Source organism: Choloepus didactylus, chromosome 13, assembly GCF_015220235.1.
Source record: "Choloepus didactylus isolate mChoDid1 chromosome 13, mChoDid1.pri, whole genome shotgun sequence".
Taxonomy (NCBI): Eukaryota; Metazoa; Chordata; class Mammalia; order Pilosa; family Megalonychidae; genus Choloepus; species Choloepus didactylus.
Window position 1 is genome coordinate 6,184,861 of NC_051319.1, and position 267,579 is coordinate 6,452,439.

General features: G+C 37.6%; 5 protein-coding genes across 17 annotated transcripts; 3 read left to right on the forward strand and 2 right to left on the reverse strand.

The window, feature by feature from the left end:
- Window positions 1-2,171: 2,171 nt before the first annotated feature.
- Window positions 2,172-56,752, forward strand: OCLN (occludin). Of its 3 annotated transcripts, none has more exons than XM_037801241.1 (9): window positions 2,172-2,393; window positions 9,902-10,018; window positions 13,526-14,210; window positions 17,576-17,737; window positions 40,840-40,985; window positions 44,222-44,437; window positions 50,814-50,985; window positions 53,246-53,287; window positions 54,698-54,805. In XM_037801241.1, exons 2-9 carry the CDS (start codon window positions 9,969-9,971, stop codon window positions 54,797-54,799), a joined length of 1,575 nt encoding a protein of 524 aa, XP_037657169.1. In that variant the 5' UTR covers window positions 2,172-2,393; window positions 9,902-9,968; the 3' UTR covers window positions 54,800-54,805. The 3 variants fall into 3 exon arrangements, with proteins under 3 accessions (XP_037657169.1, XP_037657170.1, XP_037657171.1); XM_037801242.1 differs by lacking the exon at window positions 2,172-2,393 and adding an exon at window positions 2,491-2,577; XM_037801243.1 differs by lacking the exon at window positions 2,172-2,393 and having other exon boundaries at window positions 9,969-10,018; window positions 54,698-56,752.
- A 1,324-nt stretch (window positions 56,753-58,076) lies between these two features.
- Window positions 58,077-58,301, reverse strand: LOC119507927 (28S ribosomal protein S21, mitochondrial-like). Its single transcript, XM_037801248.1, has one exon. The coding sequence runs from the start codon at window positions 58,299-58,301 to the stop codon at window positions 58,077-58,079; it is 225 nt and encodes a 74-aa protein (XP_037657176.1).
- Window positions 58,302-79,714: 21,413 nt separating this feature from the next.
- GTF2H2 (general transcription factor IIH subunit 2) lies at window positions 79,715-125,696 on the forward strand. Of its 3 annotated transcripts, none has more exons than XM_037801245.1 (16): window positions 79,715-79,787; window positions 82,480-82,571; window positions 83,134-83,211; window positions 83,553-83,589; window positions 83,794-83,880; window positions 84,478-84,528; window positions 84,855-84,909; window positions 116,434-116,539; window positions 117,755-117,845; window positions 118,014-118,101; window positions 118,602-118,709; window positions 120,148-120,211; window positions 122,286-122,389; window positions 122,969-123,071; window positions 123,993-124,032; window positions 125,280-125,696. In XM_037801245.1, exons 2-16 carry the CDS (start codon window positions 82,516-82,518, stop codon window positions 125,397-125,399), a joined length of 1,188 nt encoding a protein of 395 aa, XP_037657173.1. In that variant the 5' UTR covers window positions 79,715-79,787; window positions 82,480-82,515; the 3' UTR covers window positions 125,400-125,696. The 3 variants fall into 3 exon arrangements, with proteins under 3 accessions (XP_037657173.1, XP_037657174.1, XP_037657172.1); XM_037801246.1 differs by lacking the exon at window positions 79,715-79,787 and adding an exon at window positions 79,838-80,096; XM_037801244.1 differs by lacking the exon at window positions 79,715-79,787 and having other exon boundaries at window positions 79,838-82,571.
- A 49,252-nt stretch (window positions 125,697-174,948) lies between these two features.
- On the forward strand, window positions 174,949-238,091 carry LOC119507872 (NLR family apoptosis inhibitory protein). Of its 6 annotated transcripts, none has more exons than XM_037801106.1 (15): window positions 174,949-175,053; window positions 195,791-196,361; window positions 197,416-197,515; window positions 201,183-201,264; window positions 202,240-202,291; window positions 207,090-207,209; window positions 210,294-210,393; window positions 220,736-220,817; window positions 221,743-221,800; window positions 222,346-224,457; window positions 233,619-233,786; window positions 234,829-234,981; window positions 235,791-235,874; window positions 236,785-236,837; window positions 236,998-237,146. In XM_037801106.1, the coding sequence occupies exons 2-15, from the start codon at window positions 195,794-195,796 to the stop codon at window positions 237,007-237,009; spliced, it is 3,744 nt and encodes a 1,247-aa protein (XP_037657034.1). In that variant the 5' UTR covers window positions 174,949-175,053; window positions 195,791-195,793; the 3' UTR covers window positions 237,010-237,146. The 6 variants fall into 6 exon arrangements, with proteins under 6 accessions (XP_037657034.1, XP_037657035.1, XP_037657029.1 ...); XM_037801101.1 differs by lacking the exon at window positions 236,785-236,837 and adding an exon at window positions 237,710-238,091 and having other exon boundaries at window positions 174,950-175,053; window positions 236,998-237,162; XM_037801107.1 differs by lacking the exon at window positions 235,791-235,874.
- A 5,304-nt stretch (window positions 238,092-243,395) lies between these two features.
- SMN2 (survival of motor neuron 2, centromeric) lies at window positions 243,396-263,228 on the reverse strand. Of its 4 annotated transcripts, none has more exons than XM_037801516.1 (10): window positions 263,081-263,227; window positions 262,109-262,180; window positions 260,459-260,578; window positions 259,437-259,634; window positions 259,113-259,268; window positions 257,416-257,502; window positions 255,763-255,873; window positions 251,958-252,007; window positions 245,022-245,047; window positions 243,396-243,751 (listed from the first exon to the last, which is right to left on the reverse strand). In XM_037801516.1, the coding sequence occupies exons 1-8, from the start codon at window positions 263,156-263,158 to the stop codon at window positions 251,960-251,962; spliced, it is 870 nt and encodes a 289-aa protein (XP_037657444.1). In that variant the 5' UTR covers window positions 263,159-263,227; the 3' UTR covers window positions 243,396-243,751; window positions 245,022-245,047; window positions 251,958-251,959. The 4 variants fall into 4 exon arrangements, with proteins under 4 accessions (XP_037657444.1, XP_037657447.1, XP_037657446.1 ...); XM_037801518.1 differs by lacking the exon at window positions 243,396-243,751 and adding an exon at window positions 243,788-244,727; XM_037801519.1 differs by lacking the exon at window positions 260,459-260,578 and having other exon boundaries at window positions 263,081-263,228.
- Between the last annotated feature and the right edge of the window lie 4,351 nt (window positions 263,229-267,579).

The following is a 267,579-nucleotide window of genomic DNA, read 5'->3' on the forward strand; positions in this document are numbered from 1 at the left end:
AAACTAACCTTCCATCCCAATGTAATATGCCTTTGGATTTAGGTTTAGTGTGGGAGTAAGTAAAATAACATGATATGCATAAATTATTCTCTTAAAATGATAAAAAGTTTGGGTAATGGATGTTACTGGTGATGATAACATATTTTAAATGTGATTAATACCACTGAATTTTATACTTGAAAGCGAATAAGTTGGGAGATTTTGAGTTGTATATATGTTATTACAATAAAAAGTTCAAAAAGTGATAAAAAGTTTAATTTAAAAACCTAACTTGCTCAAGAGAATTGAAAACATATGTCCAGACAAAAACGTGTACTTGAGTGTTCATAGCAGCATTATTCATAATAGCCCCAAAGTAGAAATAAACTAAATGTCCATCAACAGATGAATGGGTTAACAAAACTTAGTATATCCATACAATGAAATATTAACCAGCCATAAAAAGGAATGAATTATTGGTACATGCTAGAACACGGATGAAGCTAAGAGAAAGAAGACAGATGTAAAAAGACATACATTGTATGATTCTACATGTATGAAATATCTAGATCAAGAAAATTCATAAGAACAGAAAGTAGACTAGTGGTTGCTAAGGGCTGGGGGTAGAGAGTAATGGGGAGTGAATGCTAATGAGGAGGGGAGTTTCTTGTTGGGGTGATGAAAATATTCTGTAATTAAGACAGTGGCAGGTGGCTGTACAACCTCATGAATATACTAAAACCAATGAAATGTGCACTTTAAAAAGGTGAATTTTAAGGTGTATGAATTATACTTCAGTTCTAAAAAGAATTATACTCTGTTTTTTTCACTTTAAAAAAGTGAAAAATAAACCCTAAAACCCAACTAGACCCCTTCAGAACTTGTCAAAGTACACTATAAAATAACAGACATGTTTACAAATCTGAGGGTATTAGGAAATGTTCCCTTGTTTAATTATAAAATGAAGGGAATGTTTGGAGATTTCAGTAATCTAACAGCAAACATAAGAGGATTAACCTGAGCTCTCCAGTGTTAACGATGCCAGTTTAATCTGCATCATTCATAAAAAATTACATAGCCAAATTAAAATAATTATACCGATGACTTCCATGATAAAAATATCAATTAGATTAATTACCCATTAAGGCTGTAGAAATTTAAAATATTTTATATAAGTTTTTACTTCCTTAAGTATTAAATTGTGCCTTAAGATCTAATGTATGGGAGAGTCACATCTCTAATTAATTAATTAAAGGCAGAACAGTGGATTGGCTTGGATAGAAATATTAGGAGAACAGACATTCCAGATTGGAACACAAAATGAAGCAGCATTTAAGAAGTCTAAATTCTAGTCTCCAACACAGTTAAACTGCAAGAACTAACATCGTCACATCTTGGAGTACACTTTTTAAAAATTGAAATACAACATACATACATAAAAGTGCATATATCTTAAGTGTAGACTATTATTTTTCCAAATGAGCATTCTTGTGGAACCAGCATCCTGCATCCAGATCAAGAAATAGAACATGACTAGCACTTCAGAACTAAACTTAAAAAAAAAAAAAAAAAAGCCAAAAAGAATATTAAAACAGTTTAAACCTCCCCAAAAGCTGACTGTCAATGGGGGTGGGAGGTGGAGTGGCGAGGCCCCTGAAGTGGTGATAATGTATACTCCAATAAGCACTTAATCTTGTTTGGTGGCGAATTTACCAGACCAAAGTCGTCGATACTTCACGCTAATCCCAGTAACTCTTAACAATAGTCCTTTTTTGAATTCGAAGAGCATTCGTAGTTCCTAAATTCACGCAAGATTTCTGAGAATCCCCCAGGAGTTTCTGTTGGAGCAATAAATCTGGATATTTCTTTCCAACAACACTTTATAACCATATTTTTGAAGGAGTGAAGTGTCGGGTGAAGACCTGCTTTTCTTACCAAAGCTCTGACCACTCTTGGACCCTCTTTCAGGAGGAAAACAGTCCCCTCCAGGCCGCACTCTGCCTCTCCTTGACAAACATTCCACTTGTTCTACCCGAAGCAGGAAGAAGTCCCAGCGCGCCCCAGGGTAGTCCAGGAATATTTCCTTTAGTCCCCAGCAACCCGAGCCCCAACTCGGCGTTCCGTCCCCGCCCCCTCCAGGGCGCCAGGCCCGAGCAGAAACGAGTAGCTGTTCCTTTAACTCTGCGTGCTACAAGGGTATGCGGAGAGAAGGGCTGCTCCCTCCCGTCTCCTCCCCCACTGTTTCCTTCTACCTCTTATCCGAGTTTCAGGTGAATGGGTCACCCAGGGAGGAGGCCACCTACACAACAGCTTCTCGCTAGCGCTCACCTCCCTCCAACCCTTTCCTCTGGCGGAGGCGGCAGGAGTACTAGGAAAGCAGTTCAAAGGCGCAGGAACCCTCCACGGCGCAACAGGTGGGATTTGCCGGGGCTGGGCGCGGGCTTCAGGCCCTGGAGACCTGCTTCTCGTGCGCATGTCCGGGGGCAGGGCGGCGGGTGGGGAGGGGGACGGTGGGAGGGGAGCAGAACGAGGGCTGGGTCGCAGCCCAATCTCCGGCTGAGTGCCGGCTGCTCGCAGAGCGTCAGGCACTCCCGGCAGGTGAGTGCGTTCCTTGTCTCCTGCGGCCTCTGGTCGGTTGGGCCTGTTCACGCTGAGTAGGTGCGAGTTGGGCGCGGTGCGAGAACCCCAGAGTCCCCGGGAGGGGAAGGCGGCGCCTCTTTCTGGTAGGGGGGGTACCGCTGCTTTTGGTGGAGGATTCGCCCCTTAGTTGGGGCTCGCGGGAACCGAAGAGGCGCACGTCTGCGGAGAAAGCAGCGCAGGGCAAACTTGTGAGGCTGGCTCCTGGGCAAGGGGATAAATCAGCTTTATTCACCGAAACGCGTAAAACCACCACTACCCTAGCGGCACGGGGGAACTTTTGGCTTTTATGGGGGCAGGAGGCTTGAGACCATGAGAAGCCTGTGCGCAGCATTCGGGGCTGCAGTTCCTGGGGTCGTCAAGTCGAAGGGCGCAGCGCCCGGCTCCTCCGGGATACTAAACCCGCGGGCTGAAGCGACGCGGTTTTCTTGCTGGCGGGGACGCGGTGGTTTAGATTCAGACGGAACTCCCTCATCAGTGCCGCCCCCCACCATCCGTTTGGGTATCCTGGGGGGAGAGGGTGGCTGGGTTTAGTCTGTGCAATGATCCTAGAGTCACGTAATGGGCCACACTGGCTGTGTTGAATCCACTTATGAGAGTTGTGTGAGCCCGCGTATATTTAAGCCGGGGGCGGGTATTTAATTTCTAGTGAAGTTGTTCTTCGAGGGAAGCTGCTTACGCTTTGTATTCTCACCCGTGACAAAAAGGCCGTGGCCAGGTGGACGGACCTGCCTCCGGGCGGTCCCTGCTCGGCGAGCGCGGGCGCACCCTGCCCGGGGTGCTGCGGGGAGGGCGCGCGCCGAAGCCGGGACCGGCTCCGGCCTGGGTCGTCTATTCAGAGACCTCCAGGGAGGGTCAGCCCCGCCCGCAACCAGCGGACATGTTGCCGGTGTCGGAGGAATTGTGCGGGGAGAGGTGGGTTGAGGGTCCAAAATGGCTTCAGTACTTTAGGGCTGGAGGGATCCTTGGGGATGGAAGAGGAAATCCTAGACCCTTGTGTCCTGGATTAAGCGCTGGGCCCGAGAAGAAGCCACCGCATCCTGAGACCGGCCCTGGGGCTTGCTGGGCAAACTGCCCACCTGGGAAATGACTCGGGCTGGGGCGGCGAGGAGGCGGCTTTCTAGGTTAGTGTGTGGCCCTGACTCACAAGAGGTGTTTTATTGGACTCTCTGGAAAAGAGAAACGCTTCACATTAAGGCACTTCTGGTAGTTCTTGGCATGATTGAAAACTAGTTCTTTCTAGAAGAAGGTAGGTTTCTCAAACTGCACATTCCCAAGTGTAGTAATATTTCTTTTGCACTGTTTATATGAATCCTTATTTTCTTTTCCTGGTGTTTTAAAATAGACATTTTAAAAAGCGGAGAAACCGTAATAGATATTTCCTCAGACAAAGCAGCACTTTTTGTTTTTTTTTTTAATTTTTGCGTTTATTTAGTTACTAGGTACTTCCTTTGTGACCCGCCCTTTGTTAGGTGATGGAGAGAAGATATTAGATGGGCAAAAACAGCTTCTCTACCTTTAGGCAGCTTCCAGTCTATTTAGGAAGATAGTGCCACAGTCTTATGGTGCGCCTTCTCTGTGCAGGGCACTGTGTTAGAAGCTTTATATACTCTACCTCCTTTAGCCATCCCAACAACTCTAGAAGGCAGATCTTTTTGGAACTCCGTTCTAAAGATGGGGAAACATGTTACAAATGGGCTCCTGGAAAACTCCTTCAGCTAATCAGGGAGGGTATCTGGGAGAAGTATCAGTCCTTGATATTCCGGGATAGAATCGTACTTGAGTTTTTTCAGAATTGAAGAAGTACATTTACTGGGTGTTAGTTGTGTGAAGAACTTTGAGGCATGTACTACTGGATTGAAATTGTAGCGCTAGTGTGGGCATTAGGTTTTATTAATCAAATATTGACTGATGGTCACTTTGTGCCAGGGACTAGTTTAGGCACCAGGAATAACGGCATTGGTCAAAACAGAATGGTGACAGTAAGAAAAAAAATGGAAAAATAATTTTAGGATGAGGGGCAAATTTACTCTGAAAATAAAATAGGCTGATGTGTTAGAATGAGTGACTCGGAGAGCATCTATAAGAAGGTGACATTTGAGCTGACACCTGAATGGTTAGAAGGTGCCTGCTGTTGTGATGTTCTGGGTTTTCTAGACAAGAAATTTGTGAGATCCAAAACCTTTCTTGGATTGACACCTTCATTCTAGGCAGCTGTTCTAGAAGCATTTGGTGTGCTTTAAAATTGCCTGGAGGGCTTACTGAAGTACAGTTTTCAGACACAGAGCTAGTCTATACCTAATTCCAAAATTTTAGGCTCTTAATTAATGATGTGCCTATAATCTAAATAGAATTATTTAATGGTATCAGGCACAATTAAAAAAGTTCTTAACAGCAAATTGGCTGTTGCACTCAATCTAAAAGAAACAGACTGCTCTTAAATATAATAAAATTTATTTTTCACTTACTAAATTTGCTTTAAAGAATAATTTTGGGACACAGCATTTTCATACTTTTCTTTTTCGTCTTAGCTTAGTTTCCTATAGAGACAGCTTTTGGCCCCTCAAGCCTTGAAAACTCTCACTGATAAAGTTCTTGGGGCTCAGAGCCTTGGTCCAGTCTTCTTGCTTCTAAACTGCCTCTCAAAATGGGAAATGGATGCTAAAACTTGAGTCTAGTGAATCCTCAAAGTGTGTTATCAGTAAAATGTAGAGGTTGGACTTGAATGTTTATTACATGTCCACCTGTCCTCCATGCGTTTCTGATTATTCTCAAGCCTAGCTGCATGAAGACCCCATGCACTGCTAGTTCAATGGTTGATTGAGGTCTGGGGTCCTGGGAACGGATTGGCTGCAAAGGGCATAAGGAACTTTAAGGGGTGGTGGCAATATGTCTTAATGGTGAAAACCAATTTTGTTGGTTTTTTTTTTTTAATTTTATTTTTAAAAATTCAAAATTTACACACACTTTATCCATCAACTAACACTTCCCCATTTTTTATGTGTTAGTTTTAGCTTGAGGTGCTGGTTTTCAGTTTAACATATTCAGTAAGGGTCTGGGTGCTTCCTTTCTGTCCCAACTCTAGCTCAGTCTGACTTCCAGTCTTTTGAAACAGCTTTTGTGAAAATGACCTGTGTGCTCTTTAGGACCATCCACTGTCTTACCACTCCTCATTTTGTTTTTTCCTTCACTCAACACATTTATTTATAAGATAATGTTCATGTTGCTGTGCTATGCTGGCTCTCTTTCTTCTTTGGCTGCTGGCCTTAATGCAGAGTTGCCTTGAAAGAGACTTAAGTCTCTAATCCAATCTCCAAAAAATATCAAATAACATAAGCTTTGCATAAATGGAATGTGCTCAGATTATTTTTTTTTTTTTTTGCAGTCTGGGGGGGGTCTGGTTAAGGGAGAGACTTCCTAACATTGAGCTGAAATCTGACTTTCTGGTTTTTTGTTTTTTATAAAAACCATTTCTAGGACTACAAAGACAGTTCTTCAAATATTTGAAGGCTGCCGTGGTGGATCTTTTAATGTTCAGTTCTCCAGGTCAAACATTTCCTGTTTTTCCAATCATTTGACTTACAGCATAGTTTTTCTAGATCTTAACAATCTTAGTTATACTTAAGGAGAGTTGGAACAGGATGTACAAAATTCAACTTTATACAGAAGTTTCTTTCTTTTTATAATTGCATCATTCTTCCATCTGAGCACTTCTGCCTAACTTTGGGATAGCTTGTTAACTTCTGTTGAAATTCTCACCAGTGAAAAGCATTTTTAAAGACAGATATTCCTTATTCTGTACTTAGCTATTGATTTTTAAAATTGAGTTTACATTTTTAAGATGATTTATTCACGCCACTAATATTTGAAAATGGATACAATGTACCTAAGTGCCTAAGCACTGAAATTTCTCACCTTCGGGATGACCACCTGGCTGTGAATGCATGTGCTCGTGTTCTTTAATGCATTATTTTACTTAATTCTCCCAAGCCAGAGGTCAGAATTATTCCCTTTTTGACAGAGGAGGGCATTTGAGGGTGGGTGATGATGAGGAACTTGTCTAAAGTTGCGAGCTAGGAAATGGGGCTTTTAAAGCCCCTAGATTTTTTTAACCCATCATCCTGACCTTGATGTTTCTGGCCTTGAGGTGTTGATCAATGTTGATGTACTGTCTCAGCCAGTGGGTTCGTTATCCTTTCCAGTGTTTTGCCAGCTGCAATTCTGGATAATCTTGAGTCATCCACCTTGTCTGTGGTCACCATTAGACACCTCCCTCCAGGTGGACATCAGTGGTTCATTCTTTTGTGCTAATTAGGTCGCGCTCAGAATCTGCCTAACCCCACTGTTTATATACAAGAATTACTCAAGATTTGCAGGATTTTCTTTGCATTCCTTTCAGCTAACAGTCTGGTAATTGCAAAAAAGAGAAATGAATTTGTTGTGGCTTGGCTTGTTTGAATGAGGTTTTTTGTTTTGTTTTGTTTTTAATTGTGTGCTGCACAGTTTAAAATCTCTGTTATCATGGGACACATGATGACTAAACTCTGAATCTAGGAAATGGCAATTTGAGAAGGGATTTTGTATGGATTTTTTTTTTTAATTTTAAACTTTTTATTTTGAAATACATTCAAATTTATAGAAAAGTTACAAAAGTAATATAAATCCCATGCAGTGAATTCCAACATACCCCTATCTTCTGATACCAAGATCCACCAATTTTAACATTTTGCTACATTCTACCAATCTGTCAATCCATCTATCCATTTATCTATCTGTCAGTCTTGCTATTTATGTATCAATCCATTTTCAGATCACCTGAGTATAGGTTGTGTACATCATCTCTTTGAACATTTAATACTGCTATGTACATTTCCTGAGAACAGGGATATTCACTTATGTATCTACCTTAAGTATAGTTATCAGGTTCAAGAACTTTAACATCTATATAAAGCTTGCAGTCTATATTCCAGTTTTTCATATGTCCCAATAATGTCCCTTTGAGCCTTCTCTCCTCACTTGTTAGATCCCGTCCAGGATCATGTATTGTCTTTAATTGTCATTACTCACTGTTTTCCATCCCAATCACTCTCAAGCATACCATTCAGTGGGATTAATCACATTCACAATATTGCAGTGCCTTGACCACCTTTCATTACTTAAATTTTCCCACCTCCCCAAAGAGACCTCTATACTCGTTATGCATTAACCCCCATTCTCCCTGCCCTCCGACCTCTGGCAACCTGTACTCTAATTTCTGTCTCTATGAGCTTGCATATTCTCTTTATAGATACCCTGAGGCTTAAGTATACTTGGTCCAATCCGATTCATATAAATGTTCAACGAATGTTTTAGCCCCCACTGGGTGCTGAGTATTGTTTTTGATCAGTGAACAAAAAGGCAAAACTTGCTGCTCTCAAAGAGTTTACCTTCCAGTGGATCTGAAAATTCCTTATTTACTAATCACTTGTGTAATCTGGAAAGAACTTAAAAGTCAGTTCAATATCAGGAGAAGAGGAAGTGCTGTAGCTGTGATAGCAGAATACCTTGTTGTGTCTCTGGGACTGGGTTTTCCAGAATAAACCTCGAGCTTTTTTTTTTTTGCTGCTCTTAAATCTGTCCTGGAGAGCTCTTGGTGCTGTGGATCTACCAGTGGATCCAGGTGGGTGGCTCCCAGCTTCACCGCTTAGTGGACATTAACACCAGGGTATTCCTGGTGTACACAGAAACTAGTATATCCACAATGGAGGCCATTTGTTTATAAGTGTGTGAGTGGAAAGCACCTGACATCTTCTGGGTTCAGATTGCAGCTCAGTGGCTCACTAGCTTCCATCTGACCTTGAGCAAACTACTTAATGTTTTTGACCCTTTCTGCACTGAGGGTTGTTTTGGTGGTGAAATGAGAATTTTCGTGGTAGATACCGATGAATGTTAGTTTCCTTCCTTCTCTCCGATCGCCTAAACCACTCCTTCATCACCTACCTGAAACCCGGATTTGCTGTTGCTTACTGCAAGTGCCCCTTCCAACTCTTCTGTTTGCCTTTCTAATTTGGTTTGAAATCAAACTTGGTTAAATCTCTGCTGAAAATCATGAACTGGCTCCTTTTTCTACCTGAATGAGATGAGTAACTCCCACTAGGCTTTCAAATCCTCCATCTTCTCACCACATCCCAGTCTGTGTAGCCTTATTCCAGTAGATGACACCATTCCAACATGCCTGGTCTTCCCAGTCTCCCACAAACCAGCTGCAGTCATACCAGCTCCTATCTTGTCCTCCCTTCTTCCCTCCCCCTTTCCCTCTTGTCCCCTCTCTCCACCTACCCCAGCTTGAGTCTCCTCTTTCTAAGTCTTCCCTGGTTACCTCTATGCTGCACTTTATCATGAACTACAGTTCAGCCCTAAGTAGTGCCTGATGTAGTTGCTGCCTTCTTTGTTAATTTCCTTTCTCCAAATAGTGTGTGACCTTCCTAATAACTGCTTGATTCTACAGGTTACTGTGATAGAGAACTTAATAGATAACCTGTTGATTAAGTAAAATTGCCTCTGAGATGTTTAGAGATTTTGTCCTCTGAGGAATTTGAGAACAAATCATTCTGCTTTTCTCTTTGAAAAAACCTCTTTAATACAATGTGTGTTTATTTCTCTCCATGTGTAAAAATTGTGCTAATTTTCAAGGACTTAGGAAAGGAAATAAGGAAAAAATATTCATAAATTCACTATCCATAAACAAGTTTTGTAATCATTTTTAATGATAAAGGCATACTTTTGAACTGATTTCATTATGCTTTGGTTATTGAAGGGCTTGTATGTGCTAGACACTGCTGTATAGGCACTTCCATTTACATTCTCATTTTATATGAACTTCCAAAAGTATTATGAAGTGGAATACATTTTTTTGAGAATTTTTTATCTCCTTTTTCTTTACATATCTTCCTTGTTCTTTGAAATGACCAATTTAAAAATATCATTTTACTTGTGCTGTAAAAGCTTTGAGAAATTATCATTACTATAACCTAGAATTTCAAGTTCAAAAGATATTTGTATGCCAGTGGTGTGCAGAGCATGATGCTAAGTGCTTTGAGGGATATGAAGTTGAGTAATTCCTGTGCTCAGTGATTTCGTATGTTCAAGGAATTAATAGTCCAACATGTAAAAATGGCAGTAGAAAGGACAAGAGAAGTAGCCATTGATGAGTGGTTACTTGGAGGTTGGTATCATTAGCTTTCTTACTGATGTAAGGACACTCTGAGTGCAATAGTGATGTCACTGCCCTATTCTTATTGCTTAGGTTGGCTTGTCTTGAGAGCTGTAAGGGGTTGCTCATCCTGAACATCAGGTAACCACTGACATCTGCCATGTCATCAAGGCCTTTTGAAAGTCCACCTCCTTACAGACCTGATGAATTGTAAGTAAATACTTCTTTAGTTTTAAAAGAAAATTTTTAAGTATATCATATGTTGTTCGGGTTCACTAATGCTGCCTTTTTGCAAAACACCAGAAATGGATTGGCTTTTATAAAGGGGGTTTATTTGGTTACAAAGTTACAGTCTTAAGTCCAAGGTAAGGCATCAACAACAGGGTACCTTCACTGGAGAAAGGCCATTGGCATCCGGAAAACCTCTGTTAGCTGGGAAAGCATGTGGCTGGCATCTGCTTGCTCCCAGCTTGCATTTCAAAATTGCGTTCTCCAAAGTGTCGGCTTTCCGGCCATCTTCAAAATGTCTCTGTAAGCTATAGCAGCAAGTTCCTACTGTCTGAGCTCTTACATAGTGCTCTAGTAAACTAATCAAGGCCCATGCCTCCATGGAAATTATCTAATCAGAGTTAGCACCTACAGTTGGGTGGGTCACATCTCCATGGAAACAACTTAATCCAATGATTCCAATTTAATCAACACTAATATGTCTGTCCCCACAAGATTGGATCAAAGAACATGGCTTTTTCTGGGGGACATATGTAATGAAAAAAATATGTAGCTGAAACTTGCATCTATTAAGTATTTGGTTTTTAAAAGAAAACAATATATGCACTTGTAAATTTAAATTATACTAAAAGGTATATAGTCAAAAGTGTTTTCCTCTCACCCTTAATTTCCAGGGTGACGGTTTTGTTCTATGGAAGCCACTATTATCACCAGTTTCTTTTGATTCCTTCAAGAGATAGTCCAGTTTTATATTTGTGTGTATATTTATTCCTTTTTGTTTTTCACAAATGGCTATGAAGCTTCTATATTAATATCTTGTTTAGATGGCTATTGGCAAGATCTTGCCAATTTTTTAATAATAGCTTTATTGAGATACAATTAATATTTAAGAGTATACAGTTCAGTGGTTTTTAGTATATTTGGTTGTATGACCATCACATCAATTATAGAACATATTCATCACCCCCAAAAGAAACCCAGTACCCATTAACAGTATAGCCCTAGGCCACCACAAATCGTATTTTCTAATAGATTTGCCTATTCTGGACATTTCACATAAATGGAATCATACAATATGTGGTCTTTGTGACTGGCATCTTTCACTGAGGAGACTGTTTCTGTATCATCAATTTTAAGAGTGACTCCTGCCATTATATAACATAAGTAGAGTTGAAGGTTCTTAGATTCTTTGGTCACTTGGGGATTTAACAATAAATTAAGAAATATTTTAAATTTGCTTTCAAGCATTGATAGAGATTTCCTCTTTTAAATATTCTATAGCTTTAACTGTTTGTGTGATGACTGCAGTGGGGGTGTGTTCATATTATGTAGTCTCCTTAATGGTACGTGAACATGGTGGTGCTAAGTTGTTTATGACAAGGTGGTCCTGAGGAAAATGTGCTGGAAAATATATTGATTGAGTACTGAGATTTATTTTGTGTTGCTTTTTTCAAAACAAGGTGAAATGTAGAAAAGGGCACAAAACACATGTATGATTTGATTAAAGACAAAGTAATCCACCCACAGTCATCACCCTGGTCAAGAAACAGTACAACCAAAAGTCTTTCTGTGTGTCTTCTCTGTTTCTGCAGGAGACCACTGTCCTGACATACAGTGATCACTTGCTTGCTGTTCTTTATTTACCACTTTATATATCCTAAACAATACAGATTCATTTTGCTTGTTTTTAAACTTTATGAAAATGTAATAATTTTGCTATGTCTTCTTTTCTGTCTTGTTTCTTTCAGCATTGTTTATATCCTTTATCCATGTTGCTGCATGTAGTTCCAGTTCATCCTTTTTTGCTCCATAGCAGTGCTATAGAACTATAATGCAAGTCATATATGTAATTTTACATTTTCTTGTAGCCACATTAAAAACAAAAGGCAAAATAAATTTTCATAATATATTTCACTTAACCTAACATATCCCAAGTATCATTTCCACACGTAATTGATACAAATATTATTCATGAGATCCTTTACATTTCTTTTCACACTTAGTCTTTGAAATCTGGTATGTATTTTACATTTACAGCACACCTCAGTTGGGACTAGCCACATTACAGATGCTCAGTAATCACATGTGGCTAGCAGCTTTTGTATTGGACAGTTCAGGTCTGTAATATTGTATTGTATAGACATAGCACAACTTGTTTAACCATTGCACTGTAGATAGATATTTGGATTGTTTCCAGTTTGGGGTTATCATAAATAGTGCTGCTGTGAGCATTCTGCTGTTGATGAGTATAGTATAATCAATTTGGAAAAGAGTTTGACATTGTCTAGTAGAGCTGAAGATAGAAAATCTATGACCCAGAAATTCTCCTGGGCATATACCCTAGAAAAATAAGTGTTTGTGTATAGCCAGGATACATGTTTAATGTTGTTCAGAGCTACTGTTCATGACAGCCCCAAGTGGAGATAACCCAAATGTCCAAGTAGAATCGGTTGTGGATTTTCATACCTGACATTTTCAAAGACCAGCTTATCAGTGTTCCTGTCAGTTTCTCTGTTTCCTTTTCATTCCTATATACTCAGGTAATTTCATTGAATTCTTGTGTTCAGTAGCACCAGGTAGTAAGATGTCTTGCTTTGGAATGAGGAAGGTATGTGGAAATGATGGTGAAAACTAAAGGGGTCAGTTCAAGAATTGAATTTTGTCTCTAATGTGTCTGCCACAAGCAGTCTGTTTATGATTAAATTACTGGAGTTTGCAAAGTGTTTTTAAAAAGGAGATTTTAGTTCTTACCATACTCATACCATATTACATAATCATGTAGTCATTTTGTTTACTGTCTTACTGCCCTGAGAGAGACTAAATTTTGTCATGGGCCTGGAGTGAGTCTGATTTATTGTGTTTCCCATTTCTAGCTAGTGCCCAGCACATGTTAGCCTGGCAACTCCAGTGAAGTATTCTCAAAGGAATACATGAATAAATGTATTTTCTTAAGTAGGAGAGTGAGGCTGCCAGGAATTGCACATAACCCTGGGTAGGCCAGTGTAAGTTTCATGTTCAAATGTACTGGTCTGAGACACAGAGGCAAAAAGGATAAAACCATTGCTGTAAACTACCTGGTACAGCCCTCAGAGATATGATTTAACTGATATGGGGTGCTTGATCTGGGAATTTTACTCATTCACCAGGTGATTCTAATATGCAGCAAAACCTTAGAACCTTTGCTCCATAGTGTACTAAGGCAGTGGTTCTCAAAGTATGGTTCTCAGACTGGCTGCATCAGTATCACCTGGAAACTTGTTTGACCGGAGACCTGCAGAATCAGAAACTATGGATATGGGCCAACAATCTATGTTTTCACAAGCCGTCCAGGTGATACTGATGCACAGATGTCCTTAGGGTTCAATAGGGCAGAACTAATCATAGTTTCAATGACCAATGGTTTGTTTAAATTATTCCAAAAACTTTGTGTTCTTTCTGCTTAAAACCATTAAAAAGTACTAACTGATCTTGTTTTCATGTGCATTTCAGCAAACCAAATCATTATGCACCAAGCAATGACATATATGGTGGCGAGATGCACGTTCGACCAATGCTCTCTCAGCCAGCATATTCCTTCTACCCAGAAGATGAAATTCTTCACTTCTACAAATGGACCTCTCCTCCAGGAGTGATTCGAATTCTGTCTATGGTCATTATTGTGGTGTGCATTGCCATATTTGCTTGTGTTGCCTCCACACTTGCCTGGGACCGAAGCTATGGAACTGCCTTAATGGGAGGTGGCTTAGGCTACCCATATGGAAGTGGCTTTGGTAGCTATGGAAGTGGCTATGGCTATGGTTATGGCTATGGTTATGGCTATGGCTATGGAGCAGGCTACACAGATCCAAGAGCCGCAAAGGGATTCCTACTGGCTATGGCTGCCTTTTGTTTCATTGCAGCATTGGTGATATTTGTTACCAGCGTTATAAGATCTGAAATATCCAGAACAAGAAGGTATTACTTGACTGTAATAATAGTGAGTGCTATCCTGGGCATTATGGTGTTTATTGCCACAATTGTGTATATAATGGGAGTCAACCCAACAGCCCAGACTTCTGGATCTATGTACGGTTCTCAAATATATGCTCTCTGCAACCAGTTTTCTGCATCTACAGCTACTGGACTCTACGTGGATCAATATTTGTATCACTTCTGTGTGGTGGATCCCCAGGAGGTATGAGTAGTGGTTTTTTTTTTCCCTCTCCCTCTCCTTAGGTCAGAGACTCTCAACTCAGGTTGTCCAATAGAACCACTTGGGGAATGTTAAAAAAATATTAATGCCAAGGCCATACTTCTGACCAGTTACATCAGTATTTGGGGGAGGTGGTGAGTTTCAATATTTTTTCTTAACAGCTTTGTTAAGATCTAATTCACTTACCATATAATATACCCATTTTGAGAACAATTCAGTGGGTTTTGGTATATTCACAGTGTTGTGCAACCATCACCACAATAAATTTTAGAATATTTTCATTATCCCAAATAGAAACTTCCATTAGCAGCAGAAAAAGCAAACTTTCTTCTCTTCTCCCCTGAGCCATAGGTAACCACAAATCTACTTTCTGTCTCTGTGGAGTTGCCTTTTCTGGATGTTTCATATAAATAGAATCATATAATATGTGGTCTTTAATAATTGGCTTCTTTCACTTAGCGTAATGTTTTCAAGGTTCATACATTTATCGTATGTATTGGTATTTTATTCCCAAATAAAATTCCATTATATGGTTGTACTAGATTTTATTTATCCATTCATCAATTGATGGACATTTGGGTTGTTTTCACTTGGGTTGTTATGAATAATGCTATGAACATTCATGTACATAGTTTTTATGTGAACATATGAATATACACCTATGTGTGGAATTGCAGGGTGTTTTAGTTTGCTAGGCAGCTGAAAACAGATGCCATAAAATGGGTTGGTTTTTAACAATGGAAATTTATTAGCTCACTTTTGAGGCTGAGAAAAATGTCCAAATCAAGGTATCATTGAAGCAATGCTTTTTTCCCAAAGACAGGGTGCTAGTGATCCTTGGGTCCTCTGCTACACGGCAAGGGACATGACAGCATCTGCTGGTCTCTCCCTTCTCTTCCAGGATTCGTTGCTTTCAGCTTTTTGCTTCTGAGACTTTCTGTGTCTTTCTTTTGTTGTATTCATCCTGTTTATAAAGGACTCCAGTAAGAGGATTAAGATCCATCCTGAATGAGATGGGTCATACCTTAGCTGAAGTAGCTTCATCAAAATATCCTACTTAAAATTGGTCCACATCTACAGGAATGGATTAACTTTAAGAACATGCTTTTCTGGGGTCCATGCAGTTTCAGACCACCACACTGGGTCATATGGTAAATCTATGTTTAATTTTTTGAGAAACTGCCAAACTGTTGACCAAAGTGGCTATACCACTTTATATTATATTTGCAACATAATATATGCAGGTTCCAATTTCTCCACATCTTCAACACTTGTTCTTGTCTATTTGATTATAGCCATGCTGGTGAGTGTGAAGTGGTAGGCGATTGTGGTTTTGTTTTGCATTTCCTTAATGGCTAATCATGTTGAACATCTTTTTATGTGCTTTTGTTGACCATTTGCATATCTTCTTTGGAGAAATGTCTATTCAGATCCTTTGCCCATTTTTTTAATTGGGCTATTTGTCTTTTTTATTAAGTTGTAAGAATTCTTTCTATAGCTGGATGCAAGTCCCTTATTAGATTTGCAAATATTTTCTTTCGTTCTGTAGGTTCTTTTTTCACTTTATTAATGTTGTCCTTTGCACAAAAGTTTTTAATTTTGATGAAGTCCAGTTTAACTTTGTTTTGTTACTTGTGCTTTTGGTGTCCATCTAAGAAGGCTTTGCCTAATTCAGGATCACATAGATTTACTCCCATTTTTCTTGGAGAGTTTTGTAATTTTAGCTCTTCTAGAAGTCTATGGTCCATATTCTTTTGCATCTTAATATCCAGTTGTCACAGCATCATTTTTTTGAAGGACTGTTTTTTCTCCCATTGAATTGCCTTTGTGCCCTTGTCAAAAATCAGTTGATCATAAATGTGAAGGTTTATTTCTAGACTTTTAGTTCTATTCCATTGATCTATATTGATTACTTGGTTACTGTAGCTTTGTAGTAAGTTTTGAAATTGGGAAGAGTGAGTCCTCCAACTTTGTTCTTTTTCAGTAAATTGTTTTGGGGATTCAGGGGCACATGCATTTTTGTATGAATTTTAGGATCAAAGCCAGTTGGGATTTTGAACAGTTGCATAGACTCTGTAGATCAATTTATGGAATATTGTTGTCTTAATATTAAATCTTCCTATTAATGAACATAAGGTGTCTTTCCATTTATTTAGGTCTTTAAATTATTTCAAAAGTATTTTGTAGTTTTCACAGTGGATGTCAGTATTTTTAAAAGCTATCCAGTGATTGAAATGTTCAGGCGTAGTGGAGAGCTCTGCCATCTTTAACTGTGGTCACTGAATTATATTAACAAAGAAAATGTTTCTGTATTACTAATCTTAAGTTCCTTGTGATTTTTTTTTCTTCCACCAACTCAGGAATTCCCATTCTTTTACTTGAATGAGTTACTCTTTTCGAGTTAGTCTTTTTTTCAGTAACTACCTTTATTTTGAAGATTGAAATGTTTTCCCCGCAAATGTAGGTTTTCGGAAGGTTTGTGGTTGTCATTTAGATGTAGCTGGTCAATAGGGGCTGAGGACTAGTATTCCCATCTTACCCACCCCTTATCCCTCTTAGTCCTCTGACTACCTGAAACCTGTATTCTTTGAAAAAGGATGTTGCTGTCAGGCAGCTGAAAGGAGAGCCTTTGCTACCCATTAGCACACATCCAAGGCAGAGCCTGGTTCCTGCCTCGACTTCAAGTTCAGGTCAATATAGCACTTAATACCTATCAGACATTGGGAGAAATGTCACTGAGCCCTTTCTAGTAAGTGCTCAAGAGACTCCTAAAACAAACCTACCAGACTAAATGCAACATTAGTCGATTTGCTTTAATTTATAACTTGATCAGATCCACATCTTCATAATTTATGGTAAAGCAGATCCTCTTTGAACTGAAATTTACTTTCAGTGTAAAGATTTGCCAACCATGTGTTTCGAACAAGATCATAAGGATGATTGGTAAACATTTTTCAAACCCTTTAGGGCCATAGCAATGATTCAGTTCGTTATAGGCTGTTCTCATCTGTTTATAAAAACATGGCCCTTATGTGCACAGGCTGTGGAACTAGTGTTTTTCATCTCTAAAGTGGGGATGGTGATAGTACCTAACTTTAAGCACATTTTAAGGATTCAGTCAAGTAGTATGTGAACATGTGTTTTGCTAGCCTTAGCCCAGTTGTTGCAGGTTAGGTTTTATGATATTTCTAAAATGTAACAATTTGCTTTAGTTTTATGTCAGTTAAATCACAGATATTTAGTAGAGCCTTAGGTAGATGTGGATTTTAGTAATTTGTAGAGAATGGATTGGGATTAATAAGCAAATTAAAGCATAATTATGTCTGTATCTTTAATTCCCTTTTTAGGCCATTGCCATTGTGCTGGGGTTCGTGGTTATTGTGGCTTTTGCTTTAATGATTTTCTTTGCTGTGAAAACTCGAAGGAAGATGGGCCAGTATGACAAGTCGAATATTTTGTGGGACAAGGAACACATCTACGATGAGCAGCCACCCAACGTCGAAGAGTGGGTAAGTGTAAAAAAAAATCAGTAAACCTTCAATCTTTTATTAAACCCCAAGGTTTCTGTCTCTAAGCTTGAGTTTTAGTGCTTTATTAAACTTTGTTCTTGGAATTATTGTCTCTGCGTCTTGCAAAAGTTGCCTCCATTTTTACTCAGAATTTTGGAAGGGTGGGATAATAGCAATACTTTCACTATAAGGCAAATATCGGATTTCCGTTTCCAACGAGTGGATATAGGCACTGAAAATAAATGGCTTTTAAAGGAATGATGCAGAAAGGACTTGGCCTTTGCAAAAAAAACCCAACTCCTTCCACTTTCCTCCCTTTTATTTTTCTGTTTGTCATTTTGGAGGAAAACACTGTTGCCCAGCATGCTGCCTTTGGTCACGATTTGCAAAGGTGGTAGCAGGTGGCCGTCCTTTTGAATAATAGATAGTAGCATGGCAAACCACTATGACTACCCTACTTCCCTGCTTCAGCAAGGCAGAGAGAGGTAGAACAATTTCTTCTTTTATATATACTGTTAATGTTATCAGTAGGTGACTTCTTCTGTGGTGTGATTTGATGAGTGCCTAGAAGGTCCCTCTCTCCAAAAATAAACTGTCTTGAGAGATATTTGGAGTGATATTTTGTTTCTCAGAAATACTCCGTTAGGATGTTGTTGTAAGCATCCTCAGAAACTGCCATCACAGGATTCTTTGTCCAGATGGATTTCATTCCATGAGGGTTAGATGAGAATACTGTACCTTGATTCCAAAATAGATTGGTTTGGGCCAGTGGGAGTGGGGTAGGGAGGGCTAAGGGCAGGGCACAAAGGCATAAAGGCATTGATAATCTTGAAGTCTCCTTTAGCTCGCATCCAATAAGTCTGGTTTTTGAAGAAATTTAGAAATGTAGATAAAATTTTTTCTAGTTAGTTAAGGAGCAAAATTGATGCAGTCTTTAAAAAGCCAGAAAGGGTGTGGCATGTCTATGATAGTGAGACAGATTCCAGTTTTGTTCCCCTGCCCTCTACTACTTGAAGCCCTCATTCTTTATTTTCCCTCTCCCCTCTCCCATGTTTCCCCTCTTATTTCCCTCCTTGTAATTTATGAGGTTTGAAGGTATTAGAGAATGTTTTCTTTCAACCTTTAGCTCCAGGCAAAGCCACCTGTAGACGGAATTGGACAGACTATTGTGAGCTATGAAGTACTCGCTGAGAGTTTCTGGGTGTGTCAGTTTTTACTGGCTGTTGGATTTGTTTACTTAAGGTTTCGAGAGCCTAGAAAAAAAATGACTCAAGGGAGGCAGTGCCAGTAATACAAGAGTCCCAGTGAACCTTGGCCTGTCATCTAGTTTTGCTGTCATGAAAGTTTAATCAGTTTTAGGTGCTTTTGATAATTGGGCAAAAGATAGCCACAAGAGGTGGTAATGATGATTAAGCTGAAAGGATTACTTAACTTGTAAAAAGGCATTATTCTTATAAGGCTTCCTTACTGAATTCCTTGGAACTTGATAGCCAATAGGTGGTTTCACCTGTACTGTTTTGTTTGCTCTCTAGTAATAAATCTGTTTTTATTGTATGAAACTTAATAATCTGTTAAATAGCAAATGTATGATTTTGACTAAAGTAATGTTTTATATGGTACTTAATCACATGCAAATTTCTCATTTCTTTTCCCCTTCAGTTTGCCCAACTGAAATGCCCAAAGATTTTAGGCACTTTGGAATAAGTTATTTGGTAGTGATGTTAGCCACAGGCATTTTGTTTTTCCTTCCTTTCTCCACTCCTGCCCAGGTTCACTTGGCTGAACTCATATCATGTTCTCATTCTTCTCTTTCCTTAATTTACTTGAACAACAAGATGTAGACTCATCACTCTTGTTTCTCTGCTCTAATGCACAGTCTCATTCTGATAATGGGCAATGAAGGAAGTGGCTGCCGAAGTGGAGATGTTTAACTTCGCTTCTAAAGTACCTGATAATGGAATGGAGTATGGGCTAGTGATTTTTTTTCTTTTCGGTCATTAGAAATTAATATAAAAATTGATCTCTACTTAAAATAATAGAAGAGAACCTAGAATTAATTATTTGTGTTAAATGAGGATTAAAATTTAGGTTCTACTAATTATAGAGACCCCTATAGCAACTGGGTCTTAGAGGAAAATTTTTAAAAGAATTACTGACGTAAAAATTAATTAGCTACTCAATATTAATTTACTCTTACCCTGTAAATTGGGTATGTCTAGACATTCATTATCTTATTAAATCATACTTTGTTCTTAGTTTTATGTGTTTTTTTTAATTTTACTTTTTGTGGTGACATGTATTCAACATAAAATTTCCCAGTTCAGCCACTTTCAAGTATAGAATTCATTGCTGTTAAGTACCTTCACAACATTGTGCTACCATCACCGCTGTGCATTACCAAGACTTTTCCATCATTCTGAACAGAAACTCCATATCTATTAAGCATTAAGTCTCCAGTCCACTCTCTCTTAGATTTTTAACATTTTTAGGATCACATCCCCAAGGGCAGAGGCACTTCAGAGTTTCAGACAGGTATTGACCCTTTTGTATTATCTGTGAGGAAACTTGAAAATTTCTTATTTCTTGTCCTTGAATCCCCAGCACATTTTTACTGCATTCCTAGGGATTTTTAGGGTTTTTGTTTTGTTTGTTTTCCCTTTGCAGATTTCTTGTTCTTTGTAAAATAAACAGGGCATGTTTGGTTGTTAACCTGGTCCTGTGTAATCATTCACTTATTTGTATCAACATTGCTTTATTTTAAACGTGTTAAGATTATCTTATTTTAAAATGCAGATCTTTGTTTTTTTTGCCTTGCCCTCAACCCTAGATCTAATTGGGTTTTTTTTTTCCCTTCTGAATTTGAAACAAAATATTCTATCTGATTTCAAGAGTAGAAAATTTTGAAAATACAGAGAAATAAAATAAATTCTACAACCCTGAGTTGCCATTTTGGTGCGTTTTCTTTAATCTTTTTTCTCCTACTTCTTATTCTATACCAGAATTATGATCATATTCTCCATCAGTGTAAAATCCTACCTTTTCTGACTTAACATTATATTGTGAGCATTTCATCATGTCATTAAATGTTCCTCAACAACATCTTTTGATAACTATGAAAATTTTTATTGAAGTATTCACAGTAAAGTACATCAGGTGCACCAATTAAATTGTTAAGTTTGATGAATTTTTATGCCTATATGCCCAGGTAACCATCACCCAGGTCAAGTTATAGAATATTCCAGCATCTGAAGTTTCCTCATTCTTCTTCCCAGTAAGCACCCTCCAGAGTGAGGTAACCCCTCTTCTGATTTGTGTCATCAACAATTAGTTTTGCCTGTTCTTGAATTTCATATTATTGGAATTATGCACTGTGCTTCTGTATCCTTCATTCAATATAGTGTCTGTGAGATTTATCTGTGTTTTTGCATCTATCAGTATGATACTTTAAAAAAATTTTTGGCAGGATAAAAGCTTTCCTGATTATCCCTTTCAAAAAAGACGTGGTTCAAAATAAAACAAAAAGGTCTATATGGAATTACTTCTTGTGATTTTTGTGTTGACATTTGTCCAGTTCTGGGTATCTTTCTTACTGGTTCCCACTTCTGTCAGTAACCACTCTTAGTTCTTATAAATCCTTTCATCATTTTTATGTATCTGTGAAAATAAAACCAAAGGAAAACGGATTTCTTCCTGCTCTTTCACACAGAAGTTAGCCCGCTGATCACGCCATTCTGCCTGCACCTTGCCCTTTTGAGTTTATAATGTGTCGTGGTGGTCTTTCTTTGCCAATTCCTGGAGAGCTTCCTCATGGTATGGATGCACCTGGTTTATTTCACCAATCCCTCATTGATGGATACATTTGCCATTTGCTGTTACGAACAATGGTATGATTAAAAAAATCATACCATTTTGTATCCCTTGTTTATATGTTTGTATATGTATTACATCTCTAGGATAGGTTCCCCGAAATAGTACTTCTGGGTCAAGAGTATATGCATCTATAATTTTGCAAGATGCAAAATTTTGCAATTTTGTAAAATTGCCCTTCATAGGGTTTGTACCAATTCATAGGATCATTAGTGAGTATGAAATTGTTTCCACCCACCTTTACTGATAACATTCCATTGCAGAGGTGTATTTGGCCAACTCTATTGTTGCAAATAAGGTTTTTTCAGTTTTTGACTATTTTAAATAATGGTTTAATGGATATTTTATAGAATTTTTTGCCCAAATTGTTGTTTCTTTAGACTAGAGCTAGGGTTAAAAGGATGTGAACTTTAATGTTCTGGATACGTTTAAAGTTCATTTTTGTTCTATAAAATGTTCCTTGTTTTTCTACTGGACTTTTAATTTTTTTAAAATTAATTTGCAATAGATCTTTAAGTGTATTTTTCCTTTTTTCAAGCACTTTTTCTTGCTTCCTGTTTTTTCTTAAAAATTATTAGGTATTTTTCTTTTTAATATAGAAACAGTGGAAAACATGGTTCCACAACCTCACAATTTTGTAAATGCTGTTTGCCTTTTTGTTTGTGGTGGTTGTAAGAAGTTCTTATAAAGGTAATACAAGTTATATATTATAACAGAGTGCAGGCAATATAGCAAAAATAAAGAAAAAAGTGAAAGTGGTCCTCTTCTCCCACAACTCCCCACTGGAGCCATTTAATGACATTTCTTTTCTTGAGATACCCTCAACTATGTATTTTTCCTTTCATTTAACAACTTTTAAATGGTTTAAATAAACCTTTGTTTATGGTGTTTTATTTTTTGTGTTTTCACATTTTTTCTTCTGTTTCTTTATGCCTTCTGCATTTTGTCTTGTGCCTAGAAAGTTTTGCCTCCTTTCAAAGTTTAAATAATATTCCACTGTAGTTTCCTCTGTATTTAAAAAGTTCTATTTTAATTTTCACCCTGTTTGGGACTAAATGTGTGCAGAGAACAGAGTTAAACATATTTGTCAATTTGTGGTGCATTTTATCCTTGATTATTGCAAAGTTTCTCCATTATTTTTCTTGTTGCTATTGTGGCTTTTGTTTGTTTGTTTGTTTTTTAAATTTAGACTGTTAGACTCCCAGGAACTTTTTAAACAGCTTTATTAAGATTAACATACATGTCATAAAATTCACCCATTATAAGTACAAAATTAAGTGATTTTTTTAGCAGATTTATTCAGTTGTGCAACCATCATTCTAACCCAATTTTTTAAAAAAACTTTATTTTAGTATAGTTTTGGATTTACAGAAACTTGCCAAGCTAGCACAGAGAGTTCCCATATGCTCTGTACCTGATTTTACTTATTGTTAGCATGTTATAGTAGTGTGGTATATTTGCCACAACTAATGAACCCTCAGTCATACATTGTGATTAATTGAATTATGTAGTTCATTTAAAAAAATAATTAATGTAAAAAATTAATAAGTTTTCTTACAATAAGTGGATTCACAATTTTTTTGAGAATGGAGAAAATTGATGTTGGAGTAACTTTGCTGTTATATAACTAGAAAGCATTTTTCATTCAAATGTGTAAGGTCTCATAATGGGTGCAAAGCCAGGACTAGAATCCTAATTGAGCATTTCCATGCTAACAAGCTCTTAAGGAAAACTTGAGCGATTATACACACACACGTTATTAGATTTCAGGTGCCCAGAAATAGATTAATCCCAATTTTTGGTTCATCACATTGCCATTTTTGGCCCATCCATAAGCGTCTTGTTTCATTTATTTGTTTAATAATGATATGCACTGTGAGCCCACTGTCCAACCCAAGAAGTAGAATATTAAGTCTAAGTTACATTACTCTATGTGTTCTTTTACTCTCCCATCTGTCTGCTTCTGCCTGATCCCAGAAGTGACCTATCCTTGAATTCATTACGCCTTGCTTCTCAAACAGTTTTTCCCACGTACATGTGTGCGTCAGCAATACATTGTTTTCTTTTAGTTGTTTTTAACTTTATAGAAAATGTCCCAGCATTTAGTTGCTTGAGACTTGCTTTCTTAAATTCAACATTAGGTTACTAATATTCATCCATGTTATATGTAGCTGTTGTCCTTCTGGTTGTACCTTTGTTTATAATCCTACATTTTGTAACATTTTGTAAGTTTATCTCCTGTTGATGGGCATTTGGATTATTAAAACAGTGTTACCATGAACATTTTGGATTCACCTACGTTTGTGCAAGAATTTCTTTTGGATGTATACCTAAGAGTGGAATTCCCGAGGTGTAGGGTCTGTGAATGTCCCACTTTGTAAGATAATGCCAAATTATTTTCTAAAATTTACCCATTTATAGGCTTACCAGAAACACTTGATATTATTAGATTTTGTAATGTTTGCCAATGAAATGTGTAAAAAGAATCTGATTATTTTCTTGATTTGTGTTTCTCTGAGCATGTCCTCATGTTTATTGCCTCATGTATTTCCTCTTCTTACCTTTTGGCAATTGCTGAGGTGGCAAAACTCAACCAGTTTCTCTGATACTCTTGATTCTCATAAGAGTTTTTTGATGGGATCAAGGTCAGCTGCTCTGAAGCATGGTTCTGAAGTCTGAAGTAGGACAATTTATTGCATGATCACTAGTGTACTTTTCACAAATAACTAACCAGTTACAGATAAGACAAGCCAAAGTGCCTCCCCTCTTCCTGTTAGTAAAGACCTTTTCTTGATTGTGTGATGTTGAAAACTTGATTGTCAGTGCTGGAAATACACTAATGATTCCATAGCTAATGGGAACAATATACCCTCAGATGCTCTTCTCCAGCTAAGTGGCACCTCCTTACTGTTGCTGTAAGGTGTTTTACTGTGTAGAGGTCAGAGAACCAGGCACTGCTGATAGGTTCGTTCATCACGGGAGGGAAAGTAGTCCCTTCACTTGTGTATTTCATTTGTTAAGATATATAGCCTAATGGGATCCTTAGCACTTCCCTTCCACTGCTGATGTATGATGTTGGCTTTTCTACCTCTTTTCTGGTAAAAGCACAGCATGTCAGAGAGTTGGAACACCAGTGTTTTGGTTCTAGGTTCATTGCTTTTTTTGTGAGTTAAGGCAGATCATTTCTGTTATTTTTAACATATGTATATCAAAGAAATCTGGTTTAGGGAGGATGCAACAGCATTGGATCCCAAAGCTCTGACTTCGAGTCCACTTCCCACCACTCTTTTCTTTTCTTTTTTTTTTTAACTAGTCAAGTGAAGCAGAGGGAGTGGGGAATGAACAAAGACATTTGGAACTGATTGTAATCAGTTAATTGTAACTTCCACTGCACTCACCAGCTTACCTTCCACCACTCTTTGCCAAGCATCTTAACCCCTCTAAACCCTAGTTTCCATATCTGTAAAATAGGGCAGTAGTATTTCATCTGCTTCTTAGGACCTATGTGAGATGCATATGAGAAAATGGATGAGATTAGTAAAATATGGTGTCTACCTTCCAGGGACATTGAAAGGAAAGCACTTGAATATATAGGAAAAAAAAAAAGGAATTTTGATGTTGCGTGAATTAGGCTGCTTTTGGGTGTAGGACACAGAAACAAATTACCTTAGGTAAAAAGAATTTATTTGCAGGCATTGGGGAGGGTAACTTATGAAATCTTAGAAAGAATTAGAACAATTTAGCAGGGGAGAGCAGGGATGTGGCTCCCATAAGGAACAGCTAAAATTACAGACTTACAAGCCGTTATTTTCTCATCTTGACTTCTTTTCTGATGGGCTTCATTTTTCTCTCAGGAAAGGTGGGTTTTCTCCACAGGGCCAAAAGCAGCCATTTGGAGCTCTTGGTTTTGCACATTAGTAGTCTGTCTAAGACTGGCCAGGGAAAGGACCCTGATTGGCTCAGCCTGGGTCAGGTGACCACCCTTTCCCTAACATACTGTGGTGGGGGCAGGATCTCCTCATGTCACGTGGCATATGGCAGTTTCCAAAGCTACTGTGTGGAATGTGGAAATGAGTTCTGAAGAAGGGTGCTGTGTAGATAATATGTACTATAAATATGCTGCTTGAATTAGTTGTAATTGTCCCCTTGTTTTTTTTAATGCAATTTTATTGGGATATATTCACACACCATGTAATCCATCCAAAGTATACAATCAGTGGCTCAGAGTATCATCATATAGTTGTGCATTCATTATCACAGTCAATTTTAGAACATTTTCATTACTCCAAAATAATGAAAAAATATAAATAAAAATAGGAGGCGGAGCAAGATGGCGGACTGCTGAGCTGTATGTTTTAGTTACTCCTCTAGGAAAGTAGGTAGAAAGCCAGGAACTGCGTGGACTGGACACCACAGAGCAATCTGACTTTGGGCATACTTCATACAACACTCATGAAAACGTGGAACTGCTGAGATCAGCGAAATCTGTAAGTTTTTGTGGCCTGGGGACCCGCACCCCTCCCTGCCAGGCTCAGTCCCGTGGGAGGAGGGGCTGTCAGCTCCGGGAAGGAGAAGGGAGAACTACAGTGGCAGCCCTTTTTAGAAACTCATTCTACTGATCCAAACTCCAACCATAGATAGACTGTGACCAGACACCAGAGAATCTGAGAGCAGCCAGCCCAGCAGAGAGGAGACAGGCATAGAAAAAAAACAACACGAAAAACTCCAAAATAAAAGCGGAGGATTTTTGGAGTTCTGGTGAACATAGAAAGGGGAAGGGCAGAGCTCAGGCCCTGAGGCTCATATGCAAATCCCGAAGAAAAGCTGATCTCTCTGCCCTGTGGACCTTTCCTTAATGGCCCTAATTGCTTTGTCTCTTAGCATTTCAATAACCCATTAGATCTCTGAGGAGGGCCCTTTTTTTTTAATCCTTTTTTCTTTTTCTAAAACAATTACTCTAAGAAGCCCAATACAGAAAGCTTCAAAGACTTGCAATTTGGGCAGGTCAAGATAAGAGCAGAACTAAGAGAGCTCTGAGACAAAAGGCAATAATCCAGTGGCTGAGAAAATTCACTAAACACCACAACTTCCCAAGAAAAGGGGGGTGTCTGCTCACAGCCATCATCCTGGTGGACAGGAAACACTCCTGTCCGTCGCCAGCCCCATAGCCCAGAGCTGCCCCAGACAACCCACTGTGACGGAAGCGCTTGAAATAACAGGCACACACCACAAAACTGGGTGTAGACATTAGCCTTCCCTGCAACCTCAGCTGATTGTCCCAGAGTTGGGAAGGTGGAGCAGTGTGAATTAACAAAGCCCCATTCAGCCATCATTTGAGCAGACTGGGAGCCTCCCTACACAGCCCAGCAGCCCAGAACTGCCCTGGGGGGACGGCACTCACCTGTGACATAGCAAGTCATCTCTCAACAGAGGACCCGGGGTGCACGGCCTGGAAGAGGGGCCCACTTGCAAGTCTCAGGAGCCATACGCCAATACCAAGGACTTGTGGCTCAGTGGCAGAGACAAACTGTGGCAGGACTGAACTGAAGGATTAGACTATTGCAGCAGCTTTAAAACTCTAGGATCACCAGGGAGATTTGATTGTTAGAGCCACCCCCCCTCCGTGACTGCCCAGAAACACACCCCATATACAGGGCAGGCAACACCAACTACACATGCAAGCTTGGTACACCAATTGGACCCCACAAGACTCACTCCCCCACTCACCAAAAAGGCTAAGCAGGGGAGAACTGGCTTGTGGAGAACAGGTGGCTCGTGGACGCCACCTGCTGGTTAGTTAGAGAAAGTGTACTCCACGAAGCTGTAGATCTGATAAATTAGAGATAAGGACTTCAATTGATCTACAAATCCTAAAAGAACCCTATCAAGTTCAGCAAATGCCAAGAGGCCAAAAACAACAGAAAATTATAAAGCATATGAAAAAAACAGACTATGGATAACCCAAGCCCAAGCACCCAAATCAAAAGATCAGAAGAGACACAGCACCTAGAGCAGCTACTCAAAAAACTAAAGATGAACAATGAGACCATAGTACGAGATACAAAGGAGGTCAAGAAGACCCTAGAAGAGCATAAAGAAGACATTGCAAGACTAAATAAAAAAATGGATGATCTTATGGAAATTAAAGAAACTGTTGACCAAATTAAAAAGATTCTGGACACTCATAGTACAAGACTAGAGGAAGTTGAACAACGAATCAGTGACCTGGAAGATGACAGAATGGAAAATGAAAGCATAAAAGAAAGAATGGGGAAAAACATTGAAAAAATCGAAATGGACCTCAGGGATATGATAGATAATATGAAACGTCCGAATATAAGACTCATTGGTGTCCCAGAAGGGGAAGAAAAGGGTAAAGGTCTAGGAAGAGTATTCAAAGAAATTGTTGGGGAAAACTTCCCAAATCTTCTAAACAACATAAATACACAAATCATAAATGCTCAGCGAACTACAAATAGAATAAATCCAAATAAACCCACTCCGAGACATATTCTGATCACACTGTCAAACACGGAAGAGAAGGAGCAAGTTCTGAAAGCAGGAAGAGAAAAGCAATTCACCACATACAAAGGAAACAGCATAAGACTAAGTAGTGACTACTCAGCAGCCACCATGGAGGCGAGAAGGCAGTGGCACGATATATTTAAAATTCTGAGTGAGAAAAATTTCCAGCCAAGAATACTTTATCCAGCAAAGCTCTCCTTCAAATTTGAGGGAGAGCTTAAATTTTTCACAGACAAACAAATGCTGAGAGAATTTGCTAACAAGAGACCTGCCCTATTGGAGATACTAAAGGGAGCCCTACAGACAGAGAAACAAAGACAGAACAGAGAGACTTGGAGAAAGGTTCAGTACTAAAGAGATTCGGTATGGGTACAATAAAGGATATTAATAGAGAGAGGGGAAAAATATGACAAACATAAACCAAAGGATAAGATGGCTGATTCAAGAAATGCCTTCACGGTTATAACGTTGAATGTAAATGGATTAAACTCCCTAATTAAAAGATATAGATTCGCAGAATGGATCAAAAAAAATGAACCATCAATATGTTGCATACAAGAGACTCATCTTAGACACAGGGACACAAAGAAACTGAAAGTGAAAGGATGGAAAAAAAAATATTTCATGCAAGCTACAGCCAAAAGAAAGCAGGTGTAGCAATATTAATCTCAGATAAAATAGACTTTAAATGCAGGGATGTTTTGAGAGACAAGGAAGGCCACTACATACTAATAAAAGGGGCAATTCAACAAGAAGAAATAGCAATCGTAAATGTCTATGCACCCAATCAAGGTGCCACAAAATACATGAGAGAAACACTGGCAAAACTAAAGGAAGCAATTGATGTTTCCACAATAATTGTGGGAGACTTCAACACATCACTCTCTCCTATAGATAGATCAACCAGACAGAAGACCAATAAGGAAATTGAAAACCTAAACAATCTGATAAATGAATTAGATTTAACAGACATATGCAGGACATTACATCCCAAATCACCAGGATACACATACTTTTCTAGTGCTCACGGAACTTTCTCCAGAATAGATCATATGTTGGGACATAAAACAAGCCTCAATAAATTTAAAAAGATTGAAATTATTCAAAGCACATTCTCTGACCACAATGGAATACAATTAGAAGTCAATAACCATCAGAGACTTAGAAAATTCACAAATACCTGGAGGTTAAACAACACACTCCTAAACAATCAGTGGGTTAAAGAAGAAATAGCAAGAGAAATTGCTAAATATATAGAGACGAATGAAAATGAGAACACAACATACCAAAACCTATGGGATGCAGCAAAAGCAGTGCTAAGGGGGAAGTTTATAGCACTAAACGCATATATTAAAAAGGAAGAAAGAGCCAAAATCAAAGAACTAATGGATCAACTGAAGAAGCTAGGAAATGAACAGCAAACCAATCCTAAACCAAGTAGAAGAAAAGAAATAACAAGCATTAAAGCAGAAATAAATGACATAGAGAACAAAAAAACAATAGAGAGAATAAATATCACCAAAAGTTGGTTCTTTGAGAAGATCAACAAGATTGACAAGCCCCTAGCTAGACTGACAAAATCAAAAAGAGAGAAGACCCATATAAACAAAATAAGGAATGAAAAAGGTGACATAACTGCAGATCCTGAAGAAATTAAAAAAATTATAAGAGGATATTATGAACAACTGTATGGCAACAAACTGGATAATGTAGAGGAAATGGACAATTTCCTGGAAACATATGAACAACCTAGACTGACCAGAGAAGAAATAGAAGACCTCAGCCAACCCATCACAAGCAAAGAGATCCAATCAGTCATCAAAAATCTTCCCACAAATAAATGCCCAGGGCCAGATGGCTTCACAGGGGAATTCTACCAAACTTTCCAGAAAGAACTGACACCAATCTTACTCAAACTCTTTCAAAACATTGAAGAAAATGGAACACTACCTAACTCATTTTATGAAGCTGACATCAATCTAATACCAAAACCAGGCAAAGATGCTACAAAAAAGGAAAACTACCGGCCAATCTCCCTAATGAATATAGATGCAAAAATCCTCAACAAAATACTTGCAAATCGAATCCAAAGACACATTAAAAAAATCATACACCATGACCAAGTGGGGTTCATTCCAGGCATGCAAGGATGGTTCAGCATAAGAAAATCAATCAATGTATTACAACACATTAACAAGTCAAAAGGGAAAAATCAATTGATCATCTCAATAGATGCTGAAAAAGCATTTGACAAAATCCAACATCCGTTTTTCATAAAAACACTTCAAAAGGTAGGAATTGAAGGAAACTTCCTCAACATGATAAAGAGCATATATGAAAAACCCACAGCCAGCATAGTACTCAATGGTGAGAGACTGAAAGCCTTCCCTCTAAGATCAGGAACAAGACAAGGATGCCCGCTGTCACCACTGTTATTCAACATTGTGCTGGAAGTGCTAGCCAGGGCAATCCAGCAAGACAAAGAAATAAAAGGCATCCAAATTGGAAAAGAAGAAGTAAAACTGTCATTGTTTGCAGATGATATGATCTTATATCTAGAAAACCCTGAGAAATCGACGATACAGCTACTAGAGCTAATAAACAAATTTAGCAAAGTAGCGGGATACAAGATTAATGCACATAAGTCAGTAATGTTTCTATATGCTAGAAATGAACAAACTGAAGAGACACTCAAGAAAAAGATACCATTTTCAATAGCAACTAAAAAAATCAAGTACCTAGGAATAAACTTAACCAAAGATGTAAAAGACCTATACAAAGAAAACTACGTAACTCTACTAAAGGAAATAGAAGGGGACCTTAAAAGATGGAAAAATATTCCATGTTTATGGATAGGAAAGCTAATTGTCATTAAGATGTCAATTCTACCCAAACTCATCTACAGATTCAATGCAATCCCAATCAAAATTCCAACAACCTACTTTGCAGACTTGGAAAAGCTAGTTATCAAATTTATTTGGAAAGGGAAGATGCCTCGAATTGCTAAAGACACTCTAAAAAAGAAAAATGAAGTGGGAGGACTTACACTCCCTGACTTTGAAGCTTATTATAAAGCTACAGTTGCCAAAACAGCATGGTACTGGCACAAAGATAGAAATATAGATCAATGGAATCAAATTGAGAATTCAGAGATAGACCCTCAGATCTATGGCCACCTGATCTTTGATAAGGCCCCCAAAGTCACCGAACTGAGCCATAATGGTCTTTTCATCAAATGGGGCTGGGAGAGTTGGATATCCATTTCCAAAAGAATGAAAGAGGACCCCTACCTCACCCCCTATACAAAAATTAACTCAAAATGGACGAAAGATCTCAACATAAAAGAAAGTACCATAAAACTCCTAGAAGATAATGTAGGAAAACATCTTCAAGACCTTGTATTAGGCGGCCACTTCCTAGACTTTACACCCAAAGCACAAGCAAGAAAAGAAAAAATAGATAAATGGGAACTCCTCAAGCTTAGAAGTTTCTGCACCTCAAAGGAATTTCTCAAAAAGGTAAAGAGGCAGCCAACTCAATGGGAAAAAATTTTTGGAAACCATGGATCTGACAAAAGACTGATATCTTGCATATATAAAGAAATCCTACAACTCAATGACAATAGTACAGACAGCCCAATTATAAAATGGGCAAAAGATATGAAAAGACAGTTCTCTGAAGAGGAAATACAGATGGCCAAGAAACACATGAAAAAATGTTCAGCTTGACTAGCTATTAGACAGATGCAAATTAAGACCACAATGAGATACCATCTCACACCGATTAGAATGGCTGCCAGTAAACAAACAGGAAACTACAAATGCTGGAGGGGATGTGGAGAAATTGGAACACTTATTCATTGTTGGTGGGACTGTATAATGGTTCAGCCACTCTGGAAGTCAGTCTGGCAGTTCCTTAGAAAACTAGGTATAGAGTTACCATTCGACCCAGCGATTTCACTTCTCAGTATATACCCGGAAGATCGGAAAGCAGTGACACGAACAGATATCTGCACGCCAATGTTCATAGCAGCATTATTCACAATTGCCAAGAGATGGAAACAACCCAAATGTCCTTCAACAGATGAGTAGATAAATAAAATGTGGTATATACACACGATGGAATACTACGCAGCAGTAAGAAGGAACGATCTCGTGAAACATATGACAACATGGATGAACCTTGAAGACATAATGCTGAGCGAAATAAGCCAGGCGGAAAAAGAGAAATATTATATGCTACCACTAATGTGAACTTTGAAAAATGTAAAACAAATGGTTTATAATGTAGAATGTAGGGGAACTAGCAATAGAGAGCAATTAAAGAAGGGGGAACAATAATCCAATAAGAACAGATAAGCTATTTAACGTTCTCGGATGCCCAGGAATGACTATGGTTTGTTAATTTCTGATGGATATAGTAGGAACAAGTTCACAGAAATGTTGCTATATTAGGTAACTTTCTTGGGGTAAAGTAGGAACATGTTGGAAGTTAAGCAGTTATCTTAGGTTAGTTGTCTTTTTCTTACTCCGTTGTTATGGTCTCTTTGAAATGTTCTTTTATTGTATGTTTGTTTTCTTTTTAACTTTTTTTTCATACAGTTGATTTAAAAAAGAAGGGAAAGTTAAAAAAAAAAAAAGAAAAACAAGGAAAAAAAGATGTAGAGCCCCCTTGAGGAGTCTGTGGAGAATGCAGGGGTATTCGCCTACCCCACCTCGATGGTTGCTAACATGACCACAGACATAGGGGACTGGTGGTTTGATGGGTTGAGCCCTCTACCATAGGTTTTACCTTTGGGAAGATGGTTGCTGCAAAGGAGAGGCTAGGCCTCCCTATGGTTGTGCCTAAGAGCCTCCTCCCAAATGCCTCTTTGTTGCTCAGATGTGGCCCTCTCTCTCTGGCTAAGCCAACTTGAAAGGTGAAATCACTGCCCTCCCCCTACGTGGGATCAGACACCCAGGGTAGTGAATCTCCCTGGCAAAGTGGAGTATGACTCCCGGGGAGGAATGTAGACCTGGCATCGTGGGACGGAGAACATCTTCTTGACCAAAAGGGGGATGTGAAAGGAAATGAAATAAGCTTCAGTGGCAGAGAGATTCCAAAAGGAGCCGAGAGGTCACTCTGGTGGGCACTCTTACACACAATTTAGACAACCCTTTTTAGGTTCTAAAGAATTGGGGTAGCTGGTGGTGGATACCTGAAACTATCAAACTACAACCCAGAACCCATGAATCTCAAAGACAATTGTATAAAAATGTAGCGTATGAGGGGTGACAATGGGATTGGGAAAGCCATAAGGACCACACTCCACTTTGTCTAATTTATGGATGGATGAGTAGAAAAATAGGGGAAGGAAACAAACAGGCAAAGGTACCCAGTGTTCTTTTTTACTTCAATTGCTCTTTTTCACTCTAATTATTATTCTTGTTATTTTTGTGTGTATGCTAATGAAGGTGTCAGGGATTGATTTGGGTGATGAATGTACAACTATGTAATGGTACTGTGAACAATCGAAAGTGCGATTTGTTTTGTATGACTGCGTGGTATATGAATATATCTCAATAAAATGAAGATGAAAAAAAAAAAAAATAGCCCAAACATCTCATATCCCTTTCCCCCATAATTACTCATCTGCCCGTACACTGGGTAAGGGAATGTTAGTCACAATGTTTTCACAATCACACAGTCACACGATAAAAGCTATGTAGTTATATAATTATCATCGGGAATCAAGTCTACTGGATTACAGTTCAACAGATTCAGGTTATTTCCTTTTAGTTATTCTAATACACTAGAAACTAAAAAGGAATATCTATATAAAGCATAAGAATAACCTCTAGAATGACCTCTTGACTCCATTTAAAATTTCTCAGCCACCAAAACTTTATTTTGTTTCATTTGTTTTCCCCCTTTTTGGTCAGGAAAGTTTTCTCAAACCCATGATGCCAGGTCCAGGCTCATCCCTGGAAGTCATGTTCCACATTGCCAGGGAGATTGACACCCATGGGAGTCATGACCCATGTAAGGGGGAGGGCAGTGAGTTTACCTTCTGAGTTGGGCTTAGGCCACATCTGAGCATCCAAAGAGGTTCTCTGGGGGTGACTCTTAGGCATAATATAAGTAGGCTTAGTCTCTCCTTTGCAGGAATAAGTTTCATTTGGGCAAGCCCCAGTCCTCTTGTTTTGATGTCTTTGGTCATCTTGCCAGCTTTTAAATTCAAGGTGCAATTTGAATAACTTAAAATGAGTTTCTGAGCAGCTTTGAATTTGCCTGCCTCACCCCAGTCCCCTCACTACTCTGCTGACTCCTTCCATCGACTGTGTCATACTGCCTCAGAGCTTTTCCTGTCCCTGCTTGAGCTCGGCCTCTTGGAAGGGCAGGGGACTGTGGTCCAAGGAGTTGTGTCCAGCTGTGTGGCTATTCTGTGGGTGGCAGAGCTGAGCTGGGAGAGACTAGTACTCTTTAGTCCGTGGGGACAGGTATTTTGTGTTAATCACTGTGTTCACATCTTCCCCATCCCCCCTGTTCTAGAAGGTCGTGGAAACGAGAGCATACATAATCATTTTCTCTAGAGTAAATACTTACAACTGGGGCCTGGTTTTGGAAAAGTACACATCTACAGTAAATATTAAGGGTTGATTATAAAATTTGTATACTTGAGATTAGTTTTTATCAACACCTGAAGCATTCTGGTGAAATAGTAACCAAAAGTTAAAAACAGATTCAGATGCTTCTGTGATTATATTTTGATTTGGTTTTGGTAAAGTAAAAGAAATCAGAATCTGAGATTGATATGGGACCCTAAGGTAAGATCATCTAATCTATGTCACTATATTTATGTGCACGGAAGCTGAAAATCTGTGAGGTGGACACAAACAAGATAGCGGCTTGCTAGTGGCGACAGGACAATTCAGGACTAGAAGTTTGGACTCTCCTCGCTATGTGCTCCTTTCAGTGTATTAAGTCAGACTGACTTGCATTTGAGCTTCATGTCTTAAAAACTTTGGCAACAAAGCTACAAAAATTGCAGTAAAAGTAGTAACCACCATTTCCTCCTAAAGTAGCTATTTTGTGCTAGCCACTTGGTACATTATCCTAAATTATTCTAAGGTGTTATCCACTTTTTCCTAACTGCAATCCATAATGGTAGCTACTTTTTATAGAAGGAGAAACTGAAGTTAGCAAGGGCTCCAGTAATTTGTCTCAGACATCAGAGCTCTGAAAAGCAGGACAAGTATTCTAACTCAGATATTTACCTTTATAACTTGTATTTTTGGTGTGGTGTTTTTTTGGTTGTTGTTGTTGTTGTATTTCCTGTTATACACAGAAACCCTCTGAGCCTCAGTTTCTTTGCCAGTAAAATTGGGGAAAATAATACTTAGTTAATAAAACTTAAAGATTAAAATGAGGTAATGTATTGTAAAGTACCTGTGTCTACCATAAATCAGCAAACCAATTAAAATATTTTCTGCATGTCTCCTAATTTGTATCTTTTCTTGCTGTGCCACATGATTTACATCAGAAGTAGGAATAGACAACTTTGTAGAGACCATGCCATAAACTTATTTCTCCAGTGTTATCAAGTAGCAAGTGAATGTTGTTAAACAGGATGCTGTTTTTAAGTAGGAAGTGTGTAAATCTAAAAGCTAAGTTTGCTATCTAGGTAGTCTATTTCTAGAAGTTTCTAAGTGTTCCCAGCATTTATCTGTCAAGGTAGGAGCTAGTGAGGATGAGTGAGGTGTAGAGAAGGGACAGTGTCCCTGATCGTGTCTTTGGGGTCAGGCTTGGGTAGCTTTTAGTTTCCTTGGATTTGTGATGAAATTAATCCGTTTGCCCCAAGGTGGCCTTGTCTGTTACTTTAACTGATTCCTAATCTGTGAATGGGGAAAATAAAAGTTACATCTACAGGTATGCTCATACTGAGAGGATTAAAGGGCTTGGATCAGAGCCATCATATAACTTATTAATGTCCAGTAAGTTTTAGCTAGAATAATACTTGCTAGTATTTGCAGCAGTGAGTTTGAATTAGGGAAAACATGTAAGTACATTTAATGTTGGTTTCAGTTTAACTTATCTTTCTCTTACTCATTCTGCTACAAGCTTACCTAAGAACAGATGTCTTTCTCATGGGCGTAGGCATGCCCTGTATATCATCTGCCTCTGTACACAGCAGGGAGGAGACAGGTGTGCTTGGGATAGAGGGCTGGGACAGCAATGGTGATAACTGGCATTAGACATCTGATGAGACTTGAATAGCCTTTTTGCTTTCAACCAATACAAGCATTCTTGTATGTAAAAGCAGTTTTGTAGGCTGCTAACTAGGTTCTCATTCCTGGAAAAGATTACACTGTTATCTGTGACCTCAGATGGAACAAAATGGAACCAATGTAGAAGTGCCCTGTCAGTCTGCTGACTTTTAGAAACCACTCAGAGAAACCCTGTCTTTTCCAGCACCACTGTGAATGAAAAGGAGTGGGAGGGCAGGCCACAGAATTCTGGAGAGCTTAGAGTTCTGTATTAGAAGGTGAGGTAGTATGCGCTAGAGCTGGTGAGTGCCTCCATAGCTCTCTGAAAGCAGGAATTCTAACTTTTCAGCACTAAGTAGAATTTTTTCTAAGGTCAATTCCAGGTATAATGGTTTACTAAACAAGGCTCAATTGTCTGTGACATACAGGAGAATTGTGTCCTATATCTGTGGCTCTCAACCCTGAACATGCATCACAATCACTTGGAGGGCTTGTTAAAACCTTGGTGGGCCCCACGTCCAAGAATTGGAATTTCGAATGAGTTTCCAAGTAATGTCGATGTCGCTGGTCACATGGAGAACCACTGTTCTGTAGATTCAAGCTGCAACAGTTACACTGCCAGCCCAGTTAGCATCCGAGTTAATGTATGCCTAAGGCCTTCTCCACATCATAGCATACTTAGAAAATGATAACATTGTATAATATACTGGATTAAACTGAAGGGGATTTGGCTGAGGACAAATATTCTAACCCAGATATGTGGGTTACACCTTGCAGCATACCTGTTGGGGAGTTCTGGCAAGAGTCATGTGTATTAAAGTATTCACCAGGATTTCCGTTTGTAGAGCCAGGAGACCTTGAATGAGATCGCTGATGTATAAGAGTCACTCACTGAGGTTAAGGTTTCTCCACCACACTCCCTCCCAAAGTTCTAATAACTCATTGGTTCTTAGGGAGTTTCAGAATTCACCTTTGCTGGTGTATATTTTTAATATTTCCCTATGGGAAGTGTGCAGTTGGGTAGGGGCGGTAGGTTTGCTAAATCCCTAGTGCCATCTGATCAACGTGATTAGGTCAGAGTTGCTCAAACCTGGTCCATGATCTTTTCATTTGTGGGATTAGTACTTTTAAAAGCATTTCCCTTTAAGCAACCAAAAGTGGAGAAAGGTCTGAGGGAACTTTCAGATGCAGTTTTGAGGCTTTCCTTGGGGAAGCATCTGTAGGTGTAAAATGTCAGCAAACAGGAAAAACAAGTTGTACAGCTTACTGTTCAGAGAACCTGTAGCACAAGGGCACGTGGCAGGTGAAGGTGGAATGTGCAGGTTGTAAAACTGGAGGTGATACTTTGAGATTAAGGTGCCCCTCCCTCTGACGCCTCATGCATTTCTCCACTTTAATTACCAAGCACGAAAAACCCTTTTACTCTTATGAGGTTGGTGTTCCTGCATGCTGACCTAAACAAAAGCACCTGGTGACTGGTGACCTGGTTATTATATATTCATAATAATTGGGAGTCAAAATCTGCTGTTGTCAAGTTAGACTAAAGGGCAAATAAAATTCTTGTAAATGGGTTCACATCATCTCTTGTTAGGGTGTGGTGAGGAGTTGAAAGGCTGGGCAATGAGAATGGTTTCCTGTGTCATGGGGAATAGGCAATACCCAGACAAGGTGATGGCACTCTTAAGAGAGCTGGGTACCTCAAGCGAGATTTTGGGTTTTTACTCACTTTGCATTAGTACCATGGAATGGTTTGGAGAAAAAGTGATGTTTTAGTTTCTTTTGGGAAAACAAAAGCATAGAAAGAAAAAATGATCTTATTCTCTTGTTTTATAAGTATAATTTGCCTTTGCCTCTAGATTTTAAGCTCTTTTTGAGGACAAAGACTGCTTCTTATTCATCTTTGAGTCTGGCATCACATAGGGCATGGAATTTTTTTTTTTTATGTAGATGTATATTTTTTAAAAAAAGGGTATTAAAGGACCCATGCTGGAGGGTGGAGTCAGTGGTGTAGCTAGTCCAGTTCTGCTGACTTAAAGGTCAAATGGATGGTTGGTGGTGATAGCACAGCATTGTGAATGTAATTAACACAACTGAATTGTTTACTTGAAAGTGGTTAAAATGAGAAATGTGTCATATATATGTTACCATAATAAAAATAAAAATTTAAATTTAGAAAACCTGGAGAATTAAAGCAATGGTATGGATAAATCTAGCTGGGAAGTTAAAAAACGAGCGAGCAAGAGAAACAACAGCTCAGAGCTGCTTATTTGATAAAAAGATTGGTTATACACAATATAGAAGTAGATTGGTAATATATAAGGTAACCTTTATTTAGTTAACAAACTGGGCTCCTGATTTGTGCCAGGCGCTGTGCTAGGCTTTGGAGATTCAAAGAGGAAAAAAGTAGAAGAGTGTTCAGGAGAGGCAGTGAATTGTAGCAGAGACTTCAGAGTTAGATCTGCATTTAAATTCCACATTACCATTTACTAGGTGTAGGTCCATGTGCAAGTTGTCTAACTCCCAGAGCCACAGCTTCCTCATTTCTGAAAAGGGAGCAATATTTACCTGTAAGGTTGTGCCTGCTAAATGATCTATCAGTTCAGTATTTGGCATGTTGTAAGCAGGCAGACGGTGTTGGCTTTAAGATATGGGAGCAGGCGATTATAATGTGCATAAGCAGTTGTTGGGCAGTGTCTTAAGTGCTCTAGTGAGAGGTTTGTACACTCTAGTTCCTGGGGAGATAGGAGGGCAGGTAGGTGCTTCCCCAGCAGGGACTTCTGTGGAGGGGGGTGGTGGCACATGAGCCAAGACTTGAAGCCCAATTAAGAATTTGTTGTCAAAGAAAAGGGGAAGGGCAGTAAGAAGTCTCCACAGGGACACGGAGGTCCCTTATTTGTGGTTTCAGGCTTGCTAAAGTCAATAGAAAATCCATGAGCTTTACAACCTGCACTAATATTAGGGTGGGAGAAAAAACCTGGAGAAGTGTGAAATGAATTTTGAAGAAAAGGAAGTCTCCAGAGTAAGAATAGGCCTTTGGTCAAGCATTTGCCTGTGAATTAGTGATGTGTTATGTCCTAAGGAATTCAGTGGGAGCCGAGAATGGTTCCCACCCGCTGCCCCCCTGTGGTGGGGCTCAAGCCCACTCCTTGGCAACCCACCCACTGGTTTCCCAGTGCTGCCAAAGTCTACTTTGAAGGGGGAAATGATTCCATTCCTTTCTGACTAACAGGAATAGTAAGCAATCAAGACTGCCTTTGTATTATGAAGGGTGGGTAAAATATCTTCTGGTATGCAATAAACAAACTTCAGGAAGTAGGTAGCTCTCCCCATTTTTTGCAGAGGCTTTTTGCAGAGACAGAGGCTTTAGAGAATTAGTAGTGCTGTTGTTCTTTTCACCAAATTAAAGGAGTCCCACTCTCCCTATTTTTGAAAAGTTGCACTTTTTCACAGAAATAATTTGTGGAATTATTTTGATTTTCCACACCTTTTTTCTGATCCTTTATGTTAAAATAACTCAATGACTGATTTGAGCCTAGCACATGTGGTCTTTGATTTAAAAACAGTTTAAAAAGTTTTTACCAATTGCAAGGTATTATGTAATAATTTAAAGATTTTTAGGTGACATTTAGAGAGAGTTGGGTCTGCTACATAAAATCTAATGGATTTCATGTTGGGAATATAATTGTCTGCTCTTTATACTTAAAAAGAAAGTCTTTTTTTCTTCTATAGATTTTATGGTAAGTCTCCTTCCACTTTAAGGATGCATAACCTCCAATGCATATTACTTCTGTAGACTGAATTCACTTTCAGAGCAGAATGGAGCAAAAAGGATAGTACAAAGGAAGGCCGAAGTGTGACTATACTGTGAAGGCTATAGATAATAGAGCCATTGAGAATGTACATTGAGAGACTAGAGCTCTTACTATTGCAATAGCAGAAATCAGATTGGGCATCTTAACTGCCTCTAAGGTTTTAACATTCCATATTTAGGAATGAATGGATTAAGAATAACCAGTGTCCTTTGTCCTAGATTAGTGGTTTTCCAGTTGCATCAGCATTACCTGGGAGCTTGGTAAAAATGCAAATTCTCAGGCCCTAGCCCAGACCTAGCCTAAATAAAATGAGACTGGTTTTCCTAATATGGAGTGTAGAAGGGAAAGAAAAGGCAACTACTATAGATAATTATTCCATTTAATCACATCAGGATGAGAATCAGCTTATCAGTATTTTTCCTTCTTTGTAATACGTTCTGGTCGTTAAACAGCAATAACACCTTTTATGTGTTTGTAAAAGTACTGATTTGACTGTTAACCTGTAATGATTGCCATTTTATTAATTAGGGTAATAGTATTTAATGAGCCCAATAAGTATTAATAATTTTATGTATGATATTTTTCTTCTGTTTCTTCTCCCTTTAAATTATAGGCTAAATAATAGCTATGTCTTTTTGGGCTGTTTCTTTAGGTTAAAAACATTTCTGCAGGCTCGCAAGACGTGCTTCCCCCGCCATCTGACTTTGTGGAGAGAGTTGACAATTCCGTGGCATACTCTTCCGATGGTAAAGTGAATGACAGACGTTCATACCCAGATTCTTCCCATAAATCAACACCGTAAGTAGCATCTCCCTTGTTGTTTCGTGCCAGTAACTCACCCTAACAATTTTGCAACAGGGCAAAAGCTTTAGACTGATCTTTGTATTACAAAGTACAGTGCTCTTTGCCTTGTAGGTAGAGGTTCAGGGCTACTTGGAGGACAGTAGGAGGGTGAGGTTGTAAGGTTCTGAGGAGGTGGGGTTCTCTTCCTCTTCTAAACTGAAAATGCTTCTTTTCAGCTGCAGATTTAGTAAGAAAGTCTGGATTAGGTTCTTTCACTTTGGGAATGTGGTCCTCTGCCATGTTCTCTTTCTTATTTCTGGTTTTGAAATTTAGGTGAAGGTGAAAAGAAGTTATTGATTGATAACAGAGCTAAGTGTGGTTCTCAGTCTCTCCTTTTGCCTATAATTTTTAGATCTCCTTAACAGAAGAGGGAGATTACTTATTGATCAATCCTGTCCACCTACATTTCTGTTAAGCTAGAAGACTTCATTTGAAGTCAGGAATTCTAAGATCTCATTTGCCAGGTTGCTGTACTGTGTTCTCCATATTGCTGGAGAACATGCAACCAATAAAGCCTCAACGTTTTGTTTTCTATGCAGTTTGTTTTATACATGGTGTAAAGTATCTCACAGTGAGTGTCTGGCTGATAGTAGGGGCCATTATGGTTATTAAAATCGTATCCCCATTGTAGTTTTTTCCCAAGGCAGGTTGATTCTGGGGTAAAATGAGGCCATTGTTTGGTAACAATAGGCTGGCAGGATAATCGACTAAAATTTTATGCAAATTCAAGAAGTTACAGGCCCAGGGATAGGTCTGACTTCACGCGTGGTACAATCCAGGGAGTCAGAACACATCAGGACTCCTGCATGGTCTTATCTTTCGCTATGTTGGCTTTATTCTCAGTGCAGCTTTGGGTATGGCAGGATGGCCACTCACATTCCCCAGGCTGCATTGAACTTCCAGCCCAGGATTTAGAAAACATTTTCTTTCCCAGAGCTTACATATCTGTTGGAGGGATTCTGATTGGTCCTTTTGGGTCACTGTCATCTCTTGAGGCCAGGAGGTTGGAGTTCTTTGATTGGCAAGGCTTTGATGTGTCTCCTTATAGAACAGTGGCAATTCTAAAACGACATACACAATAATTGCATGACGTTGATCTTGTAGTGTTTCTCCTCCCTTATTGATACTGTGTGTCATCAGAAAAAGATTCTTGTGAATGTGTTTTCACTTCAATAATTATCTTGAACACCTGCCTCGTATACAATACTGGCTCAGGTGCCCTGGGAATTCCAAGTTCATGTTCTCATACAGGTTGCAATCTTAACTGTGGTAGATAAAAGTGCCCAGTAACTTCACTGAGAGCCAGGGCAAGGTAGGAGCGGTACAGGCGTGGGTGGTGGTGGTAGTGGTGGGAGAGGAGAAGAAAACAAATGATTAAAGAGTAAAAAAGAATGAATTAAAAAGCTGGTAAAGGGTGAACTCCTGGGCTTTGGAGAATGAGTGGTGAGACCTGGGATGCCTGTGAGTGAATCAGGGCACCATGGGGTGGGGGTGGGGCTGGGGCTGGGAAGTATAGGGGTGGTTACGTTTTCAGGCTTGTACAGAGTTTTTTGTGTAGGTTTCTGTTGTTTGTTTGTTTGTTTGTTTTTGGTTGCTGTTTGGGTTGTACAGATTTTGACCCATAGGACTTGTATCTAAAAATAGGTTTGAAGGTTAATACGAATACATGCATTCTGCACTCCCTAACTTTTAATTTATATATACTTTTCTTGCTAAACATTTCATTTCTAGCTTTCATGCTGGATGAAGTATTTTACTGTCTTAATGGGTATTAGGAAGAGAGGAGGCAGAAAATCTGCAAGTTAAGGGTTTCTAATATTAATATCTAATATCATAAAATTATGGCAGAAGGCCTGCTTTGATGTTTGTTTTGCCTTTCAGCTTCCTACTTCTGTGGCTCCTGCACCCAGATAAAACCACTGCATTCTAAAGGTTTTGTTCTGCTACCTCAAAGCAAGAAACATAATACTGGCATTTTAGGCTGAATGCCTAGGAACTTGTTAATCATTGACTCATGGAGAAGGTCACATTTTCACTTGATTAGAATATCATTGGCGTAGCTCACAATGCCGCATTACCTGAATAAACTTAAAAGTAAATATCACCACAACTATCTCCAACTACATACACACATATACACTCATACCCCAGAAGCTTTAGGGGTCTATGAGAAATTAATAAGTGTTATTAGAAATCTAACTCTGACAACAGTTTAGAATCAAGCAGCTCTGTATTACTTAGAAAACAGAGTAAACCTGATACATAAAATTTTTGATTAAAGTTTCTGTAAGTTGAAAGCAGTAAGACAGAAAGGCTTCAGACATTTTAGTGGTTGATTTGAATAGTAAGGCTCAGACATGGCAACCTTCAGGCTCTGTCTTTGGTCTTCCTTTCATTCTGTTCTTGCCTTTCTCTAGGTCTGTTACAGTGGAAACTAAGCTTGGCGTTTCTTTTACTTGGAAATAGTTTACAGTTGCCACCTAATGAAAGCTCCTGTTACTGTGTTCCTGTGTTAGACTTAGTGTTGGGGCTTGTAGCAGAAACTTTATGTACAACTAAAAAATCCAATGCAATATTAATTGCATTAAAAAAATAAGTGTAATGGTAACCCTTCCATTCATTCTTCATGGCTTCAGGATTAATATGGTAAGAATTAATATATGAAAGAATCTTTGGTAAACTTCTTAATTCATTGCAGTGTAAAGCTTATATATATTTTAGATTTTAAAAGATTTTTATCTTGAAAGGAGAATTAATATATGGTAGGCTAAAATTAAATGTTACAAAGGGCTTGTCTCTGAGCGTCACCTTCCAAAGCTAGCTATGTATGTACATTCCTCTTTCCCACCCAGCATTCCATAGAACTGGAAGAACCTGTAGAGAGATGAACACCTCTTGCAGATCAGTCTGAGCTTCCTAAAATGGAATCTTAGATCCATTTTACTTAGAAGAGTTGAGAAGAGCTTCCCTTAAATCAGAACTTCTGTTGGCATGCATAATAGGATGAGCTGGTGCTAAATTTAATATAAGAAAGTAGGGGTCTGCTCAGGGTGGAACATATGAACTTTTGAGAATGCACCTACATGTGGATGTTTCCTGGTGTTACTGCTGCTGCTTTTTGTGGTTACCATGCCTTGGCAGAGGGTTGCGGTATACCCAGTGATCCCTGAAAATGATTCTTGTTTTATTAGGGTTCCTGAAGTGGTTCAGGAGCTTCCTGTGACCTCACCCATGGATGACTTCAGGCAGCCCCGTTACAGCAGCAGCAGTAACTATGAGACACCTTCGAAAAGGGCTCCTACCAAGGGGAGAGCAGGGAAGTCGAAGAGAGCAGAGCAAGACCACTACGACACGGACTACACAACAGGCGGCGAGTCCTGCGATGAGCTGGAGGAGGACTGGATCAGGTACTGCCCAGCACTCCTCCGGCTGGAGCCACTTTCACATTCTGATTATTAATTTGGCCAAACAAATTTTGGAAATTGTTGCTTCCTAAACTGGAGTCCGTGATATCACTGCATTCTCTGTGAATCAGGACTGCAGACAATTTTCTTTCTCTTTTTAGTTTTCCTTAGATAGCTTGAGGTCCTGGAGGTTGCAGATGTATTTGGCTCTAAAGTGTGCAGTTCGGGGTCATTTAGTACATTCACAATGTGGTGCAACCATCAACTCTAGCTAGTGCTAAAACATGTTCGTCACCCTGAAAGGAGATCCACACACTTCAGCAGTCACTTCCCATTTGCCTTTCCCCCATCTTCTGGCCACCCCTAATCTGCTTTCTGTCTTTATGGATCTGCCTATCCTGGACATTCATGTAAATGGAATCATACAATATGTGGTCTTTTGTATCTGGCTTCTTTTACTGAGCATGTTTTCTAGGTTCATCTGTGTCATAACATGTAGCAGTTGTTCATTCATTTTTATGAACATTGTGTGGATAGACCAGTTTGTTTAACCATTCATCAGTTGATGGACACTTGGGTTGTTTCCACCTCGTCGCTATTATGAATAGTGCTGCTGTAAACATTCGTGTATGATCTGTTTGAACACCTGTTTTGTATTCTTTTGAGATATACCTAGGAGTGGAATTGCCAGGTTATGCATAAATCTACATTTAACTTTTGGAGTAACTGGAGACTGCTTTCCATGGTGGCTGCACCATTTTATAGTCCCACTGGTCCCATGTGCATAAGAGTTCCAATTTCTCCATATCCTCACCAACACTTTTTTTTTTTTTAATTATAGACAACCTAGTGGATGTGAAGTGGTGTATTACATTGTAGTTTTAATTTGCATTTCTCTAATGACTAATGGTGTTGAGCACCTTTTCATGTGCTTATTGCCCATTTTATGTCTTTGGAGAATGGCTATTCTTTGTCAATAGACAAAGAATGTCTATTTGGAAAATGGGTCTTGAATAGATCATTTTTTATTGGGTTGTTTGTCTTTTTGTTGTGGAGTGGTAGCAGTTTTTGATATAGTCTGGATACTAAATCTGTTTCAGATACATGATTTGCAAATATTTTCTCCTATTTTGTGAGGTGTGTTTTTACTTTCTTGACAGCCAGGCCTTTAAAAATTCTTTTTTTACTTTAATTTTTTATTTTGAAATACTTGCAAATTTACAGGACAGTTACAAAAGTAATACAAACCCCACACAGAGCACCCCAGCCATATCCCAAGTCTCCCAAATGCCCATATCCACCAATTTTAACATTTTGCTATATTTGCCATATCATTATATCTATCTGTTTGTCTGTCTATCACCTATTAGATCCTGTAGGAAGAAAAAAGTGGAGTTAACAAACCAAAAGTACTATAGTGCTGGTGTTTATATTTATCCACATTTTTACCTCTTTGTTTTTTCATGCAGCTTTGATCTATCATCTATTGTTCTTTCCTTTCAACCTATAGAACTCCTTTTAGCATCTCTTGTAGGGCCAGTCAAGTGGTGACTAAGTCCCTCAGCTTATGTTTATCTAGGAATATCTTAATCTCTCCCTCATTTTTAGAACAGTTTTGACAGATACAGAATTCTTGGTTGGCAGTTGCTTGCCTTCAGCACTTCAAATATGTCATCCCAATGCCTTCTCGCCTCTTTCCAATGAGAAATCATGCACTTAATCTTATTAAAGCTCCCTTGTACATGACATGTTGCTCGTCTCCTGCAGCTTTTAGAATTTCCTCTTTATCTTTGGTGTTCGACAGTTTGATTATACCAAGTGTGGTGTGGGCCTGTTTGAGTTTATCCTGTTGTGAGTTTGTTGAGCATCTTGGATGTGCCTATCCATGTGTTTCATTAAATTTGGGAAGTTTTCAGCCTTTTTTTTTTTTTTAATATTCTCTCTGCCCCTTTCTTCTTTTGGAACTTCCACAATGCATATATTGGTATACTTGATGGTGTCTCACAGGTTCCTCAAGCTCTGTTCATTTTTTTTCATTCTTTTCTTTTTCTGCTCCTCAGACTGGATAATTTCAATTGTCTTATCTTCAGGTTCTCTCATTCTTTCTTCTGTCAGCTCCAATCTGCTGTTTGACCCCTCTAGGGAATTTTTAATTTTTGTTACTGTGCTCTTCAGCTCTATTTGGTTCCTTTCGTAATTTCTGTCTCTCTATTGATATTCTCTTTTGTTTCCATCTATCATTTCCTGATTTCCTTTAGTTCTTTGCCCAAATTTTCTTTTAGCTCTTTGAGCATATTTAAGAACATTTTTAAAAAGTCTTGGTATGTCCAGGTCTGGTCAACCTCATTGATGGTTTTTAATGCTTTAATCTTTCCTTTGTCTTGGCCATTGCTTCCTGTTTCTTTGTATGTTTTGTAATGTTCTGTTGACACCTGGGCATTTTGATATTTTAATCTGTTATCACTGAAATTTAGACTCTGAGGTATCTGTTCCTTAAGCTAGTATTATGACAGAGCTTCCCTTGAATGCCAGGAGCTAACAAAAAAAGGGAGAGAAAAAAACGAGAGAGAGAAGCTAAAAGGGAAATGCAAGTGCTTTCCTTCAGGGCTTATCCCTACAAGGAGTTTATAGAATAGCTCCAGGCCAAGGGGTAGTTACCTCCCTGATCCTTTTTGCCCATGTATCTTGTCTTTGGCGTGGGTGTGGCCCTAGGAATTCCCCTCTTAACAAGGATACAATTGCTAGGAAACAGTTTCCTCTGATCCCAGGCACTGCCCTGTATGTCCCATAGCCAGTAATCCCTTGCCCCAGAACAGGACTGTTCTCCCGAGGCGTGAGGCGTTCTATAGGAGAGTTCTGTGAGCTGGTTCCTGCACGCAGGACAGCTTCTAGGACAGCAGGTCCCTCAGGCCACCACCAGACAGGTTGAGCCAGACATTTAGTCTCCCAGGGAGCATGGGCAAGGCTCCCTCTGAGCCAGTGAGGGGATGGAGGAGGGGCCAGTCAGGGCAGCGAGAGATCCTAGTAGGCTTTTTCTTGATTTGTTGCTTACTCTTTTTTATCACAGACCTTTTACTTTTTTCTGGAGTTTGAGAACGATGTTTTTGCCAGTAGTTGCTGGTTGTTCAAAGCTTCTATCCAGAACATTTGGAAGTGTTTCACTCTACCAAGTTGATTGGGGTGGGGCCCCAGAGTTTCTTTTGAAAGTGAAGGGAAGGAACTTAGGTAAGCGGTTTTGTAAACAATTGCGGAAACAATTTAGTGTTCTGGCTAAAGTTAACGATTTTAAGTTCGTTTGTGTGTCAGGGTTTTCTAGTCCATCATCATCAGCTACACTGGTGTAGCCTTTTTTATGCCAAAGTATTCTGAGGAATAGGACGCAATTCAGAAACTAACGAAAACATTGCTCCTCAAGGTGTTGGAGAGACGGATGGGGCATGTATAGTTTGAAAAACCCCTTATTCAGTGGTATTCTGACACCTCATCCTCCTTTTTCCCCACAAGTGTCATTGGCCTAGTTCAGCTGTCCATCCGGAAAATATCTGCCTGACTTTGTATGTGTCACAGAAGGAAGATTTAACCAGACACTTCTAGGAATTCTGAATTCTTTTTCCCTTTTGAGCAAATCATTTAATTTCTCCCCTCAGTAAAGTGAAGATATTAGACTATTAGATCTAAAATTTGAAATTTCATATTGCTGTGAAGCTCCTTAGTCCTGTGAAACAATTCAGAATATGAGTTAGCATCTTCATATGTAAAGAATAGCTGGTATATTGAAAGATACAAGTGATACAGAATTCTAGGTTTTGTTCTTCATGAATCAATACATATGTTTTACAGTGAGCACACATTTAAATACCTGTACATTTTTACATTTACTTTTAGAATCAAAGAACAAAAAGGCTATTTCTGCTTAGGAAAAATAAGACACACACACACCCTCCCAAACAAAACAAAACAAAACAAAAAACAACAATAAAAAACAGTCTGAGTTTATGGATGGATGAGTAGAAAAATAGGGGAAGGAAACAAACAGACAAAGGTACCCAGTGTTCTTTTTTACTTCAATTGCTCTTTTTCACTCTAATTATTATTCTTGTTATTCTTGTGTGTGTGCTAACAAAGGTGTCAGGGATTGATTTGGGTGATGAATGTACAACTATGTAATGGTACTGTGAACAATCGAAAGTACGATTTGTTTTGTATGACTGCGTGGTATATGAATATATCTCAATAAAATGAAGATTAAAAAAAAAAAAAAAAAAAAAGACATAATGCTGAGCAAAATAAGCCAGGCACAAAAAGAGACATATTGTATGTTACCACTAATGTGAATTCTGTGAAAAATGTACAATGTTTTATACTGTAGAATGTAGGAGACCTAGAGATACCAATTAGTGGAGGGGGAATGATAATCTAATAAGAACAGATAAACTATGGAGGGTAATCTCAAGGTTATGGGAATGCTCAGGAATGATTATGGTTTGTAAACTTTCTTGGATATAGGAAGATCATGTTGGAAGCAATAGAGTTATTTTAGGTTTTTTTTTTCTCTTATTCCTTTGTTTTCTTAGGGGTTGTTAATTTTCTTGGGGTATGGTAGGACCATGTTGGAAGCAATGTAGTTATTTTAGATTATTTGTTTTTCTTACTCCTCTGTTTGGACATGGTTTATTAATTTTCTTTGGGTATGGTAGGAACATATTGGAAGCAAAGTAGTTATTTTAGGTTATTTGTTTTCCTTAATCCATTGCTTTGTTTGAAATGTTGTGGGGTTTTTTTGGTTGTTGTTTGCCTGTTTGTTTTTAATTTTTTGATAAACAAAAGTTAAAAAATTGAAAAAAAATCAGTAGAAAAATGGGAGTAAAAACTAAATGACAAATAGGGTGGGATGGGGGGGTGGTTTGGGTATTCTCTTTTCACTTTTATTTTTTATTCTTATTCTGATTCTTTCTGATGTAAGGAAAATGTTCAGAAATAGATTGTGGTGATGAACGCATAACTATACGATCATACTGTGAACAGTTGATTGTATACCATGGATGACTGTATGGTTTGTGAATATATATCAATAAAACTGAATTTAAAAAAAAAAAACAAAAAAAAAACAGTCTGTAAACTATGGGTGATAGCAGGGAACAGCCAGTCTGCCAGTCAACTGTTTTGCCACTGTAATGATCAAAACATACTTTGCTTTCCAGAATTCTAGTTCTTAGACTTTAAACAGAAGTATTCTATTATCATGTGTGGTTTTGTGTTCAGAGTAAATAAGTTCCTATGACTTGAATCTTAAATTTCATAAATGATTTTCAAGTTTATTTCTAAAAATTATATAGGCATAGTTTTTTTTAAAACACAAACAGTAGTATATAAAGAATAATTCTTTTTAATACATTTTTTATTGTGAAATTTAACATATATACTTAACAGTGATAACTTTCAAAGTACGATTAACAGGTAGTTAGAGAGCAAATTTCAAAGAATGTTATGGGTTACAGTTCCACAATTTCAGTTATTTCCTTATTGTGAAATATAACATATGTACAGAAAGGTGATAACTTTCAAAGAGCAATTTAATGAGTAGCTATAGAGCAAATTTCAAAGAATTTTATAGGTTACAGTTCCACCGTTTCAGTTGTTTCCTTCTAGCTATTCTAATACCCTAGCATCTAAAAATATATGTATATTTATATGAAGATTCAGTATTCGTAATCCTTTGTTAAATCCCATCTTTTCTGTTGCTACACCTTCTTCCTCTCCTTTAATCAGTTTCTCGATCTTCAGGGATGTATAGGCAGTGACCACCCTAACTTGTTTATATGGAAAAGGGGTGTTGACATTATGGGGAAGGGGGCTGCATCTGATTGTTGTTCTTAAAGAAGCTGTTGCCTCTGCGTTTTAGGACTTGTCTGGCATAGAAACACTCTGGTGGATTTAAGTTTCTGAGAGATAAACTTAGTGAAACTTTTATAGAATCTCAGATAGGGACTTAGGTATTTTTGGGACTACTGTTGGTTAGGGCTTGGCATACTGTGGTCATTTGGGATATCTAGCTGGAGCTTGCATAAGAGTAACCTCCAGGACAGCCTCTCGACTCTTTTTGAAATCTCTTAGCCACTGTAGCCTTATTTTGTTGCCTTTCTTTTCCACCTTTTTGTCAAGCAGCATTTTCAATCCCTCGGTGCCAGGGCCAGGCTCAGAATAATCATTATTAATAGAACTTATTTGCACCCTGCCTTCCTTTCCCCATAAAAAACAGTAAGAAAACAAGAGAATCTTATTTTCCATACCCACCAACTTTTGTTACATTTGAGGAAGAAACACTGGATTTCATTTCTGTTAGGATACATCTGCAGTCATTTTCCCTCTCAATTTTTAGGGACTATCCACCCATCACTTCAGATCAACAAAGACAACTCTACAAGAGAAATTTTGACACTGGCCTGCAGGAATACAAGAGCTTACAAGCAGAACTTGACGAGATCAATAAAGAATTCTCTCGCCTGGATAAAGAATTGGATGACTATAGAGAAGAAAGTGAAGAGTATATGGTAAATTCAAACCTGATATTCATAAATTATATATAATTTTATTCTAACCCACAGAGACACAATGTCCTTTATACTACTGTTGATAAAAATTTTGCTACCAGTTATCAAACTAATTTCACTGAAGAATCATTTAAAACAGGACTCGGATAAAACTTTTCAAATTCAAGAGTGTATTTAATGATTTTAGTTAAGAATTAGAAAGCAGTAGTCTTATGTATATATATATATCCCTTTCTGTTTAAAAGAAGTGTCATACTATCTTTTCTATTTATAAAAACAATTAATTCTTTACATTAAAATATTCAAATCACCTTTAATCTTACCTCTCAGTTATCACCAAATATTTGTTGCTAAAGCATCCTTTCCATGTAGGAGTGCACGTAAACACATAAAGGTTTTGATTTGGAATCATCTTATATGTTTTACTTATATTCTTCCTGCTCTTTTACTTCACAATGGTTTATAGTTATCTCCCCTCCCCCCTTGATCACTTGGCTGAGATAGTATTTATCAGTCTTTTCCATTGTAAAGTTACGCTTTTTTTTTAACTTCTCTTTCCATGCTGACTCTTTGGAAGGAAATCCTATGCACAGCTCACATTTAGGAGTGGGGATTTTTGTTCTACCTCTCCTTAAGGGCAGAATATCTTTGTAAATTATTTGGGATTATTCTGCACAGGAGGTTTGTCTAATCCTCCCCATTTATTTAGCCATTTAATTTCACTATATCATGGACATCTATTTTATACTTTGGATTATAATCCAATTCCACTTTATTTTGTTGCACAAATTGTTCCAGTTTTGACCATTGGGAGTTCTTTCAGTTGGCTCCTGTGTTCCTTTGATATACACCCATCATTGTGAGATTGTTTGTTTTATCACTTTCTGTCACTACTTATATCCTGTTCTTATTCAACGACAGTTTAGGGTTACCTTTTTGTGTTCATAAAGATCAACCTATTTTCAAAATAAATATACACTATTCAGTTTTATGGTTGTACCATAATCTACTCAAGAGTAATGTTCTATGGATAGACATTTAGGTATGTTCATTCCTGCCCTCCTTCTACCCCCAGTAGTACAAATAATACTCTGCTGAACTTCTCCTTGTGTAATTTTCTACTTTTCTATTTAGAACAAATATCATAATATGAAATTTCTGAATCAGAGGTCATGCACATTTAAACTTTTAATACATATTGTTGTAAAACTGCCCTCCAGAAATACTGTATTAACAGCATTCTCCCTAGTAATGTGCTAGAGGGCTTGTGTGAGCCACATTTCCCCAACATATGCATGAAAAATTAGTGCCTTGTGTCTTAGATATTAGTAATTAATGTTTTTCATCATTTTATATAGTTATTAGAAATTCATTTTATTAAATGCCCTTTGACATTTTTCTGTTGTGGTGATCTGCTTTTCAGTCTTGAAGTATTATTTGCTTCTTATATAGTTTGAGATCTATTGTTTTCCTTTATGGTTTCTGTATGGTGTTGTCATAAGCCTTTTCAATTCAATAAACAGTTACTGTTTCCTAGATGATGTGGAAGTGGTGAGATTAGGAAGACAAGTAAACCCCTGTCCTGCCCTCAAAGAGCTCAAATTCTAAGAGAAAAACTGAATAACTTAGATAATATGATAAACGCTGTATTTGCATTATACGTAGAAAGTACTGTAACTAACTGCTTAGAGAAAGAATAATGTCTGGTCAAAGCCTGGAGGGTTTAGGGGAGGTTAAGAATTTCTTCAGACTGGGACAGGGAAAGGGGCAAGTATGAGTAGAGCTTTGAAGGAGCTGGAAGAATTAGTATGCCTAGTTTGACAAAGAACAGCAAATGATGGGCATCGAGACTGGAAAGATGGGAGACTGGCTTCTCAGAGATATTGACAGGGAGCTCAGCCAAGTTTGTACACTAAGTGGGACGTAACTTACCAGCACTCTGCTTTAGAAAACACCTCTGGTGTCGCTGTTGCACGTGGGCTCCGTGGGGAGAGATGAGAGGTGGCGGAACAAATAGTTCCCTGCCTGTGTGAATGGAAGGTGAGAAATAGAATGTCATAAATGTCTCTTCATTGGATTCTTTTAGGCCCCCCTGCTGACTGTAATAGTTTAAGGCGTCTTAAAACTTCATGATTTTAATTTCCTATCTATTTTCACATCTTGGCATTTTTATGTCGAAATTACAATGTCTGGAATGTTATTCTCGGAAGAGAAAAATGCCCTCAGTAAACATATATTCTCCCGTGTTTCTCATTAATAGGCTGCTGCCGATGAATACAATAGACTGAAGCAAGTTAAGAGAGTAAGTACCTCAGATTGTAAGATCCTTTTAGGAAGAACTTTTCTCTTATAATTACACGTTTGTGAACGTGTTGTCATGCACTGATTATAGACAAAGGCCCTGTAATGGCAAGATGAAAAATGTAACTCGGAAGTTAGAACTTTTATTTTAGTGGTTTGCTGCTATAACCAACACATATTTTTAAAGACTTCTTTTAAAAGTTGAAGTACACATACAGAAAAGTGCACAAATCAAGTGTACAGCTTGATAAAGTTTCACAAAATGACCACAAACCTTTGTAACCGGCACCCACATTAAGAAATACAATTTTCTAGTACCCCTAGCAAACTTCCTCTTTTACTCCTTTCCAATTTCTACCCTTTCCCTAGAGGTGACCCTAACCACTGTCCTTACTTCTAACATCATAGATCAGTTTTACCTATTTTGAACTTTATGTAAATCGAATCATATGGTAGGTATTTTGTGTGTGGCTTCTTTTGCTCATATTTTTGTGAGATCCATTTGTGTTATAGCATTTAGCAGTGGTTATTTTATATTATTATCATTATTAAAGAAGTTGTAGGTTTACAGAAAAATCATGCATAAAATAGAGTTCTGTGGTTCATTTTTATTGTTGTTTAGTGTTGTGTTTAAAGAATAAAACACAACTTATTCATCCATTCTGTTAATGAAATTTGGGTTGTTCCCAGTTTTTAGATTTACAAATATGCAAGTACAAACATTTTTGTACATATCTCTCTGTGTACATGTGCCACATTTGTTAGGTATGTACCTACGAGTGAAACCACAGGGTCATTGGGCATGTTGCATTCAACCTTCCTAGATACCATCAGACACCTTTCCAAAGTGGTTGTGCTGATTTATGTTCCCACCAGTGTTCCTGTTGCTCTGTATTTGTGCCAACACTTTGCATCATGAGTCTTGATTGACTTAAAACATTTTTGTTTTGAAAAAATCATATATTAAACATTTTTTTAATTAAAAGAAATCATGTTTTAAATGCAAGACTTGAACGTGTTATATAGTCAAATTTTTTGTCTCTGTTATCTCCCATTCACCCAGTTGCCCTTTCCCAAGTCAACTGATATTACTGGTTTCATGTTTTACTGATTTTTTTTATTTGCTAGCAAAAAGGCTAATAAGTTTTCTTGGTTATTTTATAGATCTTTAAAAAGAGTGTATTCTTTGTAAAACTCAGATTAGAAGATATAATTGAGGAGAGAGAGTCAGCTGCTTGTGTGGTCAGAGATACTGTAGGTGCCTTAAGTATGTTACCTCATTTAACACCCCAACAATTCTGTGTGACTAAATAGTATTCCCTCCTTATGTTCATGTCTGCCTTCCCTGCAACCAACATGTGACCCATTTTTATTTTGTTAAATTCATCTCATGTATTTTTACCCTGTTTAGTCTGCAGATTACAAAAGTAAAAGGAATTATTGCAAACAGTTGAAGAGCAAATTGTCACACATCAAGAAGATGGTCGGAGATTATGATAGAGGAAAAACCTAGAAGGGAGTTGCCACGTTGTTGGAGAGATTAAGGTGTACCTGTCTGACATCTCTGCAGTGTTCTCAGAAGGCAAATGACTGGACTCCAGCCTCGGAGGCTACATCTTTGTGCTCATTACAAAGTTTTGGTAGCTTTAAATCATCAATTTAATATCAGTATTGAAGCATTTTATAAATAGCTTTTGATGACAACTGGGCTGAACGCTCCAATTAAGGATTTTATGCTATAAACATTGGTTCTTGTATTAAGAATTAGACACCATTTGAGGATTTTAACTTTAAAGGAAGGTCCCCATGTGAACTGTGCTATGAACTTTGACATCCTCCTAAGCATGTTCACACAGGTGATCTCATTTCATCCTCCTGACACCCCTTCAGATAACTGTTATTTATAATTCTTTTCAGCTAAGGAAACTGGGTCCATGCACTGAAGTCTCTGAAGTGGTAACTGCTTGTTTTGGTGAAATCTGTTTTATGACTCCACTAATAAAGTCCTTGTCCTTTCATATTTTAGCTACTACTTTAGCATTCTACCAGCCTCCCTATTGACTTTTTTCTGTGTATAAATGATTAAAAGAGTACCTGTTCTTGTTTTTCATTGCCTTAATAATAAAGATCATGTAAAAATAACAAATATGTAAAATTTAAAGATTGTAAATTTATATTTACTTTTTAAAAATCAAAGTGTAAACTTAGTGGTTAGAATGTTGTTGCATATTTTTAAATACTTTTTATCTTTTATGGTTTACATGTTGTTTTTTAACCAAGTAGACTTTTGCATTATAATAATTGTCTGATAACATAATTCAATTTTGACTTGAATTGTATCTTAGAGGAATATTCAAGTTCTGTATATATTTTATAAGGTATTGAAACTGTTGTTTTCTTTCTATAATGTATCTGTTTGATACCATTAGTGTTGTTAATATTAAGTTGTGGAAAACTACGCTCAGGAATTTTATCTGTTGTTTTAAACTATTTTGGGTGCTATGCTGGTTGGTAGTTTCCTAATACTTTGGCTATATGCAGGCCGATTTGTCTGAAAATAGAATGCTATAGTATAAACACCAAATTATTTCAAATGATGCCTTTAAATCTCAGCATGGTTTTCTAAAAATTCAAATTCTTTTTATACTGTGCATACAAGTAATATAAGTTAATTGTGATCATCTTCCCAATTTTTAGAGCTGTGCTCTATTCAAAGTTTATGTTTTTCTATAAATCTTTAATAATAATCTTTAACATAATCTTTAGTGTACAATTCAGACATTAAAGTATATAATTTTCTATAAATAAGCCTGGATCATTTTCCAAAGATAAACTTTTAAAGAAATAATGTTTTTATCATAACCCTGATTCATTTCTTCAAATTGAAGAAATTCTTAATTTTCTGCTGGTGTAAATATTTAATACAAATAGGTAGTTGTATTCAGACCAGAAGGAAAGGACTCTCTTTAGCAACTTAACTGAGTTTTATGTCTGTTAGATTTTTAAACCTTTGTTCTTGAAAGTTAGTATACATAGTTTGTGAAGGCAAGTTTGCTAATGTTCTGACAAAAAACAATGAATGGAAAGAATAAAATTTGGGTTGTAAATGTGTACCATGAAATTAGACTTTGAAATATAAAAACAAAATTGGAAAGCATTTTTCAAATGTGGTACTTAACTCCAAAGATTACTTCAGGAAGCCAAGATCAGGGTGTTTCTGTTGGTTTTGGCCAATAACTAACTGCGTGTAACTTTGAAAAGCCAGCGTGAAAAAAATAGGGGGTTTAGATTAGATCTCAGCGGTCTTTTTCATTTTTACTTTCTGTGACTCTTATGTCTGCATAATTGTAAATGATTGTTCCAATGAGTTTGTTGTAATAACATGTGGTCTGTCTGATAAATGTTCACTTGCATAAAGCGATGGGCCCTATATGTGTGATTCCATATTAAAAGTGGATAGGATCAATGTTTTAATCTCTTTTTATTTTGAAAAATTTAAAGAAATAAGGAAAAGTATAGACATACATGTACCCACCATGCAGAAATAATAGGGATTAATGTTTTATCATGTATGCTTTGTATTTTTTGAAATAAATTTGTCTTAGTATTTATAAGTAATATTTAGTATTCTCTACATATACATACAGACAGACACACACACAAAACGTCATTTAATCTTACAGTGTTCTTTTTATCCCCAAAATATTTTTTTTTTTACTTTTTTAAATTAGTGAAGTTGTAGGCTTACAGAAAATATAGTGTCCCCATATACCCCCTATTGTTGACACTTTGCATCAATGTAGTACCTTTATTACAATTGATGAAAGAATATTAAAATTGTACTATTAACTATTATCCATAGTTTACATTAGGTGTATTTTTTCACATATACCAACCTATTATTAACACCTTGTATTACTGTGGTACATTTGTTATAATTCATGAAAGAACATTTTTATACTTGTTCTATTAGCTACGTGTTCTTTGCTCCCATAGCCCTCTGTTTCCCCTCTTTATGTTATTTTTGTCCCACTTTACCACTTTATATTTTGTGTGTCCATTATCACGAAATACACCTTTTTCTTGTTCAATTGTATTCTGACTCTTATAGCAATTAAAGAGTAGAGTTGTATATTGAGGATACAGTACTATTGGGTTTTGCATTTACCCTTTTAGTTACCCTTCCTGAAGATCTTCACTCCTTTACACTACTCCAAGCCATGTTCTCCTGACTTTTCCTTTCAACCTGAAGAACTCTCTTTAGTAATTCTTGTAGGGCAGGTTGATGAACTCTCTCAGTTTCTGTTGATCTGTGAAAATTTTAAAACTCCCCCTCATTTTTTTTTTTTTTTGATGGGTGTTTCAGAACTGAAATTTATTCCTAGTACATACATGCTTCCTCTCTTTACCTAACAATTGGAGGATAGTTCCATAAACAATAGCAAATGCTTCTCCAGTAGTAATATCTTGCTTTGGGGTTCATAATAAATGGGTAGGAAATGGGAGATATATTACACAACATTTTAGAATTTATTTTTTACCTCTCCTAGACTACTTGTTGACTCAGTTACTGTTTCACTTAATAATAGGGTCCATTGCTAACTAGTGGAATTGCCTCTATATACACAGGCCTTCTTGCATATTTGAGATTGAATTTATTGCAGAGAAAGGTAAGAGAAAATGGGAATGGAAAAAGAAAAGGTGGTGACACATACTGATGAGGATTTTCATGCTGGGCCTCTTATCCAGGCCTCAACAACCCTGCCACAGATCCGCCCGATTCTTTCGCGTCAAGAAGTTATCTTGCTTGCCGTTTTCATGTTGTAGATCCGCCGGCAGGCTTCACAGTTTTCCCGCTGTCGCCAGCGGCGTGGCTTCTCATTGTACCACCGTCGCTTAATATCCTCTATGAGCCCATCCATGGTAAGGTTTCTGTTTAGAGTTCTGTATGCACATTCCACGTTCCCTTCCTGTACCATCACAGCCCGGGCAATGAACTTCAGATGTTTGGCCATGACCTTGAATTTAAAAGTCTTCACTCTTTCCCAACGCCCTGCAAAAGGTACTCAATCCCAACCCTCAAGCCCCCACGGACCCGTGGCAGTCTCACGACCGGAAGCGGAAACTCTCCTTTTGTTTTTAAAACAGTTTTATTCACACACCATACAATCCATCCAATGTGCACAATCAGCGGCTCTCAGCATAATCACAGAGTTGTGCTCTCATCACCACAATCAATTTTAGAACATTTTCATTATTCTGAAAAGAAAATCCCATGCCCCTTATACTCCGCTATCATTGACACTTGGCATCAGTGTGGTACCTTTGCTACAATTGACGTAAGAACATCAAGATATTACTGTTAACTATAGTCCATGGTTTGCGTTAAGTGCATTTTCCCCCATATACCACCCTATTATTAACACCTTGTAATAATGACATATATTTGTTCTGGTCCATGGGAGAACATTCTTGTATTTGTACTATTAACCACCTTCATCTTCCACAACAGGATTCACTATGTTGTACATTCCCGTGTTTTATCCTCAGGCTTTTCTTCTGGTGACATACACGACCCTAGACTTCCCCTTTCAACCATATACAAACTCCGCATTGTTAATTACACTTACAGTATTGTGCTACCATCACCTCTTACTCATTTCTGAACAGTTACAACCTTATTAAACATTCTGTACACCTTAAGCATCATCTTCCCATTTTCTACCCTCTATCTCCTGGTAACCTATACTCTAGATTTTAACTCCCAGGGTTTGTGCTTCATAATTAGTTCATATTAGTGAGATCATGTCCTTTTGTGACTGGCTTATTTGACTCAACATAATGTTCTCAAGGTTCATCCATGTTGTGGCATGCATCAGGACTTTATTCCTTCTGCATAATATTCCATCTTGGTATATACCACAGTTTATTTATCCACTCATCAGTCGACAGACACTTGGGCTGTTTCCATCTTTTGGCAATTCCACCTTTTGAAACAATGGTGCAGGCAGCACCTGTCCAGGGTGGGCTAAAGCAGCAGGGCCGGACAGTCTAAATTTGCCGACTAATAGCTGGCTCAGTACTGTGCTGTGTCCCCTGCTGTTCTTGGGGAGGACGGTGTCTGTGGCTCTCCCAGTCTGCTGCAGCCCGTCAGGAGGTGACCAGGGATGACCTGAAGCTCTTGTTTCATGGATAGGGGAAGGGCACCGGGAGCCTCGGCCACATGAGTTACTTATGTGCCAGTTTGGATATATCATGCCCCTAAGAAAAAGCCATCTTTTAATTCAATCTCATGGGATATTGGGATTAGGTTGTTTCCATGGAGATGTGACCCACCCAACTATGAGTTACACCTTTGGTTAGGGTGTGACCTCTTGACTGAAGGTTTCCATGGAGGTGTGGCCCCACCCATTCAGCATGGGTCTTGATTAGTTCACTGGAATCTTATATAAGAGTTCGTAAACAGAAGGACCTCAGAGCTACAGCTTAGAGAAACATTTTGAAAATGGCTCTTGAAGGCTGACACTGACATTTTGGAGAATGCCATTTTGAAACGCAGCCTGGGAGCAAGCAGACGCCAGCCACATGCCTTCCCAGTTTTCCAGACGCCATTGGCCATCCTTCAGTGAAGGTATCAATTGTCATGCTTTAGCTTGGATGCTATTATGGCATTAAGACCGTAACTTTGTAACCAAATAAACCCCCTTTAAAAAGCCAATCTATTTCTGGTATTTTGCATTCTGGCAGCATTGGCAAACTGGAACACTTAACACTTTCTCACTGCAGTTTCTCAGTCTTTTTAGTCCTGCTCTTCCTTGGATGTTGTGCAGTATTCTAGTCTCCAGAGCCCCAGAATTGTTGTTTTGGACAGTTTCTGCCTAACCATTAGCCATTTTTTTGGCTACTCCCTATTCCTCCTCCTTTCCGGAAGTCCTCCCTCATTTAAAAAAAAATTCAGTTTTATTGAGATATATTCACATACCATGGAATCATCCACGATGCACAATCAGCTGTTCACAGTGCCATCACATAGTTGTGCATTCATCACCACAATCAATTTGTAAACATTTTCCTGACTCCAAAAAGAATGAAAATAAGAATAAAAGTAAAAGTGATAAAGAACACCCAAGGCATTTCATCCCCCCATCCCACTCCATTTTTCATTTAGTTTTTGTCCCCATTTTTCTACTCATTTGTCCATATACGGATAAACGGAGTGTAGGCCACAAGGTTTTCACAAGGTTTTTAGTTTTTTTGAGGATCCCTTGTATGTGATGAATTTCTTGCTGCTTTCTGAATTCTCTCTTTATCTTTGGCATTTGATATTCTGATTAGTATGTATCTTGGAGTAGGTCTTGGGAATTACTCTGTTTGGAGTACATTGCCCTTCTTGGACATGTACATTTGTGTCTTTCATAACAGTTGGGAAATTTTTCAGTCATTATTTCCTCCGATATTCTTTCTACCCTCTTTCCTTTCTCTTCTTCTAGGACACCAGACATATGTTTGTGCTCTTCATGCTGTCACTCAAATCTCTGAGACACTGCTCAACTTTTCATTTTTCCTTCTGTTCTATGTTTTCAATTGTCTTGTCTTCTAGTTTGCTGATTCTTTACTCTGCCTGTTCAAATCTGCTTTTTTATGCCTCTAGTGTATTTTTTGTTTGTTTTTATAAATATAAGTATTTATAACTATCACATGGATATGTATAGGTATGGGTGTAAGTAAGATAAAGGAATAGGTATGTGTGTACCCAACTGTAGTACTTATATATTACTGCTGTTACAAATTACCACAAATTTAGTGGCTTAGAAAAACACAGGTTCATTATGTTACAGATCTTTAGATCAGAATTCACACTTAGGTCTCACTAGGATAAAATCAAGTTGTCAGCAGAGTTGCATTCTTTTGTGGAAGCACTACAGGAGGAATCCATTTCCTTGCCTTTTTCAGCTCTTAGAAGCTGCCCACATTCATCTCATGGTCATCTTCCTCCATCTTCAAAGCCCCCAGTGTTGAGTCTTTCTGACGATTATCCTGTAGGCGCATCTGCCTCTTTCTACAGCCGGAAAAGGCTCTCCACTTTTATTTTTTTTATTGAGATTGTTCACATACCATACAATTATCCAAAGATCCAAATGTACAATCAATTGCCCCCAATACCATTATACTGCTATGCATCCATCATCATAATTTTTTTCCAGTCTTTAGAACCTTTTCATTACTCCAGAAAAGAAATAAGGACCAAAAAAAGGAAACTCAAATTCTCCCAGAACACTAACCACCCCCCTCCATTATTGATTCATAGTATTGGTATAGTACATTTGTTACTGTTGATGAAAGAATGTTAAAATACTACTAGCTGTAGTATATAGTTTGCAATAGATAAACTTTTTTTCCTACATGCCTCTCTATTATTAACTTCTAGTTCCACAAAGCTTTGCCGCTCTGGCCTTGCGGGGAGGGGGCTCCCAGCTTGCATCTGCAGTTTGTACTACAGATTTTTTGCTGCAATCTCAGGCATTTCTCCCAATTCAGGTTGGTCTATGATGAGTGAACAGTCATGTTTGTCCCCCGCAGTTATTGCGGATTATTTACTAGTTGTTCCTGGTTGTTTATTCATTGTTCCAGGGGGACTAACTAGCTTCCACTCCTCTCTATGCTGCCATTTTAGATGATCCCCTATACATTCCTATCTTTTAACCTCCAACTTTCCTTCCAGTGACATATGACACTCTGAGCTTACCCTTTCCACCGTATTCACAGACCATTCAGCACTGTCAGTTATTCTCACAATGTGCTACCATCACCTCTGTCCATTTCCAAATGTTTAAGTTCACGCTAGTTGAACATTCTGCTCATAATAAGCAACTGCTCCCTATTTTTTAGCCTTGTTCTATACCCTGGTAACTTATATTTCATGTCCATGAGTTTGCATATTATAATGGGTTCACATCAGTGAGACCCTGCAATATTTGTCCTTATGTGTCTGTCTTATTTTACTCAGTATAGTGACCTCAAGGTTTCTTCATCAACTCATTTTTTTAAAGACAGTTGTTCACACACCATACATTCCACCCTAAGTAAACAATCGATGGTTCCATGTTGTTCTAGTTTGCTAATGCTGCTGGAATGCAAAACACCAGAAATGGATTGGCTTTTATAAAGGGGGTTTATTTGGCTATACAGTTACAGTCTTAAGGCCATAAAGTGTCCAAGGTAAGGCATCAACAATTGGGTACCTTCACTGGAGGATGGCCAATGGCATCCAGAAAACCTCTGTTAGCTGGGAAGGCATGTGGCTGGCATCTCTCCAAAGTTCTGGTTTCAAAATGGCTTTCTCCGAGGATGTTCCTCTTTAGGCTGCAGTTCCTCAAAAATGTCACTCTTAGTTGCTCTTGGGGTGTTTGTCCTTTCTTAGCTTCTCCGGGGCAAGAGTCTGCTTTCAACGACCATCTTCAAACTGTCTCTTATCTGCAGCTACTCTCTCAGCTTCTGTGCATTCTTCAAAGTGTCCCTCTTGGCTGCTGCAAGCTCACTCCCTCTGTCTGAGCTTATATAGCGCTCCAGTAAACTCATCAAGACCCATGCTGAATGGGCAGGGCCACACCTCCATGGAAATTATCCAATCAGAGTTATCACCCACAGGTGGGTGGGATGCATTTCCAGGGAAACAACCTAATCCAAATGTTCCAACTTAGTCTCCACCAATATGTCTGCCCCTACAAGACTGCATCAAAGAACATGGCTTTTTCTGGGGAACATAATATAAACAAACTGGTACACCTGTATAGTCATGTATTCATGTATTCACCACCATCACCACTATATAGGACATCTCCATTTCTTCCACAAAGGAGGAGGAAGATTCAAAGACGGTAGAGAGATAAAAGAAAAAGAAAAAAAAAAAACAGAAAAAAAAATATGACAGCTAAACAGCAACCAAAGGAAAGATAGTATTAAACTAAAGTAGAACAAAGAGTTAGACAACATCACCAATGCCAAAAGACCCATAACCCTCCCCTATGTCCCCCCTCTATGTGCATTTAGCTTTGGTATAATGCCTTTGTTATGTTAGAGGAAGCATAATGCAATGTTTCTGTTAATTATAGTCTCTAGTTTGCATTGATTGTATTTTTCCTCCAATCCCACATGTTCCAATTTGCTAATGCTGCCAGGATGCAAAATACCAGAAATGAATTGGTTTTTATAAAGGGGGTTTATTTGGTCATGCAGTTACAGTCTTAAGGCCGTAAAGTGTCCAAGGTAATGCATCAAGAATTGGCTACCTTCACTGGAGGATGGCCAATGGCATCCGGAAAACCTCTGTTAGCTTGGAAGGCACGTGGCTGGTGTCTGCTCTGGAGTTCTGGTTTCAAAATGGCTTTCTCCCAGGACGTTCCTCTCTAGGCTGCAGCTCATCCTCAAAATGTCATTCTCAGTTGCTCTTGGGGTATTTGTCCTCTCTTAGCTTCTCTGGAGCAAGAGTCTGCTTTCAATGGCCTTCTTCAAACTCTCATCTGCAGCTCCTCTCTCAGCTCCTGTGTGTTCTTCAAAGGGTCCCTCTTGGCTGTAGCAAACTCACTCCTTTTCTTGTCTTTTCCTCTCTGTCTTCAGTGCTTTCTTTAGTGTTTCCTGTAGAGCAGGTATCTTGTTCATAAACTCTCATTGTCTCTTTGTCAGAGAATATTTTAAGCTCTCCCTTGTATTTGAAGGACAGTTTTGCTGGATATAGGGTTCTTGGTTGGTGGTTGTTCTCTTTCAGTATCTTAAATATATCACCCCACTTCCTTCTTGCCTCCATGGTTTCTATTGAGAAATCCGCACATAGTCTTATCAAGCTTCCTTTGTATGTGGTGGATTGCTTTTCTCTTGTTGCTTTCAGGATTCTCTATCTTTGATGTTTGATAATCTGATTATTAAGTGTCTTGGTATAAGCCTGTTCAGATTATTCTGTTTGAGGTGTGCTGTGCTTCTTGGATCTGTAATTTTAAGTCTTTCATAAGAAATGGGAAAGTTTCATTGATTATTTCCTCTATTATTTCTTCTGCCCCTTTTCCCTTTTCTTCACTTTCTGGGACACCCATGACACATACATTCCTGCATTTTGTATTGTCATTGAATTCCTGGAGACATTGCTCATATTTTCCCAGTCTTTTCTCTGTCTGTTCTTTTTGCATAGGCTTTCAGGTGTCTTCTACTCCAGTTCCTGGATGTTTTCTTCTACCCCTTGAGATCTGCTGTTGTATGTTTCCATTGTGTCTTTCATCTCTTATATTGCACCTTTCATTTCCATAGATTCTGCCAGTTGTTTTTTCAAACATTTGATTTCTAATTTATGTTTGCCCAGTGTTTTCATTATGCATTTCATCTCTTTTGTCATATCTTCCCTAAACTTTTGGATTGATTTAGCATTATTTGTTTAAAATCCTGTATCTCAGTTGAAATGTAAGTGTTTCTTTGTGTGGGCCATAACTTCGTTTTTCTTAGTGTAGGTTGTAGTTTTCTGTTGTCTAGGCATCTGGTTTCCTTGGTTACTCCAATCAGGTTTTCCCAGACCAGAGAAGGCTTAGGTCTAAGAAGGCAATAGTATCAAGTTTCCCTGAGGGTGTGTCTTAGAAGATTGATACACCCCCTGAGGCTTCAAGTTACTGTGTTTTTTTTTTCCCAGCAGGTGGCACCCATCAGCCTGTCACTCCAGACTGGTGTAAGGAGGTTTGGCCCATGGCTGTTTTCCCCGATGCTCTGGGGTCTTGTTCTGAATGGAAGACGGGTAGTAGAGCTTGGCATCACCTATAGGGAAAGTATACCACCTAGGGACAGATCATTTACATTTGAATAGTCTCTCTGCCTGTGCTAATCTCTACCCTTGTCTGGGTCAGAGTGCTGGGAAATGAAAATGGCCAAGGATTTCTCTAGTGAGCTGAAAAAGGGCCAGAAAGCCCCCGTTTAGGGCCAGTCCACAGGTACCCTCAGTTTCACCCATCAGCCAGAGATAGCAACTGGTCCTCTGGGCTCCCCCTCACTCCCAGAGAGGTCCTCTGGCTCTCCAAGGTCAGTCGTCACCAAAAGCCTCTGTCTGCTTTTTGGGGATTCATAGCTTGCATTGAGTAGTCAACATTTGTTAATTAAAGGCAAAGTTGGAGCTGGGCTGAGGTGTAGTCACTTGTTCAGAGAGTGCTGCTTTCTATCACAGTGAGGTTTTGCAGTTCGGGCTGCTGTGGAGGAGGGGATCTCGGCGTGGTCCACAGTTTTTACTTTGATTCTATGCCATGATCTCAGGCATTTCTCCCAATCCAGGCTGGTGTATGATGTGTGGACAGTCACATTTGTCTCCCAGCATTTATCCCAGATTATTTACTAGTTGTTACTGGTTGTTTATTAGTTGTTCCAGGGGGACTAACTAGCCTCCACTCCTCTCTATGCTGCCATCTTCTTCCTCCTTTCTCTAGTGTATTTTTAATCTCCATTATTTTGCCTTTCATCCCCATCATTTGTAATGTTTCTTTTTATATTTTGAAATTCTTTATGCTCATACATTATCTTCTTAATTTCTTTTAGCTCTATATCCATATTTTCCTTCATCTCCTTGAATTTATTAGGAGATTTGAACTTCCTTGATTAGTTGTTCCAAATTCTCTGTCTCCTCTGAAGTTTTAATTTGTCCCTTGACAGAGGCATACCTTCCTGTTGTTAGTATGGCTTATAATTTTTTTGCTGATGTCTGGGCATCTGATTATCTTGGTGAGTTAACCCTGAAGGTCTATTTTTCCTTCTTGTCCAGGGTTTTATTGTTTATTGACTTTGTGTTAAGGTTTCTTTGCTACTTAGTTTAACTTATCTAGACCTTTAGAGTAGTCTGTGTTTAATTGTTTAGATTTTCTCAGCTCTTCCTCATCTGATTGTTACCCTGGATATGTGGTATAATTTTTAAGATTGCCCTTTTTGCATGCAATGTTTCACCTCCAGTAGAAAGCTTCCTTTTCCTGTTCCTTCTCCAGGAGTCTTATCTGTTCTGTTGTTTCTGTGCAGAATTTCCTCTCCACCTCCTATGATTTTTTAAAATTCTCTCCCTCACTCAGTGCCCCTTTTCCTTACAGTTTTCAGTTCTGGGACCCAATCTGTCTTACAACAGTTCAGTTTAACCTCCCATACCTATTTTTTTTTTTTTATTTGAGCCTTTTCTGCCTCCAATTTCTTCACTGTCAGGGTAACCCACCCCAGGCAGCCAGAAGGGGTCACTCCATTAAAGTACATTTTGCACTTTGGTGCTTTGGTGGTCCAGCCAACAGAAAGTGGATTGAGTCACTTGCCTCTTGCCAACAGTTTTGCTGGGCCCCTATCTATCTGTCTATCTATCTATCTATCTATCTACCTATCTATCTATCTCCATGTCTATCTCTATCTTTATCTCTCCTTACCCCTGAGGGCCCTTTTGTTTGCAGGATGACTTAGGGGCTTGAGTTCTGCTCTGGTTCTCTGCAGACTTGGATCCCTGTGCTCTGTGGGGTTCTAACTCGCTGGTGTGAGTGGCTCTGTAGTTTGCATCTGCAACAGAAGAGGCCTAGGCCTTGCTGGCTCTGCATGACTCCCAAGCTGCATGGAACTGAGTCAGGGGGTGGGTCTGGATGGTGGGTTCAGGATTGAAATATTCTACCTGCTCTTGGAGATTATTTTTATTTTTCTTCTATTCATATTTTGTGGAGTTGATCTTCAGTCTCTGTCATCCTTCAGAGTTCTAAGCAAAGATTTGTCCTTTTATTAGCTGATTCTATGGGGAGACTTTTCTGGGTGTGTGTGTTATGTCACCATGTTGATGACATCACCCCCACAATATTCTACTCACATATAATCATTATTACCCTCATTCTCATTTTTTCAGGTAAGGAAACACTAATGATTTCATCACACACTAACAAGTTTCCAACTGAGGATTGGAGTCTTAGTCTGTTTGACTATTAGGTTTCATACTTGCAAGCTAGGTTGACTTTGTTAATGGATTAGTGGGTTGAATAACGTAGGATTGCTCTGGCTGATGTTAATAAAGTAGTCTATTTTATTTTGAGCACATTTTACTTACTTTAACACAAAATACTTCACCTGAAAAAGCTGAAATTTCTATGAAAACTTTAAAGGTAGGTCTGTGTAAAGAAAGGTCAGGGCATAATAGTGCTTTAGTCAGCAGCAGGGACCTTAGTTTCAGTGGGATTATGGAGTTCCTCATGCAAAGACATTTTCCCTACTTCTACATTGGGCTGGAAGTGTCTCTCATCCCAACTTTTTCAAAGTCTCCATTGGAGTAAGCAGAATTCTGTTGCAATATCAGCGGTATGATTCTAATATACCATACCCTGCCTCCTCTTGTGTGAGAAGACAAATAAATTACATGGAGGGCTGTATCACCCCACCTCTTTGTGTGTTCATATTGTTAACATTTATTCTACTAATGGGAAAGGTTTCCATGAGCAAAAATTCCTGAACAACATGGGTCATATTTTGAAAACATTGTGTTAGGAAATTAAAGGATGGTAATTTGGAGTTAGAAATAAAAAAACAGGGAGACATAACTGGGTTGTTTCCTTTTGACTGCACCACAATGTGGAAGGGGATCCCAAACTTTCCAGTTGATCCCACAAAACCTGCTCTTCCCACAAAACCTTGCTCTTCCCTGGAAGTGTTGTGTTATTCTTGATTGTTCTTCCAGCAATTACTTCTGTGTGACCTTGAACAAATTACTGACTCACTGAACCTCAATTTTTCTTATCTGTAAGAAAGATATTGTATCTAATTCAGTTTTTGTGATGGTAAATTAATGTTTAACTTAGGATAGTGCTGTCTGGAAGTAAGTACTCAATAAATATGGTCAATTATGGTTACTCCTTTCCACCTATATCTCAAATCCAGAAGGTGAAACTTTAAACAAGTTTTAAAAAGCAAATTATACTTCCAGGAAGATGGCAGAGTAGGAGAGAGAAAGCAAAATTCTCCTCCTTGGAAACAGCGGATAAAAGACAGAGAGTGCTCCCAAACAGCAGTTCCAGGTTTCCACCAACTGGGCAAGGACTTCAACACCCATAGTGGGTGTGTACTTGGAGAGGTTAAGAGACTGCATTTAAGACCAGTGAGTCTTCAGCCTGGAACACCACAACGGGCAGTTGGAGCCAGGTGATGAGTGTGGAGGGGAGCAGATTCCAAGTCCTGGTCACCCTCCTCAGCACTTGGCTCGGGTGATAACCCTTTGCACACCGACAGCCAAGAGCCCCTGTCCAGGGACTGGCAGTTGGAGCAGGCAGATGAGTGCAGAAGGGGACTGCTTTCTATACCCCATGCAGCCATCTTTGCAGTTGGCTGGGGAGATGACCCTTCATAGCCCTGTCACTAAGAGCTTCCTTGAGGGAATTCTGAATTTGATGAGCTTGTGATGGTGTCCACTCTTCCTCCATGGAAGCCCATGGTGTGCACAGCTTAGAGGTTTTGCAAGGGTGCCACACAGAAGTGCCAGAAGTCGTCCCCCAATTCCAGGGAATCATGGGACTGTGGATCATTTGAGCTGGAAGGTGAGATGTACAGCTCTGCAGCCACAGAGTACCCCACCTGCAGCCCCAGGAATGGCTGGGACCACTGTGTCCTGGAGTGGACTCCCTGGCAAACTGCATAGGGCATACCCCCTCACCCACAGGGCTGGCAGTCCCCAGTGTACACAGTATAATAGTGCACTTATTAGACATGCACATAGTTTTGACCCTCACTCAGTGCACAGAAGAAGTTGGGGAGAACTAGCTTGAGGTTAACAGGTGGCTTAAGAGTGCCATTTGCTGGTAGGTCAGGGAAAGTGCACTTCACCACACTGTAGCTCTGCCAAATTATAGATAATGTTCAAATAATCCTCCATATGCTGAAAGAACCCTATCAAGATAAGCAAATGCCAAAAAGCCAAAAACAACAGAAAATGATAAACCATATGAAGAAACCAGAAAATATGGATATCCCAAACATTCAAATTAAAAAGTCAGAGGAGACACAGAACTTGGAGCAATTAATCAAAGAACTACACACAAACATCAGTTTCATGTCTCAGGATATAAAGGACTTGAAGAAGACCCTAGAAGAGCATAAAGAATTTGCAAGAGTAAATAAAAAAAATAGTGGATCTTGGGAAATAAGAGATACTGTTGATCAAATTCAAAATTTTCTTGAGACACATAACATATTGGAAGAGGTAAGGATGAATTAGCAAACTAGAGAACAGGACGATGGTATGTGAAAGCACGAAAGAATGAATACTAAAAAAAAAAATGGAAAAATTTGAAATGGATCTCAGGAAATGATGGACGACATGAAGGATACAAATATAAGAATCATTGGTGTTCCAAAAGGTGGAGAGAAGACTAAAGGGCTAGGAAGAGTATTCGACAACATTGTTGGGGAAAACTTCTCAACCCTTCTAAACAATATAAATATGCAAATCAAAGATGCCCAATGAACTCCAAGTAGAATAAATCCAAAGAAACCTATTCTGAGATGTATTCTGATCAGATTGTCAAATGCTGAAGAGAAGGAGAATGTTTTGAAAGCAGCAAGGGAGAAGTGATTCACCACATACAAGGGAAACAACATAAGACTAAGTACTGACTACTCAGTGGGCACCAGAAGGCCAGTGGTATGACATATTTAAAGTTCTGAAAGAGAAAAAACTGCCAGCCAAGAATTCTTTATCCAGAATTCAAAATTGAGTTTAAAATTTTCACAGACAAACAAATGCTGAGACAATTTGTTAACAAGAGACCTGCCCTGCAAGAAATACTAAAGGGAGCTTTACTGGCTGAGAAATAAAGAAAGGAGAGAGAGTTCTGGAGATGAGCACAGAATTGGAGAGTATTCATAAGGGTAACATAAAGAGAAAAATAGAGAAAGGGAAAAAATATAGATCTAACAACTAAAAACCAAAGAATAAGATGGCTGATTCAAGAACTGCCTTTACGGTAGTAACTTCAAATGTTAATGGATTGAATTCCTTAATTAAAAGATATAGACTGGTAGAATGGATTAAAAAGTATGACCCATTGATATGCTCTTTAGAAGAGACTCATATTAGACCCTGCAATACAAAGAGACTGAAGGTGAAAGGATGGAAAAAAATGTTCTATGCAAACTGCAACCAAAGAAAGCTGGGGTAGCTATACTAATATCAGAAGAAATAGACTTTTTTTTAAATTTTTTATTCATTTTATTGAGATATATTCACATACCATGCAGTCACACAAAACAAAGCGTACATTCAATTGTTCACAGGACCACCACATAGTTGTGCATTCATCACCAAAATCAATTCCTGACACCTTCATTACCAAACACACACAAAAATAAGAAGAATAAAAATTAAAGTGAAAAAGAGCAATTAAAGTAAAAAAGAACACTGGGTGCCTTTTTTGTTTGTTTGTTTCTCCCATTTTTCTACTCATCCATCCACAAACTAGACAAAGGGGAGTGTGGTCCATATGGCTTTCCCAATCACATTGTCATCCCTCATAAGCTATATTTTTATGCAATTGTCTTCAAGATTCATGGGTTCTGGGTTGCAGTTTGATAGTTTCAGGTATTTATTGCTAGCTACTCCAATTCACTAGAACCTGAAAAGGGTTGTCTATATTGTGTGTAAAAGTGCCCACCAGAGTGACCTCTCAGCTCCTTTTGGAATCTCTCTGCCACTGAAGCTTATTTTGTTCCCTTTCACATCTCTCTCTTGGTCAAGAAGATGTTCTCCATCCCACAATGCCGGGTCTAGATTCCTCCTTGGGAGTCATATTCCACGTTGCCAGGGAGATCCACTCCCACATAGAGGGAGGGCAGTGATTTCAACTGCCAAGTTGGCTATAGAGAGAGGGCCACATCTGAGCAACAAAGGCATTCAGGAGGAGGCTCTTAGGCACAATTAGAGGCAGGCCTAGCCTCTTCTTTGCAGCAACAGTCTTCCCAAGGGCAAATCCCGAAGTAGAAGGCTCAATCCATCAAATCACCAGCCCCCTATGTCTGTGAGCACATCAGCAACCATCGAGGTGTGGAAGCCCAATACCCCTGCATTCTCCACCAGTTCCTCAAGGGGGCTCTGCATATTTCTTCATTGTTTTTTTTTTTAATTAACTCTTTTTTTTTAAATCAATTATATCCAAAAAAATTTTTTTAAAAACATACAATAGAAAAACATTTCAAACAAACCATAACAAGGGAATAAGAAAAAGACAACTAACCTAAGATAACTACTTTACTTCCCACATGTTCCTACTCTACCCCAAGAAAATAACCTAATATAGCAACATTTCTGTGAACTTGTTCCTATCATACCCATCAGAAATTAACAGACCATAGTCATTCCCGGGCAATCCCAGAACATTAAATTTACCCATGATAGCTTATCTGTTCTTATTGGATTATCATTCCCCCTTCTTTAATTGCTCTCTGTTACTAGTTCCCCTACATTCTACAATATAAACCATTTGTTTTACATTCTTCAATGTTCACATTAGTGGTAGCATATAATATTTCTCTTTTTGTGCCTGGCTTATTTTGCTCAGCATTATGTCTTCAAGGATCATCCATGTTGTCACATGTTTCATGACATTGTTCCTACTTACAGCCACGTAGTATTCCATCATGTGTATATACCACATTTTATTTATCCACTCATCTGTTGAAGGACATTTGGGTTGTTTCCATCTCTTGGCAATTGTGAAAAATGCTGCTATGAACATTGGCGTGCAGATATCTGTTCATGTCACTGCTTTCAGATCTTCTGGGTATATACTGGGCACTGCAATGGCTGGATCAAAGGGTAACTCTATATCTAGTTTTCTAAGGAAGTGCCAGACTGACTTCCAGAGTGGCTGAACCATTATACAGTCTCACCAACAATGGATAGTAGTTCCAATTTTTCCACATCCTTTCCAGCATTTGTAGTTTCCTGTTTGTTTAATGGCAGCCATTCTAATTAGTGTGAGATGGTATCTCATTGTGGTCTTAATTTGCATCTCCCTAATAGCTGGGGAAGCTGAACATTTTTTCATGTGTTTCTTGGCCATTTGTATTTCCTCTTCAGAGAACTGTCTTTTCATATCTTTTGCCCATTTTATAATTGGGCTGTCTGTACTATTGTCATTAAGTTGTAGGATTTCTTTATATATGCAAGATATCAGTCTTTTGTCAGATACATGGTTTACCCATTGAGTTGGCTGCCTCTTCACCTTTTTGCCAAATTCCTTTGAGGTACAGAAACTTCTAAGCTTGAGGAGTTCCCATTTATCTATTTTTTCTTTTGTTGCTTGTGCTTTGGGTGTAAAGTCTAGGAAGTGGCCACCGAATAAAAGGTCTTGAAGATGTTTCCCTACATTATCTTCTAGGAGTTTTATGGTATTGTCTTTTATATTGAGATCTTTGATCCACTTTGTGTTTATCTTTGTGTAGGGTGTAAGGTAGGGGTCCTCTTTCATTCTTTTGGATATGGATATCCAACTCTCCCAGCCCCATATGTTGAAAAGACTGTTATGTCCCAGTTCAGTGGCTTTGGGGGTCTTCTCAAGATCAGTCAGCCATAGATCTGGGGGTCTATCTTCGAATTCTCAATTCGATTCCATTGATCAATATGTCTATCTTTGTGCCAGTACCATGCTGTTTTGACAACTGTGGCTTTTTAATAAGCTTAAAGTCAGGGAGTGTAAGTCTTCCCACTTCCTTTTTCTTTTTTAGAGTGTCCTTAGCAATTCGAGGCATCTTCCCTTTCCAAATAGATTTGGTTACTAGCCTTTCCAAGTCTGCAATCTAGGTTGTTGGAATTTTTATTGGGATTGCATTGAATCTGTAGATGAGTTTGGGTAGAATTGACATCTTAATGACATTTAGCCTTCCTATCCATGAACATGGAATATTTTTCCATCTTTTAAGGTCCCCTTCTATTTCTTTTAGTAGAGTTATGTAGTTTTCTTTGTATAGGTCTTTTACATCTTTGATTAGGTTTATTCCTAGGTACTTGATTTTTTTAGTTGCTATTGAAAATGATATTTTTTTCTTGAGTGTCTCTTCAATTTGTTCATTTCTAGCATATAGAAACATTACTGACTTTTGTGCATTAATTTCTTATCCCGCTACTTTTCTGAATTTGTTTATTACCTCTAGAAGCTGTATCATCAATTTCTCAGGGTTTTCCAGATATAAGATCACATTATCTGCAAACAATGAAAGTTTTACTTCTTCCTTTCCAATCTGGATGCCTTTTATTTCTTTGTCTTGCTGAACCGCCCTGGCAAGCACTTCCAGCACAATGTTGAATAACTGGTGACAGCGGGCATCCTTGTCTTGTTCCTGATCTTAGAGGGAAGGCTTTCAGTCTCTCGCCACTGAGTACTATGCTGGCTGTGGGTTTTTCATATATGCTCTTTATCATATTGAGGAAGTTTCCTTCAATTCCTACCTTTTGAAGTTTTTTTATCAAAAAGCGATGTTGGATTTTGTTGAATGCTTTTTCAGCATCTATTGAGATGATCATTTGATTTTTCTCTTTTGATTTGTTATTGTGTTATAATACATTGATTGATTTTCTTATGTTGAACCATCCTTGCATGCCTGGAATGAATCTCACTTGGTCATGGTACACAAAATAGACTTTAAATGTAAAGATGTCATAAGAGACAAAGAAAGACAATATATATTAATAAAAGGGATAATTCACCAAGAATAAATAACAATCTTAAATTTTTATGCACCCAATCAAGGAGCTCAAAAATACATGAGACCAACACTGGTTAAACTGAAGGGAGCAATAGACATGTCTATAATAGTGGGAGACTTCAATACACTACTCTCTTCTATAAATAGAACAACTAGACAGAGGACCAACAAGAAAATTGAGAACCTAAACAATATGATAAATGAATTAGACTTAACAGACATATATAGATCATTACACCCCAAAATACCAGGATATACATTCTTCTCTAGTGCCCATGGAATGTTCTCCTGGATAGATCATATGCTGGGGCATAAAACAAGTCTTAATAAATTTAAAAAGATTTAAATTATTCAAAGCACATTCGCTGACCACAATTGAATGCAACAACCACCAAAAAAATCAACAACCACCAAAGAACCAGATCTTTCACAAATATATGGAGGTTAAATAACACTACTAAACAATCAGTGGGTTAAAGAAGAAATTGGAAGTGAAATGGGCAATTATCTAGAGATGAATGAAAATGAGAACACAACATATCAAAACCTGTGGGATGCAGCAAAGGCAGTGCTGAGAGGGAAATTTATAGCTCTAAATGCTTATATAAAATAGCAAGAAAGAGCTAAAACCAAAGACCTAACTGAACAATTGAGGAGGCTAGAAAATGATCAGCAAACTAACCCTAAAGCAAGTAGATGAAAAGAAATAACAAAGATTAAAGCAGAAATAAATGAGCTGGAGAACAAAAAACAATAGAGAGAATAAATAAAACCAAAAGTTGGTTCTTTGAGAAGATCAACAAGATTGACAGACCCTTAGCTAGACTGACAAAGTCAAAAAGAGAGCGCCCAAATAAACAGAATCAGAAATGAGAAGTGGATAATTACTACAGTTCCTGAAGAATTAAAAAAAATCATGAGGATATTGTGAACAACTGTATAGTTTGTTAGCTAGAAAATTTAGAGGAAATGGACAATTTCCTGGAAACACATGAACAACCTAGACTGACCCAGAATTAGAAGACCCCAACAAACCAATCTCAAGCAAAGAGATCCAATCAGTCATCAAAAACCTAACTATAAATAAAAGCCCAGGACCAGATGGCTTCAAAAGGGAATTTTACCTAACTTTCCAAAAATAATCAACACCATTCCTGCTCAAACTCTTTCAGAATGTTAAAGAAAAAGGAACATTACCTAATTCATTTTATGAAGCTAATATCTCTCTATACCTAAACTAGATAAAGATACTACAAAAAAGTAAAACTATAGGCCAATCTCCCTAATGAAAATAGATGCAAAAATCCTAAACAAAATACTTGCAAGCCAAATCCAAAGGCAAATTAAAAGAATTATACACCACGATTAAGTAGGGTTCATTCCTAGCATGCAAGGATGGTTCAACACAAGAAAATCAACTAATGTAATTCAACACATTAACACACTGAAAGGGAAAAATCAAACAATCATCTCAATAGATGCTGAAAAAGCTTTCAACAAAATTCAGCATCCTTTTTTGATAAAAAAAAAAAATTCAAAATGTAGGAATTGATGGAACCTTTCCCAATATGATAAAGGGCATACAGGGGACTGATGTCATCAATATGGCAACGTAAACAGCTACTGAAAACTTCTCTCTGGAGATTCAATGTAATATAGGACAATTCTGAATTGTTTGACACTTTGGAGGAGGATATAGACTGGAGAAAGACCCTGCGAATAGCTAGGGTCACTGGCTATTAAGGAAATGCAAATCAAGTTCACAATGAGATATCACCTCATACCAATAAAAATGGCTGCCATTAAACAAACAGGAAACAATAAATGCTGGAGAGGATGTGGAGAAATTGGAACTCTTATTTATTGCTGGTGTGATTGTATAATGGTACAACCTCTCTGGAAGACAGTTTGGCAGCTCCTCAGGAAACTAGATATTGAGTTACCCTATGATCCAGCAATTTCACTTCTCAGTATAATCAGAAGATCTGAAAGCAGTGACAAGAACAGATACTTACCAATGTCCATAGCAGCATTATTCACAATTGCCAAGAGATGAAAACAATTAAAAATGCATTAAAAAAGGAAATTGTGTTTATAAAAGTGCATAGGTTATCCCATTGCTTGGTATCTCCTGGATGCAGTTTAAGGGTGTAATTTTTTGAATTCTTGGCAGATACTGCTTTAAGTTTGGTATTGTGACTTCATGGATGATTTACAAATGCTTTTTTACTTTTTTTAAAAATTCATTTTATTGAGATATATTCACATACCATGCAGTCATACAAAACAAATCGTACATTTGACTGTTCACAGTACGATTACATAGTTGTACATTCATCACCAAAATCAATCCCTGACACCTTCATTACCACACACACAAATAACAAGAATAATAATTAAAGTGAAAAAGAGCAATTAAAGTAAAAAAGAACACTGGGTGCCTCTGTCTGTTTATTTGTTTCCTTCCCCCATTTTTCTACTCATCCATCCATAAACTAGACAAAGGGGAGTGTGGTCCTTATGGCTTTCCCAATTCCATTGTCACCCCTCATAAGCTACATTTTTATACAATCGTCTTCAGGATTCATGGGTTCTGGGTTGTAGTTTGATAGTTTCAGATATCTACCGCCAGCTACCCCAATTCATTAGAACCTAAAAAGGGCTGTCTATATTGTGCGTAAGAGTGCCCACCAGAGTGACCTCTCAGCTTGTTTTGGAATCTCTCTGCCACTGAAGCTTATTTCATTTCCTTTCATTTCCCCCTTTTGGTCAAGATGTTCTCCATCCCATGATGCCAGGTCTACATTCCTCCCTGGGAGTCATATTCCATGTTGCCAGGGAGATTCACTCCCCTGGGTGTCTGATCCCACGTAGTGGGGAGGGCAGTGATTTCACCTTTCAAGTTGGCTTAGCTAGAGAGAGAAAGGGCCACATATGAGCAACAAAGAGGCATTTGGGAGGAGGCTCTTAGGCACAATTAGAGAGAGGCCTAGCTTCTCTTTTGTAGCAACGGTCTTCCCAAGGGCAAGTCCTGTGCTAGAGGGCTCAACCCATCAAACCACTAGTCCCCTATTTTAAAAATGCTTTTAAGGATAGAAGAAATCAGTTTTACAGGGCAAGAAAAGGATAATTCTATACAGTTATAGGCCATTCTGGAGGCTTTAAATGAGTCTTTTTCTCTTTGGAATGGTTTAAATAGGCTTCATCTAAAGGTATTGGAATAGATAGGCTTACCTCTCCTAGCTCTTTTCAGGTTGCACACTTCTGTTATTTCAGCTTGATTCTACTGGCTGAGCTGTTCATGGGTTTTTTAACTACCTGGGTTGTGTTCAGCTATCCATGGGCAAAGAACAGATTGTTCCATTTTTTACAGTTGTTCCTTAGTTTTACAAGTTGAAACATTTGTGGTTAGATAATTTCTTTCCTTATTCTACCACTTTATGCACAATTTGAATATTATGTCAGTCATAATTATCCTGAGAAATTACCATGGATTTATACATCCTTTGTTTTGTTTGTCTTAGTATCATTCCTAGCGATTTTTAAGATACATGACTAAAACCTATACAGAGCACAGTAACTTTACAATTGAAAAAAGTGAATGATTTGGTCTCCTCCATATATATGCTTTAACTTTAATCTACTTGGTAGTTCTCTGTCCTTTTCCTGGTTTTCCTAAAACAAACAAAAGCTTTTCAGGTTGAAGGATAACAATCTTAAGATAGAAATTTGGGATTGTGGCTATATTTCTTATCAGACTGTATCCTATCTCAGAATGGAATGACCAATAAGGGGAAGAAAAAAGAAAAAGAAAAAGTTGACTTCATAATATTCTTGTAAATTGGTTCAAAGACATGGGGGCAAAGATGAAGCCTGTAAGCACTGGGAAAGAATCAGTAATGCTAATTTTCCCTTCTCTCTTTTTAAAAATTTTGTCACATACAAAGATGAGACAAAAAATACAAAAACTAAACAAGAAGAACTTGCCCTCTGGGAGAAAATAAATTGAGCTGATTATTGAGTATCTACTATGTGGTATGTATTTAATATGCCACAAGAGTTTTGTAGAATAGATGAAGTTTTCTGCATTTCACAGATCAGCTCATGGACTTAGGTTGTGACTTGCTTGAGTTCACCAACTTAGTGTGGCAGAGCCTGATTTTACATCCAGGTCTGCTCTTTTCCACAACTATGCAGAATGCCTTCTGCATATATATATGTCTTCTAAATATTTTTAGAGAAGTTATAGGTTTACAGAAAAATCATGCAGAAAATACCGAGTTCACATATACTCCTCCTTATTAACACCATGCATTATTGTAGTACATTTCTTACAACTGATGAAAGAATATTATTACAATTGAACTATTAACTACAGTCCACAGTTTACATTAGAGTTCACTGTGTTGTGCAGTCCTTTTTTTAAAAAATTTATTCTAGTAACATATTCAACCTAAAATTTTAGATTATTTACATTTTACAGGAGGTAGAACTCAGATGGGAAGATTTTGCTACCAGCAAAGGCAACAGAGATGTATATATTGATGGGGGAAGCGAAGAGGCCCCAGCTCCTGCAACTCCTGCTATTTCCCTCGTGGTACTTATCCTTTTCTGATCCCCTGGGGCACCTTGCCTCTCCATTTCCCAAGTGTGAGAAATGCTAGTAATTCCATGTATCTAACAGTGGAACAACTTGGTCAAAATTTAAATACTACCATCTCATAACCCCTAGCCCTTCCAACTAACCTCTCAGTAATTGCAACTCCAATCTCTCAGTTGCTCAGTTTACAACCTTGGAGCGATCATCGATTCTCTTTTTCATAACATGTCCTATCTGTGGACAAGATTGAGAATCTAATCATTTCTCACTAGCTGCACTGCCATACTACACTACCAGGAACCATCATCCCTTCAAAATTCTTACCATGCTCACCCTTCACCCCTCTGACCTCAGTAACCACCTCTTCTCCTGCTCATTCCTGCTGAGTTCTCCCAGGTATCAGCATGGTTAGCTCCCTCCCTCATTCAGTTCATGGCTCAGAGGCACTCTCTGATCATTTTTAGAAATTTCAGCCCGTTCCCTTTCCATACTTAATTTTTCTCTATCGTACTATCGCAGTTGATATGTTTGTGTTTCCCTAGTAGAAGCAAAATTTTGTGAGGGCAAGAATTGTGTCAGTTTTGAGTTTCTATTTCCTCGGCCTAGAACTGCATCAGGCCATAGTAGGTGCTCAATAAACATTTGTTGAGTGACCAGCAGCGGTAGCAAAGAAGTCCCTGTAGACCGACGGCCGCACAGCAAGGCACTGGTCTAGCTGCTGTTGCTGTGGTCACGGTCCTCCATTCCAATCTTAGAAATAAGCAAAACAAAGCTCCCCAGATCCTTGGTCGACTGTTGCTGATACCCGCCGGTTGTAAGACCTTCCAGGAACGAATGGCGACCACGATCGGAACTACGAAGCACCTCTGCTGAGGCTTTTTCCTTTTTCACAGAAGAATTTTTGGAAACCGGAAAGGCTGTTCCTCCTGGGATCCCAAGTCAGCTAGCGGAGAGCCCACCGTCCACGAGCGCACGGTCCGGCAGCTGCCGCCAGCAGCGAGCGTTTAAAATGATATTCGGAACACTTTTGCGTGGCCGCAGCGCTCGACGGAAGGCTTTTGGAGGCGTCCATAAGAGCGGTTTGGGCGGAGCTTCCGGGCAAAGCGGTGTCCTGGCTGGGTGAGTCGAATGATAGAGGTCTGAGGAACGCCGAGCCGAGAGATCCCGCGACAAGGAGGCTCCTGTGCGTCCCGTGGTGGGGGTTGAATTGCCCCGGCCTCGGAGGGAGTGAGGGGCGAGGGAATGTGTGGAGAGGGGGGTGGAGGGCAACTTCCGTCTTGGGATCCGCAGAGAAACATCTGAGGCTGCAGACTGGGGAAATGGCTCTCCCTTCCAAAGGCAAAGCACGAGTTTTGGGAAGTGTGGTCCCGGGTTCGGGTTTTTGACCCTTTTCCAGTTATCTGACTTCCTTTCGAGTGAGTCGCCAACCTCTCTTAGCCTTGGGTTCCACACCAGAAAAACAGTGACACCCTTGCCTGTCTCACAGCGCTTGGTAGGTAAGGTAAGGTGTGAGGAAGAGATTCATAAACTGCTAGTTTTCGCGCAGATCTCATTTGTTTGTAATTAGTATTCCGAACTTACGCTAGATAAAGTGACTTTTCTGGGGTTAGATTCCCAGGTAACTTATCAGCCATGTTTGGAAGGTGAGAAGATGGAATGCTGGGAAGTCATAGACCATTGGAGGGGTGACCTAAGTGGCCATCAAATACGTCTTTCTGCAAGATGCGTTATCACTTCTCTATTAACAGCATGCATTGCAAACATCCAACTTCCCTTTGAATATCTCCAGTTATGGGAAGCTTAATACCTCATGTATCATCCCTGTAATTTCCCTTTGCCGATAGCTCTAATTAAGAAGTCCTTGTATATGTGAGATGCTTGCAATTTCTACTCCTTAGTTCTCACTTTGTTTCTGAACCTTCAGAGAATCAAAGGTAATCAACTAAAAGTACAATACTGTTCAAATATTGAAATGATGAAAGGCAGTAGCAAGGATTGGAATAATTTGGGTTTACAAACTCCGATAACGATATTATGCAAGCTTTTGATTTTTGATGTTCACAGTAAATACAAATAAATGCTTACATCGGAGGATCAAAATGTTCCATTTAGTTACTATATGCTGTGTTACCATACTTATCAAACCAACATGGTGAGGACGTTGAAATAGCGTAGATGTTAGTAATTACTAAGTCACTTCTAGTTACTTCAGGATACTAAAGTGGATCACCAGATTTCCTAAAATGAATGAATCTGTTGAAGAGCCAGGGACTGGTTTGTTCTTCAATGGCAGACATGCAGAACTTAAACTAATATAACATTTGATTACAGCGAGTTCCACAGAAAACAGAGATGACATAAAAGCAGTCTCCAACTTGTCAAGTTTTATTTCCGAAAGTCCATTTATCGGTCAATTCTTTAGTTTTCAATATATATTTTTCTATAGAAACGATATAAATGGAGGGTAAGGTCTTATTTGTGGTCCTTATCACAAAAATTAATCTTTGCCTCAGCCAATGACAGAGGATTTGTTTTGTCCTTAATATCTTGACATTTAGGATTGCTTTGATCCCTCATTTATGGAAGAGGGAAGCTGAGAGAGTGGAGTGGGGAGGGAGATTCCATTGGGGAGGATGGATGTGTGAGTGTGATGGGGATTTCAGGCCAGGCCCTTCTGCGGGTCATTCTGTGCAGTGGTGAAAACAGCGTTAGGAAGACAAGTCAAGGGGTAATATTTTATGTGATGGGCTATTGAAGGTCGTTAAAAACTTGGGGATAAAGTCAGTTAAAACTAAAGGAAAAGGTAGCATCAAAGCCCAGAAGAGGTGAAATACTGAAAATTTCTTGTTAATATGTTTCTATAGCTTCTGCCTGTTGACCCTAATTATTCTCATGGGTATGGGACAAGCTTAGGTTATTTTCCACACACAACTCCCCTTCATGATGATTGAAATTGTCTTTGCATTTTTCTTTTTAATGTTAAATGCCTCTATTTTTGGTGTCAGTCTCCCCTTCACCATCCTAGACATTGCCCTGCAGACATCCTTTAGTTGTTTGTTTCTTTTAAAGTAGCCTTCATAAAGAGTGTAGTATTTCAATAAAGTAAAGCATCTATACTTTAATCTCTAAACTAAACTACTTAAGTTCTTTTCCCCATTCATTATGTATATATAGTTGAGAGAACTGAGGAGAATGCAGTTCACTAACACTAACTTGCCCACAGCATACTGCTAGAAAGCCAACCACTCTGATTCCTCTTATCCAGTGGAAATAATTTGTCCTATTTATTAAATGACTGAGTAAATATTTCCTTTGTTTCATTTAATAGTTGAGATCATATTGTATGTTTAATTTTGTGTCTTCCCTTTTTTTGAATTATGAATCATGAGCATTTACCTGTTTATAAATAAATTGCATTTGAAAACTTTTGATTATGGGAACATTCAAATATACACAAAGGCAGAGAGAGATAACACAGTGAATCGCTATGTATCCATCTCTCAGAAACAATAATCAGTTGTGACTAATCTTATTTCATCTATACCCCTATACACTTTTCATAATTCTCTAGTCCTGTCCTGTGACACATCTATAATGCATTTTTGTTTTTCAAAAATAGTAAAAAGGTGTTTATTTTTATTGGTTCCAAATTTGTCTATAAATCACATTTTTTCTTGGAGGTGGGAAAAGAATTCCTTGAAGATGTTGTAAAATGTTTTCATCCAACAATTATTGAAAAATCTACAAAGAATAAGATAACTTGCATTCTGATTTTTTAATTTTTTTATGTTTACTTCCCTCTTCTTTAATTTTCAAATTTAATGGGATACATTTGGTGACAAATGTCTTTAGACACAACCTAATGATTTTTACAGGCTGTTGAATAATATAATACATTTTAAGACAAAGAAATGGATGAAGAACCTGAAAGAACTAAGCGATGGGAAGGAGGCTATGAAAGAACATGGTAAGTAGGGCATTATTTTGCTCTTATTTTTTAGACATTATCTTTTTTTAAAAAATAATTCACCCATTTCCAATGTGCAAGGGTAATGATTTTTAGAAAATTTACTGTGTTGTGCAACTGTCACCATAAATCAGTTTTGTAACATTTTACCACCCTAATAAGATTCCTTATGCCCATTTACAGTTAATTCCATTCTACCTTCAACCCATGGCAACCACTAATCTTTCTGACTCTTGAGATTTGCTTATTCTGGACTTTTCATGTAAATGGAATCATATAACATGTCCTCTTCTGTGTCTTACTTTTTTCACTTAACATACTGTTTTCTAGGTTCATCCACGTTGTAGCATGTATCAATAGTTTGTTCCTTTTTATTGGTGAACAGTATTCCATTATATGTTCAGCAATAACATTAATGGACATTTAGGTTGTTTCTAATTTTGGGCTATTATGAACAATGCTGCTATAACATGTACATATCTGTGTGTGGACATATGTTTTCATTTCTCTTGGAATAATTATCTTTAGCTTATTTTTTCAAATGAGTAATTACTGCTTATAGGGAAATTTTAAAAGAAGATGAATCTGGATCACTTAAAGCTACAATAGAAGACATTCTCTTCAAGGCAAAGAGAAAAAGGTTTGTAAACTTTTCTTAAATGTGTTACAAATGGCAAAATGCATTCCTTTAAGCCTTTCTGTAAATCACCTATACCCACTTTGCTTGCAGAACCCATTTCACGTGTGTTTCAGGGGAACTGGCTTGTAGCCTTCTGAATAAGGGGAAAGAACCAGGGACCTAGCCAGCCTCACAGGGAAATGGGTCTTCAGGGAAATATCCAAAATGCCTAAAATTATGTGGAGTTCATAAGTTAGTAATTATAAATACTTATTTTGTGAAAAAATGCAGGTTAGCTGGAAAGTACTGATTTTTAGGATAGTATATGGAATTCTATTAAAATGTTTGCATAATTTTAACAGAGTATTTGAACACCATGGACAAGTTCGACTTGGAATGGTATGTTATTATTTTTTTCTTTACTGGTACAGAATTAGTAAGTGTTTGAGAAACACTTTGGCTCGATAAAGAAAACAATAGTAGAAAAACAAACCTTTTAAAAGGATATATTAAAAATATGTGTAGATTGAAGAGAATATTAAAATGCTGTTTGTACTTCTTAGTTGAAAAAATATATATAAAAATTGTCCTTATTTTTTGTAGATGCGGCACCTTTATGTGGTAGTAGATGGATCAAGAACAATGGAAGACCAAGATTTAAAGCCTAATAGATTGACATGTACTTTAAAGGTGTAGTAAAATCAGTTTATACTAAATGTGGGGAAGGACACTAAATTCTTAAAAAATATATATATTTTTTTGAGTTAATAAAAACTATAGGCCAAGTGGAAGTCCTGCCAGATCATTTAGGGAAATGATAAACCAAAGTAGCTAATTATTGTGCCCTTGATTTCTACCCTTCTACCCCATTTCAGGATCTTGCTTTATCACTTATCTTTACTAAGTCTTCATTCTCTTTTAACTTACTTGAATCTATCTCTTCAGTTTACAAACACATTCAGATTATTGCTTATTCAATAAAACTCTTCCTCAAGTCTGCTCATTCTTCTGTCTCTTTGTTCATTGAATCTGTTCATTGACATATTCAAATGATTCCATTTTTGAAGGCTTAGCTCAAACTCATCTCATCACTTATCATTTCAAATTAATGTTTTTATCATCTAACTAGTTTTCATTTTATATTTTTACTCTTGAACATTTTAAAAAAGTCTATAAATTTAAAAATCATGGGAAGCAATGCTTGATAAATCATTTTCATAAAACATTAATTGAACATGTTTTCTATGGTTATTTTGCTCTTATCTAGTATTTGTTTCCTTTAAACAGTTGTTGGAATACTTTGTAGAGGAATACTTTGATCAAAACCCTATTAGTCAGGTATGTATATAAGTGGTGGAATTCAGATTTAGATTACTTTATTACTGCTAAATGTAATTTTTTTTAAAAACAGGGCATATATTCTATGAATTATTAAATGATCCTGATTGAGACTCAATGAAAAGCAAAATATCTCTTAAGACTTAAGCAATGTACGATGAACTCATAGCTAAATCTATTTGTCGAAAGCACTATGAGAAAGTTTCTCATCGGTTGCTGATTCCATTTGTAATTACTAATTTATTTTAGTTATGTAAATTCTTATCAAAAGGGAATAATTTATTTATGTTAAATTAATAATAAGTCATTTTTGTTTTTGTTTTGAGATTGGAATAATTATAACTAAGAGTAAAAGAGCTGAAAAACTGACTGAACTCTCAGGTATGTTTTGCTTATATACATTTTTGTATAAAATTACCTTTATTAAATGGTAGACACAGGCCTCAAGGACTCTGCTGTATTTATTTACATAACCTTGTAACCCTGTTTCTAAGTAAAGTGAAGCCTTCCTCTAAGCTCTGTAGATGAAACAGCTTAATAAGAAACCATTAAATGCTTAGGATCCTAGATTAGCTGTTTTAAATTGAGTTCTGCATGGTGGTGAACAGTATTATTATCATGAATGTAAATGTGTTTATTTAAAATCTATATATTCTTATCCCAAAAGTATTAAGATAAAATTCTTATAGCCATTCAGGAAATTCACTTTATTTTAAAATTAAATATTTTAAGGTTAAACTTCTAATGTAAAGAATATAAAAATTGAATTGTAGCTATTATTAATGATTCAGTTTTTCTGCTTGCATTAATGCCTAACTGAATTTTAGTATCTTAAGGGATTGTAATGGCAATTTTTATTTGCTTTGGTATATGTGTTATTATAGATTTACATTGCTAATTCTATTTTATTTTTTGTGAAACACTATCCCTTAAATCTGGTTCTTGACCGTTTGTCCTCTCCTAGACACGTAAGGGAAATGACAGACTTTCATCATCAGTAATTACTCTTTGTGAGAGTAAAGAGTGAGATGTACATTAGCCTGGAGTGACCTGAGAAAGTCAGTTGTAAATAACCAAAGAAAATCTGAATACAGCTAAGCACAAGAGGGAAATTATTGGCTAATGTTAAAGGTGGGGCTGATTCCAGTTGTCCTGGCTCAGTCTGATGTCATTCTCTGATATGAGGGGAAGAGATGTTTGTCTATTAATAACCCCAAGCTATATCTCCTTCATAATCTATAGCCTCAGCCCAAGTCCCAGAGAAGATTTATGCTGTATATATATTTCTACTACCAAACAAAATAAAAGAAAGAGAAACTAAACAGATAATGACAATGAAATGCAATACATGATTCTGGACTACTTATGACATTCCCATCCATGAGCAGTCATTGTGGCCGGGGGAATAAAGTATTTCATTGCCTATCCTTATTCCCAGGGCAAGATGAAACAGGGTCATATGCTACCTGAACCACATGGACTAAGCAGGATTATTATATAATGGGGAAAGGATGATTCCCCCAAGGAAGGGAAGTAGGGGCAACTCTGCACTCCTGAAATAATTACTAGTAGCTTTGTATGGGTGCCAGTGAAGTGATACGTATATAGATGAAAAAGTCTCTAGCGATTGTGACAGGCCTCCTTAGGGTACCCTTTCTCCCTCCAGTGGAATCACTGCTATAAACTGTACTGACACTAAGATAGTATGCTTTTTTCCTATCCTTGCAACACAATAGGAGATTAAAAACATTCTGTATGGTAGAAAGAGAAGTAGATGGAGAGCCAGGAGATGTAGGTTTGAGTGCTAGTTCTGCCATTAGGTAGGCTTATGTCTTTGGGCAAATCATTTAACTTCTTTGTATTTGCTTTCTCACTTATGAAATGAGGGAGTTGGACTTAGTGAAATACTTTTCAACTCTAAAATTTTATGTTTCCAAGAAATCTAAAATAATTACAATAAAAATGGCAAGAAATTAATATTTTAAGTCTTATTCAGGTGAATAAAAATACCAGGAAGCACCAAGTAGATGAATGGGCAAAGACTAATAATTCATGAAGGAATAAAAATAGGAAGCAAATAGTTTTTAAAAATTTAACCAAACAAATGATTGAAGGAATCCAAACCAATTCAATAATATTTTTAACTTTTGATTTTGAAATAATTTCAAACATAGAAGACAGTTGAAAAAATAATACAGACAACATACAGAGAACTCCAGCATACCTCTGCATCCCCAGATACCCAGATCCATCATCAATTTTAACATTTTGCCACCGTTGCCATATCATTCTGTTTATCAACTATCTATCTATCTCTTTTCTGAAGTTTTGAGAGAAGGTTGCACACATCATACTCCTTGAACACATAATACTGCCATATACATTTCCTAAGAACAAGGATATTTACTTGTGTAATCACTTTGAGTGCAGTTATCAAGTTCAAGAAGTTCAACATTGATATAAGCATCCAGTTTTTATTCCATTTTATTCTTAAATGGCCAGCAATGGCCTTTTGAGCCTTTTCTCCTCCATTCTTAGACCCAGTCCAGGTTCATGTATTGCATTTCATTGTCATTATCTATTTAGTTTGTCTTTTTTTTTTTTTTTTAATTTTTTTTGATTGCGGAAACATTTATCAACATAAATTTTCCCATCCCAGTCCCTCCAGTACCTCTAGTACCTCCCCACCATCCATTACTAGAACTTTCCCTGCACCCCAGGCAAAAACCCTACACTCATTTTTTTCATGTTGACAACACAATTTACTATAAATCAGAAAAAGCCCAACATACTTCTGAAACAAACAGCCACTGTCAAAAATAGCACACGTGCTGTCAGCAAAGCAGTAGTGTTGAAGGCTAATGGAAACTGGTCTCGCCACATGGTGTCCTACTGCACACAGCCCACTGTCCTCAGTCAGCATTGCAGCAACCGAGCACTCAGACCGTGGATGCCTTGCATTTGGTCTTCTGTTCATACTGAAACTTGACAGTAACAACCAGAAAGGGATCCCACTGATTCTCTCTGAAATTCCTGGTGCTGCCACTCTCCAAAACTAACAGCATACAGACAGAAGAAAATAAAGGCAGTGCTTTGGAAAAAATTGGCCTCAGAATTTTTATCTACAAGTTTTCAGATCACGTCTTTTACTCGGGCGTAATTAAGAAGATGACTGGAACAATAAGACAACTTGCCTCTCTGAAACGTGGATGGGCCCCACCTGGCAGGTTTTTTTTTGTATTCATGCATAGGGATGTCATTCTTCAGCCACGTGCCATGGTAAATTTTTGTCTCAAATACTAGTCCCAATAAGTTTTGCTTTTTCTAAAACCTTGTAGCCATAATTCAGAAGCTATGACCTATTAGTTCTCATTTGCTTTGCAATAATCTCTATGCTTCAGAACAATTTCAAACTAGAGGTTATTTCTCACACAACTTCATGATACCAGGAGCACAGAGTATCAGAATATTCTTAAATTTTATGTATTTCAAGGCACTTTAAACAAGTAAGTATATAAAAAAAGAAACTACCTCTGTAAAACATAACTATTTTAATAAACACAACAGATCCAAATATGAGATGAAGGCAGAAAAATCTAATTATACTTTAACTATCTCAAAATGACTTAATTTAGCTTGTTGCTAGGAAAAAAAAAAAAAAAGACTATAAAATGGTGTAAATAGGAAAAGTAAAAGAAGCCACTACCTTGAAAGGCAACTTCTAGTCGGTGAACAGATAATGGGAAAAGTAATTGTATTCTCTTAAGCAAAAGTAAAGAGAACAAGAGTAACATCTGAATTTTTACAGTTTTACCAGTGTCTAGCTCATATTGATTTTCTTTTTTATAATTTTATTTTGAAATAAATTCAAAGTCACAGGAACAGTTGCAAAAACAATACAAAACCCACACACAGAACTCCAGCATACCCCGTCCCCCCTCCCCCGATACCCTGATCCACCAACTTTAACATCCTGTCACACCACCATTTCTTTCTTTCCCTCCCTCCCTCCCTCCCTCCTTATCTATCATCCATCATCTATTGCTGTCTTCTGAACATATGAGAGCAGGCTGCACACATCCTTGAACAAACAATATAATTCACATATACATTTCCCATGAACAAGAACATTCTTTTATGCATTCCCATTAAGCAAGCTAAGAAGTTCAAGAAATTCAACAGTGATACAAAGCTTACATTCTATATTTCCTTTTTTTTTTTTCCTTATGTCCCAACTGTGTCCCTTTGAGCCTCCTCTCCTCCATCCTCAGATCCCATCCAGGATCATCCTTGGCATTTAATTGTCATTGCCTATTTAGACTATCTTTTTCTTTTTTTTTTTTTTTCTCAATTGTGGAAACATATATACAGCCTAAATCTTCCCATTCCAACCCCTCCCTAGCTTTCCATTAGTGGGATTAATCACATTTAGAATGTTGTAATGCTATCACCTTCCCACCATCCATTACTAGAAATTTTCCTTCACCCCAAACAGCAACCCTACACTCATTTCTGAACTCCCATTGCCCCTTCCTCCGCTTCTCATAACTTCTCAGACTCTACTTTTCATCTCTATGGTCATATTCTCTGATACTTTCTTTGTGTTTACTGTGGGGCTTAAATTTAACCTCTTAAATCTATAACAATCTTGTTTTTCTTTGATACCAACTTAACTTCAATAGGACACATAAACTATGTTCTTATACTCCTCCATTCCCCCACCTTTATGTAGTTCTTGTCAGAAATTACCTATTATACATTGAGTCTAAAGCCACTGATTTGTCATTAGAGTTTATGTATTTTATATCATGTAGGAAGTAAATAGTGGAGTTACAAATCAAAAATTATTGACTTCTATTTGTATTCTGTTGTGGTCAGAGAATGTGCTTTGAATATATTCAATTTTTTTTTTTTTTTTTTTTTTTTTTTTTTAATTTATTGAGGCTTGTTTTATGTCCCAGCATATGGTCCATTCTGGAGAAAAATCCATGATCACCAGAGAAAAATGTGTGTCCTGGTGATTTGGGATGTAATGTTCTATATATGTCTGTTAAATTTTTCTATCTCTCTCTCTCCTTTCTTTGTTTCTCTGTCAGTAGGGTTCCCTTTAGTGTCTGAAGTAGGGCAGGTCTTTTATTAGCAAAATCTCTCAGCATTTGTTTGTGAAAAATTTAAGCTCTCTCTCAAATTTTAAGGAGAGTTTTGCTGGATAAAGTATTCTTGGTTGGAAATTTTTCTCTCTGAGAATTTTAAATATGTCATGCCACTGCCTTCTCGCCTCCGTGGTGGCCACTGAGTAGTCACTACTTAGTCTTATGTTGTTTCCTTTGTATGTGGTGAATTGCTTTTTTCTTGCTGCTTTCAGAACTTGCTCCTTCTCATCAGGATTTTAGAGTCTAATCAGAATATATCTTGGAGTGGGTTTATTTGGATTTATTCTATTTGGAGTTTGCTGGGCATTTATGCTTTGTGTACTTATATTGTGTAGAAGGTTTGGGAAGTTTTTCCCAACAATTTCTTTGAATACTCTTTCAAGACCTTTACCCTTCTCTTCCCCTTCTGGGGCACCAGTGAGTCTTAAATTTGGCCCTTTTTTTTAATCTATCGTATCCCTGAGATCCATTTTGATTTTTTAGATTTTTTTCCCCATTCTTTCTTTTGTTCTTTCATTTTCCATTCTGTGGTCGTCGAGGACGCTGAGTCGTTGTTCAGCTTCCTCTAATCTTGTATTATGAGTATCCAAAGTCTTTTTAATTTGGCCAGCAGTTTCTTTTATTTCCATAAGATCTTCTATTTTTTAATTTACTCTTGCAGTTTCTTCTTTATGCTCTTCTAGGATCTTCTTTATGTCCTTTATATCCTGTGCCATGCTCTTCTTCATGTCCTTTATGTCTTGTGCCATGCTCTTGTTGTTTGATTTTAGGCCTTTGATTAATTGTGCCAAGTACTATGTCTCTTCTGATCTTTTGATTTGGGTGTTTGGGATTGGGTTCTCCATATCGTCTGGTTTTATCATATGCTTTAAGATTTTCTGTTGTTTTTGGCCTCTAGGCATTTGCTTTACTTGATAGAGTTCTTTCTGGATATAATACCAATATCTAATTTTTCAGATATACAGCTTGGTGGCGTATACTTTCTCTAACTAGCCAGCAGATGGTGTCTGCGAGTCACCTGTTCCCCTCAAGTCAGTTCTCCCTGACTTTGTCTTTGTGGTGTGTGGGGATCTGATTCTTGTGGGGTTCAATTGGTGTACTAAGTTTGGGTGTGTTGTTGGTGCTGTCTGCCATGAACGTGGGGCGTGTGTCTGGGTGGTTAGGGAGGCAGGGCAGCTTTAATAATCAAACCTCCCAGGTGTTCCCAGAGATTTAAGGATGTTATGAGAGTCTAAGCTTTCATTTCAGTCTTGCCACAGATTGTCTCTGCCGCTGACCCACAAGTCCTTGGTGTTGGTGTAGGGTCCCTGGGATTTCCAAGCACATCCCCTTCCCAGTTGTGCTCTTCAAGGACCTCTGCTGAGGGAAGGTTGTGCCATGTCAGAAGTGTGCGCCGGCCTCCAGGGAAGCCCTGGGCCGCTGGGCCATGCAGGGGTGTTCCCAGCCTGCTATAAAAATGGTTGAATGGGGCATGTTAATTTCCCCCTTTTTGCACAGCTCCGCCTTCCTAGCTCCAGGACAATTAGCTGTGTGTGCACTAAAGGCCACTGCCCACGGCCAATATTGTGGCGTGTGCGTGGCACTGGGAAACACTCTTGGCGTGGCTCTGGGCTATGGCTCTGTCCCTGGGCAGGAGTGTCTACAGCCCGCTGGGGAGATATCTGCAAGGGGTATGGTTTCTTTCTCCTTTTAGCTCCCCTCTATCCCCCTGGCCCTGAGACAGTCAGGAGCGTGTGTGGGGAGGGCTGTCCTCCACACCAGACATTGAGGTGTTGGCTACAGCCTGCTCCTGCAGTGCTTCACTGCGCGGTTCTCACTGCTGTATCTGCAGCCACTCCCGGGTTTTTATTTTTTTTTAAAAAAGAACTAGTCCATCTCCAAACGCCAACCTGCAGTTTCCCCACACTGCAGCGCGGCCGCCAGACTTTCTGCCAGTTTACTCGTTTCAGAATGCAGACTCCCAGTTTCACCAAGTGCAAGGTCTCTGTGGATTTAGCAGAACTTGTCCAGCTGGTGCATCGCTGGAACTGGTGTTCTGGATCACTTTCTGGCTTTTATCTAGTATTTTTTACAGAGGTGTTTTTTTTGCCATCTCACCTAGCGGCCATCTTAGGTTCTCACATTGATTTTTAACAATGGCTTCTTAAGCCACTAACTGCTTGAACTGGTTTAAATACCACTTAATAATGTTTCATGCACATGACAAACTGCATTTACATCCCAATAGTTTGTTGGTGACCCTGTGCTCAAGACATCTCACAATCTCTAGTTTTAAGAAAATGTCAAACTGATGATGTCAGTTATGCATGTAAATGATCTTATATACATTACTAAAAAATGATGAGAAATATGCTGATCTGTGGCTTTTAAAAAATGTATACTTCTATTTCTGTCTCTCTCCTAATACTTTTTTTCTAGCTTCTGTTACCTGAAGATTAAAACTTCCCTTCCCTCTAACTTATTTTTATCCCCAAACCTCATAGGAGATAATTCTAAAGAAAGATTACATTTGTCGATAACTGCTAAGACAGCTGGAGTTGAAATGATCAGTTCAATAAGGACATGCCTCCCATCTGCACTTCATCCTCACAAAATCAGAATCAAAAGATCATTCTGGAAGCTAAATTGTTTTATAATGACTACCACAGTTTTATCTCTGCATCTGTTACTAAATTATATAGATCATATATATTTACATATATTTATATAAAAGTAGATACTGCCCCAAATTCCTACCCACTGAAAACAGTAGACAGCTTGAAAACATGCCACCAGACTGTAAGTCAAAGAGTAAAAGAAATTATTCAGCAGAGAGAACAGCTGGTGCTACGGATACATAATGAACATGACTCAAGGTGTGCAAGGGCTTCAATAAGACGACCAGTTCAGTTAGAGGCAGACCGCTTAGTGTACTTAAGTACTGGCAAGTTGGCAACTCCATGGTCTAGCCTAACCTTGGTTGTCAAGGTACCTCCTGCTATGCAAAGAATAAGGCAAACAGGTTCCCCAAGATTCAGCTGCTAAAGTCATTTCTTCCATCAAGCCTCAGGTGCCAGAACATCTCGTTTCAGCATAAGGAATCAGTCCAAGGGGAACTGAGTCACTGCACCCAGGGAGCTTGAGCTTATATGAGGATGGTGTCCATGACACCAGTGGTGAGAGAAGCCTCTGCACCATGAGGATGCACAAAATGCATTCAAGGGCTCAGCTGTTCTATAATGATTCACAGAGTTGACTTTGAGTACGTCAGCAAGGTCAGTCACACCCACTGCACACTGCAACGATTCAAACACATCTGAACTCGAGTTCCATGTGCACACTTGGACTGTCGACTGCCATGCGCTGGGCTATTTATGCACTCCCCTCCATCCACGTGACAAATTTAAGAGTGAACAGAATCAGGACATCTACAGAGTGTCGACAATGCAATAAAAGATGATAAGGAAAGATACTATGAGATCCCGAAACACAGATCGACCATGGCTGAACACATGATCTTTTGGAAGATGCCCTACTCAACCAAAGATGCTCCCAAGCACCTTACACCCCTTAGCCAAAGCACAGAGTGCTGAGACGACCATCACTGTCAGCACCAGGGCTAACTCCCCAAGACATGGACCAGGTAAAGTGGTCTTCATGGCTGCAGATACTGTCATTACACCACAAGGTAAGAAGTAATCCCATGAAAACAAAAGGTTTGTTTTAGATGATTAAAAACTTTTTTAGAGGCCATTTTGGTCATTCTTGGTATCAAAGAGAAACCTTTATTTTCAACAAAACTGCCTGGAAAAGATGGTTCAGTGACCCACTGTGAATGAGACCCTCACCACGCACAGCACTAAATATACATAGGAAAAAACAACAAGCCCTGCAGCCTGTTGCTCACACACCACCCAGAACCAAAAGGCAAAAAAGTCAAACTCAATAGCCTCACACCAAAGAAGTCTTTGAATTAGAATTTATGAATTTATACATTCTTTTCTGTGAAAACAAAACAAAACAAAAAATGAATGAAGAAAGAGGATAAGGAAGAACTTTTCGATGAAAGTCTGAGAAGACTTAGGAAAAATGCCTATTACCTAACAGAAAGCAAATGAATGGTCAGTGCTTTTCATAGATTTTGAAAAGGAGGCGTTAAGCTTAACTGATATTCCCTAATATACAACACTCAATTGCAAACCAAATCCAGTAGCCAAAAATACCAAGAGCACTGGAATATTCAAATGCAACAAGTCCAGTTCTTAAAGATGGTCCATAGCGCAGCATTTACTTTTTTCTTTTCCTGGTCCAGTTCATTCTGAGCCCAAGCTAGTAGTTTCAGTAATTTTCCCAGCTTGAGTTTTGACTCACAATTTTCATAATCTAAGACAGTTTGGTTAACTTCACTCCACACCTTTTGCCTCTGCATCATTTTAGTGAGGTCTCAAAAAGATGACTCCTTGGGATTATCAAAGGCCAGCAAAGCCAGTGTGCACTCCATTTCTGTCAGGTTCCCTCTGCTTGCTTCGCCTTGCTCTGCCAGTTGTGTCTGAGTGAACTCAAGGGCAGCCTCTGTCTCATGCTGTTGGATCAGCTCAATCAAATGTTGCTGCAAATGAAAGTAAAGATACCAGTTTGTGTCTGAGAGGTCTGGATGGAGGCTATTGATCATGCAATAGCCTCCTGAATCTGACCTTTCAATATTATCTTTTGGATTTTGATTCATTCATCAAGTGTTTTTAGAGCCACACTAGGTTCTATCCCAAATTCCATTAGAAACTTCTTGACTGCTTCCTTAAAGTCCTCTGTAACAAGATAGTTCATGATGAGACAATTCGTGTCTGCTGGCTAAATGTGTAAGTTATTGAGTTTTTCCATCCATTCATCTTTTGTGATTCCATCTTTTTTTCTGTATAAATCATTCTCATTTCATACACATCCCACCTCCCATGCTGTGAGGTCTCGGCAGTGGCTCTGTGGCTGCTCCAGGGGAACAGGGCCTAAGCCAGGGCCTACACTCATTTTATATTAACTCCCCATTGCCCCTGCCCCCCACCCCTGGTAATACATACTCTATTTTCTGTCTCTGTGAGTTTGTATAGCCTTGGTATTTTCTTTGTTGTTACCATGGGGCTTAAACTTAACATCCTAAATCTGTAATAATCTCATTTGATTGTTGTTGCTTTGTTACCAGTTTAACTTTGATAGCATACATAATCTATGTTCCTATACCCTCTTTCCCCCCACCTTTATGTAGTTCTTGTCACAAATTATGTATTTATGTATTATGATTCTAAAACCATTGATTTATTATTATATTTTATGCATTTGTCTTTTAGAGCCTGGAGGAGGAAAAAGTGGAGTTACAAATGAAAAATACAATAGTACTGGCATTCATATTTACCCATGTCATTATGCTTACTGGAGATCTTGATGTCTTCATGCAGCTTCAGTCAATTATCTAGTGTCCTTTCGTTTCAATGTACAGAACTCCATTTAGCATTTCTTGTAGGGCCAGTATAGCGGTCAAGAAGTCCCCCAGCTTTTCTTTATCTGGGAATGTCTTAATTCCTCCCTCGTTTTTTGAAAGACAGTTTTGTCAAATACAGAATTCTTGGTTGGCAGTTTTTTGCTTTTAACTCTTTAAATATGTCTTCCATTGCCTTCTTGCTTCCATGGCTTCAGATGAGAATTTGCCACTTAATCTTATTGAGTCTCCCTTGGATGTAACACAATGCATCTCTTTTGTGGCTTTCAGAATTTTCTCTTTCTGTTTGGCATATAGTTTGCTTATAACATGGCACAGTGTGGTTCTGTTTGGGTTTATCCTGTCTGGAGCTCGTTGAGCATCTTGGATGTGTATATTCATGTCTTTCTTTAAATTTAGGAAGTTTTCAGCCATTATTTCTTTGAGTATTCCCTCTGCCCCTTTGTCTCTTTCTTCTCCTTCAGGGACTCCCACAAAATGGATACATTGGTATGTAATTGTGTCCCACAAGTTCTTTGGTCTCTATTCACTTTACTTCATTCTTTTCTCTTTTGCTCTTCAGATTGGATGATTTCATATGTCTTATGTTTATATTAACTGATTCTTTCTTCTGCCAGCTCCAATTTCCTGTTGAAACTTGTTAGGTTTTTCAATCAGGAAGACGAGACTAAAACTCGATCAAAGGAGCTTTATTGTGCAGCCGTGCGCAGGTGGGCTGAAGCCTAAGATGGCGATAGCCCTGAGCGAGGGGAACAGGAGGAGGGGAACAGAAGGTTGGCAGGAATTTCTTTGTCTGGAGACAGGGTGCTGGCAGGTCTAGGTTGCCAGTTTCTCAGTGGCTACTTTGGGAAAAAGGGGTAGCTGGCAGGTTTCCACTGGCTGGTTTGAGAGTGGGTCTTGGGAGCAGGAAGGTTTAAATTTTAAGTGTTATTGCAAACTTGCAGAATTCCTAAGAGCTGGGGGCAGGGCAGTGGCTCATCGCAGACTTACAGAATATCCAAGGGCAGAGTGTGGGGTACTGCCTAACTGACTTTTTCTTTTATTTTCTATGGGGGCTGAGGGGCACAGATTTGTTTTTCTGTATCTGCTTCTGGCTGATAGGGGGTGTAGAGTTGTCCCTGCGTTCCGTTGTGAGGTAGTGGCTGGTAAGGATGTGTTTGTTGGAGGAGTAGCATGTCACTGACAGCCTGGTTTGTCATGTCTTAAACAATTCTGCGAATAAACCTGGTTAGAAGTTGTAAGAAACAAGTTGCCAGAATGAATGTAGAGGAGATGAAAAGTAGGATAGGAGAAGTGGAAGGAGAGTGGCAGGGTTGATAGTAAAACAGTGGGAGACAGTAATGTGAGGAGCTTGCAGTAGGGTGAGGAGTGTTTATATTTTGTAAATTATTAGCATATACACACAACATCAAATATTAATTAGAGCACACAAGTACCGCCTTGGGGAATATCTAATGCTATTCTGTTTTGCAAAACCACTTCTTAAGTTGTGAGGTTTTATCCTTAAGCAGTGATATTGCTAGTTTTTACCATTTTCTAACTTTGATCACAGAGATAAATTTCCTTTTCCGCAAACTTTCTGCAACTTTCTGTATCCAGGTTTTGTTCTACATTTCTGTTTTCTTTTCTTTTTTTTCTTTTTAGGACAAAACAACTTTCTTTTTTCCTTTTAATACAAAATATCTTTTATACCTTTATACTTAAGTTACCAAAATAATTTTGGAAATTGTTTTTAAGCAAACCTTTTATAACATGGTATTACCATTAAAATTAAACTTGTTAGAATAATGTTAAATACTCAAAACACTTTAGTTAATGCATTATTGAAACAGTAATACACATTTTTCTTTTAAACAAGAATTAATAGTACATGTAGGTATTAAACTGGATGGCTGAGTGGTTTAACAATATAGAAGCTAAGTTTTTATTAGCAGATAAAAGAATTTTATGTGAGGGGGTTTTTATGTTCCATACTTCAAGGTGTTGACCAGAGAGAGAAGGAAAGGGAGAGAAGGGGGTTTGGTAGGTTTGTGGAAGAGGTTGTATTGACTAAAGACAGAAAGAAGATGTCTGATGCTGTTGAGAAGGAATGAGTATTTGGGCTTTTAATACAGCTAGGATGTCTCTTTCGAGAATTGGTGTGGGGCAGCGTGGGAGGATAAGGAATGAGTGCGTAAATACAAGGTTGTTAAGTGAACAGGCTGGGAGTGGGGTAACTAAAGGCTGTGAAACTATGCCTTTAACCCCGACTACTGTGACTGAAGATTTGTTTGTTAGCCCTTTATATTCAGAGAGAGCAGAGTAAGTGGCCCCTGTGTTTATAAGAAATGAAATTGGCTTACCTGCAACTGAGAGAATTATCCAAGGTTCTGTGCGAGTGATCATAGCAGGGCTTTGGGTGGTTCCCGGGCACCTTCAGTCTTCCACCGCTAGTCCCAGGAGTTCTGGGAGGTCAAAGCCGGGGGTCGTAGTCGAGTGGGTAACAGAAGTCCCCATGCCTTGAGGGGCCCAGGGGCAGTCGGACTTCCAGTGACCCTCCTGCTTGCAGAGAAGGCATGACCCCGGGCGGGGGTGGTGGTCAAGGATTTGGGCATTGCCTGGCCCAGTGCCCGGGCTGTCTGTATTTAAAACAAGCTCTTGGTGGAGTTTCCCTTTTTGTTTAGGAGGGCCTTGGGTTTTCTTTCAGTGCTGAGGCAAGAAGCTGGTAAGCCTGAGTGTAAGATTTGGCTTTGGCTTCCTTCTTAAGTTTTTCTTTCTGGGCGTGTTCTATATCTCTATTGTTAACAACTTTAAAGGCTAGATCAGTTAGCTCACTTTGTTTAGTTTGGGGCCCTTCTTGCTTTTGGAGTTTTCCGCAGATGTTGGGGGCTGAGAAATAAATTGCATATGGAGGAGTAAGGTGCCCTCAGGGGAGTCTGGGTTAAGATCAGTGTAACGTTGGAGGGCTTCTCTAAGACTAGCTAGAAAAGCTGCTGGGTTTTCATCATTCTGTTGGGAAATTTTTTTTAGCTTATCATAATTAACCGCTTTGTGTGCCTGCAGTCCTGCTGTGAGGCAAGTTATCATAAGGTTGCGAGACTGTTGGCCAGGCTTTCCTTCCTGATAATTCCATTCGGGTTCTTTTCGGGGGACTGTGGTGGCTTTCACAGAGCTATTATTAGGGTCCTATTTAAGGTGTCTGCATGAGTCTGAGCTGTCAGTCATGCTCCTTCCTTCTCCTTGGGGGTGAGGCAGGTAGAGAGAATGATGTGGAGTTCTCATCAGGTGATGTCATAGTACACAGTAAGATATTGAAATTTTTAAAGAAATCGGGCAGGGTCAGTAGAGTATGAGTCTAGGCGCTTTTCAATTTGGGAAAGATGGTAAAGAGAGAAGGGAACATGGACACGGATGGGCCCCTCTGGTCCAGACACTTCTTACAAGGGGAGGTTAGGCTGGGGTTGGGAAGGACCAGGTCCTTCATGGGGAAGGAAAGGAGGGTTGAGATTCTGAGGTAGAATCTGGTGGGTTGTTTCCTGGTTGTGTTTCAATAGCAGCTTCAGCTTGATTAGGAGGGGCTACGTGAGAAGGAGGAGAATTGAGGAGAAGGTCTTTGGAAGGATGGAAGAAAGAGTCGGAAGGAGAAGAAGCACTGGGCTCAGAGATAGGCGGTGTTATAAGAGAGGAATGGAGAAGAAGGATTTGATAAGTGGCAGAGAGAGGGGCACCTGTGCAGGTTGAAGAAGGCCTAGACATATGGGACTTCACTCCACTTGCCGAGACGCTGACACTAATTGTTAAGGTTAAAAAGAATTTGGGAATCAAGGGTTCCCTTTTCTGGTCAGGTGGATCCATTATCTAATTTGTATTGTGGCCATGGCGGAATTGCAATAGAAAATGAGCCTGTGAGGTTTTAGATCCATTCTGAGGCCGAGTTTTTTGAGGTTTCAAAGTAAGCATGCTAGAGAGGTGTTACAGGGAGGTCGGGACTGTTCATTTCCTGTGATTAGAATGAAGGTCTATAGGGTAAGGAGAAATTCCAGATCTCAAGCTCAGGAACAGTCGAGAGGGCATTCTCCCCTGAGAGTTCTCAGGCTCCGAGGCAGATGGAGGAGTGGATGGAGGCTCCTAGGGTCCAGGACCCGGCAGAGGCAGCTCTCACCCAGTGCTAGGATTTCGGTGAACGTTGTCCCGGACAACAGAGAAAGAGAGTGCTGGAGGGGAGAGAAGAGGGTGCTTTCTCCTTACCCAGACGTGATTCACTGGTGTTGGGTGCTGAAGTCAGGCAAGTGGGTTCGACCCTTCTTGTGGAGATTTTGTCTTTTTTCTCGATTCTTGGGTTTTGGCACCCAAGTGTTAGGTTTTTCAATTGGGAAGAGAAGGGACTAAAACTTCATCAAAGGAGCTTTATTCAGCAGGCGGGCTGAAGCCTAGGATGGTGACAGCCCCGAGCGAGGGAACAGTAGGGCTTATATAGGAAGGTTGGTGGGAAGTTCTTTGTCCAGGGATGGGCAGCTGGCGGGTCTAGGTTGGCAGTTTCTCAGTGGCTACTTTGGGGAAGGCTGGTAGCTGATAGGTTTCCATTGGCTGGTTTGAGAGCAGGGACTTGGAAGTAGGAAAGTTTAAATTTTTTTTTTTATCTTCATTTTATTGAGATATATTCACATACCACGCAGTCATACACAACAAATCGTACATTCAATTGTTCACAGTACCATTACATAGTTGTACATTCATCACCTAAATCAATCCCTGACACCTTCATTAGCACACACACAAAAATAATAAGAATAATAATTAAAGTGAAAAAGAGCAATTGAAGTAAAAAAGAACACTGGGTACCTTTGTCTGTTTGTTTGTTTGTTTCCTTCCCCTATTTTTCTACTCATCCATCCATAAACTAGACAGAGTGGAGTGTGGTCCTTATGGCTTTTCCAATCCCATTGTCACCCCTCATACGCTACATTTTATTTTTTTTATTCAGTTTTATTGAAATATATTCATAAACCATACAGTCATCCATGGTATACAATCAACTGTTCACAGTATGATCATATAGTTATGCGTTCATCACCACAATCTATTTCTGAACATTTTCCTTACATCAGAAAGAATCAGAATAAGAATAAAAAATAAAAGTGAAAAGAGAATACCCAAACCATCCCCCCATCCCACCCTATTTGTCATTTAGTTTTTACTCCCATTTTTCTACTGATTTTTTTTCAATTTTTTAACTTTGTTTATCAAAAAATTAAAAACAAACAGGCAAACAACAACCAAAAAAACCCCACAACATTTCAAACAAAGCAATGGATTAAGGAAAACAAATAACCTAAAATAACTTGCTTCCAGTATGTTCCTACCATACCCCAAGAAAATTAATAAACCATGTCCAAACAGAGGAGTAAGAAAAACAAATAATCTAAAATAACTACATTGCTTCCAACATGTTCCTACCATACCCCAAGAAAATTAACAACCCCTAAGAAAACAATGGAATAAGAGAAAAAAAAAACCTAAAATAACTCTATTGCTTCCAACATGATCTTACTATATCCAAGAAAGTTTACAAACCATAATCATTCCTGAGCATTCCCATAACCTTGAGATTACCCTCATAGTTTATCTGTTCTTATTAGATTATCATTCCCCCTCCACTAATTGGTATCTCTAGGTCCCCTACATTCTACAGTATAAAACATTGTACATTTTTCACAGAATTCACATTAGTGGTAACATACAATATCTCTCTTTTTGTGCCTGGCTTATTTTGCTCAGCATTATGTCTTTTTTTTTTTAATCTTCATTTTATTGAGATATATTCATATACCACGCAGTCATACAAAACAAATCGTACTTTCGATTGTTCACCGTACCATTACACAGTTGTACATTCATCACCCAAATCAATCCCTGACACCTTCATAAGCACACACACAAGAATAACAAGAATAATAATTAGAGTGAAAAAGAGCAATTGAAGTAAAAAAGAACACTGGGTACCTTTGTCTGTTTGTTTCCTTCCCCTATTTTTCTACCCATCCATCCATAAACTAGACGAAGTGGAGTGTGGTCCTTATGGCTTTCCCAATCCCCTTGTCACCCCTCTTAAGCTACATTTTTATACAACTGTCTTCGAGATTCATGGGTTCTGGGTTGTAGTTTGATAGTTTCAGGTATCCACCACCAGCTACCCCAATTCTTTAGAACCTAAAAAGGCTTGTCTGAATTGTGCGTAAGAGTGCCCACCAGAGTGACCTCTCGGCTCCTTTTGGAATCTCTCTGCTACTGAAGCTTATTTCATTTCCTTTCATTTCCCCCTTTTGGTCAAGAAGATGTTCTCCGTCCCACGATGCCAGGTCTATATTCCTCCCCGGGAGTCATATTCCACGTTGCCAGGGAGATTCACTCCCCTGGGTGTCTGATCCCACGTAGGGGGGAGGGCAGTGATTTCACCTTTCAAGTTGGCTTAGCCGGAGAAAGAGGGCCACATCTGAGCAACAAAGAGGCATTCGGGAGAAGGCTCTTAGGCATAACTATAGGGAGGCCTAGCCTCTCCTTTGCAGCAACCGTCTTCCCAAGGGTAAAACCTACGGTAGAGGGCTCAACACACCAAACCACCAGTTCCCTACGTCTGTGGTCATGTTAGCAACCACTGAGGTGGGGCAGGCCAATACCGCTGCATTCTTCACAGGTTCCTCAAGGGGGCACTACGTATTTTTTTCCTTCTTTTTTTTTTTTTTTTTTTAACCTTTTCCTTTTTAAATCAACTGTATGGAAAAAAAAAAATTAAAAAAAAAAAACAACAAAAAAAAAACATACAATAAAACAACATTTCAAAGAGACCATAACAAGGGAGTAAGAAAAAGACAACTAACCTAAGATAACTGCTTTACTTCCAACCTGTTCCTACTTTAACCCAAGAAAGTTACATAATACAGCAACATTTCTGTGAACTTGCTCCTACTATATCCATCAGAAATTAACAGACCATAGTCATTCCTGGGCATCCCCAGAACGTTAAATAGCATATCTGTTCTTCTTGGATTACTGTTCCCCCTTCCTTAATTGCTCTCTATTGCTAGTTCCCCTACATTCTACATTATAAACCATTCGTTTTACATTTTTCAAAGTTCACATTAGTGGTAGCATATAATATTTCTCTTTCTGTGCCTGGCTTATTTCGCTCAGCATTGTCTTCAAGGCTCATCCATGTTGTCATATGTTTCATGAGGTCATTCCTTCTTACTGCCGTGTAGTATTCCATCGTGTGTATATACCACATTTTATTTATCCACTCAGCTGTTGAAGGACATTTGGGTTGTTTCCATCTCTTGGCAATTGTGAATAATGCTGCTATGAACATTGGCGTGCAGATATCTGTTCGTGTCACTGCTTTCCGATCTTCCGGGTATATACCGAGAAGTGCAATCGCTGGATCGAATGGTAACTCTATATCTAGTTTTCTAAGGAACTGCCAGACTGACTTCCAGAGTGGCTGAACCATTATACAGTCCCACCAACAGTGAATAAGAGTTCCAGTTTCTCCACATCCCCTCCAGCATTTGTAGTTTCCTGTTTGTTTAATGGCAGCCACTCTAATCGGTGTTAGATGGTATCTCATTGTGGTCTTAATTGGCATCTGTCTAATAGCTAGTGAAGCTGAACATTTTTTCATGTGTTTCTTGGCCATTTGTATTTCCTCTTCAGAGAACTGTCTTTTCATATCTTTTGCCCATTTTATAATTGGGCTGTCTGTACTATTGTCATTGAGTTGTAGGATTTCTTTATATATGCAAGATATCAGTCTTTTGTCAGATACATGGTTTCCAAAAATTTTTTCCCATTGAGTTGGCTGCTTCTTTACCTTTTTGAGAAATTCCTTTGAGGTGCAGAAACTTCTAAGCTTGAGGAGTTCCCATTTATCTATTTTTCCTTTTGTTGCTTGTGCTTTCGGTGTAAAGTCTAGGAAGTGGCCGCCTAATACAAGGTCTTGAAGATGTTTTCCTACATTATCTTCTAGGAGTTTTATGGTACTTACTTCTATATTGCGATCTTCGTCCATTTTGAGTTAATTTTTGTGTAGGGGGGTGAGGTAGGGGTCCTCTTTCATTCTTTTGGATATGGATATCCAACTCTCCCAGCCCCATTTGTTGAAAGGACCATTATGACTCAGTTTAGTGACTTTGGGGGCCTTAGCAAAGATCAGTCGGCCATAGATCTGAAGGTCTATCTCTGAATTTTCAATTCGATTCCATTGATCTATATGTCTATCTTTGTGCCAGTACCATGCTGTTTTGGCAACTGTGGCTTTATAATAAGCTTCAAAGTCAGGGAGTGTAAGTCCTCCCACTTCGTTTTTCTTTTTTAGAGTGTCTTTAGCAATTCGAGGCATCTTCCCTTTCCAAATAAATTTGATAACTAGCTTTTCCAAGTCTGCAAAGTAGGTTGTTGGAATTTTGATTGGGATTGCATTGAATCTGTAGATGATTTTGGGTAGAATTGACATCTTAATGACATTTAGCCTTCCTATCCATAAACATGGAATATTTTTCCATCTTTTAAGGTCCCCTTCTATTTCCTTTAGTAGAGTTACGTAGTTTTCTTTGTATAGGTCTTCTACATCTTTGGTTAAGTTTATTCCTAGGTACTTGATTTTTTTAGTTGCTATTGAAAATGGTATCTTTTTCTTGAGTGTCTCTTCAGTTTGTTCATTTCTAGCATATAGAAACATTACTGACTTATGTGCATTAATCTTGTATCCCGCTACTTTGCTAAATTTGTTTATTAGCTCTAGTAGCTGTATCGTTGATTTCTCAGGGTTTTCCAGATATAAGATCATATCATCTGCAAACAATGACAGTTTTACTTCTTCTTTTCCAATTTGGATGCGTTTTATTTCTTTGTCTTGCCGGATTGCCCTGGCTAGCACTTCCAGCACAATGTTGAATAACAGTGGTGACAGCGGGCATCCTTGTCTTGTTCCTGATCTTAGAGGGAAGGCTTTCAGTCTCTCACCATTGAGTACTATGCTGGCTGTGGGTTTTTCATATATGCTCTTTATCATGTTGAGGAAGTTTCCTTCAATTCCTACCTTTTGAACTGTTTTTATCAAAAACGGATGTTGGATTTTGTCAAATGCTTTTTCAGTATCTATTGAGACGATCATTTGATTTTTCCCTTTTGAATTTTAATGTGTTGTAATACATTGATTTTCTTATGTTGAACCATCCTTGCATGCCTGGAATGAACCCCACTTGGTCATGGTGTATGATTTTTTTAATGTGTCTTTGGATTGGATTTGCAAGTATTTTGTTGAGGATTTTTGCATCTATATTCATTAGGGTGATTGGCTGATAGTTTTCCGTTTTGGTAGCATCTTTGCCTGGTTTTGGTATCAGATTGATGTTAGCTTCATAAAATGAGTTAGGTAGTGTTCCATTTTCTTCAATGTTTTGAAAGAGTTTGAGTAAGATTGGTGTCAGTTCTTTCTGGAAAGTTTGGTAGAATTCCCCTGTGAAGCCATCTGGCCCTGGGCATTTATTTGTGGGAAGATTTTTGATGACTGATTGGATCTCTTTGGTTGTGATGGGTTGATTGAGGTCTTCTATTTCTTCTCTGGTCAGTCTAGGTTGTTCATATGTTTCCAGGAAATTGTCCATTTCCTCTATATTATCCAGTTTGTTGCCATACAGTTGTTCATAGTATCCTCTTATAATCTTTTTAATTTCTTCAGGATCTGCAGTTATGTCCCCTTTTTCATTCATTATTTTGTTTATATGGGTCTTCTCTCTTTTTGATTTTGTCAGTCTAGCTAGGGGCTTGTCAATCTTGTTGATCTTCTCAAAGAACCAACTTTTGGTGATATTTATCCTCTCTATTGTTTTTTTGTTCTCTATGTCATTTATTTCTGCTTTAATCCTTGTTATTTCTTTTCTTGTACTTGGTTTAGGATTGGTTTGCTGTTCATTTTCTAGCTTCTTCAGTTGATCCAGTAATTCTTTGATTTTGGCTCTTTCTTCCTTTTTAATATATGCGTTTAGTGCTATAAATTTCCCCCTTAGCACTGCTTTTGCTGCATCCCATAGGTTTTGGTATGTTGTGTTCTCATTTTCATTCATCTCTATATATTTAGCAATTTCTCTTGCTATTTCTTCTTCTTTTTTTTTTTTTTAATCTTCATTTTATTGAGATATATTCACATACCACGCAGTCATACAAAACAAATTGTACTTTCAATTGTTTACAGTACCATTACATAGTGGTACATTCATCACCCAAATCAATCCCTGACACTTTCATTAGCACACACACAAAAATAACAAGAATAATAATTAGAGTGAAAAAGAGCAATTGAAGTAAAAACTGGGTACCTTTGTCTGTTTGTTTCCTTCCCCTATTTTTCTACTCATCCATCCCTAAACTAGACAAAGTGGAGTGTGGTCCTTATGGCTTTCCCAATCCCATTGTCACCCCTCATAAGCTACATTTTTATACAACTGTCTTCGAGATTCATGGGTTCTGGGTTGTAGTTTGATAGTTTCAGGTATCCACCACCAGCTACCCCAATTCTTTTTTTTTTTTTTTAATCATTTTATTCAGATATATTCACATACCACGCAGTCATACAAAACAAATCGTACTTTCGATTCTTTACAGTACCATTACATAGTTGTACATTCATCACCTAAATCAATCCCTGACACCTTCATTAGCACACACACAAAAATAACGAGAATAATAATTAGAGTGAAAAAGAGCAATTGAAGTAAAAAAGAACACTGGGTACCTTTGTCTGTTTGTTTCCTTCCCCTATTTTTCTACTCATCCATCCATAAACTAGACAAAGTGGAGTGTGGTCCTTATGGCTTTCCCAATCCCATTGTCAGCCCTCATAAGCTACATTTTTATACATCTATCTTCGAGATTCATGGGTTCTGGGTTGTAGTTTGATAGTTTCAGGTATCCACCACCAGCTACCCCAATTCTTTAGAACCTAAAAAGGGTTGTCTAAATTGTGCGTAAGAGTGCCCACCAGAGTGACCTCTCGGCTCATTTTGGAATCTCTCTGCCACTGAAGCTTACTTCATTTCCTTTCACATCCCCCTTTTGGTCAAGAAGATGTTCTCCGTCCCACGATGCCGGGTCTACATTCCTCCCCGGGAGTCATATTCCACGTTGCCAGGGAGATTCACTCCCCTGGGTGTCTGATCCCACGGAGGGGGGAGGGCAGTGATTTCACCTTTCAAGTTGGCTTAGCCAGAGAGAGAGGGCCACATCTGAGCAACAAAGAGGCATTCAGGAGGAGACTCTTAGGCACAAATATAGGGAGGCCTAGCCTCTCCTTTGCAGCAACCGTCTTCCCAAAGGTAAAACTTATGGTAGAGGGCTCAACCCATGAAACCACCAGTCCCCTATGTCTGTGGTCATGTTAGCAACCATGGAGGTGGGGTAGGCGAATACCCCTGCATTCTCCACAGGCTCCTCAAGGGGGCACTACATCATTTTTTTTCCTTGTTTTTCTTTCTTTCTTTTTTTTTTTTTTTAACTTTCCCTTCTTTTTTAAATCAACTGTATGAAAAAAAAAGTTAAAAAGAAAACAAACATACAATAAAAGAACATTTCAAAGAGACCATAACAAGGGAGTAAGAAAAAGACAACTAACCTAAGATAACTGCTTAACTTCCAACATGTTCCTACTTTACCCCAAGAAAGTTACATAATATAGCAACCTTTCTGTGAACTTGTTCCTACTATATCCATCAGAAATTAACAGACCATAGTCATTTCTGGGCATCCCCAGAACGTTAAATAGCTTATCTGTTCTTCTTGGATTATTGTTCCCCCTTCCTTAATTACTCTCTACTGCTAGTTCCCCTACATTCTACATTATAAACCATTTGTTTTACATTTTTGAAAGTTCACATTAGTGGTAGCATATAATATTTCTCTTTTTGTGCCTGGCTTATTTCACTCAGCATTATGTCTTCAAGGTTCATCCATGTTGTCATATGTTTCACGAGATCGTTCCTTCTTACTGACGCGTAGTATTCCATCGTGTGTATATACCACATTTTATTTATCCACTCATCTGTTGAAGGACATTTGGGTTGTTTCCATCTCTTGGCAATTGTAAATAATGCTGCTATGAACATTGGCGTGCAGATATCTGTTCGTGTCACTGCTTTCCGATCTTCCGGGTATATACCGAGAAGTGCAATCGCTGGATCGAATGGTAACTCTATATCTAGTTTTCTAAGGAACTGCCAGACTGACTTCCAGAGTGGCTGAACCATTATACAGTCCCACCAACAGTGAAGAAGAGTTCCAATTTCTCCACATCCCCTCCAGCATTTGTAGTTTCCTGTTTGTTTAATGGCAGCCATTCTAACCGGTGTTAGATGGTATCTCATTGTGGTCTTAAGTTGCAACTGTCTAATAGCTAGTGAAGCTGAACATTTTTCCATGTGTTTCTTGGCCATTTGTATTTCCTCTTCAGAGAACTGTCTTTTCATATCTTTTGCCCATTTTATAATTGGGCCGACTGTACTACTGTCATTGAGTTGTAGGATTTCTTTATATATGCAAGATATCAGTCTTTTGTCAGATCCATGGTTTCCAAAAATTTTTTCCCATTGAGTTGGCTGCCTCTTTACCTTTTTGAGAAATTCCTTTGAGGTGCAGAAACTTCTAAGCTTGAGGAGTTCCCATTTATCTATTTTCTCTTTTGTTGCTTGTGCTTTGGGTGTAAAGTCTAGGAAGTGGCCGCCTAATACAAGGTCTTGAAGATGTTTTCCTACATTATCTTCTAGGAGTTTTACGGTACTTTCTTTTATATTGAGATCTTTGGTCCATTTTGAGTGAATTTTTGTGTAGGGGGTGAGGTAGGGGTCCTCTTTCATTCTTTTGGATATGGATATCCAACTCTCCCAGCCCCATTTCTTGAAAAGACCATTATGACTCAGTTCAGTGACTTTGGGGGCCTTATCAAAGATCATTCGGCCATAGATCTGAGGGTCTATCTCCGAATTCTCAATTCGATTCCATTGATCTATATGTCTATCTTTGTGCCAGTACCATGCTGTTTTGGCAACTGTGGCTTTATAATAAGCTTCAAAGTCAGGGAGTGTAAGTCCTCCCACTTCGTTTTTCTTTTTTAGAGTGTCTTTAGCAATTCGAGGCATCTTCCCTTTCCAAATAAATTTGATAACTAGCTTTTCCAAGTCTGCAAAGTAGGTTGTTGGAATTTTGATTGGGATTGCATTGAATCTGTAGATGAGTTTGGGTAGAATTCACATCTTAATGACATTTAGTCTTCCTATCCATGAACATGGAATATTTTTCCATCTTTTAAGGTCCCCTTCTATTTCTTTTAGTAGAGTTATGTAGGTTTCTTTGTATAGGTCTTTTACATCTTTGGTTAAGTTTATTCCTAGGTACTTGATTTTTTTAGTTGCTATTGAAAATGGTATCTTTTTTTGAGTGTCTCTTCAGTTTGTTCATTTCTAGCATATAGAAACATTACTGACTTATGTGCATTAACCTTGTATCCCGCTACTTTGCTAAATTTGTTTATTAGCTCTAGTAGCTGTATCGTCGATTTCTCAGGGTTTTCTAGATATAAGATCATATCATCTGCAAACAATGACAGTTTTACTTCTTCTTTTCCAATTTGGATGCGTTTTATTTCTTTGTCTTGCTGGATTGCCCTGGCTAGCACTTCCAGCACAATGTTGAATATCAGTGGTGACAGCGGGCATCCTTGTCTTGTTCCTGATCTTAGAGGGAAGGCTTTCAGTCTCTCACCATTGAGTACTATGCTGGCTGTCTGTTTTTCATATATGCTCTTTATCATGTTGAGGAAGTTTCCTTCAATTCCTACCTTTTGAAGTGTTTTTATCAAAAAGGGATGTTGGATTTTGTCAAATGCTTTTTCAGCATCTATTGAGATGATCAATTGATTTTTCCCTTTTGACTTGTTAATGTGTTGTAATACATTGATTGATTTTCTTATGTTGAACCATCCTTGCATGCCCGGAATGAACCCCACTTGGTCATGGTGTATGATTTTTTTAATGTGTCTTTGGATTCGATTTGCAAGTATTTTGTTGAGGATTTTTGCATCTATATTCATTAGGGAGATTGGCCGGTAGTTTTCCTTTTTTGTAGCATCTTTGCCTGGTTTTGGTATTAGATTGATGTTAGCTTCATAAAATGAGTTAGGTAGTGTTCCATTTTCTTCAATGTTTTGAAAGAGTTTGAGTAAGATTGGTGTCAGTTCTTTCTGGAAAGTTTGGTAGAATTCCCCTGTGAAGCCATCTGGCCCTGGGCATTTATTTGCGGGAAGATTTTTGATGACTGATTGGATATCTTTGCTTGTGATGGGTTGGTTGAGGTCTTCTATTTCTTCTCTGGTCAGTCTAGGTTGTTCGTATGTTTCCAGGAAATTGTCCATTTCCTATACATTCTCCAGTTTGTTGCCATACAGTTGTTCATAGTATCCTCTTATAATCTTTTTAATTTCTTCAGGATCTGCAGTTATGTCACCTTTTTCATTCATTATTTTGTTTATATGGGTCTTCTCTCTTTTTGATTTTGTCAGTCTAGCTAGGGGCTTGTCAATCTTGTTGATCTTCTCAAAGAACCAACTTTTGGTGATATTTATCCTCTCTATTGTTTTTTTGTTCTCTATGTCATTTATTTCTGCTTTAATCCTTGTTATTTCTTTTCTTCTACTTGGTTTAGGATTGGTTTGCTGTTCATTTTCTATCTTCTTCAGTTGATCCATTAGTTCTTTCATTTGGCTCTTTCTTCCTTTTTAATATATGCGTTTAGTGCTATAAATTTCCCCCTTAGCACTGCTTTTGCTGCATCCCATAGGTTTTGGTATGTTGTGTTCTTATTTTCATTCATCTCTATATATTTAGCAATTTCTCTTGCTATTTCTTCTTTAACCCACTGATTGTTTAGGAGTGTGTTGTTTAACCTCCAGGTATTTGTGAATTTTCTAAGTCTCTGATGGTTATTGACTTCTAATTGTATTCCATTGTGGTCAGAGAATGTGCTTTGAATAATTTCAATCTTTTTAAATTTATTGAGGCTTGTTTTATGTCCCAGCATATGATCTATTCTGGAGAAAGTTCCGTGAGCACTAGAAAAGTATGTGTATCCTGGTGATTTGAGATGTAATGTCCTGTAGATGTGTTAAATCTAATTCATTTATCAGATTGTTTAGGTTTTCAGTTTCCTTATTGGTCTTCTGTCTGGTTGATCTATCTATAGGAGAGAGTGATGTGTTGAAGTCTCCCACAATTATTGTGGAAACATCAATTGCTTCCTTTAGTTTTGCCAGTGTTTCTCTCATGTATTTTGTGGCACCTTGATTGGGTGCATAGACATTTACGATTGTTATTTCTTCTTGCTGAATTTCCCCTTTTATTAGTATGTAGTGGCCTTCTTTGTCTCTCAAAACATCCCTGCATTTGAAGTCTATTTTATCTGAGATTAATATTGCTACACCTGCTTTCTTTTGGCTGTAGCTTGCATGAAATATTTTTTTCCATCCTTTCACTTTCAGTTTCTTTGTTTCCCTGTGTCTAAGATGAGTCTCTTGTATGCAACATATTGATGGTTCATTTTTTTGATCCATTCTGCGAATCTATATCTTTTAATTGGGGAGTTTAATCCGTTTACATTCAATGTTATAACCGTGAAGGCATTTCTTGAATCAGCCATCTTATCCTTTGGTTTATGTTTGTCATATTTTTCCCCTCTGTCTATTAATAGCCTTTATTGTACCCATTCCGAATCTCTTTAGTACTGAACCTTTCTCCAAGTCTGTCTGTCCTTTCTTTGTTCCTCTGTCTGTAGGGCTCTCTTTAGTATCTCCAGTAGGGCAGGTCTCTTGTTAGCAAATTCTCTCAGCATTTGTTTGTCTGTGAAAAATTTAAGCTCTCCCTCAAATCTGAAGGAGAGCTTTGCTGGATAAAGTATTCCTGGCTGGAAATTTTTCTCACTCAGAATTTTAAATGTATCATGCCACTGCCTTCTTGCCTCCATGGTGGCTGCTGAGTAGTCACTACTTAGTCTTATGTTGTTTCCTTTGTATGTGGTGAATAGCTTTTCTCTTGCTGCTTTCAGAACTTCCTCCTTCTCTTCCGTGTTTGACAGTGTGATCAGAATATGTCTCGGAGTGGGTTTGTTTGGATTTATTCTATTTGGAGTTCGCTGAGCATTTATGATTTGTGTATTTATGTTGTTTAGAAGATTTGGGAAGTTTTCCCCAACAATTTCTTTGAATATTCTTCCTAGACCCTTACCCTTTTCTTCCCCTTCTGGAACACCAATGAGTCTTATATTAGGACGTTTTATATTATCTATCATATCCCTGAGGTCCATTTCGATTTTTTCATTTTTTTTCCCCATTCTTTCTTCTATGCTTTCATTTTCCATTCTGTCATCTTCCAGGTCACTGATTCGTTGTTCAACTTCCTCTAGTCTTGTACTATGAGTGTCCAGAATCTTTTTAATTTGATCAGCTGTTTCTTTAATTTCCATAAGATCATCCATTTTTTTATTTAGTCTTGCAGTGTCTTCTTTATGCTCTTCTAGGGTCTTCTTCATATCCTTTGTATTCCGTACTATGGTCTCATTGTTCATCTTTAGTTCTTTGAGTAGCTGCTCTAGGTGCTGTGTCTGTTCTGAACTTTTGATTTGGGTGCTTGAGCTTGGGTTATCCATATCGTCTGGTTTTTTCATATGCTTTATAATTTCCTGTTGTTTTTGGCCTCTTGGCATTTGCTGAACTTGATAGGGTTCTTTTAGGATTTGTAGACCAATTGAAGTCCTTATCTCTAATTTATCAGATCTACAGCTTCGTGGAGTACACTTTCTCTAACTAACCAGCAGGTGGCGTCCACGAGCCACCTGTTCTCCACAAGCCAGTTCTCCCCTGCTTTGCCTTTATGGTGAGTGGGGGAGTGAGTCTTGTGGGGTCCAATTGGTGTATCAAGCTTGTGTGTGTAGTTGGTGTTGCTCGCCCTGTATATGGGGCGTGTTTCTGGGCAGTCAGGGAGGGGGGTGGCTCTAACAATCAAATCTCCCTGGTGATCCTGGAGTTTTAAAGCTGCTGCAATAGTCTAATCCTTCAGTTCAGTCCTGCCACAGTTTGTCTCTGCCACTGACCCACAAATCCTTGGTATTGGTGTATGGCTCCTGAGACTTGCAAGTGGGCCCCTCTTCCAGGCTGTGGACCCCGGGTCCTCTGTTTAGGGATGACTGTGCTATGTCACAGGTCAGTGCCGTCCCCCCAGGGCGGTTTTGGGCTGCTGGGCTGTGTAGGGAGGTTCCCAGTCTGCTGAAATGATGGCTGAATGGGGCTTTGTTAATTCACACTGCTCCACCTTCCCAACTCTGGGACAATCAGCTGAGGTTGCAGGGAAGGCTAATGTCCACGCCCAGTTTTGTGGGGTGTGCCTTTTATTTGAAGCACTTCTGTCACATTGGGTTGTGTGGGGCAGCTCTGGGCTATGGGGCTGGCGATGGGCAGGAGTGTTTCCTGTCCACCAGTATGATGGCTGTGAGCGGACACCCCCCTTTTCTTGGGAAGTTGTGGTGTTTAGTGAAATTTCTCACCCACTGGATTATTGCCTTTTGTCTGAGAGCTCTCTTAGTTCTGCTCTTGTCTTGACCTGCCCAAATTGCAAGTCTTTGAAGCTTTCTGTATTGGGCTTCTTAGAGTAATTGTTTTAGAAAAAGAAAAAAGGATTTAAAAAAAAAAAAAAAAAAAAGGGCCCTCCTCAGAGATCTAATGGGTTATTGAAATGCTAAGAGACAAAGCAATTAGGGCCATTAAGGAAAGTTCCACAGGGCAGAGAGATCAGCTTTTCTTCGGGATTTGCATATGAGCCTGAGGGCCTGAGCTCTGCCCTTCCCCTTTCTATGTTCACCAGAACTCCAAAACTCCTCCACTGTTATTTTGGAGTTTTTTGTGCTGTTTTTTTCTATGTCTGTCTCCTCTCTGCTGGGCCAGCTGCTCTCAGATTCTCTGGTTTCTGGTCTCAGTCTATCTATGGTTGGAGTTTGGATCAGTAGAATGAGTTTCCGATAAGGGCTGCTCCTGCAGTTCTCCCTTCTCCTTCCCGGAGCTGATGGCCCCTCCTCCCACGGGACTGAGCCTGGCAGGGAGGGGCGCGGGTCCCCTGGCCACAAAAACTTACAGATTTCGCTGATCTCAGGAGTTCCACATTTTCATGAGTGTTGTATGAAGTATGCCCAAAGTCAGATTGCTCTGTGGTGTCCAGTCCACGCAGTTCCTGGCTTTCTACCTACTTTCCTGGAGGAGTAACTAAAACATACAGCTTACCAGTCCGCCATCTTGCCCCGCCTCCCCCCGGAAAGTTTAAATTTTAAAGGTTATTGCAAACTTGCAGAATTCCTAAGCTCAGGGTGGGTGGTGGCTCATCAAAGACTTGCAGAATTTCTTAGGGCAGGGGTGGGGTACTGCCTAACAAAACCCTCTAAGGAATTTTTTTCCCTGGAATTTTATCAAGATATATCCAAGGTGTACAGTCAGTCGTTCACAGTATCATAATATAGTTGTGCATTCATTACCACAATTAATTTTGGAACATTTTCATTACTCGAAAATAAAATTAAAAGAAAAGTAAAAAAGAACACCCAAAACATCCTGTCCACCCCATCTACCTCTATTATTCATTTGCTTTTTGTCCCCATTTTTCTACTCATCTCTCCATACACTGGATAAAGGGAGTGTGAGTCACAATCACACAGTCACATTGTATAAGCTTCTAGCTACTTGAATACACTAAAACCTGAAAAGGAAAATCTGTATAATGCATGAGAATGAACTCCAGAATGACCTCTTGACTCCATTTGAAATCTCTCAGCCATTGACCTCTAAGGAATTTTTAGGTTCTGTTACTGTGGTCTTCAGCTCTGTTTGGTTACTTTTCAAAATTTCCATCTCTCTCTTCATATTCTCTTTCATCTGTCATTTTCCTGATTTCCTTTAGTTCTTTGCTCATATTTTCCTTTAACTCTTGAAGCATATTTAGGACCATTTTTAAAAAGTCTTTGTTTGGAATATCCCAGGTCTGGTCCTCCTCATTGATGGTTTCTAATGCTTTAATTTTCTCCTTTGCCTGGGTCATCACTTCTTATGTCCTTGTATGTTTTCTAATGTTTGCTGAAACCTGGACATTTTGATATTTTAATGTGTTATTGCTGGAATTTAGACTCTGAGGAGTTTGTTCCTTAAGCTTATTTCCAGCTGCTAAGACAGTTTTCCATGAATGCCAGGAGCTAATAAAACACAATAAAAGAGGGAAAGAAAGAAAACACCTTTTCCAGTCTTCAGGGCGTATTCATACAGTGAATTTGGAGAATAGCTCCAGGCCAAAGTATAGGCACCTCCCCGGTACTTTCTGTACCACTTCCTGTTTTAGGCATGCACATTTGTCCCTAGGAATTCTCCCTGTTTACTGGGTTCTGAATGACTCCTTTCCCCTAGGAAACAGTTTCCTCCTAGTCCAGGGCCCTGAACTATATGTCCTATAACCAGCAATCCCTTGCCTAAGGCATCCACATGATTGTTGTCCCACAGCATTCTGTAGTAGAGCTCTTGTACGTGCAGGGCAAGTTCTGGGACAGTGAGTCTGTCAGGCTATTGCCAGACAGATTGGGCCAGACATACATGCTCCAGTAATTTGCATGAGGGTTACTCTGCTCTCTCTGGAATGATGACCAGGGATCTGCACTGGGAGAATTGTCAGCTCAGCACTGGGCAGGTGAGGGGTGGAGGAGTAGGCAGCCAGGGCCCAGAGATCATACTGCTTTAAGTAGCCTTTTTCTTGATTTGGCACATGCCCTGGTACTGTAGTCCTTTAACTGTTTTCTGGAGTTTTGAGAAAGATGTTTCTGCCAGTTCTTGCTGGTTGTTCAAAGTTTCTGTTGGGGGAGAGAGCACTGAAGAGTCTCACTCTGTCATCTTGATCCTAATTCAATAATGTTTTATTTTAAACATTTTAAATTAACAACATGAGGTTTCAAAAACAACAAAGTTGTTAAAATTGCTGATAGTCTTGTAAATCAGTAAAAATTTTTTGGAAAAGAGTTACAAAATTAGTTCTCTTGAAATTACGCTTAGGAGATATGGAAGAAAATAGTCTTCGCAGCGTTTTTTTGTAATAGTGACAAATTGGAAATAACTTAATATTCAACATTGTGGAAGTAATTTGATGAATTACACTATATGATAAAGTGAATGTAGTGAAAATTTCAAGTATTATTAATTTATAGGAAGACAGGACGGTTTTTACAGAATACCATGTTTCAGTGAGTCTCAGAGTCCATCAATTGTAACATGTATCTTTGTTTTGTGGACCATTAAGAAGAAGAAACCTTAGCAGTTAAAGTTTGAGACAATGTCAAATGATACGTGAATTGTTCACACCAGCTTCCTTCCTGGTGATTTGACATTTCTGTTAACTACTCTAGGTATTTGGTAGTTTCACCTGACTTCAGTTTTTATTACTTACAATGAGAGAAGTAATCTTTTCAGGTGTTATTTCAGTACAGAAGATGACACAGCTTACTTGTTGAACCTATCTTTTTTTTTTTATGATTTGTAAAGTTCTTGTTTTTTTCTTCCTAAGATATGGAATTGAAGACTACTTTCCGTCAATGATTTTTTGTTTCACTAATAACAAATTTACACACCATTGCTCTGTTCCATGCCTGTCTACATAAAAATAGAATTTTTTGTGTTAATAACCTTTATAAAAACATTTTAAATGGTGGCTGAATACAATATGAATAGCACCAACAATGTACCTAGTGCAATTGAAGCAACAAAATATGAATAGCTATTAGTAGGTTTACACAAGAGCAGGCAATGACAGCTATGTCACAAATGCTGCCTGGCTGTCAGTATGATGGATGCATCCTGAGTTCAAAGATGTTAAAATGTGAAAATGTTATTTCTTAAAATGATAAAATATGGATATATTAATAATAAAAATAATTATGCACTCTAGGATTGTAGTTATTTAAAATCGTGTGCTGAAAGATGCAAAGAAAAAGATTTTTATTCTGCCTCTCAGTATGTAATGAGGCTATCTAACATACATTTCTGGAAAAAGTGCAGCTTGCCAAAAATATAAATTGATTCTAAATAGAATTGATTCTGTGCTTTAACATCATAGATTTATAAATTTTTGGACAAAAATAAATTTCTATAATATATATGAATTTTGTTAAAAGTGTGTTACTCCATTTCTATTTTAGGAAACCCAAGAAAACACATAACATGTTTAAAGAAAGCAGTAGATATGACCTGTCATGGAGAACCATCTCTTTATAATTCCTTAAGCATGGCTATGCAAACTCTAAAGTTAGTATTTTACATTTATTATTTATAATTGATTTAGAAGTGTTTTGCATGAGTTAAACTGAAATGAAAATATGTTAACATAGATCCCCATGAACTCAGCTGTAACAAAATCATTATTTGGTAAGATGAATATTTAATGACATTTATGAATTTTAGTTTAGTGTTGGTTGGTGATTTTATTTTTATTTTACATTTTAGTAGATGAGGTGTATGGACATTTTCTGTAGTACAAAAGAAATTGATAAAATTAAATATTTTTGAAAAATGAGTTGTTTAGAGAACTTAATGTGGTATAGTAATTGTGCATTGGTTATACATTTATTGAATTTTATTAACTTGTTTTTAATGTTTCTGTAATTAGTAGTACAGTTTTCCAGCAAATTCAACTATGTGGAATATAGCTAAGAACCACCAGGGAAATATTCAGTGTAGCTAAAGCTCACATATTTTACCCCTGGGTAATCTGTCCTGACTCACACTTTATACCTTTAATGTAATAGAAATTTTTCTAGTTTTGTTATAGATGAGAAGGAGGAAATGCACATAATAGAGGTAGGACCAATGAATGCATCCGTAAGTGGTAGCTGAGAATGATGTAACAATGCAGAAATAAGTAGCAAAGCTATAAATAGCTGATAAAATTGCTCCAAAAAGCATAGAAGTCCCTATTTTTGTAGGGGCAAATAGCTCACTGCATCTTAAAACCCTCATAAGTCATCATTTAATTAAAATGGAATGCAAAGATCAATGCTTACGATTATTATGACTCTGAATCATCATTAGTTTAAATTATAGTTTCTAAGAAAGAAATGTGTTACTATTAAGCCACAGGTATACCCCTGAAAGTTGATCCATATGGTATTCCCAATGCACACTTTAGACTTGTATGAAACAAACCTACTGTAAGGTAAACTCTGTTATGTCAGGGACCTTGTCAGTCTTGTTTGTCACTCCATCTGAAGAATTTTTAAAAGACTACACAATAAATATGTGTTGAATGAATAAATAAAACAGTGAATAAAAAAAATTGGTAGTTCATTTTTAAAATATTAAAAGTATTTAAGATATATTCACAATTCATTCCCTTTTGATGTTGAAACAAATGAGGTGTTCTTTAGTCTAAATGTGTAAAACACATATACTGTTCTTTCTGGGTAAATTTTATATTAGTGTAATTTGTTATGCCTAATCAGAGTACATTTTATCTTTCTATAGACACATGCCAGGACATACAAGTAGAGAAGTCCTAATCATCTTTAGCAGCCTTACAACTTGTGATCCATCAAATATCTATGATCTAATCAAGGTAGAACTATACATATATTTATAGTCTAAACTAAAGTTATAGCTCTAAAGATAATTCTGTAGTGAATTAATCCCTAATATTCAGAGTAATCTATTTTTCAAACACATTAATTCTTTTTTCTTCTCTCCCTCTTTTATGAAACCCTCCATTTACTTGGATTTTATGAAGACTCTAAAGGCAGCAAAAATTAGAGTATCTGTTATTGGACTGTCTGCAGAGGTTCGGGTTTGCACTGTACTTGCTCGTGAAACTGGTGGTATATATATCTAGAATTTTTTATATTTACTCAAAATTTCTATGTAAGAAATAACACTTTATTAATTAAGTTAGGATGTTTTAATCTGTTTTTAAGCTACTAAACTTAAACCACTTCGTATCCCATAGTCCAAAATATGGTCAGTCATCTTAAATATATCATCAATTTTATAACATATCACCCCAAAATGCAAGAAATCTTTCATACTTATGTCAGTGTTTAGAAGTACTATGTAACTCTTGGAAAGTTAGAAATTTCTATATATAATATTTGGTAAAGATCTCATAACTTGGCTTTAATTAAATTGTAATAGTTATACCCATAGAAGTCAATTTAGAAGTATTCTTTAATTAAGGCTTTTAAAATGATAATTTAGCTTAAACCTTTATTTTGAAACATGTATTTTTAGATGATATAACTTCTACAGAATTACATAGAAATTATAATCCCTTCTTATGTCTGCAAAGCTGATAAATTTTTTCTTTTATTTTTCTTGTTAGGTACATACCATGTTATTTTAGATGAAAGCCATTACAAAGAATTGCTAACACATCATGTTAGTCCTCCTCCTGCCAGCTCAAGTTCAGAATGCTCGCTTATTCGGATGGGTAAGAGCTTATTTTGTTTATTTTAAAGCAGACGTTTACTATATATTTTGGCTCACATTAGACTTTCTATTTTCGTTTGCACAACTTACCATTTTAACATTCATATATTTCTCTGTTTTTCACCAAAGTGTTTACTAATTAGGAAAAAAAAAGTTTGTTGAAACAATTACAGAAAATACAGAGAAGTAAAACGAAGAAAATGAAAACCACATGTAATCCTGTCATCGAGGACACCACTGGCTTCCTTTTATTGTTAAGGCTAGAAAAGTATAGGGACATTGTGTTTATGCAAAAATGCTTGTTATATTACGAAAATTTAAAAACAAGCTAAAAAATCTGTATTGTATGATCAAAGCTATATAATACAAACTGTAAAGATAAAAGGTTGCAGGAGGGTACTAAAAGCAATTTTTTGGGGGGGTAGGTTTAGAGTGCTGGGTTTTAGATCATTAAAAAAAAATTATTTCCCCAAAATTTGATGATGAACACTTATTACGTTTGTTTTGAAAATAAGACATGCATTTTTAAATATAAAAAGGATCTCCTTGTTTAATGTGCATTTTATAACTGTCAGTGAAATGGAATGCTTTTCTACCTTGTTATTGGTTATTGGTATTGCTGGTCAACCTCCCTTACCTTTGTTTCCTCATCTGTAAAGTACTAGTATCTACTTTGTCATGTGTTGCAAGGATTGAGTTAATGCAGATGATACAAACATTCAGTATGTTTTAGATATTATGTTGGCTAATCTTTTTTGATTTACTGATGCATTTCTTTTGCCCATTTTGAAGTTATTTGTTTCAACTTAAAATTTATTCTTTAAATTGATTTTTTATAGCCTGTTAGGAATATTAACCCTTTCTCAGTCATATGATACAAATATTTTTCCAGTTGGTCATTTACCTTTTATTTACTTGTTTTGATATTGAGATAAATTTTCAGTTTTTTTGTGGTGAAAATTTTCTTTTATCCTTTCTGCTTTAACCATGTTTTCAGAATATAAAAATATATACAAAGAACAAACTACATGAAAGGTTTGGGCATTCCAAAATTTTAATCTTGGAAGTATATTCTTGTATAAAGTGAAAGTGGACTACGTATTAGAAGCTTCAGTTGTATCAGAAACTATTTGAAACTTACCAGCTGTTTTTCTTTTAAAAACATCTGTTCATTGTTATTAACTTAGAAAATATAAATGTGAACTTCAGAATCAGAGGTGGTATGTATGGATAGATCTTTTTCCCATTTCCTCCACTGTTAATTTTTTTTATAGCTTGAAATTACGGACAGCTCCATCATGTTATCATAAACATTATCTAAGAGAAGCAGGAAAGAGTTCTTCTGTTTAAGCTTTCTGTTAGGGTCATTTTTAGGTTCTTAGCCTTAGAATTCTGCTCTTTGCTTGGGAAAAGAAAGTAATACATTTTCTTCTATGAAGGATTTCCTCAGCACACCATTGCTTCTCTATCTGATCAAGATGCAAAACCTTCTTTCAGCATGGCGTAAGTAAAGACCTTGAAATTGTCAGTGATCATTTTTTTACATTCTTAATTCCTTTCTCTAATTAATGAGTTTAAAAGGTGGGTTAGAATGTAATGAGTATTGTAAAATAATTTGAGCTATTCTGTCTATTTGTAAAAGGAATGAGGGCTATCTATATTTCTATGGTGTGATCTTCAGGATGTATTAGTAAGTAAAAAAGCAAGGTAGAAAAAAGTATGTAATATTTACCATTCATCTAAGCAAGAGGATGATGTGATTATATATGCATATTTGTTTATATTAATAATAAAAGGAACAAATAATGGAAGTATAAAGCAAAAACTTTAAAAATGTTTACCTTGTTTTGACTTTGGAGCTTTATATTTTACAATTATAAAACAAATCTAAATGTAAGAAAGCAATTGTTAAAAATCAGAAGTGAAACTTCTGCCTCAGCCATGAAGGTTTAACAGGGATTCACCCTCCCCCTTAAACAACTAAAATACCAGACAAAATATATAAAAAAATGGTTTGTAGACATTGGAAATCAGGCAGTTCAGGTAATGATCTCTAGAGGAAAGAAAACATGAGGTGGGCTGTATGATTGCTCCAGTTTACTGCCTGGAGAGACTTTCCAGGTTGTAGTGCAGGGAGGAGGAACCAAAACAGAGCTTGATGATTTTGCTGAGTTTAAGGAACAAAGTTCAGAATTTGGGGGAGGCTAAGATAGCTAAAATTTGCAGTATAGAGTATTGGAGAGGAAAGACGTGCATAGAGTTTGTTATGGATTTGATTGTGTCCCCCAAAAAAGACATGTTCAAGTCCTGACTCCTGGTCTTGTGAATATGAACATATTTATAAATAGGGTCTTTGAAGATGTTATTGGTTATGAAGAGGCCAAACTGGATTAGGGTGGGCCTTTAATCCAATGTGACTGTTGCCCTTATAAGCAAAGGGAATTTGGACACAGTAAGACAGAGACAGACAGAGGGAGAAACAGCTGTGTGATGGAGTCAGAAATTGATGTGTGCCACAAACCAGGGAACATCATGGATTGTTGGCCACCCACCAGAAGCCAGGGGAAAGGCATGGAACAAATTTTCCCCTTTAACAAGAAGTGTGGCCCATCTGAAACCCTTATTGTTGATTTCTAGCCCCCAGAACTATGATACGATAAATTTCTGCTGTTTAAGCCAGCTGGTCTGTGGTACTTTATTATAGCAGCCCTAGCAAACTAAGAGTTCTCTAGAGATCTGCAGAAAGTTCCTTGTGAGTCATTAGCACATGTGTGTGAGGGAACTACTGGAGGCCACTGGAAAGGAGCAAGCAGAACAATCCCTAGAACTCACACTGAGTGGAGAATAGTTTATCTTCCCACTGGTTAGCATAGAAGGACCTCTTAGCACAGAGGGCATTTAATAGAGTCCACAGTAATGGAACCATGTTAACCCTAGACTAATGGCTGCTCTGGACCAGCCTAACAAAGTTTAAAAACAAGTTATGAATGGATCAAACTATTTCCAAGTAACTTAACTATATTCCTGAACAAAGCCTCCAGATACTTAAAGGAATATAAAAATATCCAGCATCCGAAGGCAAAGCAAAATCATAATGCCTGGCAGCCAACCAAAAACTACTTGGCATGCAAAGGAACAGGAAAATACAACCCATTACTAGGAGAAAAATCAATGGAAACAAGCCTAGAAAAAACACTTTTGATGGAAACTGCAGACAAAGATGTTAAGACAGATATTATAAGTATACTCCATTATGTTCAGGAAGGTGGAAGAAAACATGAGCACCGTAAGAGATGTGGAAGATATAAAAAAGAAACAAATTAAACTTCTAGAGTGGAAGAATACAGTGTCAAAGATGAGGATAACGGGATTAGTCACTGCAGAAGAAAAGACAGTGAATTCAAAGACAGCAATAGGAACTATTCAAAATAATGCAGAGAGAAAAAGAAAGACAAAAAATAAAAGGACAGCATTGGTGTACTATGGGATGTCAAGATTTTAAAACCAAAGTTTCAGCTTTATTCAGCTCTATTCACAACTTTATATGTTACTTCTTAATAGTATTTTTCCCCCACAGGCATTTGGATAGCAATACTGAGCCAGGACTTACATTAGGAGGCTATTTCTGTCCACAATGCCGGGCAAAGTACTGTGAGCTTCCTGTGGAATGTAAAATCTGTGGTAAGAAACCAGCTGTTATTCATTAGCCAATAAATTAATCTTGAATAATTTCTTCCCTATATTGCTTTTAAAATAAATGTAAATTGAGTTCTGCTTATATTTTTGGATTTAATTTATGAACAGAGAAATAGATTACTTTCTTCATTTGGTGCCTAGCACTCTGCTTCCAAGAATAGATATGCATTCTAGAAGAGTTCCCTGATTCTATTTTTTTTTTTCCTAGAAAAAGTACTTTCTTTAAAAACATGCAATAGTTTTTGTAGGCATTTTTGCAGCTCCTACCTTTCATAAAATAAATATATATAATATAGAATGGAGAATAAAAGTAATAGAACTGCATAATTTTATTTCATTTAAGTAAGCAAACAGGCCAAGAGAGATCACACAGTCACTTAGTGACAGAGCTAATACTCCATCCTGGAATCTCCTTTTATGGCCACAGGTAAACTAAAGAAATGAATGCCTGAAATCTGAAAAGAAACTTGAAAATATTTAATCTAAGTTATATCATTTGACTTTTCAGTCATTGCCTTTATGAGACTTTAGCTATTAAATATGTCTCTCTGCTTTATGTGTTAGGTCTTACCTTGGTGTCTGCTCCTCATTTGGCACGGTCTTACCATCATTTATTTCCTTTGGATGCTTTTCAAGAAATTCCTCTGGAAGAACATAATGGAGAAAGGTATATGAATTTTGAATTTGTTGTCTGTTATAAGTGGGCAACCTGTGTATTTTTTACTTTGTTTTTTTTTTTTGTTTTTTTTTTTTTGTGTGTATTTTTACTTTGTTAAAAAAAGATAGTCATATTAACTTGCACAAGATCACTTCTGATTTAGAAAAAGAGTTGTAGAATGCTTTGGTTATAACTGAAATAATTCATTATGAAACAGCTCTGATCTCCAGAAATCTATTAATTCCCTTAATCAAGAGTGTTGGTGTACTGGTAAATCAGCTCTCATGCCTTTCCCCTGGCTTCTGGTGGGTGGCCAGCAATCCATGATAATACCTATATTTGAAAAATGAAGAAGTAGGATGATAAGCGTAGGTAACTATCAACCAGTTGAAACTTTTGAAAGTGTTTGCTTCTGGGGAACTGGAAATGAAGGGGGATGAGTGGGCTGCTATTTTGGTAATAAGTTTTAAGAAATTTTAACTCTTTTAAACCAGCCTTTCTTGAAAATTAAGCCATTGGCATCCATTATATGTAATAAATAAACTTCTTTTCTGTGTATCTAGATTGGTACCGGCTGTCTACCATCTTTGTGAGAACTGAAAAATAGTTGCTCAAATAATCTTCTGTAGGGCTTGAGTTCTCTCACAAAGCCCCAGTTGAGAAAGAATGCTAAATTATGTTCGTATTTAACCTAGGTGAAAATAAAAAGCTAAATTAAAATAAAAGATTTTGGGTTGACTTATCACCTGAACTTGGGATATACTGTGGAATTTTTTTAAATTACTGATTTTCTTAACTCTCTTTTTCTCCCGGAAATTATGTGTAAAGATAACCACTTATTAATTATGGGGTTATAGTTACTAAGATTTTACTGAACTATTTTTATTAATGAGTTCTAAACAAGAATGATTCTTAAACTTTCTTTTTCAGATTTTGTTATGGATGTCAGGGGGAATTGAAAGACCAACATGTAAGTTCATTTGCTTTCTAAATATTAAGTAATGTGCAAGAAATATTGAGGAAAAGGTATTATAGTAAGTTTTCATTAGGTTATTGAAGGCCAGACTCATATCAGGTTGTCCATTAGAAGTGTGCGTATAGCTGTAGAGATGAGACAGGAGCAGCATAATTTAAATGGTTTTGTCATTCTGCGTTCTAATTTTTCTGTAAAGATATTTTAATACTTTAAACTGTAGTCAATGTGCAAGCAAAACTACATTTAGTTTGGAAATATTGAGGGTTTTTTCTCCATATTGTACTTCATGTTTTGCCATAACTCACTTTGAAGTTACCATTTAAGATAGCAACAGATTTAAGGTGATTTCCCCATTGTGCCAATGAGAAAATATTTTAAAGTGTTCTTGAAGGGGTCAATTTGAATATATAAACTTATATAGCTTCAAATAAAATAGATCACTATTTACATTTTTTTTAGTTGTGTCCATATTTAAAACTGTACTTCATAAACTATATGAAATATTAATTGCAAGAATTGCTTGTGTATTCTACTCTCACATTTCATAAAACAATTGTATTAACATTTATTATATGCCTCTTTGACATCAGTAGCTTCATCCTCACTAGAACCACTTTTGAATCACTTGACAGTTTTTAAGAATACATCATCTTTACTCCCATGTTGTTTGAGATTTAGTAGTTTTTGAATCTGTATGTGATGCTGACCCTGGAAATTTTACCTCAAGCCACAAGTATCTGTGTATGTAATACTAATAGAACAATGAGGTTTTTTAAAAAAATTTGTTTTATATATGCCCTTTGTTATGTTTTTTAAAAGTTTAATTAAAAGGAGAATACATTTTTGAAATTGTGAAATCATTCCCTAAGAATAACTAAATCTGTATTTCTCTTTTTAACCAAACCAGTCAGGTGAGCTTTCTTAAGCATTCAAAATGATACTGTTTTCAAGCTCATGTGTCTTTTCCAAACAGTTACTTAAAGTAATTAAGAGCGCCTTATAATACAGGAGGTTTTAAGGATTCAAAAATAGTCATTCCCTCATTTCTAAGGGATCATTTTTTGGAAAAAATACATTGCCTTAAATGTGAGGATATATAGTACATGGGAAGTATAGTACATGGGTAGGGAAAAATTGCTAGGGATATTAAAGAGCAAAACAACCTGAATGTCTTCTAGCTCTGCTGTGCTTAACCTTTGGAAATTACTTAGGTTTATTCACTTTTCTTCTTTTCACTGCAGGTCTATGTTTGCACTGTGTGCCAAAATGTTTTCTGTGTGGACTGTGATGTTTTTGTTCATGACTCTCTTCACTGTTGTCCTAGCTGTATTCATAAGACTCCAACTCCTTCAGGTATTTGATTTCAGCATGTAGTACACATTTTATGTATAAAAAAGAAATTTTCAACTTTAAATAAATGATTCTTTAGAAGAAGCTTCATTTAAAACATGAAGAACAATTTGAAAGCAAAATCTGATTTAAGAAATGTTTTGCTGAGAAACTGTAATATTCCTATTAAATTTATTTGTTCCTGTCACAGAAATGCCTGAAACTCAATAGTACTTCATTCAATTAACTTTGTCTTCTATTATTTTGAGTCATACTGTTTTAAAAGTCATTGTGCATTATTATATTTAAATTACTTATAATGATTATATTAATGTGATAATTTTCCTGTTTTATAATTAAAGTAAATACAAAATCTTTATGATTTCTTTTAATTCATTTTTAGTGAAGAAGAAAATTAAGTGTAAGTGTAAATTTGGTATAAGATGAAACTCAATCAATAGTTACTATAAAATTAAAACACAGGAAATTATATACTGCCACACCCACCAGAGGAGTTAGTCTTTTTAGGCTAAAGTAAACACTCAGATATAACTATTAATACATCTGAAATTATTTGTTGCTCTGATCAGCAGGGTGTTTTTAGGTCTTAACATTCAAACTCAAAACTTGGCACCAGTTTACTCAAAAGGATATCAGATAGGAACAAATAGTCTGCCAATAGGATATTATCAAGCAGTCCTCATTAGCAGGGGAAGTCGTTGTAGTAATCCACACAGCACGGTTTAGGTGCAGGAAGATGAGAACCTCCACAAGGATCAAGGAGCCAATTTGTTTTATAACGAATCCATAAGCTTAGCTTCCACGGTCCCCACAAGAGACATGTCAGTTTCCAGAGTCACCACACTGTGGGAATCCCAAAGCATGTATCCCTATCAGATTAAAGTGCATCCCAGTCCAGATACAATTTAACAATCAGGAGTCCTTTTTACTATAAGCAAAGTTGCCTAGAAACATAGGTGGCATCCTTACCTTTATCAGGTTATCAGGGTAACAGAGCTAGAAAGCTTAAAGGAGAGTGAGATTTAAATGCAGCATGGGGAAGGATTTTCTTTACCCTTTAGCTCTCATAATGCTAGACCTATTGCTTTAAAATTTACTCGGTAATAATTGGTAAACTAATTTCTTAACAGAGTACATCTAAAAAAACATTTTGGTTGTATGGTACCTGAAACTGATTTACCTTATAGTTTAGGATAATAAAACCAAAGTTGTGGTGTCCATTTGTTAGCTTCATTCAATTTCATACCCAGGGAATTTAGCTTAACCTCTAACTTTCTCACTTTTGGTCATCAGAGAAACTTGGGTAAGAATCTATTATGACGTCTTTATTTTAGGTTTAATGCAGATACGCCATTATAAGCAGAACTCTTCTTAGATGGTGGTGAATCAGGCTTCCCTAGCAAAGGTCTTTTTATTTTAAATCTCTAAACTTTGTAGTCAATCTCTTTGATTTCACTGTTTTTCTTTTAATCAGAGAAGTTTTGGGTTATAAAACAATTATGCAAAAAACACCTGATTCCCATATACCACCTCATTCCCAACACCTTGCATAGGTGTGGAACATTTGTTACAACTGATGATAGCATTTTAAAAATAATTGTACTATTTTTTTAAACAATACTTCCCTTTATTACCATTGATGAAAGATTGTTAAAATTGTACTATTATCTAGCAACCGTAATTTACATTGGATGTATTTTTCCCCATATATTACTCTATTATTAACACCTTGTATTAGTATCATACATTTGTTGTAATTCACGAAAGAACATTACTATATTGTATTATTAACTATAGTCCATTGTCTAATATAGGGTTCACAGTGTTGTACAGTCCTATGTTTTATCTTTTAATTTTTATTCTAGTAATAAATACATCCTGAAGTTTCCCCTTCTAAACATATTCACCTCTATAGTTCAGTGCTGTTGATTACACTCACAATAATGTGCTACCTTCACCACCATCCATTTCCACACCTTTACCATCAACTGAAATAGAAATTCTGTACAGGTTAAGCATCAACTCCACTTTCTCTAACCCCAGTCCATCTGGTACCTCTATTCTAGATTCTAACTCTTTGGAGTTTGCTTATTATAATCAGTTCATAACAGTGAGATCACACAATATTTATCCTTTAGTGTCTGGCTTATCATCCATGGTGTACAATCAGCTGTTCACAGTACCATCATATAGTTGTGCATTCATCATCCCAATCCATTTTTTAAAAATTTTTTTTTGAAATAAATTCAACGTTATAGGAACAGTTACAAAAACAATACAAACCCCATACACAGAACTCCAGCATACCCTGAACCCCTCCCCCGATACCCCAATCCACCAACTTTAACGTGCTGTCACACCGCTATTTCTTTCCCTCCCTATCATCCATCATCTATTGCTCTGTCTTCTGAACATATGAGAGCCAGTTGCATACATCCTTGAACAAACACTATAATTCACATTTACAATTTCCATGAACAAGAACATTCTTTTATGCAATCCCATTAAACACAGCTAAGAAGTACAAGAGATTCAACATTGATACAAAGCTTACATTCTATATTTCCTTTTTTTTTTTTTCTCCTTGTGTCTCAACTGTGTCCCTTTGAGCCTCCTCTGCTCCATCCTCAGATCCCATCCAAGGTCATCCTTGGCATTCAATTGTCATCTATTTAGACTGTCTTTTTTTTTTTTTCTCAATTGTGGAAATGTATATACAGCCTAAATCTTCCCATTCCACCCCCTCCCTAGCATTCCATTAGTGGGATTAATCACATTGAGAATGTTGTAATGCTATCTCCTTTCCACCATCCATTACTAGAAATTTTCCTTCACTTCAAACAGCAACCCTACACTCTTTCTTAACTCCCCATTGCCCTTCCCCCATTTCTCTTAACCCATACTCTACTTTTCATCTCTATGGTCATATTCTCTGATAATTTCTTTGTGTTTACTGTGGGGCTTAAAATTAAACTCTTAAATCCATAACAATTTTGTTTTTCTTTGATACCAACTTAACTTCAATAGGACACATAAGCTATGTTCCTATACTCCTCCATTCCCCCACCACTGATTTTTATTATTTTTATTTTTTGTTTTATTTTATTTTATTATTTTTATTATTTTTATTAGAGTTTGTGGATTTTATATCATGTAGGAAGTAAATAGTGGAGTTACAATTAAAAAAATATTGACTTCTATTTGTATTCCATTGTGTTCAGAGAATCTGCTTTGAATATATTCAATTTTTTTTTTTTTTTTTAATTTATTGAGGCTTGTTTTATGTCCCAGCATATGGTCCATTCTGGAGAAAAATCCATGATCACTAGAGAAAAATGAGTGTCCTGGTGATTTGGGATGTGAGGTTCTATATATGTCTGTTAAAATTCTCTATATCTCTTTCTCCTTTCTTTCTCTGTCGGTAGGGTTTCCTTTAGTATCTGAAGTAGGGCAGGTCTTTTATTGGCAAACTCTCTCAGCATTTGTTTGTCTGTGAAAAATTTAAGCTCTCCCTCAAATTTGAAGGAGAGTTTTGCTGGATAAAGTATTCTTGGTTGGAAATTTTTCTCTCTCAGAATTTTAAATATGTCATGCCACTGCCTTCTCAACTCCATGGTGGCCGCTGAGTAGTCACAGCTTAGTCTTATGTTGTTTCCTTTGTATGTGGTGAATTGCTTTTCTCTTGCTGCCTTCAGAACTTGCTCCTTCTCTTCAGTATTTGAGAGTCTGATCAGAATATTTATCAGAGTGGGTTTATTTGGATTTATTCTATTTGGAGCTTGCTGGGCATTTATGCTTTGTGTATTTATATTGTTTTCCCCAACAATTTCTTTGAATACTCTTTCAAGACCTTTACCCTTCTCTTCCCCTTCTGGGGCACCAATGAGTCTTAAATTTGAACATTTTATTTTATCTGTTGTATCCCTGAGATCCATTTTGATTTTGTCGATTTTTTTCTCCATTCCTTCTTTTGTTCTTTCATTTTCTGTTTTGTGGACTTCTAGGATAGTGAGTTGTTGTTCAGCTTCCTCTAATCTTGTATTATGAGTATCCAGAGTCGTTTTAATTTGGCCAACAGTTTCTTATATTTCCATAAGATCTTCTGTTTTTTTTTATTTACTCTTGCAATTTCTTCTTTATGCTCTTCTAGGGTCTTCTTTATGTCCCTTATATCCTTTGCCATGTTTTCATTCCTCGCTTGTAGTTGTTTGATTAATTGTGCCAAGTACTGTGTCTCTTCTGATATTTTGATTTGGGTGTTTGGGATTGGGTTCTCCATATTGTCTGGTTTTATCATATGCATTAAGATTTTCTGTTGTTTTTGGCCTCTTGGCATTTGCTTTGCTTGATAGGGTTCTTTCAAGTTGTCAAAAAAAATACCCGTCTAATTTTTCAGAAATACAAGTTGGTGGCATACACTTTCTCTAACTAACCAGCAGATGGCGTCTGCTAGTCACCTATACCCCTCAAGTCAGTTCTCCTCAACTTTGTCTTTGTGGTGTGTGGGGAAATGATTTTTGTGGGGTTCAGTTGGTGAACTCAGTTTGGGTGTGTTGTTGGAGCTGTCCGCCCTGAATGTGGGGCATGTGTCTCTGTGGTTAGGGAGGCAGGACAGCTTTAATATTCAAACCTCCCAGGTGTTCCCAGAGATTCAAGGCTGTTGTAAGAGTCTACGCCTTCATTTCAGTTTTGCCCCAGATTTTCTCTGTCGCTGACCCACAAACCACCGGCATTGACGTAGCATCCCTGGGTTTTCCAAGCGGGCCCCCCTTCTCAGCTGTGATCTTCCAGGACCTCTGCTGAGGGAAGGCTGTGCTATGTTACAAGTGCGTACCATCCCTCAAGGGAAGCCCCGGGCTGCTGGGCCATGCAGGGGCGCTCTCAGTCCGATGCAAAGATGGCTGAATGGAGCGTCTCAACCTCCCCCCCTGCCCCCGCCTTTTCACACAGTTCTTCCTTCCCAGCCCCGGGACAACTGGCGCGGCTCTGGGCTGTGGGCATGGCCCCGGGCAGGAGAGTCTCCAGCCCGCCGGGGAGCCAGCTGCAAGCAGTGGGGTTTCTTTCTCCTTTTGGCTCTCCTCTCTGCTCCCCTGGCCTTGAGGGAATCTGCAGCAGGCTATCCTCCATGCCAGACACTGAGAGGTTGGCTCAGCCCGCTCCTGCTGTGCTTCACTGCATGGTTCCCACCATTGCAACGGCAGCCACTCCTGGGTTTTTCCCTTTTTCTTTTTTTTTTTAAAGAACCAGTCTGTCTCCAAACGCCAGCCCCTGGCTTCCCCACACCACAGCGCAGCGGCGGGTCTTTCAGCTGACTTACTCACTCATTTCAGAATGCAGACTCCCGGTTTCACCAAGTGCATGGCCCCTGTGGTTTTAGCAGACCTTGTCCAGCTGGTGCATTGCTGAAACTGGTATTCTGGGTCACCTTCTGGGTTTTATCTAGTATTTTTCACGGAGGTGTTTTTTTGCCCTGTCTCGCCTAGCCGCCATCTTAGGTTCTTCATTACCTTTTATGGCCGAATAATACTGCATCCTATGTATATGCCACATTTATCCATTCATTGGTTGATGGACACTTGAGTTGCTTCCATCTTTTGGCAATTGTGAATAATGCTACTATGAACATTGGTGTGCAAATAATTTGTTTAAGTCGCTGCTTTCAATTCTTCTGGTATATACCTAGTGAGATCATACGATAATTCTGTACTTCACTTCCTGAGGAACTGCCAAACTATCTTCCACAGCTCCACCATTTTACATTCCTACCAGCAATGAACAAGTGTTCCCATTTCTTCACACCATCTCCAACACTTGTAATTTTCTGTTTCTTCAATAGTGGCCATTGTAGTAGCTCTGAAATCATATCTCATTGTGTTTTTGATTTGCATTTCCCTGATAGCTAGTGACACTGTGAATCTTTTCATTTGTTTTTTTAGCCATTTGTATATCCTTTCTGGAGAAATATCTGTTTATGTCTTTTGCCCATCTTTTTTTGTTTTTGTTTTTGTTTTTTTTTGTTTGTTTGTTTTTTAGAGATACACTTTTAATTGTAAAATATAGCATATATACAGAAAAGTGACAAACTTTAAAGGACAGTTTAACAAGTAGTTATAGAGAAAATTTCAAAGTGTAGTTTGAAAATAGTTACGGAGCAAACACTGTCGAAGGTACAACATTGCCAGCACCCTAGAAGCCTCCTTTGTATCTATCTCTGGTCACAACCTCCTTTTTCTCCACAAAGTTTTGCATCCCTAAATGATAGACAGTAGTTCAGTTTTGCCCATTTTTGAACATTATATAAATGGAATCAACTTCGGGAATTGCTTTTTCTGTAAAGTATTATGTTAGTAAAATTCACTTTTTAAAATATGTTTATTATTAATTTTTTTAAAATTCAGTTTTATTGAGATATATTCATATACCATACAGTCATCCATGGTGTACAGTCAACTGTTCACAGTACCATCATATAGTTGTGCATTCATCACTCCAATCTATTTTTGAACATTTTCCTTATACCAGAAAGAATCAGAATAAGAATAAAAAACAAAAATAAAAAAAAACACCCAAATCATCCCCCCCATCCCACCCTGTTTTTCATTTAGTTTTTGTCCCCATTTTTCTACTCATCCATCTATACCCTGGATAAAGGGAGTGCGATCCACAAGGTTTTCATAATCACACTGTCTCCCCTTGTAATCTACATCATTATATAATTGTCTTCAAGAGTCAAGACTACTGGGTTGGAGTTTGGTAGTTTCAGGTATTTACTTCTAGCTATTCCAAAACATTAAAACCTAAAAAGCGTTATCTCTATATTGTGTAAGAACGTCCACCAGAGTGACCTCTCAACTCCATTTGAAATCTCTCAGCCACTGAAGCTTGATTTCGTTTCATTTTGCATCCCCCTTTTGGTCAAGAAGATGTTCTTAATCCCATGATGCTGGGTTCAGATTCATCCCCTGGAGTCATATCCTGCATTGCCAGGGAGATTTATACACCTGGGAGTCAGGTCCCACATAGAGGGGAGGGCAGTGAGATCACCTGCCGTGGTGGCTTAGTTAGAGAGAGAGGGCCACATCTGAGCAACAAAGAGGCACTCAGGGGGAGACTCTTAGGCACAATTATAAGCAGGTTTAGCCTGTCCTTTGCAGCAATAAGCTTCATAGGGGCAAGCCCCAAGACAGAGGGCTCAGCATGTCCAGCTGTCAATCCCCAGTGTTTGTGAGAACATCAGCAACAGTCCAGGTGAGGAAGTCCAACACCTCCACATCCTCCCCCAGCTCCTCAGGGGGGCCCCAAATATATATTTTTATTCTCCACCCAAATTACTTTGGGATGCAAATTACTTTGGGATACCGACCTACCATGTCTCACTTCCTATTCAAAGTTCCATGTAATTGTGGTGTTTGAACAAACTGATTGTGGAAGTTATATTGTTTAGAAAATATAGATCCTACACCAAATAAACATTTCTTCCCTTTGTCTCACATGGAAGTGGAAGTTTTAACACACAGTTGGTTTCAACCTTTACCCTTTGGCCCAGTTTGCCCTAGTCTTACCCAGATCTGCTTTGTTCATATCTCTAATTGAAGTCTGGGCTCTTTTTTAGCTTTTTTTTTTTTTTTTTAACAGTTGCTGTATGTGTTAATACTGACATTCATATCTGCCAAGCTCTAGCTCTGAGTTTCAGGTGTCTCAGAGATACCCATTGAACCAGAGACCAATCAGGTTATACACTAAGGGATCAGCATCTCAAACTTTGGAGATAGCAATTACAATTCAGGAATAGAGTTGACTGCTGTAAGAGCTTACAATCTAGGGACCATTACAGTAATCATTTCCATGTTAGGCTGTGTTCTAAGATTCAATTCTGAGTTAACACATTGTAGTTAGTCCATATTGGTGAGACATTATAGTGTTTGCCTTTATTTCTGGTGTACTTCGCTCAAATGCTATGTACAGGATCCATTCACCTCTTTTCGTGTCTCACAGCTTCGCTCCTTCTCGTAGTTGTTCAATATTCCATTGTATGCATATGCCACAGTTCACCATTCTGTTCCTCAGTCTATGTACCCTTAGGCCACCTCCACCCATTGCACATCCCGAATACTGCCTCCATTAACACCAGTGTGCAAATATCCATTCATGTCCTTGCTCTCAGATCTTCCAGGTACATATCCCATAATGAGGTTGCAGGACCTTATGGTCCCAACATACTTAGCTTTTTGTGGAACCACCACTCTGACCTTCAGAAACGCTACACCATTCTGTCTGCTCATCAACAGTAGAGAGGTACATTCCTCTCACCATGTTTTCTCCAACACTTTTACTCTTATATATATTTTTTCCTACAATTTTATAGAGTTATATTCACATACCATACATTTATCCACAGTGTACAGTCAGTTGTTCATGGTATCATCATAAAGTTGTACATTTATCACCATAATCAGCACTTGAACATATTGATTACTACAAAAATATTGTTTTTTTTTTAGCAATAATAAAAAAGATGATAAAAAGAAAAATAACGTCATACAATATGATGTAATAGTAAGGACAGAAAATAACACCACTACCAAGAATCCCATATCCCTCCCCTATATCCCCCTCTCATACACACTTAGCATTGGTATATTGCCTTTGTTACATTTAATGGAAGCATATTACAATGTTACTGTTGACCACAGACTCCAGTTTGCTTTGATTATGTTTTTTCCCAAATACCATCCCTTTTTCAACACTCTACATGGTTAACATTCATTTGCTCTCCCACATGCAAAAACATTTTTATATTTGTATATTTAGTAACAGTCATTGGCCACTCCAGTTTTTGCAAAGTTATACAGTCCCAGTCTTTATCATCTACCTTTACCTCTGGTGTCATACATTCTCCTATCCTACCTCTTTCAGCTTTACTCACAGACATCTTTGTTCAGTGTGCTTACAATACTGTGCTACCGTCACAAAGTATTATGCTATCTATTTCTGGATCTATACAGTCAATCCTGCTGAACATTCTGTAGTCCTTCAGCATCAAATGCTTGATCTCTACCCTCTTTCTGTCTCCTGGTAGCTTGTGTTATCAGCTTTTAACTCTCAGAGTTGCCAATTAAAGACGGGTGGTGGAGATATTCTTCAGAAGTGAATCTGGAACTCAAAGACGCTGTGGGTACTCTGTCTCCCCCAAGCCCAGCCTAGTCCCTCAACCTGGGCTTTCTGATAGAAAATAACCAGATATGTTACTTTTAGATTAAAAAAATAGAAAAGAAAAAAAAAAAAAGGAGTCCCTTTTAAAAGTCTTTCCCCAACCTGGATGTTTTGTCAAGTGTCAGAATGGAGCATTTAAAGGGGCTGTTGTCTGATAATTACTCTTCAACAGCTTCAATTCCACCCCTGCTGGGGGCTACTGAAATACAAAAAGATAAGGAGTCAGTGAGAAGCCAGAAAGGACAAAATGTAGGGGGGAAAATGGCTTTTTTGGAGCCAGGAATGGGTGCCTGCTTTTATGTGCCCCCCCTTCTTGGAGCCCAGCCCTTCTTTAGCATCCCCAGGTCCAAAAATTAGTTAATTTGTCAATTAATTCTGCAGTTGAGGCTGGGTTTAGCCCCCCTCAGCAGATTGTTGGTTTTTGTTTTTTTTTTTTTTTTTTTCCTTTCAGGGAGCCAGCAGCAAAACAGTCTGTGAGGTCTGGGTGGGGAGGGGCACCAGACCCTGGTCCGGGGAACTTACAGTGTTCCCTGCAATGTCAGCTTTTCCTCCGATTCCAAACTTGTGTCCAATGTGTGACTGGTTACTGGAGACCCTGAAGACACTGTTTCATATAGGTCTTGGGTAATAGCCAGCTGCTCTAGGCGGGAGAGAAATTCTGCACCTCACCACTCTGCCATCTTACTGATAAAAAAAATCTGAGTGGATTATCCGGGTTCTGGACCCCACCAAGAAAAATTCACAGATGGGACAAATATTGCTCTCAGGGGTTACGTTATTTCAGCTCAGACTGAGTTACAGTGCTATGGCTTAGACAGAGTTACAACTCAGGCACAGTGATGGTTGAGATAGTGGTGCGGCTCCAGCACAAGCAGGGATCCAGATAGTTTATACAGAAGAATTTCATCAGAAGAGAATCCCAGACAGTTGCCTCCCCCTCATTTTTGAAGGACAGTTTTGCCGGACATAGAGTTCTTGGTTAGCAGTTCTTCTCTATTGGTATCTTAAATATATCATACCACTGTCTTCTCACCTCCATGGTTTCTGTGGAGAAGACTGTGCATAGTTTTATCAAGCCTCCCTTGTATGTGATGGATTGCTTTTCTCTTGCTGCTTTCAGAATTCTCTCTTTGTCTTGGACATTGGACATTCTGATCAGTAAGTGTCTTGGAGTAGGTCTATTGGGGTCTATTCTGTTTGGGGTGTGCTGTACTTCTTGAATCTGTAATTTTCTGTCTTTCATAAGAGTTGGGAAATTTTCAGTGATTATTTCTTCAGTTATTCTTTCTGCCCCCTTTCCACCCTCTTCTCCCTCTAGGACACCCATGCAATGTAGTTTATGCATTTCATGTTGTCACTCAGCTCCCTAAGAGCCTGCTCCTATTTTTCCATTCTTTTCACCATCTGTTCTTTTGTGGGTGTTCATTCCGATGTCTGGTCTTCCAATTCACTGATCCTTTCTTCTGCCTGTTCAAATCTACTGTTGTATCCCTCCATTGTCTTTTTCATCTTCTCCATTATGCCTTTCATTCCCATAAGTTCTGCCATTTGCTTTTTCAAGTTTTATGATTTCTTCCTTATGGTTATCCAGTGTCCTCCTTATATCTTTCATCTGTTTTGCTATGTCTTCCCTCACTTCATTGACCTGATTTTTGAATTGACTTAGATTTGTTTGAACATCTCCAATTAGTTCTTCCCTCAGTTAACTGAATTTATTTAGCAATAATAGCTTCAACTCCTGTGTCTCAGTTGAACTATTAGTTTGTTCCTTTGGGCTGGTCCATATTTTCATGTTTCCTAGTATGGTTCATTATCTTAAGCTGTCTAGGCATCTGACTTTCTTGATTAGTTTATTCTGGAGCTTGTTTTCACTCTTTTACCTAGGATTTTCTTGTTGGTTGGCTTTGTTCTCTAACCCTTGGTGTTCAGTTCAGTCTATTCTAGACGTTTAACTTAGATTCTGTATAGTTGGTCAGAGTTTTTCACCTCTTGTTTTTCTGTTTCTTGCCCTGCCTCTATGTAGCCTTCTTGTGTGATGGTCTCCTCAGATATGGTAAACCCCTGTCAGGTTTTCCCAGTCCAGAGAGGCCCAGGTCTCAAGAGGAGGGTATGGAGTTTCCTTCAGAATGAGACCCTCCTGTGAGGCTTTTAGAGTCTGTGCTTCTCCTATACTGTCCAGTAGGTGGTGCTTGCCTGCCCACAGTTACCCCACCAATGTAAGGAGGTGTGGAGCCTTTAGTTCTCCTGGTGACCCTGACCCTGTTGGGGGTGTGGCTGACTGAAACTGTTTTCTGAATTCCAGCCCCCGGGATCTGAGTTCCCAGAAGGAGGGCTGCCACTGGAGCTTGGCCACGCCCCCCTTTTCATGGGACATTGTGGTATTTAGCAAATTTTCTCCACCACTAGACTTACTGCTTTGTCCCTCAGAGCAATCTTAGCTGTGCTCTTGCCTGGGCCCAAATTGCAAGTTTTTGAGGCTTTCTGTAATGGGCTTCTTAGTATAATTGTTTTAGAAAAAGAGAAAAAGATTAAAAAAAAAAAAAGAAGAAGAAAAAGAAGGGCCCAGTGTGAACTATTTACAGTCCTTGCAGATCTAATGGGCTATTGAAATGCTAAGAGACAAGGAGTTGCGGGCCATTAAGGAACAATCAAGAAAGTAGAGAAACTGGCTCTTCAGACAAGGGTCCTTGCCTTCTGGATTTGCATATGCGCCTGATTCTGTTTGACTCCTGCCCTATTATGTTCACCCAAACTCCAAAAAGTCTCTGTTTTTATTTTGGGTTTGTTTTTTTGTTTTTTGTTTTTTTGTTTTGCTGTTTTTGGTAGCCCTATCTCCTCTCTACCAGGCTGACTGCTCCCAGATTCTCTGGTGGCTGGTCTCAATCTATCTATGTTTGGAGTTTTTGATCAGCAGTCTGTCTTTTCAATCAGAGCTGCAATTGTAGTTCTCCCTCCTGGTTCCCAGCACCGATGGCCCCTCCTCCCACAGGGACCCGTGCCTGGCAGGGAGGGGCGCAGGTGCCCTGGCCACGAGAACATACAGGTTTCTCTGATCTCAGCTGTTCCATGCATTCATGAGTGTTGTTGAAGTATGCCCAAAGTCAAATTGCTCTGCGGTGTCTGGTCCATGCAGTTCCTGGCTTTCTACCAACTGCCCTGGAGGAGTAACTAAAACCCACACCTCACCACTCTGCCATCTTGCCCTGCCCCTTCTTGCCCATCTTTTAATTGAGTTGTCTTTTTATTGATGAATTGTAGGATTTCTTTATGTATTCTGGATATTAAACCCTAACTGGATAAGTGGTTTCCAAATATTTTTTCCCATCGAGTAGCTTGTCTTCTCACTTCTGTGACAAATTTGGGGCAGAAAAATTTTCAATTTTGAGGAGGTCTGATTTATCTATTTTTTAGTTCCATTGTTTGTGCTTTGGATGAAAAGTCTAAGAAACCACTGCCTGCCACAAGAGTTTGAAGATGCTTGCTTCCATATTCTTCTAGGAGTTTTATAGTCTTGGTTCCTTATATTTGGGTTTGTGATGGATTTTGAGTTAATTTTTGTATGTGGTGTGAGATAGGGGTCCTCTTTCATTCTTTTATGTATGGATATCCAGTTATCCTTTCACCACTTGTTGAAGAAACTATTCTTACCCAGTTGAGTGGACTTGGCAGCCTTGTCAAAAATCAATTGGCCATACCTCCCCCCTACGTGGGATCTGACTCCCAGGGGTGTAAATCTCCCTGGCAACGTGGTATATGATTCCCAGTAATGAATCTGGACCCAATGCCGTGGGATTGAGAACATCTTCTTGACCAAAGGCGGGGGGAGGTGCGAAATGAAATGAAACAAAGTTTCAGTGGAACTCAAATGAGTTGAGAGGTCATTCTGGTGGGCACTCTTATGCACTATATAGATAACCCTTTTTAGGTTTTAGTGCAGTGAAGTAGCTAGAAATAAATACCTGAAACTATCAAACTCCAACCCAGTAGCCTTGAATCTTGAAGACGATTGTATAACAACAGAGCTAGATCGTAGCCCTTTTATCCAGTGTATGGATGGATGAGTAGAAAAATGGTGACAAAAAACTAAATGAAAAATAGGATGGGGGGGTGATTTGGGTGTTCATTTTTACTTTTATTTTTAATTATTTTTTTCACTTTTTCTGGTACAAGGAAAATGTTCAAAAAATAGATTGGGGTGATGAATGCACAATATATGATGGTACTGTGAACAACTGATTGTACACTTTGGATGATTGTATTGTATGTGAATATATCTCAATAAAAATAATTTTTAAAAAATCAATTGGCCATAGATGTGAGGGTCTGTTTTTGCACTCTTAATTCTATTTTATTGGTCAATAATATCTTTCCTTATGCAGGTACCATGCTGTTTTGAGAATGGTAGTTTTATAATATGCTTTAAAGTCAGGAGATATGAGTCCTCCAACTTCATTCTTTTTCAAGATGTTTTTGGCTGTTCGGGACCCCTTACTCTTTTTTCCCCCCAATTCAATAATTTCTTTTTTTAAGAAAGCAGTTTGATTCATACACCATGCATTCCATCCCAAGTGTACAATCACTGGCTGTTGGTATAATCACATAGTTATGCATTCACCACTACAGTCAATATGAGAACAGTCTTATTTCTTCCAAATCAAAAAATCTCATACCCCTAATATCCCCTATTATTGACAATTAATGAAAGAATATTACCAAATTACTGTTAGCTATAGACCTTAGTTTACATTAATTGTGTTTTTTTTCCCCATATAACACCCTATTATTAATACCTTGTAATAGTGACATACATTTGTTCTAGTTCATGAAGAATTCTCTTATATTTATAGAGTTAACCACCATCATTGCCCATTCTGGGTTTCGTTAAGTTATATGGTCCCAGTTTTTATCCTCTAGTTTTCCTTCTGGTTACATACACAACTCTAGCCTTCCTCTTTCAACCGTATTCACACTCCGCTTTGTTAATTGTACTTATGTTATTGTTGCTACAATCACACAGTATTGTGCTATTCATTTCCAAACCTTTACAATGAACCTTATTGAACATTCTGTACTCCTTAATCATTGATTGCCCAGTCTCTGTCTACTTTCTATCTCCTGATAACCTATGCTCTCAAATTTAATTCTCAGAGTTTACCCATTATAGTTAGTTCATATTAGGGAGACCATACAATATTTGCCCTGTTGTTTCTGGCTTATTTTGCTCAATATAATGTCCCCAAGGTTCATTCACCTCGTTGCATTTCTCACAACTGCATTCCTTTCTGCAGCCGCACAGTATTCCATCATATGTATATACCACAGTTCACCCTTCCGCTCATCAGTTGATGGACCCTTAGGCCACCTCCATCTGTTGGCAATCGTGAATAATACTGCCATAAACATTTGGTGTGCAAATGTCTATTCGTGTCTCTGCTTTTAGTTCTTCTGAGTACATACCTAGTAATGGGATTGCAGGAGCATATGGCAACCCTATACTTAGCTTCCTGAGGAACAGCCACACTGCCCTCCAGAGGGGCTGAACAATTCTACTTCTCTTCCAACAGTGGATAGGTATACCTCTTTCTCTACATCTTCTCCAGCACATGTAATATTCTATTTCATTTTTTTAAACAGTGTTATTCACATACCATGCAATCCATCCTAAGCGTACAATCAGTGGCTCATGGTATAATCACATAGTTATATATTCACCACCATAATCTATATTAGAACATTTCCATGTCTTCTGTAAGGAAAAAAAAAAATCCTGTACCCGTCCATTATATCCTCCTCTTATTGACATTAGCTTTGGTATATTGCCTTTGTTACAATTAATGAAAGATTGTACAATGTTACTGTTAACTATAAACACTATTTTGCATTAATTGTATTTTTTTCATATGCCATCCCATTTTTAACACATTGTAATAGTGACATACATTTGTTCTCATTCATGTAAAGACTTTCTTATATTTGTACAATTAACCAACATCATTGTCCTCTCTAGGTTTTGCCAAGTTATATAGTCCCAGTTTTTATCCTCTATCTTTCCTTCTGGTGCCATACGTGCCCCTAGCCTTCCTCTTTCATATTCACACTCATCTTTGTTCATTATACTTACATTATTGTGCTACCATCACACAATATTGTGCTATCAATTTCAGAATCTTGATAATCAATCTTGTTAAACATTCCGTACTCCTTAAGCATCAAATGCCCTAATATCTCCCCTCTTTCTATCTCCTGATAACATATGTTCTCCAATTTAACTCTCAGAGTTTACTCTATTATAGTTAGTTCACATTAGTGAGACCATACAGTACTTGTCCTTTTGTTTCTGGCTTATTTAGCGCAATGTTATGTCCTCAGGGTTTATCCACGTAGTTGCATGCATCATGACTTTATTCTTTCTTACAGCTGCATAATATTACATTGTATGTATATACCACAGTTTGTTTATCCACTCATCAGGTGATGGACATTTAGGCTGTTTCCATCTACTGGCAATTATGAATAATGCTACCGTAAACAAGAGTGTGAAAATGTCTGTTTGTGTCACTTCTTTCAGTTTTTCTGAGTATTATCTAGTAATGGGATTGCTGATCATATGGCAACCCTATACTTAGCTTCCTGAGAAACTGTAGACTGCCTTCCAGAGCACTGCTCTATTCTACATTCCCACCAACAGTGTACCTATTTCTCCACATCCTCTCCAGCACTTTTAATTTTTTTTTTTTATAATGGCCATTCTAGTAGGTGTGGATTTTGATTTGCATTTTTCTAATAGCTGGTGAAGTTGAGCATCTTTTCATATGGTTTTTTTTAAAGTAAACAGACCTGTCTTAAAAGAATTTTTACTTATTACAGTCCATTAAATTCAAGATACTATTCTTTATAAGACACAATAATTTTAAGTACATTTCTGTCAATCATGGTCTAGTGAAGGGACAGAATCCACGATGGGTGTTTTCCTGAGAGGGAATGTTGAGGCAACACTGGGATTATCCCCAGCTGGAAGCTTGTCCCCCCTTCCAGGCTGGAGAGACAACAAAGCAGGAAGGTGGCCTTACTGAAGTCTAGAAGCCAGGGCCACCAACAACCAGGGCCATCAGTAGGAGGAAAGACACAGCCCCTGACAGAAAAGGCAACAGAAAGGGACAAATCTCTCCCTCTCTCTTCTCAAGAAGGCCCAGGATTTTCTCAGTCCTATACTGTGTCGTGGGGACAAGGCAGTGAGGTGAGGACAAATCAGCCTTCTGTATGACACCCAGGCTGCCTGCATGACCTTGATATATGTGGTGTGCTGAGCTGGTGATCCCAGATTGCCACATCCAGGTCAATGGGGGATATATATGCTTTATCCTTACCTGGGCCACACCCTTAAAAATGGCCTCCGACCTGGATTACAGACTGGTTTTGAGGCTTTAGGGAAGTGTCAGCAATTGTTCTACTAGGGAAGATCAAGGCTGCTTGGTGTGCCCCTGTGCATCCTCTGGTGGGTATCCCGGGTTTTCTCAGGCTTGCAACTGCTGTCAGTTTCAGAAGCCTTTCATTTCTTCTTTCCCAACTTCATGCTGTCCTAAGTGCAAGTAGAAGGCCTTGCAGAGGAAGCTAGTGGGGACAGATCTGCCTGCCATGGCTAGGCACCTCACTCCCAGGATCTCCCCTGCACATTCTTGGGGACCTTTCTTTCTCCAGCTCTGAACCCTTTAGTCCCTGGAAGTACACCAAGCTGTTCCCACCCAAGGGTCCACAAATGCCCCTGATCTGTATGTGAGTCTTCAAGCACCTCTAAGCCACTGAACTTGCTCTGCCTGCCCATGCCATGAACAAGTTACCCCAGCACCTATTATCCTCAGGACAAAAAGAAATATCCTGTTATATCACAGTACCTTTGGAATGGACCTTGATCTTCCTAGAGATCACCAACTCTGAGCTGTGCTCTCATCCAGTGGATAAAGTGCGAGTTTGGGTGAGCCACGGTCCCTGATCCGGCATTGCAGATGTTTCTGGATTTGGTCTTAAGTTTCATTGGAATCTCCTCCTCATCTAGTTTCGACTCTCACCGGCGCTGGTCCGAGCGACAGCTCTCATCTCCGAGTCCCCGCGGCTGTTGCTACCGCTTTGGCAGCCACCACCGACGCCACTGCAACCTTAGACTCTGACTTTCCTTCAGGCTGCGGAGCCACTGCCTCCGCCGCTACCGCCAGCGCTGCTTCCGGCCTCCCACCTGCTGCTGCTGAAGCTGCTCCTGCATCAGGAGCCATCTTGTTAGTCTGCCTCCTTTTCCTCCTCCACCTCCTCCTACTCCGCCCCGGACCTCGTTCTTTTCATGTGCTTTTTTTTTTTTTTAATTCAGTTTTATTGAAATATATTCACAAACCATACAGTCATCCATGGTATACAATCAACTGTTCACAGTATGATCATATAGTTATGCGTTCATCACCACAATCTATTTCTGAACATTTTCCTTACATCAGAAAGAATCAGAATAAGAATAAAAAATAAAAGTGAAAAGAGAATACCCAAACCATCCCCCCATCCCACCCTATTTGTCATTTAGTTTTCGCTCCCATTTTTCTACTGATTTTTTTTCAATTTTTTAACTTTGTTTATCAAAAAATTAAAAACAAACAGGCAAACAACAACCAAAAAAACCCCACAACATTTCAAACAAAGCAATGGATTAAGGAAAACAAATTACCTAAAATAACTACTTTGCTTCCAATATGTTCCTACCATACCCAAAGAAAATTAATAAACCATGTCCAAACAGAGGAGTAAGAAAAACAAATAATCTAAAATAACTACATTGCTTCCAACATGTTCCTACCATACCCCAAGAAAATTAACAACCCCTAAGAAAACAAAGGAATAAGAGAAAAAAAAAACCTAAAATAACTCTATTGCTTCCAACATGATCTTACTATATCCAAGAAAGTTTACAAACCATAATCATTCCTGAGCATTCCCATAACATTGAGATTACCCTCCATAGTTTATCTGTTCTTATTAGATTATCATTCCCCCTCCACTAATTGGTATCTCTAGGTCCCCTACATTCTACAGTATAAAACATTGTACATTTTTCACAGAATTCACATTAGTGGTAACATACAATATCTCTCTTTTAGTGCCTGGCTTATTTTGCTCAGCATTATGTCTTTTTTTTTTTTTTTTTTTTTTAATCTTCATTTCATTGAGATATATTCATATACCACGCAGTCATACAAAACAAATCGTACTTTTGATTGTTCACAGTACCATTACATAGTTGTACATTCATCACCCAAATCAATCCCTGACACCTTCATTAGCACACACACAAGAATAACAAGAATAATAATTAGAGTGAAAAAGAGCAATTGAAGTAAAAAAGAACACTGTGTACCTTTGTCTGTTTGTTTCCTTCCCCTATTTTTCTACTCATCCATCCATAAACTAGACAAAGTGGAGTGTGGTCCTTATGGCTTTCCCAATCCCCTTGTCACCCCTCATAAGCTACATTTTTATACAACTGTCTTCGAAATTCATGGGTTCTGGGTTGTAGTTTGATAGTTTCAGGTATCCACCACCAGCTACCCCAATTCTTTAGAACCTAAAAAGGGTTGTCTAAAGTGTGCGTAAGAGTGCCCACCAGAGTGACCTCTCGGCTCCTTTTGGATTCTTTCTGCCACTGAAGCTTATTTCATTTCCTTTCACCTCCCCCTTTTGGTCAAGAAGATGTTCTCCGTCCCACGATGCCAGGTCTACATTCCTCCCCGGGAGTCATATTCCACGTTGCCAGGGAGATTCACTCCCCTGGGTGTCTGATCCCAAGTAGGGGGGAGGGCAGTGATTTCACCTTTCAAGTTGGCTTAGCTAGAGAGACAGGGCCACATCTGAGCAACAAAGAGGCATTCGGGAGGAGGCTCTTAGGCACAACCATAGGGAGGCCTAGCCTCTCCTTTGCAGCAACCGTCTTCCCAAGGGTAAAACCTGTGGTAGAGGGCTCAACCCATCAAACCACCAGTCCCCTATGTCTGTGGTCATGTTAGCAACCATGGAGGTGGGGTAGACGAATACCCCTGCATTCTCCACAGGCTCCTCAAGGGGGCACTGCATCTTTTTTTTTTCCTTGTTTTTTTTTTTTTTTTAACTTTCCCTTCTTTTTTAAATCAACTGTATGAAAAAAAAGTTAAAAAGAAAACAAACATACAATAAAAGAACATTTCAAAGAGACCATAACAATGGAGTAAGAAAAAGACAACTAACCTAAGATAACTGCTTAACTTCCAACCTGTTCCTACTTTACCCCAAGAAACTTACCTAATATAGCAACATTTCTGTGAACTTGCTCCTACTATATCCATCAGAAATTAACAGACCATAGTCATTCCTGGGCATCCCCAGAACGTTAAATAGCTTATCTGTTCTTCTTGGATTATTGTTCCCCCTTCCTTAATTGCTCTCTATTGCTAGTTCCCCTACATTCTACATTATAAACCATTTGTTTTACATTTTTCAAAGTTCACATTAGTGGTAGCATATAATATTTCTCTTTTTGTGCCTGGCTTATTTCACTTAGCATTATGTCTTCAAGGTTCATCCATGTTGTCATATGTTTCACGAGATCGTTCCTTCTTACTGCCGCGTAGTATTCCATCGTGTGTATATACCACATTTTATTTATCCACTCATCTGTTGAAGGACATTTGGGTTGTTTCCATCTTTTGGCAATTGTGAATAATGCTGCTATGAACATTGGCGTGCAGATATCTGTTCGTGTCACTGCTTTCCGATCTTCCGGGTATATACCGAGAAGTGCAATCGCTGGATCGAATGGTAACTCTATATCTAGTTTTCTAAGGAACTGCCAGACTGACTTCCAGAGTGGCTGAACCATTATACAGTCCCACCAACAGTGAATAAGGGTTCCAATTTCTCCACATCCCCTCCAGCATTTGTAGTTTCCTGTTTGTTTAATGGCAGCCATTCTAATCGGTGTTAGATGGTATCTCATTGTGGTCTTAATTTGCATCTCTCTAATAGCTAGTGAAGCTGAACATTTTTTCATGTGTTTCTTGGCCATTTGTATTTCCTCTTCAGAGAACTGTCTTTTCATATCTTTTGCCGATTTTATAATTGGGCCGACTGTACTATTGTCATTGAGTTGTAGGATTTCTTTATATATGCAAGATATCAGTCTTTTGTCAGATCCATGGTTTCCAAAATTTTTTTCCCATTGAGTTGGCTGCCTCTTTACCTTTTTGAGAAATTCCTTTGAGGTGCAGAAACTTCTAAGCTTGAGGAGTTCCCATTTATCTATTTTCTCTTTTGTTGCTTGTGCTTTGGGTGTAAAGTCTAGGAAGTGGCCACCTAATACAAGGTCTTGAAGATGTTTTCCTACATTATCTTCTAGGAGTTTTATGGTACTTTCTTTTATATTGAGATCTTTGGTCCATTTTGAGTTAATTTTTGTGTAGGGGGTGAGGTAGGGGTCCTCTTTCATTCTTTTGGATATGGATATCCAACTCTCCCAGCCCCATTTGTTGAAAAGACCATTATGGCTCAGTTCAGTGACTTTGGGGGCCTTATCAAAGATCAGTCGGCCATAGATCTGAGGGTCTATCTCCGAATTCTCAATTCGATTCCATTGATCTATATGTCTATCTTTGTGCCAGTACCATGCTGTTTTGGCAACTGTGGCTTTATAATAAGCTTCAAAGTCAGGGAGTGTAAGTCCTCCCACTTCGTTTTTCTTTTTTAGAGTGTCTTTAGCAATTCGAGGCATCTTCCCTTTCCAAATAAATTTGATAACTAGCTTTTCCAAGTCTGCAAAGTAGGTTGTTGGAATTTTGATTGGGATTGCATTGAATCTGTAGATGAGTTTGGGTAGAATTCACATCTTAATGACATTTAGACTTCCTATCCATGAACATGGAATATTTTTCCATCTTTTAAGGTCCCCTTCTATTTCTTTTAGTAGAGTTATGTAGTTTTCTTTGTATAGGTCTTTTACATCTTTGGTTAAGTTTATTCCTAGGTACTTGATTTTTTTAGTTGCTATTGAAAATGGTATCTTTTTCTTGAGTGTTTCTTTGGTTTGTTCATTTCTAGCATATAGAAACATTACTGACTTATGTGCATTAACCTTGTATCCCGCTACTTTGCTAAATTTGTTTATTAGCTCTAGTAGCTGTATCGTCGATTTCTCAGGGTTTTCCAGATATAAGATCATATCATCTGCAAACAATGACAGTTTTACTTCTTCTTTTCCAATTTGGATGCCTTTTATTTCTTTGTCTTGCCGGATTGCCCTGGCTAGCACTTCCAGCACAATGTTGAATAACAGTGGTGACAGCGGGCATCCTTGTCTTGTTCCTGATCTTAGAGGGAAGGCTTTCAGTCTCTCACCATTGAGTACTATGCTGGCTGTGGGTTTTTCATATATGCTCTTTATCATGTTGAGGAAGTTTCCTTCAATTCCTACCTTTTGAAGTGTTTTTATCAAAAAGGGATGTTGGATTTTGTCAAATGCTTTTTCAGCATCTATTGAGATGATCAATTGATTTTTCCCTTTTGACTTGTTAATGTGTTGTAATACATTGATTGATTTTCTTATGTTGAACCATCCTTGCATGCCTGGAATAAACCCCACTTGGTCATGGTGTATGATTTTTTTAATGTGTCTTTGGATTCGATTTGCAAGTATTTTGTTGAGGATTTTTGCATCTATATTCATTAGGGAGATTGGCCGGTAGTTTTCCTTTTTTGTAACATCTTTGCCTGGTTTTGGTATTAGATTGATGTTAGCTTCATAAAATGAGTTAGGTAGTGTTCCATTTTCTTCAATGTTTTGAAAGAGTTTGAGTAAGATTGGTGTCAGTTCTTTCTGGAAAGTTTGGTAGAATTCCCCTGTGAAGCCATCTGGCCCTGGGCATTTATTTGTGGGAAGATTTTTGATGACTGATTGGATCTCTTTGCTTGTGATGGGTTGATTGAGGTCTTCTATTTCTTCTTTGGTCAGTCTAGGCTGCTCATATGTTTCCAGGAAATTGTCCATTTCCTCTACATTATTCAGTTTGTTGCCATACAGTTGTTCATAGTATCCTCGTATAATTTTTTTTTAATTGCTTCAGGATCTGCAGTTATGTCACCTTTTTCATTCATTATTTTGTTTATATGGGTCTTCTCTCTTTTTTATTTTGTCAGTCTAGCTAGGGGCTTGTCAATCTTGTTGATGTTCTCAAAGAACCAACTTTTGGTGATATTTATCCTCTCTATTGTTTTTTTGTTCTCTATGTCATTTATTTCTGCTTTAATCCTTGTTATTTCTTTTCTTCTGCTTGGTTTAGGATTGGTTTGCTGTTCATTTTCTAGCTTTTTCAGATGATCCATTAGTTCTTTGATTTTAGCTTTTTCTTCCTTTTTAATATATGCGTTTAGTGCTATAAATTTCTCCCTCAGTACTGCTTTTGCTGCATCCCATAGGTTTTAGTATGTTGTGTTCTCAGTTTCATTCATCTGTATATATTTAGCAATTTCTCTTGCTATTTCTTCTTTAACCCACTGATTGTTTAGGAGTGTGTTGTTTAACCTCCAGGTATTTGTGAATTTTCTAAGTCTCTGATGGTTATTGACTTCTAATTGTATTCCATTGTGGTCAGAGAATGTGCTTTGAATAATTTCAATCTTTTTAAATTTATTGAGGCTTGTTTTATGTCCCAGCATATGATCTATTCTGGAGAAAGTTCCCTGAGCACTAGAAAAGTATGTGTATCCTGGTGATTTGGGATGTAATGTCCTGTATATGTCTGTTAAATCTAATTCATTTATCAGATTGTTTAGGTTTTCAATTTCCTTATTGGTCTTCTGTCTGGTTGATCTATCTATAGGAGAGAGTGATGTGTTGAAGTCTCCCACAATTATTGTGGAAACATCAATTGCTTCCTTTAGTTTTGCCAGTGTTTCTCTCATGTATTTTGTGGCACCTTGGTTGGGTGCATAGACATTTACGATTGTTATTTCTTCTTGCTGAATTGCCCCTTTTATTAGTACGTAGTGGCCTTCTTTGTCTCTCAAAACATCCCTGCATTTGAAGTCTATTTTATCTGAGATTAATATTGCTACACCTGCTTTCTTTTGGCTGTAGCTTGCATGAAATATTTTTTTCCATCCTTTCACTTTCAGTTTCTTTGTGTCCCTGTGTCTAAGATGAGTCTCTTGTATGCAACATATTGATGGTTCATTTTTTTGATCCATTCTGCGAATCTATATCTTTTAATTGGGGAGTTTAATCCATTTACATTCAACGTTATAACCGTGAAGGCATTTCTTGAATCAGCCATCTTATCCTTTGGTTTATGTTTGTCATATTTTTCCCCTCTGTCTATTAATATCCTTTATTGTACCCATACCGAATCTCTTTAGTACTGAACCTTTCTCCAGGTCTCTCTGTCCTTTCTTTGTTTCTCTGTGTGTAGGGCAGCCTTTAGTATCTCCAGTAGGGCAGGTCTCTTGTTAGCAAATTCTCTCAGCATTTGTTTGTCTGTGAAAAATTTAAGCTCTCCCTCAAATTTGAAGGAGAGCTTTGCTGGATAAAGTATTCTTGGCTGGAAATTTTTCTCACTCAGAATTTTAAATATGTCGTGCCACTGCCTTCTTGCCTCCATGGTGGCTGCTGAGTAGTCACTACTTAGTCTTATGCTGTTTACTTTGTATGTGGTGAATTGCTTTTCTCTTGCTGCTTTCAGTACTTGCTCCTTCTCTTCTGTGTTTGACAGTGTGATCAGTATATGTCTCGGAGTGGGTTTATTTGGATTTATTCTATTTGGAGTTCGCTGAGCATTTATGATTTGTGTATTTATGTTGTTTAGAAGATTTGGGAAGTTTTCCCCAACAATTTCTTTGAATACTCTTCCTAGACCTTTACCCTTTTCTTCCCCTTCTGGGACACCAATGAGTCTTATATTTGGACGTTTCATATTATCTATCATATCCCTGAGGTCCATTTCGATTTTTTCAAATTTTTTCCCCATTCTTTCTTTTATGCTTTCATTTTCCATTCTGTCATCTTCCAGGTCACTGATTCGTTGTTCAACTTCCTCTAGTCTTGTACTATGAGTGTCCAGAATCTTTTTAATTTGGTCAACAGTTTCTTTAATTTCCATAAGATCATCCATTTTTTTATTTAGTCTTGCAATGTCTTCTTTATGCTCTTCTAGGGTCTTCTTGATTTCCTTTATCTCCTGTACTATGGTCTCATTGTTCATCTTTAGTTCTTTGAGTAGCTGCTCTAGGTGCTGTGTCTCTTCTGGTCTTTTGATTTGGGTGCTTGGGCTTGGGTTATCCATATCATCTGGTTTTTTCATATGCTTTATAATTTTCTGTTGTTTTTGGCCTCGTGGCATTTGCTGAACTTGATAGGGTTCTTTTAGGATTTGTAGATCAATTGAAGTCCTTATCTCTAATTTATCAGATCTACAGCTTCGTGGAGTACACTTTCTCTAACTAACCAGCAGGTGGCGTCCACGAGCCACCTGTTCTCCACAAGCCAGTTCTCCCCAGCTTAGCCTTTTTGGTGAGTGAGGGAGTGAGTCTTGTGGGGTCCAATTAGTGTACCAAGCTTGCGTGTGTAGTTGGTGTTGCCTGCCCTGTATATGGGGCGTGTTTCTGGGCAGTCAGGAAGGGGGGGGTGGCTCTAACAATCAAATTTCCCTGGTGATCCTAGAGTTTTAAAGCTGCTGCAATAGTCTAATCCTTCAGTTCAGTCCTGCCACAGTTTGTCTCTGCCACTGACCCACAAGTCCTTGGTATTGGCGTATGGCTCCGGAGACTTGCAAGTGGGCCCCTCTTCCAGGCTGTGCACCCCGGGTCCTCTGTTGAGGGATGACTGTGCTATGTCACAGGTGAGTGCCGTCCCCCCAGGGCAGTTCTGGGCTGCTGGGCTGTGTAGGGAGGCTCCCAGTCTGCTGAAATGATGGCTGAATGGGGCTTTGTTAATTCACACTGCTCTACCTTCCCAACTCTGGGACAATCAGCTGAGGTTGCAGGGAAGGCTAATGTCCACGCCCAGTTTTGTGGTGTGTGCCTGTTATTTGAAGCACTTCCGTCACACTGGGTTGTGTGGGGCAGTTCTGGGCTATGGGGCTGGTGATGGGCAGGAGTGTTTCCTGTCCACCAGGATGATGGCTGTGAGTGGACACCCTCCTTTTCTTGGGAAGTTGTGGTGTTTAGTGAATTTTCTCAGCCACTGGATTATTGCGTTTTGTCTCAGAGCTCTCCTAGTTCTGCTCTTGACTTGACCTGCCCAAATAGTAAGTCTTTGAAGCTTTCTGTATTGGCTTCTTAGAGTAATTGTTTTAGAAAAAGAAAAAAGGATTAAAAAAAAAAAAGAAAAAAAAACGGGCCCTCCTCAGAGATCTAATGGGTTATTGAAATGCTAAGAGACAAAGCAACCAGGGCCATTAAGGAAAGGTCCACAGGGCAGAGAGATCAGCTTTTCTTCGGGATTTGCATATGCGCCTCAGGGCCCTTCCCCTTTCTATGTTCACCAGAACTCCAAAAATCCTCGGCTTTTGTTTTGGAGTTTTTCGTGTTGTTTTTTTTCTATGCCTGTCTCCTCTCTGCTGGGCTGGCTGCTCTCAGATTCTCTGGTGTCTGGTCTCAGTCTATCTATGGTTGGATTTTAGATCAGTAGAATGAGTTTCCGATAAGGGCTGCCACTGCAGTTCTCCCTTCTCCTTCCCGGAGCTGACAGCCCCTCCTCCCACGGGACTGAGCCTGGCAGGGAGGGGCGCGGGTCCCCTGGCCGCAAAAACTTACAGATTTCGCTGATCTCAGCAGTTCCACGTTTTCATGAGTGTTGTATGAAGTATGCCCAAAGTCAGATTGCTCTGTGGTGTCCAGTCCACGCAGTTCCTGGCTTTCTACCTACTTTCCTGGAGGAGTAACTAAAACATACAGCTCACAAGTCTGCCATCTTGCCCCACCTCCCCCTTCATGTGCTTTTGAGCCTTCTGTATTTCTTCTTTGGAAAAGTGTCTATTCAGGTCTTTTGCCCATTTTATAATTGGGTTTGTCTTTTTCTTGTTGTGTTGTAGGATCTCTTTATATATTCTAGATATTAAACCCTTATCAGAAATGTGGTTTCCAAATATTGTCTCCCATTGTGTAGGCTGCCTTTTTACTTTCCTGACAAAGTCCTTTGACACCCCAAAGTATTCAGTTTTGAGGAGGTCCCATTTATCTATTTCTTCTTTTGTTGCTTGTGCTTTGGATGTAAGGTCTAGGAAACCATCTCCTACCACAAGATCTTTAAGATAGTTCTCTCCTTTTTCTTCCAAGGGTTTTATGGTCTTAGCTCTAATGTTTAGGTTTTCAGTCCATTTTGTATAAGGTGTGAGATAGGGGTCCTCTTTCATTCTTTTGGATATGGATATCCAGTTCTCCAAGCACCATTTGTTGAAGAGACTGTTCTGTCCCAGTTGAGTGGACTTGGCCACCTTGTCAAAATCAGTTGTCGGAGAGGATCTAAGATGGCGGCATAGAGAGGAGTGGAAGCTAAGTAGTCCCCCTGGAACAACTACAAAAAACTAGAAACAACTAGTAAATAATCCAGAATAACTGCAGGGGGACAAATGTGACCGTCCACTCATCATACACCAACTTGAATTGGAAGGAATGCCCGAGATCACAGCATAAAATCTGTAAGTAAAAATTGTGGATCCAAATCGGGAGACCCCTCCCCCACAGCCTGAGCTACAAAGCCTCCTGGTGCCAGAGAGAAGCTTTCTCCCAGCAAGCAAATATTGTTCAGCTGAGCTCCAACTGGGGTTTTACTTAGCGAGTGTGAACTGCTCTCTACAAGGTATGAATCCCCAACAAGTAGACAGAGGCTTTGAGTGACGACTGACCTGAGAGGGCTGGAGGGTCGCCTCGGACTAGCTCAGTTCCTTTTTTGACTCAGTGGGGAAAGCCTCGGCTGTTTTCGGTTCCCAGTTCTGTGACCCAGACGGGGTATAGCACAGGCAGAGAGACACCACTGAAATGCTAATGACCTCCCCCTAGGGTGTATATCTTCTCTAAGAGGAAAGGGGTGGAGCCCAGACCTACTACCTGCCTTTCATTCAGAACTTAACACCAGTCAAGAATTATAGGCTAACAGGCACCACCTGCTGGGCAGAAAAGCATAGTGACTGGAGGCATCAGAAGATGTACCAATATTCTAAGACACACCCTCAGGGAAACCAGATACTGAGTATTTCTTCCTTCTGGGACCTTAGCCCATTCTGGTCTGGGGAGGCCTGGTTGGGGTAACCAAGGAAACCATGCCTAGACAACAGAAAACTACAACCTACACCAAGAAAAATGAGGTTATGGCCTGGTCAGGGGAACAAACTTGCACTTCAACTGTGATGCAGGAATTGAAACAACTAATAATAACTGAATTCAAAAAGTTTAGGGAAGATACGGCAAAAGCGATGAATTGTATAATGAAAACACAGGTAGAAATTGAAAGTTCAAAAAACCAACTGGCGGAATCTATGGAAATGAAAGGCACAACACAAGAGATGAAAGACACATTGGAAATATACAACAGCAGATCTCAAGAGGCAGAAGAAAACACTCAGGAACTGGAGAACAAGGCACCTGAAAGCCTACACACAAAAGAACAGATAGAGAAAAGAATGGAAAAATATGAGCATCGTCTCCAGGAACTTAAAACGAAAAGCAAGAATTTATGTGTCATTGGTGTCCCAGAAGAAGAAGAGAAGGGAAAGGGGGCAGAAGCAATAATAGAGGAAATAATCAATGAAAATTTCCCATCTCTTATGAAAGACTTAAAATTACAGATCCAAGAAGCGCAGCGTACCCCAAACAGAATAGATCTGAATAGGCCTATGCCAAAACACTTAATGATCAGCTTATCAAACATCAAAGATAAAGAGAGAATCTTGAAAGCAGCAAGAGAGAAATGATCTATCACATACAAAGGAAGCTTGATAAGACTATGTGTGGATTTTTCAATAGAAACCATGGAGGCAAGAAGGAAGTGGGGTGATAAATTTAAGATACTGAGAGAGAAAAACCACCAACCAAGAATCCTATATCCAGCAAAACTATCCTTCAGATATGAGGGAAAGCTTAAAATATTCTCTGACAAATAGACAATGACTGAGTTTGTGAACAAGAAACCTGTTCTACAGGAAACACTAAAGGAAGCACTGCAGACGGAAAGGAAAATATGGGAGTAGGAGGTTTGGAGAACAATTTTGGGAGATAGTAGCACAGCAATGTAAGTACACTGAACAGAGATGACTGTGAATATGGTTGAAAGAGGAAGGCTGGGATCATGTGGGACACCAGAACAAAAGACCAACAATAAAGACTGGGACTGTGTAACTCAGGGAAACCTAGGGTGCTCAATGATTGTAATGAAAGGTACAAATATGTTTTTACATAAGGTAGAACAAATGAATGTCAACATTGCAAGTGTTAAAAATAGGGTGGGATTGGGGGGAAAATACAATCAATGCAAACTAGAGGCTAGAATTAACAGAAACATTGTAATATGCTTTCTTTAATGTAACAAAAGCAGTATACCAAAGCTAAATGCATATGGGGTGGTGGGGTATAGGGGAAGGGTATGGGACTCCAGGCATTGTTGATGTTGTCTGACTCTTTATTCTACTTTTGGTTAATGCTATATTTCCTTTTGTCACCTTCTAGCTATCGAATTTTTTGTTTGTTTTTGTTTTTCTCTCTTTCTCTTGCCTTTTTCTTTTGCCTCTCTACCTTCTTTGATTCTTCCTCCATCTTTGTGGAAGAAATGTCCTTATATAGAGAGCAGCAATGGTGCTCAATACATAAATACATGACTATATGGGGAACCAACGATTGTTTACTTAGGATGGAATGTGTAGTGTTTGAACAAAACCATCTTAAAAGAAATGGGTTGATGAAGAAATCTTGAGGGCACTATATTGAGTGAAATAAGACAGACACATAAAGGCAAATATTGCAGGGTCTCGCTGATATGAACTAATTATAATATGTAAACTCATACACATGAAATATAAGTTACCAGGATATAGAACGAGGCCAAAGAATGGGGAGTGGTTGCTTATTATGAGCAGAATGTTCAACTAGGGTGAACTTAAATATTTGGAAATGGACAGAGGTGATGGTAGCATGTAATGAGCATAACTAACAGTGCTAAAAGGTGTGTGAAGGTGGTGGAAAGGGTAAGCTCAGAGTCACACATGTCACCAGAAGGAAAGTTGGAGGTTAAAAGATGGTAATATATAAAACAGTGAATCTTGTGGTGGACAATGTCTGTGATTAACTATACAAATATTAGGAATCTCTCTCATGAACTAGAACAAATGTATGTCACTATAACTAGAGGTTAATAATAGAGAGGCATATAGGGAAAAAATATATACCTATTGCAAACTATATACTACGGGTTAGTGGTATCTTAACATTCTTTCATCAACAGTAACAAATATGCTATACTAAAACTATGAATCAATAATGGAGGGGGGAAGGCATGGTTAGGGGTATGGGAGGATGTGAGTTTCCTTTTTTTTGTCTTTGTTTCTTATCTGGAGTAGTGAAAATGTCCTAAAAATTGGAAAAAATTTAATTGTGTTGATGGATGCACAGCTGTGTGGTGGTGCCGTGGGCAATTGATTGTACACTTTGGATCTTTGGATAGTTGTATGGTATCTGAACAATCTCAATAAAAAATAAATAAAAAAAAAAAAACAATTGTCGGTAGATGAGAAGGTCTTTTTCTGAGCCCTCAGTTTGATTCCATTGGTCAATATATCTGTCTTATGCCATTATCATGCTGTTTTGACCACTGTAGCTTTTTAATATCCTATAAAGTCAGGTAGTGTGAGACCTCCAACTTCATTTTTTTTTCTCAAGATGTTTTTAGCTATTTGTGGCACCCTGTCTAGGTAAATTTTTTTATTTTTTTAAATTCATTTTTCCTGAGATATGTTCACATACCATACAGTCATCCAAAGTGTTCACAGTACCATCATATACTTGTGCATTCATCACCACAATTTTTGAATGTTTTCATTACTCCCCCTAAAATAAAAATAAAAGTAAAAAAGAACACCCAAAACATCCCCACCCCCCTATAATTCATTTAATTTTTATTCCCATTTTTCTACTCATCTATCCATACACTGGATAAAGGAAGTGTGAGCCACAGGGTTTTCACAATCACATGGTCATAGCATGTAAGCTACATAGTTACACTATCATCTTCAAGAATCTAGGCTACTGGATTGCAGTTCATCAGTTTCAAGTATTTCCTTTAGCTATTCCAATACACTAAAATCTAAAAAGCAATATCTATATAACGAATAAGAATAAACTCCAGAATGACCTGTTAACTCTATTTGAAATCTCTCAGCCCCTGAGCTTTCTTTTGTTTCATTTCTCTTCCCCCTTTTGGTCAAGAAGGTTTTCTGAGCCCCACGATGCCAGGCTCGCTCATCCCCAGGAGACATGTCCCATGTTGCCAGGGAGATTTACACCTTGTCTGATATAGTATAGGTATCCCATCTCTCTTTTGGTTATTGTTTGCATGGGTATTTGTATCCTTGGGTCTAAGGTGAGTCTTTTAGATAGTATATAGGTGGATCATATATTTTATCCATTATGCCAATCTGTGCCTTTTGACTGGGGAGTTTAAACATTAAATGTTATTACTGTAAAGGCAGTACTTACTTAATTTTATCCTTTGGCTTTTGTATGTCGTATCTTGTTTTTGTCTCTCTTTATACCCTTTTAGTTACCCTTACTGTCAATATTCATCTCTACTCTCTACAAAGCACTTTCTCTGCTGCTGTTGCCTGAAGTTTTCTATACATGTTTGGTCTAGATGGTTTAGAATATCGTTCAAGACATATATTTCCTCATCAAGCTTCTGTCTCAATGTTCTATCTATTGTTGAAATGATGTATTGAAGTCTCCTACTATAATTGTAGAACTGTCTATTTCTCCCTTCAAATCTGTCAGTATTTGTTTCATATATTGTGGGGCTTTGCTGTTTGGTGCATATATATTTATAATGGTCTTCCTATTGAATTGACCCCTTCATCAGTTTATAGTGACCTTCTTTGTCCCTTGTAGAACTTTTTGACTTAAAGCCTATCTTTCTTTCAGTTTTTTTTTTTAGAGAAGTTGTGGGTTTACGGAACAATCATGCATAAAATAGAAGATTGCAATACACCTCCCCACCACCAACACTTGTATTTGTGAGGAAAATTATTATAATTGATGATACCACTTTTTTTTTTGTAATTCTATTTTTTAACAATAGGTATGTTTGTTTCAATTGAAAGATTATTAAAATGGTACTACTATTGTCCATAGTTTTCCCATATTCCCAACCTATAATTTTTTTTTTCCATGCATGTCTTAGTTTTATTACTCATCTAACCCTACACTGGATAAAGGGGGTGTCAGTCACAAGGTTTCTATAATCACATGGTCACAAGATGAAAGCTATATAGTTATACAGTCATTATCAAAGATCAAGGCTACTGGATTACAGTTCAACAATTTCAGGTATTTCCTCCTGTTGTAATACACTAGAAACTAAAAAGAAATGTCTATATAATGATTCAGTTGTCACAATCATTTTTTGAATCCTAACTTCTCAGTTACAACTCCTCCCTCTTATTTGATCATTCTCTTAATCTTCAGAGATATCTGGGCAATGATCATTCTAACTTCTTTGTGCTGAAGAGGGGTGTTGACATTATGGGGTAGAGGAATGAAACTGGTTGATGTTCTTGGAGAGAGGGGTACCTCTGGGTTTCAGGGCTTATTGGCATAGGAATAATCAAAGGCTTTAAGTTTCTGAAAAAATAAACTTAACAAGTAAAACTTTAGTATAGACTCATAGATAGAGCCCAGGGTATTCTTGAGGTTTTTAAGAATACTGTTGGTTGGGGCTTAGCATACTGTGGCAATTTTCAATATCTGACTGAAGCTTGCACGAGAGTAATCTCCAGAATGACCTCTCAGCTCTATTTGAAATCTCTTGGCTACTGAAACTTTATTTTGTTTCATTTCTTTCCCCTCTTTTGGTCAAGAAGGCATTGTCAATAGCATGATGCCAGGGCCAGGCTCATCCCTGGGAGTCATGTCCCGCTTTGCCAGGTAGACTTACATCCCTGGGAGTCATGTCCCGTGTAGAGGGGAGGGTAGTGAGTTCATTTTTAAAGCCTATTTTACCTGATATTACTTTAGCTACCCAGCTCTATTTTGGTTATTATTTGCATGGTATATATTTTTTCCCATTCTTTTGCTTTGAACTACTTGTGTCTGAATTTAAGCTGAGTCTCTTATAAACAGCATGATTTTTCATCCATTTTGCCAATCTGCCTTTTGAGGGGAGCGTTTAGTCCATTTACATTTAAGTAATTACTGATAACGCAGGACTTTCTTCTGCCATTTTTTTTTTTGTCTTTGTAAGTCTTTACCTTTTGTGTCCCTCAATTTTTTCTGTTAATATCTACTTTAAAATTTGACTTTTTGTAGTTTACCATTTTGAGTCCCTTTTCATTTCCTTCTGTATATGTTTTTTCAGGTACTTTATATAACAGCCACATTTGATTTGATACCACCTTAACTTCAATAGCATACACAAACACTGTTGCTATATTCACCTCGTACCCCTTTTTTGTTTTACTTGTTACTAATTATATCTTTATAATTGTAGTTCCAAAACATAGATTTTTGATACATAAATTTTAGAACCTGTTAGAAATAAAAAGTGGAGTTACATACCAGAAAATACAAAACTAAAGTACTGCCATTTGTAATTACCCATATTGTTACCTTTATGGTAGGTCTTTATTTCTTTATGTCACTTCAATCTACTGTCTAGTGTCCTTCAGGATCAAGAAATTCGTTAGCATTGCTTATAAATCTCATGTCGATGAACTCCCTTGATTTTTGTTTATTTGTGAATGTCTTAATTTCCCTCATTTTTGAAAAACAGTCTCGCTGGATATAAAAATCTTGGTTGGCAATAGTTTTCTTTCAGCATTTTAAATATTTCATCCCTCTGCCTTGCCTCCGTGGTTTCTGATCAGAATCTGCACCTAATCTTATTGGGGCTCCCTTGTACATAACACATTGCTTTTCTCTTGTCACTTTCAGAACGCTGTCCATATTCTTAGCATTCAACAGTCTGACTACTTTATGTCTGGGCATGGTTCTCTTCAAGTTATCCTGTTCGGGGTTTGTTAGCCTCCTTCAATGTGTATATTCATGTCTTTCATTAGATTTGGGAGGTTTTCTTCCATTATTTCTTTGAATATTTCTTCTGCCCCTTCCTCTATTTTTTCTCCCACAATGTGTAAATTGGTACACTTGATGGTGTGCCACAGGTCTCTTAGGCATTGTTTGCTCTTTTTCATTCTTTTTCCTTTCTGCTCCTCAGTCTGAATTATTTCAGTTGTTTTGTTTTGTGTCCACTGATTCTTTCTTCTGCCAGTTCCTGTCTGCTACTGAAACCCTCTAGAGAATTTTTAATTTCAGTTTTTAGTTCAACTCCAGTACTTCTGTTTAGTTCCTTTTTAAAGTTTCTCTCTCTTTATTGAGATTTTCATATTGTCCATGCATCATTTTCCTGACATCCTTTAGTTCTTTCTCAGGTTTTCCTTTATCTTCTTGGACATATTAAAGGTCATTTTTTAAAAATTCAGTTTTATTGAGATATATTCATATACCATCCAGTGATCCATGGTGCACAATCAACTGTTCAGATACAATCATATAGTTGTGCATTCATCACCCCAATCTATTTTTTTAATTCAGTTTTATTGAGATATATTCACATACCATACAGTCATCCGTGGTGTACAATCAGCTGTTCACAGTACCATCATATAGTTGTGCATTCATCACCTCAATCTGTTTTTGAACATTTTCCTTATACCAGAAAGAATCAGAATAATAATAAAAACAAAAATAAAAAAGAACACCCAAATCATTCTCCTCATCCCACTCTATTTTCCATTTAGTTTTTGTCCCCATTTATCTACTCATCCATCCATACACTGGATAAAGGGAGTGTGATCCACAAGGTTTTCACAATCACATTGTCTCCCCTTATAATCTATATCATTATACAATTGTCTTCAAGAGTCAAGACTACTGGGTTGGAGTTTGGTAGTTTCAGGTATTTACTTCTAGCTGCTCCAATACATTAAAACCTAAAAAGTGTTATCTGTATAGTGCGTAAGAATGTCCACCAGAGTGACCTCTCGACTCCGTTTGAAATCTCTCAGCCACTGAAGCTTTCTTTCGTTTCATTTTGCATGCCCCTTTTGGTCAAGAAGATGTTCTTAATCCCATGATGCTGGGTTCAGATTCATCCTCTGGAGTCATATCCTGCATTGCCAGGGAGATTTATACATCTGGGAGTCAAGTCCCACATAGAGGGGAGGGCAGTGAGATCACCTGCCATGGTGGCTTAGTTAGAGAGGGAGGGCCACATCTGAGCAACAAAGAGGCACTCAGGGGAAGGTACTCGTAGGCACAATTATAAGCAGATTTAGCCTCTCCTTTGCAGTAACAAGCTTCATAGGGGCAAGCCCCAAGACAGGGCTCAGCATGTCAAGCCATCAGTCCCCAGTGTTTATGAGAATATCAGCAACAATCCAGGTGAGGAAGTACAGCACCTCCACATCCTCCCCCAGCTCCTCAGGGGGGCCCAAAATATATATTTTTAGTCTCTGCCCAAATTACTTTGGGATGTGTTGCTATTTCACTGTAACCTATACAGACCTACCATATTTCATTTCCTATTCAAAGTTCTATGTAATTGTGGTGTTTAAACAAACTGATTGTAGAAGTTGTATTGTTTAGAAAATACAGATCTTACACCAAATAAACATTTCTTCCCTTTGTCTCACATGGAAGTTGAAGTTTTAACACACGTCAGTTTCAACTAAAGGTCATTTTTAAGAATCTTTGTCTGACATGGCCAAAGTCAGATCTTAATTGATGGTTTCTGAATTTTTATCTTGTTCCTTTGGGTGGGCCATCATTTCCTGTTTCCTTGTTGGTCTTTTAGTCTTTTCTTGCACACTATACATTTTAATATTTTAATGTGGTAACTCTTGGATTTAGTCCCTGAGCTGTCTGTTCCTTAAGCTTTTATCCAGCTAATGATATAGCAGATTTCCTTGAGTGCTGGAGCTAAGAAAAACAAACACAAAAAATAAGTTTCTCAGTTTTTGAAAATTGGGCTCTGCCTTAGCTGGTACTCTTCAGAGTTTAGCACTCCTATCAAGAAGATCACCCAAGGCAAAAGTGAAGTACAGGATCCTCTCTGTCTTTTCTGAGCTGTATCTTGTCCTGAGCTTATGCTTTCTTATGGCCTTAGGAATCCCCTTGTTTACAGGAATCTGAATGTCCCCTCTTTTCCCATGAAATGGACTGTCCTCCCTTCCCCAGATCTTTATTCTGTGTGTTAAAGCTGGTAACATTTGCCCCAGGTTGCTTTGACTTGATTGTTTCTGATGGTGCTTTAGCTGTCTGCAAGTTGCTTCTATATTCAGGGCAAGTTCTGGGAGTGTGAGCTGGAGGAGTTTCATGGTTCAGAGAAGAATTTTAGGCTTTCACCGGGTAGATTGGCTCATACATACAGGCACCACAGTAGGTGCATATGGGTTACTCTGTTCCCTCCAGAACAAGGCCAGGGACCCACAAATGGAATGCAGTCTGACTCCACATTGCACTGGGAAGGGAGTGGTGAGGGGCCAGCAAGGACATCACTAACTTCTACCTTTTTTTTTTTACCCTCTCCACATGCAAGACACAGACTGAGAATACCTTAATTTCAATTAAATCCTTCCTCACTTACATGTTATTTTTGTTGTATATTTTAATTATTTTCTGTTTCACAAGACATTAATATTTGTTTTTAATTAGTCAATAGATGTATTCACATATTTAGCACCTTGTTAGCTCTCCATTTCTTGAATTTCAGATCTGTGTAGGATCATTTTCCTTCTATTTGAAGTACATCCTTCAGAATATACTAGCATCCAGGGCATATAGTATGCCACCTATTATTTAAGGAAGGGGAAAAATAAAAGTATATTTGAGTATTAGCAAAACAAAAATCCTGGAAAGCAGTAGAGAAAATCATAGAAACCGGAGGTTGGTTCTTCAAAAAAACCAACAAAATTTACAAGTCTTTAGCTCAATGGACCAAGAGAAAAAGAAAGACACCTCAAATTATTAACATCAGGAATGAAAGAGGGGACGTCTCTATGGAATTACAGAAATAAAAGGAATTATAAGGGAATATGATTAACTGGGGGAAATTGATTTTGGTGATTGATTATATTGAATTGTGCACTTTGAATGGATAAATTGTACAGTGTGTGACTTACATCTCAGTAAAGCTATTTTCTAAAGAAACATTGGAGGAATACACAGGGAACTAATAAAAGTAGTTACTGGAGGTGGAGGTGTGGAACAGAGTGGATGAAGGTAGAGATGAAAGTGAGAATGATTTTTTAAAAACTTTTTATATAGTTTTAATTTTTAAGCCATGTAAATGAATTAAGTATTCCAAAATAATGAAATCTATGGAACTGTGGGAAGTTGTGAAATGAAATGAAAATAAAGTACTATGGTTGTAGTTTATGTTAGATCTTAGATGAGGATTTGAATAAATACCACCATAGCAATCATATTAATCAAATAAGGTAGTAGGTCTAGACCTGGAGTTTAGAGAGGATCTGTAATAAATTTTCTTTTTCATTTATTTGGTTATGGTTCAAACAGTACATTTTTCTACCTCTACGTCACAATATGTATACTCACATTGTTTTGTTGTGGACCTCACTTCTCTTTGAGAAGGACTACATGCATGCAAGGTAAAGATCACAGTACCAATTGGAGGCTGAAGAAATGATTAGTTTAAAAAGCATGTTTTGATAAAGAAAAAGAATTTCTGGATTTCCTTTTAAGCTGTTTTCTATTTTAAGGATGATATATATGAATGTTCTCTATGTTAAGGACCTGCCATATATGAATTCATGTCATACTCAAAATACTAACTTATGTTAAAACAAAGGACAATAGGCTTGTGCTGCTCAGAATGGCAGTAGGAAAGAAGAACTATATAAATTTTGTAAGATTCCTCAGTACTTTGTTATTTCCTCTTGTTTATGGTTATATCTGTGTTCAGCCATCTAGCTCTATGATGATTAACAAATTCATAACATGAACAGAAATCATGACTTGTGAGAAAGAAAAGGTATAGCCAGATCTAGGGAGATGTGTTTATGGTCAGGAAGTAGGTGGGTGGTGGAACCCCAAGGCTTTTAGTGTGTGACAGAGTTAAGGGGAAAGGGCAAGAAGTTTGAGACCCTGGGTCCTAGAGTAAGAACGAAAGGGACACAGGCTGTTCTCAAACATCTAGGAAGTAGTCTTAGGAGTGTCCTAATAACCCTTTTGAGTCCAATTCTCTATGGGATTGGATTCATTGTTTTTTCTCCATTTTCTAATTCTGTTCTGGAGAGGGGTATTTCAAAGTGGACTGGGGACTCTGCTGGGGTCTATATGAGATTTATTTTCTTGGTTTCACCTGATTCATTGCTATTTGAGTCATCCATCAGGCCTGAGACCTGGAAACAGTGCGCAATTTGATCATTGATTTACTTATTCATTCAGCCCACAGACCTGTACATTTGCTATTTGTCCTGCAGGAGCCTTAGCATTAGGAATTTAGACACTAAAAAAAAGGATATAAACCCTAACTTCATGGATCTGTGAAATCTCATAGAAAGAAGTCAGTATGAAAGTGCTAATATATATAAAGTGTATGGGAATGCAGAAAAGAAGCTGTAAAATAGGCTTGAATGCACACTCAAATGCCAAAAGGAGCCAGGCAGATAATACAGGAGAAAAGGGGTCAAATTAATACAGAATGGTGGCATCTGGAAAGTAGTTGGCCCACCTAAAAGAGGCAGCCTCTGGATGCTGGAGATCAGGGATAAAGGGGAGATGTACTTTTTGCTATACATCTTTTTGTACCTTTTGAATTTTATATATGTGCATTTTTTACCTAGTCAAAACAATTTTTTTAGGCGGTAACCATTACTCAGCTCCAGCCTCCTTTTGCCTTCTGGGAATGTAGGCCCTATGTTGCCATATATCTTTACTTTTTCTTTGTTTTGTTTTGAAACATTGATTAACTTTATTTTAAATATTATATGGAAATATGGATAAAAAAATGAAAAATTACCATAATGATTCTTCAGTTTGAAAATTGCCTTCTTCAAGTTTATGCATTAAAATGAATAAAATTTGATTTTTTTCTCAATTGTGGAAACATATATACAGCCTAAATCTTCTCATTCCACCCCCTCCTTAGCTTTCCATTAGTGGGATTAATCACATTTAGAATGTTGTAATGCTATCACCTTCCCACCATCCATTACTAGAAATTTCCCTTCACCTCAAACAGCAACCCTACACTCATTTCTTAACTCCCCATTGCCCCTTCCCCCATTTCTCTTAACCCATACTCTACTTTTCATCTCTATGGTCATATTCTCTGATAATTTCTTTGTGTTTACTGTGGGGCTTAAAATTAAACTCTTAAATCCATAACAATCTTGTTTTTCTTTGATATCAACTTAATTTCAATAGGACACAAACTATGTACCTATACTCCTCCATTCCCCCACCTTTATATAGTTCTTGTCAAAAATTACATATTTAACATTGAGTTCAAAACCACTGATTTGTCATTAGAGTTTGTGTATTTTATACCATGTAGGAAGTAAATAGTGGAGTTACAATTAAAAAATTATTGACTTCTATTTGTATTCCATTGTGTTCAGAGATTGTGCTTTGAATATGTTCAACTGTTTTGTTTTGTTTTGTTTTAATTTACTGAGGCTTGTTTTATGTCCCAGCATATGGTCCATTCTGGAGAAAGACCCTTGATCACTAGAGAAAAATGAGTGTCCTGGTGATTTGAGATGTAAGGTTTTATATATGTCTGTTAAAATTCTCTAGATCTCTTTCTCCTTTCTTTGTTTCTCTGTCGGTAGGGCTTCCTTTAGTATTTGAAGTAGGGCAGGTCTTTTATTGGCATACTCTCTCAGCATTTGTTTGTCCATGAAAAATTTAAGCTCTCCCTCAAATTTGAAGGAGAGTTTTGCTGGATAAAGTATTCTTGGTTGGAAATTTTTCTCTCTCAGAATTTTAAATATGTCATGCCACTGCCTTCTCGCCTCGATGGCAGCTGCTGAGTAGTCACTACTTAGTCTTATGTTGTTTCCTTTGTATGTGGTGAATTGCTTTTCTCTTGCTGCTTTCAGAACTTGCTCCTTCTCTTCAGTATTTGAGTCTCATCAGAATATGTCTTGGAGTGGGTTTATTTGGATTTATTCCATTTGGAGTTTGCTGGGCATTTATGCTTTGTGTATTTATATCGTGTAGAAGGTTTGGGAAGTTTTCCCCAACAATTTCTTTGAATACTCTTTCTAGACCTTTACCCTTCTCTTCCCCTTCTGGGACACTAATGAGGCTTAAATTTGTACATTTTATTTTATTTATCGTATCCCTGAGATCCTTTTTGATTTTTTCAATTTTTTTCTCCATTCTTTCTTTTGTTCTTTCGTTTTCTGTTGTGTGGACTTCTAGGACACTGAGTCATTGTTCAACTTCCTCTAGTCTTGTATTATGAGTATCCAGAGTCTTTTTAATTTGTCCCAACAGTTTCTTTTATTTCCATAAGATCTTCTATTTTTTAATTTACTCTTGCAATTTCTTCTTTATGCTCTTCTAGGGTCTTCTTTATGTCCCTTTTATCCTGTTCCATGGTCTTCTTCATGTCTTTTATATCCTATGCCATGTTTGCATTCCTCGATTGTAATTGTTTGATTAATTGTGGCAAGTACTGTATCTCTTCTGATATTCTGATTTGGGTGTTTGGGATCGGGTTCTCCATATCGTCTGGTTTTATCACATGCATTAAGATTTTCTGTTGTTTTTGGCCTCTTGGCATTTGCTTTTCTTGATAGGGTTCTTTCATGTTGTAAAAAAAAATACCAATCTAATTTTTCAGAAATACAAGTTGGTGGCGTATACTTTCTCTAATTAACCAACAGATGATGCCTTCAAGTCACCTATACCCCTCAAGTCAGTTCTCCCCAACTCTGTCTCTGTGGTGTGTGGGGAAATGATTTTTGTGGGGTTCAGTTGGTGAACTCAGTTTGGGTTTGTTGTTGGAGCTGTCTGCCCTGAATGTGGGGCGTGTGTCTGGGTGGTTAGGCAGGCAGGGCAGCTTTAATATTCAAACCTCCCAGGTGTTCCCGGAGATTCAAGGCTGTTGCAAGAGTCTAAGCTTTCATTTCAGTTCTGCCCCAGACCCTCTCTGTCGCTGACCCACAAACCACCGTCATTGATGTAGCATCCCTGGGTTTTCCGAGCAGGCTCCCCTTCTCAGCTGTGATCTTCCAGGACCTCTGCTGAGGGAAGGCTGTGCTATATCACTAGTGCACATCGTCCCTCAAGGGAAGCCCCAGGCCACCAGGTAGTGCATGGGCACTCTCTGCCTGATGCAAAGATTAGCCTATAATTCTCGACTGGTGTTAAGTTCTGAATGAAAGGCAGGTAGTAGAGCTGGGCCCCACCCCTTTCCTCTTAGAGAAGATAATGCCCTAGGGGGAGGTCATTAGCATTTCAATGGTCTCTCTCTGCCTGTGCCACACCCGTCTGGGTCACAGAACTGGGAACTGAAAATGGCTTAGGCTTTCTCCACTGAGTCAAAAAAGGAACTGAGCTAGTCCGAGGTGACCCTCTGGCTCTCCAAGGTCAGTTGTCACCCAAAGCCTCTGTCTACTTGTTGGGGATTCATACAGATCACAGTGAGCAGTTCACACTCGCTAATTAAAACCCCGGTTGGAGCTCAGCTGAGATATATTTGCTTGCTGGGAGAAACCTTCTCTCTGGCACCAGGAGGCTTTGTAGCTCAGGCTGTGGGGGAGGGGTCTCCCAATTTGGATCCGCCGTTCTTACTTACAGGTTTTATGCTGTGATCTCGGGCAATCCTCCCAATTCAGGTTAGTGTATGATGAGTGGACGGTCACGTTTGTCCCCCTGCAGTTATTCCAGATTATTTACTAGTTATTTCTGTTTTTTTTTTTTTTTTAGTTGTTCCAGGGGGACTACTTAGCTTCCACTCTTCTCTATGCCACCATCTTGGATCCTCTCCATATATCTTTACTTTTTAAAGAGAAATATAAAAACTGGATTTTTAAGTGAACTCTCCTAACTCTTAAATGTTGACATTTAACTAAAAGAACTGTTCAGGCGAAATAAAACATATGTGCATGTCACAATTTAGATTTTGGCCTGGTGTCAGCCAAAAAGAGAGAATTACTATTACCACTTCCAGGGTGGTGTCTCACCTTTGAGTGATGGCAGTTGCATTATGCCTGCCACCAGGAACACAGTCCTAGAGAACCAACCCACGCCATGGTTTGTAGGTGTTGGGGTCACCAACAGAAGCTGACTTGTATAGCACTGTATGGAACAATGTTCTTTCTACTCTCATAGAGAAGAGAAAGAAGAAAGTCAGCTTCATGAGTGGGCATTATTTAGTTCCCCATAGCCAGTATGTCTCAATCCAGCTGATGCAAGAGATGTTTTATGTGCACCACCCTTCTCTTGTGTGTGTGTGCCATAGTGGAGGAACCATGCTTCCTTCCTGCCAGGCACAGATAAATCATTGGGGTGTGAGCCAAATGCCATAAAACATGCCTGCTATAATCAGACTGTCTCCAGTAAATATTTACATATGCTTGGGACAATAGGGAAGGAAATATTCTGGTAGTCCCCTTATCCAAAAGGGGATTGTGTTTTATCCTGCTAGAGCTTACGTTGCTCAGGACACATCTGGTCCTGAGCACAAGAGATACTTGTGGGTCTCAGGGAAACATGGTAGACCCTGATAAGACTGTCCCCTACCACCTCTGGTCTGTGTCTCATCTACCCCTTATCAGCAGGACAGATAATCTTTTAATTTTCAGGTGTTATACTTTCCTGGGATGACTCATCTTAGGAGACTATTTAGTTCAGATTTTAGACAATAAGAATTGACTCTCTGAGTAATAAAATGGTATGTTCACTGTGGAAATCAGTTTGGCTGTTCCTCCAAAAGTTGAAAATAGAGTTACCATATGAACCAGTAATCTGACTTCTTCCTGTATACCCCAAAGAATTAAAAGCAGGGACTTGAACAGATATCTGTACACCAGTGGTTTAGTGGCATTATTCACAATAGTTAAAAGGTGGAAGCAACCCAAGTGTCCATTAAGAAGTGAACGGACAAACGAAAGGTGGTATATCCATACAATGGAATATTATTCAGCCATAAAAAGGAGTGAAGTTGATACATGCTACAGTGTGGATGAACCTTGAAAACACTGTGCTAAGTGAAAGAAGCCAAGCACAGAAGGACAAATATTATATGATTCTGTTTATCTGAGGTATCTAGAATAGGTAAATTCATAGAGACAGAAAGTAGAATAGAGGTTACCAGGGGCTAGGGGGAAGGAGGATGGGGAGTTATTGCTTTACGGGTATGTTTTCTGCTTGGGATGATGAAAAAGTTTTGGAAATAATGGTGATGATTACACAACATTGTGAATATATTTAATGCCACTGAATTGTACACTTGAAAATGGTTATAATGGTAAATTTTAAGTTTTGTATATTTTACCACAATTAAAACTTTAAAAAAAAAAGAATTGACTCTTTGGAGGAAGAAAAATCTTTTAAGGGGCTCTATAATAGTGATTCTACGTGTAATCCCTGGGCCAGCAGCATCAGCATCACCTGGGATCTTATTAGAAATGCAAATTCTTGGGGCCCATCAAAGACTTAGTGAATCAAACTCTGAGAATGTACCTATCAATCTGTATTTAACAACTCCTCTAGGTGACTATGATGAATGCTAAAGTATAAGAACTACTACTTCTAATTACATTTAGGAGGTACATAGGTAACAAAACAGGTCCTGATAATATTGAATTCTGCAGCACTTAAAAAAAAAAATTAACTCGGGTAACTTAACAGAAAACAAGTCCCAACCATGCAATCACTTTTTAATTTCTCTAGATTCTCTTTAAACATTAGTATATTTGTATATGTACTGTCCTCAAAACTTTTAAGAATCAAATTTATTGTTATAATTAGCCTACAGTAAAATGCTCCCATTTTAAGTGGGCAGTTTGATACATTTTGACAAGTGTTTACACCCATGCAACTACCATCATAATTAAGAGGCCCTTTGTAGTTAGTATTCCCCAGGACTCCCACCCCAGGTACCACTAATCTGTTTTCTATCACAATAGATTAGTTTTGCCTGTTATATAATTTATTATAAATGGAATCATACTGTATACATGCCTTCCTTCACTTAGCTGCCTTCACTTTTAAAGATTCATCCATGCTGTTCTGTTTACCAGTAGTTTGTTCCTTTTCACTGCCTAGTAGTATTCCATTCTCAGAATACTTTGTTTATCCATTTGTTTATCCCCAGTGGCATTAGGGTTGTTTCTAGTTTGAGGTTATTATGAATAAAGCTGTTATGAACATTCCTGTGTAAGTCTTTGTGTGTTTTCATTTCTCTTGGTTAAAACCTAGGAATGGAATTGCTAGGTTGAATGGTAAGTATATGTTTAACTTTAAAAGACACTGCTGAACTATTTTTCCAAAGAATTGTGTCATTGTCATTCCCACAAGCAATATATGAGAGTTCCAGTTGCTCCACATCCTTGCCAACAGTTGGTATTATGTAATGTACATGTCAGGTTTTAGAAAAACATCTAAATAACTTTAGAGTTATTAGGACACAAAAAAACATCAATCTTTAAAAAAATTAAAATCAGATATCATCAAAATTAAAGACTCTGCTCTTCTATCCTATGATCACAATGCTTGATGGATGGGTGTTAACTCTGAGGCAAAAAAAAAAAAAAAAAAAAAAGGAGGATTCTTTAAAAATATTGGATAAACTATTTCAGGGGACCTAGAATAGCTAGTGTGGGTACTAGCAACCCCCAAAAAAGAATCCTTCAAGAACTGGCAATTTTATTCCCAAGGAACATACCCAAATGAGTTTTCAGCTTCTGGCTTTTTCTTTACAGGTAACTTGAAGTCATTTTCTGAAGTGTTCCTTTGACATTTAGGGTATCTCTAGAGTAAATCTTAGTTTCTCAATCCATTCACCATAAAGTAAAGGGCCCGGGTTCAAGGCTCAGGTTCAAGTTGCACTCAGGTAGCTCCTAATGAGATTTTTTAAACATTATTTCGATCAATAAGTTTTTTGGTTTGTTTTGTTTTTAACTTTTTATTTTGAAACACTTTCAAACTAACAGGACAGTTACAAAAACAATACAAACCCCATACAGAGAATGCCAACATAGCGCTAATCCCCCTGATACCCAGAACCACCAATTTAACATTTTGCCACATTTGCCATATTCTATCTCCATCAGTCTATCTATCCTTCTGTCTCTTCTGTCTATTTATCAATCTATTGTCTGAATTTTTGAGTGTAGGTTGTTTATATCACGCTCCTTGAACACTTAATACTGCCGTTCACATTTCCTAAGAACAGGATATTCACTGTTGTAACCACCTTTAGTGCAGTTATCAAGGTCAAGAAATTAACATGGATATAAAGCTTGCAGTCTTTATTCCAATTTTTTCATATGTCTCCAAATGTCCTTTTGTGCCTTTTCTCCTCTGTTATTAGATCCCATCCAGGATCACGTATTGCATTTAATTGTCATTGTCTCTTAAGTTGCTCATTATTTTTTTAAATTGTGGGAACAAAATACCGTAAGTTTTCCTATCTCCATCACCCCCAAGCATAAGTGGGAATAATCACATTCACAATGTTTCGGTACCCTCACCACTTTCATTACTAAAACTTTCTCATCTCCCCAAACAGAATAGCTTTACCTATTATGCATTAACTCTCCATTCCTCCTGCAACACGCCCACCCCCGCACCCCCCATCCAGCAACCTATACTCTAATATCTTTCTCTATGAGCTTGCATATTCTCTGATAATTTCTTTGTGGTTACCTTGGGGCTTAAATTTAACATCCAAAATTTATAACAGTCTTGTTTGCTTAGATACCAACTGAAGTGGTAATTACAAACTATGTTCCTATACTCCTCTGTTCTTCCACCTTTATGTAGTTCTTGTCACAAATTGCATATTTATACATTAATAGTCCAAAAACCATTGATTTCTTGTTATATTTTATGCATTTGCCTTTTAGATTCCATAGGGAAAAGTGGAGTTACAAATCAAAAATACAATAGTCTGGCATTTATATTTACCTATGTAGTTACCCTTATGGGAGTTCCTTATTTCTTCATAGGGCTGCAGTCAGTTGTTCACTTCAACCTGCAGAACTCCATTTAGCATTTCTTGTAGGGCTGATCTAGTGGTCATGAAGTTCCTCAGCGTTTCATTATCTGGGAATGTCTTAATTCCTCCCTCATTTTTAAAAAAATCATATTTTTTATCGTGAAATATATATGCATAGAAGTGGTAACTTTCCAAGTGCATTTAACAAGTAGTTAGAAAGCAAATTTCAAAGAATATTATGGGTTACAGTTCCACAGTTTCAATTATTTCCTTATTGTGAAATATATGCAAAAAGCAATAACTTTCAAAGTACAATTTAAGAAGTAGTTATATAGGAAATTTCCATAAATGTTATACATTACGGTACCATAGTTTCAGTTATTTCCTTGTTGTGAGATATATGTACAAAAAGGTGATACCTTTCAAATTATACCCCCCTCATTTTTTTAAATCATATTTTTCTAGTCAAATATAACATATATACCTAGCAGGGATAACTTTCCAAGTGCAATTTAACAAGTAGTTAGCAAATTTCAAAAAATGTTATAGATTACAAGTTCCTCAGTTTCAGTTATTTCCTTATTATGAAATATATATACAAAAAGGTAATAGCTTTCAAAGTATGATTTAACAAGTAGATATATAGGAAATTTCCAAAGTTATGAGTTATAGTACCATAGTTTCAGTTATTTCCTTATTGTGAAATACAAGATATATACAAAAAGGTATAGCTTTCAAATTACAATTTAACTAGTAGCTATAGAACAAATTTCAAAGGATACAAGGTGTTATAGTTCCACCATTTCAATTCTTTCCTTCTAGCTATTCTAGTACCCTAACAACTAAGAAAAAGAAAATTATATATAAGATTCAGTATTCATAATCCTTTGTTAAATTCCATCTTGTCTGTTACTACCCCTTCCTCTAGTTTAATCACTTTCCCGATCTTCAGGGGTGCCTAGGCAGTGACCACCTGAACCTGTTCATATTGAAAAGGGGTGTCAACTTTATGAGCAATGGGGACACATCTAGTTGATGATGTTGAAGAGGTTATTGCCTCTGGGTTTTGGGCCTTAGCTGGCATAGGAGTACTATAAAGGATTTAAGTCTCTAAAGAATAAACTTAGTGAGTGAAACTTTTGTACAATTCCAGATAGGGATCTGGGTATTTTTTAAAGTTTTCAGGACTACTATTGACTTGGGCTTATCATATTGTGGTCATTTGGCATATCTAGGTGAAGCTTGCATAGGTGTAACCTCCAATACAGCCTCTCTTGATTCTATTTGAACTCTCTTAGCCACTAAAACCTTATTTTGTTGCCCTTCCTCATTTTTGAAAGACAATTTTGTCAGATACAGAATTCTTGGTTGCAGTTTTTTGCTTTTAGCTCTTTAAATATGTCTTCCTACTGCCTTCTTGCTTCCATGATTTCCAATGAGAAATTGCCACTTGATCTTACTGAGTCTCCCTTTTATGTGACATGTTGCTTTTTTCTTGTGGCTTTCAGAATTTTATCTTTATCTTTGGCATTTGACAGTTTGATTATAACATGGCACAGTGTGGGTCTACTTGGGTTATCCTGTATGGAGCTCATTGAGCATCTTGGATGTTTATATATTCATGTCTTTCTTTAAATATAGGAAATTTCCAGCAGTTATTTCTTTGAATATTCCCTCTGCCCCTTTCTCTCTTCTTCTTCTGGACTCTGACAAAATGTGTATATCACTACGCTTGATGATGTCCCACAAGTTCCTCAGTCTCTGTGCACTTTTCTTCATTCTTTCCTCTTTCTGCTCCTCAGACTGGATTATCTCAATTGTCTTATCTTCCAGTTCACTGACTTTCTTCTGCCAGCTCCAATCTGCTGTTGAAACCCTGTAAGGAATTTTTTATTTGTTACTGTGGTCTTCATTTCTGTTTGTTGCTTTTCATAATTTCCATATCTCTATTGATATTCTCTTTGTATTCATCTATCATTTTTCTAATTTCCTTTAGCTACTTGCCCGTATTTTCTGTTAGCTCTTTGAGCATATTTAAGACCATTTTTTAAAAGTCTTTATCTGGAATGTCCTAGGTCTGGTCCTCCTCTATGATGCTTTAATTTTCTCCTTTGCTTGGGACATCACTTCCTGTTTCTTTGTATGTTTTGTAATATTTTGTTGAAACCTGGATGTTTTGATATTTTAATGTGTGATTGCTGGAATTTAGACTCTGAGGAAACTTCCTTAAGCTTGTTTCCAGCTAGTGTTATGACAGAGTTTTCCTTGAATGCCAGGAGCTAACCAAAAATAAATAAATAAATAAGAAGACGAAGGAAAGAAAGAAAACATCTTTTTCAATCTTGGCAGATTGACCTGTGGGAATGCTCTCCTTCAGAATGTATCCCTACAAAAAGTTTAGAGAGTAGCTCTAGGCCAAAGTGTAGGGGCTGCCCTGATACTTTCTGCACATGTACCTTGTCTTGGACATGCACATGTGGCTCTAGGAATCCCCCCATTTACAAGATGTGAATGTCTCCTCTTCCCTAGGAAAATTCACTTCTGGTCTTGAGGCACTGCATTGTATGTCCTACAGACAGAAATCTCTTGCCCCAGGCACCACTTGACTGCTTTCCCACAATGTTCTTTAGGAGCACTCTGTGAGTTGCCTTCCAGTGAATCTTTCAGGCCACCACCAGACATACTGGGCCAGACATACATGTTTCTAATATGTGCATGAGAGTTAGTCTGCTCCCCCCAGGACTGGGACCAGGGATCCACACTGGAGTACCAGCCAGCTCTATGCCAAGCTGGAGAGAAGTGGCAGAGGGGCCAGGTCACCACAAGATCCTACTGCTTTTAAGTAGCCATTTTCTTGATTCAGCACTCACCCTGTTACTTCAGTCTTTTAACTGTTTCTGGAGCTTTAAGAAACATGTTTCTGCCATTTCTTGCTGGTTTTTCAAAGCTGTTGGAGGACCGGAGTCCTAAAGCATCTCATGCTGCCATCTTGATTCCAATCAGCTCTTAAAAGGCATCATTCTTAAACATGAACTGAAAACCAAGGATCATTAGACCTTTTAGAAATGCTGGCAATGTGAAAAATAAACACTAAAGTTAAATATTATAAACCTGGAGGAAACAGAGATAATTCAGGAAACAGAAGAACTGAAGCATTAGTATCTTTAGAGAGGTTCAAGATGATTGCATAGGTTTGAAAAAATGGATGCTATGAAAATTAGAAATGAGAACAAGAAAGAGCTGTGAGAAATAAGTTTCATTGCTAAACTTAAAATTAGGCTGTTGGAGAATTGGAAGGTAAATGAGTGGAAATCTAGAAAGTAGAGCAAAAAATACTGAGAATATATGAGGAAAAATAGAGATAAGAACTTAAATTATCAATTAAATACCCCTCTGGAAACTGCCCAGAAAAGCAAAATAAATAAATAAATAAAATTCCCATCTGAATAACCGACATACGAGAAAGAGTGAAAAGAGAATAGCAGATGGTAGGAAATTATCAAAGAAATAATAGAAGATAATTTCCCAGAACTGATGGGAGATCCATTGCTCAGACTGAAGAGGCCCACTGAGTGCCCAATACAATGAATGTGGAAACACCCACACCTAGACACAATATTTTGAAATTTTAGAACCCCCGAGGATAAAAGAGATCCTAAAAGATACCAGAAAGTTAAAAACTGTCATCAAAGAAATAAAACTTCTACTAGCACCATACTTTTCCCAGGTTCAGAACAAATCTTAGCAAACTCTTTAGAATAAAATACTTCCTGTTGTGGAACTTGGTAGGTTTTGTTATTCTCGTTGGGGCCTAATAAACCCTGTTGATGGTAAATGACCTTACTTCTTTTACTAGTGATTTCTGCAACACTGTGAAATTTGTTTTTGCATTCAGTTCCTCAAACATTTTCTCATTTCCCCTTAAAGGACAAACAGAGAGCATTTGTACTTAAGCCACACATTCTCCTTCCACTTGAGTGAGACTCTGGATAAACCTCTAGGTAAGAAAATTACCATCTATGGCAAAGGTATTTTTCATCCACACCTAAACTTATGGCTTTCTTATTTCTCTTTTTCTTGTTTCTTTCTCTGGAGGCAGGGTGGTATGGAAGAAAGAGGACAGTCACTGAAGTCACCCAAACTTGGGTTTAAATACTAACTCCATGGCATAGATGCCTTGGATGGCACTTTGAACACTAGTGTTTATAGAACATTAGACCTGGAGATGGCCTTGGAGATTATTTCTCTGACCCAGAAATGGCCTTGGGACCAGCAAAACTGACACTGTACTTTGTCATGTAAGCACAGTGTCTGTTGCAGCCCTGTGCTTTTTGTCTCTGGGGAGGCCCAGAGCCCTGGTGCTGTCCCTTGGCTGACCAAATGCAATGTACTAAGAAGTGATTAATATATCCTGTGCAAGAGACTGAGACAGACCATGGGGCAGCCTGTATCAGCTTGTTTCTGTTTTTTGAGTCTGGTTATGTATCCTGGTTTTGGCTACATGACCAGAGGTATATAAAAGACCCCTCCTCAGATGAAATTGTGGCATCCACCTGCCCAAGGTATCTCACAAGTATCCAGGAAGTTCATTATCTAAAGAGGAAGCACATGATATGCCCCTGAAGAAGACCCCTAGAAACTGAGACAGGAAGTCTCAGACCTCTGATGTTTGCCTGTCTCTCTCTCCCTCTCTCCCTCTCTTTCTCTCTCTCTCTCTCTCTCTCTCTCTCTCTCTTTCTCTTACATCCTTTACCTTTATTACAGCCTTATATAAGTAAACTATGAGGAGTCTCATATTTTTTCAATTATCCAACACTGTGTAATTGCTGTAAATGGCACTGAGTGGATAACTGAAACAGTTTATGACTATAATTTAAGTTGGCTAAGGCTTTGTGTTGGAGAAAGATGAAAAGTGAGAGAGTGCTTTTGAACCATTGATACCAGGCTGGCTGCTAAGGCATACCTGATTTGTGGTTGCATAAGAGCTCCAACTATTGATAGAAAGAAAAGCATATCATTGGAACTTGAAGGTGGTAGATCCAGAGCTAGAGAAAATAGCTAAACATATTTAAAAAGCAATTCAGAGAGAGGAAAAATCAGGCAAGAGTACTGTACCTTGGCTGGTTTGCTGCTTTGGCAAAAATGAAACTAATTAACAAGGAGCCCTAAGTTGCTGAGTCCACCAAGCTTTGGCTGGTAAGCCTTTCTGCAAAGAGAAGGAACATGATGTGAAAAGAAAGTTGAGGAGATATTTCTTTTGATCAGAATGTAACCCTAATCTGACAGATAATTGCTAAAAAGACTCTCCAGGGGAGAGTATCAAGAGACACGTGAAACAAGAAGCTATTGAAAGACTAAGTAACCATGTAGACTGATATAGAGAGCTTCCTGAAGAACAACTGCTGAAATAGATTTTATGCATTGGTGACAAAATGGCTCTTTTCCTTGCATTAGGCACTGCCAAATGGAAGTACATTCTTGGTCTTTTGTTTTGTTTTAAAAATTAGAGCAGTTGTAGATTTATAGAAAAATTATGCAGAGTACAGAGTTACCATATAGTTTTCCCTCACAAGTTTTCCCCATTATTAACATTTTGTAATAGTGAGGTACTTTTGTTATAAGTGATGAAAAAATATTATTATAATTATGCTATTAACTTTAGCCCACTGTTTACATTAGTGTTCACTGTTCATGTTGTATAGTTCTATGTTATTTTGAGTGTGCGGTAACTTATACACAATCTAAAATTTCCATTTTGATCCCTTTTCAAATATACAATTCAGTGGTATTAATTACATTCACAAAGTTGTGCCACCATCACAATCATCCATTGTCCAAATTTTCCATCAACCCAAAATAGAAACTCTGTAAATATTAACTCCCCAACATGCTTGATCTTAATCAAGCTCTTCAGCTAGCTGTATCTTTTATAGAAATGTGGGGAGATGGACAAATTCCCAGACTGTTGAGCTGGATAAAAGCAGGGGTTACATAAAACATACCTTGAAAATGGGAATTATCCAACTCTATCTGTAAGTATTAAATGGAATATTTCTTCTGAGGTGACTGAAATGTTGAGAGCATGAGCATCTTTAGATTGGTTTTTTGATGATACTAAGGTGTCTGTGCCAGTTTGGATGTATTAAGTCCCCCAAAATGTCATGTTCTTTAATGCATCTTGTGGGGGCAGATGTATTAGTGTTGATTAGGTTGGAATCTTTGGATTAGGTTGTTTCCATGGAGATGTGACCCACCCAACTGTGGGTAATACTTTTGATTAGATTGTTTCCATAGAGGTGTGGCCCTGCCCATTCAGTATGGGTCTTGTTTAGTTTAACTGAGCCCTATAAGACCTCAGACAGAAGGAGCGTAGCTGCTACAGCCAAGGGAGACATTTTGGAGACAGCCATTGAAAGTACACTTTTGCTAGTCCGAGTTTGCTTGGGAGAAACTAAGAAAACACCCACAGATGCTTAGAGAGAAATGTCCTGGGAGTAAGTCATTTTGAAACCAGAACCCTGAAGCAGATGCCAGGGCAGTTTGGAGATGACTGGTGCTCCTTTTGTGGGACCCTCACCTTGTTCTGGCTGGGAAAGATTGACTTAGGAAACTTATCTCCAGTGTGGATAAACAAAATGTGATATATACACACAGTGGAATATTATTTAACTGAAAGAAGGGATGACGTTCTGATACATGTGACAACATGGATAGAGCTTGAAGACATCACGTTGAGTGAAATAAGCCAAATACAAAAGGACAAATATTTTACGGTCCCACTGATATCAAATAGAGTAAAAAAAATCATAGGGAATAGGGAGATAATGCTTAAAATATACAGAGTTCCTCTTTGGGATGATGGACAAGTTTTGGTAATGGATGGTTGTGATGCTAGTATGACATTGTGGAAGTAATTAACAGGACTGAATTATATATTTGAACATAGTTAAAAGGGGGAAATTTTAGATTGTATATATGTTACTAGAATAAAAAATTTAAAAAAATTGTACAACACAAACAGTGACCTCTAAGTTAAACCATGGATCATAGTTAACGGGTGCAGTAATAAAAATGTGCTTTCTTCAATTGTAACAAATGTACCACACCAAAGCAAGGTGTTAATAATAGGGCATATATAGGAACACTATTTAATGCATGATTTTTCTGTAAACTCACAACTTCTTTTATTAAAAATGTGAAAGATTGCCTAAGGTAGGAATTTATAAGAGAAAGTTTTGCATAATTGTGGTGTCACCTCTCCCTGATACATATATATATATATGTATATATATATATATATACATTTTTTTTTTTGAGGAGAAAAGAATTTATTCACAATCTTGCAAGAACAGATGCACAGCCAAACACATGGCAGGCATGCCAGAAAAAGAAAATGGTGATAGTTGTATCCTACCCCTAATACGCAAGTCCCTCTCCTGTTTCCCCATTGGCTGGGTACTCCAGAAGTTACAGCCTATCCAAGAGAGCTAACTAGCCTACCTTTGAGATTTTGAATTGTGCAGCCTATTAGAGAGAGTATAAATTTCCCCCCAAGATTTCCCACCTTTGATTATACCCCATATCCCTTTACATTCCAGTAACCCTGGTTATTTTTTCCATATAAGGAGCTGGTGCTGATTCTAGGCTTATGTCATGGCTTTCTCTCTCTCCTTCCCTTTACCATGGAGCCTGTTTAAGCCAGTTCTGCCACCATTTTCCCTATTCCATGTTGCCTTTATGTGAAAGCTAAACTTAACCCTTTCTTACAGATTCCCTTCTCTTTCTTTTTAAATTCTTTAGTTTTCACATTTTAGTTTCTCAAATTTGCTAAGAGCTTTTTCACATTCCTCATCATAGAGATCTTTCTTCTTAAGGCAGGTCCTGAGATAAGGCTGTTAAGCCTTGTAGAACTTTGGTGATAGTTCCATCAGGTGCTGTATTACTGGGGATAAATGTGCAACAACTTCCCCCAACCATAACACAGACACCTTCCTTTTCAGCTAGCATCATGTCTAGGGCCATTCTGTTTTCCCATGCCATTTGGCTAGTGGCATCTAACTGTTCTGCTATTCCCTTAATGATATCCCTGGTATCCACATTTTTATTGATGGTGACCTAGGAGAATAAGAACAATTCAAATTCTGTAGCCACTTGACTTTTAGCTTTAAACTCATTTGAAACTCCCCAAGGACCCCCTATACTAGCTAATAAATTCTTCCATCAAAGGAATCAGGTACATCTCGTACATTTCTCTTTTCTCCTTTGCCTTGTGTTGGTACTTTTTCTTTACTTTCAAATGCCAGGGTGAATGAGATAGCCAATTGAACCAGAGGACAGGTTCCTCCCCACTTTTCAGGTAGTATTGGCTGGAGGATGCCCTTCCTGCAGTACCACCAGAGGTCTGCTTGGGGTATAGTGAGGCTGGAGAAGTTGCCAGTACTATCCTTGCTCACATTCCACACTCGTGTACACAAAGCCATGGTACCAAGATCCTGAAGCCCTTCTTCCCATCTGGAGAGACAGGCAGAGTGGTTTCTGGGACCAAGGTGAGAAGCTGGTATGGCCTTGACACTTCCCTTCTGGACTGGAGGGAAAGAGAGGACAACATACTACAACTTTCACCAGGAGTAGCATTTTGAAAGAGGAGTGTTAATACATTTAAACTCCTTTTCATGCTTTTCCAAGGGGAAGGGCACAATCTGAACAGTGGGTAAGCCCGGTTGCACAAGCATAACAGTCACTTCTATTTAGACTCTGGATGGTATATTTGACCCATTCTACCCAGGCATCTGTATTTCTGTAACCTGTCTCTATTTCTATGGTCTGCTTTAAGTATCTGGGTTCAAGTATTCTAATGACCTTGGGGTCAAGTTGAACTGGAGAGTTGGACTCCAGCCAAGTTTCCCCTAATGGTTTTCCCTCTGACATGGGTGAGACCCATCCCTTATACAGCATTGCCCACCAAACAGCATTCCAAGAGTAACAGGGGTTAGGTGACTCATAAGTTATACTCTCAAATGTTTGCCCCCTAACAGTCTTACTATCTGGAAAGTCTGCCCACATAAATACTTATGTTCCTCCCTCAGTTGTTGCTGATGTTCTAGATTTCCATAGTTGATTACTTGACAAGCATCCAACTGTACAGTTTGGGACTCTAAGCCTTTGACTATGCTTATAACCAATATAGCGGAAACTGTTACACCTTGAATATGAAACATTATGATCAGCACAAGCAATTTCATGATTAAGCAATACACAGAGCCCAATGCAAACACAGGATTCACTCCAGCTCCTCCTCCTTTCCTAGTATGCTCTTTCAACTATTGTCTTTTTAGAATGATCCTTAGGAGATCCAAGATGGGAGTCACTCTCCAGGATTCGGACTGAGTTGCTGGGTACTTATCGTTAGGCTCAGGCACAGGTCCCTTTACCCATGTGTAAGGAGTCCAGCCTCTTTCTGCTGTTCAGACTGCCATCTCAGTTGCCAGCAAGACTTGATAGGGTCCCTCCCAGATTGGTTGAAGCTTGGAGAACCCAGCTGCCGGGCTGATGTTGATGGGCAGCAAATTCAAGAGGCAGGGTCTGGACCAGCAATCCATGGTACCTGGTTGCTGTTGAGGTGCGTTTTTTCTTCCCCTTTTGTTGTCCACAACTGGCAGACCTAAGCATCTGATTGCAGGTTTCACCAGCAGTCAGAGGTGGGCCCCCAGCCACAGAGTCCGAGACCACTCAAACAGTGGGGCACGCCTTCCTTTCTTCCGTCCCAGGGGTCCCCCTCAATGCTTCAGATCCTGGATGAGCCCCCAAGTTGTTAGAAACAAGCATTATATTTAAAAAATGCTCACCCAGTTGTAGAGGAGAAAAGAATTTATTCACGATCTTGCAAGAATGGACTCACAGCCAGACACATGGCAGATGTGTTCCTGATATATTATTGGAATAGATGTGATATCTATATGGAGACACTTTTATTACCTAGTTATGGGGTAGAGGGATGTCATGAAAATCTGGTCTTCAAGTAATTTTAATTAGACACACTAGATGGGAACCTTTAGAACTACCTAACCCTATTCATGTATTTAATTTGAAACGATATAGGATATCTTGGAGAGGTCAAGAGATTTCAGCCCTAATTAAAGACATGTTAACTGCAGATGTACAAGTGCCCGGGAATTCTTTGTTTAACACTCTGGTATGCTCTGTGATAAAAATTGATAAATACAAAATGGAATAAAGTGGTGCCTCCAATAGCATCAGCCACTCTTGACATGGTGGTAATAGTGCTGCAAGCTAAGGGGTATTAGTAGTCTATCATTTGATTTGCTTGCTTTTTAAAATTCCCATTTCAGAAGAAAATCAAAACCAGTTTGCATTTTCATGGAACAGACAGCAATATAATTTTAAGGTGCTTCCACAAGGATATTTAAATTCTCCTGTTTTGATGAGAAAAGACTTGATGAGAAAAGACTTAGATTGTATTTAATTGAAAAGCAACATGTCTCATTATATTAATGATATAATGCTGATATACCCAGCTAATACTGAACTGCCAATGCCAGCTAATCATATAACCATACTGGAGTGGCCTGGCACAAACGGTAAAATTCTTAGGTATTACTTGGGCTGGAGCTACCAGAGACATTCTTCAAATGTCTAAAAATAAGTTACTGTCTCTGCCAGCTCCAAAATTAAGTCAAGAGGTACAAAAATTCATTGGGTTTCTTGATTTCTGGAGAAATTGTATACCACATTTGGAATTCTGTTGCCCCTATTCTGAAAGTTATCAGAAAGAAAACAATAAATTTGCATGGGGTTTTGAAAAACAGCAGACTCTTTTGGAACTTCAAACAACCATTACCCAGTAAATTCTTTGGGGCCATAAACCTTAAAGCTCAAGTTAATTCTATTAATAAGTACCAGCAACTCACCCCAACTGGAAACTTTGGCAAAATCCCATTATGATTTTAAACTAGATGACTGCTGGGATTTTTAACTATAAAGTTAAATGAGGCTGCTATACCCCATCTGAAAACAATTTTTGGCCTGTTATTGTTTTTTAATTGACTGCTTCTGTTATGGAAGGACAGAAAATTATTTTGAGATCTGAAATACCCAGGTTAGAAAACTATCTTGGGAAGAACCACACCCTGACAATATTAAAGGTAAAAAGGACCTCTATAGCCATTCTGTGGTGCAGTTTGGAAACATATATCCAAATCCTTAAGTACATGCAAGTGATTTGACTCAATAATTCTTCTTTTGGAATTTATCCTGAGGAAATAATAAGACTGGAAAAAAAGATTTTGTTACCAGGATACTCAGTGCATCTTTATTTATGAAGAAAAAAAATGGCAGTAGCCTAAATGTTCTACATTAGTGGAGTAATTAAGCCATTAAGAGGTATATTACAGGCATGCATTTATTCATATATCAATATTTCAAAATTTATAGTTAAGGGAAAATTTTTTATTTTTAGCACCCATAAGTATAATTATTATGTTAGGACATAATTAAAGGACTTTGGCAGACATCATCAACATGGCAACATAAGACATCCACAGAAAACCTCTCCCTAGATAGTCAGTGAGAAAAGGACAAATCTCACTTGCTCAGAACTCTGGAGGAAGATAAAGACTGGAGAAGGACCCCACAAATACTGAATCGAATTAAGAGAAAAATATCAGGTAGGAAACTTCCTTCCCAGACAATCTGGTCCTCTTTCTTTCCCATAAGCTGGTCCCACACAGCTTGGGAAATGTCCAGAGACAGCAACTAAGATCCTTCCTACCTCTCACTGGGGAAACAAACTATAAAATCTCTCACAACAGTGAACAGATCTCCACCTATATCCAGACACAGAGACCCAAGCCAACAGAGATCCACAGCAGGACACAAGCTGCTGAGGATGCCAGAATACAAAAGGGCACCAAAGAAGAGCTTCCAAAATGAAGGATTAGGGAGGGAATGGAAGAATCTACTTCTTTCCCCCAAAAGTAGCAAGTAGACAGGCAGAAACTGAGAATCAACTGTTTGGGGATCTGGGGGACAGGGGAGGACATTTCAACACCCAGGTCAGTATGAAATAAAGAGACTGAGAAAATATGGGCAGAAACTAACTTCAGTCATGGCACCTGATCCCCATTCCCCAACCTTGAGGCTGCCTAATCCTTGCCTGGGGGATGGCTATTGACTGGAGTGCCTGTGGGAGACCTCTGCCCCAAGTACAGAGAGGGACACAGCCCAACACTGAGCCAGATGAAGTGAGAGCACAGGAACCCTGCATTTTCAGCCTCACCTGGTTAGAAACTGCTAGGCTTCATGAATTAAACAGCTTTTGAGGATAAATAAGTAACTGAAGAGCACCATCTACTGGGCAGGCAGAAAGTGCAGGGAGAAAACAGAATGCTTTTTTGGAGTCTTTCCAGACCCTGTCCAAGGCCCACTGGAGCTGGTCTACGTCCCCTGCACAAATACCCTGCTCAGTTTTGGCTGGGAAATACTAACAATCCAGCTGTCAAAGTAGTGCCCTAATACAAACCCAAGCAATGACTAAATCCTAGACAAGAGAGAGAAACCGAACTTCAGAATAGACCCATCAAAATCATCAGATGCCCAGATATCAGCAAAAAATCACAAGGCATACTAAAACACAGGAAGAAATGGCCAAGTCAAAGGAATAAATTAAAAAGTTGGAGGAGACAAAGAATTCAGAATGACTAATCAAAGATGTTCAAACAAATCTCCTACACCAATTCAAGAAAATGAAGGAAAATATGCATAAAGAGATAAAGAATAATAGGAAGATACTAGGAGAACACAATGAAGAATTTGAAAGAATACATAGAAAAATAACAGACCTTATGAAAATGAAAGGCATTGTAGATGAAATTAAAGATACACGGGCAACACACAGCAGCAGATTTGAAGAGAAAGAAGAAGGGATCAGTGAGCTAGAAGACAATTCAACTGAGCGTGAATAGACAAAAGAAAAAATGGAGGAGAAAATGGAAAAATTTGAGCAGGATCTCAGGGAAACCATTCACAACATGAAGCACACAAACATATGCAACATAGGTGTCCCAGAAAGAGAAGAGAAAGGAAAAGGGTAAGGAAGAATATTTGAGGAAATAATGGCTGAAGATTTTCCAATCCTTATTAAAGACAAATACTAATCAGATTGTCAAATGTCAAAAAGATGGAGAAAACTCTGAAAGCAGCAAGAGAAAAGTGATTCACCACATACAAAGGAAGCCAAATAAGACTAAGTGCTAAGCCAACTTGGCAGGTTAACTGCCCTACCCTTACATGAGACATGACCCCCAGGAATATAAATCTCCCTGGCAATGTGGCATGTGACTCCTGGAGATAAGCCCGGACCCTGCATCATGTGACTGAGAAGGACTTCTGGACCAAAAGGGGGAAGAGAATCAAAACAAAATAAAGTTTCAGGTGCTGAGAGATTTCAAATGGAGTCGAGAGGTCATTCTGGAGATGACTCTTATGTGTTATATAGATATCTCATTTTAGTTTTTAGTTTTTTAGAATAGTTGGAAGGAAATATCTGAAACTGTTGAACTGCAATCCAGTATCTTGATTCTTGAAGGTGATTATATAACTATATAGTTCATATGGTGTCACCATGTGAATGTGAAAACCTTATGGCTCACACTCCCCTTACAAATGAGTAGAAATGAGTAGACAAATTAGTAGAAAAATGGGGACAAAAAGTAAATGAGCAATATGGAGGATGAGGGTATGGGAAGTTTTGGGTGTTCTTTTTATTTTTATTCTCATTTTTAAGTTTAGGAGTAATGAAAATGTTCAAAATGTGATTGTGGTGGTGAATGCACAACTATTTGATGATACTGTGAACAATTGTTTACACTTTGGATGATTTTATGGTGTGTGAATATATTTCAATAAAATTACATTAAAAATAAAAACAGTAAGTACTGATTTCTCATCAGACACCATGGAGGTGAGAAGGAAGTGGTACAATATATTTAAGATATTGAAAGAGAAAAATTGCCAGCCATGAATTCTCTATCCAACAAAGCTGTTCTTCAAAAATGAGGGAGAGTTTAAAATATTCACAGATAAACAGATGCTGAGAGAGTTCATTAACAAGGGAGCTGTCTTACAAGAACTACTAAAGGGAGTTCTGTTGGCTGAAAAGACAGGAGAGAGAGTCCTGGAGGATAGTAGAGAAATGAAGAATATTAGTAAGGGTAACGAAAAGTATAAAAAGCAAAAAAAGATAGATCTGAAAAATAAAAGCCAAGAATAAAATGGTTAAGATAAGTACTGCCTTTATAGTAATGATTAAATGTTAATGGATTAAACTTCCCGATCAAAAGACACATATTGGTAGAATGGATTAAAAAAAAATGATCCATCTGTATGCTGTTTATAGGAGATTTATATAGACTCAAAGATAAAAATAGGTTGAAAGTGAAAGTTTGGAAAAAGATACTCCACGCAACAGTAACCAAACAAAAAAATTTGGAGTAGCTATATTAATATCAGACAAAATGGATTTTAACTGCAACAATGTTATGAGACAAAGATGGAAACTATATATTAATAAAAGGGGAAATTCACCAAGAAGAAATAACAATCCTAAATATTTATGCACCTAACTGAGGTGCCCCGAAGTACATGAGGCAAACACTGGCAAAACTAAAGGGAGTGGAGGGAGAGAAGATGGCAGCATAGAGAGGAGTGGAAGTTAGTTAGTCCCCCCAGAGCAACTATAAACGACCAGGAACAACTAGTAAAAGATCTGGAATAACTGCTGGGAGACAACCATGACTGTCCACACATATAATCAGGATTGGGAGAAATGTCCGAGATCACAGCATAAAATCCATAAGTAAAAACTGCAGACCCAAGCCAAGAGCCCCACCCCCCCCTCACAGCAGCCTGAATGCACAGCCTTGCTGTGATAGAGAGCAGCATTCTCTGAACAAGCGAGTATACCTCAGCCCAGCTCCAACTGGGGTTTTAATGTTAACTGCTCAATACAGACTACCAATCCCCAACAAGCAGACAGAGGCTTTTGGTGATGACTGACCTTGGAGAGCCAGGGGACATATCTGTCTCAGGACAAGGAGCCCAAAGGATCAGGTGCTATCTCTGGCCAATGGGTGAATCTGGGGGCCGTAGACTGACCCTGAAAGGGGGCTTTCTGTCCCTTTCTCTCTCAACCTAGGTGGCTCAGTGGAGCCATTTTCAGCTCACAATGCTCTGCAGTAGAGAAAGCCTCAGCCATTTTAAACTCCAGCACTCTTACCCAGACAAGGGTGGAGATAGCAGAGTCAGAGAAACAAAGAATCTATTTATATGCAAATGACCTCTCTCTAGGGGGCATATCTTCCCTAAGAGGAAGAAGGTGGTGCCAAGTTATACTATTCGCCTTCCATTCAGAACCAGACTTCAGAGCCTGGGGGAAAACAGCCATGAGCCACACCTCCTTATGCCAGTCCAGAGTGACAGGCTGACAGGCACCACCTGCTGGGCAGAAAAGCACAGGGTGTGTCAATCCTCTAAGACACACTGTCAAGGAAACCCAATACTGAATAGTTCTTCCTTCTGGGACCTGAGCCTGTTCTGGTCTGGGAAAACCTGATTGGGGTAACCAAGGGAACCAGATGCCTAGACAACAGAAAACTACAGCCTACACTAAGAAAAACAAAGTTGTGGCTCAGTCAAGGAAACAAACTTACACTTCAACTGAGATACAGGAATTTAAACAACTAATGCTAAATCAATTCAAAAAGTTTAGGGAAGATATGGCAAAAGAGATAAAGGCTATAAAGAAAACACTGGGCATAAAAAAGGCAGAAATTGAAAGTTTGAAAAAACAACTGACAGAATCTATGGAAATGAAAAGCACAACACAAGAGATGAAAGACACAATGGAAACATACAAGAGCAGATCTAAAGAGGAAGAAGAAAACACTCAGGAACTGGAGAACAAGACACCTGAAAGCCTACACACAAAAGAACAGATAGAGAAAAGAAAAGAAAAATATGAGCAATGTCTCTGGGAACTTAAGGAAATGAAATGCAAGAATGTACATGTCATTGGTGCCCCAGAAGGAGAAAAGAAGGGAAAGGGGGCATAAGCAATAATAGAGGAAATAATCAATGAAAATTTCCCATCTCTAATGAAAGACATAAAATTAAAGATCCAAGAAGTGCAGCATACTCCAAACAGACTAGATCTGAATAGGCCTATGCCAAGACACTTAATAATCTGATTATCAAATGTCAAAGACAAAGAGAGAATCCTGAAAGCAGCAAGAGAAAAGCGATCTGTCACATACAAAGGAAGCTTAATAAGACTATGTGTGGATTTCTCAACAGAAACCATGGAGGCAAGAAGGAAGTGGTGTTATATATTTAGGATACTGAAAGAGAAAAACCACCAACCAAGAATTCTATATCTGTCAAAACTGTCCTTCAAATATGAGGGAGAATTTTTAAAATATTCTCTGACAAACAGTGACAGAGTTTATGAGCAAGATATCTGCTCTACAGAAAATACTAAAGGGAACACTACAGACAGATAGGAAAAGATAGGAGTGAGAGGTTTGGAACATGATTTTGGGTGATGGTAACACAGCAATGTAAGTACACTGAACAAAGATAAGTATGAATATGGTCAAAAGAGGAAGGTTAGGAGCATGTGGGACACCAGAAGAAAAGAGGAAGATAAAGACTGGGACTGTATAACTCAGTGAAACCTAAAGTGTTCAACAGTTGTGATAAAATATACAAATATGTTTTTTACATGAGGGAGAACAAATGAATGTCAACCTTGCAAGGTGTTTAAAATAGGGAGGTATTGGGGGACAATGTAATGAATGTAAACTAGAGACTATAATTAACAGAAAATTGTGTTATGCTTCCTTTAATGTAACAAAGGCAATATACCAAGGCTAAATGCATATAAGAGGGGGCATAAGGGAGGGGTATGGGACTCTTGGCATTGGTAATGTTGTCTGACTCTATTCTACTTTAATTTAAGGTTATCTTTCCGTTTACTGCTTCCTAACTGTCATGTTTTTTTTTTTTCTCTTTCTTTTTTCTTTTTCTTTTGCCTCTCTACCTTCTCTGACTTTTCCTCCTGCTTTGTGGAAGAAATGGAGATGTCCTTATATAGATAGTGGTGAGGGTTGTGAACACATAAATATGTGACTATAAAGGGAACCGTTGATTGTCTACTTAGGATGGAATGTATGGGGTGTAAACAAAACCGTCTTTAAAAAATGGGTTGATAAAGAAACCTTGAGGGCAATATACTGAGTGAAATAAGCCAGACATATGTAAGGACAAATGTTGCAGGGTCTCACTGATAGGAACTAATTATAATATGTAAACTCATAGGCATGAAACGTAAAATACCAGGATATAGAAAGAGGCTAAAGAGTGGGGAGCAGTTGCTTATTATGAGCAGAATGTTCAACTAGGCTGAACTTAAATGTTTAGAAATGAACAGAGGTGATACTAGCACATTGTGAGAAAAATTAACAGTGCTGAATGGTGTGTGGATGTGGTGGAAAGGGGAAGCTCAGAGTCATGTATGTCACCAGAAGGAAAGTTGGAGGTTAAAGATGGAAGTGTATAAAGCAGTGAACCTTGTGGTGGGTAATGTCCCTGATCAACTGTACAAATATTAGAAATTTCTCTCATGAAGTAGAACAAATGTATGACACTACAACTAGAAGATAATAACAGAGGGGCATATAGAAAAATATATATATATATAGCAAACTACATACTATGGTTAGTAGTATTTCAATGTTCTTTCATAAACAGTAACAAATGTACCATACCAATACTATGAGTCAACAATGGAGGGGGGTTGGTTAAGGGTATGGGAAGATTGGAGTCCCCCCCCCCCGTTTTTTTTTTTGTCTTTATTTCTTTTCTGGAGTAGTGAAAATGTTCTAAAAATTGAAAAAAAATTAAATATGTTGATGGATGCACAGCTGTATGATGGTACCAGAGGCAATTGATTGTACACTTTGGATCTTTGGATAATTGTATATTATGTGAACAATCACAATTTTTAAAAAATGTGATAATAAAAAAAATTAAGTAAAATAATAAAAAAAAGAACTAAAGGGAGTAATAGACATCTTTACAATAACAGAGGGAGATTTCAACACTCCACTCTCTTCAATAGATAGAACATCCAAACAGGATCAATAAGGAAATAGAAAACCTAAATAATATGATAAATGAACTAGATCTAAAAAACATATACAGAGCATTGCACCCCAAAACAGCAAAATGTGGATTCTTCTTAAATACTTGTGCCTATTTGGATGTATTATGTCTCCCCATACACCATGTTCTTTAATTAATCTTGTGGGGACAGCCATGTTAGTGTTGATTAGGTTGGAATCTTTGGATTAGGTTGTTTCCATGGAGATGTGACCCACCCAGCTGTGGGCAATACATTTGATTAGATTATTTCCATGGAGGTGTGGCCCCACTCATTCAGCATGGGTACTGATTTAATCATTGGAGTCCTATATAAGAGCTCAGACAGAAGGAGTTCACTGCTGCAACCAAGAGAAACATTTTGAAGATGGCCATTGAAAGTAGACTTTTGCTACTCCATAATTTGCATGGGAGAAACTAGGAGAATACCTCCAGACACCTAGAGAGAAACATCCTGGGAGAAAGCCATTTTGAAACACAACCTGGGAGCAAAGGAAGAAGACACCAGTCACATGTCTTCCAAGATAACAGAGGTGTTCCAGGTGCCACTGGCCATTCTTCTGTGAAGGTACCCTGTTGCTGACACCTTAGCTTGGACACTTTTATGGCCTTAAGGCTGTAACTTTGTAACCAAATAAACCCCCTTTATAAAAGCCAATCCATTAATAATGGCAGCATTAGCAAACCAGAGCAGTGCTCGTGGAACTTTCCCCAAGAGAGAACACATGCTGGGCCAGAAAACAAGTCTTAGTAAATTTAAAAAGATGAAATAATACAAAGTACTTTCTCTGTTCATAATAAAATGAAGCTTGAAGTCAATAAAAAGGGAAAACTGGGTATTTTACAAATATATGGAGGTAAACACACACTTTTAAATAATCATTGGGTCAACAAAGAAATTACAAGAGAAATCAGTAAATATCTTGAGATGACTAAAACAAGAACGCAACATATCAAAACTTATGGGATGCAGCAAAGGCAGCATTGAGAGGAAAATTAATAGCACTAAATGCCTACATTAAAAAGGAAGAAAAAGCTAAAGCCAAAGACTTAACTGAACACCTGGAGGAACTAGAGAAAGAACAATAAACTAATCCCAAAGCAAGCAAAAGGAAAGAAATAACATTAAGAGTAGAGCAGAAATAATGAAATGGAGAATAACAACAACAAAAAGAATAAAACCAAAAGTTTGTACTTTAAGAAGATCAATAAAATTGTGAAACCTTTAGCTAGACTGACAAAGACAAAAAGAGGTAAGATGCAAAGAAGTAAAATCAGAAATTAGAGGAGGTCATATCATGGAAACTGAAGAAATACAAAAGATCATAAGAGGTGAGTGTAAACAACAGTATGTCAATAAACTAGACAAATTAGATGAAATGGACAATTTCCTAGAAACACATGAACAACTTACACTGACTTGAGAAGAAATAGAACCTTGACAAACCAATCACAAGAAAAGAGATGGAATCAGTAATCAAAAACCTCCCCCAAAGGGAAAGCCCAGGACTAGATGGCTTCACAGGCAAATTTTACCAAGTATTCCAAGAAGAATTAATACCCATCCTGCTCAAAGTCTTCCAAAAAATTGAAGAAGAGGGAACACTACCTAGCTCATTCTCTAACACCAACATCAACCTAATATCAAAGCCTGATAAAGATAATGCAAGAAAAGAAAATCAGAGACTTCTCTCTCTAATGAGTAGAGATGCAAAAATGTTCAACAAAATATTTGCAAATTGAATCCAACAGTACATAAAATAATACACCATGATCAAGTGGGTTTTATTCCAGGTATGCAAGAATGGTTCAACACAAGAAAATCAATTAATGTAATACACCATATTAACAAAATGAAGGGGGAAAACCACATGATCATCTTGATTGATGCAGAAAAGGCATTTGACAAAATCCAGCATTCTTTCTTCATAAAAACACCTTTAAAGTAGGAATAGAAGGAAACTCCCTCAACATGATAAAGGGCATATGTGAAAAACCCACAGCTAACATCCTACTCAATGGTGAGAGACTGAAAGCTTTCCCTTTAAGATTGGAAACAAGACAAGGACACCCACTGTCACCACTGTTATTGAACATTGTGCTAGAAGTTCTAGTTAGGCAATTAGGCAAGAAAAAGAAATAAAAAGCATTGAAATCAGAAAGGAAGAAGTTAAAATTTACACTATTTGCAGATGACACGATCCCATCTTTAGAAAGTCCTGAAAAAATGTGACAAAGCTGCTAGAGCTAAGAAAGAAGTTCAGCAAAGTGGCAGAATACAAGATCAACACGCAAAATTCAGTGGTGTTTCTATACACTAGTTTTGAGCTATCTGATGAGGTAATAAAAAAAAAATTCCATTTACCATAGCAACCAAGGGCTCATATATCTAGGAATAAATTAACTAAGGCTATAAAGGATCTATACACAGAGAAGAACAAAACATTGCTAAAAGAAACCAAAGATCTAAATAAGTGGAAGTCATTCCATGCTCATGGTTTGGAAGGCTAAATGTTGTTAAGATGTCAATTCTACCCAAATTGATCTACAGATTCAATGTAATACAGTTCTAAATATCAACAGCCTATTTTGCAGAAATGAAAAAGCCAATTATCAAATTTATTTGGAAGGATGAGAGGCCTCAAATAGCCAAAAACAACTTGAAAAGCAAGAATGATGTCGGAGGAGTCACACTCACTGACTTTAAAGCATACTATAAAGCCTCAGTGGTCAAAAACCATGGTACTGGCATAAAGATAGACATATTGATCAATGAAATAAAGTTGAGAGTTCAGAACTAGACCCTCACATCTATAGTCAATTGAATTTTTTTTCTGATTTTTATGAAAGAGAATGCAATTTTATTGAGATATATTCACACACCCTGTTCCGGTTTGCTAATGCTGCCCTGTCACAAAATACCAGAAATGGATTGGCTTTTATAAAGGGGGTTTATTTGGTTACACAGTTACAGTCTTAAGGCCATAAAGTGTCCAAGGTAATGCATCAACAATCAGGTACCTTCACTGGAGGATGGCCAATGGTGCCCGGAAAACCTCTTAGCTGGGAAGGCATGTGGCTGGCGTCTTCTCCAAGTTCTGGTTTCAAAATGGCATTCTCCAAAGTGTTGCTCTTGGGGCATTTTGTCTTCTCTTAGCTGCAGCTGCTCTTCAAAATGTCACTCTCAGTTGCTCTTGGGGTGTTTGTCCTCTCTTAGCTTCCCCGGAGCACAAAAAACAAAACAGAAAAAACCCTCAAAATATCCCATCTATACCCCCCCCCCCATTTTTGACCCCTAGCATTGGTATGGTACATTTGTACTGTTGGTGAAATAATATTAATATATTACTGTTAACTGTAGTCCGTTGTTTGCAATAGGTGTGTTTTTTTCCAATGTATCTCTCTATTAACTTTTGTAACAGTGACATACATTTGTTGTAGTTCTTGAAATAACTCTTAATATTTGTATTGTTAATCACAGTCATCGTCTACCACAGGGTTCACCATGTTATATACAGTCCCATGTTTTAACCTCTAGCTTTCTTTCTAGTGACATACATGACTCTAAACTTCCCCTTTCAATCACAACCACAGATATAATTCATTGCTGTTAGTTACACTCACCATAATGTGCTACCCTCACCTCTATCCATTCCCAAGCATTTAAATTCAACCTAGTTAACAATTCTGCACATACTAAGCATCTACTACCCATTTCTCTAGACTCCTTCTATATCCTGGGAACTTATATTCTAGATTTACCTCTATGAGTTTACATATTATAATTAGTTCATATTAGTGAGATCATACAATATTTGTCCTTTTGTGTCTGATTTATTTCACTCAACATAATGTCCTCAAGGTCCATCTATGTTGTTGTATGCTTCAGGACTTCATTCCTTCTTACTGCTGAATAATACTCCATCATATGCATATACCACATGTTGTTTATCCATTCTTTGGTTGATGGACACTTAGGTTGTTTCCATCTTTTGGCATTTGTGAATAACGCTGCTATGAATGGTCAATTGATTTTTGACAAGGCTGCTAAGTCCACTCAACTGGGACAGAAGTGTCTTGAACAAATAGTGTAGAGAGAACTGGATCCAAAAGAATGAAGACCTCTACCTCACACCCTATAAAAAAAACAACTGAAAATGGATAAGAACTAAATCTAAGAGCCAGTATCACAAAACTCCTAGAAGAAAGTGTAGGGAAACATCTTCAGGATCTAATGACAGGTGGTATTTTTTTAGACCTTACACCCAAAGCACAAGCAATGAAAGAAAAAAATAGATAAATGGGACCTCCTCAAAATTGAATACTTCTGTTTTTCAAAAGACCTTTCAAAAGGTCAAAAGGCTGCCAACTCAGTGGGAGAGAATATTTGGAGACCTCATATTTGATAAGGGTTTAAAATCCAGAATATATAAAGAAATCCTACAACTCAACAATAGAAAGACAATCCAATGAAAAAAATGGGCAAAAGATATGAATAGACATTTTTCCAAAGAGGAAATTCAAATGGCTAAAAAGCACATGAAAAATGCTCAGTCTGCTAACTGCTAGGGAAATGGAAATCAAAACCACAATGAAATATCATTTCACACCTACTAGGATGGCTGCTATTAAACAAACAGAAAACTACAAGTGTTGGAGAAGATGTAGAGAAGTAGAAACACTTATTCACTGCTGATGGGAATGTAAATGTAAATGTAAATGTAACAGCTGCTGTAGAGGGTGGTTTGATGATTCCTCAGAAAGCTAAGTATAGAGTTGCCTTATGACCCAGCAATCCCGATACTTGGTAAATACCCAAAAGATCTGAAGGCAGGGACACAAATAGACACTTGCACACTTAAGTTCATAGCAGCATTAGTCACAATTAGCAAAAGATGGAATTGTCCAACAAATGAATGGATAAACAAAATGTGATATGCACATACAATGGAATATTATTCAGCAGTGAGAAGGAACGAAATCCTAAAGCATGGACATTATGTTGAGTGAAATAAGTCAGAGGCAAAAGGACAAATGTTCTATGATCTCACTAATATGTACTAATTAAAATATGTAACCTCAGAGACATGAAATCTAGAATATAGATTACCAGGATATAGAATGAGGCTAGAAAATGGGGAGTGGCTGCTTAATATGTGCAGAATTTTTAACTAGGGTGGAAATGGATGGAGGTTATGGTAGTATGTCGTTATGGGTATAAAAACAGTGCTGAGTGTGACTGTGAAAACCTTGTGGATCACACTCCCTTTATCCAGTTTATGGATGGATGAGTAGAAAAATGGGGACAAAATCTAAATGAAAAAATAGGGTGGAATGGGGGGGGGATAATTTGCATGTTCTTTTTTACTTTTATTTTTTATTCTTATTTTTATTTTTATTCTTTCTGGTGTAAGGAAAATGTTCAAAAATAGATTGGGGTGATGAATGCACGATTATATGATGGTGCTGTGAACAGTTGATTGTACACTATGAATGACTGTATGGTAAGCGAATATATCTCAATAAAACTGAATTTAAAAAAACAACAACAAAAAGACAGTGCTGAATTCAAGGTGCATGTGGTGGAAAGGGGTAGTTAGGGTCATGTATGTCACCAGAAGGAAAGCCAGAGGTTAAAATATGGGATTATATAACACAGTGAACCTCGTGGTGGATGTTGTTTATGATTAACACTACAAATAATAAGTTCTTTCATAAACTAGAATAAAAAATAAGTTCTTTCATAAACTAGAATAAATGTACAGCACTATTAAAGGAGTTAATAATAGAGTGGTGTATGGGGGAAAATGTACCTATTGCAAACTATGGACTACATTCTTTCATCAACAGTAACAAAGGTACCACACCAATACTAGGGGTTAACAATAGGGGGAAATAAGGATATGGGATATTTTGGGTTTTCTTTTTCTTTTTGTTTCTTTTTTTGGAGTAATGAAATTGTCCTAAAATTGATCGTGGTAATGAATGCACAACTATGTGATGAAACTGTGAGCTAATTGATTGTATATTTTGGATGGATTCCATGAGGTGTGAATATATCTCAATAAATTTTATTTTAAAAAAGGGTTTTGGCCGAGAGCACTGAAACTTAGAAGATGAACGTAATTAAAATAGTGATTTTTAAATATTGGGCAATTTTTCAAATGGTTGCTATCAGGATATATATAATTTTGTATATATTTGCACTTAATAAAAATGGTAAATGCACGTCCATGTTTCTACATTGTCTCCATAATTTGATGGCTACATAAATGGAGTCAGAGCTATGTCTGTCTTGTTTGTTGCTAGCCAATGCCTAGCACAGTGCTTGACACACACTAAGTGCTTAGTAAATGTGTTGATGAAGTGAATGAATATGGATGTTTTATATTTTCCCAAACATTTTCTCTTCTGACTTGAAAATCTGCTCCTTCCTTCAATTCCTACTTTCTTCAAAAATTGTGGGAATTGCTCCTTCCCACCTGCTTTTCCTTCCTTTTTCAGAAAATGGACACCCAGGAGAAGGCCTCTGATGAGAGGATTTCCCAAAGTGATTACACATGGCTCACAGCGCTGTCTCCTCTTCTGGGCTTCGATGCAGTTCAATTTGCAAAGCAAATGGAAGAAAAGGAGCAGGAAGACCGAGTACAAATGCAGAAAGGCTTTAATTCACGAATGCGCAGTGAAGCAAAAAGGTTAAAGACTTTTGTGACCTATAGGTCATACAGTAGTTGGACACCTCAGGAGATGGCAGCGGCTGGGTTTTATTTGACTGGGGTAAAATCTGGGATCCAGTGCTTCTGCTGTAGCTTAATCCTCTTTGGTACCAGCCTCAGGAGGCTACCCATAGACGACCACAAGAAGTTTCGACCCAATTGTGAATTCCTTTTGGGCAAAGATGTTGGAAACATTGGCAAATATGATATAAAGGTGAAGTATCTTGAGAACGATATGAGATCAGACAAAGTAAGGTACCGTGAAGAGAGGGCCAGGCTTGAATCCTTCAAGAATTGGCCATTTTATGTCCAAGGAACGTGCCCAAGTGAACTCTCAGCTGCTGGCTTTGTCTATACAGGTAATTTGAAATCATTTTTTGAAGTGTTTCTCTGGAGTTTTAAGTTCAAGTTCCATATTTCACTTACTTTTGCATTATTTTGAGACTCTTTCTTCACTTACTATGAATATTATGTTAAGCATAAGGTCTATTTTATTAAAAGTTAACTTTAGAAATTTTGCTTTAGCTTATTTTGGGTTTAGTTCAGTGAAAGTGTTGATTTGTCAAGCATATGCATATGATTAAAAAGTTATTTTCCCTTAAATTTGGACCTTAGAAAATACTGGCTGCCTTGTTAAGGTCCTAAAAATAAGTCATTAGGTCAGTTTGACCCAGACTCCCTCTCTCATCATCCTTCTACTGTTCCCTACAGATCTTTCTTTAGTTCTTATAATTTCTACTCAGTATTAAAGAGTTTTTTGTTGTGTTTTGTTTTGTTTTTAATCTTAGGGCTAACTCTAGTGTGTAAGGCAAATTGCATTTCAGAAAACTACAGTTTGTTTGAATTGTCCAGGCCACGCCATAGACGTTATTTTATGACAGATGTGGATGAAAATTGTAATAACAACAATCATTTACCGAGTATCTACTTTATGAGATCAATCACTAATTCTAATCCAAGAAATCTGCCCCTTCTTCCCCATTTCACGGTTGTGTTCATGGAGGCTCAGAGAGTTTAAGAATTTGCCTATGTTTCCACAGAATTTTTATGGCAAAGCTGAAATTTAGGTTTTCTGTGTTTTACTTCAGTGAGTCCTGGGATTTTTCTGCTTCCTCTCTACTTTGGCACTGAGAGTTCAAATAGTAAAAGACCAGCTCTGGAAACAACTGGGGCAAGCACATTGAGTGAAACAGCTTAGGGTTCAGTATATGAAATACAGTACTGGCCAAGGGGTGGGTTCCCAGAAGTTGGAATGTGGTCTCTTAGGGTAGAGACTCAGCCAGACAAGAGTGTGAGCAAACAGGCATGCTGGAGCATGATGAAGCACAGAACGATCAACTCCTGAGGACACATACTTGGGACTATTCCTTGGTGCCAAGGTTGGACATTCTAAATGTTTTCCTACGTTTGCAGGCCATAAGGATACTGTACAGTGTTTTTCCTGTGGTGGATATTTAGGAAATTGGGAAGAAGATGATGATCCTTGGAAAGAACATGCCAAATGGTTCCCCAAGTAAGTGGACAAATATTTTTTTCTTTAAATTTTCAAAGGTTTAAAAGACAAACAACCAGTCCCACCTTCCTGCAGTAGCTCCTTCAGTTTCAAGCTTTCCCTATCCAAAATGGGACCATCCAAAATTTATTCAAGCAGGAAAGGGCTGAGCACCATCATTAAGAATTTGAATTATAAAATTTTCAACAAAATTTTAAATGTTTTATTTTTTCAAAATACATGAGGTGTGTTCTGCCAAGAAGAACTTCCAGGATCTGCCTTAATTAATAAGAATAATTAACATACGGATGGTATAAAATAGTGTATAAAAGAAGTTGAAAATGTAAACACGATGTTTAAAACATTATCACCACTGGTACCATGAACTGCTGAATATATCCCAAATAAAAATGTTTTGTTTCAGAAATGCAGTAAGAGTTTTTATTATTGCAATGATCTTTAGTTCATTGCTTATAAAATGAAATGATTAACTTTGTTTTCATTATTTTTAATGTTATATTTAGTAGTATTTTCTGTAACCTGGTAGCTGGATCTAGAAGTTTGATCAGATTCAGATTCTATCTTCTATAACAAATATTTATCATACACCTACTACACATAAAGAAGTTGCTGGCTGGATGCTAAATCAGCCCCAAAGCAATGGTGCAGTTATTTATTTTACTGCTATGCTCATAAAAATGGAAGGATGTCCATATGGTGAAAAAAGCCATATGCACAATAATTTTTATAGTTTTAGCCTTTAAAAAATTTAAAACCACTCAAAGTGTATACAGATTTGTTTGAAAATATATGGAAAAAGTTATGGAAGGATATAAAACCAAGCAGTAGCTACCTCTGGCTTTAGATTTGTCAGGAAGTAAGGTGGCAAGGAATTTTCACATTTTATTTTGCTCACTTTTATTTTGTTTACATTTTGGAAACAAGTATGCATTGCTTTAGTAATTGAAAAGAAAGAAATTGGGGAAGTGAGGAAGGCGATGGGAAGGGAAGGAAGAGGGAGGAGGAGGAAGGGGAGAAGAGAGAGAGAGAGAGGTAGGGAGAGAGAGAGAGAAGCTCTTCCCAACAAGCAGATGAGACTGTTATAGGGATGGTCGCAGCCAGAACTCTTATGGACTTTAAATGTCGCTCTGGTTCCTCAGCCAAACAAAACAGACACCCATATGGGTATATACTGGCTGAATATCAGCACTGGCTGGAGCACAACCTGCTGTTCTTGGGTACCCGTCTCTGCTTTGGCCTCAGCTCATACCTCACTTTACTCAGGGCCACAATGTTTAGTGTTGCTGGGTTAAATGCTGGACACATCCCAGCAGCTCCATTCACACAAACCATCATGGGACCAGCACCAGCTAGAGTTGCACATCTGCATACCTGAATAGACCAGGTGAGGGTATCTGACCTAGGGCTGAGGGTTGGGTAATAGGCAGAGAAGAGAAGACATCAGTCCAGCAATCAGCCCCAGGGGGAGAAGTTGCTGAGGCTTCTGATACAAGGAGTGGAGTGTAGAGGTTTAGAAAACAGACAGACCTAGGCTCCAATCTGCCACTTCCTAACTACCAGCCCTAGACAGCCCTCTCTGAGTCTGTTATGTAAAATGCAGATAATAATATATAGCTTCTAGGGAGAAGCTGTAAGGATTATAAATAAAATATTTGAAGCAAATGCCATGTAAAAACTATCATGAGAAGATAATTGATTGTTTCATCTTTCACGTGTTTGTCAGTGTGAACACATGGTCAGCTAATGAATTTCAGAGCTGGAATTAGAACTAAGAATACCAAGTTTTTTGTTGGTTACTCTAACTTTAGCTTCTGGACTGATTTTCTAGACTAGATTTGTTGCTTTTTTTATAAAATATTAATACAATGTCTGAGTTTACACGTAGACTTTTAAAAATGTAGTGCTCAATAAGTTTAAGCTGATTTTATTATGATTTTTTTAAGTACCATAAATTGAGTGTCTTCTCAATCTGTACTAATCATGGGGGCAGGCAACACCCTATGCATTGGGTGCTGCATGAGTATATGCAGACTTATGGCAATCTTTGGAAGGATTTCACAGCTCAAAACAGAAGCACTTGGCTGCCTAAGACAAAAAGTGGTAGTCCAGGAAAAATATGTGGACCATCTAATGAAGGCCATTTTCTTATGTGGCAAGAGTTCTCAAATCCCCGTTATCAGCACAGCTAAGACTACCACTCAGGCCTCTTCACCCAGCCACTTGTTGCTACAATACCACTAGAGAGGAAACAAATTTGAATTGGAGTATGTATTAGTTAGGGTTCTCCAGGGAAGCAGAATCAACAAGAGATATCTATCAATATAAGATTTTATAAAAGTGTCTCACACAGCTGTGGGTATGCAGGAGTCCAAATTCTGTAGGGCAGGTATCAAACTGGCAACTCCAATGAAAATGTTTGATGAACTCCTCAGGCAGCAAACTGGTAACTTCAGTGAACACCTCAGGAAACACTTCGCTAGTTAGCCAAAGAAGTGAAGGTCCTCTTTCCGTCTCACTTGAAAGTCTTCAACTGATTGGATTAAATCCAGCTGATTGCATTCTGTCATTGTGGAAGACATGCCCTTCCTTAATGTAATCAGTCACAGCTGCAGCCAACTGACTGATGATTTAATAAACCAGCCTTCTGGTTTATTAACCAACCACAAATGTCCTTACAGTAACAGTAAGGCCAGTGCTTGTTTGACTAGACACCTGGACACCATCACCTGGCCAAGTTGACACATGAACCTAATCATCACAGAGGATTTTATTTTTTTAAGTTAACTTAAAAATGGCTTTTCTTTTGTAAAAAAAAGAAATGAGATTTTAAAATGGTACTCAATGTACTCTTTATAAAAAAGTTCAGAATTTCTAAATTAATTTCCATTTTTTAAGGGATGGGATATATTTTGAGCAGTAGATTAACTGTATTATTTTTATATAGTTCCGTTTACTGCCAGTAACTTTCATATTGCCTAAACTAGATTTAATCACCACAGCTTGTTTATAACACACTTTATCATTCCCTTTGTCTTGACTTAGAAAGTCAAACATAGAAAGAAAAGAAACAAAAACAAAAAACAACAACAAAAGACAAAATACAACAAAAACTCCAGCCTATGGTACTGTAAATCAGAGCTCTTTGATTGTATTATATATTTTGTTTCAAAACAAAAGATAATGTGGAGATTTCATTTTAAATTACCATACATGTTATCACTAGTAAAAATAAAGAATAATTATTTGAGGATAATAATTCTCATAAATAAATTTTTTTAAATAGAGAAGTTATAGGTTTACAAAAAATTCATGCAGAAAATACAGAGTTTGCCTATACCCCATCTATTATTAACACTTTGCATTAGTGTGATACATTTGTTATAACTGATGAAAGAATACTATTATAATTGTACTATTAACTATAGTCCATGCTTTACATTAGGGTCTCCCATTTGTGTTGTACAGTTCTATGGGGTTTTTTTCATGAATAAGTTTTTGAGCAAATTTTTTGATAGGTTTATTGAGGTATAATAAAATTCACCAATTTAAAATTCAATTAATTCAATTAGTGTTAATGAATGTTCATTGCGTACCACCACCACAATAATGATATAAGGCACTTCCATCATGGTATTGATGTAAATTTTAATTATGTTTTTAATTATAGATGTGAATTTCTTCAAAGTAAGAAATCTTCAGAGGAAATTACCCAGTATATTCAGAGCTACAAGGGATTTGTCAATGTGACGGTAATTTGTAACATTTTTTTCCTTAAGTTGTCTTTTGATTACCTAATAGTATCTGAATTAGAAGGGGGGGAAACATTCTTTTTTTTCTCATGAGTGCCACTTCTTACCTCTTTCCTTCTCCTTTCATTCCCCTGCCCCTCATCTGGCACAGTGAAAAAACATCATTCTTTCTTCTTAAACTCCAGCCCTTAGAATTTCTTTTTCCAGGGCTGGTGTTTGATAGGGTCTGTCTGCCTTTCCTGATAGTCTTCCCCTCTCTGACTAAGCCCACATCCCTATTTTCCCTTTGCTGCCCCAATTTGAATGCCTTGTTGAGCCCTCTGACCAAGGCCACCACCACCCGCAGTAGATCTCAGAGCTGGTACCTCCTGGCTGCTTACTTTATCCTGGATCAGTAAGGATACCTTCAGTATTTTCTCACAGACAGAAAACCCAACCCAAATTGTCTTAAGCATAGAAGACTTTATTGGCATGACTCAGAAGACCAGAACCATACAGATGTATGTGCCCCACTCAGAGAACATGGCCTGAGAGTAGGAGAGAGGTGTCCTCCTAAGAAAGATATCTGGGTGCTATTATCAGAGAAGAATCCGTTGCTCAATACATAAGGCCTTTCTGTATCCACTTTCTTTCTTATGTCTCTCACTTCCTCATTAGTCGAGTACACCTGTGATATCTATATGCAATTCCATTTTTGAGATGGGTCTCTGGAGAAAGTGACCACAAGAAGGCTTCCTCTGTGCCTTCACAATATTCACAATATTTTTGCATTACATAAACAAAATTCCGACATTAATGGAAATTAAGATTAAAAGAATGATTCTTCAACATTTCTGCCACTCCATCCAATGAAACTTTTCTCCTCTCTTTTTTTGGGGTGGTGATGGTGGTGGTGATGGAGTTTTTTCAGTTCTTATTCATGGATAGGGTATACTTTATCAAACAGTTTATCAGTTGAATTTTAATTTCCCTCAGGGAGAACATTTTGTGACTTCTTCGGTCAAGAGAGCATTACCTATAGAATCAGGTAAAAACTCAGATGTATTCCAAAGGCTTTGCTTGCTTAGCCTTCTGTTCTTTTTGCTCCTTCTTCTTTTTAAAATCACATCCATTTTCCTCCTCATTTTACAATGCTATAACTTTTCATTTTATTTTTATTTTTATTTTATTTTATTTTTACCATTTTCGTAAGAGATTTCTGGTGTTCTGGAGTGACTTAGATTTTCAGCACAGATGAGCACGGGGAAATATGGCAGGGTAAGTTCCTTAACCGATTCTTCCCCTGAAAACAACTAAAATTTCTGGATAAAATATTTTTAAAAATATTCTTAAATGGATCAAGGATCAAGGTGCTGTTAAGAAATTAAGGAATATTCAGGTTCAAAATGGAGTGAAAACAGAAATCCTTGGGTTGAGTGGAACACTGAAGCAAGCTTTTTTTTTTAAGGAAATTTGCTGAACCAAGTTAGCACGAGTTTAGTTTTCAAGTCCTCATGGGGTGCAGAAGACAGAACCAGCCAAAGCCCAATGTGGGAAGTCTAATGGAGACCACCTCATAATGTAGATATCCCAGAGGACAAGAAATAAATTTGTCTGTTCTTAAGGGGGCTATAAAGAATATTGCCTGTTTCAAATCTTGATATTGAGTTGGGGAGAAGTCTCCTCTAGCTTTTCCTTGTTTTATTCTGATCCTAGGTGATGAAGATATATGTATTTTTTCAAAACAGGTTTATTCACGTACTTTACAATCCATCCAGTGTACAACCAATGGCTCTCAGTATAATCAAAGAACTGTGCTTACATCACCACAATCAATTTTAAAACATTTTCATAACTTCAAAAAGAAAAACCCCATGCCCCCTATAACCTCCTATCATTGACACTTAGCTTTGGTTTGCTACGTTTGTTACAATTGATGGAAGAACATTAAGATATTACTGTTAACTATAGTGCATACTGTGCTTTAGGTGTATATTTTCCCATATACCAGCCCATTATTAACACCTTGTAGTTGTGACATGTATTTGTTCTAATTCATGGAACATTCTTATAGTTGTTCCATTAACTACCTTCATCATCCACAAGAGGGTTCACTATGTTATCAGTCCCTTGTTTCATTCTCTAGCTTTCCTTCCAGTGATATACATGACCTTAAACCTCCCCTTTCAACCACAATCACACTCCCAATTCAGTGCTGTTTTTTACACACACAATAACGAAATCACCTCTATCTATTTCCAAACATTTATAGTCAACCTTATTAAAAATCTCTGCACAAATTAAGCCTCAGTGTCCCATTCTCTATCCTCATTCTATCTTCTGGCAACCTATATTCTAGATATTAACTCCATGAGTTCACTTATTAAATTTAGCTCATATTAGTGAGGTCATGCCATATTTGTCCTTTGTGTCTGGCTTATTTCACTCAACGTAATGTCCTCAAGATTCATCAATGTTATCACGAGCTTCAGGACACCATTCCTTCTTACTGCTGAATAATAGTTCATTATATGTATAGACTGTATTTTGTTTATCCATTCATTGGTTGATGGACACTTAGGTTGCTTCTGTCTGTGAATAATGCTACTGTGAACATTGGTGTGCAAATGTCAGTTCATGTCCCTGCTTTCAGTTCTTCCACTAGCAGAATTGCCGGATCATCTGGCAGTTCTATACTTAGCTTCCTGAGGAACTGCCAAATTGTCTTCCACAATGGCACTCTTTTACACTCCCACAAGCAGTGAATGAGTGTTCCTGTTTCTCCACATCCTCTCCAACACATGTAATTTTCTGTTTGTTTAATAGTGACCATTCTAGTAGGTGTGAAATGATATCTCTTTATGGTTTTGATTTGCATTTCCCTAATAGCTAGTGAAGTTGAGCATCTTTTCATGTACTTTTTAGCCATTTGTATTTCCTCTTTGGAAAAATATCTGCTCATGTCTTTTGCCCATTTTTTCATTGGGTTTGTCTTTTTATTGTTGAATTGTAGGATTTCTTTATATATTCTGGATCTTAAACCTTTATCAGGTGTGTGGTTTCCAAATATTTTCTCCCATTGAGTAGGCTACTTTTTCACCTTCTTGACAAAGTCCTTGGAAGCACAGAAGTCTTCAGTTTTGAGGAGGTTTCACTTATCTATTTTTTTTCTTTCAGTGATTGTGCTTTGGGTGTTAGGTCTAAGAAACCATCTCCTCCCACAAGAGCTTGAAAATTCTTCCCTACATTTTCTTCTAGGAGTTTTATGGTACTGACTCTTATATTTAGGTCTTTGGTCCATTTTGAGTTAATTTTTGTATATGATGTGAGATAGGGGTCCTCTTTCATTCTTCTGGGTATGGCTATCCAGTTCTTCCAGCACCATTTGTTGAAGAGACTGTTCTGTAACAGTTGAGTGGAATGGAAGCCTTGTTAAAAATCATTACCATAGATGTGAGGGTCTATTTCTGACTCTCAGTTTGATTCCATTGATCAATATGTCTACCTTTATGCTAGTACATGCTGTTTTGACCACTGTAGCTTTGTAATATGCTTTAAAGTCACAAAGTGAGAGTCTTCCAACTTCGTTTTTCTTTTTCAAGATATTTTTGGCTCTTTGGGACCCGTTGCCCTTCCAGATAAATTTGATAATTGGCTTTTCCATTTCTGCAAAGTAGGCTGTTGAAATTTTGATTAGGATTGTGTTGAGTCTATAGATCAATATTGATAGACTTGATATCTTAATGATATGTTGTCTTCCAAGTCCATGTACACAGAATATCCTTCCATTTATTTAGGTCTTCTTTGATATCTTTTAGCAATGTTTTGTAGTTTTCTGAATATAGGTCCTTTATACCCTTGGTTAAATTTATTCCTAGATATGTGATTCTCTTAGTTGCTATTTAAATGGACTTTTTTTTCTCAATTTCCTCCTAAGATTGCTCATTACTAGTGTCTAGAAACATTACTGACTTTTGCTCATTGACTTGTATCCTGCCACTTTGCTGAACTTGTTTATTAGCTCAAGTAGCTTTGTCATAGATTTTTCAGGACTTTCTAAATATAGGATCATGTCATTTGCAAATGGTGAAAGTTTTACTTCTTGCTTTCTGATTTCAATGCCTTTGATTTCTTTTTCTTGCCTAATTGCTCTAGTTAGAACTTCTAGTACAATTTTGAATAACAGAAGTGATGGTGGGCATCCTTGTCTTGTTCCCAATCTTAAAAGGAAAGCTTTCAGTTTCTCACCATTGCGTATGATTTTACCTGTGGGTTTTTCATATATGCCCTTTATCATGTTGAGGAAGTTCCCTTCTATTCCTATCTTTTGAAGTATTTTTATCAAGAAAGGATGCTGGGTTTTTTCAAATGCCTTTTCTGCATTGATTGACATGATCTTGTGATTTTTCCCCTTTATATTGTTGATATGGTGTGTTACATTAATTGATTTTCTTGTGTTGAACCACCAAATGCAGTAGGATTTGATTTACAAGTATTTTGTTGAGGATTTTTGCATCTATATTCATTAGAGAGATTGGTCTGTAATTTTCTTTTTTTGTAGTATCTTTACCTCGCTTTGGTTTGTCTGTCACAGTGACACCTGACTGAGAGGGGCTAGAACAGTGGGTTCCAGTGGTCTAAATTTGTTGGCCAATAGCTAGATCAGTACTTGTCAGGGCTCCCCTCTGTACTTGATGTGGAGGACTCCTGTGGCCATCCCGTCTGCAGCAGCCCACCAAGTGGGGATCAGACTGCCTAAAGCTGCTTGCCTCAGGATGGAGGAGGGGTGCCAGGAGCCAAGACTGAGTTACTTACAGTTTCTCACCACAGTTTCTCAGTCTCTTCATCCCACACTTTCCTGGGTGCTATACAGGAAACAGATACTCAGAGCCCCAGAACAGTTAATTGGGACAATTTCTGTCTGTCTCAACACTGTTTTTAGGAAAGGAATGAACCCTGCAGCTCCCTCCCTATTCTGTTAATTTCCTAGAAGCCTTGAGATCATTTTTTAATGCTCTTTGTTATAGAAATTTTCAGACTTATATGTAAATAAAAGAATAGTATATACCTACCATATATTCACCACCCTGCTTCAACAATTCTAACACATGTGCGATCTTTTTTCATCTAGATACCCCTTCCATCTTTCCTTACCTTACCTCCCAATTATTTTGAATCAAATTCCATACACCATATCATCTTTAAATTTCATCTTTAAATGTAAAGGGATAACTGTAATTGCAGTTATATTTTGTGCCTCATTATCCTGTCTGGCTTATTCATAAGTTTACCTTTTGAGTGAACACCCCAGCTAGCCTTGTCCTGAGAGTAACCCCAACTAGCAAGGCCTACACTTTCGTATGGTTTGGATGATAAGTGCTGCCCCTAGCCTCTCCAAATGACGCCTGCAGCTTCTCTGAAGGGCCCCTTGCTACTTCTGCCCTTTGACATTGCATAATTTACTAGCAGGGTAGTTACTTCCATATGGCTTGTATGATAAGAAGCTTCCCTTGGCTTCTCCAAATGGCCGTTGCTGCTTCTGCTTTTCAATCCACATAGTTTGAAACTTCCAATCTCCAGTATCTGTGAGAAAGTCCTACCCCTCCCCTCTGGGTCACAATAAAAGCAAGAGCCCAGGATTCACATGTGTGCTTCTTCCGTCATTTTCTTCACAGACTCTCGCAGGAGCCTGTTAGGTTAATCCCTTGGCCCTCCGCTGCCTTTATTCTTCCCTCTCACCTTCCGGGCCTTCAATGTGAAAAAACTTCTTTCATGCCAGAGCAATAACAGGAACACTGGTACTTTCAGTGTCAAACCTTGGTCTCACTATATACCTTTTATTCAAGATTATTGCAATGGCAACATCTTTGTTAACGAAAAACTACGACTGGACTCTTTTAAGAACTGGCCCCAGGAATCACCTGTGGGAGCTGCAGCTCTGGCCAAAGCAGGTTTTGTATACACAGGTGAGTCAGCCATTTGTTTCTAGCTCCTGATTTGCTTCCTGTTTAAACCCCACATAGATTTTATGATCCTGGGCTAGCATTTATCTAGACTCAACAATCTCCTCTCTTTTAACCATTCTTTAGAGATCCCCTTTCCCTGCTGTAACATAAAACCTTTCCCAGTTTTCCACAACACTCTTAATTTGCAATAATCCAAACATGAAACCTTAAGGTCTGGACTAACAATGAATAGAGATACTGTGTTCAGGATAATTATCATGTTTTTTACTTTCCATATATTACTTTTTTTTGCCCCCAGGAAGGTTCCTAGAAACAGTCACTTGACACTCTAAACAGAACTTAGTCACATGACTATATCTATTTTTCTGAGAAGCTGGGAAATCTAATCTTTTTCCTGGGTGGCAAGGTGTCCTGCTAAAAATTGGGGTTTCTATTACTATGGAAGAATAGGAGATACTGAGTGTTCCTGTTTGCTAATGCTGCCATTATGCAAAATAACAGAAATGGATTAACTTTTATAAACACGATTTATTAAGTTACAAATTTACAGTTCTGAAGCCATAAAGAGTCCAAACTAAGGCATCAACAAGATGATACCTTCACTGAAGAATAACTGATGGTGTCCAGATCACCTCTGTCCCAGCTGGGAAAGCATGTGGCTGACATCTGCTGTTCCTTTGCTCCCAGGTTGCGTTTCAAAATGCTTTCTCCAAAATGTCTCTGGGTCTCACTTAGCTTCTTCAGCTCCTGTGCATCTAAGCATCAGGGTTCTCTCTTAGCTTCTCTGGAGCAAACTCTGGGCTAGCATCTCCAAATTTCTCCAAGCATCTCCAAGTGTTAGCATAAGTGTCAGCTCTTAGCTTTTCTTCAAAATGTCCCTGAGCTCACCCCACCTCTGCCCTTAGGGATTTTGTGATAGAGCCACCACCCCTCACCCTGCCCTAGGAACCCTGCAGATCTGCAATAATTCACTGCCCCCACCCTTAGGAATCCTGAATGTTAAAATTTTAAACTTTCCTGCCTCCAAGCCCCCGCTTTCAAACCAGCCAATGGATACTTGCCAGCTATTCCCTTTCCCCAAAGTAGCCACTGAGAAACTGCATACTAGAGCTGCCAGCTCATCCTTCCCTGGACAGAGAACTTCCCACCAACCATCCTTTATAAGCCCTACTGTTCTCTTGGCTCAGGGCTGTTGCCATTTTCTTAGGCTTCAGCCCGCCTGTGCACGGCTGGACAATAAAAATCCTTTTGATCGAGAAAAAAAAACCGTCCCTGAGCTGCTCTGAGCTCCTTCTGTTTGTGAGCTCTTTCATAGGACTCCAGCGATTAAGACCCACCCTAAATGGGCAAGGTTCACATCTCCATGGAGATAATTTAATCAAAGCTCTAGCCCACAGTTGATTGAGTCACATCTCCATGGAAATGCTCAATCAAAAGATTAATGTTTGCCCTCACAAGATTGTATTAAAGAATATGGCTTTCGGGGGGACATAATATGAGGGTGTGGATATCAATCTTTGCCACACTCTGCTTGGTGGGAAAAATTAGGAAATTCATTTTTATGATTCCTAAGGACACAAAATCTACCAGTTCATACTATTCTCTCTTTAGCTGCTGGCCATTAGGAAGTTCCACTCTGTAAATCACAAAGGGTAGACTAGTGCCCTGTCAGCTGTATCAGCTTGGGGTACAACACGATGGTCAGAGAGATTATAGTGGGCCCTTCCTGGGTACCTCCATCCCAGACCTCTCCAGATTAAACACACATACTGAGTCACAGCAGAGGTTCATACAGGTCTTTAACTGATAGGTCAAATAGATGTCACAAATATCACAGAGCAGTACACAGTAGAGAATGTTGTTATGACTTTATTTAACAAACATATTCCAAGGAAACAAAAAAAAAATCTCAATGCCTTAAAATCTTAAACTTTTGGAAAGAGAGTGTTCTACCCTTTTTCACTACTATTTCTTTCTCTTGCCAGCCTTCCTTAAGGCTCCTTTGTCCAGTGTCCTGGCCCTCTTCCTTTTTAAATCTCCACCTATCTCCAAAATCCTGGTCATCTGACCCTTTTGGGGTCTTGCAAGCTCTAGGAACTGAGATTTTTGACTAGACACAAAGAGAGGCTTTCCTCTGCCCTAGCTTTCCAGTAACTGCAGGGGTCCAGGAGTGGAAGAAAGACGGTGGATTCTCCATTTCTAGTTCAGTCCTTTGATAGAGTGAAATACTAGTTTCAATACAAAGAAATACAGACTCACAAGGAGGCTTGATCCTACACCTAATGAAATAAACTTGGCAATAATGTAGTAAGGGGCATTGATTCTTCATGAACTCACTTACGTATGGGCAGCTACATTTGCTCATGATTTTTTTGTTTGTTTGCTTGTTTTTGAGCTCCAAATATATTTATTCTGAATTTATTCATTAAACAAATATTTATTGAGTGACTACTAAGTGCTACGCCCTCTTCTACGTTCATGAAATTCATTAGTGAGCAAAACAGACAAAAATCTCTCATTTTTGCCCTCACAAAATTACGTTAAAGAATACAGTTTTAGGGGGACATAATATATCCAAACCAGCACACTGAGGGTGTGGATGTCAATCTTTGCCACACTCTGCTTGGTGAAAAAAATTAGGAAATTCATTTTTATGAATTATGAATTAAAAATTATAATTTTTATGATTCCTAAACATACAGAATCTTCTACCAGTTCATACTATTCTCTCTTTAGCTGCTGTCCAGAGAGATCTTAACTGATAGGGAGCTTCAATTCGAGTGAAACTCAGATTCTGATTTGCAAATCTCTCTCTTGATAGAAAGGGGATGTGGCAGGGATAAGGTATTCATCAAAGTGCAAGGTACAGAGGAACATTCAATGAATATTTTCTGATTACTCTATTGGTGGATGAAGTGTCCTATATACAATATTGCCTCATTGGTAATACAACTTATGACTTTGTCACAAAATCTGATGGGAGATGTGAGTAGGGTTTTTCTGATAAAGTCTGATAATTATTAATCACTTGTCACTTGACAAATGGACATGCCAGTGTCACTGGTTGAATCTCTTTCTTTCTAGGTGTAGAAGACATTGTCCAATGTTTTTCCTGTGAAGGATGTTTGAACAAGTGGGTGGAAGGCGATGACCCATTAAAAGGTCACACCAAATATTTTCCCAAGTGAGTTTAGTTTGTTTAGTGTCTGAGTTTGGAAGCACTTTAACAAAATTTCCCTATTTCCTCCCTTATTTCATCTTCTGATTTAATCATTGCCCTTTTCTCTGATTCATAGTATGAAGGATGAGTATTTATCTCTTATATCCCCTCATTCCCATAGTACCCTTCCCATCTATCTTTCCTCTCATTATAGTTATATCATAATTTTGGTTAAATCAATATTCAATTTTTACATTATCATGACTATATAAATACTATGCAGAGCAGAACCTTATAGTAAATGATTTCTTTTCCTTCCTTAAATGACTTTTTATTTTCATAGGAAGTAATTTTCTTGTTTGTTAGTATGTTTGCTTGGTTATTTTAATTGAGGTGAAATTCACATAACATAAAATTAACCGTTTTAACTTGTACAATTCAGTGGCATTTTGGCATTTGATACATTCACAATGTTGTACAACCATCCCCTATCTCTAGTTCTAAAACAATGTCATCACCCTAAAAAAAAAAAAGCACATACCCGTTAAGCAGTTACTCTAACTCTCCCCACTTCCCCTGTCTGTTGCAACTATCAATCTGCTTTCTGTCTCTATGTATTTATCTATTATGAATATTTCATGCAAATGGAATCATACAATATGTGATCTGTTGTGTCTGGCTTCTTTCACTTAACATAATGTTTTTGAGTTTCATCCATGTTGTAGCGAGCATCAGAACTTCATTCCTTTTTATGGTTTAGTAATATTCCATTGTATGGATATACCACATTTTTTTAATCCATTTACCCATGATGAACATTTGGCTTGTTTCCACCTATTGTCTGTTGTAAATAGTATTGCTATGAACATTCATGTCCCAGCATTTATTTAAACATCTGTTTTCAATTCTTTGGGGTATATAACTTGAGTGGAATTGCTGGGACATATGGTAATTCTGTTTAACATTTTGAGGAATGACCAAGACTGTTTTCCACCGAGGCTGTGCCATTTTACATTGCCACCAGTGATGTATGAGGGTTCCAATTTCTCCACATTCTTGCCAACACTTGCTATTTTCTGTGTTGTTGTTGTTTTTTATTATAGACATCTGCTTAATTTTTATGTACTTACACTAGTTCATCTTCAAATTCTCCCAGAGGTTTAAGTCACCCCTCAAGTCATTCAGACTTATCAGTTATACCATCATTTTCATCTTCTTGAAGGAGTCTCTCCTGAAGTCATCTGAACTGCTCTCATGTGAACTACTTGTCCTATAACCATCCTAGGATTCTGGGATCTTTTGTCACAATTATCCTTGGGATTCCTATTGCCTCCCTCTTGTGTTGTTTCTCCTGTTACGTGGATCTGATGTCATCCTCTTTCTTGCTTTACTCCCTCATTTTGGTAGAACACTCCTCCATAGTTTCCTGGGAAAGATCACATAGAGGATATCTGAATATATGTAATGTTTTCCTACTCTCGCACCTGTTTGATAGTTTAGTTAGGTAAAGCCATCTAGGTTGGAAATCTTTTTAATCCAAATTGTAGAGACATTGCTACGTTATTTACTACTTTCTAATGTTGCTTTTGGGAGATTGCAAACTACTTCTTCTCTCTCTCTCTCTCTCTGGAAAAAAATTTTAGGATTTCCTGTTTATTCCCAATATTATAAAATTTCACAAAGAAATGCCTATGTGTGGGGCTTTAAGCTTTTTGTTGTTGTTGTTCATTTATTTTTCGTTCACCAAACTCTTCAGAAATGTTCAATTGCGAGAAGAAACTTATTGTAAACAATTAGTAAAATGACTTTTTCAGAAATAGTTATTAATAAGTACATATTTTTAAATGAATACTTCCATCTAATTTTTAGATTGTAAAGAGGATGTTGCTTTGCAGGTGTTTTGACAGCAGTAGTTGCTTTTTTTCTTCTTTCTTATTTGGATTTACTATATAGTATATTGCTGAGAACAGTGAGGGCATTATTAATTCTTGGAAGGATAAACTAGGATGTAATCTAGTTTTATTTAGAACTTTATCTGAAATCTATCAACCCCCTTTTTGCATGGCCTTCTAGGCTTTATCTGGTTCTTTTTTTAAATTTCTAACTAGGAAGACTAGAAAGGAGCACATAAAATATTTGATGGAAATATTTTTGATGGAAAATGATCAAAAGAAACCCATGAATCTGCCACTGAAGTTAAGAAATTGAATAATGCCAATGCTTTAAAAGGCCCCAGGATCCTCCTTTCCCCCAATTCCAATTATATTCTTGTCCTTCCAATCCAGAGATAAATATGGTCCTGAATTTTGGGTTACTTATTCCCTGGCTTCTCTTTGTGGTTTTACCAACTGTTTTTGCATCCTTAAATATATTTAACTTTGCCCACTCTTTTTTTTTTTAAGAAAAATATAACAATATTGTTCAATAAATTTTTATCTTAGCTTACAGATTTACAAAATTTATGCAGATAATGCAGAGATTTATCATGTAACCAAGATCTAGCTTTTTGTTTTATCATTTTATACCATAAAGCTCCATTTGTTACAATTAATAAGCCAATGCGGATACATTATTATTTACTACAGTCTATTCTTTCTCCAAATTTCCTCAGTTTTATCTTTTTATATTCCTGGTCAGGAATTTTGTGGAATGTCCTCCAGTTAAGCTTTATAGTTTGTTTTATTATTTTTTAATGCAATTTTATTGAGATATAGTCACATACCAGATAATCATCCCAAGTATACAATCATTGGTTCATGGTATCATCATATAGTTTTACATTCATCACCACAATCAATTTTTTAACATTTTTATTTTGAAATAATTTCAAACATATAGGACAGTTGCAAATACAATACAAACCCCATACAGAGAACTCCAACATCCCCCCCCACTCCCAGATATCCATACCTACCAATCTTACATTTTGCTACCTTTGCAGTACCTTTCTTTCTCTTTCCTTCCTTCCTTCCTTCCTTCCTTCCTTCCCTCCTTCCTTCTTTCCTTCCTTCCTTCCTCTCTCCCTCCCTCCTTCTTTCCCTCCCCACTCTTTCTTTCAACTATATCTATTATCTTTCTATCAATTATCTATCTACCCATTTATCATCTTCTGAACATTTGAGAGCAGGTTGCATGTATCATACTCCTTGAATTCATAACACTTCCATGTACATTTCCTATGAACAAGGATATTCACTTATGTCATTAACTTAACTGCAGTTACTTCAAGAAAATTAATATGGATATAAAGCTTAAATTCTATATTCCAATTTTTCCTTATGCCCCCTTTGAGCTTTTCTCCTCCATTCTTAGATCTACTCCAGTATCATATATTGCATTGATTGTCATTAACTCTTAATTAACTCTTTTTAAATTAACTATATAAAAATTTTTTAAAAAGATATACAATAAAAAAATATTTCAAACAAACCATAACAAGGGAGTAAGAAAAAGACAACTAACCTAAAATAACTACTTCACTTCCAACATGTTCCTACTCTACCCCAAGAAAATAACCTAATATAGCAACATTTCTGTGAACTTGTTCCTACCATGCCCATCAGAAATTAACAAACCATAATCATTTCTAGGCATTCTCAAAATGTTAAATTTACCCATGATACTTTATCTGTTCTTATTGGGTTATCGTTCCCCCTTCATTAGTTGCTCTCTATCACTAGTTCCCCTACATTCTATATTATAAACCATTTATTTTAGGAGTGTGTTGTTTAACCTCCAAGTGTTGTGAATTTTCTAAGTCTCTGTTGGTTATTGATTTCTAATTGTATTCCATTGTTGTCAGAAAATGTGCTTTGAATAATTTCAATTTTTTTAAAATTTATTAAGGCTTGTTTTATGTCGCAGCATATGGTTTACTCTGGAGAAAGTTCCATGATCACTAGAGAAGAATGTGTATCCTGGTGATTTGGGATGTGATGTTCTATATATGTCTGTTAAATCCAATTCATTTATCAGATTGTTTAGATTTTCAATTTCCTTATTGGTCTTCTGTCTGGTTGATCTATCTATAGGAGAGTAATGTGTTGAAGTCTCCCACAATTATTGTGGAAACATCCATTGTATCCTTTAGTTTTGCCAGTGTTTGTCTCATGTATTTTGTGGCACCATGATTAGGTGCATAAACATTTATGATTGTTATTTCTTCTTGTTGAATTGCCCCTTTTATTAGTATGTAGTGGCCTTCTTTGTCTCTCTTAACATCCTTACATTTAAAGTCTATTTTATCTGAGATTGATATTGCTACTCCTGCTTTCTTTTGGCTGTAGCTTGCATGAAATATTTTTTCCATCCTTTCACTTTCAATTTCTTTATGTCCCTGTGTCTAAGATGAGTCCCTTGTATGCAACATATTGATGGTTCATATTTTTTGATCCATTCTTCCAATCTATATCTTTTAACTGGGGAGTTTAATCCATTTACATTCAATGTTATTACTGTGAAGGCATTTCTTGAATTAGCCATCCTATCTTTTGGGTTATGTTTGTCAGATATATTTTTTCCCTCTCTCTCTTATTGTCCTTTAATGAACCAATATTGAATCTCTTTAGTACTGAACCTTTCTCCATATCTCTCTGTCCTTTCTTTGTTTCTCTGTCGGCAGGGCTCCCTTTAGCATCTGAAGTAGGGCAGGACTTTTATTAGCAAAATCTCTCAGAATTTGTTTGTCTGTGAAAAATTTAAGCTCTCCTTCAAATTTGAAGGAGAACTTTTCTGGATAAAGTATTCTTGGTTGGAAATTTTTCTCTCTCAGAATTTTAAATATGTCATGCCACTGCCTTCTTGCCTCCATGGTGGCCGCTGAGTATCACTACTTAGTCTTAGGTTGTTTCCTTTGTATGTGGTGAATTGCTTTTCTCTTGCTGCTTTCTGAACTTGCTCCTTCTCTTCAGTATTTGACAGTCTGATCAGAATATGTCTTGGAGTGAGCTTATTGGGATTTATTCTATTTGGAGTCCACTGGGCATTTATGCTTTGTGTTTTTATATTGTGTAGAAGGTTTGGGAAGTTTTCCCCAACAATTTCTTTGAATACTCTTTCTAGACCTTTACCCTTCTCTTCCCCTTCTGGGACACCAATGAGTCTTACATCTGGACATTTTATTTTATCTATCATATCCCTGAGGTCCATTTTGATTTTTTTGATTTTTTCTCCATTCTTTCTTTTGTTCTTTCATTTTCCATTCTGTGATCCTTGAGGTCACTGATTCATTGTCCAGCTTCCACTAGTCTTGTACTATGAGTATCCAGAATCTTTTTAATTTGGTCAACAGTTTCTTTTATTTCCATAGCATCATCAATTTTTTTTTATTTACTCTTGCAATTTCTTCTTTATATTCTTCAAGGGTCTTCTTCATGTCCTTTATATCCTGTGCCATGCTCTTGTTGTTTGTCTTTAGTTCTTTAATTGCTCCAAGTACTGTATCTCCTTCAATCTTTTGATTTGGGTGTTTGGTTTTGGGTTCTCCGTATCATCTGGTTTTATCATATGCTTTAAAATTTTCTGTTGTTTTTGGCCTCTTGGCATTTGCTTTACTTGATAGGGTTCTTTTAGAATATGTAGGATTATTCAAAGACGAATCTCTAATTTTTCAGATCTACAGCTTGGTGGCATACACTTTCTCTAACTTACCAGCAGATGGCATCTGCAGGTCACCTATTCCCCTCAAGTCAGTTCTCCCCAACTTTGTGGTGTGTGGGGGTCTGATTCTTGTGGGGTTCAATTGGTGCACCAAGTTTGGGTGTGCTGTTGGTGCTGAATGTGGGGCGTGTGTCTGAGCGGTTAGGGAGGCAGGACAGCTTTAATAATCAAACCTCCCAGGTGTTCCTGGAGTTTTAAGGCTGTTGCAAGAGTCTAAACCTTCATTTCAGTCTCACCACAGATTGTCTCTGCTGCTGACCCACAAGTCTTTGGTATTGGCATATGGTCCCTGGGATTTCCGAGTAGGTCCCTCTTCCAAGCTGTGCCTCTAGGGCCTCTGCCGAGGGAAGGTTGTGCTGCATCACAAGTGCGCATCGTCCCTCAAGGGAAGTTCTGGGCTGCTGGGCCATGTAGGTGCATTCCCAGCCTGCTATAAAGATGGCTATATGGGGTGTTAATTTCCCCCTTTTCGCACAGCTCCACCTTCCCAGCTCTGGGACAATTAACAGTGGATGCACAAAAGGCTGTTGTCCATGCCTGATATTGTGGCATGTGTGCGTGTTGCTGGAAACACTTCCTGTCACACTGGGTTTTTTGGTGCAGCTCTGGGCTGTGGCTCCAGCGCTGGGCAGGAGTGTTCTCAGCCCGCCAGGAAGATGGCTGCAAGGGGTGTGTTTTTTTTCCCCTTTTGGCTAACGTCTGCCTTCCTTGCTCTGAGACAATTAGTAGCGGGTGCACAAAAGGCTATCTTCCCTGCCAGATATTGAGGCATTTGCACAGCCCGTTCCTGCTGCGCTTCACTGTGTGGTTCTTGCTACCATATCTAAAGCTGCTTTTGGGTTTTTTTTAAAAAAGAACCAGTCCACCTCCAAACGCCAACCCTCGGTTTCCCCACACTGCACCTGCAGTGTGGCTGCTGGATATTCAGCTGCTTACTCACTCATTTCAGAATGCAGACTCCCGGTTTCACCAAGTGCACGGTTCCTGTGGATTTAGCAGACCTTGTCCAGTTGGTGCATTGTTGGAACTGGTGTTCTGGGTCACTTTCTGGCTTTTTTCTAGTATTTTTCACAGAGGTGTTTGTTCTAGTTTGCTAATGCTGCTGGAATGCAAAACACCAGAGATGGATTGGCTTTTATAAAAGAGGGTTTATTTGGTTACACAGTTACAGTCTGAAGGCCGTAAAGTGTCCAAAATGGCTTTCTCCCAGGACGTTCCTCTCTAGGCTGCAGTTCCTCAAAAATGTCACTCTTAGTTGCACTTGGGGTATTTGTCCTCTCAGTGTCTCCAGAGCAAGAGTCTGCTTTCAACAGCCGTCTTCTAAACGTCTCTCATCTGTAGCTCCTGTGCTTTCTTCAAAGTGTCCCTCTTGGCTGTAGCTCCTCTTCAAAATGTCACTCACACCTGCACTGAGTTCCCTCTGCCCATCAGCTCATTTATATGGCTCCACTGATCAAGGCCCACCCTGAATGGGTGGGGCCACGCCTCCATGGAAATATCTCATCAGAGTTATCACCTACAGTTGGGTGGGGTGCAGTTCCATGCAAATCTAATCAGCACCAATACGTGTGCCCCACAAGACTGCATCAAGGAATATGGCTTTTTCTGGGGGACATACTACATTCAAACCAGCACAATGTTTTTTTGCCCTGTCTCTCCTAGCTGCCATCTTAGGTTCTCCACAATCAATTTTTGAACATTTTCATTACTCCAAAAAAAAAAAAAAATGAAATTAGAAATAAAAAAGAACACCCAAAACATCCCATACCATCCCCCCTATTATTTATTTATTTTTTGTATTTATTTTCTTACTCATCATCCATACACTGGATAAAGGGAGTGCAGCCATAAGGTTTTCACAATTACACAGTCATACTGTAAAAGCTATATAGTTATACAATCCTCTTCAAGAATCAAGGCTACTGGATTACAGTTCAACAGTTTCAAGTGTTTCCTTCTGGCTATTCTAATACACTAAAAACTAAAAAGATATATCTATATAATGCATAAGAATAACCTCCAGGATTTCAAACTCTGTTTGAAAAGATATATCTATATAATGCATAAGAATAACCTCCAGGATTTCAAACTCTGTTTGAAATCTCTCAGCCACTGAAACTTTATTTTGTTTTGTTTCTTTTTTCTTCCCCCATTTGTCCAAGAAGGCTTTCTCAATCCCACAATGCCAGGGCTAGGCTCATCCCTTGGAGTCATGTCCCATGTTGCCAGGGAGATTTACACCCCTGGGAGTTATGTCCGATGTAGTGGGGAGGGCAGTGAGTTTACCTGCAGAGTTGGCTTAGAGAGACTTTTGCGCACTTTCAAACTTCAAATAAATGGAAGCATACCGTATGGCTTTTCTGTAATTGGCTTGTTTTGCTCCATATTATTTTTGAGAGCCATCCATGATTATGTGTACAAGTATACTTCATTTGTTTTCACTGCTAATATATTATTTTATGAAAGTTATCTTTTCTACTGTTGATTCAACATGTGGGCTGTTTTTGGAGTGTTACAAATCAAACAATGCCACTATGAACATTCTTGTATGTTTCCTGGTACTCATGTGTAAGTGTTTCTCTAGGATATATATTGAAGCATGGTTTTGCAGAGTCAGGATTTGCACATGTTCAACTTCACTAGATAATTCTAAAGTAGTTCTGCTGACTTACACTCTAGCATATATGAGTTTCCATTGGCCATTTGTCAATCTAATTACTAATAATGTTGAGCATATTTTCTGTTTTTCCATAAAGTTTTCTTGTTGTTTTTTCAGGAGTGTGTACTGGCTATTCTTTGCCCTTTGCTTTTCATATTCAAAGATAAGTCCCTCTTTACCCCTGATGATATTTGTTGTTCATGAGTCTTTATCTGATACTAATATAGCCACTCAAGCTTTTCTATAACTAGAATGTGCAGGATGTATCATTTTAAAAAAATCATTGGATTTTTATCTATATCTTTATTTTTAAAGTGAGTTTCTTGTAGAGAAAATATAGTTTGTCTTGGTTTTTTAACAGTCTGACAATATCTGCCTTTTAATGGGAGTGTTTAGAACATTTGCATTTAATGTAATTACTAATTGGATATAAATCCACTGTCAGTGTCTTTATCACACCAGACATTTAGACTGTGGTCCTCAGTGTGGATTTAATTATAGTTGGATTTAAATCTACTATCTTGCTATTTATTTTCTATTTATCCTATGTTTTCTTTTTCTTCTTTTCTTGACTTCTTTTGGGTTAATTTAATAATTTTTAGTATTTCATTTTATCTCTATGATTGGCTTATTAGTTATACATCCTTATTTTGTCTTTTTGGTGCATTTTCTAGGGTTTATAATATTCGTGTTTAACATATCTATCTTCAATATTATAACTTTTGACACATATGAACCCTACAATATCCTTCTATTTCTCTCCTCTTATCCATTGTGCTATTGTTGCCATACATTTTACTTTCATATATAAATCTCACAATATGTGTTACATATCTCTGCTTTAATCAGTCAGTTATCTTTTAAATATATAAAAAATGAGAAAAATTTTCTTTTATATTTACCCACGTTACCATTACTAACACTCTTTGTTCCTTTGAGTAAAACTAAGTTTCTATCTGGTATCATTTCCTTTTACCTGAGATCTTCCTTTAATAGTTTGTGTAGTGCAGGTCTGCTGGCAACTAATCTTACTGGCTTTTATTTGTATAAAAAAGTCTGTATTTCACCTTCATATTACTTTTGCTTGATGGATCTATTTTTATTTGTCTGAACTTGGACATAAATATTCACAGTCCTAGTTGCTGTTTCCCTGTAGCTACCCTTCAGTTACTTGGACTTAACTCCAAGCCATCTAGGGAAAGTAAAAATGAAATATCCTGTTGTTTTAACCCTTGCTCTCCTGTGATTCTGCAGCATGGAAATGGGCCCAAAACAGTTGGGTTGTTCCTAGTTTTTCCATTGACCTACTCACTCCTCCAAGTTAATTATTGTTGGTAAAGCTCTTTAGAATTTTCTTCCTTAGTTCTTCAAGCAGACATCATACCTGAGTTTAGAGGATATTTGTGTCCCAGTTGTCTGGCAAATAGTTTTTAGAGGGCATGTTTATAGCCATTCTTTAGTTTTTTTTATATTGTTTTTAAATTAATAAGATTTTTATTTGGGAATAATTTTAGATTTACAGAAAAGGTACAAAAATAATACAGAGAGTTCCCAATTATCCCCTCACCCAGTTTCTCCTAATGCTAACATTTTACATTTCTGTTGTACATTTGTCAAAATTAAGAAACCAACACTGATGCATTACTATTAACCAAACTCCAGACTTTATTTGGATTTCACCAGTTTTTCCAATAATGCCCTTTTATTTTTGTTTTAGGACCCATAGGTGGAGTTTTCTTCTCTATTTTAAGTTCTTTAGGTTTATTTTTGTTGGTTTCATGGATGAGTGTTAAATATTTACTTATTCTACCAAATTTCCTGGTTATCACTACCATTCTTTTATAAACTCTTTATTTCTATTGCTGAGAGCCATAGTCTAAATATCTTGTGTAATAATGACAGTGACAGAGAGAATCACTAACTAAATGTTAGTGTTATATTTAATTCTTGCCATTAAAACTTTAACAGTGTTTTTAAAACATAATGGAAATTAATGGAAATGTTTAATTGCATACAACTATTTTTAAAACTTTTAACTTTTGTGCATAGTTGTCAATTTCTCCAAAACATGAAGCCCTCTACAGAAGCAATCCTAGACCTTCAAAGCCATGGTGAACTTTCTGAAATAATGGTAATGAAAACCACCACCTTGTTTATTTTAGCAGCATGTGATCACATGATTGAAAACTATGTTTTAACAGGAATTTCTCATCATAAATAAATGCATCAATAGGTAAATTCTACAAGTACTTATTAAGCAACTACCAGGTGCAAGGTGTGAATGGGAACAACACAGTAAACAAGAGAGAGGCAATACCCAGCTTCATGAAGTGTATCATCAACCTCTTCTACTTTAGGTCACAGACTCCTTCAGACTTAGAGTTAACATCCAGGTTACCTGGTTTCCTTCTGTGATCTTCATTTGGAGGACAGTGAGCCTGAGTTGCTACTGGAAAGATATGTTTCTTTTACAAATGCAAGTGACCAACCAAATCATAAACCCAGATAATAAAGTGATTCTTTAAGCTGAGAAATCCTACATAGTTTTCTGAAATGTAAGCCACTATCAATTTAACACACATTTTGAGGCTGTATAGTAGACATGTCATCTGCAAAACAAAAACAAAAACAAAGCAACTTGCTGTTCACTTGATTCATCTTTTATATTTGTGAATTGACAAGTAAAATAGAAGAAAAAAAGTCTGGGTCTTATTAAAATAAACAGTTTGTCTTTAAAGGAGAACATAACCTTACTACCCCCTGGTGTGTAATATAGAGAATGTAGTTAAGGGCAGAGACTGCACCTAAAGATCTTTAGAGGATCCTTTTTGCTCTAAGAGTTATGATTCTGATTGCCTAAATAGCACTCACTGCTCTGTTCATGCATGGAAGTTATAGGACATGTACACTAGGAACACACTCGCTTGGACATGTTTGCAGACTATTGTTTCATATTTTCAGTACTCCTTCCTTCAATCAGCATAAATATTTGAGGGCGGGCTGTGTTTAGATGTTTGGTCCCCAATTGATTCAATAAAGGATTTTATTTTTCAAAGGAAAATACAAATGAATACAATATTGAAGACTCAGTTGCAGTTAATTCTATCGTGCCAGGTAAGAATTTTGAAGTTGCACATTTGATTATATGTATATGTAAATATATTTGTATGTAGGGGATTTGCAAATTAGTAATTGTGAGAAGAGCTGCTAAAGACGTAACAACATTGAAATGAAAAGTATTGTACCTGAGAGAAAGTCAGGGTCTTGTCATATCTGCAGATTGAATGTAGGACCAAATTAATAGTAGCCAGTATGTGTCAGATAAAAAACAAACCAGTATTTAAAGGAACCATTGAGCAAGCTTCTTCCCTGAGATTTTTTAATGAGAAATTATAAGATTCCATGGTGCTCCTAATAAGCACACATTTTGTCTAAGTTCCCTTGGCAAAGTGGGATACTTTGGGCAAATGCTCCCCACCTTCTGATTTTGTGAAAAGAGCTGTGGGAGGATCCCAATCTGGGAATCATAGATGGCTGTGAAGGGTCTGAGGACATGCATAGAAGAAAGGCAGAATCATGTAGTGAAAAGAGCATGGTATCTGCATTGAGAGAGATGCAAAAACACATCCCAGATCTGCCTCTTTATTTTATCTCCACAGGTATGGCACAGGGTAAAGCCCAATGGGTTTGGCAGGCAAAGAGTTTGAGTGAGCAACTCAGAGCTGCCTACACCAATGCCAGTTTCTACCAAACGTCTTTGCTTGAGGTCTCTTCCTGTCGGGATATCAACCACTTGCTGCATTGTGATCTGTCCATTACTTCAAAGCACATCAGCAACAATGTGCAAGAGCCCCTGGTATTGCCTGAAATATTTGCCAACTTAAACTCTGTCATGTGTGTAGAGGGTGAAGCTGGTAGTGGAAAGACAGGCCTCCTGAAGAAAATAGCTCTTCTCTGGGCATCAGGATGCTGTCCCTTGTTGAACAGGTTCTGTCTGGTTTTCTACCTCTCTCTTAGCTCTAGCAGACTGGACCAGGGGCTGGCCAATATCATTTGTGACCAACTCCTAGAGACAGAAGGAGCTATTACTGAAATGTGCCTGAGGAACATCATCCAGCAGTTAAAGAATCAGGTGTTATTCCTTTTGGATGACTATAGAGAAATGTGCTCCACCCCCCAAACCATACAAAAACTGATTCAAAAAAACTACTCATCACAGACCTGCTTAATGATTGCTGTCCGTACAAATAGGACCAGGGACGTCCGCCGATACTTAGATACAATTCTAGAGATCAAAGTGTTTCCCTTCTATAACACCATCTATATATTACGGAAGCGCTTTTCGTACGATATGGGCCGTCTGCAAAATTTTATGATTTACTTTGCAAGGAATGAACATCTTCAGAAAATTCAGAAAACTCCCCTCTTTGTGACAGCAGTCTGTGATAATTGGCTTAAGTATCCTTTTTTCCAGTCCTTTGACGATGTGGCTATTTTCAAGTCCTATATGGAATGTCTTTTCATCAGGCATAAAACTACAACTGAACTTCTCAAAGTAACTGTGTCCTCCTGTGGTAAGCTGGCCTTGAAAGGGTTTTTCTCACCTTGCTTTGAGTTCAATGATGATGACCTCACAGAAGCAGGAGTTGATGAAGATAAAGAACTAGCCATGTACTTGATGAGCAAATTCACAGCCCAGAGACTGAGACCAGTCTATCAGTTTTTAAGTCCTGCATTCCAAGAATTTCTTGCTGGAATGAGGCTGATTGAACTCCTGGATTCAGATAGGCAGGAAGATCAAGATTTGGGACTTTATTATTTGAAACAAATTAACTCATCCCTGATGGTTATAGGTCCCTGTAAGAGTTTTTTTAACTACATATCCAGCCATCCTTCAACAAAGGCAGGGCCAAAAATTGTGTCTCATTTACTTCATTTAGTGGATAATAAAGAGTCACTTGAGAATATATCTGAAAATGATGACTTCCTGAAGTATCATCCAGAAATTTCCTTGGAGATGGAATTAATTAGAAAGCTATGGCAACTATCTCCACAAGATTACTTTTCATTCATTTCAGAACATTTACTGCTTCTTGCCCTAAAAATTGCTTATCAAAGTAATACTGTTGCTGCATGTTCTCCATTTATTTTGGAATTCCTTCGAGGAAGAACACTGAGTTTGAATGTCCTTAAATTACAGTATTTTTTTGACCACCCAGAAAGTGTATCATTGTTTAAGAGCATCCGGGTCTTGATAAAAGGAAATAAAAATCTACCTAGAGCAGACTCTTCAGTCCTGGAAAGATGTTTTGACAAATCACAGGCACCAACTATAGATCAGGACTACGCTTCTGCCTTTGAACCTATGAAGGAATGGGAGCAGAATTTAGCTGAAAAAGAGGACAACATAAGGAGATTTCTGAATATGCAACTCAGTGTTCCACCAGACATCAGTACTGGCTATTGGAAACTTTCTCCAAAGCAGTTCAAGATCCCCCTTCTGGAAGTACGTGTAACTAATAGTGATTCTGTGGACCAGGAGATGGTCAGGGTTCTAATGGCAGTTTTCTCAGCTTCACAACTTATCGAACTCCGTTTAGACCATAGCAGGGGGTTTATTGAGTGCATCTGCCCGGTTCTTGAGCTGTACAAGGCCTCTTTCACCAAGTGCTCCATCAATGAGTCTGAACTCAGCGCAGCAGAACAGAAGCTGCTTCTCACCCTGCCTTCCCTGGAATCTCTTGAAGTCTCAGGGACAACCCAATTACAAGGTATGACTGAATATATTTTGGATGACTATTCTGATGTCTAATTTCTTCTCTCTTAGTTTTAGGTGGATAAAAGCTTCTGAAGGTGTGAGACCATGATTGCTTGCTGGCAGAAAAGCTATCAAATAAAACTTCACTAATTTTGTCAGTAGTGTGAATTATTGAAAGACCTGAATAATGGAATGGTTATCAAGTAACTCAGATAAAATTAATAAAACATTACCTAATGAAGACATGAATCACTTGTTATCAGTAAAAGAATGATCTATAATGTAAAATGATGCTTGAAAATTATCTTTCAGTTAGTTAGAGATGCGGCTGCCTATCACCTTTTCCTAATTTTTCAGGACCCACCATAGTGACTGTCATGTGATAGGCATTCCTTGATATTTCTCAAGTTTCTTAAATTTCTGCATGAAAACAATTATTATAAAGTTGGTACCTACAGTTTGGGGAGGACACAGGATTAGCAGAACCTCCATTACCAAAGCATGACTATATAGGTAGAGATGGGGGGAAATATGGTCTGCAATTATTTAAACATTATTAATCCTATTACCGAACACCTTTCTTCTAGAGAGTATAAATAATAATAATGTAATAATGATTGAGCCCTTACTATTGACAGACACTATGGTGAGATTTTATGTACAGCATCTCTTTTAATTCTACACAAAGTATATGAAATAATAATTATTTTTATCCTAAGTATATTTTCTGAAACATATTCCAGTCTTAGACTTGGTTGCCTTGCCTCCAGATCACTGAAGATTTACAATATATATAGAAGAGAAATCTCTGGCCTCTGGGGACAGATTCAGCCCTTAGAGATAAAACTGCACCATACACATGGCTACAACCTGTTCAATCTAAGTCACACTCCCATACCTACTAGTCACATTAAAGCTTTAAAGATAAAAAGATGAAAATGCAATATGGCAGATTGAACAGATCTATTTCTCTTCACTATTTCCTGACATCTCACTATAAATTCAAGTAAACAATGAATTTTAAAAAGGCATAAAATTCTTACACATTGCCAGTGGAAATGCTAAAGGTTACTATCCCTATGGGATAAAATTTTGTATCTAATAAAATTACGTATGATTTATCTCTTAATTCAGCAATGCCATTTCTAGTAATCTACCCCACAGATACATGGACAAAAATAAAAAAAGACAATGAGCAAACTATTTATTGCTAAACTATTTATAATAACAAAAGATTAGAAACAACCCAGTGTTCATCAATAGAGGGCTGATAGGAAAAAAATTATTGTACATCCGTACAGTGGAGTACTGTGCCTCTGTAAAATGAATGAATAGTATCTCTATGTACTACTGTGGAGTGATTTTTGAGAATATACTGTTAAATTTTGAAAAAGCTAGTTACAGAAAAGTATATATAGACTCTTACTGCTTAGGAAGGAAGCACACACAGTACACATATCCATATATATCTTGTCAGTGAAAGGAAAGGATAAATCTTTGTTTTGATATAATTTGAGACTTAGAGAAAAAAATGCAAGACTGGTACAAAGAATTCCTGTATACCATTCACCCAGATTGCCCAAATGTTAATATTTTACCACATACTTTATCATTCTTTTTCTCCTTTCTCTCTCTGTCTGTCTGTCTATAAATGCAACCATATTATTTTTTTTCTGAGCCATTTGAGGATAAGATGCAGACATGAAATCTTTTTGCCTGAATACCATGATATTTAAAACAATGCCCTAAAACAAGGACATTCCCTTACATAACCACTCTACAATTACAAAATTGGAAAATTAACATTGATACAATACTATTATGTAATCTTCAGACCTTAGATTTCACTAATTGTCCTACTAATGTCTACCTATGTCCCTTATGGCAAAAGAAAATACAAGGTCATGCATTGCATTCAGTTGTCATGTCTCTTTAGTCTCCTTTAGTCTAGAACAGTTCACCAATTTTTTTATTCCATGACATTGACATTTTTTAAGCGTATGAGCCACTTATTTTATAAAACACCTCTCACATTGGCCTTGTGGATGTTTTCTCATGGTTGGATTCAGGTTTTGAACTTAATACCACAAAACTGATGTGATTTTTTCAGTGCAATTTATAGGACTATGCTATCAATTTTCCCATTACTGGTAATGTCAGTTTTGATTGCTTGGTTAAGCTGGTGTCTTCCAGGTTTTTCTATTGTAAAGTAACTATTGTTCTCTTTGTAACTAATAAGTACTTGTAAGAATATACCATAAATTTGGTTAAAATGATCTATAAGGAGAGGGAGGAAATCAAAAGAAAGGGACAAGAATTGAAGCTAGACTTCTTTGAATATACCTTATTTTGTACATTTTACTTTGGGATCATATACATTTTTATATGATTACTAAACAAAATTAAAGTTTAAAGCAATCCCTAAAAATAAAAAATAAATGAAACAAATGAACTTTAGTATATAACCAGTTGGTGGTCTAATCATAGAAAGAAACTATTCCTAGTGATTTAAAAATTTGGTAACTATAACATAAGTCTTAGTGTGAGAAACCCTAAGGGCTGCAAAAAAAAAAAAAAAAAAAAAAGAGCTCTTTTCAGTATCGTATTTTGGTTATACCATTTATATCATTATTCTTCTGTGTACACCATTTTGTGTGTAATGTGGGATGAAGCAAACAATAACGATAATAACTGCAAAAGATTGAAATACATCAAATGTGTTTAAATCTGAGTTCATAATGTTACCAAAAACAAAAATACAACCAAACAATCAACAAAACCAATAACTAATTAATCACATTTGGAGGATGCTAGGAAATCAACTCTTTATTTTTAAAACTGGTAAATAAGGGGAAAAAAATCAACAGTTCTTCTTCTTTTTTTATATACATTATACCACTGGGTACTAAATAGTAAATGAGGTAAAGTTTCTCTTTATAAAACTATTTTAACAAATATATGAAGAAAGAATGATAGAATTGAAATACTACCATTTTTCCACCTCTGAGGAATTAAAGAATCTAAGTATTGACCATCAATGGTTGCTGATATCACAAAAGAAGAGACAACTAGACATTATGCTCCACCTAATGAAAAAACAATACCTCTTGTTCAGTTTGCTAATGCTGTCATTTTGCAAAACACCAGAAATGTGTTGGCTTTTATAAAGGGGGTTTATTTGGTTACAAAGTTACAGTCTTAAGGCCATAAAGTGTCCAAGCTAAGGCATCAACAACAGGGTACCCTAACTGAAGGATGGCTGATGGCGTCTGGAAAACCTCTGTTAGCTGGGAAGGCATGTGGCTAGCATCTGCTTGCTCCCAGGTTGCATTCCAAAATGGCATTCTCCAAAATGTCTGCATCAGTTTCCAACGGCTGTCTTCAAAATGTCTTTCTCAGCTTTTTCGCAATGGGTTTGCCGCCAGAACACAGGTGTCGTGAAAACCATCGCTGATTCTTAAGCCAAAATGAGAAAGGAAAAGACTCATATCAACATTGTCGTTACTGGACACATAGATTTGAGCAAATCCACCACTACTGGCCACCTGATCTACAAATGTGGTGGAATCGACAAAAGAGCCGTCAAAAAATTTGAGAAGGAGGCTGCTGAGATGGGAAAGGGGTCCTTCAAGTATGCCTGGGTCTTGAATAAACTGAAAGTTGAACACGAGCATGGTATCACCATTGATATCTCCCTGTGGAAATTTGAGACCAGCAAGTACTATGTGACCATCATTGATGCCCCAGGGCACAGAGGCTTTATTAAAAACATGATTACAGGCACATCTCAGGCTGACTGTGCTATCCTGATTGTTGCTGCTGGTGTTGGTGAATTTGAAGCTGGTATCTCCAAGAATGGGCAGACCCATGAGCTTGCCCTTCTGGCTTACACACTGAGTGTGAAACAACTAATTGTTGGTGTTAACAAAATGGATTCCACTGAGCCACCCTACAGCCAGAAGAGATATGAGGAAATCATTAAGGAAGTCAGCACCTACATTAAGAAAATTGGCTACAACCCTGACACAGTAGCATTTGTGCCAATTTCTGGTTGGAATAGTGACAACATGCTGGAGCCAAATGCTAACATGCCTTGGTTCAACGGATGGAAAGTCACCCATAAGGATGGCAATGCCAGTGGAACCATGCTGCTTGAAGCTCTGGATTGCATCCTGCCACCCACTCATCCAACTGACAGACCCTTGCATCTGCCTCTTCAGGATGTCTACAAAATTGGTGGTATTGGTACTGTCCCTGTGGGTCGAGTGGAGACTTGTGTTCTCAAACTGGGCATGGTGGTCAACTTTGCTCCAGTCAACATTACAAATGAAGTGAAGTCTGTTGAGATCCCCCATGAAGCTTTGAGTGAAGCTCTTCCTGGGGACAATGTGGGCTTCAATGTCAAGAACATATCTGTAAAAGATGTTCATCATTGCAGTGTGGCTGGTGACAGCAAAAATGATCCACCAATGGAAGAAGCTGGCTTCACTGCTCAGGTGATTATCCTGAACCATCTAGGCCAAATCAGTGCTGGCTATGCACTTGTGCTGGATTGTCACAGCTCACACTGCTTGCAAGTTTGCTGAGCTAAAGGAGAAGGTTGATCGTCATTCTGGTAAGAAGCTGGAAGATGGCCCCAAATTTCTGAAATCTGGTGATGCTGCCATTGTTGATATGGTTCCTGGCAAGCCCATGTGTGTTGAGAGGTTCTCTGATTATCCTCCTCTGGGTAGTTTTGCTGTTCAGGATATGAGACAGACAGTTGCTGTGGGTGTCATCAAGGCAGTGGACAAGAAGGCTGCTGGAGCTGGTAAGGTCACCAAGTCTGCCCAGAAAGCTCAGAAGGCCAAATGAATATTACCTATAACACCTGCCACCCCGGTCTTAATTAGTGGTGGAAGAACGGTCTCAGAACTGTTTGTCTCAATTGGCCATTTAAGTTTAGTAGTAAAAGACTGGTTAATGATAACAATGCATCGTAAAACTTTCAGAAGGAGAGGAATGTTTTCTGAACCATTTGTTTTTGTGTAGCAGTTTTAAGTTATTAGTTTTTAAAATCAGTACTTTTTAAATGGAAACAATGACCAAAAATCTGTCACAGAATTTTGAGACCCATTAAAACAAAGTTTAATGAGAAAAAAAAGTCTTTCTCAGCTGCAGCAACAAGCTCCTTCTGTCTGAGCTCTTATATAGGGCTCTAGTAAACTAATCAAGGCCCACACTGAATGGGTGGGGCCACACACCCCTGGAAATTATCTAATCAGAGTCATCACCGAAGTTGGGTGGGTCAGATCTCCATGGAAACAACCTAATCCAAAGGTTCCAACCTAATCAATACTAATATGTCTTCCACCACAAGATTGCATTAAAGAATATGGCTTTTTCTGGGAGACATAATATATACAAACTGGTACACCATATAAGAAATATTCTTGCCAAAAATAAAATAAAACTTGATTCTGATTAAGCCTCTCGACACAACTAGCAATTTACAAGAAAAATAGAGGAAAGAGGCACATGTTGAATGATACCAAGAGAATGCAGTCTCTGGAAAATTCTACAAAACAAATGATCTGGTTTCTTCACCAAATCAACTGCAAGGAAAAAGTGAAAGAGAGAGATGGTGGAAGGTGAAACAATATTTAAAGAGACTTTAAAGGCTTACTTAAAAAAACTTGGGCAGACCTAAATTATAGTATTTAGCAATATACATTTGAATGATAAAACTATTGAGAAAAGTAATATAATTAGTGTAAAAGTCTGCATAATGATTACTCTTCGTAGGGTGTGAGGGGATTGTGATTGGGAATGGGCACGTGGAGAACGTCTGAGGTGACTGATAAGTCTTTATCCCTGATATGAGTGTTAGTTACAAGGGTGTTCACCTTATTATGATGCATTAGCCTAGGGGTCTCCTTCATACATGAACAAGGAGCCACAGAGGTTGCCATGCTTGGCGTCACATGCCCTACTGGGGTGTGGGCAGACGGAGGTGCAGAAAGACCTGCCATAAACGGGGAGACTTTGAAGGAATGAGTAGTAACTTGTTGAACTTCAAACACGCTGAACTTGTAGGCAAGATGAACTGGAATCTGGAGGATCTACTACTACAAAAATATATAACTTGGTTTGGCAATTTCTCCTACCATCTCCTGTGCCCAGAATTTAGTTGAATAAGCAGCAGATGAAGCAGCAGAAGTATCAGTGGAAGTGAAGTTGGGAAGAAGAGAAATTTCATACAGTCCTGTGGTGCTCAGATTCTAGGACACAATAGAAGTTGAATCAAAACTAATTAAAACTAAGACCCCAAATCCTTCCAGCTCAAATCCCAAGATCAAAGGGATTAGCCTTTCTGTGGGAAATTGGAGTTGGGCTGATGAACTGATTAAATAAGATCTTAATCTTGTTTGAAACAACATGTAGACTCAATCCAATAAAAGTTGTCATTTGGCCCCAGCTTAACCCAACTGTTAATGGAATCTGAATAAGTAGCCTCCCATCCCAATTGCCTAATGGAAAAAAGGGCTTGTACTCTCTGAGAAATAACAAAATAAAAATTACACTTCAGTCTCTCTTGTTTTGTTCCTTCAAATACAATGTTCAGCATACAATAAGAAATTCTGAAGGCACATGAAGTAGCAGGAAAACGTGTATGCAAATCAAGAGAAAAGAGTCAATAGAAGCAGACCCATGGATAGTTCAGATATTAGGATTGCAAACAATGACTTTAAAATAACTATGATAAATATTGTTAAATAATATATAGGAGATATGGGTAGAATGAAAAAAGACATGGAAAATTTTGGAAGAAATATTAAAACTCTATAAAAGAACCAACTGTGTACTCTAGAATGAAACAATATAACTTATGAAATGGAGAATTCATTGGATGGCCTTAATTCAGATTGGACACAGAAGAAAGGATCAGTGAACTTGGAGACAGGTCAATATAAATGATCAAAACTGAAGCACAACAGAAAGAAAAAGTTGGAGGGGAAAAAAGCAACAGTATCAGTAACCAGTGGGAAATGTCAAATAGACAAAGATATATGAAATTGAAATTCCAAAATATGAAGGGCAGAAAAAGCACTTGAAAAAAATTGACTGAATTTATCTGAATTTGATGAAAAATATCAGTCCACAGACCCAAAAGCTCAGTGACACTCCAACTATAAGACATATCTAATCAAACCACACCTAGGAAATAAAAGTCAAATGCTAAAAAACCAAAGATATACTAGCAACAAACAATTAGAAAAATTAGAAAAGGTAATAAAATTTTTAAATACCATCTATGATAGCATCAAAAACATAACTAGGAATAAATTTAATGAAAGACATATAAAGACCATGCTGAAAACTATCAAACATTGATTAGAGAAGTTAAGACACAAGTAAACGGTAGATATGCCACGTTCGTGTATCAGAAAACTCATTATTACTAAGATGTCAATTCTCTGAATTGATCTATAGATTCAACACAATTCTAATCTAAATCCCAACCAGATTTTTTTGTAGAAATTGACAAATTTATTCTAAAATGTATCTGGAATGGCACAGGATGTAGAATAGCCAAAATTATTGTGGTGGTTTGAAACTGTATGTACCCCAGAAAAACATGTTTTTCAATCTGTTCCAATCCTGTGGGTCTAAGCCCACTGTAAGTAGGATCTTTTGATTAAGTTACTTCAGGTCATTTAAGGTGTGACCCACATCATTCAGGATAGTCTTAATCCTCTTACTGGAGTTCTTTATAAATGGAATGAATACAGAGAGAGAGAGAAGAAAGCCACAGAAGCAAGAAGTTGACAGCAATGAAACACAGAAGAGAAGGGAGAGACCAGAAGATGTCACCATGTGTCTTGCCATGGTGTAGGGGAGCCAAGGACTGCTGGCAGTCAGTCTTCAGGAAGTAAGCATCGCCCTGATGATGCCTTGATTTGGATATTTTTCCTGGACTCTTAACTATAAGCAAATAAATTCCCATTTGTTTAAGCCAAACCCATTTCATGATATTGCTTTGAGCAGCCTTGGAAACTAAAATAACCTTGAAAAAGAAAAACAGAGTTTCATGACCCTACATGATTTCAAGACTTACTATAAAGCTACAAGAATTAAGACAGTGTAGTTTTGACATAAGGAAAGACAAATGGGTCAATTTCTAAGAAGTCAAACAAAATAGAAATTCCAGAAGAGACCCAGAAATAGACCAATAGGATCAATTGTGTTTTGGCAATGCAATTTCAATAGGGGAAAGGAAAGTCTCTTCAAGAAATTGGGCTGCAACAAATGGATATCCATATAGAAAAAATATTGACATCTACCTCACCTCATAACATATGCAAAAATTATTTTGAAATGGATCATAGACTAAGTGTAAAAGTTAAAACTATCAAGTTTCTGGAGGGAAATAGTAGAATATCATCATGATTTGAGGATAGGCCAAGATTTCTCAGATGGGACACAAAAAAGAAAATGGATAATTTAGGCTTAATCAAAATTAAAATGTCTGTTTTTCAAAAGATACCTTAAGAAAATGAAACAAAAATGTTAAGAAAAAAAAAAAAAAAAAAAAAAAAGCCAGATTTAAAAAAATATATCCAGTGTGATTCAATTTCTAAGAAGTTCAAAAACAGTCAAAACTAATGTATGCTGCTAGAAATCAGAAAATGATTGCATGGGGAGAGGAAGATCAGCTTGAAAGGACAAGTGAAAACTTTGAGTTGAACGCTGGTTTCATGGTGGTATGTATTTGTCAAAAGTCATTGTACTGTATACTTGCAATCTATGAATAATACTGTATGCAGATTATATTTTATAAAATTGAGAAAAAAGACTTCTATGCATACTTTTATCATAGCACTTGCTATATTTTATGATAATTATCTATTTGTGAGTCTATCTCCCATCTAGACTGTAAGAATCTTGAAAGGCAAAGTCAAAGTCATATTTTTCTGAGTCCAGAGAGTAGCACAGAGCTTCCTATAAAATAATCAATAAATGCTGCAAAAAGCAGTATCTTTGTGTTTGTACTTCCTAAAAAAGAATATTTTATGGTAAATGAAAGGTTTTCAGTTGAAAATATAAAAACAGCCTGATGAATCAAAACAGTTGCAATTTTTCTATTTGGAGCCCTTTAGATTAATGATGGGAAAACTGATTGTTGCTTTCTAGAGCAAATCTTTCCTAATTTGGATAAATTCCCGTGCCTGAAAGAACTCTCTGTGAATCTGGATGGCAAACAAAATGTTTTTTCAATTATTCCTGAAGAATTCCCAAACCTCCACCATATGGAGAAATTACTGATCCAAGTTTCAGCTGAATATGATCCTTCCAAACTAGGTAAGGGTGGCATTTTAATTTATTTGTTTTTACATAATTTGGAAAAGCTGCTTGATCAATAACGTACTTAAGAGTTAAAATTTCTGTGGATCTGAGTGTGTAGTCTGTATCAAAAGTACCTTGTAGGACTAGCATTCTCTCTCATTAAGAAAGCAGAGATATATTTATAATTATTGAGCCCTTAGTACATGCTAAGAATTGTTCTTCACCCACCTCAGGAAATGGCAGATCAGGGATTCAAACACGGGGATTCTGATTCCAAAATCGGTGCTCTTAACTACTGATACTCTGCCTCTCCAAAGTAGTTTGTAGAGTTCTTTAATTTTGTTTTTGTTTAAATTACTGTAACATTGTAATTTACAGATCTCCTAGGTCAGTGATAAAAGAAATCTGCTTCTTGGTTATAGAAAAGATTAGGAATTGGAAGGATTTCTTGTTTGCACCAGCCTATCCTCATGTTTGCCTGACAACGGGCAGCCATCTTTCTTAAATATATCATTTAGCAAAATGACTTGGGCATCATCAATTCCATAGGTTAGTAAAGACTTGCTTTTTATGTAGGTATTGAAGTTTTTAAAAAGCCAATGAAAATTGAAGAAATATAAATCTCTAAGGCATTGACATGCAGAATTGCATGCATACAATTCATTAAAGCTGGAAGTGGTAGTTTTCTTACATTTGCTGGCAATTTTTGTATGTGACTTAGGTTTGGCTTCAGACTTGTGCTTCCTTTTAGGTTTCTTTGAATAGTATTCCTATTGTGCAAATGTGATATGCAAACTTAAAGACATTAGGATGTTAAAACTGAAGGTGATTTTCCTAATTGTCCAATGCCCTTATTCTGTAGAAGAGGAAACTGATTTCCTATAGCTCCTTAGTTGCAGAACCTGAACCTTAGCCCCAGGTAACATGATTCTTAGATCATTACTTGCAGTGCCTTGTTTTGATTATGTTTGTTGAAACAAAATAATAAATTCTGCAATTAATTCTGATAGAATTTTGCCATCATCTCTAATTTCTGAAAATCCTTGATATTTTACAGTCAAACTAATTCAGAACTCTCCAAATCTTCATGTTTTCCATCTGAAATGTAACTTCTTTTCGGATTGTGAGTGTCTCATGACTGTACTTGCTTCTTGCAAGAAACTCAAAGAAATTAAGTTTTCTGGACCATTTTTTGAAGCCATGCCATTTGGTAAGAACTATAATTGTAAAATTTTGGTTGAAAATGTTTCTGTGGTCACAGTCATTTTACTCAATTTTCTAAGAACCACATGTTAAAAAATGCAAATGATGCCTGTTTTAGTTTTCCAAATACTAAAACAAATACCATAAAAGGGTTGACTTCACAATTTGCATTTATTGACTCAAGTTTTCAGAGCTAGAAGGCTTGCTTCTCCTGGGGTTGGTGTCTTCTGGCTGGCCAGCAGTCTTTGGGTTCCTTGGCTTTTCCATCACATGGCAATGCACATGATAGTGTCCTCTTTTTCCTTTGGGTTCCATGGATTTCCAGCTTTTGGTTACTCCTGGTGGCTTCTCTCTCAACTTGATTTCCACTGTGCTATAAAGGACTCTTGCAATCTAGATTAAAGCCCAACCTGATTCAGTTAGGACCACACACCTTTACTGGAGTAACATCTTGAAGAGATTTTATTTACAAGTCCACATCCATCAAAATGAGGACCAACACCAAGAAAATGTCCAAACTGGGGTACACAGTTCAATCCACTATAATGTCAAGGAACAGAACTACTGTAACTGATACCTGATCTTAAATTAATTTCTCAAAAAAGTGTGTTTGTCTCTAGAATTCTAAACATTTCTAGTTATCAGAATCAGTTTCTAAGCAAAGATTTGTTTCTCTTATCTACTTAGTCATACAAATTAATTCAATCTGAATTGTATTAATTTATATCACTTTTGTTTTATTCTTTATTTTAAAGACCATAGCTCTGTTATGAGAGGTATAGCTAGCATAACTAACTTTTATTTTCCCTTTTTTAGTAGTCATTTTGCCAAATTTTATTTCTCTGAAGATATTAAATCTTGAACAAGAATTTCCTGATAAGGAAACATCTGAAAAATTTGGTATGTTTACAGAACAGTAACTTTTACTGATTCTTTATTTTTTTCCCAAAATAATCCTTTTTCTTCTAAGTTAGAATTAGCCTCAACAAATCAAGATATATATTAGCAGGCCCTTGCTTATTAGGAGGAAGTGACAGTGATGCTTAACTTTTACTTGCCAAATTCCTTAATTTTCTTTCTTTTCTTTTTTTTTGTGCATTCTTCACACTTGATTCCATACAAAACAGTGTTCTCTGAGTGACTTATTTCTTAAGAGTACATATTTAGTCATTACAGCACTATGTAATTTCATTGTCAGGTATTCATTCCAGACATGTCATTTCAAAGGTTTCTGGAATACAAGTATAGCTATCTTTTAAGATTAAGAAAATGCAATATGTGAAAAGCCAAATTTAACAAAATGAAAAATATAGAAAGAATTTAAATACTTTTTCTTTGTATTATTACAGAAGTAATGTATGCTTGTGGAAAAAATTTAACAGGAAAAAAATACGAGACAGTGGAGCTATGGAATGTAGAGCAACGTTGTTCAAAGTGCTTCTCAAACTTGAGCATGCATTAGAATCACTTGGAACTCTTCTCCCTTTTTCTTCCCTTCCCTTGGAGGCAGCAGTTTGGTCAGCGGCTGAGGAGGCAGTAGGGCTGCAGGGGCAGGAGCAGGATCAGGTGCCAAGAAGGGGTTGGCATATGGTGATCGAATATAAAGAAAGCCATGTTTCTCACTATGGGAGAGAAACATGAATACTGAAAGAGGGAAGGCTAGAAAGAATCTGGAGGTGCTGGATTAGAATTGATAGTATTGGTGTAGACTCGTGGTTTTTCAACCTATATATAGGAAGATATAGAAATAGATACAGATGTTTGTAGACAGATATTCATATATATCTCTATATATTTATCTATTATATAGCTCAGTCAACTGAGAGACTGAATGGTTGTCTGGAAGCAGCCATGAGGATCAAGGTATATGCTGACCCCTTTTTCTTGCCCTTGGAGGGGAAGAGATAATATCATGCTACATGAGGCGTAGTCTCCAGGACTGTGCATGATTTTGAGGCTATGCATTACCATTGGGAACAAAATAGCACAAAGTGAATAACTTTTTTTTGGTCTCTTCTGCTAGCCTATAACTTAGGTTCTCTCAATAATCTGGAAGAACTAATCCTTCCTACTGGGAATGGGATTCATCAAGTGGCCAAACTGATCATCCAGCAGTTTCAGCACCTTCGATGTCTCCGAGTTCTCTCATTTTGCCAGACTTTGAATGATGACAGCCTGATGGAAATTGGTGAGCTACCTTAAGTGTGTCACCTTGCATGGAAGCCAGTAGTGTTACCCAAGCTTTCTGCAGCAGATGGTGAAATCTGTAAAATGTTTATAAAAAACATTTGTTCCTTGGAAATTTTTTGTAAAAGCCACTTGCACATTTCACTGTCATATGGTTCCCTCTAGTTTCCTTCTCTAGATTAGGTTCATTCTGGTCAGATTGATCTCCCAATTAAGGCCACACAAGGCCTAAGTCTGTGTTCTAGACACCTAAATGTCTGGCTTCATAATTTCTAAAGTACTTCTTTTTACTATACTTATTTTTAAAAAATTGAAGATTAATATAGATACAGCAAAGTGCTTTTCCCTTGGATTTTAGCCAGGTAGTTCTTTATCAACTTGTCAACTCTTAGAGGCTTTTAAAGAGCTATATTTAAAAGATATTGGGCATTTTCCATTTTCAGTTGTGGTAGTGGGACAGGAGGTTTGTCCATATAACCTAGTCTGCCATTATTGAAATAGAAGTCCTTACAATTCTATTTTCATAAATAAAATTTTTATTTTTGCAGCCTTGGTAGCAATCAGTGGAAGCTTCCAGAAACTTGAGAACCTAAATCTTTCAATCAATCACAAGATTACAGAGGAAGGATACAGAAATTTTTTTCAAGTACTAGACAACTTGCCAAACTTACAAGGGTTAATTATCTCGAGGCATTTCACAGAGTGTATCAAAGTTCAGGCCACAACAATCAAGGCTTTGAGTCAATGCGTGTCACGACTGCCAAGCCTCACCAAACTTGACATGTTAAGTTGGCTCATTGATGCAGAAGACATCATGTTGCTTAACACCATGAAGGAAAGACATCCTCAATCGAAATACTTAACTATTTTGTGGAAGTGGGTACTGCCATTCTCTCCGATCATTCAGAAATAAAAGATTTCAGTTAAAAACTGCTGAGTCACTTGAAGACGATTGTATAACAATGTAGATCACAAGGGGTGACAATGTGATTGTGAAAACCTTGTGGAGCACACTCCCCTTATCCAGTGTATGGATGGATAAGTAGAAAAATGGGGACAAAAACTAAATGAAAAATAGGGTGGGATGTAGGTGTGTGTGATTTGGGTGTTCTTTTTTATTTTTATTTTTTATTCTTATTCTGATTCTTTCTGGTATAAGGAAAATGTTCAAAAATAGATTGGGGTGATGAATGCACAACTATATGATGCTACTGTGAACAGCTGATTGTACATCATGGATGATTGTATGGTATGTGAATGTGAATATATCTCAATAAAACTGAATTTAAAAAAAAACAACAACTGCTGAGTCAGATGAGGGGCAAGATGGTGGCATAGAGAGGTGTGGAATTTAGTTAGTCCTCGGGAGCAACTAAAACAACCAGGAACAACCAGTAAATAATCTGGAACTGCTGGGGGACAACCATGACTGTCCACACATTGTACACCAATCTGGATTGGGTTACATGGCTGAGACTGTAGCATAAAATCTGTAAGTATAAACTGCAGACTCAGCCAAGAGCCCCCTCCTCAATGGCAGGCTGAGCTCCAAGACCTTTCTGTGGGAGAAAGCAGCATTCCCAGAGCAAGTGAATATAGCTCAGCCTAGCTCCAACTGGGGTCTTAATTAACAAATGTGGACTGCTGAATACAAGCTACAAATATAGACAAACCCCTAACAAGCAGCAAAGTACCCTGAGGTTGTTTCCAGTGGAGAGGAGGTGGGGCTGATGGAAAATAAAAAATTAAATTAAAAAAAAAAATACAGAGGCTTTTAGAGACAGCTGACCCTAGAAAGCCAGAGAACTCCTGTGTCCCGGGAAAGGGAGCCTGGAAGACTGGGTGCTATCTCTGGCCAAAGGGTGAAACTGGGGGGCCATGGACTGGCTCTGAAAAGGGGCTTTCTTTCCCCTTTTCTTTCTCTCAACCTGAGTGGCTCAGTGGAGAAAGCCCCATTCATTTTCAGTTCACAGTGCTCTGACCAAGACAGGGGTGGAGTTAACACAGTCAGAGAGACAAAAGGAGTAATTCAAGTGCAAAAGATAACTCCATAGGGAATGAATCTTCCCTAAGAGGAAGGAGGTGGGGTCCAGCTCTTGTGCCTACCCTCCTTTCAGAACTCAGACCCGAGCTTAGGGGAAAACAGTCAAAACAGAAACAAATTAAGCTGAGAATTAAAGGGGCCACACCTCTTTATACCAGTTGGGAGTGACAGGCTGATGGGTGCCACCTGCTGGGCAGGTTAGGAAAAGCACAGTGGCTGGAGGCCTCACAAGAAAGTCTGTCAATCTTCCAAGACCCACCCTCAGGGAAACCTGATACTGAATATAGGTCCCTTCTGAGACCTGAGCCCCTTCTGGTCTGGGAAAATCTGATTGGGGTAATTAAGGATACAAGATTCCTAGACAACAGAAAAACTACAAATCACACTAGAAAAATGAAGATATGGCCCAAAGGAACAAACTTATACCTCAATTGAGATAGCTGAGATACTTTCACTTTAATGAAACAATCAATTAAAGAGTTTCAAATAAATATGCTAAATCAATTAAAAAACCAAGTCAACAAGTTTAGGGAAGATATGGCAAAAAGAGATGAAGATATATAGAAAACACTGGGCGAACATAAGGTAGACATCGAAAGTTCAAAAAAACAACTGGCAGAATCTATGGAAATGAAAGGCACAACACAAGAGATGAAAAACACAAAGGAGACATACAACAGCAGATTTCAAGGGGCAGAAGAAAACACTCAGGAACTGGAGAACAAGATACCTGAAAGCCTACACACAAAAGAACAGATAGGGAAAAGAATGGAAAAATATTATCAATGACTTAGGGAATTGAATGACTACATGAAGCGCATAAATGTATACATGTCATTGGTGTCCCAGGAGAAGAGAAAAGGGGCAGAAGCAATAACAGAGGAAATAATCAATGAAAATTTCCCATCTCTAATGAAAGACGTAAAACTACAGATCCAAGAAGTGCAGCATACCCCAAACAGAATAGATCTGACTAGACCTACACCAGGACACTTAATAATCAGGTTATCAAATGTCAAAGACAAAGAGAAAATCCTGATAGCAACAAGAGTAAAGCAATCCATCACATACAAAGGAAGCTTGATAAGACTATGTGTGGATTTCTCAATAGAAACTATGGAGGCAAGAAGGAAGTGGGGTGACATATTTTAAAAAAAAACAAAAACAAAAAACCACCAACCAAGAATCCTATATCCAGCAAAACCGTCCTTCAAATGAGGGGGAGTTTAAAATATTCTTTGCCAAACAGACAATGAGAGAGTTTATGAACAAGATACCTGCTCTACAGGAAATTAGTATAAAGGGAGCACTACAGATAGGAAAAGACAGAAGTAAGAGGTACGGAACACAATTTTGGGTGATGGCAGCACAACCATGTAAGTACACTTAACAAAGATGACTGAGTATGGCTGAAAGAGGAAGGATAGGGGCATGTGGGACACCAGAAGGAAAGAGGGAAAATAAAGACTGGGATTGTATAACTTAGTGAAACCTAGAGTGCTCAACAATTGTGATAAAATGTACAAATGTTTTTACATGAGGGAGAACAATGAATGTCAACCTTGCAAGGTGTTAAAAATGGGGTGGTATTGGGGAAAAAATGCAATCAATGCAAACTAGAGACTATAGTTGGCAGAAACATTGTATTATGCTTCCTTTGATGTGGCAGAGGCAAAGTACTAAAGCTGGATGCCTATGAGAGGGGGATATAAGGGAGGGGTGTGGGACTCTTGGCATTGGTGACATTGTCTGACTCTTTTATTATACTTTAATTCTACCTTTCCTTTTGTTACCTTTTAGCTGTCATCTTTTTTTCTGTCTCTTTTTCTTTTCTCTCTACTTTCTTTGACTCTTCCTCTTCCTTTGTGGAAAAAATGGAAATGTCCTTATATAGATAGTGATGATGGTGGCAAATGCATAAACATGTGATTTATGCAGGGAACCACTGGTTGTTCACTTATGATGGAATGGTGTGTGAACAAAACCATCTTAAAAAACAATGGGTTAATGAAGAAACCATGAGGGCATTATATTGAGTGAATTAAGTCAGAAACGAAAGGACAAATATTGTATGGTCTCACTGATATGAACTAATATGTAAACTCATAGACATAAAGTATAGGTTACCAGGATATAGTACAAGGCTAAAGAATGGCGAGTGGTTGCTTATTATCAACAGAATGTTTAACTAGGTTGAACTTGAGTGTTTGGAAATGAACAGAGGTGAGGGTAGCACGTTATTGTGAGAAGAACTAATAGTGCTTAATGGCGTGTGAATGTGGTGGAAAGGGGAAGCTTAGAGTCATGTATGTCACCAGAAGGAAAGCTGGAGGTTAAAAGATGGGAATGTATAAAACAGTGAATCTTGTGGTTGACAATGTCCATGATTAACTGTACAAATATTAGAACTCTCTTTCATGAACTGGAACAAATGTATGACAGTGTAACTAGAAGTTAATAATAGAGGGTATATAGGGAAAAAATATATCTATTGCAAACTATATAATACAGTTAGTAATATTTTAACATTCTTTCATCAACAGTAACTAATGTACTATACTAATGCTATGAGTCAATAATGGTGGGAGGTGGTTAGGGCTATGGGAGGATTTGAGTTTTCTTTTTATTTCTTTTCTGGAGTAATGAAAATGTTCTAAAAATTGAAAAAAAATTAATTGTGATGAATGCACAACTATATAATGGCACCATGAACAACTGATTATACACTTTGGATGACTGTATGGTATGTGAACAACCTCAATAAAATTGAATAAAAAAAAAAACTGCTGAGTCAAGAAATATGTCAATTCCAAAATTTTATTTTTCAAAAAATTTTATTAAATATTTCATACAAGTGAATATTTATAAAATGGGAAAAGTATATAATAATAGTAAAAAAAAATCCTTGTATGACTAGCATCCAGGTTAATAATTACCAGTATCTTTGAATTCCCTGAATGATTCTCCCCAACTAAAGAGAAAGTCAATCAATTTACATAGCTCTCTCCATTTTCCAGGCTCAAGCATCAGGTTTTCAGGTTATGGTAAAAATGTTAACAAACAAGGGGAGAGACTGGAGAGAGGTGCACCAGTCTATCTCAAAGCTACAATGTAAAAGCAGCATTCAACTTATATATAAAATGGCTTAAGGATTGAATCAGTTTTACAAATAGGTGAAACAAGAGTTGACTTTAACACAGGGTCCAGATGAATCTTTTGTGGGCCAAAAGATATCCCTTAGTCCTTGTAGGACCAGTTCTGTTCATTTTACTACCTTTGGTATACCCGAGTTTACTTAAACCTTCCCTTTATCCAATACCAATATGAAAAAGGTTTAGGGAAAATAGCTTTCATTCCATTTAATGGATAAGCAAAAAATACAGAATAGTTTAGCATTATTGGAGATTAGCTAAATTTGTGCTTTGCAGAAAACTGAATGCTAATGCTTTTATTGATAACCACTTTTGTATATTATAATGGCCTTAGAATTTTTTTATGAATCCACTATACAGGGAGAACATAATTTTGTCTCTTTACTGACTTATTGTTCAAGGTAGTGTATTAGAGGTGAATGACTACATCTTATGACTGTATCCAGAACTTCACTCCAACCAGTTAAGTAGCATAGTTTTCCGAATGGCCAACAGGCCATTCTAAATTCATGATGCCAAAGCAACTTATTAACTTCTACCCCACAGCTAAAATGGTCCTGGGCAAATCCTAGACACATGGACACCAATTCTTAAACTAAACCAAAATAATAAAGATCTACCTCTTCTGAGAATTTGAACTGTGGAATGGAAAGGTCATGATGTAGAAAAAATGCCTTGGGCAACTGCGTTAGACAATGTGCATGAGGAAGCCTGGAGGATGGGAGGGAGGGAGAGACAAGGAGCCAGGAGGGGCAGAGGGAGGGACAGACACAGAGAAAAGAGAAAGTTGCAGAGAAGTAAATGACAACAGGACTCCCAAGACACAGAACAAAGGCTTGGCTCTTGACTGGTCAGGTCCAGTCCTTGTAACGCTTAGTTGGCCCTTGTTCCTTAAACCTGGAGATTGCTTTACAATTGGTTCTACTTTTACAATAATACATTTTAGCCAAATTAGCTTAAGCAGTTTTCTTTCTAGATCTTTAAACAGACTCCACCTTACCACATATATTCCAAATAAAAACATTCTTATGCTCAAGGTTTGAACCAAAAAAAAGGGGTTTATTCACATGTATTTTTAAAAGGTATTAGTAAAAAGTTTAACATACTAAGAAATTTACAATATACAAGCATGCTCAATTCCAGTTTTGACAGATTGGTTTTTAAGCACTTTATGTGACCTTGAGTTACTTTCAATCACCCACATTTCCATTGTTCAGTTATTCAAATTGATTATTCCCTAAAAACACCTTGTTAGTTATTTAAGCATAGAACATGCAACAACTGAAAAAATGCACAGGATTATGCCACCAAACCAAGTGATGATGAAATTTTTGTTCGTAGTGACCAGGAAACATCAAAATACCATTCTCCTTGGGAGACAGCAGTACATGAATCTGAAAGAAAAATTCTAGATGCAATTGTGAAATTTTAAAACCTATTTTCTTATAAAACAATAATAAGAGAGAAAATGGAAAGCAATACAGTCTTCATGGTAAATAAAACTAAAAATATACTAATATAAAGATTTAATATAATATTAATTTCAATCTTTATGGGATAGTTAAATAATTAGGCAAATTAATTGTAAAAGTCATTTGGAAGAGTAAATGAGCAAGATCTGTCCTACCATACTGTAAAATATATTATAATGCGGCAATTATCAAAATCACATATTAAAGAAAATCAAGAACACACAATAGTGATTACAGTAGTAAAAGCAACATTCTCCAATTACAACACAATAAAACCTAACCTAACCACCCAGAAATTAAAACGTTCATTAAACATTTCTAGAGTTCAGGAGGAAACAAAACCCCAAATTTAAAAATATACAAAAAATAAAAACTCTCATAGAATCTATGGAATATAGCCAGAGCACTACTCAGAGGAAAGCTTATGGCCCTAAAATATCCATTTTAATAAACAATAGGCAAGAAGTAATGTTTTAAAAAAAGATACTTATAAGGGAAGCAGATATAATCAGCGTCCATTGGACCCCATTTCAGATTTTGAGTTTTTTTAATGAGTAGTACTATTGGTAAGAACACAGGACTTTCTCTTTCTTAGAGGTCTTCTAAAGAACAGAGAAAATTTACTGAATTAAAAAGAAAACAAAACCCCCAAAAACTATTTTGCAATTACCATTTGTCTCTACTGGACAGTTTTATAATCTAAAATATAATACAGAATCTTAGTAATTTTATTATCCCTTATTTTGAAACACTGTTATTCATTTTCTTAGAAATTATTTTATTATAATTCATTGTGGTAGCCAGCCTCTGAGATGGCCCCCAGTGATCCCTGCCTCCTGGTATTTCCGATCTTGTGTAATCCCCTCCTGTTGACAATGGACTGGACTTTGACTTGCCTCTTAAAAAGACAGAAAAAAGGGAGAAGTGATGGTATGTGGTTCAGTGACTAAGTCAGTTTGGCACTATTCTCTCATTCTTGGGTAATTTGTTAATGTAGCAATAGATAACAAATAATACTTATCAGTTATTCCGAACTATGCTTTTCTTTAAAAAGGCTAAAATACCAGTGAGTGTATACTTCAGATGGTTTGTATGGTGTGTGAATATATCACAATAAAACTACATTGAAAAAGACTAAATTAGAAAATGGAAGGATGGAAAATTAAGAGATTAAAAGAAAAAAAGCACTTACCAATTAAAGAGCACTGTTTGAATTACCTACAAAATAAAATTTAAAGGAGTAGTGATAGATCCGTCTTACTAGATTTATGTTAATTACACATTATTTATTTTATTGGCAATAAATGTACATGGCACAAAAATAAAAAATACAACAGTATATTCTGAAAAGTCTCCCTTCCATCCCTGTGTCTTCCAGTCCTTCAGAGGTAACTATCTTGAAATCATTCCTGAGATGGTAATCAATGCACATACAACCATAAACATATATTTCCATAAATGACAGGTAGCATAATAAACACAGCTCGGCACCTTACTTTTTTCATTTCAACATATATCAGATTTATAAATATATAACAAAGCAACAATTATTAAAACCATGTTGTTAAAAAAAAATAAATTGAATGTTTCAAAAAAAGATTCAAACTTTTTTGGAACTTTTATTTTCTAAACAAGAATAACAATAGAGGAATAAATAATTATTAAATAAACTATAACACTAAGGTAAGTGTGAAGAATGAGGGCTTTATTAACAAGTTTATTCTTTTGGGGGAACAATATGAGAACATGTGATGATCCACTGAACTATTTAGCATCTAGGACCCATTATATGAAATTAAATCATCAACTCACAAAAACAATTCTATGAAATGTTAAGCAAAAAGGTGCCAAATAAACTTATTATTGTGTAAAAACATATATCAAAAATCACAAATCTGATGTCTAAATCTCATGTACTTGAAAGGTATGGAGTACAATATCATTGTTTAGTACATTCTATTTAAAGCGTCACAATAAACTAATCTTTCAGAAAACATGCAATAACTGAAAATTAACTGTTCCAAAATGGGCCAAGTGATGCAATGAATTATGCCACCCAGCCAAGTATGTTTGTTTACATCAACTAGGATTACAAAAATATGGGGAATAGATGGTAGGGGACTTGCTCTCCTGCTATAAACTATAAAACTGGGTAGAATATATGATGCAACTATTTCCAGACATTCCAAACCAAATATCACAGGGCTGAGATCCTTGAGAAAGGGAAAAACATCAAGTGAGCTTCATATTCACCCCCTTCTGACTGGATGTGATTTCCAAATTGCAACATGGGAGGTGGAGACCATGCCCAGAGTATTGGTCTTCCTGACTGGAAGAAAGAGAACACAATTTGGGCCTTGGAATAAGGCAGCTGGAATTTGAGGGAACAGGGTCTGGAGAGGAAGAATTGGAGAAGAGGAGCTCCAGAAATCTGAGGAAGAGTTCTACTTAGTCCTGGCCCAAATCCCAAATTATTCATGTTCAAGACAAGACTCCATGGGGCCTGGTGGAAGCAGTTGCTCGGGGGCTGAGCTGAGGTTGTATGGAGTTCCACCAAGGCAAATCTTTTCACTTGCTTTCTCATCTGTAAAATGTGAATAATTATATAGTACCTAATTCGGTGACTGTTAAAAAGATTAAATGAAATAACCATGCTTAGCATACAGTTATGACTCAAAATTTGGCTATTATTATTACTAATAAAGGAAAGAAAAAATTCACATGCAGTTTCTAGTTTCCTTTACAATAAAAACCCAAATCTGCTAATATACACCTAAGAGTCTATTGAAACCAAGATCTATAAAATAAGATTTTATTTTCTTTACCCAAAATCTATATCTAAACACAAAGGCTCATTAGTGCTCAGGTTCATTGATTCACATTTGTCATCATCTATCAGGAAACCAAGAACTGACATGTTTTATTTGAAGTGGAATATAGCTCAACTGTAAATTATATGCCAATTTTAAATGTTCAGGTTAATTTTTTGTATATCACGATAACTAGTAAAGGAAGAACCAAAACTTCAAAGTTCAGAAACTAGTCTCTCCAAAACCTTTGCAAACTTGATATCTTCAAAATATGCTACATATATTATCTCAGAACAATAGCTGAACCCAAAAGTATAAACTTAAAAACAATGCTGTGCAAAGGAGTATATATTGTATAATTCCCTTACATGAAGTTCTAAAACACACAGAACTAGTCTTTTCTCTTAGGAGTTAGCAGAGTGGTTGCTGGGGACGGGGAGAGTGGCAAATAACTAGAAAGGGGCACAAAGGGATTGAGGGAAATGTTCTCTATCTTGATTGAGGTATAAGGAACGAGGGTACCCTTTTGTCAAAAGTAATCAAACTCTTCACTTTAAAACTATGCATTTTATGGTATGTAAGTTATACCCTCAGAAAAAAGTATTGGAAAAAAAACTGAGTGCCATGTACAAATGTTCTTGAATTTTTTTGAAAGGGCAATGCATACATAAAAATGACCTAATGCCAAGTACTTAGATAACTGAGTAATGAATGTCTTCTACTGATTGCTGTATATAAAACATGAGTTTACCGCAAAAGGAGGAATTACTCCTTAAACTTTACGAATGATTTAACTGAATTCTTTGTTTTTCCATTCCTGAAAGAGCTTCAAACTATACATGACTTAAGTTTATAAAAATTCAAAAACATTAACCTTGTAGCTTGTTTCTGTTAATGGCAGCCATAAAGAAAAGCTAAACTTACAATATGGCTGAGATAAAGTAACCTCTGGCTGATATCCTAATGAAAACTTTCTTCAAACATGCCACGTTCCGTTTGTCTAACTTCTGAATGTAGATTCTATCACAGTTGTAGAACAGACTATAGAATTTTCCATCTGGGATTCCTCACAATCATAAGGATAATCATTACAATGAAAGCCACAAAAGTATCATAAGGATAATCATTACAGTGAAAGCCAGAAAAGTAGCTGTTTTGATTTTATACTAGGATTAGTTTAGACATTTAGTGTGGTGGCTTTGCTGTTTTCTAGCTGCTTCATTAGAAGTGTTTAAATTAAGATAAATAGGGCCTAAAAATAACCATAGGTCAAATACCCACACACATAGTAAAAATAATATAATGTGAAAAGCTATATATTGGAAATAAACAGAACATATTCAAAGAGGGGAAATGACATGTATGGGTGGGGGAGAGTTCAGGGAGTTTGGGTTGTTTTAGGAATAGTAATACTGCATTTTAGTTTCCTTATGCCTCTGAATACACCAAGCTCTGATGCTTCTAACTTTGTATATACTCTTCCTGGAACACTCTAAGCCATTTCGTCCCCTTGCTTAAGTTTTCCAATCACTCTTTTAGACTTGGCTGAATAAGCCAGCTAAAGAACTTCAGTTGAATACAGATTTCAACCAAAAAATGAAAAGAAGACTTTAACCAAAAAATTAAATATGGTAATTACACTCTTAAATGTTATGATTATATAAATTTTAAAAATATGCACCCCAACAATGCATATCCCATTTTGAAAAGGGAAAAATATGATTTTCAAAAATTTGCTTTTCAAGCAACATGGAAACACCTACCAAGAATCATAATAATGTCTATTATCATTTATCAAATATTCAAATCACGGAAATTTATCCTAAGGCTATGACAGAGTAGAATCAAATTACTCACATATATGAAGATATTTACTGTAACATTATCCAGAATAACAGAAACTACTGAACAAAAAGAAACAGTGGTATACCATACGGGCAAACAATCTGATGGAAAAAATATGTAAAATGAAAAATGTGATGTTAGGTGGGGATACATACACACAAACACACATAAAAATGCTGATGACATACATAGCAAAATATATATGAACATGAACCAAAAATGTAAAATATTAAGGAAAAATAGGAATACAACAGAGACACAGCTATTTTAAAATTAGTTTAAAATAGCAGACATTTTTATTATGTATGTTTCAATACATACATAGAGGTGGGATAGGAGAATGTATGACACCAGAGGTAAAGATAGATGATAAAGACTGGGACTGTATAACGTGGCATAAACTGGAGTGGCCAATGACTGTTACTAAATATAAAAATATAAAAATGTTTTTGCATGTGGGAAAGCAAATGAATGTCAACCATGTAGAGAGTTGAAAAGGGGATGGTATTCAGGAAAAAACATAGTCAAAGCAAACTGGAGTCTATGGTCAACAGTAACGTTGTAATATACCTCCATTAAATGTAACAAAGGCAATATGCCAGTGCTAAATGTATATGAGAGGGGGATATAGGGGAGGAATATGGGATTCTTGGTAGTGGTGTTATTTGCTGTCCTTACTAGTATATTGTATTGTATGACATGTTATTTTTCTATCATTTTTTTCTTATTGCTAAAAGAAAACCACAATTTTTCTTGTAGTAATCAATATGTTCAAGTGCTGACTGTGGTGATAAATGTACAACTTTATGATGATACCATGAACAACTGATTGTACACTGTGGATAAATGTATGGTATGTGAATATAACTCTATAAAATTGTAGGAAAATAAATATATAGGAGTAAAAGTGTTGGAGAAAACATGGTGAGAGGGATGATGCCTCACCAATATGGACTAACTACAATGTGTAAACTCAGAATTGAATCTTAGAACATAGCCTAACGTGGACACAATAATTGTAATAGTCCCTAGATTGTAAGCTCTTACAACAGTTAACTCTATCCCTGAATTGTAATGCCTATCTCTAAACTTTGAGATGCTGATCCCCTAGCGTATAACCTGATTGGTCTCTGGAACAATGCATATCTCTGAGACACCTGAAACTCAGAGCTAGAACTCGGCAGATATGAATGTCAGTATTAGTGCATACAGCCACTGTCAAAAAAAAAAAAAAAAAAAAAAGAGCTGAAAAAGAGCCCAGACTTCAATTAGTGATATGAATGCAGCAGATCTGGTTAAGAACAGGGCAAGCCAGGCCAAAGGGTAAAGGTTGAAACTGATTGTGTTTTAAAACTTCAACTTCCATATGAGACCAAGGGAAGAGATATCTATTTGGTACAGGGTCTAAATTTTCTAAACGGTACAACTCTACAGTCGATTTGTTCAAACACAATTGCATGGAACTTTGAATAGGAAGTAAGATACAGCAGGTTAGTATAGGCTGGAGTGAAATAGTGACACATCCCAAAGTAATTTGGGCAGATAATAAAAAATATATTTACAGCCTCCCCCTCCCCAGCCCCGAGGATCTGGGGGAAGGTGCGGATGTGCTGGACATCCTCACCTGGACTGGTGTTGATGTTGTCACAAACATTGGGACTGGCAGTTTGATGTGCTGAGCCCTCGATCATGGGACTTGCCCTTATGAAGCTCATTACCGCAAAGGAGAGTCTAAACTTGCATGTGATTGTGCCTAAGAGTCTCCCCCTGAGTACCTCTTTGTTGCTCAGATGTGGCCCCCTCTCTCTCTAACTGAGCCATCTTGACAGGTGAACTCACTGCCCTCCCCCCTATGTGGGACCCGACTCCCAGTGGTGTAAATCTCCCTGGCAATGCAGAATATCACTCCCAGGGATGAATGTGGACCCAGCATTGTGGGACTGAGAGTATCTTCTTGACCAAAAGGGGGATGCAAAATGAGACGAAATAGTTTCAGTGGCTGAGAGATTTCAAATGGAGTTGAGAGGTCACTCTGGTGGACATTCTTATGCATTATATAGATAACACCTCTTAGGTTTTAATGTATTGGAATAGCTAGAAGTAAATACCTGCAACTACCAAACTCCAACCCAGCAGTCTGGACTCCTGAAGACAATTATATAATAATAATGTAGATTACAAGGGGTGACAGTGTGAAGACCTTGTGGATCACACCCCCTTATCTAATGTATGGATGAGTAGAAAAATGGGGATAAAAACTAAAGGACAAATGGGGTGGGATGGGGGGATGATTTGGGTGCTCTTTTTTCACTTTTATTTTTTATTCTTGTTCTGGTTCTTTCTGATGTAAGGAAAATGTTCAGAGATGGATTGTGGTGATGAACACATAACTATGTTATCATATTGTGGACACTGGATTGTATACCATGGATGATTGTATGGTGTGTGAATGTATTTCAATAAAACTGAATTTAATAATAATAAAAAAAAAGCAGACATTTTTATTATGTATGTTTCAAACACACAGAAAATAGGAAAAAAACATAGTGAACAGTCATGTACATACCACTTAAATTCAATAACATTTTGTCATATATGCTTCACAGACAACACACACATGCATCTACAATTTACTAAACCATTTTAAACTACATTATAGACAATATAACATTTCACTCCTAAATACTTTAGTATGCAAATTTTTTTTAAAAAGACATTTTCTATAAACTGTAATGCTGCACAGCTCATAAAATTAGCAATAATTATCTAATCTCATTTAAAATCTTGTCCACATTTAAATTTCCTCAATGTCCCGCTTCTTTTACAGATGGTTTTTCAAATCTGGGTCCAATCCAGGATGCCACATTGCATTTAGCTGCTATGTCTTTTAAGTCTCTTTTGATCTAGAATAGTTACCTACTCTGCTACCTTTTTTCTTTCATGACACTGATTTTTTTAAGAAATGAGGCCAGTTATTTTCTACAACACACCACATTTGGCTGTCCCACTGTTTCCTCTGTGGTGTCATTTAACTTCTTCCTCTATCCCCTGTATTTCCAGTAAATGGAAAATTAGATCTAAACATGCTTGATTAAATTCTGGTTACCTTTTTTGATCAGAGCACTTCATAGGTAATACATTGTACTTCATACAGCATCACAAATCAGCACATCTGGTTATCTGACTAAAAGTGATGCAAAGTTGCATCACTGATTCAAGGAATCTCTTTATTATAAAGATATTTTTGCTCCACACAACTGGTCGGCAAATATGTGGTGAGATGATACTTCAGCACCATGAGAAAACTCCAGCGGGTATAGGGATCAACCTCTTATCTAATAGTTTTGGCACCAAAGTGTTTTTAACATTGTTATTGTATTAACCTTAACATTTCAATTCCAAATATTTGTTTTAGGCAAACCACAAAATATGTACAAAAGTGAGATTCACTTGTATAATGATGGTAGACTTACTCCTAATTGAAATGTGAGCATCTTCCTTCTTTTTGGTTTTGTTTGAAACCCTATAAGGAAAAAAAAAGTAATGGAATGTAAAAGAGCAGCAAACATGCTTTTTATACATGTTAACAAACATTTTGTTTTACAAAATGTATTTTACTAATTTTATTTAACAAAATACCACCAAGAACAAAGTTTGCAGCCTTCTTATGTGCTTTTAAACTGATCCCAAGGTAAAAAATTAAGCTGCAATTAAGAAATTTTTCTTCTTTCACTGAGTCCAATGAGATCTTAAGCTCACTTACACCTGATTTCCATCAAATAAAATATATGATGACCTAATATTACTTGTGTCGTACTCATTTATTAAAATAGAAAATGACTAAAGACCAATATTCAATAAACAAACAGGAAGAATTAAAAAAAAAAAATCAACACTCAAATCTGCATTGCTTTTCCTGGCTACACCTACTGTCCAATGTCCTATCCCTCTCTGGTCTCAATGCCTTCTATCTTTCCCATACTAACTTTTCCTAGAGCAATGGTTTTCTACTTCACTACTCACCTATAGTAGGCTATAAAATGTATTAAAAATGATTTGTTACTAATGAGTACCAAAGTTACAGCCTATTCTACGTTATTCTGATAACATTACTCTTGGTCATTTGCATTCCGATTTGATTTCTCAAAAGAGAAAAAGGTAAAGGTAAGAGCTGGCCCCAAAGCCTAAACAGCTGCTCTCAGCAGAACAGGTTGATACTGGGGAGGAAGGTTGTTAACCATGTGCACTTCTGGGGAACAATAGTTAAGAATTGCTGGTTTAGGGCAATGGTGTCTAATAAACACTTGAGACGATTGGAGAACTTGACAATGAACAACAGCTTGTTCCTTTTTTTTTCTCTCAGAGTTTTATTAAAAGTGGTATTAGTGGCTTTAAATGACATAAAACAATCTCCATATTTCTCGAGTCATTCAATCTAACATTTTTTTGAGCAGGAGACACTCAAAATGTGGAAACAAATAAGATAAAATGCTAACTTTAAAACATATCTCAATCTCTAATAAAGAAGAAAAAATGGACCAATTAAAATATATATATATATACCAACAATAAATAAGTTAACTCTCAATTACAGTACAATCAGATACAAGCTATAATTAAAATATATACATGCTGCCTAGGAAGCAAAGAGGGATAGCAACTAACTCAGTATGATAAGTTTGGTGGAGAGCAGAGCAGGCAGAGAAATCTTCCTATGTAGGATGTCCCTTTAGCAGAATATTAATGGATGATTTGTAAAGCAAGGATGTAGAGTGGGGAACAAGTATTTCAGGCAGGGGGAAAACCATGAATAAAAGCCTGGAGGAATGAAAATGCATAGCAGGAGGTGAAAATAGTTTGATTTGGCCAGAGCATACTGTACACATGTAAGCAAGGCAGAAGTTGAAGCTGGAAAGGTAAATAAGAACCCAATTTAAAAGATCCTGCAAGGCACTGTTTAGGACTTTAAAGAAATCAATTATAATCCAAACACCTGAGTACAGTCACGATGATACATTTATATATACATATTTCAAATATTTCTCCATGCATATATTTTTTTAACTTCTTATTTGAAATATTCTCAATCTTAAAGAACAGTTGCAAAAATAATACAAACCCTGTAGAGAACCCATATTCCAGGATCCACCAATTTTAACATTTTGTAACTTTTGCTGTATCTTTCCTCCCTTCTTTCTGTCTCTCTCTCATCCATCCACCCATCCACCCATCCACCCTCTGAACATTTGAGAGTAGGTTGCACACATCATACTCCTTGAACATACATAATACTTCCATGTAAATTTCCTATACACAAGGACATTCACTTACGTAATCATAAGTGCGCTTATCAAGTTCAAGATATTTAACAATGATATGACGCTTACATGCTATATTTTAATTTTTTTCTTATGTTTCTTTTGAGCTTTTTCACCTCCATTCTTAGATCACATCCAGTATCATGTATGGCGTTTCATTGTCATTATCTCTTTAGTTTCTCTTTTCTCCTTTTTTTACATTGTGAAAACATATTTATAACATAAATATTCCCACCCAACCCTTGCTAAGCACACCGTTCAGTAGGATTAATCATATTCGCAATGTTGCAGTATCAAAATGTATGAAAACAGTTAGGACTTTCATATTTTTCAAAATGTTATATGATTTTAAAAATAAGAAAATGACCCCATAGAACTGTAAAAAACAATGAGTGAACACTAATATAAACTACAGACTATTGTTAATAATATAATTTCAACAACATTGGTTCATCACTTGTAACAAAGGTACCACATTAATGCAAACTATTAATAACAGGAAAAACTGCATATGTATTGTGTGTGTGGGGAGAGGGGGTGAATAAGGGAACTCTGTACTTTTTGCATCATTTTTCTGTAAACCTAAAACTGCTCTTAAAAAAAAGCATGCAGAACAATGAAGCTTAGGGCACTGAAGTCAGACGATTGGTTGCAAAACAAATCACAAGCTGTCAATTTGTTACATTTTATATTTTGGTCATTAAAAGGGGAAATTCATACAGTACAAACATACCATGATTATACAACAGCTGAAGAGTAGCTTTTAATAAGAATATTAATGCAGACATGCATACAAATTACATATTTTAAAAAAATTATACCTTCAACTCAGTTATCCTTCTTCTATATTAAGTAGCTAAAAATTCAAGTGCCTATCATTTTAGCATGGGACAATACTTTCTTTTAAAAAAAAAAAAAAGGAAAAATGTTCCTGCTAAGTTACAACAGAACACAGAACATGCCTGAACAGACTGATGCATAAGATGACAAGTCTGAAGACCCATGGTCCAAGGCTCAGCTTGATACGTATCGCCCCAGACCTTCTATGTACAAAAAGTACACATATATATATATATATATATATATATATTTTTTTTTTTTTTTACAAAATACTACCTCTTTCATTCCATATGCTACTATCTATTTTATTTCAAATAAAGCACAAACTCTAGTAAGACTGGAAAATAATTTATAAAGAGTCTATGTGCTGGTTTGGATGTATTATGTTCCCCCAAAAGCCATCTTCTTTGAGGCAATCTGGGGGGCAGATGTATTTAGTCTTGATTAGGTTGGAACCTTTGGACTGGGTTGTTTCCAAGGAGATGTGACCGTACTCGATAATTCTGATTGGATTATTTCCATGGAGGTATGGCCCCACCCATTCAGAGTGGGTCTTAATTAAATCACTGGAGCCCTATAAGAGCTCGGACAGAAGGAGCTTGGTGCCATAGCCAAGAGAGACATTTTGGAGACAGCCATTGAAAGTAAACTTTTGCTGACATTTTGCTCCAGAGAAGCTAAGAGAGGACAAAACACCCCAGAACAGCATTTTGAAGAACGCACAGGAGCTGAGAGAGGAGCTGGAACACAACCTGGGATCAGGAGACACCAGCCATGGGCCTTCCCCGCTAACAGAAATTTTCCGAATGCCACTGGCCTTCCTTCATTGAAGGTATATTTGTGTTGATGCCTTCATTTGGACATTTTCATGGCCTTCAGACTGAAATTTGTAACCAAATAAACTCCCTTTAAAAAAGCCAATCCATTTCTAGTATTTTGCATAATGGCAACATTAGCAAACCAGAACAGTGTCAGTTAAATTAGAAAACATATAAGCAAATAGTCTAACAACAACCATTAAGGCCTACATAACATAACAAATGACTTTTTAGTCACAGAACATAAACAAAGTCACATAACCACAGAGACTGTTAAGAAAAGATGCCAAGTGATCACTTACCAGGTAGTAGCCGGTATGATAGCCACTCATGTACCAAGAGATTAACATGCTTCCCAAAGCATCAGCATCATCAAGAGAATCTGGACACATGGGAGGTGGAGGGGGAATTATCTAGAAATGGAGAAAGACAGACTTTCAAACTAGTAAAGAAAACTGTGAAGTCTGGAGATTTATTTTAAATAGACAATGCTGGAGATTAATTGCATTTTTCTTTGTTTCAGGTCATCTCCTATTTAAAAAACAAAAACAAACTGACATTCAGAAAAAGTCAACCAATAACAACAGACCAACAAAATTAAATTGAACAAGGATCAAAATAACAAAAAAATCACATAAAATGTTTAAACATTCTGCCTTGATTAAAACTATTTTTCTGTTCCGCATAAAGCCATGGGTAAAAGAACAAAAAGAGCCATTTCTTTGAAAAGCAAATAAAATACCTACACAGCATTTCACTGGCAATTTAAAGAAAAGGTCTTGGGGAGAGAACATCTGTACTGCCTCCATCCCAATAAGGCAGCCTGTCAAAAAGTGTCTTTGTCTCTAACCTGTTGCTGACACCTAAAATTCTACCATTAGAAATCCAGTCCATGTGATCAGAAGCTAATATTCAAGTACACCTGGAAGAGTAAAACATTAATCCTTTATATAAGGTATAATTAAATACTTTCTAACAAAAACTACTGGTGCACCTCTCTATAGAATAAGACACAACTTCTGCCAGTAAGGAAGTGTGCCAGTTTGGATATATTATATATCCCCAAAAGCCATATTCTTTAATGTAGTCTTGTGGGGGGTAGATACATTAAGTGTTGATTAGGTTGGAATCTTTCGATTGTGTCTCCATGGAGATGTGACTCAACTGTGGGTGAAACATCTGACTAAATTATTTCCAGAGAGATATGGACCCACCCATTCAGGGTAGGTCTTGATTTAAACACTGGAGTCCTATAAAAGAGCTCACAAACAGAAGGAGCTCAGAGCAGCTGAGAGGGATATTTTGGAAAGAAGTTAAGAGCTGACACTGATGCTGACACTTGGAGATTCTTGGAGACATCTGGAGACGCCAGCCCAGAGTATGCTCTGGTGAAGCTAAGAGAGGACCCTGACACCTAGATGCACAGGAGCTGAAGAAGCTATGAGAGACCTAGATACATTTTGGGGAAAGCCATTTTAAAATGCAACCTGGGAACAAAGGAACAGCAGACACCAGCCACGTGCCTTCCCAGTTGACAGAGGTGTTCCAGATGCCATTGGCCATTCTCCAGTGAGGGTAACATCTTGTTGATGCCTTGGTTTGACCACTTTTATGGCCTCAGAACTCTGAATTTGTAACTTAATAAATCCCCTTTATAAAAGTCAATCCATTTACAGTATTTTGCATAATGGCAGCATTAGCAAACTGAAACAGGAAGCAAGGTTCAGAGTTGGGGCTACAAGAGCACTGGGTCTGAGAAGCAGGAGGGCATTAAAAACAAAAAACAGCAAGTTTAGTTCAAATTTTTACCTATTAGAATCAGGCCCTGTGGATGGTCCAGGATGATGTTTCCCAATTAATCACTTATATCCTGCTAAATTTCCAACAATTGTCTATATTCTAAATCCCACATTATGTATGAGAGCAAGGTTTACTCTGAATTCTTTTGTACTTACTGGTGGTCCAGAAGGAAGTGGAGGCAGCCAGCATGATAGGAAGGGGGGTGGAGGTGGGGGTGGTGGGCCATTGAATTTTAGACCTGACTGCAAAGAAGTATTTCAAAAGAAAATTAATTTACAACTTTCAATACCAAAAGGGGAAAAGGGACTCAAAAACAACAGACACAAAAAATTGTCAGAATAATCTATATATTATACATAACAATAAGTTTAAATGGAATTTCATACACCAAATATTGAAGTAGGATAGACTTACAAGTCAAATGACAACCTCTATATTTTTCTCATTTTTTTTCTATACAGACACTCAAGGAGCAAAACCAAAGTAGGATTTTTAATTACCTAACAAATCACAGTGTATTTAGCAAAATATTTCAATCATGCAAAACTACATTCTCACACAATTTCATTAACTAAGTTGTATAATCTTTTTATGGAAGGCTTTTTATCTATATATGATAACTTAAGAGCATATATTCTGAAAACTAGGAAACCTCTTACTTAATAAGAAAAATCAGTCCCCTGAGACCAATGAAACATAAATTATGAAGTTCGATCATTTTAGATTCAGGAAACAAAATCAACATAAACTCCAATTAGAAAGCTATCCAAAAAATTTTAAGGAAAAGTTTTGATAAGTCATGCTTGATTTTCTTTTTTTTTTTTTTTTAATTATTGCTGAATACTACACCCTCCTATGAAGAAATCACTGCTTTATACAACAAAATCAGACATAGGTTTTGTTCCATGAGATAACCTATAATCAAATCTTTTTTGTTCAAGTTGATTTCTGTTACTTATAACCAAAGAACCCAAATGGAAACAATATTTACATTTTAATTATAAAAAAAATCTGGAAGCTCTTTAGTATTTTACCAGTATTTGCCATAAATACTGATGTATTGTAGATGTGGACACCCAAATTGTGTTCTCTCTGAATTTTCACATATCTCACAGAGATGATGTGGGGAACTACAGCATATCATCCAGCTAATGTTAAAGTATTAATGATATTTTCTAACTTAAAAAGTTTGTTAAACTATTAGTCTAAAATGAAGTACTCTACAAAAGAAGTTGATAAAGTCTTTCAGCATAAACTATTCTGCATCCCTGTGGTAGGCTGCATTATATACCCCAACAAACACATGTTCTTAATTTTAATCCACGTCCCTGTGGGAGTGAACCCATTCTAAATAGGACCTTTTGAAGATATTATTTTCAGTTAAGGTATGGCCAACTTAACCAGGATGGATCTTAATCCATATTAATGGAGGCCTTATAAAAAGAACCTGGAAGTCACAAAGGCCAGAAAAGAGAGGATATCGCCATGTGATGTGAGGCAGAGACAGAAGCCAAGGAACCCCAATGATTGCCAGCAGCCAGCACCAAAACACTAGTGACTACTGGAGAAAACAATCCTTGCCAATTTCTTGATTTTAGACTTCTAGTTACAACACTGTGGGCCAATTCATGATATTTAAGCCAATCCACTGTGTAGTATTTGTCATAGCAGCTTGCCAAACTAAGACAATGGCAACCTTTCTTTTTCAGAGAATTACAAAGTATTTATTTGTAACATCTAAAAAGAGCTACAAACATTTCATGTGAAAAGCTACAATTCACTTAATGCAGAGGCTTAATGTCCCAATACTATTAACTATTTTCTGGAAACCTTTCCTGGGTAGCAGATTTACCTTTCCTGGTCCCAGTCCTGATCCTGGCATGGGGGGTGGTGGAGGCAGAAAAGAGTTCCATGGAGTAGCTTTTGACTTTATGTAGTTTGGTTTATTTCCAGGAGACTTGGAGGAATTCTCACTTTCATCTGTTGAAAGTTGACTCTCATTTTCATTCTTGAAAAAGAAAAACATATGTGTATTTTTGTTATAAAGTGTTAAGAAAATTTTAATGCCTTTGGATCAAACTGACAACTAGTTAAACTGTTTAACCTCTTGTCTACCCTCTACTTATTAGAATTGGGTTTTTTTTTGTTTTGTTTTGTTTTGTTTTTGTATTCTTACCTCCTGAGCATTCTGCTCTACATTAACTCCTTCAAAGGCTGGGAAAAGTAAGTCAGATAGATTTTGTTCCTCTCTATTTCCATACCCAGTGTAAACCACAATGCAGGTATCTCTCTTAAAATCAATTGAAGCAATGGTAGCTGGGTAAATGCAGCCATCTTCTGACCAAATAGCAGAACATTTGTCACCAACTTTCCACTACAAAAGAAACCAAAAACATGCACACACAGAATGGTATAGTGAAAAAGGCTTTAGGACTAGAAATACATGTATCTGAAATTCTAATACATGCTACAACATGCACCTTGAAGGCATCATATTGAGTGAAATAAGCCAGATGCAAAAAAAAGTATAAATATTGTATGAGCTCACTTATATGAAGTAATTAGAATATGCATATTCATAGAAACAGGAAATAAGATTATAGGTTACTGGGGTGGGGTGGGGTGGTGGTAGTGGTAGGGAATGGGCAATTAATGCTTAATGGGTACAGAGTTTCTGTTTGGGGTGATGGAAAAGTATTAGTGATGGATGGTGGTGGCAGTAACACAACATTGTGAATGTAATTAATACCATTGATTTGTATACTTTAAATTGGTTAAAATGGAAATTTTAGATTGATTGTATGTTACACAATAAAATTTTTTTTAAAAGCTTAACTGTGATTGGTAGATAAAACCAATGAACTCATTTTAAAAAAAGAAAGTTTCAGGATTTTTGAAGGAGAAAAAAGATATCTGTCAATTTAAGTCTTCTGGGCAACCATTCCAAGTAACATTGCCTTCCTTGCCCTACCCACAAAGTAAACATTGTCCTGAATTTAGTATTTCTCAATCCCATCTAATTCCTTGTACTTATATTACTGACATGCATATTCCTTAACAATAGAAAGTTTAACGGTTGTCTTAGAAGTTTTACAATTACATGTCAATGAAAAACATACTAAATTTAAGATATTTTATACTATTTAATAAAAGCTAACAAAAATACATTTAATTTAAATCTCAGTGTTTTAATATAACCTGTTTCAATGGAGTTGTGATGTTCTTTTTTTGGCTTTTATTCTTCTTAACAGGTTTTCTTTTAGGTGTGCCTTTTGGTTTGTCTGAAGCTTCAGAAATGTCACCATTCTTTAGAGCATGCTATTAACATACATACAGAAATGTACATGTTAGAGTGGTACTTAAAAAAAAAAAAAAACACAATTTGACAGTTACCATTTTTAAGTGGCCTTTAGTTCCTACTCGCTCCAGAAAGCCTCTACTACTTCCTCTTTTCACCATCCTATATGCCACAGAAACTGTTCTTGAAGGCATCACACACCTGATCATGATATCTAAAGATGCTTTTCATCAAGCCTCCTCATTCTCAACCTTCCTGTAACATCAAATTCTGTTGGTCATTTCTTTCTTTTTGAAATTCACGACACCTTGGATGACATAGCAATGTAGTACCCCCATGCTTTTATTATTTTTCTCTTCAACTCTAAATTTTGGCATTCACAACAAGGACTGGACATCCTTTATCTGTTTATGGTCATCTATTCTTATTACTTCAATTACTACCTCTATACACACAGACTTCCAAAGCTGTCATCCAGCTTTGAATTTTCTTCTTAGTTTAATCCAATATTTCCAATTATCCATTTCCTATCTTCACATGTACCTCAAACTCAATGTGACTAAAACTAAGCTATCTTTTTCTCAAATCAGTTCTTTTCCTCCTATATTCAGACTACTTTCCCTGCAATATCACCGACTTGATCCAACACTTTCCATAACTCTAGCTCAGACCCTCATGAACCAGTAGTCACCTAACTGGTGTCTTGGTCTCTAGTCTCTCCCCACTTCAATCTATATTTCACAGAACTCTGTTGGTAACCTTTTGTCAGTCCACTTCTAGTCTAAGTGTCTTTTGGAAAGTATATCATTCCAAAATCTGTAATTCAGCTGCAAGGATGATACATGGGTCTAATCTTTACCTCAAGCTAGAGCTGTCAACCTGGGGAGGAAGTGGACAGAAAAGGCTTGGCACTCTGTATGCTCTGTATGAGCATAGACTCTGTATGCTCAACCTGGCCTGGACTACTGATGGTACTCATGGTGCTCAAGAAGACTAAAGACCCCAGACAGTGGGAAAAGTAATGAGGTTGGACAACTGTATAAATGTCTTATTTGAGCCATAGGACCACTACATCCCCTAAGAGAACTGTATATGCCTATCATCAGGAACTTTTACAGTTGTGAGGAGGATTAAATGAATTTATTGTACATAAAGCACTTAGAACAGTGCCTACAACATTAATAGCAATAACACTACTGACATTTTTCATTATTATAATTTCAGCAGACTTGTTAGATGTTTAAAAATTGTAATTCAAACTGCCCTTCTTCTCCTACTAGCCTGAATTAGGTTTTTTCTATAGTTTGTTACAATGTTTATTGAAAGCAATATATATTTAAAATTCTACTTACATTGCTTCTGCAAGAGAAATGACAGATAACTTACTAACTTCTAAAGGAAGCTATCACCTGACTTAACTAATACAATATCATCTAAACTTCAAAATTAAAACTGAATAACATTTTAACACTTTACTATAAATGTTATATTTGAATATTTTTCCAAATAAATAACATGAGAAAATAAGTAAAAGAGTAAACATTTCATACCTTAAATGAAGCCACAGCTTTGTCATAGGCTTTTATCAATGCTGTATCATCCCAAATGTCACCATCATCACTCTGGAAGGGGTGAGGAATAAAAACAATTCACATTTAGATGAATTTCATCAAAACATGTTAGACAGTATCAAAAGTCATCATATTCCAGACATATGACATACTTAGAGGTTAAGTGACATTACTCCCAAAACTGTACATTTGCAAATATTCAAGAGGTAGTCACGAGGTAAAAGCCCTACAATTTAATTCCTATCCACTGACCATAAAAGTGGATCTATTCAAGAGTAATCCATATTTCAATCTTTTCTAAGATCAGATAAAAGATTTAGTATGGCAGGGTGGGAAAACACCTGGCCATTAGGCTGACTTGATCCACACTAGGGTAATGCTATTCTGACCAGACTGTGGTCCAAAGAATATTTTTTTTCTACATTGCAATGTGACTAGATTATTCAAAGAACTGTCAAAAATTTTAAGGATAGAAATAGTCGTTAATTAATTTTCATTTTAAATGAGAGTAATCTGGAAAAGGCCTAAAAAAGCATTGTTATTTCTATTTTTATTTAAATTAAATTGAAAAAGAAATATTGTCGAGCAACACACTACATACTAAACACTGTGCACATCATTGAGAGGTATATAAAATCATATTACTTACTCCCAAGAGATTTGTTCTAAACAGGGATTAAGACATACTGCCACATAAAACAATATAAGACAAATACGATCGACTATTAAAACGTGAGGTACAAACAAAAATGCTTTACTTAGAAAGAAAGAAATTAATGTATGCTCAATGATTCATGCAGGAAACGGGCCTAGAAAATTAAAAAATGAAGACACGCGGACCACGGGTCACAGCGCCGCAACCTAAAGTGAGCAGGCATGGCCAGGCCCCGCCCCACAAACGGGAAAGGAGCGCCGGGTGGACGAGGAAGACGGCTCCCGCCGCGACCTCACCTGCCCGGTGCCGCGCTGGAACAGCACAGAGTCCTCTTGCTCTGGGCCGCCGCCGCCACCTCCGCCGTCCATCGCCATGGCGAGCCTATTCCGGGATCCACGGCTAGTGGCTCCGACCTTTTGAGTGACGACTTCCGCCGCCTGGGGTCCGCTGGGAGCGGAAGAGCACGGTGGCCTGGAGGATCTTGACAAGCTGACGGGACAGCGAACGTTGCTCTCCGCAGTGATTGCTACCTCCCCGACTTGGTTGCTTTATTTATTTATTTTTTTCCCTTTTCTTTTTTTTTTTGATATCCATCTCTATCCTTTGTTATCACTTTTTTGTATTTTCGTTGAGTGATTCGACCGGGGTGTCTTTGTTTTAAGCAATAGCTTTTCTTAGAAAATAGTGTTCATTGTAGGTAATTTAGAAAATAGGGGTAAACAATAGAAGAAAAATCAGTCCAGAGGTAACCAATACTAATACAGCTACGGTTTTAAAAAGTACTTTTAAGAGTTTTATGTAATTTCCGTATATAATCCTCACCAAAACCCTATGAATTAGAGGCCATTATTTCCATTTTAAAGATGAGGAAACTAAAACAGGCTACACAGCTGCTTGCAATCCAGGCGGCAGAGTAAATTCATGCCTTTAGGCACTTCCCAACCTTAACATTTAGGTTAATAGCCATTCATCCAACTCGTTAGTTTCTAGTAAATTTACAAATGTAAAAAGTTAGGATAAAATTGTCTGCTGTTTAGAAACCAGCAAACTCCCCCCAACCCCTATGTAACAGTTTGTGTTTACTTTTCTATGGATCAAGCAAGTTTTAGGTTCCATTTAGTTTGAAAATTGGAGTAGGAACTTATCATTTACTTTATCGGTATTCTGCATTAACCATCTAGAATTGCCAAATAGCCATGAACAATTCAGTAGTTTTTGTATGGTCATAAAATCTTGCATCCATCACTACTATCTAATGCAGAAAATAATAATTACAATAATTACTCTATAATGAACCCCAATAATAAACTCCATACACATCAGCAGTTACTCCCCATTTGCTTCCTCCAGTCTCAGGCAATCACTAAGCTACTTCGTCTTGATGGATTTACTTATTCTGGGAATTTAAGTGGAATTATACAATATGTGGCCTTTTGTGTCTGGCTTCTTTCACTTAGCATAATGTTTTCAAGGTGAACTAGTTTTAATGAATTTTAAATGGCAGACCTATTGTTGGAAAAAAAATCTCCACTATCAGGAGTTGGTTCCTGAACAAAAATGAACATAAGGCATTAACATACTCAAAGAAAATAATGAAGTTCTTTTTTTAACTCATGGTAACATCTGGATTTAAATTATTATATTTAAAAAGTGATTTCATATGATAGACAAACATTCAAAGCATAATACAGTGAATTTCCAAAGGAAATCTGTGCCAGTTTGGATATATTATATCCAAACATAAGAAAGCCATGATCTATTAATCCAATCATGTGGGATATTAGGATTAGGTTGTTTCCATGGAGATGTGACTCACCAATAGGTGATAACTCTGATTAGCTTATTTCCATAGAGGTGTGGCCCTGACCATACAGCCTGGGTCTTGATTAGTTTACTGGAGCCCTATGGGAGCACAGACAGAAGGAGCTCAGAGGAGCTAAGAGAGATATTTTGGAGATGGCTGTTGGAAGCAGACTTTTGCTGATGCTTTGGAGATGCTAGCCCAGAGTTTGCTCCGGAGAAGCTAAGAGAGATAAACATGCCCAAGATCAACATTTTGAAGAAAGCACAGGAGTGAGAGAAGAGCTGGAACATAACCCGGGATCAGCAGATGCCAGCCACCTGCCTTCCCAGCTAACAGAAATTTACCAGATACCATCAGCCATCCTTCAGTGAAGGTACCCTATTGTTGATGCCTCCATTTAGACATTTTCTTGGCCTTCAGATTGTAAATTTGTAACCAAAGATACCCTCATTATAAAAGCCAACCCATTTCTGGTATTTTGCATAATGGCAGCATAAGAAAACCAGGACAAAACCATTTCACCATATTTGAAGACACATAAAATGTTAAGTTTAACTTCACAACACCAAACTGTATACTTGAAAGTGGTCAAAATGGGAAGTGTTATGTTGTATATATGTTACCACACACACAAAAAAATTTTTTTAAATTAATGTCATGAACTAGAACTAATCATTCTATACATGGAATTTGAATACCAAAAACTTTCCTGTGATCAAAAATAGATTTCAGCCACCTGCTGGGTAGGTTAGGAAAAGCACCAAGTCTAGAGGCCTCATGGGAAATCTGACAACCTGCGGCTCAGGGAAACTTGAAACTGATTACACCTTCCTCCTAAGACTTGGGCCTGTCTGGTCTGGGGATATCTGACTGAAATAATTGAGGAAACCAGATACCTAGACAACAAAAGATTTTGAGTCACCTTAGGAAAAATGAAGATATGGCCCAGTCAAAGGAAAAAACTTAACCTCAAGTGAGATACAGGAATTGAAACAACTAAAGATCTTCAAACAAATATGCTAATTCAAAAATCAAATCAATGAGTTCAGGGAAAATATGGCAAAAGAGATGAAGGACATAAAGAAGCCATTGGGTGACCATAAGGAAGAAATCAAAAGTGGGAAAAAACAATTGGAGGAACTTATGGGAATGAAAGGCACAATACAAAACAAACAAACAAACAAACAAACAAAAAAACACAATGGAGACATACAACAGCAGAATTAAAGAGGCAGAAGAAAACATTCAGGAACTGAGGGCCAGGACATCTGAAATACTACACACAAAAGAGCGGATAGGGAAAAGAATGGAAAAATATGAGCAGGGTCTTAGGGAATTGAATGACAACATGAAGCACATGAATGTACATGTCATAAGTATCCTGGAAGGAGAAGAGAAGGGAAAGGGGGCAGAAAGAATAATGAAGGAAATAATCACTGAAAATTTCCCATCCCTTATGAAAAACAAAATTACAGACCCAAGAAGTGCAGCCTGTCCCAAACTGAATAGATCCAAATAGATCTATGCCAAGACACTTAATCAGATTATCAAATGTCAAAGACAAAGAGAATTCTGAAAGCAGCAAGAGAAAATCGATCAATCACATACAAGGGAAGCTCAATAAGATTATGTGTAGATTTCTCAGCAGAAACCATGGAGGCAAGAAGGCAGTGGTATGATACATTTAAGATACTGAAGGAGAGGAACTACCAACTAGGATTTCTATATCCGGTGAAGCTGTCCTTCAAAATGAGGGAGAGTTTAAAATCTAATCAGACAGACAGACACTGAGAGAGTTTGTGAACAAGATACCTTCTCTACAGGAAATACTAAAGGGAGCACTACAGACAGGAAAGGACAGGAGAGAAAGGTTTGGAGCATAATACTGAGTGACAGTGACACAATAACGTAAGTACGCTGAAAAAAAGATGACTGTGAGTAAGGTTGAGGGAGGAAGGTTAGGGGCAGGTAGGATAATAGGGGGAAGGAGAGAAGATAAAGACTGGGACTGTATAACTTAGTGAACCCTATAGTGGTCAATGATTGTGATTAAATGTACAAATATGTTTTTATATGAGAGAGAACAAATGAATGTCAACTTTGCAAGGTGTTAAAAATGGGGTAATATTGGAGAAAAAAATACAGTCAATGCAAACTAGAGTTTATGGTTAACGGTAACATTATGATATGCTTCCACTAATTGTAACAAAGGTAATATACCAAAGCTAAATGTCTGTAAGAGGGGGATATAAGGGAGGGGTATGGGGATTCTTGGTGTTGTTGTTGCTGACTTTTTTATTGTATTTTATTTTAATTATATTTTTTCTTTTGTTGTTTTTTAGTTGTCACCTTTTTTCTTTCTTTTTCTCTTTACTTTTTTTGCCTATTTCTCTTTGTGGAAGAAATGGAAATGTCCTTATATAATGTTGGTGAATCCATAACTATGTGATTATACAGGGAACCATTGGTTGTTTACTTAGGATGGAATGTATGGTGTATGAATAGAACTGTCTAAAAAGCAAACAGAGGGATACAAATGCTGGAGAAATGTGGATAAAGGGATGTACCTAATCACCATTGGTGGGGAAGTAGAATGGTGCAGCCCATCTGTAGGACAGCATTGTGGTTCCACAGGAAGCTAAGCGTGGGACTGCCATATGGTCCTGCAACTTGGTTATTGGGTATATAATTGGAAGAACTTAAAAGAGGGACATGAAGGGACATTTACTTTTGTCAGTATTCATGACTTGCAGTGGATGGAGGTGACCTAAGGGCACATTGACTGATGAATGGAATGGCGATCTGTGAATGGAATATTGAGCTGCTATAAGAAGGAGTGAAGTTGTGAGGTAAATGGACAGTGAGGACAGTATGTTGAGTGAAATAAACCAGAAAAGAAAAATATTGTAATGCCTTACTAATATGGACTAAATATAATGTGCAAACTCTGAGAATTGAGTTTGAGAGCATAGGTTATCAGGGGAAGGCTTA

What these genes read in the sequence shown, in the direction of transcription:
- GTF2H2 (XM_037801245.1), top strand. Translation starts at nt 82,516, where the DNA reads ATGGATGAAGAACCTGAAAGAACTAAGCGATGGGAAGGAGGCTATGAA. An exon ending in GATTGACATGTACTTTAAAG is followed by an intron (nt 83,881 to 84,477) that starts GTGTAGTAAAAT and finishes TCCTTTAAACAG; the next exon opens with TTGTTGGAATACTTTGTAGA. An exon ending in ATGGCTATGCAAACTCTAAA is followed by an intron (nt 116,540 to 117,754) that starts GTTAGTATTTTA and finishes ATCTTTCTATAG; the next exon opens with ACACATGCCAGGACATACAA.
- LOC119507927 (XM_037801248.1), bottom strand. Translation starts at nt 58,301, where the DNA reads ATGGCCAAACATCTGAAGTTCATTGCCCGGGCTGTGATGGTACAGGAA.
- SMN2 (XM_037801516.1), bottom strand. Translation starts at nt 263,158, where the DNA reads ATGGCGATGGACGGCGGAGGTGGCGGCGGCGGCCCAGAGCAAGAGGAC. An exon ending in TCACAACTCCATTGAAACAG is followed by an intron (nt 259,635 to 260,458) that starts GTTATATTAAAA and finishes TTTCTTTTGTAG; the next exon opens with TGGAAAGTTGGTGACAAATG. An exon ending in CAGGACTGGGACCAGGAAAG is followed by an intron (nt 257,503 to 259,112) that starts GTAAATCTGCTA and finishes ACTTCTTTGCAG; the next exon opens with TCAGGTCTAAAATTCAATGG.
- OCLN (XM_037801241.1), top strand. Translation starts at nt 9,969, where the DNA reads ATGTCATCAAGGCCTTTTGAAAGTCCACCTCCTTACAGACCTGATGAA. An exon ending in CACCCAACGTCGAAGAGTGG is followed by an intron (nt 17,738 to 40,839) that starts GTAAGTGTAAAA and finishes CTGTTTCTTTAG; the next exon opens with GTTAAAAACATTTCTGCAGG. An exon ending in AAGAAAGTGAAGAGTATATG is followed by an intron (nt 50,986 to 53,245) that starts GTAAATTCAAAC and finishes TCTCATTAATAG; the next exon opens with GCTGCTGCCGATGAATACAA.
- LOC119507872 (XM_037801101.1), top strand. Translation starts at nt 195,794, where the DNA reads ATGGACACCCAGGAGAAGGCCTCTGATGAGAGGATTTCCCAAAGTGAT. An exon ending in AGGGACAACCCAATTACAAG is followed by an intron (nt 224,458 to 233,618) that starts GTATGACTGAAT and finishes GTTGCTTTCTAG; the next exon opens with AGCAAATCTTTCCTAATTTG. An exon ending in TTTTGAAGCCATGCCATTTG is followed by an intron (nt 234,982 to 235,790) that starts GTAAGAACTATA and finishes TCCCTTTTTTAG; the next exon opens with TAGTCATTTTGCCAAATTTT.